This window comes from Aquila chrysaetos, chromosome 1 (assembly GCF_900496995.4).
Source record: "Aquila chrysaetos chrysaetos chromosome 1, bAquChr1.4, whole genome shotgun sequence".
Classification (NCBI taxonomy): Eukaryota; Metazoa; Chordata; class Aves; order Accipitriformes; family Accipitridae; genus Aquila; species Aquila chrysaetos.
The window spans coordinates 17,653,789-17,931,467 of NC_044004.1; the positions used below are offsets into that span (position 1 = coordinate 17,653,789).

The 277,679-nt window shown below is 37.8% G+C and overlaps 2 protein-coding genes across 9 annotated transcripts; one reads left to right on the top strand and one right to left on the bottom strand.

The window, feature by feature from the left end:
* Window positions 1–2,106: 2,106 nt before the first annotated feature.
* NCAPG (non-SMC condensin I complex subunit G) lies at window positions 2,107–32,390 on the top strand. 2 transcript variants are annotated; one of them, XM_041125732.1, is made up of 22 exons: window positions 2,107–2,202; window positions 2,437–2,549; window positions 3,173–3,382; window positions 4,283–4,511; window positions 5,987–6,132; window positions 7,065–7,149; window positions 10,145–10,334; window positions 12,730–12,879; window positions 15,218–15,358; window positions 16,362–16,485; window positions 17,819–17,908; window positions 18,071–18,250; window positions 18,702–18,812; window positions 20,681–20,800; window positions 22,378–22,614; window positions 22,934–23,115; window positions 25,856–26,030; window positions 26,453–26,614; window positions 27,205–27,376; window positions 30,533–30,595; window positions 31,051–31,129; window positions 31,990–32,390. In XM_041125732.1, exons 2-22 carry the CDS (start codon window positions 2,439–2,441, stop codon window positions 32,114–32,116), a joined length of 3,084 nt encoding a protein of 1,027 aa, XP_040981666.1. In that variant the 5' UTR covers window positions 2,107–2,202; window positions 2,437–2,438; the 3' UTR covers window positions 32,117–32,390. The 2 variants fall into 2 exon arrangements, with proteins under 2 accessions (XP_040981666.1, XP_029881628.1); XM_030025768.2 differs by having other exon boundaries at window positions 2,108–2,202; window positions 30,503–30,595; window positions 31,990–32,387.
* A 3,607-nt stretch (window positions 32,391–35,997) lies between these two features.
* Window positions 35,998–125,539, bottom strand: LCORL (ligand dependent nuclear receptor corepressor like). 7 transcript variants are annotated; one of them, XM_030014201.2, is made up of 8 exons: window positions 125,327–125,539; window positions 94,488–94,553; window positions 87,554–87,633; window positions 87,170–87,299; window positions 77,818–78,072; window positions 68,112–68,202; window positions 55,885–58,906; window positions 35,998–37,277 (listed from the first exon to the last, which is right to left on the bottom strand). In XM_030014201.2, the coding sequence occupies exons 1-8, from the start codon at window positions 125,478–125,480 to the stop codon at window positions 37,218–37,220; spliced, it is 3,858 nt and encodes a 1,285-aa protein (XP_029870061.1). In that variant the 5' UTR covers window positions 125,481–125,539; the 3' UTR covers window positions 35,998–37,217. The 7 variants fall into 7 exon arrangements, with proteins under 7 accessions (XP_029870061.1, XP_029870051.1, XP_029870082.1 ...); XM_030014191.2 differs by having other exon boundaries at window positions 54,021–58,906; XM_030014222.2 differs by lacking the exon at window positions 55,885–58,906.
* Between the last annotated feature and the right edge of the window lie 152,140 nt (window positions 125,540–277,679).

The following is a 277,679-nucleotide window of genomic DNA, read 5'->3' on the forward strand; positions in this document are numbered from 1 at the left end:
TTCTTGCTGACCGGGCACGAGAAGCTGAAAAATCCTTGACTTAGTGTGAAAACTACTTAGCAACAACTAAAAACATCAGTCTGTTATCAACATTATTCTCATACTGAATCCAAGACATAACACTATACCAGCTACTAGAAAGAAAATTAACTCTATCCCAGCCAAAACCAGGACACCTTACAAAAAAACCAACTCATGAGGATTTGCTGTTGACTATAGTGTTTTTGCAGAGTGACTATTTCTCCAACATAAAATAAAAACTTTTAGAAAAAAGTTAACACATAAGATTCTATGTCACTCTCATACTTGTGCATACAGAATCCACTTCCTGCTCTCTACGAGCAGAAGTAGATTAGGCCAGATCCATATGCTTTCAAAGTTAATACAAAATACAAACGACTCACCTTTAAAAAGCAGGTATCTGTTTTAAACATACATAAATGCATGGTAGTACATTAAGTCAGGAAAAAACTCTGCCACATGTATAAATGATTTTAAAATTTATTTTTAGCTATAAAATGGAACGCTTTTTCTCCTGCTGCTGCCCTCCATTCTTCACGTACAGCTCATATACCCCATAATTCTTGACACAATTATAAACAGAAAATCATTCCATTGTTTTGTTGATAGAAAGCTGCTGCTTAAAGAAAACACTGGAAAGATTCAGATCTGGAACAAGACTGACCCCTAGTGCTTATCTATTTTATTTGTTAGGTGGTTTTTTTCCTTAGCCAAAAATGACCCTTCTTCCGGATGGGTTCTGCCTATTTGACCTACTGTCATTTGCTGGTAGGTCATCTGTCCTTACAAACTAACTGTCATCACTTGAGGTAATCAGACACTTTTTTTTTTAAAGCCAAAACACAGAGAGATCTCAAATACCTAGTGTCCACAGTTAACTACTTCTATTCACATTTTTGAATGCTGTCTGTAAGTCTGTAATTAATATATGCTCAGAATGTTTCCCCTCAGCTAATCATCCCCTGCCTTGCTTCTCATTGAATATCAGTCCCTGTCTCACAGTATGTTCTGTAACCTGTAACATGTCTCTGGAGTTTGAGCTTAGTTGTCTTTCCTGTTTTTAATAAGATGCAGAATTTATTACTATTCTCAAGTTAAAGGATTTATGGGAAAACATTAGGTTCACAACAAATGCTTGAAAATTTTGGGAATATTTCCACTAGTAAAAGATTCAGACTGGAAGGAACACAAATATGCATTCCAAGAAGCCAGTTATGCATACTATTCATCTTTTCAACCCCTCCTTACAGCTGATATAAAACAGAAGGATGTTTCAGTAAGAAACACACAGTCTGTGAGCTGGATTCGGCCTAGGCAGTTCATCTAGGGAACTGAGTAACCAGTTACTTAACTGGTAACCTAGTGAACTTAGTCCCCTTTGTTACCTAAATCTTTAAAATAGGCAAAAGTTAACTTTAAAATAGGCAAACGTATCTCGCTCTAGATACAGTAGCTGAGCACTTTTTGCCTCACTGGATGACCATTCTCCAAAGGGCTTTTACTACTTTCAGACATAGGCTGAGCTTTCTTGGTTTGCTACCCCAATTGCTTCGGTGTAAGGCTCCCATTTACAAAATGCAACTGCACTCATTTTTCCAGATGATCGCGTCCGGTAAGGACTTTGGGAGAGCGGCTGAGGGCAGTACCAGAGCCTCTCAGGCTTATTCAACTATTTTGCACCAACATACATTCTGGAAATCCTCTTGCCCGACGCTTCTCCTCAGTCGCAGCAGAGCCGATACCGAGGCTGCTTTGAAACAGCCGCTGCTGCCGTCAGCGCGGCCCAAGAGGCGGAGGCGAAGCCGGCCGCAGCCCTGCGCCGCCCCAGCCGCTCCCCTCTCCCTCTCGGCCCTCCCCGGGGGAAGATGGCGGCGCGGCGCTTCCCGCGCGCTCCCCGGCTAACGCCCGCTCCGGCTAACGGCCGCCCCGCCCGCCAGCGCCCGCCCTGTCAGCGGCGCGGCCCGGCCCGGCCCGGCCCAACCCCCGCCCCGCCTCCAGCGCGCGGAGACGAGCACGCGCCCCCGCCGCTCCCCACCCCGCCCGAGTTTCTCGCGAGATCGGGAGCGGTACTCGCGCCCAGTTTGAAGCTGGTGGCGCGGGCGTCTGCGGCTGTTGCTGGTGCGCGCGCGGCGGCTGGCGGGGGACGGTTTCCGGTGGCGGCCCCCGCGGCTGGAGCAGGGGGTGAGGAGCGGCTGGGCTTGGCTGGGCTGGGCTGAGCTGAGCTGAGCTGAGCTGAGCTGAGAGGCGGGAGCCGCCGTCCAGCTTGCGGTGGGCTCGCCGTCGGCCGTTAGGAACGGCCTCGCCGCCGTAGGAGCCTGTGCGGGAACAACAGCTCTCCGCCTTCCCGGGGCGGCTCTGCGCTAAAGGGAGTCCGGAGCAGGGGAGTCGCTACGTGACCGTCCCCTTTCTCTGCAGCCATGGGACCAAAAAAGAAGCTTCTGCAGATCAAAGAAGCCTTTCAGCTGGCCCAGAAGCCACACCAGAACCACGCGAAACTTCTTGCGGCTTTGAAGAGAACCTATGAACAGGTACGCCGGCTCTCGGGGCGTGACAGCGCCTGGGAGGAGCGGTGACCCCCCGGGTTGAGGGGAAAATGAGGGCCGGGCGCTCAGCAGCTGCTCCGATGTCCTTTAGAAGGAAGGGGGCCTCTTCGGCCCTTGTTTCCCCTAAAACAGGCATTGAGGCCAGTATGCCTAAGAAAAGCCCTGCGGCTTAAAAAAAAAAAAAAAAAGTAGCTACACGCTAAACTACTACGCACATTTGTCTCCTACGAACGTGGGTGTAAGAGCAGCCCACGGTAGGTATTAATGATGTTGCTGGAAGGTGTTTGGATACCCGAGAAGTAGGTGTGACACAGGATAATAATGGATGAGGGTGTCGGTTGCCGTTCTGAAACCTGTTAGTAGGTAAATGTAAACTCCAGAATGGAGCTCGGCAGTCAAGACACATGCCTGCTGTGGAGTTAAAGTAAACTATTCAGTGAAGAGTGCACAGCAGCCGATGTGCCCTAACTGCTGGCTTTAGAGCTTTAAAAATTTAAATGGAAGCTGTCAATTATAAAACCACTTATTTTATTTTTCTGTGGTACTGCTTTTGAAAGATGAACTGGGTAGTTACCTTTTGTTGTGGTTTGATTTTTATTTTTTTTCAGTTGGAAGATAAGGAAGATTTTAATGAAAAATTCATTCATTTCCTTAAGTATGCTATGATAATCTACAGACGGGAACCAGCAGTGGAACAAGTGATCAATTTTGTGGCTAAATTTGTTACTTCATTTTATCAAATACAGAAAGAGGATGGTAGTGAGGAGGGAGAAGAAGATAATTTACTTATGAATTACGTGTTTAACTTTCTGCTTGAGGTACTGTAACGCTTATTAAATCTTTAACATAACAAATGGAAACATCATGCAGTGGGGAAAACATGCTGGCACTGGGGATGATACTTACACACTAGAATTTAAAAAGTAAAAGCAAGGCAAAGCTAGTGCTTTACGAGTAACACCACTCTCCGCAAATCCAAAAAACCCACCACGCCCCCCCCCAATAACCCAACAACTGGATTTCAAAAGTTAGGCCTGTGAGAAAATATGAACGGTTTTCTTATTTGGCTGTCCAATGTGTCATTATAGGCTTTACTATAGGTGCATTTATAAGTGTGAAATTGTGGAAGTGTTGTGGAAATTAATTTATACTGTTTCTTTGATAAGTAAAAATATTAAAAGATCTTTCATACAGGTGTGGTTGGCATATGTATTATTCCTTTCTGCTTATTGCAGGTGTTATATAGAATAGAAGATCAACAGTTCCAATAGCATGAAAACACAAGTAGAATTACATTTTCTCAAACTAGTGTTTTGACATGGAAAAATTATTGATCAGGCCAAGATCACTAGTTGTCATTGCCAATGTATTTTTTTTTTTTTTTTTTTTGCTTCTAATGTTTTACAGAGACAGAGTAGTAAGTTAGCTAATGTACTGTAGTCTATATTGAGTGGTAAGCTGTTTCTTTCTTGGTGAAGGCATTGCTAGTTATGTGAAGTGCCACTGATACAAGTGATGGGCCGTAATTGTTTTCCAGTTCTGTGACTTCTTAATCTTATTAAAAAGAAACTTAAATAGGAAAAGCTTTTGAAATACAGAAGTGCATATTTCACATACTGTATAGAATAGCAGCTACTTACATGTGCATGTTAATAGCCTTATGTTGGAAATGAGAAAAGTGTGATTATGAGAATACTTTTTTTTTTTCTTTCCCTAAGTCTCACAATGCGAACAGCCATGCAGTTAGGTTTCGAACATGTCAGCTTGTTAATAAGATTTTGGGAAATATGCCAGAGAATGCCCAGATTGATGATGACTTATTTGATAAAATTAATGAAGCCATGCTAATTAGACTTAAAGATAAATTTTCAAATGTGAGAATTCAAGCTGTGTTGGCCCTATCGAGACTTCAAGATCCAAAGGATGAAAACTGTCCTGTTGTTAATAGTAAGTAGTACTGGGTTTTTTCTTTTGTTTAAGAGCATTTGTTGATTTACATTAAAACATTTTTAAGCATTTTTTTAAGCATTGAGTAAACAAATCTTAGAGGGTATTCTTGTGATAATTTGTAAACTGTGGAGCTCTTTGCCAGGGGAGGTTGTAGATGTAAGAGTTGTGTATATTTAAGGGGAAAAGACAGAACTGCTTCAAGGAGAGATCCACTGGGGATTAAATGGCAGACAAATCATATTGGGCTCTGGCTATTCTATGAACTGAATGTAGCTGAAGGATGGTTTGAATAATGGCATGTTGCTAATTGGGGTGGAGGCATGATACATGCTTGCTCAGTTCTTGCCATCTAAGGACCCTTTTGTACTATTAATTGAATTGAATCTGTACAAAAACACTTAGAGGAGTAAGGATGATAATAGAAAAACTAATTTTCTTTCCAATTATGGCTGTCTGCCCCATGAGAGAGGCAAACTGGTTACTGCCATTGTTGACCTATGCTTTTTTTGGCCTTTTTTGGGTGGGGTGGGTGATCTCATCTTATTCATGGATCACTTCCTTTAAGAGACCAGCACCTCTGGAACCCAGGTTTGTTGATGCTGTTTTTGTGCTGTTTGTGGGTTTCTTTGTATATGGTATGATTCTTGACTAAGCCTCTGCTTCCAATGCCTCAAGGTAGATGGACTGTAGGTTTGTACCACCACAGCTATTATGTAAATTGTGCCATGATTAAACTTTACATACTGTCTTTTGTGAAACGAGTGAATTAGTTGGGGTTTTTTTGTTGTTAAGGTACCTTCTTTGAAATTATATTTTCTAACTGTTTATAAGTTGCTTATTTAGGACCACATAGATTTCATAGTCAATCATCGTCTTGCAGAGCAAGAAGATGAATTCAAGTATTCTCTGATTAAATTCTTTTTGTTGTTGCTTTTAATTTTGAAGAAGGGTCAAGAATATAACAAAAAGCATTATGTGAGAGATTTACTATTTAAGTTTTTGGTAGGCTTAATGGAGATTGTAGTTTTCCATTTATAGGAAAATTTCAGGATCTACCTCATAGATAATGATGATGTATAGCCAGTGAATAGAGGTCTTAAGGAGCCAACGTTTGGAAGCTTTTTTTTCTTTTTTTTTTCTCTCCAGTAATGACAAAGTGGTTATTTATAGGTGGGATCTAGAATAGCAATTTTCAGAGTTATTAACTGAAGATCCTACTTAACATTGCAAATACTGTTTTCATAGTTGAATTTCTTTTGGGGTTGTAGCTCAGCGTGTAATTGCCATATAATCTTGGGGTTGTGACCCTAAAGTTTTCCCTAAATTTGTATGAGCTATGCAGGGGCAGGGGAGGGGTTTTAATAGCTGCTGGTTTTGGAGGTTGGGGTGGGGTTTTTTTGAGTATTTTCTTGGGTTTTTTTATAATGTTTCAGACTCTTCCAAAAATATTATAATGACTGTTTTACTTTCAGTTTACAACACATTGCTTGAAAATGATTCAAATTCAGAAGTGAGGCGTGCAGTGCTGTCATGTATTGCTCCATCAGCAAGGACTTTGCCAAAAATTGTAGGCCGCACTATGGATGTAAAGGAAGCTGTCAGGAAGCTGGCATATGAGGTAAATTGGATCACTTAATATTAATTTCAAAGAGTGACTTAGGAAAAAAGGCTTCAAATATTTTATTATATTTCACTGGTTAAACACCAAGAATGGTTAAATAATTTTTTTCCACTTACCAGAATTTTGAGGGGGAGTGATTTAATACAAGTTTTTCAAGATAAAACCCCTGAACTTGACGGCAGAACTTGCTTGATAGAAATTATTTTTGTCATAGAACTTGGGTCTTTGGGATCAGACAGTAAAAATATAAATTATGTATGCAATCTATTATTTTCTATCTATGCATTTTGTGATGTTTGTGAAGCAATTTGTGTTCTCTGTTATTGCATAATAGGTAATTAAGTACAGTTAGGATCACAGCAATACTAGTGTAAAAAAAAAATTGGTGTTCCAATTTTGAGAAGTATCAATCATTACTTACATTTACATGTAGAGGTAAGGGCAAGAAGGTATGCTACCATGTATATTTCTTGTGCAGGCATCTTTGGCGAGATCTTAAAAATGTTCTATTTTTTTCCACACAGAACTATCTTCTATTCTTTCCTAACTTAAATTCTGTTTAACGGAATCTCTGTGTTAGCAGGCTTACTTCAGTGATTCCATTGCATGTATTTATTGCTCTTGGAGCTTTAAGGAGAGAGAATAGTTTTCATACCTAGGTGTTGCATTCAAGCGGAGCTGCCAAGCTTCTAAGCTATTTGTTAACTTTATTCTTACTTTATTTGACATTTTCTTCCATGCACAAGAATCTGCTTGTTAATGTATTGGTACAGTGCTGATGGTATAGGTATTACAGGCTTTTATTGACTTACGATTTCTGTGGATGGATAAAACTGAGAGTTTAAAACCACAGGTAGTTAATGAATTCAGTTGTTACTGTTTGTAGAAATGCATTTTAATGGTTTGCTTTGGTTTTTTTCTTTTTTAAGGTTTTGGCAGAAAAAGTTCACTTGAGAGCTCTGTCAATAGCACAGAGAGTAAAATTGTTGCAACAAGGACTTCATGACAGATCAGGTAATAGGTCATCTTTCTCAACATCTTAATACAAATGTTTAAGAGAGAATACTTAAGGTTTTGGGGATGACTTATGTGGAAGCTGTGATGGCAATAATAAGGACCTCAAAGGGAATCATGAGGTACCATGAAATGTTTAAGCACGAGAAATTCTGCTTGCTGCTTTGGTTTTCCAGTCCCCTTATAGTGGACAAACCAGAAAAGGATTGCACTTTCAAAAAACTTGAAAGCCACTGAGCTTTAAAATAGGACCAAATGCTATTAAAGTTAAAAACCAGCAATGTAATTATTTAATTCAGTGTCTTTTGAAACATGTTTCATTACAGATATTTTTGCAACAAATATATTGAAGAATTGAAATGTAAACATTAATTTCAGTTTGATAATCGTTTGAAAATGTTTCCTATGTGCTTTTGGAGAGAAATCTTCTCAGCCGGTTAGTTTTTCATTTACAGAAATCTTCTCAGCTGGTTAGTTTTTTGTTTAACTAGCTTGTTTGTTTTTTTTTTTTTGTGAATTTTTGATTGACCCTCATTCATTTTGTCATGAAGCAGCTTTATTCTTTTTGATGTCTTCTGTACTGCATCATTTTTATATAAAAGAGCCATTCAGAATGTACCCATAATTGTGTGTAGTGTTGTTGCCAAAAGATCAAAAGATCACATGCATCTGAGTGAGACAATTTTGGCCTGCCTACATAGAACATGGCTTTTTTTTTTGCAACAATAGCAATTATATACATGAATTTCACAATAAAAGCTGCCAGTTGTACTAAGTGCTACTGTGTTATCCACATACTTTGTTTGGAAACTCTGTACTAAGCCCTGTTGAGTTTTACTCTGAGAATTTTCCTTGCTTAGTATATGTGCTGCTTGTGAACTTTAAGAAATATGATCTATGTAGTTATTCACTTAGAGAGCAAAAGTACTGTGTTCATTGGTAACTGGAGCTCTTAAAGGTGTGTCATGTATGCGTGTGTTTTTATTGATCTACCTTTCTTTTTGGCTATTTGGGGATCATATTAGTATGTTCTTGACAGCAAAGGAAGAGAGGGTCACCTGAGTGCTTTCTTATGCTGCATAGAACTACACTTAAAAAAGAAGTCCTCCTTCTGTATAATAAGTTTTAATTAACATTTTTCCCCACCTACCCTGAATTGTTCTATAGTAGTCTAATGAAGTTTGTCAGGTTTTGTTTTTGAAGTCCAGCACTGAAAAACCCATGTTCTGAATTACTATTTGTTACCAGTATACTAGTTTGCTGTAACGAGCTGCTGTTTGTCTGCTGGCTGCCCTCCCCACCCCCAGCCCCCCATAATACTTGGTCTTGACAGATAATTCTTTAATTCTTTTGTCTTAGGGTGTATGCTTTTCTGTCTTAATAATCTTTCAAAACTGGGGGGGAAGCTACCTTCACTATTTTTTCCATGATCCTTCATTTGCCAGGAACAAGGATTTGTTGTATTCACTTACTGAGAAGGTACAGCCTTTCTACATGGCCTATATTTCCGTGACATTGAGGTGTTCAACATGAAGAACTGCCCCCTTTTATGATCCAGAGCAGATACTTTTCTGTTGGTGTCTGTCTCTTCCTTAGGATGATTCTTCATCCCAGCTGTTGAGGACTTGCTCTTTTTCTTGACACCTAGAATCCCAAGGGAAAATATCTGTCAGAGTATGTAGTGTCACCGATATCTTTGATATCATATGCTCTTTGCCGGGCAAAAGAGGTTTATGTTCCAAATTGGCTGCATTTATAGAATTTGCAAAACAGATCAAAATGAGGGAATACTAGTGGATGTATATATATAATCTTGAATATGTGTTTCTTTATCAAATTTGCTTATCTGAGTAACTCCCAAGCTAACAACAGAGGAACCTGCTTGTTCAATGTTGGTAGGTTGAAATCTTGGATGTTTTTCCATATTGGCTTCAGAACAAGGGTTTATAATTAAACAAGACCTAGAAGACATAATCCAGATTCTGCTAAGTTCTTCTTTTCAGGATGCATTCAGCTGTCAGTTCTCCACTCTCATTCTCTTTCATTTTACTACATTCTACTAGTTTATGCTTTTCACCTTCTTGGAGAGGTTTCTCATTCTTAGGACCTTAATTTAGCTCTTTCAAGGCCTTCTTTACAGCTCTTTTTGAACTCTTGACTGTATTGAAGTGCTGTCTTTATATTATCATAAGTTACATATAAGATGAAAGATGAATGTTGTCAGTGTGTGTGGACTTTATTTCCCTTATATTGGATGTCGTTTTCTAAAAAGTCCTAAGAGCATACTTATATCACTCCCTAGTTATTATGTTTTTGCTTCCACCAGACTATTAGCCTTTGTACTTCCCTGCTTAAATCTTTGTGTATGTATTAATGATGTATGTATTCTAGATGTTCCCATAAATACTTTTTTCCTTGATTAAATAGTATTCTCCTGATCGAGAAGCTATCTGTTCATTGTGGCAACGGGGAGGAAGGACTTAAAGTATCTTTATGTAAATTTTATAATCCAGTTGCATAATTGAATTAATGCAAGAATTCTGTGTGGCAGTTCAGACTAAAGGTCTGTGCAGTAGTATCCTGCCTCCAAAAGTGGCTGATTCCTAAATGCCTGAAACAAAGCAAGTATATAACAATGCTTCCACAGAATATTTCCTTGTTCTACAAGACTTCATGGTTTGTAGATTTTCTGGGTTGAGGTGCTGTCTTTTAGATGTAACAGTTTTTGGATAGAGCGTTGTTTTTTTTTAATTCCCTGTTGGGGGGGAAAAAATGTTGCCTCAAAAATGTAGTAGTGCTCCATAGGTAGTTTTATTTAACTGTTGGGTTTTTTCTTTTTTTTTTTTTTTTTTTTTTAAGGTAACACTAAGTTCAATTGTATAGTAACTTCTTCCCACAAAGCCTTCTGTAGAAAAATGATTAGTGAAAGTATGTTGAAAACTTGGTGGTTTTTTACATTTAATGTTTTAAACCGTTTAAATTCCTGTCTTGTTAGGTGCTGTTAAGGAGGTAATGAAGAAGCTGCTTCAAGCCTGGTTACAATTCACTGAAGGGGATGTTTTAGAATTGCTTCATCGACTGGATGTGGAAAACTGCCCAGAAGTGGCCATCCCAGTACTAAATGCTATGTTTTCATTATCTCCACTTCATGAATTGGTTCAAAACTGTAAACACCTTGACAGCAGGTATGCAGATCAGTTTTCATTTCTGAAAGATATTTTGTATAAGATTGTTAAATTAAAGGTTATATCTAAATGGGGAGCAGAGCAACTGTTACCTGTGATAAAAGACCAATATTGTGGTGTAAGCCATGATGTCTCCCTGGTGTTTGTGTACTTAAGTGTGTTGGTATGCTTTTTTCTTTTTTAAAAGATCTGTGTTCACCAGCTGAAAATGATTGTGCCAGATAAGCAAGAGGAAAAAATGAAAAATGACTTCTCAGTTCCTGAACACCCCAAAAATCACACTCTTAGAATTTAGAAGGATGCAGTAAATTAATCAGCTAAACAAGCTTTTGTATGAGTAACAACTTAGAGCCTAATTTGTTTTATTTCCTATACTGTCTACAGTTTACAATAAAGGCAATGCTCTAGTTTACCCCCACAAATGTCATTTCCTGTCTTCTTTTAACCTGTGGTACTGAAAAACTCCTTTTCTCCCATTTGTCCTCCTTCTCAGTAAGGCTTCTGGTCTTTCTCACACATTGGCTAGTCCTCTTTGGCTTCCCTCTATACTTTTTGTTGAGTTAGAGGCAGCACAATTTGGGGCTGGTTCAGTTATCCATGAACTGTTTGGAGAATCAGTCAGAATAGAATTATTTGGCTTGTGTTTCAGCCTTCTTTTGGAGGTATTTTACTCGTATTAACAGAGCTTGACAGAAGTTGGTATATTAGAGGCTTCTTCTCCTGTGTTAATGTTTGGTAAAGTGAGTTCCTAAGCTATGAAGAAGATGGCATGGTGAATATTAAGATCCATAAAGCAAAAATGAAAGGGGGAAGAAAACAAGAAATTAGAAGTTGTAGGAAATTGCTAAGGGAGGGTGGCAAAAAGGGGTGAGAAGAAACAGCTTGAGTTATTTGAGGCAACCAGAGTGGAATGATTATTAACAGTGGTAGGATTCTAATATTAGATGATAAATGACAAATTGTCACTGATTAAAAAGTGATAACAAAATATTATTCTGTGTTTTGGGGGAAAATGTGTAATGTCTTCATATGAAGTGTCTTGACTTCTAGTAGTAGTTTGAGAGATGGTTTGAAATCAGTGGATGTTACATGCATTGTGCTCCAAAGCTATAGATGTGGGCCTGTCTGGCTTTCAAAAGCATCAGTAATGGTGAAATAACTTTCTTACAGCCTCTGGAAATGTGCAAATATCTTAAGCGGTTCAAAGGAAAAATTTATGTAGTTATGGACTTGTCAGTCTAACTTTGATCCTGCGCAAAACAAGGCTTTCATTCTGAAAGACTGGGCTAACTGAGAATTTTTTTTTTTAAGTAGTGGATCTGTTAGACTAATGACATTTTGAGAAGTTAAATTATTCAGCTTGTAATGAGACTATTTGATTTATGGAAAATATTAGGCTTGTTCTTGTATGATGTTTCTGACTACAGCTTGAGTGATGCAGTATCACGATGATAAATGCTTAGATTTTTGAAGACTATGATTTCTGTTTGTTAATTTTACTTTTAAATAAAGACTTTTCAGATTAATGGGAAGCCACCAAATGATCAGTTCTCAGTTTTCATCTACATGTTGCTGGGGGTTTTCTGGTGGGTTTTTTGTTAGTGTGTTTTGTTTTCTTTTTTTGTTGGTGGGGGGTGTGCGCGTGTGTCTGTGTGCGCGCGTGTGTGTGTGGAACCTAAAAGAAAAACAGAATTGTTATTGGTAGTTTGCAAGTAAAATGAGATTTGAGGGAGTGAAAAGTACCACTGACAGTGATACTCTGCTTTTTCTGTTTTGAGGTAGAATTAATGCACAACTTATGCTTCTGAAAACAAGGATTATATGCCATGCTTAGCATGGAAAAGACTATGATTATAAAAAGGAGTGGGGGTCCTATGACTGGTAAACGGAGGATGAGCTTACAGAGATGCTGAGAAGCAGTTATGTTACTTTTTGCATTTGACATACTATGATTGCTACTGGAGTATTGTGTGAAGGTCTTGTATTAAGAACAGAAGAAACAATTCATAAACCGCAGCTGAAAAATAATTTAATGCAGTTGTTGCATTTCTGCACATTAATGGAGTTCAGTATCCCAGACTTGTACAGTGATAACAATGTTTCATAGAGTTAAAGTACTTGGGTGCTTGCTGTAGGAGGTCTGAAGGGCTGAGCAGAATCTTTCTGCAAACTGATATGAACAGCCTTGATTTAAAATAATGAGAAGTGCTCCGTGAGCACTCAGGGAGCTCCGTGTCCTCACTTAAGAAAAGAGGAAGTTATTTTTGTCAGTCTTTAAGTATTTCTGTGGGGAATACCTTTGACAAGATTTCATTTTCATCTTGGGAAATAATCTATTTCTGTGCATTTGTTGTCTTTGACCCTATTTTATTTATATCTATTTATTTTTGTTTAGAAAACTGATTCCACTGGAAGACTTAAGGCCTGAGAATGTGTTATATTGGCGATGTCTTTGTGAATATCTAAAATCAAAAGGTGAAGAAGGTGAAGATTTACTAGAACAGATGTTGCCAGAACCAGCTATATATGCAGATTATTTATTAAGGTACCTTTAATTTAAAAATAAAACTCTTACCACTAAAATAGATATGTGTATATATATATTTTTAAGTAGAGAATATTTCTTTTATTCAACTCTTCAGGTTTCCTCTGAAGCCAAAGTTGTGCTTGAGCAATGATTTTAAAATTTTTTTAAAACTTTTTAATAAGATTTTTGAGAGGATTTTCTTGTTTTAAACAAAAACTGTAAAAGGCAAATTTGTAACTTGAAAACCATTTTTGGAATGTCCTTTCTCATGAATTATCAGCAAGATGGACTTCTAGATCAATAGCATATAATTCTTTGCCATTTGAGATAATAGAATAATTGTATCCTTTGTCCATCTGCTATTATCTAGGTTACTATGTGTTTGCAAAGAGCTTGCAGAAAGAGGTTTTTAGAGTCTGCAGAAACTGATATTTTTTTAATTGTTGTAATTTGTGAAAATAAAGTAAAATTTGGCTGCTGTCCCCAAGAGAAGTGTTTTTGAAACTGAGAGTTCATTATCTTCTCTTTCCCCTGCTCAGGCAGGCATGCTTCCCAAAAACTTGTGTTTGAAGGCAGTGACAGAGTTGCTAAATGAGCCAATTACAGAGCATACAATTGGGGGAAAAAAAGAATGTTTTAAGTCAATCTTTTTACCAAAGTGAAGAAAGGTAAATTTTTTTTTCTCTCAGAGGGATACTTCAGTCTTAACATAAAATTTGAACACAATTTATGTTTGTGAGCATGGAGAATGCTGAGAAATCTTAACTGAGGTATTGTACTTGCAAAATGTGGAGTGAAGCTTCCTGAAATGATTACAAATCAGATCTGCTGAAAAATGCATTGTTTTGATAGATGTTTTCAATTAAAAATATGCATACTCTTTTCTCACTTCAGTGGGTATAGTATATTAGTAGTACATACAGATATTATTGCTACTTTTCTATGTGGAATGTGCTAACATGTTTCATAAACATTTAATAAATGAAGCATCTATGCTTCCTTAATTTTGAAACGTGGATCCAGTCTGGTGGTTGTAAATTGATTCATTCATAATTAATTTAAGAGTCCATAAAACATTTGTCCTCAAAAAAACCAGTTTTCTTTTTTTCTATCCAATCTTACTCAAAATGCCTTCATTTATCTTTCCCTTCAGGAAGAGGCTGAGTAAGATTAATTAGGTTTGCTAGTACTTGTTTGTAGTATCAACTGTTAAACTATTCATTGGTGAGCTGTGCCACCAGTTGTTTCAGGTAAGATTTGCAATTGTACAATCCAAGTCTTTATTTGCACTGTGAGAGTATCAGTTAGGAGGAGCAAGAAACTGCGAGTCATTGATACTTAAGGAAAAATGCAGGATTGTAAGCTTCATTTAGATATTTCACTATTATCTGGTGCAGGTAAGATTATTGTTAAATTATCAGAAACAGCTGCCTACATTGTTGTAATTTCAGATGTTCTTAAATAGTAGCTACATGCAAAGTTTTTGTCCTAACTTTGAAGAAATTTTTAAAATTTGCTAAATTTAATGAGCTGTTGCTGGAAAGTATCTGCAAAGCTGTGGTAAAAATAAGCATCTTTTTTGCAGCTCATATCGGTATTTGAATTTTATATATTACTATATTCAGCATTGAATTTTGTACATGAAGTGTTTCATTCCAGATTTTCTGAACACGCGTGCTTTCATTGATGGATAAAGTTTTGATAAAAGAATGACTCTAGAAAAAATAAAGAAACAGAACAAACTGATTACACTTTCCATGCTATATGGCTGAGCATATCTGACAACAAATTGTTGGTTTTCTGCGATGGCATACTTGATCAGCTAAAGAATTTTAAAATTCACTGCACACTTTAATGCTTTTCTTGTATTTTGTCTTGTAGGCAATATAACACCTCTGAACATGTAGTAGAATACATGGTACCTAAATATGCGGAAGAATAGTATTTATATATATGAAAAATGGTACATGTGTACATGTATTACTAAGATTCTGCCTTTATGCAGGGGTACAGAACTGAAATCACATGTACCAGCATAACTTGTCATTTTCTGTTTCTTACTAGTTTGTATTTTCAAACAAGGGATTTTTTTAATGAAGTGCATTATTTTTAAACTGTACATTATTTGGTATAAATAAATTTCTGGAACTATTAATCTATGAAAAGGAGAACACAAACATTAATTTTTAAGGTTTGTAACTAAGGTAACCACTTGTTTATACAGGACAGGAAAATGGTGTTTTTTGGTGTTTGGGTTTTTTGGGGGGTGTGTGTGTGTTTGGGGTTTGGTTTGTTTTTTTTTTTACTTTCCAACAGTGGTTCTGAATGTAATTATATGTGTTTGATTTGGATTCAGTTACCTTCAAAATATGCCAGTTCTTACTGAAGAACAAAGAGAAGACTTTACTTGTTTTGAAAAGCTGATGACAAAAGAATTTATAGGCCAACAACTGATTGTTATCATAGGCTGCATGGATACCACAGAAGAGGGAGGAAGGTAAACTTATATATAAAATCTGTGTTATTAAGCTTATGGCACTCATGCCTGTGGACAGGCATAGAGTCTCTGTTGGGAAAATAACCTGATCAAGCAGACAAAATACAGTTCTAATGCTAGCTGGAAAAAAAGGCACAGTCTCTCTAATGGAATTGTTCCCAAAAGTGTGCCAAATATCATCTGCTTACTTTTATTGAAAAATGAGTTTTAATGCAGATACTACATTGTTTGGGGAGAACAAATTCATTTGTTTTCATAACGTGTTCTTGAGATTATGAAGTTACAAGACTGTTCATTTGGAACGTAGTATATAAAAAGATAAAAGGAGATAAATGGATTACTTCTCGGCAGATGGCTTGTAGTGAGTAGCCTATATGTTTCTGTGTTTTTAAGCCCAGTCTGCTAAGGCCTAAAAGGTTACAGATGTTTTAGATGCCAAGCTGAATTGGACTGTGTTAACTGAGTCATTCCTATAATTTGAACAGCCTTTTGATGTGAAGTAATACGAGTGAATAAATTTGGAAGTTCATACCATCACAGACATTTTATGAAAAATTGCAGTTATGATAGTACAAAGACAGCAATAATTTCAGACTCTGTGGAATGCATTATATGTATGCTGGACTGGCAGGATAGTTTAACTTGTAATTTATTTTTTTTTTTTAGTTTCCAGCCAGATAATTTCTATGAAAGCATTCTACAGTATTGATACTCTTGACTTTTCTGCTGGTATGACCTTTTATTGGACAGTAGTGACACCTGATTAAAAAAAATCAGCATTTTCTAATCAAGACAAATCAAGTAAAATCCCGAAAAGACAAACATTGCTAAGTAAGAAGACGTATTCAGCAGTTAATATAGCTATAGAGAAGTTTTTCTTATAATGTATTATAAAGTCTTCATTACACTAACTCGAAGTGGGTAAAATACTAACTCTTAATGTCTTCTGCTTTCTTGAATAAGCAAACAGATTATTTGTTTTTTTTTTTTTTCTTTAATGTAGAAAGCATCTGTTAGTTACTTTACAAAAGATTCTCACTCTACCTGCAACTACAACAGCCCTTATATCTCTGCTTGTGGAAAGATTACTCAGTATTGTTAAGGATGATGACAGAAGGATTCAAATTGTGAGTAATTCGAAAGGCTCACTGTTTTCTAGGCTCTACCTTCTCTGTATAGCAAACAGCCTTTACGAAGCATTGTAACAGAAATATTGGGAGTTCAAATATTTTTAGTTTGGAAAAGCATTTATGTCCTCCCCCCCTTTCTTTTTTTTCTTTTTAGCATAGCTGCATTTTTGTCGTTGTCTAAAGATCTTTATCTTTAGAGATTTGGCTGGTGTTGTAAATGTAATCCTCAAATTAGGAAAGTATTAACACTTCAACAGCCTGTTTCAGAATCCTTTGTCATATTAGATCCAAACAGTTTTGACTAAAACATTCAAAGTGAGGATAATGTACATTTCCAGGTTTCAAATTTCTCTTCCCTCCTTTTACCTAAGTACTAAAAATCCTTATTAGAAAAGTATTTTATATAGTAGAGTCTACAGCATAATTATTTAAACTTGAGTCCTGAAAAATAGACCCTTGGTTTTGCTCAAATATTTTAAATGAACCCTGGACTTAAGGACAGAGACCACTTTTGGAAAACCTCAATCCAGTGGTTAAAGCTAGGATATAGGTTTGTTACACGATTATGTTGGAAGAACTATGGTAATCTTGGCATTATAGTACAATAGTACTAGTAAATGTGTGCATTTCTATTATGTAGTGAAATACACCAATTCAATACATTCCATTGATTCGGCACAGCTTGAGAGGAACTTAAACTGAGGTGATCTGATACAAGATAAATTAAGACTATCCTGTCTCATTTGGTCTTTAGTTTTCCTCATGTTTCATCTCATTTTTTAATTAACATAATGGGTCTGACTTTAAAGAAAACCCCTAACCAACTGAATAACTCTCAGCCAAGTTCTGCTTCTAGCTGTATGCATGTATTTGGCTTGAAATTAAATTGCTTACGTGGCTTCTTATACTACATATGGTGGTTTATAGACCTTTAAATGTTAGTGTTCTTTGTTGTATTTTGATTAAGTTTTTTCATCTGTTACTACTTCAATCTTGTTACCAGTAATTTTTTTTAAAGCATGTGTTCAGATCTAGAGGAGATAGTGCCTGTGAACTGTTGGCATAGAAACCGCTGAACTTATTTATGGATATATGGTCTTCTATTTTCTTGCTTACCTAGGTGAATGGTAGAAAACACTAGACTTTCATGGTTAGACTATGTATTGTCAAAATGTGGACTTATTTGCAGTGAATTAGCTGTTAAGGGAAACTGCACAAATGTTCAATACGTTTTCAGAAGGTTGGTATTTTAAATTTGGAAAAGTTAAATACATGGTATCTGACATCTGAGCTGAAATTAATGGCACTAATATACTGTTTGTAACAACAGATTGCAGAAATTATATCAGAAGTTCGTGAGCCAATTGTTACAGTCAGCCAGCCTGTTGATGCAGCTGAAATAAGAAAGCGGGAGCTTAAGGTAAGCAGATTTTAGTCAACAAGAAAAATATTTTTTAAGCATATCTAGCTGGTAAGAGTTTTATATAGAAGTGTATTATTGGCTAGTGTCAATAGTGTATTGTTAGCTAATACCACAAAGGTTATGGTATTACATTAATTTTCTTTTTACTTTGTATTTCAGTTGGCTGAAATAAAAGTGAAACTTTTTGAAGCAAAAGAAGCTTTGGAAGAATGCATTACTCTGCAGGATTTTAATAGAGCATCACTACTAAAAGAGAAAATAACTGAGTTGGAACACAATAAAAATGATCTGATAAAAGAAGCAGAGCAACCTGAAATTAAAGAAATGCGTGTGGAGAAGGTCTCTTCCTTTCCTGTATTCCCATGTGCTGGTTAGGTCTTGATGTTTACTCATAGTTTTAAGAGAAGGTGTAGTTTGGCCTTGTATCATCTAAATTTTTAAAACTGAAAATGAACATTTATGGTATTGGTATTCTCCTTCTGCATGTATAGAAGCTGATGGTATGCTCTAGCAAAAAAATGAATTGCAGCTAAACTGCTCTTTTGTCCTTGAGTAACTAAAGGATTCTAAAAGGGTCTTGGTTTTACTGTTTTTGACTAACTGAAAACATAAACCTGAATCTCTTTTCATCATAGTTTATAGACAGATTTTGATTAATGTTCTTGCACAGCAAATGTGTAGTGGACAGGAAACGTTTATTTGGGTAGGGAAAAATTATGATTAATGTCCCTGTTCTCCTTAGCCACCATTTGTATTAATAATGTTTTTCTTTTTCCTGACCTACTTGAAGAATGATCCTGAAACACTGTTGAAGTGTCTGATGATGTGTTATGAGCTTCTGAAGATCATGTCCCTTTCTAAAGGAATTGGTCCAACCATTAACGAAATCATTGAATCTCTGGTATGTAGGATTAAATACTGTTTACATTATAATAAAAATGAATACATCATAGCTGGCCCTTAGGTGCTGGCAGGATGGTTTGTGGTTATTTCACAATCACTTTGCTGTATCTGTAGTGCTGTGTCTGGTTCTTTTAAGCCTTCTCAGAACCTAGTGTCCTGGAGGTGCAGAAAGACTGAAACTCATAGACCTTTCTTTCATCCCTTCCATGTACAAGGAGAAGTTTGGGGGGACTCCTTCCCACCCCCTCTGTTTTCTTAGCACCTTTGAAGAGCAAAATATTTCTGTCTTGAAAAATAAGGCAGTGGCATTGCAGGCCTCTTACAGCCTACAAGATATACTTCCTAGTTTTCATTGTGAAGAGTGTGGAATTTAAGATGAACATTTCTAAATATCACAGACTTTTAACCGTTACTGAGTCTGCAAACAAAATGGGGGGAAAAAAAGTAATATGCCATTGTATGAATGGTGCAGCCACATCTGAATACTCAGTGCAATTCTTATCCCATCTATCTAGAAAGTTTATATTTGAATTGGAAGTGGTCAAGAAAAGGGCAGCAAAGAAAAGCATGGAATGGCTTCTGTATGAAGAATGACTAAATAGTTTACCTCTTTGTAACCTGGAGAAGAGAGAAGTTAGGGGCAGGGTCTAAGAGAGGGCAGAAGTCCTAAGATGTGAGTATTATGGAGAACATGAATAAGGATTGGTTGATCAGCCCATAAAGCTAGCAACCAGCAAGCTCAAAACAAATGAAATAAGTTGATTCTTCACATAATATGTAATCTGTGGAATTTTTTGTCACAGGATGTGTGTGTGGTGAGCACTTGCATAAATTTCAAGGAAGACTGAGCAAATTCAAGAAAAATAAATATTATGGAATGATTAGGTAGATAGGAACAGCCTCCCAGCTCTGGTACCTCTCGGCTGCAAAATGTTGGGACCTTGACAAGAATTCTTGGGAAGTATCTACTTAGTCTGTTTATGTAATACTTCATAGAAATTTGGGTTTGATCTTTTTTGATAACGAGACAATGGGCTAGATGACCTGAGTCAGTATGGGCGCATTCTTAGAATTCAAACTGCAAAGAAAATTGCAACACCAATTTAGAGTAACTTAGATGTAGTGGAACCACACGTGATTTTTTTCAGATATGTAGAAGTATTCTTAGAAATACTAATTAGTGTTATGTGTCCCCCAGAAACCTTTTCTTTTTCATTAGGTCTTTAACTTCCACATTTGTTGTTTATTCCACTTTTCTTTCTCCAAGATCCTGCTTTCCTATTGTTGCTCCTGCTGGATTTTCACATATTACATGATTTGGGATATCTTATTTGTTGTTGTTTTCAAACTCGAACTCTTTAGTAAATGCAAAAATATAAAAGGATGCCATTGTAGCATTCACCCTGTATCTAGTCTGGCTTTTCTTTTGTGTGGATTTTTAACATTGTCCTCTCAAAACTATTTCAAGTACATGAAAGGGGCATCTGTATTTTTGCAACTTGGAACTGGGTATTGTTTCTCTGCAAGAATGCTAATGTCTTTTATGAAGAAACGCGTAGGTTTGTTCTTGTGTGTTTTTTTTTTTTTTTATTATTTCACAATGAGTGGTCAATTTAGTTTTGTTTGAAAACAAATATTTATTAAAAACAAAAAGCAAAACACTCATGATTTTCGCCATTATTTTATTACTGATTTCAAACAGCATACTTGATCTGCTTCTGTTTATATCTAGATAAACAGAGTATATTCCAATCCTGTATCAAACTATATTATTTTTAGTTTCAGGGTAAGCATGTTTTTAGTAGTCAGTTTTTTTATTTTCAGTTTATGTATTTCAACTATAAGGTCTAATATTATTATTTCCAGATACTTCCTGGCATAACTAATGTCCATCCATCTGTGAGAAATATGGCAGTTCTGTGTTTGGGTTGCTGTGCCCTTCAGAACAAAGACTTTGCCCGACAACAGCTTGCATTGCTGTTACAGGTAAAATGTCTGATGGGGAATGGAATGATGGTCTGTGTGGCTTAGTAAATGAAAATAGTCTTGTATCTATAACAAACTATTCTACACAGTTACATTATTTGAGAACCAGTGATTCCTGATTTCCTAAAGATCTGGATCTGGAGAGTGTGGTTTCATGTAGATTTCTCTGATGTCTAATAATATTCAAGCTGATATTGTGTCTTGGTAGTAGCATGCCTTTACTTTGTAAGGTTACCTGTTGTCTTCAAAGTTTGTAGGAATTCTTCATCTGTAAGGTCTCACTTTCTCTTCTGAATCTGGGTGAAATCAGTCATATATTTCTGCTATTACAACATAGAAAAGAGAAGATGTAGGATTGTGTAAGCCTTCCTTCCTTGGGAAACCAAATTAAAAACATGACTGATTGTTTTTACATTTCTGTTACATACTTACCTGTGATCTTGGGTGTCCAATTTAATTTCTGAATTATTAATTTTGTATGGATTAAGTAAGGGTTGTTAATTAGAGGATAAAGCAGTATTCAAATCAACAAACGATAGCATGGCCAAACATCTATGGATATGGAACATGTTGGATGCCATAATACCCACATCGTCCACCTTTGTGGTAAATGTTCTGATGCTGAGCTAATTACATAAAAGATGACACAATTGTTAACTTTTCAGACACTGGCTTTGAGAGAAGCATAGGTGGCCATCGTGCTTTATTAAGAATATGTTCATGTACACACTCAAGAGAACTGACAGCAGGCATTGAGATGATATGCTCGGCTCAGACAAGATGATGGAGCTGTCAGTCACCATAGCAGGAAAACTTTCGGTTCCTAAAAAGTTAGCATATGCTACTGCTTTTAATTTGCCTTTGAGTATGTCTCATTAAAAATCAGTTTGGTTGTTTAGGGAGAATTTCAGTTGCTTTAGCAACTTAGACTTTAGATTTAAGTAACTTCTGTAGGTACTAAACCCCAAATTCTTTGTCTGCCATCCCCTTCTTAGGCTGCCATCAAAAGCAGGGTGTTGGGCTAAACAGATCTACGATCTCTAGGCTAACCCACTATGTATGTTTATTTGAATGTTAATTTGAACTATAATACCTATAGTAACCTATGCAACTTTGACTTTTATTACTCTTTTGCTCCCTGCTGTCTTTTCACATACTGTTTATTTTAATTAAGCTATACAGTATTTCAGAGCAGGGATTGTCTTATGTATTTTTTCTGTAGTGCTTGTGTTAGCCACTATGGAGCTGCTACAGGCAAATAAACTTTCTGTTTGTCCAATGTCTGCTTAGAAGTTGAACAATAAAATTACATCTCACGCATGCATGCTCACTCTGTGAGTGAAATTCAATTGATTTTATGTAATGGAAATTGCATAGATGACTTGATAAATTATTTCCCAGACTGTATTACAAATTCAGGTTTAAACTTGTATCGCTGACTCTGAAATTTGTCCCAAGTATTATAAAAAGTTTCCCAAATTAAACAATCTTATTAAAGCAAAAAATCTTATTATGCTTAATGTTAACATGGGTGGTCTACTGTAAGATGATGTATGTATTTTCCGTGTTAAACCTAGGTTTTACAAATAGATAATATAAATGTAAAGCTCAGTGCTTTAAAGGCAATCTTTGATCAACTAATCCTGTTTGGATTTGAGCCATTTAAAGCCAGAAGAGGCAGTGACTCTCAAAGTGAAGATGCACACATTAGAGTTGAGAATTGTGAGGAAGAAAGTGAAACAATGGAGGAGGGAGAAGAGACTGCTATGATTCACAGCCTCCTGCAGCTTCTTTCTGGTTTCTTAGACAGTGAGGTAAGAAATACTATAAAATTTGCCTTAGTTTTGTTTAAAAATGATTTTTGCAGAAGGCTTACCATCCCATTAAGTTGCCTGTGAATATTACATGATGTGTAATTGAAATTAATGGTCTAATGTCAAAACAGTTGTCCTACAAAATGACCACAACTTTGTCACTGATATAGACTAAACTCTTGAGCTAGCTTTGAATTCTGTGCAGGTGGAAATATGTGAATGTAGAGAATTGATTGGCAAAATAGAATGTAGACTTATACAGTATTAGTGAAAAACGCTGTGGTTGGTGTGTTGTGTAAATGACCAGTTCTTTCTTCAGTTTTCAGAACTTAGGACAGAAACTGCAGAAGGCATAGCCAAACTGATGTTCTCTGGGAGGCTGATTAGTGCCAAGCTTCTTTCTCGTCTTGTTTTGTTGTGGTATAATCCTGTGACAGAAGAGGATACTCGGCTTAGACACTGTCTAGGAGTTTTCTTCCCTTTATTTGCTTATGCAAATAGGTATGGCCTTTGTAAATTATTATGTGAAAATATACATTGGTCTAGCAGCTTTAGGAACCTTTTTTGATCTTGCACAAGCAGAAATTGCACAAATGCAAATTAGACCTAAAGGTCTAGTTCAGCCTCATACGTGTGTTACTTTTGAACATATATAATCTCAACCTATGACTATTCTGAAAACGTTCTATTAATTCCTTCTTACCCTTGTGGCCTTCCACTTTTTTTTTCCTTTCCTAAGCTTATGGTTGAAACTGTTCTTCAAGATACTGAATAGAGATTGATTTAAAAGGATGTGCTTTGCTTATTTACGCTGTTGAGCACTACAGGTAGACTTTGAAGTGTCACTAAAAAGTAGCTAGCAGGAATGCTTCAAAAGAAAATAATCGGTGCCCAGCACATATCAAAGCAGCAGGCTATTGGTTGTGGTTTGGGTTTTGGTTTTGTTTTGCCTTTTTTAAACCAAAGAATACTCCAATCTAAATTCACAGCAGATCCAAAATCTCCTGTTTATTTTGGTAGTGGACAAAGGAGGTAGAAAGCTTATGTAAGGGGATAGGAGCTTAAATAGTAATTGTGATCTCCTTTCACTTGCTCAAAGAAAAATATTATTAACTTACTTTTCAGTTGCTGCTAGTGGTTTTAGCCAGTTTGAATTAGCTAAGTTTTTATCTGCTTTTTTTTATGGTTAAGATTTAATTTAGGTGTATTATATATTACCTTATCTATTTTTCCAAACCAAATTGAAGTAAATTTTTTTTGTGGGCTATAAATTGCTCCATTAAGAGGAGTAGTTCAAGGGCGGGTTGGTTTGGAGAGGAAAAAAACCCAAACAAATGTATTTTTGCTGTTGTCAGGGGAAAAAAAAAAAAGAGAGTAATACCTAGTCTCCTCTAGAATGGGGTTTTCCCTATTTAAATTCTTTTGAAAATAAGTAACAGAAAAACTAATTTCATATGCTTCCAGTATCTGATATTGAGTAATGAATTTAAGCTTTTAACATTGATAATCTTTTACCCTTCTGACCCTGTGAATTGCCCTCTTTTTTTTTTTTTTTTTTTTAATTATTATGAGTCCTAATGATTGCCCACCTGAGTAATTCTGTGTATTTCAAAGTCATTTGCAAATGAGGCAACTCCTTCTGGCACCTCATAGATGATCTTTTTCTGGAAAAGAAAAACATGGTGTATGCTTTAGGCAAAAATCGGAAAAATCAGTGGAGGAAAAAAAATCCTAAATCTTAGTCTGGCTCATTGATTTGGAATCTCTGTTTAGTTAGGAAACCACATTAATTTTCTGTCTCAAAACATTATCTGCATTCTGGATCACAAACAGTTCGTTTTAAGATGAATCATGGATTATCTTTGGTTAGCAATACTGTATTTTCAGAAAAGAATTATTAATTACCATGTGTAATTCAGAACTCTGCAAAGTTGCCACTTGGAAAATGAAAACTCAGGTAGTGAATGAGATTTGGCTGAGGTTCATACCTAATTTGGTATTGATCTCTCACCAAATTTTAAAATTCCATTTGTTTTCTGGGTGCTGCTCTGTTAACTTCATCTGGTTGCAGATATAATCAAGAGGTTTACTTTTTGAAATTAAATATTTGAATTCTGTGTGAGGGGGGGAAAAATGTTGATGCTGACTTCTGTCAATATTCTGTCATGTCAATAGAGTAGCATGGCATGCTAATAACAGGGACGAGATCCTATAACCAGTGAACAATTCTTATTTGTGGAATGTTTTTTAAAGAGTAAAGTAAACTCTCTGGCAGCCTAAGAGGAGAAAGTTCTGCCTTGTGGCTATATGCTACTAGACTATTTCCTGTAAATTAAACAAACAAACAAAAAAATCTGAACAATTCTTCAGTTATGCTTGAGCCAATCTAAAGCCTTAATGCTGCTGAAAGGGAGAGTTCTTGCTTCCATTCTTTCTTGCCCCGATTTTAGTGCTCAAAAGGTCTCTTGGTCAGCTGATTTGGCTCAATAATCCAGCAGCAAACAACCTGCTTTTTTTGAATTATTTCTTAGTTTTCTCCTGTAGTTATTTGGGTTCAAATATGAGGTTAAGAAGTATCAGAAACAAAAAAGGCTTCACTTCACCTACTAGTACCTTGTAGTTTTTGACACCTTACCTTTTAAATTGTTTTGACCTGTCTTGTGGAACTACGCTTTTAGACAACTTGCTGCGGAACCAAGTGCAACATGATTTTTAGGTTTGCTTGGCAGGAGTTATTAACTTCTGAGAAAAGAAAGCACAAGTATTTCTTCCAAAAATCTTGTTAAGCACTGCATTTTTTTGCCAGGCTTCCTTGCTTTCTTACACAATGAGAAGTATCCCCAAAGAAAAATGCTAGCAGGAAGGAGGGATGAGCAGAAGACAGATTAATCTAAATAAAAGATTTGGAGAAATGTATTTCTGTCCCTTAAGAGAGAATGTGTCTGTATATATCAGTTAGGTTTTCAGTAGTACGGATGAACTTTCAAACTGTTCAGAGGCAGGAAGTGTTACTTAAAACTTACTTGCAATACTGTGTGCTGAAGTTTAAAAGAAATTGGTTCTGTGAAGTAGTTTTGATATCTTGATCCTGCTGGCTGTCTCTACCAAGGTTCACTGCTCCCACTTTGCTTTGATTGATGAATTGTAGTAGGTCTGTGAACTTTCATCATAGAAGAGAAAATTTAGGGGCAAAATAAGGTTTGTCTCATTATGCTACTAATGTTTGACTCAATTGAAACAGGTCTAACCAGGAATGCTTTGAAGAAGCTTATCTTCCAACTCTGCGAACACTGCTAAATGCTCCTGCAACTTCACCTTTGTCTGAAATAGATATCAGTAATGTTTCTGAACTGTTAGTGGACCTGACCAGACCAAGTGGACTGAAACCCCAGTCTAAAAAGTCTCAGGACTATCAGGTACAGTGTGTTAAACTGGAAGAAAACAATATTCGTGTCTAGAGATTAGGAACTGACCACCTTCACCTACTGCTAGCTGTTTGGGCCTTTCTGAGATTCCTAGTATCAGAAGCTGGATTAAATGAGTGACTGTTCAGGTGATGAAATCTTTTAGCTTGATCTCCCTGCCCTCCCTTCCCTCAATTTCATCTCCTTCTTACAATTAAAAAATGCTAGTAGGAACTTGCACCATGGCTAATTGTCTATGTTGGGAAAAGTATTTATAAAAATCAGTTGGTGTATGTACTCAAAATACTGCATTTTAGTAAAATGTTTACTCTGTAAAATTAGTCATTAGCTGCTTAAATCAGAATGATCTCATTGCTATCTTTTGTAAATAGTTCCAAGTGAAACTTCTGATATCTAATTACTTTCCTTTACAGGACTTAACAGTGCATGACAGTTTAGCAATGAAAATTTGCAATGAAATCTTGATGGACCCAACTGCACCAGATGTTCGGATTTATGCAAAAGCTTTAAATTCACTAGAACTTAGTAGCTCTTCCACAGAGAATCTTCTGGTTCTGCTCAATGAGATTCTAGAGGTAGTACATAAATAACATGGTTCTTACTTCTTTAATCATTAGCAATCTGATATCTTTTACAGTTTGGATGGCTTATCTTTAGTTACTGAAATTTTACGCATAAACTTATGACGTAACTGTAAGATCATTAGGCAATATGAAGAGGGTGCTTGATTTAAGATGAAGCAGGAGGGGATTACAAGAGTGATGTGAAAGTTTTTACATTGATGCTTTTATTAATATGGGAAAATAAAGTAAAATTTGGGAGTGTGACAGAGGAATAGTATATAGAAATGTTGAAAAGAATGCTGATCTACGATGGGCATATTATCCAGAGATAGCTATACTCCAGGACTCAGCCAGAAAGGTCCAGTTGCTTTAACGTTTTTTAGGTTTCCTTTAAAAAAGAACAAAAAAAGTATTTTGGGGTTTCAGTGCCTGGTGTTGATGGAGAAAGTGTTCCTCCTTTCAACTTGACTGATCATCTTCATGTCACACATTGTATCCTTCATACAGTAAATTTAACTAATGCTATTAGTGGGTAAATTTAATGGATAAAATAAATAGTTGTAAAATTAAGTAGCATTTAACATTAAATGGGACTTTTCCAGAAAGTGAAAGATAAACTGTGTCAAAGAGCTATTGAGAAGATCAAGATGAACTTGACCAAAGATCCTAATGTGGGCAAAGACCACACTGAAAGGACTGAGGAAACAGGCCTCTCTGAAAGGACACAGGAAACTGACATCACATTATCTGAGAATACTATTCAAAATGAAGAAGGTATACAACTGACTTGTTTAGATGTGTATGAAAATAAGTTTTAGTTTTCCTGTGTTAAATTAATCTACTTTTTGAAAAATGGGAAATGGTAACATCTAGTAAATATGCATACAGTTTAAAATATTTGTACTGAAGTATTTTCCATTTTTCTTATTGCTTTTTGATCCAATTCTATTTTCTTATTCTCTGTATTACGCTAGTATAACCAGTGCTGTATTTTGAGTCTTAACCTCTGCCCTGCAGCTCTCTCTTTTTAACAAAGACAGTATTAAATTAGGCTGTTTTTTTTTTTTTTTTTTTTTTTTTTTTTTTTTTTTTTTTTAAGCTGTTTGGCACACTTGTATGCCTGCTAAATACTAGTGTTGACTAACTCATCTTTAGAATGTGACTTGCTAACTTGGAGAAAGAAACAAGTACTTTGTGGGGTATTTAGACTTTGGAGTTACCATGCCTGTGCTTCTTGCAGACTGTATTATAGCGATATATAGCTGATATCTTCAGTGTTGACTCCAGTCTGTCCTTGTTAGGAGCTCGTATGTTGGAGCCAGATTTGGTTTTATTGCTATTTAAGAGCTTGAAGTGCAAGTAGCTGGAAGACTTTCCACAGCTTATGCAGCTGCATGTACCTTAGCAGTGTACGTTGTGCTGGTGGCACAGAAAGTCTAACATTTTTCAGCAGAAAAGCAATTGGATGAAACTTGTTTAGGTTTACTTGCAGCAGTAAAGCAAAGATATTGACAAGCAACTGTTTTAAGGAGATCACGTTTTCTTTTAACATTTCTTCTAATTATTTGTTTATATCTTGTAGTGAATTATTTCAGGGCTTTAATCTGTTGTTTCTGGAAGTGTCAAATACTTTTAATTTCTTATATCTTCTATGTTTATGTCTTCAAATATTTATTGGAAGTATGCTTTTGAGAAATAGTTGTACTGTTTTCTAACATCTGATAATACTTTTTGATATGAATTTCTAATGGAAGAGGATTTTTGAGCACTTTTTAAAAGCAGGCTGTAGGAGAAAAGCATTGTTCCTTTCCCTTCTCCCACTCCTCCCCAGATATATTTGGAATCATTAAAAATAAAGCAGCATTTACTACAAATTTGTAAGTGATAGCTGTGAGCAAAAAGGGCAACAGAAACTACTTTTGTCCTTCAGGTGCTGCAAAGGAGATTTAGATTTGATGTTAGGAGGAAGGCTTCCTAGCAATAACAGAGATTGCTGAAGAAAGATTTCCTGAAATTTTTAGAAATTTTAAGACTAGAATAGAGTATTTCAGTTGGAAAGGATCTACAACGATCATCTAGTCCAACTGCCTGACCGCTTCAGGCTGACCAAAAGCTAAAGCATGTTAAGGTCATTGTCCAAATGCCTCTTAAACACTGACAGGCTTGGGGCATCGACCACCTCTGTTGGAAGCCTGTTCCAGTGTTTGACCATGCTCTTGGTAAAGAAATGCTTCCCAATGTCCAGTCTAAACCTCCCCTGGCACAGCTTTGAACCATTCCCACGCGTCCTGTCACTGCATACTAGGGCGAAAAGCTCAGCACCTCCCTCTCCACTTCCCCTCCTGAGGAAGCTGTAGAGAGCAACGAGGTCGCCCCTCAGCCTCCTTTTCTCCAAACCAGACCAACTGAGTCCTCAGCTGCTCCTCATGGGACATTCCTTCCAGCCCTTTCACCAGCTTTGTTGCCCTTCTCTGGACGCATTCAGGGACCTGAACATCCTTAAATTGTGGGGCCCAGAACTGCACACAGTACTCAAGGTGAGGCCGCACCAACGCTGAATACAGCAGGATCATCACCCCTCTTGACCAGCTGGTTGTACTGTGTTTGAGGCACCCCAGGGTGGGGTTTGCCCTCTGGGCTGCCAGAGCACACTGCTGACCTGTATTGAGCCGGCTGTCAACCACCACCCCCAGATCCCTTTCTGCAGGGCTTCTCTCCCAGTTTATACCTGTGCCCATTGTTAACTCTGTCCTAGGTGCAGAATCCAACTGTTTCCTCTTGTCCTGTCACTTCTTACTTGAGAAAAGAGACTGACACCCACCTCACTACAACCTCCTTTCAGGTAGTTGTAGAGAGCAATAAAGGTCTCCCCTCAGCCTCCTTTTCTCCAGAATAAACAGTCCCACTTCCCTCAGCTGCTCCTCATCAAACTTGTGCTCCAGGCCCTTCACCAGCTTTGTTGCTCTTCTCTGGACGCACTCCAGCACCTCAGTGTCTTTCTTGTCGTGAGGGGCCCAAAACTGAACACAGTACTCGAGGTGTGGTCTCACCAGTGCCGAGTACAGGGGGACGATCACTTCCCTGCTCCTGCTGGCCACGCTATTTCTTGACGCAACCCAGAATACTATTGGCCTTTTTGGCCAACCGGGCACACTGCTGGCTTGTCTACAGCCTATGGTCACTCAGCTGATGCAGCTGGTCTCTCACAGTTGCAGTGTCCACGGATGGAAAGTCACTGTTCCCACACTCATGGTCCACCAACTCGGAGGACCAGGCAGCCCAAGGCCCATCAGTATTATTAAAAACTGAGGCAAAAAAAGTATTGAATGCCTCTGCTTTTTCTTCATTTCTGTTAGTCAGGTGACCACCTTCAACAAGTATTGGTCCAATGTTTTCTTTAAGACCTCCTCTTGCTTTTAACATACTTTAAAAAGCCCTTTTTGTTATCTGACATAACAGTGGCCAGTTTCAACTCTAATTGAGCTTTGGCCTTTTGTGTCTTCTCCCTGCATACGTGAACCACAGCTCTGTACTCTTTCTGCGAAGCCTGACCTTGCTTCCAGAAATCGTAGAACTTCTTCTTCTTGAGCTCCACAAGGAGTTCCCTGTTCGGCCAGGCTGGTCCTGTGCCCGTTTGCTTGACTTACAACATGATGGAAGGGGCTAAACAATTGTCAAGAATAGTTTACATGTGATTAACCTGTGTTGGGGCAGGGTTATAGCTGAGTGACATTTTAAGCTTCCTTCTAGCCTTATTCTCTAATTTCTAGTTTAAGGAAAAAGTGGGGTTAAAATTGTGTGGCTTTTTTTGTATAACAGCCAAAACTTAAAATACTGGTACTTAAGATAAATTAAAAATTTATTATCTATGACTTCTGCATGTGCTATTCTGTTTAACAGAAAATAATAAAGATGCTCTTCATACTCCAGTTAATGAAGTTAAAAGTAAAGCAACTGCAAAATTGAAATCCACAAGAAACAAAGCTGGCAAAGGTATGCACTAGCTTTTTCTGGCTACAATACTAGTTGTTTTTAATAAAATAATTTCATACTAACTTTTTGTGAAAATATAGATATAAAAACCATTCAGTCTTCATACTCTGTTTTTAAAATTTTATTTGTTAAAAGATTAAAATAGTCTGTTTTGTGGAAATTTTTGTGCTGTTAGCCTCTCCCAACAACACAGATTTAAAAAAGAAAAAAAGTTTGACTACAGGATTTCAAGGTAACTTGGCCACAGTCACCTACAGTAATGTACAGGTGTTTATGGGAGAAGTGGTACATTGCGGGTTTTTTGTTGTTGGTTTCGTTTTGTCACCACGTTCTGTCTGTCGTGACTGCGTATTTATATGTTTCAATGCAATACCAAACACTGAAGAAAGATACAAAACTAGTTTAAGAAAAGAAATGGTATCATGATATGAAAAGAGACTTTTGCTTATACTTAGGACAACGGAAAGCAGCAGCAGAAGTGAGGTCTGTGAGCAGAAGAAAAACTGGCACAACTGTAAAATGCAGTAGTGAAAGGTAAATCCTTTTCTCTCCACCATCAAAAACATGATGTTCGAGCAAGGAAATTTTAATTCAAATGTTTTTCTTACCCCAAACCTGCATCTTTAATATCCTCTATTCCTAATACACAGATAAATATTCAAGAAAAAAACCCTTTTGAACTGGTACTTCTGAAACAATAGCAGGTTTGACAGCTTGACTTTTTAATCATTGTTGCCTAAGAGCCTGTAATTCTTTTTTTAACATACCTTTTGTGCATAGAGTTAACATACATTCTAGCAGACAAAAGTTAGGTTTTTGCCTTACATTATTATTCTTCTTCCAATCACTTTTTTTGCTTTTTTAATAACTGTTCTGTGGAGGAATCAATTTTTTTATTTTTTATTTAAATTCTTTTTTCCCCTCCACACTTTTGTTGCTTCTTTTTCAACATGTAGTTGAGAAGCTTCTACAAATGACTGCTAAGTGAATATACACAATGCACTCCTTTGCTTATTATCTTGTAGGAGATAAGCATTAAAACAACACTATCTTTGTAATTTTCAGGTGTGCTCACTCTTTCTCAAGCAAGTAAGCCACAGACTTTAGGGTGACCAGGGTCAATCATTCCCGTTTGCCTGTTCAGTGTGTTTACTTTGATACCACCTAATCTTCTGGGGGTTTTGCTTATTTTGTAACTGCTAACACTTGGTTATCTTTACTGATACTGCTATGTCACTTGGAAAACATTAATATATTCCTCTCAAAAAATAAAAAGTTTATAATTAGTAAGAAGTACTTTTGCTCTTTAAGACCACGTTTCAAGTTTGTTAATATAAAAACGCTTCAGTTTGCTTAGTCTTTTTGGCCTTATTTTAAAATATTTTACATTTCAGTGGTGATGAAATTCCAGAATCGGTCCCAATGTCAAGTTCAAGGCCTTCAAGACGAGCAAAAACAGTGGCACTTGAAAAAACAAGAATGAATCTTTCAAGACTTTTGAGTAGGGAAGCAGATCAATGAAGACAAAAGGAAAGAAAGTGTGCTTTGCTAATGCTGGAAGTTAACATCAGACTTGAAAAATAAATCTGTTGTTAGTCATATTTAACTCTTTTTATATTATGATCATTTATAATTCTAGATTTTGCTAGGAACTTTTTTTAAAAATAGATGCTTGTGATGATTTTTCACACTATGAAGTCCATCATTCATGTAATAAAAACATATTAAAATATTACCTGAACAAAATTTGGTTTGGTTTGTTGTTTTTTTTGTTTTGTTTTTTTTTTTTTACTTTACAGGGAATACTTTTAATCTGCAAATAAAAATTGCTGTTGGTGGTAAGTACTTAATAGTTAAAGCTGTTTTGATATTTAACATTATTCAGAGAGAATGTTTGACCTGGAGTGGTTGCTTGTGATGGCAGCAATTTTGAATGTACCTACCTTTTATGCACATACTTTCTGCATTTATTAGCCTGTGCATTGCTGACCAGGTCTTATTGTTCGTGTTAACGTAAAATAGAATTGATCTTAACTGTGAATTCTGCTTCCTGCAGATATGTGTCCACTTATTTTAAATAATGTTAAAATGGTAAAACTGAGTTGCTGATTTTACAAACCTAAGCCTGGAAGTCTGCTACTGATCTTGACCTTGTTATGGAAAATCAGTAAGGTGCTTTTAGAAAAGCATAAAAATATTTGTGGTATAAAATAAGATCCAATAAGGAAAGGAATACCTAAGTACAGAAAGGGCAAAAAATGAAGTACTTCAATAAGGTCTGTGTACTGTCTTTTTGAAGTGGCTTACAATTTTGATTTCTTTGTAGCTTTGAAGTTCACAAACCTTTTTCTAACGACATACCTAGGAATAGTCATGAGTTTGAGAGACAACAGAAGAGTAACTTTAAACTGCATGTAGTAGTCACTGGTGGCTGAGCAGACTCACCCTGGAAATGCTAGTTTTTTGGTGTGGAAACACAGTGTCAATCATGTCTGTCTTTTGTTACAACATAGATAATTTCCAAGGCAGTTGGAAAAAAACATTGATTGCTTGACAGGTGCATCTCAACTACTGATGCCGAATGTAGCTTTTGAAGGAACTTGCATTTAAAATAGGTAAAGATACTGTAAATGATCTTTGGTAATTCTCAGAAATGGCTTAGGGACACAAGTGAAAAGTAGCACTCCTGAAGTGTAATGCCCAAACTGTTATGCTATTTTCAAGCTTGCATATAGAAAACAGATAGAATTGTGTTGCTTTTCTTCCCTTTCAGTTTTTGTTAGAAACTTGTTAAACCGCAAAATGCTATGACACACTTTTCTGCTGATATGTGCTATTCAGAAGTTAATGTAACTGGTGAATTAATTTTATTTATCATTTTAAGCAGAATTTTGAAGTCCTGAGCTCCCTCTTTTGATAATTCTTTTCTTCAAATCTCCAGCTTGTGTTCTAGTGTGTTTGTGTACATGCAGCCACTTGAGATCAGAGACAGTGTCTGTCCCCTGGAATGCTGCCTGAATATAGGTAAAAAAGGTTAAGTATATATTTGATTGTCAAATATGGCTTTCCTTTTGCTTTAAAGTTTAGGTTTGGTTTTTTTTTTTTTTTTTTTTTAATTTCAGTTACAAGTTCTCTCTCGCCCTCACTCTCATGAGTGGTTTGCTCCTCTGCCACAAATATACTTTCAGCAACTGCTGCTAGTCCACTTATTTTTGGTTAAAATGAGTTTCTAGGAAAAGCTGGAGCAATTAATTTATAAAGGCTTCTCTGGGAATGCCTCAGTTTTGCCTTCTTGCTGTTCTGTTGCACCTTGCCACATATGCAGGTTCTGTCTCTGGCATCTCCTAGGAATCCTGTACTGAGAAGATCAGGTTTGCCCGAAGTCGCCTCCCAATCAGTGGATGTCTCTGCTGTGGTGTGGCTTCACTGGTGTGTATTAATAGAAGAGGGGTGTTGACAAACTGGAGTGAGTTCAGTGGAGGCCCCCAGGCTGGTGAGGGGGCTGGAGCGCTTGCCCTGTGGGGAGAGGCAGAGGGACCTGGGCTTGTTCAGCCTGGGGGTGTTGCAGGTAACTGGGGGTCCTCCCAAGGCGTCTGTTGAGGAGATGGAACCAGGCTCTTTGCATATGATGGGAGGACAAAAACCAATGGGCATAAGTTGTAACTCAGACCAGAATACAAGGAGAAAAAGGGCATGGAACAGGCCGAGAACAGTTGGAGCAGGTTGCCTGGAGAGGCTGTGCAGGCTCTGTCCTACGAGGTTTTTAAGATCTGACTAGATAAAGTCCTGAACAATGTGCTCTGACCTCACAGCTGGCCTGCCTTTGAGCAGGATGTAGAACTACAGACCTCCTGAGGTCCTTCTATGCCTGAATTACCCTGTGATCCTCTTTCAGGCTAGAAACTTGACCAGCAACTGGCATTTCCATCCCCTCTGAGCTCTTCCCCTGCCCTGCTCCCTGTCAAGGGACGGGTTTTCTGTGCAATAGAAAATTTGGTATGCTCTTGCACAATTACTTCATCTTTTGAAGAAGGATGGCTGCTTAATTACAGGATAGGATGATCAGATGTGTGTTGTATTTTTCAAAGCTGATTATTAGCAATAATCAAGGTCTAAATGTATGCAGCTGACTTTCAAGCAAGTCACATATGGTAGCAATAGAGTACATCCAAAGGTGATAAGGAGCCAAGTCTGGAAGTATCTTACTACCTGCAGTGAAAAAATCTTGACTTAGTATGCATTACTCTTTCTAGCTAAAATAACGTTGCCAATTTTTATTTACTTTAATTCTATGGGTTGAAAGTACCTAACTTCCTGGCTGCTTAATTAAGAAATAAGATTTTAATCACTAAAAGAATCTAATTGACTTAAAAACAGCCTCTTTGTTGCTCTGAACCAATTAATGTGCATCTTCTCTCCTTTTGCTGGCTGAACGCCACATGGTGTCAAACACGAGGCATACGAGACCTAGACTTGATTCCATATTAAATAATGATAAATAGCAGTGGTCATTTGTTGTCAAACTTAAAATGATCCCATGTTTATTCCTACACCAGTTTTTTTTCTTAAAACCAGTTTTGTGGTTGGTTTTGTTTGCTTGCCTAATCAGTCTCTTCAGACTACAAACTAAAAGACTTTCTCTTGATAAGTCTCCTTTGCCTGGTTGCTATCTCAAGATGAAGGGTGAGTGCTGCACCAAGAACATTTATTTTTCTAATTTTGTTGTTTATTGTCTGACTTAAAGAAGTGGTTAGTGAGCTTGGGTTATGCCTGCATCTGACTTCCACCTGAAAACCTTTTAACTCATCAGCTAATTGAAACTCAATATGACACAAAGGAATAAATCATAATTGTTAAAAGTTAAAAAACCAGACAGCTGCTTGGAGGTGAGACAGACATGTCTCTAACAGAAAGGTTCTGGTATTTACTCGGTCTTTGAAATGAGTAAATCCATGTGGCATCTGCTCCTCCAGGCACACGAACAAGATACCTGCTGCATTAGTCTTACTGCTTGAAAGACTGTTTTTATGTCCCTCTTTGGATAGCCCTGACTCCTGACTGTTCCTTGTGCTTTGGTGGGGCTCCACTGAAGTCAACTTCAGTGCCTCTCCCCCAGGAAGTTTAATTCTCTTGTTGGCTTTCTTGCCCCATGAAATGCAAGTGCATTAAACAGTTGAGAATACATAAAAGACCCTCTAGACAGTGTGGTGTGATGATGAATGTTCATTCTTTTAATCATGTTCTGCGCTGTCTTAACAGTTCAGTGACTCAATATCCTTGTGGGATCTTGTGAGACTTGCCAGAATTCACAACAATCTTTTTATTTCAGTTACTGGATTGCACCTGCAAACCAACTAACTTCTGTAAAGAAGAACTGCATCATCACTTAAGTAAGATGATAATTTTAAGTGAATCTTTAAAATGTTTATTTTATAAAATACAGTGTCTTCCAAGGAAATTTCCTTCTGGAAAATTACTTCTTGGCAAGTAAAGGACAGACAACTTCTAATAAGTTGAACTAAGAAACCTCTACTCTAGCTGTTGAATGTATGACTCCAGAGAAGAGAAATATATCATATGGTTTTATTCTAACACTTTTGTTATAGCTCTATTAATAATAAAGTTTTGATGAATGATGTACATGAACCTTGCTGAAGCTGATCTAAGCATGGAATGTCTACAATGTAGTCAGCTACAACCATTTACTACTTCTTTGAGTAGAGTTTAAAATTTTGATGTTTACATTGAATTTCCAAAGTACACGGGGGAAAAAATGAAATAGGAAGAGCATTTACATCCATTTTAATTGGTGGCAGGCATAAATTCATAAAAACAAAAGGGGAAGAAAGACCGTTTAGCAGAAACCTCAAAAAGTGCAGATACAGATTTGTTGAATGACAATCTTTCAAGAGATTCTCCTGCAGGCTTGGCCTTTCTTTTAGACATTATGGTCATTAAACACTGTCACACAGAAGTTCTCAAGATAAATGAAGATGAAAGCATACTGCAGAAACAAACTGGTTGTTCGATACATTTCAATCCGTTTGCAAAGGAGATCTCAGATAATTTACCTTTTCTTTTTACTGCTTTGCTTCGAGGTAGTCGGTCTCCACCTGTTACAGATTTGTTTGAATTGTTATTACCATAAATCTTTACACGGTGACCTATGCCACAAATTACATAATATATTAACTTTCGTGCACAAAAATAAAATTGGGAAATAATAATTCAACATAAAGAGCATAGAAAAATCACAATACTATTAAAGGGGAACATCTGATTCTGATATAAATTTGTACTGCAAGAATTTCATGATGATCAGATGTGAGACTTTATATTTAAAAAAAGAAAAACTACATCAAAATGAATAATGCTAGTAGTAATATAAAGCCAAATCACACAAGATAATTTCAAGATCAATGTAATAAATGCTTATTATTCAGCAGAAAAAAAAATCAGGAACAATGTACAAAATAATAGTGCAAGAACAGCTGCAATCTATTTGTTCTCATCAGTTTTGAGATTTTGGTTAAAAACTTTACAGCTGGCGAGAGATGCTGCTGAAAAACTCAGATTCCACTCAGTGGGCTGATTAAGGCACATCTTTATGGACTTCAAATGTTCATTTTCTGTGTTCATGTCTATTGAATTCTGCGGCTCCGAGACTTTCACTTGTAGCGTGCTGTGAGAAAAGAAGTGGGGGTGGGAGAGGGAAAAAAATGAGAAAAAGTTTAGTACACTTTCCTCTTCCCTTGCAAACAAGCAAACTGATAGGAGGCAAGACGAGGTGGTGGCAGATTGCATATACGGTTGGGGGTTTTTTATTGTTTTACTGCACTATGTTCCAGAAACACTGAGATCAGAACCTGACTGTGCTGTGCTCTCCATGTTGGAAAAGTAGAACAGGCTTGTTTTGTGTCGAAATAGCTGAGGTCCTGTTAATTTGCAGAGACTGTTGTAGGTCAGTCTCCTGCTCGTGCTATTCCTTTGCACAGGAAGAGGTGTATTCCACAGGCTGGCCTTCCTTATGTTGTGTCCAGCTGAATACCGTGAAACCACAGCAAGAACTGGGAGAGAATTGCGGGTTGGGTTTTTTTTTGCTGACATCGATAATTTAGTACAGCCATGAAAGGACTCGTCTATAGACAGTTTTTATTTTGTTTCAGATCTAGGAAAATAAGTAATACAAGGGAAAGAAACCCAGCCCTTTGTGGGGATCAGTAAGCAGACTAGGATGTAAATGTGGATTGAATCATACTCTCATTGTTGCCATACAGAATCATAGAATGGTTTGGGTTGGAAGGGACCTTTAAAGGTCATCTAGTCCAGCCCCCCCTGCAATGAGTAGGGACACCTTCAACTGGATCAGGCTGCTCAGAGCCCCATCCAACCTGACCTTGAATGTTTCCAGGGATGGGGCATCTACCACCTCTCTGGGCAACCTGTTCCAGTGCCTCACCACCCTCATTGTAAAAAATTTCTTCCTTTAATATATAAAGCGCTGTAATTGTGCACACTCAGAAGAGAAGGTAGAGTTTACAATCTCTCTATCCCTACTATTTTTTTTAACTGCCTACCTCCTGCAGTGATCTGTGTCCTATATGCAAGTCATTGTTTCTTGCCATCCTTTTCAAAGATTTCAAGAACTGCAAGAATGATACAAAGTTGGAAATATTTCCAATTACTGAGATACTAAAAATAAAGCTCTATGTATTTTAATTAAGGGTAGATGCTAAGAATGATCATGCTATAAACTACCTGCACACAAAGGAGTGTTTAAGCAGCAAGAATATCTTAATGGCTCTTACTTGCTGCATTTCAGGAAACCAGGTCCATTACAGGACTTAGTGCAAACTATCAAGGATTGACTTTGCTGAAGTATAGTGTTCACACGGGTGAACAGTCTAGCTTTGAACATTCAGTAATTATAAGACTATAACCTGAAACACGGTAGCTTGTGTTACTCAAATACTGTTGACTGACTGATTAAACTTTTTTCCTACGTCATGGCAAGAGGGAAAGACAAGCCCGTGTAACAGCTAAAGTGACAATTCATTGTTCCTTTTCACAGATCATCTGAAACACTTTTAATTCTTTTACATTTCTATGCAAGCTCTTTAGAAGGCTGTGTGCCTTTCTGACATGGCAGTGAAACAGGCATTTCTGATTTACTAACCCTAGCTCCTAACCCTCTTTAACTGGGTTACTGCTCCTATACCCTGCATTTCTTTGTGTCTTCATTCTTCTGCCTCTGTCTTTTGTCTTGTTTTTGCCTTGTACCATTTTCCTTCATTCTTTTCTGGTTTGCACGCACTCTTGTTGCTCTGATCTTTTCCTTCCTGTAGGAAACACTGAGTGCAAGCATAGGTGACACAGAAGACTTTAGTCAGCAAGGTTACTTTCTTGAATTTACCACCTCTTCAGGCTTGAACCTTTGCCCTCGCTTGCTGTGAGGAAAGTCAAAGCCTTTCCTTAAGACCATGAGATTAAGTGTGTATATGAGCTGGTGCTAGTGCTGACTTCTGAAGTCTTTCCTTACCCCTACTAACTATATGCTTTCCAGGTATGGCCAGGTTGCAAAACTTAAACTCTTAACAGAAATAATCAACAGCTAAATGAAGAGATAGAGCTGGAATGTTGTTTTGTTTTGGGGTTTGTTGTTGTGGGGTTTTTTTTTGTTGTTGTTGGTTTTGGTGGTGTGTGTTGGGTTTGTTGGTTTTTTTTTTTTGGTTGGTTTTTTTTTTGGTTTTTTTTTTGTGGTGGTTGTTATCTGAAAGGAACATAAATGCCTTAGGAATCAAGAAATTGCAACCTATGAAGTAGTATATACCTGCAAAGTGCTTTACAGAACAGCATTTCTACTGTCTTTAAAGCAATAGATACATAACCCTTGTTTAATGCTCGGCAAGCGCCAGACAGAAAAAGCTAAAGGTTCAGGCTTCTCCAATGAGTTGGCATGTTACTTCTGCATATAAAATAGGAATCGTACTAAGTCAGTATGGCCCATTTTCCAAATACCACTGCTAGCAGTAAGAGTGTATACTAGGATTTGGTGTAATTGTGACCGTAATTCCTCCCCATTTGCTTGGACTGCAAATGAAAATGCAGAGTGCTATAATACTACCAAACAGTACTGTCCGAGTAGTCGACTTGCCATAAGACTGTCCTACTCTTTATCTTTTAGTTTTTGTACAAGTTTCTGTACAACGTGTAAAAGGCAGGACTGAACTTGCAAAACTAGAACTGAAGTATATGCTGGTAATTGTCACGCAGTAATTTACCTCTTACAGAAGAACTCTGCAAATTTGGCATTTTAAGAGAATGCATAAAAACAGGAATAGAAAAATGTTAAATTAATGTGTTTTTTTTTTTTTTCCAGTTCCCCAGTATGGGTAACATCAACATAAAAAGCTCAAGTATTTTAGGAAATTTTACCTTGATAAAGTGGAAAATAATACGGATAGAGATCTGCATTAATATATCCGTTAACCAAGAAGAACCTAGTCTTTCATCTTGCTTTTCATTCTTTTACCTGTAGTGATTTATTTTCTAGCTGTTGATGTAACAAGGTATGAAAATGGTGTATTTAAATAGTATTTTTAAAGCAGAGAATGTAATTAAGGCATAAAATTAAATAGAAACAGTTGAATTTCTCCAGCCAGATCCATCAGTAGATTCTACTCTAAATTTTATTCCGCTCTGCTTACAAAAGGTGCACTGTGCATTAAGCATTCCTAGCAAAAGAAAGAGATGTGTCATACAGCAAGCCTCCTGTCAGGAAGAACTGCAGGTTACAGCCTGATGCCACCAGGAGCTATGAAGCCTGTTTCAGTAGAGCTTGGAATTAGGCTGCAGAGTCTCTCTACATCCTTCTGGAGTTCACCACCACCACCGCTTGCACCAGTAAGAGGATGGAGGTCCCTTTAACTTCCTAGACAACAGGCATTTATTGACCTTATATAATGGTCTCTAAAAAGGTTAGAATTTCCAATTCTGAAGTCATCTGTTTACTATTCCAGCAATTATAATCTGTTTTGTTTTTATTCACTTAGGATTGACTCAGTTAATCAGCTTCCGTGCATATGACTTGTGGAAGCCAGGTACAGGTGCTTCTGTAATATGGAACATAAATTCCAGCCATGGTCTATTCAATAGTTCTGCTTTCACCAGTGAATTTGAAGACAGGCTAACAGTGCTAAAAGCCCAGTGAAAAAGAATAAAACAGGCTTTATTTTTTTAAAAATTCTTTGTATAATAAATTAGTGATATTTTTTGGAAATTCAGATGCTTTTCTTCATCTTTGATTACACTACCCTTTACCAGCCATTGCCCTCTAACTACTCTTGAAGTGCTGGTAACATATTTAAAAGATTTCATATTTCAGAGTGTACAATTCATGCTTAATTTAAAAGATTACATATTTCAGAGTGTACAATAATTGATCCTGATCATTCTTGTTTCTTCTTAAGAAGTAAAAATTTAAAAAAAAAAGTATATGGAAATGAGACTATACCTTTTTGATCTGAAAACAATAGCACTGTAAAAAAAATCTTTCAGGGAGCTAAGTTGTGTGTTTCTGCAGTCCTTTAACATGTGCTATATCCCTGCTCTGTATAAGTAAGTAGCACATTCACTCTTACAAAGATTTTTGACTCCTCCCTGTAAGTGAGCGTATGTGAACTAGTGGAGAGGCAGGAGGGGCCAGGTACTGCACGGAGGCTGTGGACACATGAAGGTCATGTACAGTGACAGGACACGCTGTTTTATCAATGCAAGCTGAGGGTGCCCTCACATGCTCTTGGCTTTCTTTGGATGCTGCTGCACACAAACCCAATGGATCTACAAAACTGTCAGTGATGACTCCAGGATTTTTTTTTTTTTTTCATATGTTGCAACCCTCAGTTCCCAAATGACCATTAATGAATCATCTCTGAATTTACTATCTTTCAACAGCGATGGAAAAAGAGGCAACTGCCTATGTTACTCTGACAAATCATAGCAGCCAAATCAGAATAATACCAATGGACTCTGAAGTCCTATTTAGTCTCCCCTGGCTAAGCAGACAACTCTATGTGTGGTTAAGTCTCCAGGCCTGCTACGACCTAAAAGGAGCATCTCTCTCCACAAAAATTTCCTCCTATCATTAAAGCAAAAGGAATTAAACGGAAAGGTCTTTGAATTCAACCTTCTACTAAAGAGCAAGCAACAAGGGGCCTTCCCATGCTTTTAAGAGCTAAAGAAAACGCTGCTCTTTTCCACACTCCCAGTTAAAACTGCTTGAATACAAGTATTTCTTTGTGAAATTTTGCATTTCTTTCTTTAGTTTTACCCAAATCATTGTTATGATAACAGAAATACTGATTTTTAATAGGAGGACATGAGAGCAATACTGTGTAAGTTGATAGGCTGCCAAGCACAAAAAGAAAATAATATTCTTTGAACTTCTTATTTTCTGTGCAGTTTGGAACTGCGTTCTTCAGGAAAACCAGGAATTTGATACCTGTTGTATGAAAATGACAAAGTTAAAAAAACCCCTAGATCAAGTCCATACATTTGCTGAGTTAATTTGTGTCTACGACATGTCAAGGCCATGCAGAGAAAGTAGGAATAGGGATAAATATTTCTTATCTGTTAGGTGACTCCTCAGCATTTCCTATCAAAGAGATTACCATCGAATGTTGTGTTTGTATGCTGTAAAATGACTATGAAAGTATCACTGTAGAGTTATGTTTCTCTAAATTATGTTTCTCTAAATTTTTTGCAACACTTACTTATTTTATAGATAAAAACAACTCCTTCCCAACTAGCTGAGAACTAGGTCAAACTGGTTTTTACCATCCTGTCTGACAAAAATTCTGCAAACCGCACTTGTTAAACACCACCATCAATGATGTGCAAATTGATAGCTTGGAAAGTGTAAGAGCATTTGTGATATATAGCACTGATTTGAGGCTTTTACAGAAACATTTCAAAAATACTGAGTAGAAATAGTAAAACTTTAGTAGCATAAAAAAATTTTCTCTGTACAAACTACTCAAACATTTCCCAGAAGAGGAAATAGTGGAATATATTAGGTTAAAATCTACAATGACTATAGTAGTCTCAGCACACTTTCCAACAGAGATTGATTTGGTAATGCAACATACAGTGAAATTAAAATAAACCAAGCATGCACAGTCAGATTTATTGTCTCTAAACTCATCTTTCCACAATGCCAAAATGCAACAACAAAGAAATCTACGATGAAATTTTTTATGTCTCATTTGCATTTATCAAATGGATTCTCATTGTAATAAGAAATAATATTTTTCAGCTGAGTGGACGGAATCCCATTTGGGAATCTGAGAGAAAAAAAATGCCCTGGAAATAGATGGTATAGTCAACTAGATCAAAGCAAGCTAGGGAGATAAGCAATATCCAGGGAGTCTTTTCAAAATTAGACATAAGAGCTGGGTTTAACACAGCTGGAGTACTAAGACAAATAAAACGGGACACAAGACAGAACCAAGACGGGAGGCGAACTGAATGGAGACAAAAAGACAGGGTAAGAAGTCAGAAGCAGCCATAGTCCCAGACTGAAATTATGATAGAAAAGCTTCTTTTGCTCTTCACACTAACTCAGTAAATGTTTTCTTGGTCTGAGGAAAAAAGAAGGGTGGGAAGAAGAAAGGAAATAGGAATGAAATACATACAAAATATATGAGAAAGATAACTAAAAGAGGCTAGTAGGAATTTGCTGAGCACTTCTGGCACATCAGTGAAAGAAGATTACTTACTGGTAGCTATTTCCTGAAGCTATACTGAAATTCCACACACCGTTCAAGCTTTAAGTTTAACTTGCACAGAGACAAAATAGTATAGCAGTGGATTTTGCTTACACCCTTTACATCACTAATTCATCTTCAAAGAACACAGCACAATAGGAAAACCAAACAGCATATTGTATGCACTTTCAGGTAAAAGTTTGGGAAGTGGAATAGGTGACAACAGTTTCAGAGTGCAGTCACAGAAACAACATGACTTCCTCCCCAAAACCAGTCAGCTACAGAAAATGTTCTCAGTCCCTTAAACATCATAGGCAACATAAAAGGTTTACATTGCAACTTCACTGCAGAAATTGGGAACTGAAACAAGTATTTAAAAATAAGTAAATAAATAAATAAATAAATAAATTCATCAGACTTGCACAGCCATGGAAGTACAGAGCACAGTCCTGATGGCTCCCCAAAATACAGGACAGACTGAAACGTATGTTGACAAGTTTAAATATAGACAACATTCCTGCCCCCTTTTTAAGTTATAATTATTCAATGCAGTCTGACTTAGAAAGTAATTTAGAACTGTGATCTTTTTGACAAGAATCACTATGTTTTGTGGTAATACAGATTATTTAGAAGTCCATAGAAGGCACAGGCTTCTTAGAGAACAAGGAAGCAAAATATTAATGTAAGCTGTCACTGAAATGGGCATGAAAAAGTGATAAAATTTTAGGGCATAATTTACTAGTGATGATAGTATTAAACCTGTTAAAGAAAAAAATAGGCCTATGATCTCAAATTGTTCATAGCATACTGCCTTCAAAGATCTTGGAAAGAAAAAAAGCTAAGAATCTAACAGTTGAAAGGAAGCATCATTAATTTTATGATGAACATAATTAATTCTTAGCATCTAGGCACCGCCATGAAACAAGTCTGCCTCTGATCACCAGTTCCATGAAAGAAAACTACCTATTTTCTATGCATTATCAGAAGTTAGTAGCATGCAAATAAATTAAAAAAACCCTAAATGCCTGTTGTGCAGATGAGTACTGTTGGATTTGCCTTAGAAACACACTATAACAGAAAAAAGTTTTTGCTATTTTTATTCTACTTAATCATAATTAAAAATGGTTTTGAACGAGGTACAATAAGGCTAAGGCTGGGAGGTTCAGGACTATGTATGCTGGTTCGGGCTGTTCTCAGAGGAAACAGAATGCCACCATCTCAACACTGTGATGAATGCAGCTATGTAAATCTTGCCATTTGAGCTGGATTAATCTCAAATCTTTAACTCATAATAGTTTTTTGACATTACAAATGCAATTATGTTATGGAGGGAGATAATCTTAGAAATATGATGAGACAGTCCCTGGGTAGTTTATAACCCACCAGACTTCTGAATTAAGGAAGGTCAAACAATAATTTACAAATAAGTCATCTCCTTTTCTGAGATTTCTACTACTTAAATATAATTTAAAAACAGCTGTGAGTAATCAGCTGATAAATATGAAATCTCAGCAACAAATATGATATACAAAAAAATTTCTTCAAACACACATCTCTAGAATTTTAAACTAGAAAGACAGGTAACAACAACCACCACAATTTTAAGAATGGATACCTTAAGTATAGCTCTTAAATTTTACTTGCATTCTTCAATTTTAAAAATAAATTATTATTACTGAATGTTTGAAATTTATGCTAAGTGCCTCAATAAAAACACTGAAACCTAACTTTACCCCCCCCCCCCCCCAATTTAGCCTCCATTCATAAGTGAGCACTATCTATGTGAGAATAAGAAATTTTTTTGGATTAAGAAAAATATCCTGTGACATTCTTACAGCTTCTAGACCAGAATTTTTCAGCTAGGCTTCCATTTCTTGTACAGGAAAATAATCCATTATTTGAAGCAAATAATCAAGATTTCAATAGTTTCAAATGGACAACTTTGAGGGCAAGTCTGTGTCAGTAAAATATCAAGTATAATCTCTGTACATTTATGAAATCCACACCTTAGATTATAGGAACCTGTGTCAAGATCCATCTGAAAAGACTGATTTCCCTAAGCATCTTAATTTTTATGTATGCATGTATTTTAACATGAAATGTGAAAGTCTGATTATTCTAATTCCTAGCAGGACCACAATTTAGAAATACTCTGCCGTAAGCTGCAAAGTGAAAACCAAGAATAAGAATACCTACATAAGACCTGCTTGGAAAGACATGAATGTAGTCACTCGCTACTGGCTTGGCAACTGATACATAACATTTGAGACGAAGGAGAAACGCATAGGCTTATGCTTTTGAAAGGATTTTAAGTCCTAAGCTAATGTTAAATTAAGGCCATTTCTACTGGTAGGCATGCAATAAGAAAAGCAGGTCTAAAGTCGATCATTACTGAAGAAAGAGCTACAGCCAAGTTAAGAAACCTGCCCCACTTACAGACAAACCACGATAAAAGACAGAAGCACAGATTCCTTTTAAGTATGCCTAGAAGTGGAGACAGAAAGGAGCATGTGGCAGTAAGTAGAGGATGGAGGGTAGGTGAGCTGGCATAGCCATTGAAAGAAAAGTTTGTGAAACTCCTGTCTACATTTAATTTGTGGCAAGGAACCAATAAAGCTGAATGCAGACATAACTCAGGTGAGTTCCTGCTGTTGAAAGAACAAATCAGACAGGAAAATCTGTCAGACTGACAAAACCAAAAAGAATACAGAAAAAAAGCCTACGTCTCCATAAAGCATGGAGTTTCTCACTAAAGAATTACACACTCTTAATAGAGCAAGAGATACCATTATTTGTACTCCAAAGAACATTGAAGAATACTCTAAGCAGCCTTTACTGATGTCTAGAACATGAGAGAAATCAGCATCAGAAAAAGGTCCTCTTCCTCCAGTTATGAAAAAATGGAAAGAGGAATACAAATTGCTTGACCTGTTCCACAAGAACAGAATGTACAATTTGCCATGAGAATGGGAGCAGGAACAGTAACTTTTCTAGAATTACAGTGTCCAGAGCTGTTGGCCCAAAAGCACACAGCTAGGACGACAAAGTCCGTTTATACATCCTGATTTTGGAAAGACATGTACCTTTATACTGTAGAAAAAAAATTAAAAGTTACCAGGTCTTCAATAAGAAAAAGTGGATTAAAAAGTAGGCATGGCTATTTAGAAAAAATTTTCCATACCTGGGTTTGAAGAAATCTATGACAAAGGCTGAGTGACATCTTGTTCATATGATATTCTAAATCTCTTATCAGATGTAAGAGACTATGGACCAGCAGAAGTACACAATGACAAATATGCACTAAAAAACAAAACAGGGAATGAAATTTGGCTGTGCTCATTCTGCAATGCTCCTGAGATTATGCTTTGGCACTCACAAACATACAGCTCGGAAAAAAGAAAGCTGATGTGTGATTTGAGAATCAGTTGAATTTTGGTACCAAGGGAGAGCAAAGTATGAAGAGAGGATGCAGATGAACGTGCAGATCAATGTCTGAACGGTGGTTCAGACATGGGTCTGAACAAAATAAATGAATAAAAGCAATGGTGTGAAATAAACAACAGTTCAGCAGGGACCATGGCAAAGTACCAATGCAAGTTAGACAGTTCTGTAACAAAGGCGTAGGTGCCTATAGTGGGTCACATATGAAGCACAAGTCAATGCTATACTGCTGTAAAAATACAAGTAAGTAGCATGATATATAAAAAGCAGTGGGACAGCTAACATTGGAAGAGATAGCCGAAGACAATGGCGTAATTTTCATTATGGCAGCTGAGCCATTATGACAAGTGGTTAGACATCCTGTTTGGGCTCATCAGCCTCCCTGAAAAAGTGTGCTTCTGTGAGAGAGGAAAAAAGGTAGAAAGCTGCAGGGAAAACATAGCCGGTCTGACTTATTAAAGTGAGTAATATAAAAAATAATGTTGACAAAAATCACACGTTGAGAAAAAAAATAAAGTGAGCATTTGGATGAGAAAACAAGTCAGTCAGCTGAAAGCTTGCAATCCAATAAGGAGGAAAAAGAAATAAGAGATGGCGGACATGAAAACTGAAGTAATTCAAGATGATACCTTATGTATGCACTGAAAGGAGAAGATGGAGAGAGATGTGTCTTAAGAACAGCATTATTTTATCAATGTACTGCAACCAATCAGAACATCATTTTGAGTCATGACCTGGTTAGGAACCTGGTAAAAATGTGTGGGGTACATTTAAATTATTGCTCAGTTACAATAACTTCAGTATTTTATTTGACTAGCAGTGAAATTAATTTCTATTTTCTTTTCTAGCTTTTTTATAAGGTAGTAAAAAAAATCCTTGCAAACAACAAAGTAATTAAAAAATTCAAATTAACTTCTAAATTGGGATCTCAATCTAGGTTCTATTTACAGTATTTCAAAGAAGTGATTTTCTCTTAAAATGGTACATTAGAAATGTTCTCAGTTCATAGGTAGCACATATCCCTATACAAATATATAGAGGTACAGGTCTATAAATCATACATTTCTATATACTTGTATTTGTTAACAAACAGCTTGGGTTTCCAAACATTTTCTTGTGATTTATCTTAAAATATCTAATAATATCTCTTAAATAACTAGGAAGTAAACTTTGTTAATGAGGACTCTATAAACTTTCTTTGCTAGATTACACACCCAAGAACACCATTATGTTTTATATTACATTGAGACCACAAAGCATGACACTACCTCAATTACCACTAAGGGCAAAACTGTCAAGCTGTGATGTTGTAGTGGTGTGTGCATGTGAATGCAAAATGCTGCTCTTAAAATCTTGGGCTTCCCATATACAACAATTTCCATTCAGATACATCCATCTAATTAGTTGTTGATCACTGTTAAATATCTGGCTTAATTAGAACCTGAAGGCTGTCACAAGACCTCTCGGAAACACTCAGTATGCTAGGGAACACTTAAGATTCAAGGCCATTTTAAAGGGCAGAGAGTCTTTCTTTTTCATGTTGACCATAGGAAACACCAGAGAAAAAAAAGCCTTATGATAAGAAAATGCTGTCCTTGAAATATAGCAAAAATCTTATTTGTGTTAAATTAATATCCAGTTACCAAATGAATTCAAGGAAGAAGGAACATAAAAAAAAGAAATATAATTTCTAACAGCTACCAAATGTTTACCTACATTTGAAACAAAATCTCAGGTAAGTTAATAAGATTTAGCACCACTCTGTAAAGCCCTGCAAACAAATAACTAGACTTTCTCCTGAAATACTTTAAAATAACGAAAACATTTCTATTAGTCTCAAATCTCATTTAAACAATATCTTTAAGGCACAACTCTGTAATTATAGCAAAATGAAAGGACACCTCTAGCAAAAGGATAAACAGTGAATAAATGCGGCATTATATTTGGCTTGAAAAATCTGAAGAAGGTGTTGAATCATCAAAGGACAGGCTACAGCTATCTTTTGATTGAGTGAGAGGAATTAGGGAAGGAAAATCTAGCCAAGAATACATGCAAACAACAGCCCAGTCATCTCACACTATTTTAAATCTTCTTCTCGATTCTGGAACCAGAATCTGCAATTTTTGAATGTAATTAACTGAAGATTCTATTATAAGACACTTTACAAAAATTTGATGAAAGAAAAAAACCCACCACTAGCTTTAGCATATAAATGATAGAGGAATGCAAACTAAGGCACAGCTACACATGCTTCTATGAATTAAAGCATCTTTCTTGAACAGGTATATTTTCCCAGAGCTCAACACCAAAACGTGGAATTGTCTCGGAATAATTAACCTGCTTTGTGATGGTCAGACTACATAAATACTTTATTTACAAGTTAAGTCATCACAGGCTGTGTTGGTTGACCTCTATCTAATATCTACTGAAGCTCCACTTTAAGGCTGTAAACTCTTAACAGAAGTGAGGATTTTAAAAAGGATACGTACTTGTCATATTTTCAGAAGTGCTTGTCAGGCCTGGGAAAACTACTATTTTCTCTTCTAGAGAAAGGCTTAAGCAGAAAGACAGAAGCCTGTCCATATTATATAGTATTAGCAGTTCCCTAAAGAAAGCTCAAAAATTTAACCATTTCCTCAGGACTGAGGACAAATGGGAAAGCGTGAGTATGAGTTCCTCAGTTTTTGAGGAATTAAAATTAAAAAGAGATAACAAAACAATACTGAATGATGAACCCCCCCCTTATATATAAAACTGGCTATATAAATCCTGCACAAAGGCTTAATGATCATGACACTAAACTACAGGAATGTCCTTGCAGGTAAAGGAAATGAAAGACTTCAGAGTTGCGTTCTTTGAAAGAAGTCTACTATTCAACTAAACAAAAGCAAAATTCCTGAGCTCAGAACCCTCAGAAGAACATGAGGAACAGCATACCCTAAGGCAGCATGTAAATGACCACAGTTTAAAACAAAACCGCACCCAAAATTTATACACCTCACACTAGATCCCATGATGGGAGAAAAAGACAAGGGAAGGAAAGACTATATAACTGCATTTGGCAAGTGGAATTCCAGAGTGTAAAACAAGGATTATCAGACTGTGGTATTACAGCTGCTGTTGTTGCATTAAGGGGAATGAGGCAGAGATCATTAAGTTCATTAAATGAGTCAGGATTTATTATACAGGTACAGTCAACTATATATCAAGTCTACCTTTCTGCTTTTATACTTTTAAAAATGGCCCACTTACTGAGAATAGTCATTCAGTTCACTATCGTTCCTACATTTTCTATTAATTTTCTTACAGTGTTTTATGGCTGGCTGTGAAAAAGTAACTTCTTGTCTGGTGATCACAGTTATGAAAATTTCTATCTGCTTACTCTGCATCACAGGTGAAACTTATTCTGCAGCCAAGTAACCTTCTGATGAAAAGCCTTTGTGAAAAAAGAGTTAAGACATGGCTGTTGAAAAGGATTTCTGAAAATCAACAGATTTAATGACTGTTACACTATGTCTCTCTTGCATTTTACCTAACCTCATATTTTAAATTTGAGCCCTGTTAGGAGTGTAGAATGTGCTCCTGCGTGAAAGAGAAAGCTGAAGAGACTTGCTAAAAACAATCGTTTTTGTCACTAGATCATTGGTGTGAGACTGATGTCTTCCGCAGTAGTAGGAAACGGATTCACATTGTGTAGCCTTATCACTACTGGATTGCACTACCATAAGGCAAATAAGCAACAAACAATACTGGAATATTAATGCCATACTAATATAGATATGTAAAAAGAGTTCACAAAATTCTCCCTCCCAATTTTAAGAAAACTTATGGTAATGGAAGTCAAGTCCTAGAAAAGTTTTGTCTGTTGTCATATTAATATAGATGTTATTCTACGTGCACGATCAAGAGAGCAGTTAGACTCATAAAAATACCAAGTTTTCATAGTTAGATTCCTAACTCTTGTAGTCAACTTTGAAATGATTACAAAGATTAGCAAATTCTCATTTTAAGTACTGCATTAACTTGATCTCGTTAAGATAGCATTTAAAAACAGCATTCAAATATAATGAAAAATTAAAATAGAAAATTTATATTTTCTGCCAACAAATACAATAGATTTTCTTCTAAAACTCCAGACTACTTGAAGAAAAGCAAAATTATAAGGGAGAAAATGGAAAAGCTCATTTTTGATGAAGAAAATATCCTAGCTTCAAGTGACTGGAACTGATTTTTAAAAGCTTTTCTGTGTGAACTCCCACCCTGATACAAAGGGTAAGTAAACAGGTATGTCATGTCATCCCAGCATGCAGTACTGCCTGCTACTGTACTAGGTCCATGGCCTCCTTTGCATCTGTGATAAATCCACACCCTCTGAAGCAGATTTTTAAAATATTCAGTACATTCTAAGTTCCTAAAATGGAGTCTTTTATAGTGACCGATTTTATTGTTGGATAATAGTTTCTCTTATTTTAGCTTGGCTCTCTTGAAGCCTTTTTGGATCTAGTTTAGTAAAGTCCAAAGGACGTGAATGTGGTCTTTAGTGTCTTAAGGAAACACAGTAAACCACTCTCATGGAAAGAAAACATAAATGCTTTCCTAAAAACATGCTTACGTAATTTTCTTTGCCACCACAGACAGTGATAACATTTCAGTGTTGCTAAAGAAATTAAAATGTCCAGAACATAGATTTACAGTAAAAGGATACTGCCCCTCAACACATCAAATACATTGTTGAAGCAACAGTTCAGAAGTCAAGTAGTAACAAACAGCATATGGACCAATGTATCTACCATCCACCTTATCTTGGATAAAACAGACAATATGAAAAAGTGATTAACTCTCTTCTGTTGCTACAAGGAGTACATGGCTAGTTCTGGTTGTTTGATACTACCCTGAGCTGCAAGAACTCAATTGCTTTATTCCCACTTGCACATTCTAAGAAAAATTGAGTATACATAAAAATTTAATAACAATGTTCTGCCCACCTGCCACAATGCTTCACAATAAAACAGCATCACAACACCTGCCTCTTTCAAGAATATTCGGTAAGACACCAAGATCAGTAAAACTTGGAGAAAAACTTTAAATATTGACCATAAACGTGTATACAAGAACAATTCAAGTATGACAACAGAACAATGATATAATTTATGATATCACATCAACAAAAATACAGTCCAAAGAACATATGAATGAATAATGATGTTTTCATGTGCATTTAACTTCCAGATGCAGGAATTACGTTTGAAAATGCATGCACAGCTAGAAATCATGTTCCCTCTTTTTAGCCAGTAGCTATACTCTAGACTAAAAATGTTAGTATGATTTCCTTGGCTAGTGCAGACAGTACACAATGTTGAATCAACATGCCAAAACAAGACATCCTCTTCTATATCACGCAATCCCCTGATACTGCAACAGTACCCCTAAAAAAGATTTGGGGTTACAAGTGTGGAGAAAATTCCAGAATCGTAATTCTTTGTCTTTTAATATTTATCAATGAACTTTCTGTCATATCCTTTCTAGAGACAACGATTGATATGAGAAACTATGAGTAAAAGGGAAAATAACAAAAATTGTAAATGAAATAATGTAAAATACCAAAATAGTTATCAGATTTCCTAAAGATCCAAAACTAAAGGAGGAAAGTTATCAGGTAAATAAAATTGAGTCCCAATTAAAACTAACATGAGACCATATCACAGTAATAGGTCTTACATTGCCATAGCAAGAAAAAGTTTAAAGATAAATATAATTCGAATGTGAAATTTTCTCAACTACAGTCAAAATTATGAAATAAAAGTATGAGAGAGCTCTTTCTTAATTTGCAAAAAAGAAACAGATAGATGTTGCCCTTTCTTTTTCTAATTCTGGCTTTTTTACTGCAAACTTCTGTCAAGGTTTGAACTTCTCAAAAACAAGTTTTTTATGTTGTTTCACCCCAAATCAGTGAATTAAAATACAAAAGAATAGTCTAAATATAAAAAATGCTGTACTTTGGAAAAGCAGGGTTACATTGAATGAGCTTAATATGAAGAATTTTATATATCACATAAAGCACAAAAGAAATAAAGAGCCATAATAACAAGAGCCATAATATTGTTTATATTACAACTTAGATTAACTTTTCAGTTTATTATCAGGGACAGTCTTCCACAACATAGAATACAAAGGGGGATGTAAGATTTTGCTCTAATATTTTGAATATGGTTTCTTTTCCTTCGGGCAATATAATCAGATTAGCTAATACAATATTGTTTCTACAACTGAATACTTCTGCAGTAATTTAATTCCTATTACAGAACTTTTTTTTTTACTTGGTGAGTATTTCACACCTTAGTTATTTTATTGAAATGAGTTGAGACTTCTGTTTAAGGAGATCTCTTCATCCAACAGGAGAAATAATTTCACAAGTGTACCCTCTTTGTAAGTAATATAATGGCCTTTCTGAGATCGCAGTTGTATTACAATGTATTATAAATATCTAGCTTTAAAAATGGATTTAATTTCACACTAGCCTAAAAAGATGCCAAGTCAATACTTTTAGCATAGTAACTGTATATTGTACTTGTCTAGAATAATTTTGCATTTTAAATTGCTCTGTAAGGATTCAATGCGCAAACCCTTTAGAGTCAGCAGATTTCATTTGGCATTGAAAGGATACTAAAACGGATCTCTGAATGAATACTTCTCAGAAGTACACAGTACTATTTTTTACTGTATAATTATAAAACCATTACAGATTTATATTATAAATCATTCACTGACAATTTTTTTTAAACAACTATATGTTAATACATTGAATTTCTGCTTCCTTTTATAATCTACCCCTCCTCACAATATGAGAAACTACACAGCAGAATGAAATTGTGTTCCTTTTGAAATCAGTAACCAGTGCAACTGACTTCAGACATGTCAGAACTTGATTTGTTGTCTATCTGAACTATATTAGCTAGCTCTTTTTATCTTGCTGTGTTATTGCTGTCATAGAATGTAACACACCTATTGTAGCCAAAAGATTTGTGTAAAATATTATATAAATTTAAAAAATGCACTTTCTGCATTATTCTGATGCTATACAATGTTTAATTTAATGACTTCTCTGAAATTAAAATGAGTATCATGCAATAAAAAAAAATAATTCCAAAGTGCTTAGCTGTCTGACTTCTCCAATTCTTTAAGATTGCAATTTTAAGATGAAGGGGGGAACAGGAACTTACCTACTTGGTACTTTGGGTAATAAGTTGCCATTTGTCCACTACTGCATGATTGTCTCTTATGCCTTTTTCTTATATTTGTATCAGTGGTCTCCCATTGTGGACTTTTTCTTTTGTTTATTCTGATAAGAACTTCAGAATTACCAGCAGGATTATCATCATGGTTTACATCACTAATAAATTTTCTGCTGTGAAACTGGTCATCCAGCCTTTCAGTCACTTTAGAAGAATTAGATCCTTTAGATGTTTCCATTTCATTTTCTTGTTTCTTTAATGCATTTTGCTTAGTAGAATGGGACCTTAAAAGAGGATGTCTTTTTTCTTCCATATAGGCCTGAGTGCTTTTACTTTCAACAGCTTCGGGAGAATAAATGACATTATTTAACTTAAATGAATTGTGCTGCTCAATATGGTTGATTTTTCTCAGAAATATCCTACAATCTTTAAAGGTTTTGGCTTTCCAAGTATTTTGAAACAGTTTATCTTGGCTTTGTTCTTTTCTAACATTTTGTTGGCAACAAATTGTTCCACTTGTCTCTGCATGTGACTTAAGTATATTTGCTAAACCAGGATGTGGGTTAAAGTCAGAAGATCCCATCATCTGTTGAACAAATGCATCTCTGGCTTCATTTTCAGTTGGCAAGAGGCTACTCTGAGATTCTACCAAAGTCTGAGTGGGCTGGATTTCTACTGTATTTTTTTCCTGGAGCTTGGGCATTTCATCACTGGTTTCCCCACTTGTACTTTTAAACAACTGGCTTTGGCAAAAGAACTGCAAATTTTTCTTTTTTGATTTCCAGCCTCCAGGAGCCTGATTATAGAGCTTTTTCGTTTGTCCCCACCTATCACGCTGTAGCTTCTTAAATTCATTTCTTTTTAATCTGGCTAACGTGAAATTACTTTTCATGCTTAAGACCGGAGACCTCACCATGTTATGTAATATTTGTAATTTCCCTGCTGGTTTTGAAGGAGAGGATAGTGCAAACTTTTTAAAGTGCTTTCTGAAAGGGCAAGTACTAAGATCAGCTTGTTTAGTTTCCATCTTTATCTCTCTAGTACTAACTACTTCTAAAGGATTGCGAGCATTTGCCTTTCTCACTAGAGAGAGAGACTGTGTTTCTGTAGTTTGCATAAACCAGGTGCAGAGTTCATTCATATTACACTTTTTCTGAAAAAGCATTTTTATAGGTGATGTTTCAAGTTCTATAAGGCAGGAGTCTAAAGGGTTTGACATTTCAGTATTACAGTCTTGTTCAACGGGATCCCTTTTTTCACATACACATTTATCAAACTCATTTCCCCCCACTCGCAACCAGGTATTAGTTATCTGTTCAAATCTATTATTTAGTTCTTCCAACAAAGTGTCACTTGAAGTGGAAGTAGCCCACCACCTGAGAGAGGGATTCGATGAAAAAATGGGATCCGATGATACTTCATTAATGGGCCCGAGTTCACCCTCCTTAAGATCCTTTTTTGCATTTCCTGAATTTCTCAGTTCTGAGGTATCTTTGGATGCTGTGCTCCGATTTGATTGCCTATGTTTTTCTTTTCTATCTTTAGCTTTTCTCAAATGGAGTTTGTAAGATTTATGTAGTAAGGCACTTCTACAAGTAAATGCACTAGAAGATGCTAATGAATGTAAAAAATGCAGTGAAGGTTTTCTGTCTCTAGCAGAATGCCTCAATGGAATTTCGCGTTTTCTTGACACTGTTGTAATAACATTGTTTGATCCATCCTCTCTAGAATCTTTCTGTGTGCTCTTTACTTGACCCATATTATTGCACAGTTGATTTTTTCTCTCCTGTGGTATGTTTTTTTCTAACACATTCTGCTGTTGTAAAGGAGGCAAACAGTTGCTAATACTCACTTTTCTTTCCTGAGGTGAAACTCGATTAACAGTCACTGATATGCCAGAGATTTTTACTTTTGCTGGCCTACCAGGTTTTCGAATGGTGGTTAACGGTTTCTTAATTGGCCGTATAATATTGCTGCAAGGATGTGGCGATGCTAAGTTACTCTTGATAGGTCTGACATAGTCATAACCAGAGACCTCGTTTTCAGTGGAAGAATTCTGTAAGGCTTTTACTATTTCAGTCAAAGCATTTTCAGTTTCTGCATTGTGCCTCGCTTTGCTGTGGTCATTGGCAAAAGTAGAATCAATGTGTTGTGTGGGCAGAATGCTGATTACATTTCGATTACCTTCAGAAACATGTCTCTTAGTTCTTCTTGACCTTCCGAAAACAACTGTCACAGTAATATTTTTCTTGCTGTTAACTTCTTCCGTTACTGCTGCATCAGATTTGGTACTTTTACCGTCACTGCTAAGTTCAGGTCTAGGTTCTGTGCTTTCAGTCATGTCTATTTTTGGTTTTGGAGGCCGTCCAATAGGTCTCTTAACCTGCTTAACAACTTGAGGACCTATCTTCTTTGGTCTACCAGGTTTTCTTTTTAAAACTGATTCACTGCTACTGGTTGATTTCTCCACAACTTCATCATTTTGTTTCAAGTCATTTAAGTTAGTTTGACCAACTAGACAAGAGCTTGTAATTGCTTCCGCATAAACACAACCTGACTCCTCCTTGGTATCGTTTTCACTGTAATCACAATCCTTGATGCAGATTGCATGAGAAAGGTCTCCTGCAGCCTGTTTGTCTAACGAAGTGTTTGCGTGCCCCTGAAACAAACAAATATCTGCGCTTCCTTTAGAAGATGCAGCTGCAGATGTCAAAGTATATTTGACTCCTTCGTTACTATTAACCTCTGAGACAAACATAAGCTTAATAGGACTAGAGTAATTTAAGGGAGATGAGAACTCCCCGGCTTCAAAAGTTGTATGCAAGTCTGCGTTATTGGAAGTTGAATTGGATGAATCAAAGGTCAGAGACTTCAAAAGGCTGTCAGTAATTTCTTGATCTATAACCATTTCTTGTCTGTTTGTTGTCACACACAGAGTTTTGATTTTACTGCTGCTTGGCACGTGTGAATGTGGAAGGAAGCTTTGTCCTGTGAATCCCATTTCACTCAGAGTGAAAGGTAAGCCTCTTCTAGCAGCTGGGTTCATAACCTGTTCATAAGCATTATTTTTTAATTTTTGGCTTATTTTGTAACTATCCAGCAATGAGTTGTTAGTCTTTCTGGCTAGGTTTATTGTATCTTCTAAACGTTCTACAACAACTTGCAGATTTGTGTCTCTCACAATTTTGCTTATGTTTATGTCACTGCATCTTTCAGCATGAACATCTTTATTTATTTTCATTTTTTCCAAACTTTCTAAAGACTTTTTTGCATTGGATGACTTTCTAAACACAATATTGTTCGTTACATACACAGAGTACCATCCAGGAGGCACAATGTTACGTTTAGTTCTGCCCATGATTCCATTACTCTCATCCTTTAGAGGAATCTGATCTGTCTCTCTTAAGGTTGCAAAATCTCCTTGTGTTTTTGCGAGTTTCGCCTGGCTGGCTGCAATAGCACTGTTTTCTGAAAGAACTAGAAAGCCGGAGCTGGTCTGAAAATTAGGAAGAGGTAGTTTGAAAGACTCTGTTTGGTGTACTGGAAAGCACATTGGTTTGGTTTGGCAATTCATGCATGGATTACTTTCAAGATGTTGCAAAGCCTCATCTTCTATCACAGTAAAACTGTGTCTTTTATTTGGATATATTTTATCAATTTTTTTTGTAGATTTCTTTGCATTTCTCTCAGAAATTGACTTTTTTCTTACAAGAGTTTCATCAAGGCTTGCAAGCTCCCTCTTGATTTGCAAAGACTGTCGTCGAATGAGTGGTGAATCAGGAGAATTATACATTGCAAATAAAGTTTCCTGACGCTTGCGAAATCTTGTTTGGATAATTTTATTTTCCATTTGTTTATCATGTTGGCGAAGTAATTCCATAAAGCTGTAATCACTTGCCTTAGCACTATGCAAAAGAGAGGTTATGAAGTCTCCTAATTTGACATCATTTTCTGGTGCCCTGTCACTGCTAGAAAGTTTTACAAGATTTGTTGCTATATCTGTAGTGTCTATTGATTTTAACTTTTCATTAATACGGTCCATTAAATCTTGAAAAATGGCAGAATGTTCACCTTTCTCAGCCTTCTCAGAATTTATATAATAATTGTTGCTTTCTTGGTCTATTGATAGCAACGTTCCATCTGAATATTCGGTCTCTTTTCCTCTGCATGTTTTACCTTCATATTCAAATTCTCCTTTGCTTCCTTCAGCTGGCAAGAGGGACGGAGGCTGGCTGATGGATATTTCAAGCTTGTTATTGTCTAAAGTTGGAAAATCTATAACTGATCCTTCTGATGATTCAAATTCTTTACTCTGTACAGGTGATAGCGGAGGCGGTGATGGGCTGCGAGATCTATTCGAATTTTTAATGCTGTTCAAGAGATCAGAGTCCTTAGTTGAATATGTACATGCTGCTGCTTTCACAGAATGCCTGTTACAATTTTGCAATTGTTCAGCACAATACTTATGAGAACTACATGCTTTGTTCACCATTGTCTTAATACATCCAATTGCTACAGCTTGGCATGACAAAGAATGGAAATCTTTAATACAAACAGACAGAGGTGGTAAACAAGTGTTTGGTCTTTGATTTTGTAAACAGCACCTTTTTGTCAGCATATGTCCATTGCAATTGCAAAATGAAATGTGAACATCCTCTTCAGTAAGGGAACTGGGAGTTTCAGAGTGGACCAAATGTGTTTGCTTACAACCGCAAACTATAGGAACATTTTCATCTTGTATTAAAAATTTTAACATAGCCAAAGTCTGTTGCCAGTGATATGAACAAAAAGACTCCAAAACTTTGTTTAATGTTGATTTTCCTTTTTCCAAATTAGCTGTTTCCTCTGAATTTGCATCAGCTGTTGAGCTTGAACTGAAAATGAAAACAAATCAAAACAAAATATAAATTACAGTAAAACACCATATCTAATGTTTGTTATAATGGTTAAACTCAAGCCTAGAAACCTGAAGTTTGCAAAACAGTTCTGTTCTATTTGCACTATTCAATCATACTTGCAAGTGTCACTAGCAATGATGTGCATCTTATCTATAGCAGCGATACTCTTACCATAAGAAAAATAATCAGGAAGAAATTAAGGGACAAAAAGAATAGTTAGAAACATAGCTTCTCGTATCTAATGTAATTACAATAATGTTAACTTTCTGATATTTCAAACTACCTTAGTCATTAATGAAGGAAAACCTCACCAAGAACCTGGGGAGCTTAGTATTACTGCCATTTCACAAACTGAGGCACAGAGCAGGTAAATGACTTGTCTAACGCCACAATTCAAGGTTGTAGCAGAGGCGAGAATGGATCCATCTCTCCTGAATCCCACCCTAAGATATTTATATACCAAATTGTATTGAATGCTCTTCAGGATAATTTAAAGATCCTTCTAAAGACATTTTTATTTACATACTTTTTTTAAGAGAACACTAACTAGGCTAACAGAAAATGGAAAAAACAGCCACTTGCTACTGTTACTGTTCTTTGCAGATAAATTTCCCTTCTAGTTTTTCAATAAATTGCAGCGGTACATCACAGGCTCTTCATTGCAATATATTACACACACACACACGCACACGCGCGCACACACACACACAGTTTTCTTCATTAAACAAAAACAGAGATACTCATCACTGGAATAAATAACTTCTGTGATAAAGGTTAATATCCTTTAAATCTCAAATACAGGGTAGGCCTATATCTAAAGACAACTTCTGAGCAGTTGTTCTCAAAGATATTAACTCAAAATAAAATCACTTATAAAATACTACCTTAACTATTTAATTAATTTCTTATAAATTATTAAAACTAATGTCACCACTTACCTAATCATTAATATTGAAAAGCTGAAAATTTTCCATGGTAGAAATTAATACAGATATTTCTTCAATTAAATACAAATCCTTGTGCTGGATAGCAACTATCAACAGATAGTTAATACCTAATTCAAGTGTTTTACTGAAACCAATTCCATGAGCAGAAAATATTAGAAGAATTCTGTTTTAGAAAAGTATGTATTGTTTAAACATATCACCAAACTCTGAACATGACACTAACTTTTTGCCCTACTATTATCTCCTGTAATTTTTTGCATTTAAGCCTGTACTTTGGAAAAATATCATTTTGATTTGGTTTACAACTGTATTGATCGAAGAACAAACATATTTAAAATTTAATGTGCTGTGTTTATATAAAGTTACCTATTCATTAATTAGCTCATATCCAATGTTATCAGCATCAATAATAACTTTTAGCTTCAGGTTTCTTACTCGAAGTTATACATACTTTTTATTGTCCTACATGGATTTTAAAGTTTAGAGCTTAAAACCAGCCAACTATGCTTAATAATTCCTCATGATTTTTCCTTCTCCTGTAATATTTAGTACAAAATGGTATATATTCAAAATCAAGCAGCTAGATGGTACTGACTCATAAAAGCATAAGATAATCGTGATGGTACTAGCTGAAATTGCGATTATGTTTAAACTGAAATAACTGAATTCTTGAAAAGAAAAAAACCCTCTTTGCACTTGCAATCTAAAGTAAAAACAGCATTATTCAAGGGCATGTCATTGTCAGGATTTAACTGTTTTTGAAACACCACTTCACTGAGAAGAGTCTGAGTGTTACTCAGTCCAAACAACTCAGGAGTCACGAGGTGTTGAAATGTATCACTATGCTTGTGAAAACAAAGCTTATTCTAGTAATACAATTATGGATAAAAACTAATTGCCCTCCCCACCATGACTTTAATTAAATAATGTTCTGAAAGGCCAGATAGAAAAAAAATGAACATGGCATTCGGTCTTCAATATTTTGCTTGTAAATCAGAGTAAGTGTGTTAAGTAGAATTTGCTAAAAAGTTGGCTATAGTACAGTCTTTTTAGAACAAATCTCTAGACAGGTATCCTTCTGTCTGTCTAGACTTGCAAGGAATGTCTAATGGAGTTTCACTGGGAGAACTTTCATTGTAGAGGACCTCTATCCGTAAGTGCTATTTAAAATATGCTCACTGGTGGAAGAAACTTCCAGAGCCCTAAAGCCTTCTCAAAGTCAGTAACCAAAATTTCCAAAGGTCCCAAAACTGCTTTGAATTTGCTATGTGGAGATCAACCTGTTGTATAAAGTAATAATATCCTGGTTATCACAGACATACTGGATATCCTTCTAATATGATTTCTTTCCTGGTTATCTGCCCTTGTGTAACGTCTATAATCTGCTTTCCTTTAGGCATGTGTTAGTTTCTAAAGCTGACAGACAACTTCATCTAGCCTATTGTAATAGTACCACATTCCAAATGATCTTCCAAGTTAGTGAAAACACATCAACCCTTTACTTGGTCGCCATTTAGGAACAGTGCTTATTACGCAAACAAAGATTAATGCAACACATTTTCTTTAAAGGGTCTCTCTGTAGAGCTGTCCATATATTTAAAAAAACTATTTTTTAATAGCCTTTCAATACAATTATGGAATTACATTTCAGTTTCCTGTAATTCCTTCCTATAGCCCTTTAAATTTGTGTTGTCACACAGTAGTTTAGACTATCCTCAAGATAAAAGGCTTACACAATAATTTCATAGAAGGAAGAGCTATCACTTTCACAATTGCATGCTCCCTTCATAGAACAGTCTTACACTTCCTACAAAAAAAGAGGCTGAGAGGGGTTAGGAAATAGAGCGGTTGAGAGGCGAGAGGATCAGTATGCACTGCTCCCCCACTACCTTTTGTGCACTGTATCTCTGAAGACAAAAGTTAAGCATGGAATGACATTATCTCCCTGCTGGAAGGCAGGGGCAGTTAATACCATGGAGCGGGGATTGACTGGAGTCCAAAACTGGCACAAAGGCAGAGACATGATAAGGTTAAATACTAGCCTTTCAGCTTATTATTTTATGTATAAAAAAAGTAAACCTCTGTCTCCTCCACAAATCCAAAAAACTAATCAGGAAAGAGCTCTATCAGAGGACTCCTAAAAGATGTCCTTCCCTAGCACTCTATCCTCTGTTGTCTCAGCCACAGACAAGATAGATCAGTCTAGCAACTTCTTTCCAGACTGGGAACAGGAACAAAACTGGGAACAGAACATACTTTCAAGTACTCATATGAACAGCAGAGAACGATTATAGAAATTTTGTCTTATAGAAATGTTTGGGGTTTGACTTTACTAAGTAAATAAATCCCTCAAAAAAAGCTATATATTATCTGTAATATATAATAGATAATTTTTAGCTGCAAACTAAAGGATGTAATTGTTATAAAATTAATTTTCTGAATTTCTTCTCATTTATGAATAATGCATCAATTCTGAGCAATCATCCTTTCTTAGAGCTACTATTTCTGATATATAAAATTATCATAGTAAATTAGTCATTATGTGCTTAGTTTGTACAGTTCTTGATCTTATGTCACTGCTAATAAACTTGTGCCTCAGGAGTAAGTCAAATGAGTCAGTGTACAGGCTTTCGTTTCTTTCTTTTTTTTTTTTACTGAATGAGCAAATCAATCACACATCAGTGTTGTAAATTTATGTGCAAAAGCATTGAAGTGCTTTACTACAAATTACAACGTAGAAACACGTTAACTAAACAATTAAATTCATACAATCAGATTTAGGAATATAACAACACAAAGAAGAAACAGAATTACAGTACATTTACAACACAAGACAAATACATGGAATTCATTAGAAAATATTGTAATAAATAATTCATGAATTATAGTGCAATTGATTTATGCATAAATATAACTAATTGCCTAAAAATCAGTTGTTAACAAAAATCTGTCAAAAATCAAGGCAGCCACAGAGTTTTACTAAATTACTGCGACAATGGAAATACTGCAATTAAAAAACAAATACAAGTATTTGTACTGTAAACAACTAAAAAAATCAGTCTCACTAAAGTTAATATACAATTTAATATAAAATTGTCATTAGCTACCAGAAATGGTTTAAACAGCTTTACTGAGCAGTAGTTCTAAAAACAGAGGCACTGTTTTTTAATATAAAATACTTGAGAAACATTCAAATAAGTAGAAAGCATGTAGGGCTTGCTTTCGCCTTCATTTAAAATTCTGCTGAAACAGGAATTTTCAGAAATTGTCAATTACTAAGTAGTGACTGGTAACTGAATTTATAAAACAGTTCAAAATGTGTAATTTAAATGACATTTAATGGAATACATAGGGATTGGGGAAGGAGAATTTACACATTTCCCTGCCTTTCCTTAGTTGTGTAATCAAAGGTTAGCCTAATAATTAGAAACAAATAATTCTGTTCCTTTAAACACTTACAGGTTGAGTATCATCTATAAACTATCAAAAAATATTTTAATATACTATTTCTGACCAAAAAATAAATACAAGTACTAAAATGTTGAAAATTAATTATAATATTACATACAAAACTACTGAGTACTGTTAAGTCAATAGTAAAATGATCCCTGATTTTATGAATCCTGTTAATTTTTTGGTCAGGTCATCTTTTAAATGATATAAAAAGAGTACTGTAACTTGCCTTCAATATAAACTTCTGACTCAAATTTGTAACATTGTCTGAGAAGTAGAAAACATCAGTATGGTACAAATATTAGGCAATGTATTGAAGCCCCAAATTTTTGCAAGTAAAACTGTATAAAGACAGATCTTGAAACATTTAAGGTTTTTTCAACTTCCTTTTTCTGTGGGGATATATTCACAAATTAATCCTTCCTTCCCTCACAAAATATGGCTTAATTCTTTTAAAATAAAAGATGACCCTGACATCTGCTGTTTTGTGACCTCCTTGTTATCAGGTACAGTTCTGCTTAAGAAAAGGATTCATTCTGTAATATGCAAGTAAACCTTAATCACTGAAGAAGATTCAGTATAGATCTGAGAGACCAAAGAACTGAGACACTGGTTGTGCAGTTTCAAAGGATTATTCTGTTTTAAAATGGAAGTTGTTATTTTACAGTAGCGTTAAATAAATATGGGCTAGATTTTGCCATCGACATTGCAGTATGCTCTCCACTGAATTTAATGGCAAGTTTATAAATCAAATTACCTGACGTGGCCCATATGTATCTAATGTCCCATTTCATTTTTATAATTAACCTATACACATGCAAATTTAAGTGGGGAAAAAATGTATCCATGTGCACCAAATGTATAAAAGTTGGAAAAAAGTCTTTTTCTAAGCCAAATTAGATGCATACAGAAAAAATTACATTTTGAGAGGAAAAGGGCATTGATGTTCAGTATTGAATGTATGAAGCAAGCCCCCATTCTTCATATGTAGACATATACTTTGTGATATTACACAAAAAAATTAAGTATGATATCAAGTCCAGTGTGAATACTTTGAAATTCATGTAAAAACTGCAATATGAAGGTAATTGGTCTCCCTTAAATTCTATTAAAAGTTACGTATTTAAAGTGAACTGCCTAACTTCTAACTACCAAATTTATAAAGAATTTATATTATTGAAAGTTCAAAACAGCTTCACTGTTTAATATTTGTATTTCTATCAAGACCCTGAACTGCAAATTTGGTTATTAGCAAAATGATAATGTAACTTGGTATTCATTTTGATAAACTGAAAATGTTTTGAAATGTCACAGCAGCAAATACATTACAGTTACAGTGAGGTTTTTCAATAGGAGTGTGACACAATCCTTAAATAAATTTTAAGTAGTCATAACATCAACTAACCAGCACATTTAAACAAAAAACCCAAACAAACCCAAACCATTCTCAAGCTCATTCTGTGCACATTATGAACATGCTCTAAGTTGCATTCCAACTTTCTTTTTAAACCTTACAAGTTACCTTATTTGTCAAACTAAAAAGGAAAATTATGTTAAAGTTTAAATTATTTTATGCTCTTAGTATTCCATCTTATTTCATATTTAATAATTCTATAACTACAGTAATTTCTCAGGTTTCATAAGTGTACACTTTGTAAACACCAATTTCTTTCTAAACCAACAACAAAATTTTCTTAAAATGATAAAAAATGCAGTTTATGCCTGCTAAACACACATTTTAGTAATGAAATGTTTTTCTTACTTGTATTGGATACTTAAGTAACGATGAACTTTTTTTCTTTCACAGAATGTACTATATCCTACTAATACTTCACAAATCCACTTCCTTGTAAGGAATTAGCTTTTTAAAAAAATCCCTTGCTTTGTATAATCTGAGTTACTTACAATTTATTGCAAGTATTCTGTGAAGTATAAAAGTCTGCTAAGCCTTGGTTGTGTATTTCCATAATAAGATGGATTATTGAATGGGTAGAGTGGTTCTTCACCAATTAAAAATTATGCTTCACATGACAAATACTTGTTTTCCAAAACATCTTTATGCTATTGACTACTAAATAAAACCTGAATCTTTTCACCTATTTATACAAGGATTATATTAAATACACACTATCAGAATTAAGTGAGCAACTCTATAATTCTGTCCACAGTGAAAACCCTGAATAAAACTATTTTTCAAAAGGCATGTATGTGGTTTTTGAACTGTATAATTTCACGTTTTCTGTCAGAGTGAGCATATGTATTTCTCACACTGTGTGTGTATACAGACATACATACACACACACAAAACAATTTGCTAACTATTATTCTACACAGGCTTGCTACTATTTTTGCAGCTGCCAGTCCCTGAATCTGTCATATTAAATAAGCCAGTATCTGGTAATCGGAGTTTCTTCTTCGGCGGAGTCTTCAATGTTCCAGATCTCTCTTTTACTTTATATTCTAAAGTGCTGTGAGGTACCCCATAAATTCCTTGTGCTTTGGAAACACTCATTTTCCCACTCATTACCATTGCAATTGCTTCTTCCATTATTTCATGATCATACTGCCGATAGCGGCCACGTTTTTTTCTTGGTTGCTTATTATCTTTACGATCCAAACTATCTTCTGTATTTTCTGAGGTTCCATCTACTGTCCCATTCTTAGCATTAAGACACAAAGGAGAGAGGTCCCCATGCAGAAAGTAGGAGTCAACACTTGAGTGAGTTACAGGTCCAGAACATTCAATTTTGTTCTGTTTAGGGAGTATATTTTTCAATTTTTGAAGCGCTGATCCTTCTAAGACTGAGGAGGTTTTAGAAACGTGGTACATAACATCCAGAAGACCAGCAGTATCAGACTGTGGTTTGGATACAGAACTTATTCTTAGCTGAGGAATTTTTAATTGTACAGTAGGACTTGAAGTTTCATATTGTAGATTTTCACTTTTTTCTTTAAATTGAGTGACCATTCTCTGTAGAGTTAACTGGTGGAGGTAACTGGAAGCTGTTGGGAATTTTAATTCTGAGGTTTCAAGTAGACTGAGTTTACTTTTTTCTGTGCGCTCTGCTTGAGCTCTTGCCCACAAGGCTACTTTTTGTAGGACTGCACAAGTTTCTTTACTGTCTTTAAATGAATAACTATCATTGAAATCTCGAGTTTTGTTTTTAAAAGGTGCAGGCTTTCCTGCTGGTAAGGCTTCTAAGTGGAGAAGTAAAGTTTTTTGAGGTATGCCATAAAGTATGCCTGCTTTATTTATGTCCAGTGCTCCAGACTGAATGTCTTTCAAAGCTTTTGAGAGCAAACCATCTGCAAACTCAGCACTTCTTTCCACATAGTCCTCTCTGTGTCTGTGTAGTCTCCTGGATGGATGGAATGAAACGATGGTAAACTGATGTATGAGAGACTCTCACACAGCTATGGAAGGGAAGGGTCCACTCCTTTATTATACTCCTTGCTTCGGTAACATCACTGCTTCTGATACTTTTAAGCCTTTGAGATGTGGTAGTTAAATGATTATCCTAGCAAAATGTTACAGTTCTGGTAGGACAGTGCGTCAAAAATCATACGGTGGCTTCTACAGCAGCCCTTCCAAGAACTTTATATCCTAGCTCAGTATTTGATAATATTCTCATGTGCTTGCTATATTCCCTTGTTCACATGCTTGCAGAGCAACACTGTTATAAATTTAATTATACAATTAGCGTTCCATTAAATACCCAAATCCTGAAGGAGTTTTTGTTAGTAGAAACGTGACGTTACCGCTAAACAAGTAATAAAAGAGTCAACCCCCTCATAGAAAATTTGCAGCAATAAGTACGTAACTACACACAAACATCCCAGACTTACACAAAACTAGGCTTTCTACAACAATAAGATAAAGTGCTGTAGTTAACAATCAAGTCCATTTTGGCAAATTAAAACACAAGTTTTAAAAACTTCTAGCCACTATTTACAGCTCTCTAATTACAAAGTCATACTCATTTTAAAACTTTTTCATATCAGCAAATTAATAAAATGCAATTTTACATCATTCAACAAATACTGCTATTGTAGTCCTAGTTGTAATAAGTTATTTGGTAAGACGTACAGGTGACAAAAAGGGTCCTGCTATGGCTAGTGGATGGGAGGATGCCAAGATCATAAAAAAATCCAACAAAACAATGCGTTTCACTAGTTTTGTGGTAGCTTTCAGCAGATCCAATAACGTTTTTCTTGCTGAATAAAGAAATTTAACCATTTGCCACCACACACCATAGTCAGAACCATGATGTAAGTATAAGTATGATGATTAAGAGCTCTCTCTCGCGCGCTTGCTCTCTCTCTCTTATTAAGGAATGTTATAGATAATAGTCATTTAACTTGTTCATGTTAGTTGAAGAATATTTTAAATCTAAATATTAACGTGGTCATTTTTGTCCAAAATTGAAGTTTCCTAAATAAACTCCGAAAGAATATATTTACATTTTCTTCTGCTATCCTATTACTTTTAATGTGTTATGTAATCAATTTTCAGTTCATTTTTAGTAACATGAACTAAAGTTTGGTGATTGTTCTGATAACTTTTCTTTAAACAGAAAAAAAGGAAAAAGACAAATGAAACATATGATATATACGTAGACACACACTTATGAGTGACAAAAATTCTTCTGAAAGCAAAATAGGAACCACATGTGTGTGTCAGTATATACAAATATGTTATGAACATAAAACCTGACTTCAGAGAAAAGAAACCTGGATTGTCTTTTTTACATATGCCAAAGAGAGTCCTAAACGTTGCTTACCCAGACACTGAGTTTTCAGAACACAATGGATCATATTTTGGTTCTTCCAACCTTGCGCTTTTCTTTGTAGAGAGATCTAGCACTCCATCCCCTGCAAAGAACGAGTAGTGATGACAGCAGTTGTTTAAGGATGATCTCAAAAATTTTGTTAGCAAATGTTTGTACCTATGGCACAATTTTTAAGCAGTTACTTTATCATGTAAAATTTCTGATATCTTATTCCTTTAACAGTGTCAGCCATCAGCTAATGGTTTTATATATTTGATTTGTAACAAAACTTTTTAAAATTAAGAAAAAAAAAAACCCATTCAGAAATAATAAAATTTAAAAGAAGAGTCTGTCTGAAACAGAAACATGTGGCTGCTTTCCTAAAAATCACATATGCATATATTTTGCAGTTTACTTTCAAGGCAACCAAAGCAATACACTTGATGTTATTATTCATATACTCATATTTACATCCTGTAAACAAACAAGCCTGATACTGAAGTTAAAATTGACATAACTAAATCATAGGTTTACAGGATAATTCAGGCTACTAGTGATCTCAGGAGGTCTCTAGACCAACCTCCTGCTCAGAGCAGGGTCAGCTATGAGACCAGACTAGGTTACTGGATGAGAAAGTAGTACCCCAGTAACTGGGAAGAGAGCTTGAGCCCATTATAGAGTTTTAAGCAGACGAGACCTATGTCATTAATGGTTCTAATAGTTTGCTTATACGTACTCCCCCTGCTGCCCCCACATGTATGTAATAATGAAACCAGAGAAATTGAAAGACCTAAACTGGGGTGGGAGTCCACTCTGTTAAGTCACTGGCAAATGTTAAATTTAAGATTTATAGTTGGCTGTTGAAGTTTATAAAGTATTGAAATAGAAAAATGCATTTTTAAAAAATCAATATTTAAAAACAGTGAAAATTAAAGAAACTGATTAGCACCTGAAATAGTCCTTTTAGTTTTTGATTTTTTTTTTTAAATCACATTTAAATTATAGATAAATCCCCTAAATATATTTAATTTTATACCTTTTTTCCTTGGATCACTGTTTCAAACTTGGGCTGTTTTGTGTGCCTGAGCTCTGCGAATCCAATTTGGAGTTTCAACATGTAGCTCAACATTCAACTCTACGAGCAACCTTATGCTAGCCCTTTTTACATTAGTGTCATTTTCATGTTACTGCATATTATTTCTAAAACATCAATCAACTATATATATTTTCCCACAGCCTCAGATGCAGACATGACGCATTGGCTGAATAGTCCAAATGCCAACACTTGGAATAAGAAGTCAGAAAAATTGTTAGGGAAACTCTCCTTTATACTGATACTGCACAGAAATACAGTTTTGTGTAATAATAAACCCAGCTATTTGTTTTGGACTGGTTTTAACAAATTTTTAGTGTTTTTCCTCAACTACTTTGTATTATTTGAAGAAGAGCACAGACAAAAAGTAGCATTGTAAGTCAGCATAAGGGAAAAATATTTATAAACATGCCACTTGTCAAAGATGCTCCTTTTCTCCTGAATATGTTCCTTTCAAAGTCTTCCTTAACTCTAAGAAAGTTAAAGGAAGGACTAGTTAATGTTAATCAACCCTTCTGATGCAGTAATATTCCAGAAGGAACAGCCAATTAAAAACACTACAGAAATATTCTACAGGGACTATTTGGCCTACCCAGCTGTAAAACATCCCAAATCCCTAAGCTCACAATGCGCCTGAGTCCTGTGTAACAGACAGATTTCATCTGTCGTGTTCTGTCAGTCATACATCTCCCTTTCTTAAGTGTTTGTATATTCCCTTTCATAACAGTTTCTCCATCTTCAGTTGATATTCACAAGCACTATGATAAAAAGGTTCAGAAGAGATCACTGGACAAACTCACTAGAAAAAAAACTTCAAAGTTCACAACTCATCAAGTTATGAAGGGCTAATCGTCTATCACTATTCAATCTACAAAAAAATTGAAGCTAACTAGATTTTTAGGAAAAAAACCCAAACCTAACAACCAAAACCCAAAGCCTCTTGCAAGATTCCATAATGAAATCTAACCAAAGCAATTTTCATTTCCAATTTTTCAGAACTGGCTTTGACAATACAAGCCCACCAATAAGTTGAAAAATGACTAAAAAGAACACAGTACTGAAAAATGCAGGCCCCTGAAACAAAAAATTAGATACATTTTGGTCCTCCAAAAGGTAACAAGAACTGAAGAGTCATTTCAGGTTCAAGACGTCTGGTTTCTCCAACACAGCAAATATATTCATTAAGTATATGACACTTCCCTGAAGACAATGCTTTATGGGAAGATGATCCTCAGTGAAAAGAGTGAAAGAGAACCATGCAAGAAATTTGATATATGTACAAGATACCAGATAAAATCACCACACACCAGGCTCTTATTCAGTGATTTTGCTCCAATTAAAAAAACAAACAAACCAACCCCACCACCACAAAACCCCCAAAACTGATGCAGAAAGGGCTGACAAGTAAAAAAGATTCATTAAAAATACACAGTAGCTCCTGGTTTTGGTAGCTCTTCCTGCTTTGTAGCAGTATCAATTATCATAATGAAGGAGCACCTACAATTGGTAGAAAAATGAGAGCATTTGCTATAAAGCTTCAAGACATAATGAAATGCTCCCTAATAAAATGCATGTACATATATATACACAGTAGAGACGTTCACATTGGTTCATTAGGTACAGGACCAAAAAGTTTGCAAAAAAGCATCCTACAGGTGGATAATGAACCTTGAAAATCTGTTACTTGCAAGGTAGGAATAGGTTTTTTTCTAAACTGAATCAGAACTTTCTATTTTCTATCAAATCACTCAAAACAGGTATTTAGGCAAGAATTCTAGACAGGAACTGAACAACATCAGGAACAGAAAACCCATTCTATAAGGTGGTTTTAATTAAAGACATGGAATTACTTCCACTCTTCAGCTGAAGCCATGACTACTAAGACAACAGTCTTCATAAACAATACTATGTAACACCAGATAATATAGAAAAAAATTATTAGAAGTTTTTCAGGTCTGCAGTCTTCTAAGGAAGTTATTTCTCTGCAAATTAAATGATTTTGATCTTCAAAGAAATGGCTCAACCTCTGGCCTTTGCTTCTCAGCACCAGATCATCAGGTGCAGCAATATCAAGATATAACTAAGTGTAATCAAAGGTCATCTTCAAAATAATCAGGACCACAATCACTTGAAACTCCTCCAGACTAGTGATGTTAGAGAAACAGAGGGGGAAGAGCAAGTAACAGAAACTGCATGGGTCAGCCTTGAGTTCCTACAATTGGTATTTCTGTACTGATTCTAGCAAACTTCTCTGGTTTTTATTGGGTTTCAGGAACCCACTCACTAGCTATTATGAACTACCTTTTTAGGTCAGACAACCTTCTCTACCCAGTCTCCAGACATGGGAAAAACTCCACTCCTAGCACAGGAGAGCACATCAACCTGGCCACTACCTGCAGCTCATTCCTTTCCTGCTTTCCCAGTAGCTGCTAGCATTGGATTCGGGATCTCAGAGGTTCATCCCTGCCTACTCTAGCTTTAGTTTCTGGCTTTGGTTCTGTTAGCTGGGAAGTTGCCTAAGGCCTTTTTTGAACCTAGTGATGCTGTCCATCTCCACAACCTCCTGTCACAGCACTTCCTGATGTTCACAAACTGCTGTGCAAAAGCTGCTGTTATCTGTTTTTCCCTTCTAAGAAGTTTCAGCAAGCCCTGCCTAGTTCTAATATTGTGAGATTTAGTAAGTAACAACTCTCCCTTTACCTTATCCATCATACTGTGGTAAACCTTGATAAGGTTTTTCATAGCAATAAAATGAAACTGTCTTGTCTTGAACACCTTTCCCCACGATGCCTTGCCTTTTGCTGGCTCTTTTCTGTGCTGCTGCACATGGAAAAATATTCAGTTCAGTAAGAACGCAAAAGCTTTTTAACTACTTAACTACTGCTTTGACTAGCCCCTTTTTGCTGACCTGATGTGCTGTTTTGTAAAATGAAAAACTGCCAGATGAAAAGTATATGGCTATATTTTGGGTGTCCATGGCAAGGGCTTGGCAGCACCTGTGAGGAGAGGCTAGGGGCTGTCCTGTGCTGGACACAGTTCGAGCCGGTTCCAACAGACCCACTGCAGGGCACAGCTGAGCCCAGCAGCCTTTTGGGCAGAGCCTCTGTGAAAACATACTTCAGAAAGGGCAAAAAGTGCCAGATAGAGAGAGAGAAAAAGGGAACAAAAAGAATGAGAAAACAGCAGAGGGAAACCCAATGGCAGAGGAAAATGGCAGAGAGAAAGCATTAGGTACAGACTGTTGACACCCCATACCCATTTCCCCTTACACCACAGGGGTGGTGGTAGTCACAAGGGAAGCTGGAGTGAAGCTGAGCCTGGGAAAGGGGGGAGGAAAGGTGGTATTGTAATGTGTCTTTTTGTTTCCACTACCTGAATTAACAAATAAATATTTATTTTAAAAGGCAATAATTTAAGTTAATTTTCCCCAAGCAGAGTCTGTTTTGCCCATGATGGCAAGCAGTAAGCAATGACCACGTCCTTTTCTCAACTAGTGAGCTCTCCTTCCTGTTCTTCCCATTCTCTCCCCTGTACCACTGAGAGGGGTGCAAGGAAACAAGCATCTGACAAGGTGCTTGGCTGTTAGCCACCACGGCAGACAAGGAAGACATAAACACCTACTCCCCTCAAAAATGTATCTTTTTAGGAGGACCTTTTAATGCAGAAGTATTAAACAAACTGTTTCCTGAATAGGTTTACAGCTCATACAATTTATGTTCCCAAAGATAACATATGTACCTTCAAAAAGCATAGTTTTTTGCCCAACACATATGGTAAGAACAGTATATTACGAAAATAAAAGGTCATTTTCAGTAATGTTTGGAATTCTTTCAGTAGCCCTGAATGTATCAATCAAGAGGACACACATGCTGTAATCCCAGTTGCCATAATAACTTCAGTGTGGATTTTCAAGAGATATGAAACCACTTCTCAAAAATTAGTTGTTTCCAAATTCTGGTCCATTATTCAGAAGTCTTTATTTTGCTACAAATTTTGGTGAAATCACATGCACATTGTTAAACTGGATAATAAAATGCTATTTTGAATCACTTAAACAGAATTTTTGAACAACGACAAAGCTACTGGATAGCTGTAAAAAGTTCATGCAGCAAAATGTCACACATTGCCAGCTACCTTCTGATGTCTTCCAATCTATGATGGATCAATGAAACAAGGAAATTATGCAAATTCTCTTGCATTTTTCTGCTATGTTTCTCCCTAGAAGATACAGCAACAAGAATAAGCTTGTGTGGCTAAACAGATTATTTATTTGTACAGTTTATACTTCTGCCTCTTGCAAATCACTTTGCTTAGCAGCTTGAGAGTGATCAACTCTCCTGCATCTATCAAGGGAAAGAAGCCTCTGCATCAAAGTTGGCTGCTGCTGGGAACACTCCCCAAAGAGCTCAGCATCATGACTGCACAAGAAAATAGTAAGTTGCTGCAGGATATTCCAAGACTGTTCCTCACTCAATGTTTTATTCTGCATGGATGCTGCTTTTTCATTGGCTTAGTTTGGAAGACAAATCATATTGCAAAAATACACAATACCACCCTATTTTTGTTAGATGCAGTGCATGTAAAACAAATTTTCTTTTGCTATACAGCGTATTCTTTTCAAGGCTTGGGCAGTCTTAGAGTTAATGGGTTAGAAAAAAATAGAGCAAGATATAGGTATTTCCGGAGACAGTTGCTTCTAATTGACTGACAGTGAAGTAATTGCCTGATTAGTTACCAGCAAGGTGCACAGGAATTAAACCACCCTGCTAAGTTACCACACTTCCACATGTAGAAGAAAGCAGAGCATAATTTGGGACTCTGCTATCAGTCAGGTGCCAGCTGGACATACCTGGATGCCAACGCTTAAATACTCAGTACTGAATGCTTCAGTACCAGTGGTGCAATGGGTTGACCTTGACCAGTAGCTAGAACCCCACCCAGCCCTTCTCTCACTCCCCCTCCTCAACACAGGGAAGGGGAGAAAAGATGAAAGAGGTCATCAAGATAAATACAGGGAGATCACTTACCAATTACCATCACAGGCAAAACAGACTTGGGGAAAATTAATTTATTGCAAATTAAAATAGATTTGGATAATGAGAAAAGGACAAAAATTAAAGCACCTCCCCACCACACATTTTCCCAGGCCTAACTTCACTCCCAACTCCTCTACCTCTCCCCATCTCCAGGTGGGCAGGCAGGATTGGGAATGGGGGTTACAGTCAGTACAAGTCCTCTCTACAGCTCCTTCCTCCTCATGCTTTTCCCCTGCTCCATTGCAGGTTCTCCACAGGCCACAGTTCCTACAGGAAATATCCAGCTGCTCCAATGTGGCGTCTTCCATGGGTTGCAGTGTGAATATCTGCTCCAGAGTGGTCTCTTCCATGAGCTGCATGGGAATACCTGCTCCACTGTGGTCCTCTCCATGTGCTGCAGGAAAAGACCTGCTCTGGTGCCCGGAGCACCTCCTTCCCCGACCTTGTTGTTCACCCTGCTGTTTCTTACTCCTCTGCCTGCCCAGAATTTTTGTTCTTTCTTAAATATGTTTTCACAGAGGCACCACAAACCTCACTGATGTGCTCCACTTTGGCCTGTTGTGGGTCTGCTGTAGAGCTGGCTGTGCCTAGCACAGGGCAGCCCCTGGCCTCTTCTGATAGATGCCACCCCTACCTACAGCCCTCACCAGCTACCAAAACCTTGCCATGTAAACCCAATACACAGGGGTATCAGGTCTGGAAGTGTCAGACCTGAATATTTTGGGAGTACTTCAGGGATGGCCCACAGACACTGGAGGAAAGTAAGAAGTTTTCTTAAATGAAGATAAGATCATCCAGACATCTTCAGTGGTGGAATCTTTTTTCAGTATTGAGCTAGCACTTAGCTTAGATCTGCTCAGTGCAAAAAAGAAGAATGCTTCTAGCGATCTGGAAAATAAAAGCTTGTTCCTTCCTCTCAACTTAAGTCCAAGAATTATTGCCACAGTAAAGGAACAAGACTATTTTATTATTTAGATCATTCATTTTAAAAGATAACTACTATAAATACAAAGCACCTGCCTAAACAGAAAATGAACCTGAAGTATTTATATTTAGGTCATTATCTGCTTCACAGGATCTGAATTAAAAAGACTTCAACTTTGAGGATCCATCAGAGCAATGTACAAATTTGAACTTCCTACTCTGTTACTGCCACTTCATTTGGAAATTGTAACAGGAATTACAAATAGCAAATAATAAAGAGAGTTGCACAACTCTTAAAAGACACTACTAAGAAGGGAACCATGCTACAGCTTTTACGAGTCTCCACACTGACTATTATGTTAAACACAGAATAATGCATTTTTAAAAATAATACAATTAAAAAAATTTTACAATTCCCTACTGTAAGCATGTAACACTTCAATATATCTAAGCTTTCTTCAGGAAAAGGACAGAAGTGAGGGGTAGGTAGAAAAATAATACATAGTCCTTGACAACAGCTAATTGAAAGAACTTTTCATGAATCATTGCACCTAGAACACAATGCAAATACAAAGAGCAGGCTGACTTTTTCCATCTTGATCTTATTTGCTTGTGTTGCTACCACTACAGTGGAAAGCTAGAAAGCTCAAAATGGATATATTCATGGGAAATGGGAAGTGCAATACAACTTCCCTGGTAGATAACATAAGATGGCTTGAAACCTTTCTCCAGCTACCGTCTTGTTTCAATACTTCCTTTCATTTCAGTAGCTCTAAACTTCACAGCAAGGCTACTATCTTTAACATCTGCAAAGCACTCCAGCAAACATGGCAGTCTAAGTTCAGAGAATCTACAGTGTCTTACACAGTATATAAGTTTTACATAGTAAACTATGCATGCTGAGCACTTACTTTAGCCCCAGATTTTTTTCTGAAGACACACAATTCTAAACTTGCTGTCTAGCCTCATTATAAGAAATTCAAATTATATAAAAAAGATTTAAATACCTCAACCTCTCGACACTTTAAATTTTTCTTCAGCAAAAGATCAGTGGATTTTCAAATAGCTGAGGCTGGCAGCAGAACTTTCTTCCTGTCCCTGCTCCTTTCACCCTCTGACTTCCCTTTCATTCCTTAGATTTATTTGGGCTCAGCAAGGACCAGAACCTGTCTTTGGGGACTTTGCTCCTTCATGGACATTTTAAACTAGTTATTCTTTAAAACCAGCTGTTGAAGCAAGCAACAGGCTATAGTGCTGATATCAGGAAAGTACTTTTTATTGCCCTTGCAAAAGAAACATACTTCAACCTGGCCAATTGTAAATCTCTAAAATCTGTAATTCATCCATAGCAGAGGTATGTCAAAGTACAACAGATATTTTCTCAGGATTTAATCTGCACAAGGTATTTGCTAAACCCAGGCATGAACTGGTTTCTGCTGACCATGCAGAATAAAAGCAGGAATTCCACAATTTCTTAAGGCTTCTACTGTTAAAGAGAAAGGATGCTTAAAATTTAAGCTAGAATAGGCATGTTTAGCAAGGTAAATCCATGTCAGAGTTCTCCCCCCAAAAGGATGTGTCATTTAATTAAATGACTGCATCATTAAGCACACACATATGAAATCTGCTTTCATTCTGACCAGTGTATTTTTTTTTTTTTTTTTTTTTTTTAAAAACTTAGTTCTGCAGTTCTACCTTCTCTTAACTTTTTTACTATGATATGTGACATACAGGTAAACTTTTCCCTTTGGTCTGCAGTATCATTGGATTAACGTGCACCCTTGTATCTGTAAAAGACAAAAGCTGCTTTTGCCGCTGCTTTCAGTCGCACATGACAGTTACAACCCTTCCTGAAAACTGCTGCTAATCCAAATCAAGTTCAAAGTCCAAAACACTCTTGTGATTCTACTGTTACCAGGTTTGGATAGCAATATTCCTTGAGGCAAAGAAATTATTTCCTTTTTGTAAATGACAGTGAGACAGATTTTTATTTTTCTAGCTTTACTCTCAATTAAGAAAGTTGCACTGCTCTAAAACGATTAAGGCATGAAGTATGGAAATTTCCTCCTAAATTAAGCTTCTTTCCACCATTCTAACCAGTCTGTATTTAAAGAATCAAAGTGTCCAAGGGCTTACACAGACAGAATGACCTTTGCTCTCTGAAATTCCAGTATCTTTCTCTCTTTTCTCAGAAGGCAGTTCTTAAGAGCCATTTCTTCAACAAAATCTTGAACCACTGTTACCTGTGACAACCACAGGTGAGCTGACTTAGATTTAGTATTCTAAAGCTGAGAAATTCCAGTGCCACTTAAATATTCTCATTTATGAGTGCCTGTGTTATCTGCTAACACGCAATATGAAAAATGTTTCTAGAAAAAGAATGTGGTGGTTTTTTTTATTTTAAAGTTATCTTATAACATTTTACCTGGTGTTTAAAGGAAAATGTATGAGTTTCCTTTAAGTGTTAAGTTGATGCAGTGCCAATTTTCCTTAAACCTTATTTTAATCACATAACATAATTTTTTTTCCCTATATACTGATTAGTAGTTTAGAAAGACAAAACTTACAGGTATTTGACACAGACACTTTTTTTTTTTTTTTAAGAGAATAAGACATAAGGTAATAAATGACAGCAAAACACAGATAAGCAGATACAGAAATTTACCTTGCTGAGTATTCTGTTCTTGAGTTCGATTCACAGTGAGGTCTAGAGGGCTATCCTGTTCTTCCTGAAGGGAGTTTTCCGTTTGGTTCATTTGGATACTTTTACATATCAGACTTGGTTCAAACGATGAACCATTTCTGTTCTCTTGAATTTTGCTACTTTTTGAAATGTACTCAATTGCAAACTGACGGATCATTTTTTTCATTAATTCCTGAGCAACTAGGGGAATGTTAGGATCACAGTTCTGAGGAAGATCTAGGAATAAAAAAAAAACAACACCACAGGCAACAGATGTATTAAAAAAAACCAAATTTAATTACTTTTCTTTAAATAAAGAAATTCCTACAAGCACAATAATTGTGTGTAGTAAGTACACATGTAATCAACACATTCAGATGTCTAGGAAGTTTTTCTTACGAGCATTCCTAACTGGAGGTCACTTGGAAGAACATGTTTAGCACATACCAGTAATTTTTACCTTATCCCTCTGTCACAGCATGCAAGTAAAACCATGTGGGTAGATAAATAATGCAAGTATGGTAGTCAGAATCTGTATTTATTATTTGAATTTTCATTTGCAGACTGTTCATTTTCAGTTTTGAAAATGGAATTTTGAATAAAAATAGTGAAACTTAAATAAAGCTATGAACTAATACATAAAGAAGTTACTTTCAAAGAACAACTATAAGAAAAATAATTAATTTTAAAGTGCAGTTCTATAGATTAGTCCTTTTCATAACATAAAACATTTGGACATTCGAGGAGCTGATCTTAAGAAAAAAAAAAAAAGAAAAATTTTGTTTCACCTACATATTAGATTATAATCCCCATTGTAGATTCAGGATTGCAATGTCAAAACTGATACAATGCTACTTGAAATGTCCCATACAAACTATAGCATACAAGCAATTGAATTTTACAGTAAAGTTGTAAATTTTTTATTGTAAAACCTTACAGGATTTTCAGGATATTTCCAGGATATTTCCAGGACATATTCAAAGTGCTACCAATGAAAGCACTTGTGAGAAAAGCTTTATTTCCTATTCTAAACTGGATGTACCCTATTTTTTGTTTGTGTATGTAACAGTCCCACAGAAAGAAGTGTTTTGTTTTAAAAACACAAAAATAATAAAAGGATCAAACATGAGATACCTATGACTTTATTTTAATGTTATGTCAGCTAGAAAAAAGTTAAACCTCTTATTAACAAGCACAGCTGAAACTATGTTTGTGAATCACTGAAAAAAGAATCCTAATATAAATAGAAGTACCAGAAAGATGAACAAAATAAAGATATATAACTCAGCATAAGTAACAATGTAATTAAGAAACTCAGAGTAGGCTGTGTTACTCATCAATGCAATACTGCATTGATGACTGCAATACTTCATTTCACAAGACAAGTACAATTGCCCATACTCAAAGATCTATGTTCTTCCTTAAAGTGGCAGTAGTAGTACTCATTTCACTATCCCACTCTTCCTTCTTTCCTTTACCTCTACACACACACACAAAAGTATCCTTTTCAATGTTTTAACCACTGCCCATCCTTGAGTTCATAGGTAATGAGTGAAACCTTTCATCAAGAAGGGATAGAGATTTAAAGTAAGTGTGAATGTGATACAGAAGAATTAGCTTTTAGGTCAGCCTTGATTGCCCAAAAGAAATGCTAAAGGACACTGTGGCAGTTACTGGGATACTTAAATTAGCCTGAAACTGATAAGACAAACTATAAACTGAGTTTTGTTTTCATGGAAGTGGAGAAACTGAAGGACTGGATTGGGCAGATGTTTACATGTAAAGTATAAATTTCCTAACAGATAGTTTGGAAGATCACACAGCATATTTGCTCAAACATTTTATGCCAATGAAGCTTTGTCCATCTACTAGCAAGAGAGTGACCACTGAGACATATCAAAGAATGCTGCTAAAGTTTAGGATGAATGCATAGAAGTTTGGGGTTTTTTGTTGCACATTTATTCAAAACATATTCCGTTTTGAGAATTTATTTTCACCAACACAGTATTGCAAGGAATTACAAACATGCACATATGTGATCTGCTGTCTAAAGCATACAAGAGGGCAGCTGACTGTTCAGATGCTTCTTGTCAATGCCTTTTGGTTGGCCATTCAGTAATGCTTTATGAGATAAGGTGAAGCTCGAACACCTTTCAAAGACTGAGTATATACTAGACACCTTGGCTTCAAGAGACCTTATCCAAGGCATAACAAAACAAGCCTGCTTATGGTTGGAGCTCTACCTTCTGACAATCTTTCAACCAATCTCTACCAAAATTTCTAAAATTGATAGGAGTTTTTAAAGGAGAGGTATGAGGTAAAATTCTAAATGTGGAGGATACCTACAAAGAAAAATATCTCTCCCCATCACGTAACACCCAGGCACAGGTATTCTTTGCTTACTGGTATTTCCCAATTCCTAAATAATGAATCCAATAAATGTTCAACTGGAATTTTATCATCCTAGAGACACTCTTACGAGGAAAGAAAAAAATTCAACAAAAGATACTGAAGCAGTAAGGCAACAGGTGAAAAAATGCTAATGTAGATGCAAAAAATAACAAAAGAACAAGGAAAGTTAAGAGATGGAATTGAAAAACCTGAATTATCTAGGAACAAAGTAAGTGTCTGCATGACAGGGGAATCATAGCTCTAGACAATGAAAAGCTAAGCTATTGGTCAGTAGTTAACAAATCCAAACCCAAACACAAGCAAACAAAAATCTGACAGCCAGTAATCAAGAAACTAATACAAAATTAAATATATGAAACATCATCAACACTGAATAGTCTACCAGATATCTGGTTTGGAACAACCCTGATTATAAAGAGAAATTAGTTTGTTGCATGCACCCAAGAAAAACTTCTTTGAAGAATTCTGAAGAACAAGTGATCATCAGTGGAAATGGGAAAGATAGTTACTTTACATCCTGGTATGATCTGTGCACTTAAAAAGCAAAGGATCATAAAACACAGGGGATGGCTACCATTAACTGGAAAACACAACAGCCTGGAATAAATTTCTGCTTATTAATCACCACCACCAGCATCAATTATTATAAAACTGCAAGACAAAACTCCTTCAGAACTGCCAAGTTTCTATTGCCTTTCTATTCCATTTTAGAATCTTCACACTGGTAATATCCAAGCATGGATCGCTTTTAGACACTTGCAGGAGAAGCTTACTTCTTCCATTAGGAGCGAAGTCATCTTTTGACCTAGTTGGAATAACAAAAGACTTTTTTTTTGCTCTTATAATATTTTCTTTAATATTATTTTTTTTTCTTCTAATAATTTCCAAATACTCCCTATGGGAGAATAAATGCAGCAAAATTTCTCACATATTCAACCACTACAGCTACTGACAGTTTACAGATTAAGTTAGTTTACTCTAAAAAGGTAATACTGGGGTGGGAGGGAAGTATCTTAGAGCATATTATCTGGAAGATGTGCTCCAGGGGTGCATCTGAAGTGATTTTGCTGCTAATGCAAATTCAATCTACAGGGCTAGACCACACAGTTAGTCTAAGCTTAACTGCCATAAATGCAAATAGTGTTGCTATCACATCAACTGTTCTATTGTGTAAGTGATTAAATCGTAATTCATGCTGGAAGGACCTTGGGAGGTCTCTAGTAAAACTGCCTGCTCAAAGCAGAGCTGACTATGAGATCAAATGAGGTTGCTCTGGGTTTTATCTAGTTAGGTCTTGAATACTTCCATGGATGGAGACTGTACAACCTCTCTGATTAGCCTGTTCCACTGCTTGCCTGTCCTCGTTTTTCCTTACATAAAAAAGAACCTCTCATTTCAATTTGTCTGTAATCTTCCATTGTCCTGCTATGCACCATTGGAAAGATTTTGACCCTGCCTTCTCAGTAACTTCCTCAGAGGTACTGGAAAGCTGCTCTTGATCCATTCCTATTAACACTACTTTGCTTCCTAATATAGAATAAAGCTGTGGATGCATAACTTGTATTATGAAGTAATAATTGTATTAAGAAGTAACTTGGAGTATTTTTAAGTTAGAAATAACTAACTCCCACAGCTCTCCAAAGGATGTAGAACAGAAATGAGAGAGATGTTAGATATTCAAAGAAAAAAAAGAAAGAGTTATATGGTTTCATATACTATTTTCTTTTTACAAACTGTACATTTTTTAAAGAACATAGACTTTTTAAGGGTAAATGCAACTTTTATATAATGCTTTATCAATATAAGACTCCTGAGCGATCAGAATAGGGTACGCACACTTGAAGTGTATTATATAAAGTCTAATTACTTACGTTCAATGGCTGTAAGTCTGTATTATTATACAAGTATGCAATGGAAACATGTAGAGACCTGTAATTTTAAGTTCACAGTGGTAAAAAGTTTCGCTACACATGGGAAATTTGTAATTAGTCATATACAAATTTTAAATGCAATTTAATGTATTTTGGGGTAAGAAAAGCATTAGGTCTCTGAGCTTAGTAACACTGGCAAATATTTCTTAATTGTTATCAGCAGATGGCACCAGATATACTTTGTATGACCTAAAAAGTCTTTATTCTAAGATGTTTTATTAGGAGTCATGATTATAGCTACTTACAAAGTTCTAGATCTACACGCCTACATCTGTTTAAACTTCTGTTTTTCACAGAGTTGATTTAAAACACAAGGCAGCTGTATTTACTCCATGGATCATGTATGTACATACATACTACTTCAAACCCAGCAGAACAGTCTCTAAGGATTTGGAGTAAAAGGTAGCTCTGATGTTCCTCTAGTTTCTCGCAGATCACTGTAGACCTCCTGATATTATTAGGATAAGAGAAGGTTAAATGACACATTTGTATGATATAATCTGATATTTTCCACTTGTGATTGTCAAGATTACAGTCAGAATGCAAGAGAAGGCAGTAATAGAGATGATATGTAATTATGACTAATTGCAATGATTTATTTTAATTCAAAGCTCACATTTAGGATGAAGACTTCCTCATTTAAATATTCAAATCCATACCCTTAACTATTCTGTACATTAACACTATGTGTGATCATTAGACTGCAATGCACAATCTAAGAACTGATTTAACTGATAGTTCAGACTTACACATGTATTTGGCAGGACAATGGATGAGGAGTTAAAAGCTCCCAAAATAGTGCTTCACAACAGTATTCTATTTCTTGAAAAACAGTATTTTTTCATTAAGAAGTCAATAGTGACTTAATTTCTCTTCTCTCTTCCTGCAGTGGAAATCAGCAGGGAATCACAGCCCCCCTTCTACCTTACAATCCTCTTGTGTGAGTAGCAGAATGAAGAACACCTGGCTGCCTATCAGCATGTTTCCTGTATTCAATCCAGCTCTCCCCTTTTCACAAAAAGGCCACGTTTTCTAGAACCACCCTACCTCAACAGCCACCAAACTGTCCCAGCAATATTCGTAGCTCTACTCATAAACTTGTCCAGCTCAGTCAGATCACCAGCAAGTTAAAAACAGAATACAGCAATTTTTTCTGAGCCATGTATCATGATTAGTTTAGTTAACTTGACTGGTCAACAAACATTGGGAATAAGGGCAAAGTTCACCCTAGTTTTCTGTTCTTGTAAACATTCAATGTTTTTCCTTCCTCTACTCAGATGGTAATTTTCATTACATACAGTCATATCTCTAAGGATTTTCTTAAATGTAGTTGAAAATGACCAAGAAATTCAGAACTCAGTAACACTGGCAGGCAGGCAGGCATTCAACACAAAAAGTATGTTTTACCTCCTTATGAAAGCAGCTGAAATCCTGCTAAACATTCTTTCCTGATGAACTTGAGGAAGAGGGATAGCAAAGATGTCATACAAGTTTACTGCACAAGCTGTGACAGTTCTTACAGAAAACCTTCCAGATTTTGAAAGGACAAATTAGACTTCTTAAAATTATTAATAAAAAGGAACTGCAGGTATTGGATCAAGTAGTGTGCACATCACAAAACTACACCTCAGAAAGTAACACTTTTTTTGTAGTCTGAGATTATGTGTGCAAGATCACATTTTCATAGGTTTGCCAAATTACATATACATTGTGCCAGAATCATAACCAGCTCGTGACATCTATGTATCTGAGATATAACTAAGCGAAGAACAGGAGAACTCAGAGAGTTAAATGAAGGTATATGGTATGGTGTAAGAAAGCCACAGTTATGAATGGAAATATTTTAGAATGTGAGACAGATACCTAGAAACAAGGAAGAACTTCAAAAAGCTTAGAGGGAAATTATTTTGGTATGGAAAACATAGCACTGAGGATACTTGACAGACCTGCCCAGAGAATATGGAAAGATTCAAGTCATCCTGACCATTTTCTCCCTCTAATTTTGTGTCTCAATTCCTTAATTTCTACAAGAGCTTTTCAGGTTTCTTCTTCTCCTGGCAGATCATGTCCTGCAGATAGAACCTGATTCACAACTGTGAATGTATTTAAATAACCTTTTATATTTTGTTGGTTTTGTTTAAAAAGGTCACATTAATATTACACGAAAAAAAAAAAGCTTCCAAGAACATACAATGTGGGTCACTAGAAACCCAGAAAATTATTAAACCACGATCAAAACAGGTGATTAAGCTCTTAAACAACTATAGTTCTGCCTTTTAATGATAATATATGCCACAGTCTGTAGTATTCATAGGAAAAAAACAAAAGAGACTAATATGTATTTTTTAAAGCACATCATGGTTTTTCCTCATAACTGCTTCTTTGAAGAAAGAAAATGGATGTGTTTTAATGTTATGCAAGTGGAAAAGTATCACAGGCTACTCTACAACACCCAATGGGTAGAGAGAGATGTCATACTTAGGAAGAAAGCATCTGGGTTTCAGATACATTGTTTAATGGAAACAATCAATGTTTGATGACAAGAATTACTTTGGCTTTACTGAAGTATCTGCTGAGGATAGGCCTTTTCTACAGACAACTGCCTACCAAACTAGTCTTTTGCTAACACGTAGTGAAGATAGGCTCCTAATAGGAAGACTTTGTTACTTACAGCCTCTCAAGGGTTTACCCATCTTGGCAGTAATTCTATCATCCTCTTAAAAGGAAAGAGGAATCATCTTTGTCTGAGATTCTACAGACAAATCCTCATCTATGAATGCCTGAAGGTTGTATGCTGTAGACAGTGATATAACATGGCTGCATGTTTCAAGATCTTCTGAACTAGTTTCCTGATGTCAAAAAAAAAAAAAATCCAAACCCCAAAACCAGTCTGCAAATTAAAAACCCCAGCCATATACTAACTTGTTCTAAAATAAAAGGATAATGAGACCAATAAACGCAACTTTCCAATTTGCTCACTAGTCTTAGAAGTTGCTCAGAGGCTCTAAATTAAACCATGCTAGTTACAATAGTAAGAGACAGTATATGATCTTGAGGAGCTGGCAACCAAAATAAGTGAAACAAGTGTTACTTCCATTTTAAAGCCAGCCAGCCAAGAATTTTACATTTTTTTTGACAATTAAAGGGAAACTGTTTTAGTACCAGGTATAAGAACTGTTCCTTAGCTAAACAATTACTTGACATTTTTTGATTCCTTTTTTCTTAAGTTGCTAACTAATCTCAAAAACCTACAAAAATTCAGAAAGCAGACTTGGGATTTTCCTTGTAAAACTCTTCATCTTACTTCTACAAAGCCAAGACAATTACTTAAATACCTCATAAATTGGTTTCACATGCCCTTTGCAGATACAAAAATTTTTTTCCTTTTCACTTCCCATAATTTGAACAACTTAAGAGACTTTGCTAGAACTGAATATTGCTGAAGCAATATTCTTAGAAAACTCTTCAGCAAAGTACCTCTTACCTAGGAATATGCAAGTCCTTCAGAGAATCACAAGAACAACTGGAGAAGACTTTGGTTTTGTTTTTCTATAGACAAAACCTTTTTAACCTAGCATTACTGATCTGGCAGATCAAAAAAACCTAAGGAAGATGTTAAAAGCCAATGCTCTTTGTGAAAAACTTCACAGAAGTCACTCTGGTAAGGTGAGGTCATGCCAAGTTTTACTTCTCCCATGATAAAAGTTCCTCTCAAGGAGTATCAAAACCCAGCACCTCCAGCAGAAGCATAAAGCAGGCAAATGTTGAAAAACACTGTACATCAAGACCCAAGAAAAAAAAAAAAGATCTGAGAATGTAGAAATTTGAAGGAATTAATATACCTGTCTAGGGAGATGCCATGCAGCTGGGCCTGTGATGAAAATATTATAAGAATTTCAGAAGTAATGAGGTCGCAACTTCACTGGACATTTTATTTTGAATGGAAAAAAGTGGGTTTTAAAGAAAGCCAAGGAATGAAGATGGACTCAAAATGCTGTTGCACTCCATTTAAACTTCTTTAAAGCCCTAAGCAAAGTGTAGGCTGACCAGACAGATATTGCGTACAGAAGATCCCACTCACCCCATGTTCAAGGGCATAGTAATCTCTTCCTGCTACAGCAAGGTAAGGGAAGAAAGTTAAATTTGTTTTTTTCTCCCACCTATGTGAAGGAAGAGAATGTGTCTGACTAATTCTTTGTCAGAGCAAGAGAGGGCTGTCACCCTTGTCATGGTCAGCTATTTTGACATCCAATTACACCTACTAAAGCCAAGAAAAACCTGTGAAAGTTGTAGTTACTGAATAGTGCTGCATTCACATTACTTACACAGAAATTTAAGGAAGAAAATGACTATTTTTGCTGCTGTTGACAGTGACTAGCTAAATAACTTACATGAACCAAGCTGACTTGTCAGTCACTCATGTACTGCTATAACTTGCTGAGTGCCAAAGAACAAGGATAGTCAAAGAATCAATGAGCTACTAAATACCATATTTTGACAAGAATTTGAAACCTTTGACTTGGATGTATTTGAATTAGCTGCTTTTGTGTGAGAAGATCCCAAATCCCATTTTGTAATCTGTAAGACATTCTCTCACCTAAAACAGTCTTCCTGCTGAAAACTAGAAATGAAAGTTTAGGTACAAAAAAATGTTTAAATGCTTAAAATTCCAGAGAATTGCACCTGAAATTGGCATGAAAAAAAGTAGCAGCTCATGATAAAAAAAAGATAAAAATATATAATGAACAAGGATTCAAGAGTGTACCACACAATGCACAGGACTAACAGCAATGGCAAGTAGGAAGAATAGTGCTTCGTTTGGTGATTCAAGTTAGCAAAGAAAAAGATTAAGGAAAATCAAAGGAATAAAGAAGAAAAACAGCATTCAGTAGATAAATAAAACCTACTTAAGAATCAAAATCAACCCTAAATCATTTGATTCTTCTAGATTTGTGTCATATCTCTTGATATAAAAGACATGCTTTTATTACCTTTCTTTCGAAAGAGTGCATTTAGATAGTTTTCTGCTTGGCATTCAATCTTATCAGTGTTGGACTGGCCCTGAGATGACAGTTCCTCTGTAGGCGTTGACTGTGAAGAACCGATAACTGATGCACGATCCTAGAAGACATATGAAGAATGTAACATCTTTCAGAAGTCAGTCTACTGGCAGTACAATACACAATTAAGTTATTGAGCTATTGAGTAAAAAAGAACCACTAAAAAGATATTTACTATAAAGCCAAACCACTTTACTCTCAGAGCCAAACTATCTTGAGTCAAAATGAAGTATTAACCTATTGGCAAAATTCAGTTCCCCCATTCTTACTTTCATACCAAAAATTGGGTGTTGAGGGGATCATGTTCATACTTACACTGACTGTTTCTTTGTGTAAGTTACAAAAGGAACATTTCTCATCCATAGACCAGTCAGTTAGCTCTTCTGGCTCACAGTCTTAAAAGAAGAAAAAAAGCTAGATGTTTTAAACAAGTAAAAATGAATTTTGAGAACAAAATACACATCTTACAATTCTCTTAAATAAACTCCATCATAACCTAATATGCATTTACTGGTACAATGTAGTCAGCAGTATTCAATTTTTCAGATATTTCTGAAGTCTTGTCTGTCTCACGTGGCTCAACCTGCAAATAGCAGAAGGCACCTTTCTTAAAAGGAAAGGTAAACTCATGAATTTCAACTGACTACCTATAACAGTTACCAGAGGCATCTGAATACTGTAAATAAAGCTCTGAATTCCTGTCATCGTTCCTTTTAACAAAAGTGTGCAAACTTGCAGTAAACTAAACTAGGAATTAGGATATGGACTCCTCACCATTTGAGCTACATGTGTTGTACTTACAATATTTTAATTGATTTGATACCATCACTACAGGTAAACCAAAACACTATACTCACTTGTAGCACTTGATTTATTTGGAAAACTTTAACTTTACATGTTTTATCAGAAGATGTACTTTGGTCTTGAGGGAATACAGGACTTAAACAGATCACGTATATCAAGTCCAGTCTTCTACTGAATGGAGACACACCATCTGGGTTCTTCAAACAAGTTATTAAGCTCCATTTTAAAAGTAAAAGAGTTTTCCACCACATACCCTTCTCTTCCCAAACGACCAATTGCTTTAAAGCTTTTCCCAAACCAACTGTGCTAATAGTTAAAATTAACCTTCTTATTTCTTGTTTAAATTTAGTCACACCAAGTTATTTCAGTTTGCTTTTGTGGCAACATTGTTCTTATACCCATGAACAGTAACTATTTAGGTATTTAGCACTTTGATGTATTTACGGATAATATCATTATCCCCCCTTTACGCTTCATTTTGCTAGGCCAATCTAGTCTGCCCAGTTTTCTCTCCTGAGAGTCAACCCTATCTTCTCCGCACCATTCTCACTTGAACAACTGTTTCCTGAACACAGCTGACCAAGATCTCAAGATGATGCCTTTCTTTTACATTTACACCAGACTTCCTTAATCTGTAGACAGTACTCTTCCTACACTATCCTAGTCGCACATGAATATCACAGGTGAATACGAACCTGATTAATTACAACACCAAGGTCCTCTCCATCCATTTCCAGTTCATGTGCTTACACCCTAAACAACTTCTTTCCCTCCTTATTAATTACCAAATATGTTTCCTCCTTTTCTCTGTACCACTAAGTTACAATCACAGTTCTGTCAGGGAAGTTCTTGAGATTATCCGCTTTCAATAACACTCTGTGGTAGGTTGACCATGGCTGGCTGCCAACCCCCACCCAGTCGCCTTCTCACTTCCCCTCCTCAACAGGGCAGGGGGAGAAAATAAGATGGAAAAACTTGTGGGTCAGTATAGAGACAGGGATATCATTACCAATTACTGTCACAGGCAAGCCAGACTCAACTTGGGGAAAATTAATTTCATTTATTGCCAATAAAAATAACGAGAAAGGCAAAACTAAAACCACCTTACACCCCTTCTTCCCAGGCTTCAACTTCACTCCTTCATTCCTGACTCTTCTACCTCCTCTCCCACCCCAAACAGCACAAGGAGGATGGGGAACAGGGGCTGTCCTCAGTTCACAACAGTTCTTCTCTGTCTCTTCCTTCCTCCTCACATTTTTCTCCTGCTCCATTGTGGGGTCCTTCCCACAGGCTCCAGGCCTTCATGAACTGCCCTAGCATGTATCTTTTCTGTGGGACACAGTACTTCAGGAAGGGACCACTCCACAGGCCCACAGTTTCTGCCAGAAATCCTGCTCCTGCATGGGCTCCTCTCCGTGGGACACAATTTCTGCCAGGAGCCTGCTCCAGCATGGCCTCTCCGTGGACTGTAGCTTCCTTCAGGGCATCTCCACCTGCTCCAGCATGGGGTCCTTCATGGACTGCAGTGTGGATATCTATCTGACATGGTCCTCTACAGGCTGCAGGTTCTACCTGCTTCACCATGGTCCTCTCCATGGGCTGCAGGGGAATCTCTGCTCCGGTGCCCACAGCACCTCCTCTCCCCTCTTCCTTCTCGGACCTTGCTGTCTGCAGGGTTGTTTCCCACTCCTCTCCTCCCCCATGCCCCAACTGCTGAGCTTTTACTCTTTCTTAAATGTATTAACACAGAGGCACCACCAGAAATAAGAACCTAATTTTTTTGGATTCGTTTTGAGTGCGAACATAAACCAAGTGACACTGTATTATTTTTTAAATCTAGTTTACTCAGCTCTAAAATACTAATTTAGAACAGAATTCTGCATTAACATGTTATATGCTTCCAGGGATGCAAACCAGCAGTTTTGACAAGTTGGACAGCTGGTGAACAAAAACAGACACTGGATTTTTCTTGACTGGACAGTAACAGAAGATAATGAGTTATTCTTGCTAAATTAATGTAGTTGTCCCAGCCTGTTAGAGCTATTCCTTTAAGATGTCCACAGATGAAAAACCCCACACTATTCTTTCATAACAAGTTCATGTTTTCATAGTTTTCCTTGCAACCACAATAAATTTACTTATGGATGTTGGGATTCTGCGTGTAACTACAAGACAGGTTTTATACTTTCAGAGAAATTCTTCTGCCTTGGAATCCTGAAGTTCCACTATTAAAAGTCTAGAGAGCAATCCTTGTGTGTTGCCAAAAAAACAAACCTTGAGAAACATCAGCTCTACATAACACTAAATTTATTCAAAGAAGTATAAGCCATGTACAGCATAACACATTAAGCATGCCAGTGAGCTAAGCAAAACTACCATCAGATAGCAGATGTATACCACATATATCAAATGCCAGGCATCCAACAATCTCAGGTCACCACCACAGGAAACATACCGAGATCAGTATTAGTTTTTAACTACAGATAGACACAACCATTATCTCAGAAAGATCAGAGGCACAGATGGCACTTTAAGCAGAACAAACTTTCTCTTAGCTGCATTCAATTTAGGATCATGATCATCTCCCCTCCCCATTTTATCTTGCTTGGGGTCAGCTGATGAAAGATTTGCTGACAACCTACAACACTAGCCAGCCCATGAGAAAAAGTTGTTATGATTGTGCAAAGAGCATTTTAATACAAAGCATGGTACAGATTACTTGAAACCAAAGTCACTTAGTACAAAGCTGTTAAATCTATTTCAAGTTTTTAGGAATAAAATGGTGAACTTTGACAAAAACTACTACCTTTTTCATTTCTTAAGCTATTCAAATCTTTGTTTCCCCAAACCATTTTCCCCAAGGAGTCATGCTGAATTAAACAAATTAATACAGACATCTGTAGCACCGAACAGATTCCATATTTATCTCTTAAAATGTGAAATGATTGTCTAGTAAATCTAAATATGAGATAGCTTAAAAAATGCAACCCTTACTTTCCAGTATTTTCTGCATTATTATAATAATGTCCCAATAAATTTTCCAGCTATTTGTCACAAATCTGAACAAATCGTCCCGTTCCTTTTTATAGGGCACTACTGCTTCCTATTAAGTATATTAGAATATCTGAGGTGTTTATCATGTTTCTTCATCTTTTTAATTTCATAAAAACTTGAATTATATTAGGAAATCAGTGTTTCTAATACAATTTTTCACTCCATTACTTTATATATGAATAAATATTCTAGACAACCTAAGGAAAAATAAAACACACCCTTAAATAAACCTTTCATCCTATATAAAGAGGTTTTTTTCCCTGGCAGAGAAAGAGAGCTGCTTTTCTCCCACAAGACACTGTTTTTCCTCTGTCCATAAGGGACTAGAACCCCAGCACATAATCCCCAAAAAAGAAAATACACACATACCACATGATTAGAGGAAAAGCTTCCTAACAGTTTGGCTAAATATCTGTAAGTAAATTGTTACTCTTTACATTCAACACGTGAATCTACTTAAGCTGAAAATGGGTATAAGCAAAGGATTAGAAAGCCCTAAGGATTCAATGACACAAAAAGCCTTGAGCTCGTTCAGAGAAAGACCAAGGCCAGACACCAAGATATAGAACTGGACACCTTTGCAACCAGAAGCTGCACTATCAAAGCAGTTGGGAGAAGAGGGGGGGGAAAAAAAAAAAACAAGAAAAAGAAAAAAAAAAAAGGTGCTGAACAATGGAGGTGATGTGAACCATTTAAGCAAGCCCAAGGTAAGCCCTACCTATACATCATAGAAGAATTTCAAGGTAGTGAAAAAAATCTTGCCATCTTCAGGTAACTATCTGTTATTATGGGTGGCTACTTCAGTTTAATTAGTTTGGCTTCTCAGCAAGGTAGTTTGAGGTTTACAAGGTATTTTCTTTGAAAATTAAAAAAACCTAGTAAAACTGAAGTTTATCTTTTACCATTTACATTTGTCATTACAATTTATTATTCTCTTAAGCAACTTTGAGAGGATACTATACAATAATTTAATCTATAGATCAAATTCTATTTCAAGACAGAACTAAGGAGACAATATATGAAACACACACATGTTACATTTTAAGCACATTATTAATTTTTTTCCTATGTTACAAACAATAGATAAAACCAACAATGTAAGAGAAAAAAATGCTATTGTAGCTAAGCAGCATGTATTTCAGCCACAATTCTGGATAAGAAAGCCATATAATTTCTTGAGGTTTGTTCAAGGAAACATACACTCTTGCTAATGAGGCATAATGTTGCATGTTGACAGTACTGGTTCAGTGGTTATGATGAGGAAAATGGACACCTTACAAGATGCAGTGATTTAGGGACGTTGCTACGAGTTGAAACACTTGGGTTCCGATTCTGATTCTACCAACTATCTATTTTGTTACCTAAGGCAAGTTATTTACATTGTATCTTAGTTTCATTACCTGTAAAGTGAAAAGTGGCACTTAAATTATGACAGTGGAAAGATTCATAACAAATTTTACTCAAGAGTTCTGTATTGATCTTTATAATGCAATTCAGACCTCAAATTAGAAATAGCATTGCATCCTATACCATAAGGTCTACCTCTACTGTGTTTGTACTAAACATGGCAATTTCAGACAGCATTATTGAAGTTACTATATCTATATAAAAGAACCAAAAATAGTAAGGTAAGGTGGGCACCCCTTCATATCTTCTGCAGTTGCTCCAGAAGTAAAAATCAGATATGTCAAACATGGAAACAGGCTTTAACTGTTGAAAAATTCAGGCACATTACTGACAGACATTCTTGCAAATTGGAAAAAAAATTAGTTTTAAAACTTTAAATTTTAGATAAACATGAATTTAATTTGCAGGACAGTCACTGGGGCATCAAATATCAAAGGTCCTCTGCAAGCAATCAAGTAGCAGATCTTAAATAGGTTACAAGAAATCTTCAACAGCATGAGGCAAAATAAGCTAAAGCTTTTCCCATGAGACAGCTCAAATATATGCATGCAGGAACTCTAAAGAAGCAATATAACACCTTGTTGTGTACTATCAGGCTCCTTTAACAGTAACACTTATTCTGGTCATTACCTTGGTACTTTCTGCCTTCTTACACAAAAGCAAAAAAAAAAAGCGTCCTGAATTTTCTTTCAACATGTAAACCCTTTGATGCAAAAGAATAATAAAGCTTTAATCACTAATCAGTGTAAAGCCCAATACATAGCAACCCACTGGAATTACAGCCAGAAAGAAAGATCCTGTACACTACTGTAACAATGCCCTGTTCCCTTTTCAAAGCAGTAATGTGCTTGCTTATCACAGCAGATGGGAGCACTACTCATGAAAATAAGCTTTAACCCAAATTTACACATTTCTTAAATATTTTTAAGTCTGACTAGTGGTATGTTTAGCTTTATAAGTGGCAAAAAAATATTCTTAAAACATCAGTAGTGTTTCAAGTTCTCCCCCTTTCCCTTGAAAATATTGTGTTATGCATATGATACAGGCCAAGAAACCTGCACAATATTAAGAGGACAAAACCATAACCAAGTTAAAGCCATCATTCCAAACCTATTCTAATCAAACATCAACAGTATATGCCACTCTGCCTCATGTACTAGCAGTATATGTTACATGCTTTACATACTACACTATCAGATAATAAATTGTAAAGAAATGAAATGGAACATTTTGAAGGTTCGATAACAGAAAGAACATCTTAAAGCCATGAAAATGAACTTGATGGAACACTTCTAAGCAATTTTGTGCTGGATTTTCCTCTTCTGCTTTTGTTAAAGATGGATAAAAAATTTCATACTTAACTAACTAAGGACTCAGGTATTGACAGCTATTCCAGCAAAACCAAACCCATTTGGAATAAGGCTAGGTCTTATAAGGGTAATGGAAAATATATATACCTTTTTTATACATACACATACACACACACTCTGAAATATAAATACACTTTTTACATTTATACAAAAATACATAAAAGTAAAAAGCTTAATTTATATATATAAGATTAAAAAAAATATATATATAAAGCTTAAACTGTCTTGACCACTACAAGAAAACCAAACTAGCATTCATTACCTTCCTTTTCCCAATTAATGTCAATAGGAAGCTGAGCAGCTTGTTTTCCCTTTCTAAAAGCTATCCAAAAAGTGAAGTAGGAGATGCAGTATTCCACAAAACTAAATATTTCTCAAGAGAGCTTCTCTAGAAAGCTTAGCTAATCCAAAATTTCCCTGCATAGGAAGAAAACCTATGTACCATTTTACCTAGTGTTTTGACTCTGTACAGTATTGACAAGAACATGATGAAATAAACATTAGAAAGAAAAACAATTGAAGATTTCCTTTTTAGAATTCAATATATACTTTACTTCTAACTAAAAGAAAAACTAATAAATTAAGGACATTGCACTAAAAGCTGGCTCATTTACCTTCAAATAAACTGAGGTCTCTTCGTAGCCTTGGTCCATAAAGCCCTTCTAAAATACTTTCAAAACCTGGAGACAAAAGAAACATTTAAAACAGTAAATCAAAAGTTTCTCAAAAGAAAGCAAATTCAAGAACACTGGCGCTAAGTATTCTCTAATTCTGAGAGCAATTCCAAAAATTGTTACATTTATCACACAAATATTTACTCCTTCCACTATAGTACTATTCAACAGAATTAGAAGATAAAAATAAGGCAACTGCCATCTGCACACAATCAGCCTATTAAGCCATGCCCCAACAACCTCATTAGACTTAAAATAACTACCACAGAATCTTAAAGGTGGGAGGATTAGCTTCATAGCTCTACACAACTGAAATAGTCTCTCACACTGAGAATTAGAATCATGTATGGAAGGGGAAAAAAAAAAGAAGAACAAAAAGGAGGAAACCTTCAAAATCAGAAACTTCTCATTTATGATCACCTGAAATTACATAATCTGAGTAGGCTCATATTTCTACAAATATAAGAAAGCAAGCTTATTTTGCTTTTGATACCGTAACGGTTCTCTCTAGTCCTCTGTATCTGTACAAAAACGTTTTAAAATTGAGGATTAGATAAATCCAATTATTTTCCAGATTTACCAGCTAGTCTGTTTAGGTATTTGGTAAAATCACATACAGTAACAAGGGAGAACAGACACAGAGCAAACCAAATGATTAAAAAAAAACCCCAACAAAAAAACAGAAGAGGAGATGCATGACAACTGATGAAATAGGGTGAGAATTTACATCACCATCATCAATATAACAGAAGTTTCATTCAGTATAGAAACTGTTTCCAAGTGCCCCCTCTTTTCTCCTTCCAAATAATAAGCTTATTTTCAACTAAGAGGATAATTCAAAGCAGTATTTGAAGGTGCTCATTCTTCATACTCATGACCTGTCTATATTAAAGATGTAGCTATTTTGCAGTACTTTGCAAGACTATTTTATCATTGCACCACATAAAAGATACCAATATCTTCAGGAAACAACTACCTACCATCAACAAAGAACATTTAAATCATAAAATTTGCTCATCAGCTGTGATGCCCTCTAAGACAACACAATATTCTGCTCTCTCATCAAAAGTGACATTTACTTTTTGGTTTAGATTGTATGTGCACTAGTATAAGGAAAAATAAATATGTACCATATCTTAGGTAGCATGTTAAATAATACACTAAAATCGTAACATAGACAAGAGAAGACCTTAACACACAGGAGCTGTTCAGCTTGACAGGTCACATCTCTTTAAAATTTACCTTTCAATTTTGTATTTTTTTTATAATTGTAATATATTTATATTATTAAATTAAATTGATTATAATTATACTTCCTATAAATCTCTGATTTGAGCTATAAATGTATTTATTTCTTAATTTTCCACTTTTCTTTGTAATATAGTCCCATGCAAGAACACAGATTAAGTGATAAACCCACTGTCCTCTCACAAATATATATATATATACACACACACACACTTTTTAAACACAGTCTACAAAAACTGGAAAGCAAAAATCCAAAGCCCAGGCATACACTAAAAATTACCTCAAAGCATTATCCACCAACTCTTAGATTCAATGTAATATAAATTCACATCATACTAGCATTGCACAAATTCCCCGTTCTTCTGGCTTCAAAGTGTTATGGACAAAAAAAAGCAAGAGAGATGAAGTCTGAAGTTAAGGTAGCAATTCCCCAACACAGCAGTCTGGAAATATAAAACACGCTACGTGTATTATTATGATCATTGAGGTTATAAACTGCAAGCCACTTTAGCTCAGCAGCTAGGCAATACTTAAGTTCTTGCAAGTTATTGTCACTGGGTAAAGACGTGAATGGAGTGAAGTATCTCTTGGAAACAGTTGTACTTATTCCAAAAGAACAAACTCTAACTCCCATTTCTTAGCACTTTGTGAATCAAACAACAGGAAGCTTGTTCCTGTCAGCACCAGCATGCCAGTCAGCACCCAAAACCTCTTTGTTTTTTGGATACCTACCTTCTCCCCCCTCCCCCCAGCGTGTGGAGGGCATTACTTGTTTCTGCCTTTACTTTTGTACTTAGACACCTCTGCTTGCCCTACTGCCCGCTCCTGCCTATGCAGAAACATGAGCACAGAAAAACTAGCTCTGTGAAACAGCAGTTTGTTAAGGAAGAATGCAATTTCCAAAGAGACTTCCATACAGCTTGTATTAAAGATGGCAATTAGCACAACGTGCATTTTTCTTCCCGAGCAAAGGACACACCAACCCGCTTTTCCACTAGTTTGCTAAACTTAGCTCCATCTCACTCATCCAAAGCAACACTTCTCTTGCAAGTCCTCCCAGAACTTCCCCATGGAGCCACAGTTTAGACTTACTCAATGTGATAATTTGCTTCCTCAGCTTTGGATACTGGATCCTTTCTTTTAAAAGAAAGTTTACTTGTACAACCTAACAACATAGAATCTTTTTCCAGCCTTTCTTCTAAAGTCTTCCCAGAAAAGATGTGTACTACTTCCACTTTGTGCGGTTTTCTACTAAGTTCTGTGCTGCTTTTCAGCAGGACTGATACATTTAAGTTTACCCTAAACAGGAAGATATATCTGAGTTTTCAGTACAGCTACTGATGAGTATGTGCTGGCACTGTTTCATAAAATGTAACCACCCAAACGCAGGCATATCAATAAACCTTTGTTTTACTTCATGAGACAGTATGCATGAACAAACAGTAGTAGGAGTTTTGGAACTCTTCAGAACCTGAAGAGCCTACAGATACCAGTCAGAAATATACTTTGCTTATACCTCTTGTGATTCACCAATAATAAAAAAAAAAACCAAACAAAAAAACCTACTCTAAATTAATTCCACAAAGTTTTTTGTGTCTCTTGCTGGCCGATTGCCTCCTTTATTCTAAACTACCTTTCAAACTACTGTTACTTGAGCCCTGACACTTTCTAGCTCCAAACCGAACAGAAACACTGTTGGCTTTATTAACTTGCAATGCCCCAATCTGTCAAACTGCCTTTACCTCTAATAAACTTCTTCTGTTACTTATTTGTCTTCTTGTGTCTTCATGTAAAAAGAGTATCAGCTTTCTTCATTACCTGACACCCTTTATGATCCAAGTCAGGTTCCTCCAACGGTCTTAATAAGCAGAAATTTATGAAACAGTTAAAAGCTTCCACAGTTTGCTTTCCTGAACAAAGTTGTGAACAGTTCTTTTCCCTACATTAACTCTCCCCCCACCCCACAACCACCCTCTACCAAATCCATTGCTTTCCTAACTCAGGGCTAGGATGATTCCCAGGAGGGAAGTTGTGACCTCCAGCAACAGGAACAGGGCTCTCTTTTTTCCCATCAGAGGCCATTCAGGTGCTGAAAAGGCACACAGTACAGCAAATAGGCGAGGAGGAACAAGCTCTGTCAGGTGTGGCATCTAAACCTGATCCATGGGTCACAGCCAAAGCCACTAGAAAGAAGCAGTAAGTGACAGCAACTGCAGACTCCCAAGTGGATAAAGGCTTCTGCACAGCAGCCAGACTGGCTCTTAAAAGCTCTGCTGTTTGCCCATGGTCCAAATCTGAAATGTTGCAGAGAAACTCTTACAGTTCACCTGGCCATTGCAATATTATCCTTTGTTGTCCCTCTACATGGCCACCATGGTACTGCCAAAGGAGATCTTCAGCAGATCAAAGCTAACCACAGGAGTCCAGGGACAATGGTGAATGACACCAGAGCCCAGGTGTTGATCCAGGGGAAAGGCTTTGACAGAAGCAAACACATCCGGTGGATCAGCATCTGACTACATGGCTGCAGGCAGGACTTCAGCTCTTAAAACACTGAGACCCTCAGAGAAACAAAGAGTGCTTTGAGAGACAGGATCCATTTGATAATGCAAATCATCATTGCCAACACACTTGCCTCATAAGGAGAGCTTCAAACTAGGTTTGTCAGGGAAGTGGAGACTGAAGCCTAGAAAGTAGAAGGGCAGAGAGGGTAAATGCACAGAACAACAAACAGTAAGGATCTTACCATCCCCCTGAAAAAGTGGCATAAGCAGGGACACATCTTAAGTAGCTGTATATGAATGCATTCAGCACAGGAAGCAAGCACAAAGGATTAGAAACCAGAGTGCATAAAAATCTCACTGGGAGTATGCAGTATGGTGAGATGGTTCACACAACCGGACAACTGCAGTGGATGGATACTGGCTTTAAGAAAGGAGAAGTGAGAAAGTCAAGGACAGTGTTTACACTTTATGCAGAGAACTTGAACAAATGGAGCTTTAGTATGGAACAGGCTACAGGACAGTTGAAAATCCATGGGTCAGGATTCAACCAGGGGAACATCATGCTGAACACCTGTTACAGACTGCCCAATCAAGGGTAAATAGATGAAGCCTTCAAAATAACCAAGAAAAAATGCTGCACAATCACAGGCTTTAGCTCTCATGAAAAATATCAGTCACCCTGACGTCTGCTGGAAACGCAACATGGTTAGCGCACAACCAACCCAGGAGATTTCCGTGGTGCTTGGAGGACAAACCTGATTGAGATGGTGGACAAACTCAATAGGGGAGGCACTCTGCCAGAGCCCCTACTCGTTAAGGAAGAACTGATCAGTGATGTGACAGTTAACAGTGGTCTTGGCCACAGCAGCCATGAGATAGAATTTAAGATCCCAAGGGAAGTGACGAACTTGAGTAGCTGAATAATGGTCCTGGGCTTAGCAGTCACTGACTTACACCCCTCCCCTGGGGGTGGGGAAGTGCAATGGAGCTAGAATTAGGACTGCTGTACTGTCTTGTCTAAACCAGAGAAGTCTTAATTGGGCCAAGGGCCCACGGCAAGGCTTTTAGTGAGTTATCCTGTAACTCTTTATAAAAAGTCAAAGAAATTGCAAAGGTAAGAGTAATTACCACTACTGAGCAATTCAGAAACCATTACTTTGTGAATTGTTTCCCGTATGTTATTTAAGTGTCTCTGCAAGTTTACTCAGATTTAAAAGACTATTAAAATAGGATTATTAAATCCAAAATAAGTCTTTAGACTGCCTTTACAACTTCTAAATTAAGTCTTCTTAAAGACAAATTACCATTCAAGTGCTCATAGAACTTAAAACATTATGGAAAACTTTATGATTTATCACTGTAAACTACTCGGTGCCTGTCACATCTTAAAAGCCTACCTACATTGGAAAGTGTATGTTGCCACATATGAACAGTACAGGCTGTACAATTCTTTGTTATGAATAAAACAGAAAAACAATTAAACACATACATTCCATGGAAACTTCCCAGATTGTGCACCTTACACAGACTTACAGAGGTATTCGAGGAACACAAGAGGACTCTTCCTCACTGCATGACCAAAGACAGCCATTTTTCACCTACTCTTTAGCAGTAGTGTGGCTATGTACTATGAAGGCCTCTTCCATCCAGAAACTAATAAACAGCTAAGCTGTACCTGTCACCGTGGAAGCTATCTATATTCTATGTTGCACCGAGCCTAAAGGAAATCATAAGGTGCAGACTTGGAATTTTTAATACAAGGCTGGCCTAGGTTAACTTTGGACAGATGTAGTAATTGAACAATTTTACAATACAAAATGAGGTCAAACAGGTTTAGTTAGACATTGGCTATTGTTTTGCCAAAAGCTGTACCTCCATAATGTTTCTGAGAAGAAACAGTTATTTTAGCCTCACAGTTGATTCAAATTTGATACCTTCTCAAACCGCCCCTCTCCTCCTTCCCTCCCCCACATCCTCTAGGTGACCACAACTGAGACTGCAAGTACATTTTCAACAAATTTGTTTGAATGATTCAGACTACATGTTAGGAGAACAGCCAAAAAAGAAAAAATATCATGTAATAAATGGAAGCTGACATTTGAGTACTACTTTCAAATGTGCCACTTGGCAGGTCTGAAGATAGAAGAGGTAAGTACTATACAGTCGGGAAAGAGAACGGGAGTATATGCGCAGGTTATATTAAAATGTTTTTGATAGGTTTGGTACACTCTACATCATACTAATTTCTTGAGTCCCCTAGTCTTGTTTACAGCCATATTAACTCCAGTGTTTTTATATTCTTTTCAAAAGAAAGCCCGTTTCATAAAAGCAGATGTATTTCCGTTCACTTTTGACTCTTCATTCCTTCACAAGTAGTCTTCCTCCCCCCCCTCATCCCCCATTTACATGTTTCTGTTTCGGAAATAATTTGATTCTAGGGCTTTAGCTACAAGGCTTTTTTTTTGTTAAAGCCATTTTGAGACATTTTACTAAAATTTAATCCTTTTTAGTAGAAAAAAATTATGTCTTTTTCATTGCAATTTTACTCAGTACTGGAACACGATAATACTAAAATCTCAAGGAGGGTGCTCACAAGACTTAGGCAAACTATAATAATTACAATTGATGCAGAGGCATAGTGAGATACTTGCCTAGTCACTTGTAACAGGATAACTGGGAATCCATGTAACTAGCTACCATGCTGTAGCCACTGATTTAAAAAAAAAAAAAAAGTTGGTGAAGGAAAACCCTATTAAAAACCCTGTATTTCACATTGTCATCACACCAATGACCTCACAATAAGCCACCTAGAAAAACCCTTCACTTCTGCTTGCTCCCCCCTCCCCTGATCTGCTGCAGCTTTTTCCAGTTAAGGAAAGTATGAGCAGATGAACTGATAAAAACTTACAGTCAAAATACTTATAAATAAATTCACTTTTTGGTTTGATATTTTTCCAAGCCATAAACACCATTTTAATCGTATCTCTGGATGCATACCAGAAATGGTAGATGACTGTTCCTTACATAGGTAGACAAAATTTAAATGGAAGAGGAATGTGCTTAACAATACTGCTCATCTGATTTGTATTTACTGCTCTATTTTTCATCTTAATGCTGAAGGTTACCCGTTAGAAGAGATCATATTGTTCTCTCTAACTATGTGCTAAGGAATTTGGAAAATACCAGGTGCATGCAAATTAAGTTCTGCTTTTTCCCCTCTTCTCCAGCATATTCTCAATTAGGCATAGGATAAGACTGCTGCACACTGCTTTGAAGGATGGGGCATGCATGTGTATTTTTACTACAATTAAAGTGAGACTTTTAGCTTAAAGCGCTACAGCCTCTGCAGGCACCACAGAAAAAAAAGGATCTTGAGGCTCTGTAAAACACACCTTTGTTAACCCACCCAACAAAGTTAGCAGAATCACGTCAGAATCTTCACAACTTCCATGTGCCTGAAAATTAACTTACCACAGGAGCTTCCATCCCTCTCTACTTTGTGGCTTACTATACCAAGAATCACACCTGAATTATGGTAGTTCAAATTGTTTTATTAAAGTCCAAATCACTTGTTATTTAGCTTGTCAAGTAAATTCAGGCCTCACCCCTCCTCATATTTAAGGAAAAGATGCTGTTAAGTAACATGCATCAGCAAGGAAGATCCTGTCTCCTCCTTGTTTTTTGAGTTTATTCACTATTCTAAGCAGAGTAAATGGAATGAAAAGTTGAAGTAGAAAAAAATTGCACATTTAAGCAGTGTGGAGTTTAGCCTATTAATGCTGCTTTTTAAAAATCAAAACTAATGTGAAAGTAGGTTCAGAATTGCTGATTTCAATTCTTCAAGTATTGTAAAATTTAACAAATGGTCTTTAAAATGTGATTAGGGAAATCCAAAGAATAGGATTACATTTAATGAGATTGGGCACAGTACCGCCAGACAGAGCATTAAAATGAAACTTCCTTCTTTTATTTTTTGGTGTTCTGTAATAGTAGTTAGTGTTACTTTACCCAGTGGTTAGAGAGACCCGATTACAACTAGAGAGTTCAAATCCTGCTTCTGCATTTTCCTTTGACCACAGGAACACTGTTACCTAGTTTTCATATAAATTTTGTTCCCATTCTGAAGTCATACAACCCATATTTCGCGGTAGTATTTCTTGATCTGTGAGGACTATTACATAAATTGTATGAGGAGTCTCAGAAACTAAAAATCACATTGGAAAGAAATTATGAACAAGTAAGGACCAAAAGACAGATCATGCACACTCCAGTTTATTGCCCTAACCAATAGGCTAACCTCCTCAATTGCTAGCCTCCTTTGCCCCATATGCTTTTATTTAAGTAGCAGTAACTTCATGGCAAGGTAGAACACACAAACACACAGTTCTGAGCTAAAACTTACTGACGTAACCTCCATTACCATGGGAAATATTTTGCTTTGTATATGAAAAAATATATAAGCAGTTAAAGACATTAAGCTAGGTTCTTCCACACCAGAGCAATAACTTAACAGACATGTTCCCCCCCCACTTGGCACTTTGCCTTCTCTCACTCAACTAAAAAGTTATCCCTTCTGAAAACTATGTGTAATTAAAAAAAGTATTATATATAAATGACAAACTTCAGTTCTACTTATTCCCATTCTATACAGTTTCATGACTGCATTAGTTTGGCTCAGTACAGGAGTATATCTGAAGGAAGTTTTGTTGTTTGTATTACTAAGTCAGGTACCTTGGATTTAAACAGTCATACCACAAACAGAATTCAGCTTCATTAGTTTCATCAAGCATTAGAACTGCTTTTAATATTTTTTTTTTTTTTAAACAAGTAACCCAGGCAGACAGACCACCAAGTCCCTCAGTTTCTCTGAAAGAAAAACTTCTGCTTCTCTTCAAATTCTCTCTCAGTGGTGCTTCAATATTTATTTTAAAATACAGGTGCAATAGTAGGAAGCAGTATTTTGTTTTGGCTTACTTAAAGTGGCAAAGAAGTCATCTACCTTTCTTACAAGTTTTCCCTTTCATAAGGAAGGGAATTGGAGCTCATGCTCAGTCATCTTTTAGCTTCTAATCATATAAACATAAAACCTTCTGAAGTATACGCCCCATTTTACAGGTGCTGCTTGCACTCTTTTCCACCATATTTGACACTGCATGTCACTGGTTCCCCTAAAAATGGTTACCTGCTTATACATTTTGCATTTTTTTGTCTCCAAATAAAGAAATGGTCTCCTGCTTCCAAGTGACAGAAAAAAATAATTAATTGCGTCAGAAACTCAAACCCCTTAAGAATATCTGTGTTTATTACTCAGCCATCAGCAAGCTCCCTTGATACGTCAGACCACTCTCAACTGATTTAGAAAACACTTTACAAGTTTTCTGTTGCACCAACTCAAAACTTTGAAAAGCATTAAATAGTTATCTCAATCTTTTTCTTTATTACACCTAGTTACCTTTATCCCACCACTAGGATGCAAGCAGCAACTCCCTTACAACCTGTTAAAGGAGAATATTCTGTAGAGAAGACAGTTATTTTCATGTTTTTTTTAAGAGTAGAGCAGAGCATTTAACAGAATAACTTAAATTAGATGTTAACATTTCCACCTGTTTCTTCTGCCTTTCCCTTCCACAGGTCAGCAGCTATCCTTTCTGCCCCCACCCCCCACCCCAGCCATAGACGGATTAATAATCTTAGTCTTGTTTATATATTGACATCACTCTCAAAGTCACAGAAGTTTTATTGGTGTTGGGGGTGTGTGTGCATGTGTGTTGGTTTTGGGGGGTTCTTCTTGTTTGTTTGTTTTTAAGTCTAATATAACAACAATTTGGAAAGGATCAACCAGGTTACAAAACCACCAAAGCACTGAGTTCAATACAAAAAACCAAACCAAAACAACAACCAACAAGCAAACACTCAAACAATCACCTTTTTGCCATTTATACAAATTGTAAGGAAAAGTAAACTAGCTTGCTGGGCAGAATACTCAAGATACAGAGCACGACAACAAAAGCAAAAATTAACACTTGAATAAAGATTTATTAACTTTTTCCTGTTTGTAATGCCACTACAGAATACCTATCCAGTAAAATTCATTATTTGATAAAATGCTGGCCAGATTCTCGGGTAAAAACCTGCCCATTTTTCTTGCAGAAAAATTCTTGGGACATAATTTAGGACAGATTTTACATGGGGGTGAGGTAGGGAGGGAGCTTCTGTTGAATATCTTGTCTAGCGTGAATCCAGTTTTTGCTTATAGCACTAAAACAAAGTATTCTTATAATAGAAAGTTCTAAACTTTTTACTTAATACACTCATTTTCTTTACCATAATGATTCAGATCCCTGAGCAAACAGGAACCAACATACCAGAGATTCCAATGTGAAAGGGAGGAAATCCTCTATTTAGACTCCAATACAAATTCTGAACCATAGCTAAAAAAGATACTTGTCCCTCTCTAATGCAAATCTTGACTCCAAGAATTAATGTAGTTGAGGACACTGCTGCTGCCACTGAGAAGAGACAGGGTGACCAAAAGTTGAAATGAGACTACAGAACAGCCTCAGTTCTAACTGGCTACTTTTCACTTAGGATAAAGATCCTTGCTTTCAACTTTCTATGCTGTGCTTTACTGAGGGGATATAGACAGTGATGGAACACAGTTTCCAGAAATAATATATACATCAACCAAATGAGCTATAACATTACACAGTTCAGCAGAATACAAAGAGGGAGTAATATTCCAGTGCTAGGGAGACTGACATTGGCCATACCTTGGAGGCAAAACAATAAGAGGAAGTGTCCTGCCTCCCCCCTAGTTGTTCAACAATTTTAAAGAAAAGGGTGGCAGCCAACAGGAAAAAAAAAAAAAAAAAAAAAAAGAAGAAAAAAAGATTTGTAGGTTCAGTAAAGACTGAGATTAGCATAAATTCTGAGTTCAGGTCTATTATTCAGGTACTTATAAATTACAGTAAGAGAAATAAGGTTCAATAAAAAAGGAAGCATCTCCACACTCCAAAGTAATCTTCTATGCCAGTAAGAATGTATCCTTGTAGACTTGCAAATAGGAAAGCCCACATGACTCCTCTTAGTGTAGCTTCCAGACACTGTCAAAATTAATATTAGATTTAATTTCTAATGTAGTAGCAAGATATTTTAAGAGATTTGTGTTATTTATAATTTAAAAGGCGTAAGGAAAACACTTCAGAAGTGACTGTGCTGCTCTGTGGATGGGGGGAAAAAAAAAAACCCACTTCTAAGTGACAGTTACTAGAACTTAATTTCTGTTCTCTCTAAACCCTCTTCTTTCTTTGAACAGTGATGTAATCCTAGCTGTCACACAGGGACATTTAGATGTGGAATTGGTGTAAAATATCAGTATTCTTCAGACACTGAAGCTTATCCTACTGCCTTTCTTTTTTCAAGACACTACATCAAATAGTTATCTAGATACCAACTGTTAGTCAGAAAACAGTGCTGGCAATAATTTGGGCCAGTTTACATCCTTAGAGAAGAAAATTTAGACGGAATAAGTCACTGTAAAAGAAAACAACATCCAGCTTGGAAAAATGCTCCTGACTTTCTCATTTGGTAGCAATTTAACCATTTCACAACATGAGGAGAATAATGCCCAAGACTAAAACATAGTAACAACTGTCACTTTCAGAAGACCATGTGCCTGAAGCACGTTCTTGTTTCTTAACCATAATTTTAAGATATGACAAGTTTGGTTATTTTACCTAAAAAGTTTAGGATTGCCAGACAAAGGCTTCTTTTCTCCATGAAGGCCTAGTCAGATATTAACTAAATCATCACGGAAAAGTGAAGTCCACAGCAAATCTGTAACAATTAATAGGTCACAATTTTGCTTTACTACTATGCAGTATCACACATCTAACCAACATCTCGGAGAAAGTCTAGCAGTCAACTAATGAATAAATAGGTCTGGCACACTTCCTGGATTGTCAGAATCCAAGAACATGAAGCTTTCTGCTAAGAAAGGAGAGCTAGCTGAAAGCTGTTAGAGAAAAATAGTTATCAGAAAACCCTGGTTCACTGAGCCAAAAAATATTTAATTCAAAGCATTCCTAGCCTGATAGGCTTTTGAGAAACTGAAGCTTAGGATTCCATACTATGCTGTGGGTCTACTAAAAGCTAATGAAGTCACGAGCCTTCAGGAACGTTCCATGAAACTGATGCCTGACAGTAAGTTTAACAAGTAAATGGAATTTCCTAAGAGATTCAGTTTCATGGGAATTTTCAGGAGGTTTCTTTTAAATTATCATTTCTGCATCATTGAAACAACCTGCCTATTCCCTGCAACCTGCAAACCATTTTGAAAAGATGAACAAGAGAAAAGTCATTCTTATCTCCCAGTAGATCCAACTCCCTCATATTCAGAAACTATTTGTTGGTTTCTATTACTTTTTTTAAGTAGTTTGATATTTATTGAAATCCTGCAACTAGGCTGCACTAATATGGTGGTTCCCTGAAATAAACTGACACATCTCTTACCTGCTGAAGCTACAGAATGAAAGGCATCTTGTATCTAGATGCCAAATGGTAACACAGTAAGTGAACTATCAACCCTATAAATCTCAGTCCTGCATTCTTCGAAGTATTTATTTCCAAAAAATGTTAAGACAAACGCTGAAAACAGTTTATTAAAAAATACTTTTAACAATACTAGACATACCACAATTTTACCAACAAATGAGTGCAAACATAACAAATTAACTGCTAGTTTAAAGGTAAGGTTGTTATAAGTTTACTTTTCTGCATTTTATAATACCTATGCCATGTATTTTCACCTTTAACTTCCAGTTTATTTTTATGAATACCTGGTTTAAAAAAACCCAACAAACCAAGAAAACCCCAGACAGCCATCATCTTTGTATCCAGCCAAAATTTGGCTTGGCAAATTAGACAAAGTTTAGAGCTGGCAACATGTCAACTAGGTCAACAAGAATTGGACACTCTTAATCTACGTAAAAACTTCATTTGAAATAAAAAGTATTAACCATGTCTGCTCTCTCTAAAAGACTTTATGAAATTCAAGGTTAAAATTTCAAATGCCTCAGATGCTCCAGGTAGATTGTAAGAACTCTAAATTCAGCTAAACTGTGATTTCAAACAAGTTCTTAAACATGCTCAGTGCATAAAAGAAACGATGACGTTGTTTAAAGTAGGTAGGTAGTGTATCTCAATTTACATGTCATGGACAACCAACCTGTAATCTACATCTTCTAAGTGTACTTCTGTTGAACTTCCATAATATACTGAAAAGAATACACACAAGTTTCTAATCGTTTAACATTTGATTAAGAGGGCTATAGTCCCTCACTTCCCACTGGAGATTGAAAAAGCAGAAATACAGAAACGGAGACTTTAAATAGAAATTTTAGCTTTACATTAGGCACTCTCATCAGATGTAAGCAGAGAACAGGAAAAAGTTAATTAGTCTCTATTTTTTGCTTTTAGCATTTGACACAATTTAAAGATTAAGCAGGTGTGTTTGGGTGGGGTTTTTTTGTTTTTGTTGTTTTTTGTTTGTTTTTTTTAATGCTATTAGCACACATCTCTACAAACTTTTGGTAAACTTCCTCACAATCATTAAGTGGCACAAGACAAAGCACAAACCGGTAAGATTCAAAGTGTGGGACTCAGACTCTCCTCTGCTGTGGAACAGAATTTATATAGTACTCAAATGAAACCATATACCAGCTCTGAGAATTTATTGGGAGACAAAAAAATTTTGTAACAATTCTGTAATTAATTTCTGATCACATTCTATAAAACTCACATTACTAATAACTGTCCCTCCTGACTTGGGGAGCAGGGGGTAGAACACCACAAAGGAAAAACAGATACATATTTCGAGTCCCTAGTGGCAAAATTCTGAATACTTTAATCACATGCAGAACAGATGAGCTCTTACACAAGGCAGATAGATTAAACAGTAGACTATCTTGTCTTAGAAACGCTCTGTTCCTTCTGTAGTCCAGCAGTGGCTTGTCCTTAGCAGAAGCAAACATTCATTATTTCCAGACATCGATTCTCAGTTCTAAATTTGTTAGTCTGCTTTAAAAATAATGAGAAGAGATACCTCTTCTTTTTATACTGTGCAAAAAAAAGGATAAAAGTTATGTCCGTATTTTCCTCCTTAAAACAAACAAAAGCTCAGCACAGACTCTGTACTAAGTTTAAGCAGCTGAAAAAAAAACAACCTAAACACATTAGAATCAGAAGCTTTAAGCAACACAGCTACTGGTTTTTTTGACCTAAGACAGCCACATCCTATTGCTTCCCACATGTCAAGCAAGGCAAAACAGGAAAGTTCAGTACTTTGAGCTGATCTGCAAGTAGGATACTTTTCCCTCTTAATGAAACAATTTAGAAAGACAGCAGCAACCTCTTAGGGAAACCAACTGAACTGCAAGGTCAAGAATACAGGAATAGGATTTCTTAAGAGAAAGGTGTGATTACAGTCTGCATTTCCAGCAAGAGGGAAACTCCTGCAGGAACCAGATAAATCTTGGTTCTAGCATTCTGGAAAACTTCATATGATATTACTTATCTGGTACCAAACTTCTTAATCAGTCTCATAGGTCAAGGTCACTCATATCCCACACAAAGAGCAAAACACTCTTTATTACTGATCTGCAAGGTTGAGAATTAAGGAGGACGAAATGCCAGATTACCACTAGAGATGTACAACTGATGAAGCTATCAAGTACCCAGTTCGTAATTGTTCTGTATGCCACATAATCAGGTCAGTTCAGTTGGTTGTTAAAGGGCAAGTGGAGAAGTACAGCACTGCACAGAACAAAGGACAGTTAACAGCTCTTCAAATACAGCATCCAAATCACTACCAAGTAGCTCTTGCAGACAACAGTAGAAGAGGCTGCTCTGGCTCTTCTGAGTTTGTGACGATTTGTGACACTGGTGATTGCATGAAGCACACAAGGTGAGCAAATAGCATGCAATCCATTGTTCCTACCTAGGAAATTAATAAAAAGGCCTCAAGAAAACAAACAGTCACTGTAGTGCTTTTAAGATGCTCTCTTAAAATCAGTTTCCTCAGTGATTTGATTCCTCAGAAGAGAGATTCTGAAAAGTTGCCAAGATCGCCTCAAGACAATATGAAAGAGCCAGAAATGACTTCCAAGTCACATCAAGTACCAGTCCTCAAAATGCTACTATGTGTGATAACCTGAAATAAAGGCCTTATACAAAGTTGAGCTTGGGCCAGAAAAAAACCCTTCCTGAACCGTTGGACAAGTATTCTTAAAGAGGCATATTCAGCAAGTAAGACCACAGATTTCAATAACCAAACTCATTACCCTAAAGGAAGTTTACTCAGGACACCCTACAGTGGGTTTCTCTCTCAGCTTTTTCTCCTGCAGTGTCACTGCAGGAAGCACTGACTAGTGAACTAAGAACTCCACGATCCTTTGAATTTTCAGTTCACTCCCTAAAGGTTTGTGGGACAAAGAGTGCTTGCCAGAGATGACAACAATAATTCAGACATGACTGATATACAGACAAATGCTTCCTCAAAAACTCTGATATTTGTAGGATTTACTAAGCAGTTTATCTCTGATGTGAATTCTCCAGTGAAACCCTCATGTTTTGTCCAGAAACCCTAGTTTTAAGAAAACACTCTGCTATGTGCAAATGAAGTAGTGAGGTACTAAATGCAGAAGTATCCAGGACTCAAGTAATCTACCATTGTTTCTGAGGACTATGCAAAAAAGCTGATCTAGGGTCAGTGCTGCAGTGCAGTTTTTCACATCAGCACTATGCTCAGAGCACTCTGGACACTTCCAATGTTTCAAGATAAGAACTCCTGATGCCACAAGTTATAAACAGAGCATTTCTTACTAAAACCCATTTCCTTGGGGCAGACCACATTTGTTCAGGAGTCAGTAGACTTAGATGAGGGTGCAGACAGGAAATAAAACTGCTTTCCAATACATCCTAATCAGTCTGGTGGTCTTGCTGAAGAAATTCTCTCTGAGAAGGTAAAACATTTGGCATTCCAACAGAGAAGGCCAGTATCAGTTTGGGGTGGGTGGGGTAGTGTTGCTGTTTAAAAAGCAGTAAGGGATTAAAATAAACTGCAGGAAGACACCTAAGGAAAAAGGGAAAGGCCAAAATCAAGAGCCACCTCACATTTCTCAGCTCCACATTAGACAGCTGAGAGGACCTGATGATATGGAACACGAGTGCATGTTTTTGCACACCGCTATAGTGGACTGGTATCAAGTGCCTATGGCATATACATCAGAGTTAGGACAGATATATGAATTGGGATCTAAAGACAAAACTTTGTCAAGCCTGAGGGGAATTTGCACAATGCATGTAAAATAGGCAGGGAACTGACAAAAAAAAAAAAAAAAAGAGGAAGACAACAACAAGTAATGCTGAAGGAAATGGTCCAGCCTGGACAAGGGTTATTAAGACTATTTCCTTAGGATTAAGTTTTACCTTGCTAAATACAGTTTACCAACAATCAAAAGAAGCATACAAGTATACCTGAAGTTCTGACTGATTGCATCAGCACAGAACATGATGTAGGCGTCAAAGATAAACACATGACATTTCATTTCATATCCAATTATATGAAGCGCAGGAGCATACACCTGGAAACAAGTAAAGAACCCACTAGGAGTTGCACAGTTGAAATTACTTTGACCAAAGGATTTCGTTTCCTGATAGATCACAGGACAACTATAAGCCATTAATTGAACAATTCCTCAGATTTAGGCATCAGCAGAAAAAGGTGTGGCAAGTCCTCAATCAGAAGAGCTTTGAAACAAAGCCTCCTGAACCTCTTCCTTATGGCAAAACTGTCTAAACATCACCAGAAAATCTCTGACCTCAAAAGCCAGGTACCACGACAGAGTGGAACACACAACAGGTGGCAGAATTCCGAAGTAAATAGGTAAGATGGTAAAAGTGAGTTTATAAACCATATTTCCCCAAGAGCCATTGTACTATATCACTTCCAAGCTTGTTCTTAGTCAGCTAAATATTACCTGTGAGTTCTGTACAGCTTGATCTACAGAAGTCTTCATTTTCAACTCCTCAGGCTGAGCAGCTAACCCTTCTTTCTCTCCATCCCTTTTTTCTCCTTCCCATTTAACTCACCTTCCAGCTTAAGCTGCGAGTTCCCATCTTGTGGCTGTGATGGTCCGCTACATCCTATAGTCCCTAGGACCTTCCCTCTGCCAAGCAAGTTCAGTTGATGGTAAGGAAGGAACAGTCTCTCCTGCTCCTCAGAGGGCCTACCTGACCCAGTCATACTATGATCAGTTTGTAGAAGAAGTAAATAAAACATGCTTCTTGTAATAACAGCCTCTTGTTGACAGGACAAAAAAAAAAAGTAACAACAACAAGAAAAATTGAGAGGAACTTGAGGATGATACACCTGAACTAGTACTTATGAAAAAATCAGCAAGCTCATTACCTCAACATCAGAGGACAGTAAAGCGGCAAAACCTACACCAAGCAATGAAAAGCAATCAGCAACTGTGTATGCCTATCTTGTGCTGGCCTGTACACTCCTACCAGACACCTGCTTAGAATATATGCCAGCAAAGGCATACCTAGAATCATTTAGCTTGGAAAAGACCCTTAGAGAACATCAAGTCCAATTGTAAAGCTAACACTGCCAAGTCCACCACTAATCCATGTCCCTAAGCACCACAACTACATGTCTTTTAAACACCTCCAGGGATGGTGACTCAACCACTTCCCTGGGCAGCCTGTTCCAGTGCTTCATAAACCTTTTAGTGAAGAATTTTTTCCTAATATCCAATCTAAACCTCCCATGGGGCAACTTGAGGCCATTTCATAAACCAGCAAGTCAAATGTTCATAACTGGGCAAATAAAATCCAAAGAACAGAACTACCAGATGCATAAAGAATTATATTGTATTACTGAAGACCCAATACAACTTCTGTGAAGGGAAGTCTACCTCAAACACGACTGAGTTATCTGAAGATGTCAGTAGGCATGCAGACATGGGACACTAAGAGTAAATCAAGATTTCAGAAAGACATCTATTGACATACATCTCCAAAAGCTTTAAAAATTTCCCAAGCAACAGAGGTGAAGTCCTTGCATCAATAAGTAACTGGTTAAAAGACAGAAGTAAATGGTTAGTTTTCACAGCAGAAGGTCACAAATAAGAGTATCCCAGGGTTGCCTTTGCTCTTCCACCCAAAGAGATGATCCAATGAAGTGACAATTCACTGCCCAGTACAGTCTAGTATTAGCAGCAAAGAAAAATCAAGAGAATGTCAGAGGAACTTCAAAATATTGAGGTACTGAGGTGGTAGAATTCAAGATGATTACTAAAAGCAAGTACGTATTAAGCTAAACAGCCTAGACAGTAATAGGCTCTGAACTAACTTATCATGCAAGTTTTATCTTGGGGTTTGAATACACAGTTCTGTGAAAGGATGAAGTCTGTAAAGGGATGTGAAATGCTTTGACTTCTTAAAGGAAGATCTTCTGCGTTGTTCCCTGGTTTATCACCACACAAATACACCTGTATAACACATCAGTGTGTATCTTGAATACATGTAGTTCTAGTTTCCCCATCTCAAGAAGAAAGCAGAACTAAGAAAACACAAGAAAGGAAGGAAGGAAGAATGATCAAATTTAATAAACAGCTTCCCTACAAGAACATGTAAGAACTCTTCAGCTTGGGGGATGACCAAGGGAAGATAGGTCAGGTCTTCAGAAAAAAATGTAATTGGAAAAACCCCAAAACCACATGAATAGGAAACACCTTTGCCATCCCTTGCCTTTTTTAAGTAATGGTTTCATATGGTGCTTCCACTTCTTGTTTTAGGACAAACAGAAGAGTCGCATTAAAAAAACATAACCAGGGGACACCAGAGATCCACTGAAGCTTTATGTTGCTTCAAAATTACACACCCACACAACAATAACTTATGGTAGGAAAACCTAGTAAATCAGTTACAAAACCAAAGAAAACTGTTTTTCTCCCAAGGATCAAGACAAGTGTCACTGAAGGCTGGAAGATATCTCAGATATATCAGATCGTATTATTTTTTTTCCTAGCAGTCCACCAGTGGCTGCAGACAATAAATCCTAGACTACACAGACTTGCTCTGATTTAGCAGAGCTGTTCTTATCTGATGATGCAGAGACAGATTATTATGACCCCCACTCAACATGGTCCAGACTATACTTTGTTTGAAATACTGTTTAGCATGACTCTCTAGAACCCATTCAAACTGGAACAGGAGGAAAGGAAAATACTCAAACAGATCACAAGAACAGAGAACTTATTATAGCCTCTACACTGCAACTGGGATTGTACCACAGTGCAGACAGTAAACTTTGGACAATATCCACTATTAACAGCTTGCATGAGTTGTACATTTGTAGCTACATTTCTTCACTTGTCTGTGAACTACCTGTTTAAAATTCAAATCCACTACAGCAACTTTTGAGTCATTAGTGCTCATTATCCATTAACATTCAGTTTTTACTATGTTAAATAAGCAATAATATCTGAATGGGAATAAATATGGAAGGGGAAAGAGGAAAAACAGAAGGGAAAAACCCTAAATGACAGTGTTGCCACGATACATAAAAACCTGGGGATAAATTAAGGCTAGAAGTGTCCTAACTTCTAGCCAGAATGAGTTTGGAATCCATTTCCAAAAAAGAACAATTAAGTCCTTCCAAATGGCTACCGATTAGTATGTGAAAGACTAATGACAAGGTAGCAGACTTCTTGACCTGGCAAGATTGCCAGAGACCGACATTTCCTGAATAAGGTGGTAGGAAGATGCATACACCCTTTTTCCCCCAAGCACCATGAGATGGCATATGTAGCAGTAGTACATAGAGAAACAAACAGATGGGATCAGACACTTGGAGGAAGACATCACATAAGTCTCCTGGACCAAAAGATGGAAAGTTTAAATTTGCCTTGGTGAGCATGTTTGTGGTGTACTGCAAGTCAATTGTAAAGACGCTCCATATAAAAACCAAAAGCTGAGAGAAAACTATTTGGGGAGACAGATGAAGTTGTAAAAATTGTTTTCATGTCACTGACAATAAATAAAAGGAAAGGTTTGGAAGCAAAGACAAATGGGTATTTTTAAGGAGAAGTCAAAGATAGGAAATGACTGCTTATGAAAGTTGAAGGATGGAGAGATAGGGTGGTCCAGAAAGAATAAAAAACATTGAAGGAGCATGAACCAGAACCACAGGTAAGTCCACAGTCACTGCATTATTCAGCTGGTAGCACAGCAAACTTTTGAGACCAAGTTTGGCACAGTTAGCACTAGAGCCCTTATACAGAGCAGTCTAAGGCAGCAGTGGATCCTATTTTTCTTCCCCCTCATCAGATGGCTAACACCAGAATGACCTACATCTGAACTACAGGTCACGAAGCAGTAGCCATTTGATAATCCTCCCCCATATTCAGATTAGGAGGCTTAATAGCTACACTTAGGTAAAGTCAAATCTTCACATTTAAGTGGGCCTTGCTGTGGCACGCTCTCTGTTCTGTGAGCCAAACTGACAGCTGCAATCACAAGCCGGAGTCCTTTAGGGCAGTCTTCTACAATCTACATCATATACGGCAGCAGTATTAGTTCCCTGTTAATCAAAAGATATCCAGCAGTTTCAAACCAGTAGTATTTTAACCTGGCATTATGAAATGGTGTAGTGCTTTTAGAATGGAAAATAAAACTTTTAAATAAGATGTACAAAGATTTTTGACAGTAGTTATGAAAAGCAGCAGCGTATTCAATCCTAGATTAATTACACTGCCCTCTGACCTATTAGTGGTTCAGCAGACTAGGAATGCACTAAAGCTAGTTTATAAAGCAATGGAATTATGATGGTGAGAGCTATTATTCATATGTAAGATTTTAACTAGCTTTTAATTAAGGTGATTTGAAGAAGCTAGGAAATGTGGAATGAGGAAGATAAATTTTTATAATCTGAAAATTAAGGATTTTTAGAAGTACTCAGTAGCATTTTAGAATAAAACACATTGCAAACCAACAAATTTTTCCACTGAACAGCTCTTTAAACATGAGTAATCAATCCCTAGGTGCTACAAAAGCTAGGATGCCTCATAACTGGAAAGCTGGACCCTACCAAGTTATACAGAATCTGAAAGCTAAGGAACATAGTTAAAGAGGTCACAAATTCAGTGAGCTTTCGTTTACCAACAGACTTAAAAAAAAAAAAAATAAGAAATTCACATCTAGTGACATTTACCCAACTCTCTCTGCTACAACACATGCTGCTATGGAGATGCAAGCCTGGATGGATGTTGAGAACCAAACACAATTAAAAGCAGCAGCTGAGACTCCCCAAGAATTTTGCAAAGAATAAAGTGTTTATCTAAGAAGGGGTTAATCCAGCTTCTCAAGATACTACACAGGAACCTGGTCTGTGCCAGAAGTGGAAATAAAAAGAAAGATGGGAACCCCACACATAGGTCTTTGATCTGCAGAGTCACATGCTGCTGACCACACCCCATAAAAAGGAATTCAACCCCTACTGCTCAGTGCAATTCTGCAGATTCAGAGCCCTCTCTCTACTCTTTGTAATACATCTTCTACCCCGCTACAGGCAGAGCCACTACCATCCATCTTCCCCTCCCTACTCTCTCCTCCCTTCTTCCTGGCTTCTCTATGCCTTTAGTGGATGGAATGATAAAGTGGTAGATTAGCAGTGGGGGAAAAAAAAACCCCAAACATATATATGTATATATATCACATAACAACTTTACAGCCTTAAACAAGGTTGTTTTTTTTTTTTTTTTTCCCTTATGTATGTATGGTAGCTAAATTTATAATGCCATCCTATTTTTCAGAAGTTTGGTACTGGACATGTGAATCACACAAATTCAGTTCTGTTCCAACCTCTATCAGTGTTCCAACCTATCTTATCAAAGTTCCCTCCAAGCACATGGAAGAAAACAAGGTTCAAGAATGACATAAAAGACAGTGGTCCTAACTGGGATGAAGAATTTTAAGTTCGTGAAGTCTACAAATCTCTGGCTGACCTCTACACTTTACATAAACACACTAAACTCTAAAGGTTAGAATAACAACCTTGTTCGAAGCCCTGATACTTGAGTCATATTCAAGAAGAAGGGATCCATTGTAACTATTCAAAACACCCATATAATACAGCTGAAAAATAAAAAAAGACGAGGGCGGATAAGGGGAAGAGGTACTAATTTTTCCCATTTTAGCTGTAGGCAGTACAAGCCCTGGCTACTTGCCAGTAGCTGGAATACAGCTCCTCAAAAGCATATACTGATCTGATAATAATAGAAGCATGTCATGCTGATCAATTTATTTCCCTTATACAACTACTAGCACTTATTACCATAGCAAGAGAGTTCAGAAGACTCAACTAACAGAAAAACAATCCAGAGCAACAACAACAAAAATCACAGTAGGCCCCCCCAACTAGCTTAAAACAGAAGGGCAGTTCACTGTTACATCAGACAAGTTCTACTTGTGGTGGGTTGACCCTGGTCGGACACCAGGTGCCCACCATAGCAGCTCTAACACTCCCCCTGCCTCAGCTGGACAGGGGAGAGAAAATATAACAACAAAAGGCTCATGGGTCAAGATAAGGACAGGGAAAGATCACCCAGTGATTACCGTCACAGGCAAAACAACAGACTCGACTTGGGGAAAATTAATTTCATATATTGCCAATCAAATCAGCGTAGGATAACGAGAAATAAAACCAAATCTTAAAACACCTTCCCCCGCTTCTTCCCTTGCTTAACTTTACTCCAGATTTTCTCTACCTCCTCCCTGCCAGCAGTGCAGGGGGACAGAGAATGGGGGTTGCAGTCAGTTCATCACACATTCTCTCTGCCACTCCTTCCTCCTCAGGGGCAGGACTCCTCACTCTTCCCCTGCTCCAGCATGGGGTCCCACCCATAGGAGACAGTCCTCCACAAAATACTCCAACATGGGTCCTTCCCATGGGCTGCAGTTCTTCACAAACTGCTCCAGCATGGGTCCTTCCCACCGGCTGCAGTCCTTCAGGCACAGACTGCTCCAGCGTGGGTCCCCCACAGGGTCACAAGTCCTGCCAGAAAACCCGCTCCAGCGCGGGCTCCTCTCTCCATGGGGCCACAGGTCCTGCCAGGAACCTGCTCCAGCGCGGGCTTCCCACGGAGTCACAGCCTCCTTCGGGCACCCACCTGCTCCAGCGTGGGGTCCTCCATGGGCTGCAGGTGGATATCTGCTCCACCGTGGACCTCCATGGGCTGCAGGGGGACAGCCTGCCTCACCATGGTCTTCCCCATGGGCTGCAGGGGAATCTCTGCTCCAGCACCTGGAGCACCTCCTCCCCCTCCTTCTTCACTGATCTGGGGGTCTGCAGGGTTGTTTCTTACATGTTCTCACTCCTTTTTTTGGCTGCCATTTCTGTGCCTGCCACCAACTTTTTTTTCCCTTCTTAAATATGTTGTCAGAGGCGGTACCACTGTTGCTGATGGGCTTGGCCTTGGCCAGCGGTGGGTCCATCTTGGAGCCGGCTGGTATTGGCTCTGTCAGACATAGGGAAGCTTCTAGCAGCTTCTCACAGAAGCCACCCACCCCTGTAACCCCGCCTGCTACCCAAATCTTGCCACGCAAACCCAATACACACTACAAAGGGAGAACAAGCGGAAAGATGTTATCGTCAGTGGTACTATATTCTTGCTCTTGTCAACAATCTTGTTGATTAGGATGCTGTTCAGCCAACTTAGTTTCCAGCTCACTTCAAACCCCCCAAAAACTGCTGTTAAAATACATAGTTACTAAAAATCAGAAGCCTTGTTCTCTCCAGTAAAGCTACTTATACTTGACTCAGGAGAAAATGCAGGTACGTAGTAAACCTGATTAGGAAACTGATCTAAGTTAAACTAGATCTGACCTTTTCTTTCCTGTTCTTCCTCCTGCCATGTTTCTCATCCCATTTTCTAGGTTAGTGTTAAGCTAGATTAGTTTTACAGTCTAGTTTGTTGAGCTGTTTAATAAATGAGTGCTCATACCAGTTGACATAAATCACGAAGGTAGGTACAGTGAGTCCAGAAAGAAAAACAATAAAATCATGTTATCATGTTATGCATCAAAAAACAACCCACCCCCCAAAAAAAACCAACCCCAAACCCCTAAAGTTACCAACCTCAAGCATTAGTACACAGTTAGTTACTGAATACCAATTCAAGGGAAGAACTGAGACTGAGTTGCAGTGACAATATCTGTACTCCACATTTTCAGTTTACACAAGTTCCAGCTTAGGAAGCTTTTAGTGCCTACAGTGTAGAAAGGCTATCAGAGTTTAAATTTCTCAGCACACTATCAGCCACATAAAAAGTAAACAGCTACCATATAAGAACATACAAAAAGAAAATTCAAGCCATGCCTAAAAACATTGACAAAGATTACAGCAGTTCCTGGAACACTTAAAAATTGAACTGCTTCCACATACCAGTATCTAAATATAAGGAACACCAAAACCAGTCACCTGTTTTATCAACACTACTGAAGATACATATATCTACTTGCATGGTCTGCAACACATTTCTGTTCTAAGTGCAACGAATTCAAACAGAGCATTGCTTGCATCCCACACAGTCCATGGATTAGTCTGTGTAGCAGGTACAGTTTTGTCTTTCATAAAATTATGCTCCATATATCCTTAAAATTGCAGGTTCACAAGAGATCAGTGAACTAGTAGTACTGCATCTAGTGTTAGATACACAGAACTGCCCCCCCCCCCGCATTTTAAACTAAGCCTCTGAATGTCATTACTCTAACTTTTCTTGTAGTTTTCCCAAGTAAAAACGTCTCACTAGTCAAACATAAGAAATCCCTTCAAAAACACATAATGACAGCAGTAGGCAATTACTTCTGAGAGAAAAGCTGATTAGTTGAAACAGATTGTGAGAGGACATGGAAAAGAAGCTGATTTAACACTACAGATTTGAAACAATGATAGTCCAACACAAGCAAAACAAACCCCATGTGTTTTCTCTTGTTTCAATCTAAAGACAGTTAATGTGATACATATACCACAGCAACTTCCAATGACATATATACACACACTGACCATTTTTTCCTCTTTTGTTAACCTGCTTAGTTCAGGGGAAATCAGGATGGTACTTTCAGCACTATGTTCCATTCCAGGCAGCTGACAGTGCCACAGGCAGCTAAACCAATCCAATGGCTTATTTCTGCTATTACCTATCCTGCTTCTGTCACACAGTCCCACCCCTGTCCTTGTGCTAGCACCAGCATCCATCAGACTTTTTTTTTTTTTTTTTTGCAAGCCCCTAACTCCTCTCAACAGACAGTTGACCATCTACTGAGTTAAAACAGATCAGACAAGGGTCCAATGAGTGCTGATGCAGGAATACAAGCAGCGGGAGCATGCAGTCAGGATTGTGATTTCTCCTTTCTGGTAATAGTTCTGTGAGACTTGATGATGCAAGATGGCACTTTACTGTATTGTTAGATTGTGGTTTCATAATAAGTGTTCAACGCTAATGCTGACTTGCACACCTGCCTCTAATACTAGTTTGAGCTATTCCCTTACATGATACCATCTTCCCCCACTGCACCAAATACTGCTTGTGAACCTGTGCTGTGATTCTGATCTAGATTTAATCCCCGTTCTTCTTCCAACATTTGCAGTAATACTGAGATTACTTCCTTGATCTGTTTTACACCGGAATCACTCCAAGAGTTTCACATCACAGCTCAAAGCATGACAGATCCACAGGAACCCCTTACAGCAGTATTACTTCCCATCATATTGGATGATGGCACTAAGGCCATAGCAAGCTTGTTCGCCGTTTAAAGAAGCTGGAGTGCCAAGGAAGCAAAACAGTTCAAAGCAGGTATCATTTTGAAGTCATTCTTGCATGCAGTCTGTTAGTGGCTTAACAGGTAATAGAGCATCAAGCCATGAAAACAATCACTAGTAGACAAAAACATTACAGATGTATAGTAAAATAAATAGTTCTGCTACTACTACTGTAGCAACCATGGAAAATCACCTACAACCACAGCAGTATTACAAAAAAAAGTGACACTAACCTACTGCAAAATACTTACAGCCACAGCAAAAGTGAGAACACTTCTGCATATTGTGGGAATAAAGACAAACTACTTAATGCAGGAGTGTTGCAAGCGTGGGGATAATGTCAAATAGAGTAGCTATAAACCGTTTGCTTGGGGGGGATTCCCCTTCCTGGAAAGTGCACTTGAGAGACAGCTTGTTCAAAAATAGTAAGCAGGAGCAGAAGTTAAAATATTTTTTAAAAAAATTTAAAGTCTAGATCCATCAAAACAGAATTAGATGCACCAACACATCCTAGTTTAGAGGGAAAAAAGTCTGGAAAAAAAATACAAAAGCAAAGAAATATTTGTCTGCTAGATTTCAGAAGCATACAGAAATGGATTTTCACTTTGATCAAATTTCAGTTTTCATAAGAAAGTAATACCGAGGCTATTTCCTGTCAAGTGTGTGCCCTTGAGCTGCAGCAGAGGAACAGTAAAACTTCTACCCTTCCCCTCCCCCCAAATAGCAATGTATTTATTCTTTTAAAGTAGTTGAGATACTATTTTAAACTTTCATTGTGAAAATGAGGCTTTTATATTTTCACAATACAATGCGAGGCCCTACCAAGAAGATTACAACATCCATTACTGGAGTTACCTGGCACTTTCCATTAAAGAGCCTTAAGTTACTGCTCCAAACTTTACCCATAGAATACCGTGATAACATAGTAAAAAGCACTGCCTCATGCTGAAGCTTTTTCTTGTACCCCAGCAACTACTAGGTCTCTCCTCTGTAACTATTCATGAAAGTCATGGGGACTCAATGTACTTGTGATTACTCTACCTGTAAAGTTCAAATGAAATCGGTCAGTGGGATCAATGGCTGCTTAGAAAAACTGCATAAACCCTTTTTCTTAAGGCTGACCACAGTATGAAGCTAGACTTTTATAGCTCCATGCTACCAAAGCCTCTCAATCCAATGGAATGCATTTAACCAATTCACATTACAAAGTTTTAATCAAAGAGCACCAAAGAACAATTTTTAACCATTCCAATATTCACCTCTATAAAATATCTTGCAATTTAAACCACCATGGAACTCAGTTGCTGGCTAAATTAAGTACTTTAACTCTGAGCTTTCTGGCGCTTTTCCATAAACACAGAAAGTGAATTAGGGTATTTTGTTAGTTATGTCACAAAGACTGTACCTAGGACAAAACATACCAGCGAGCGCTGCTATAAACAGTACTTGTTAGCACATATCGTGCATGCTGCAACAACACTGACAGAATCAAGATCTTCAGGTGCCTTCTAAGAGGATCTAGTTTTGAACTCTGATTGTCATGCAAGAGTTAGGTACATCCATCAGCACAAGTCTAGGCGTCTTAGGAATGTTAGTGCTCAACATAACACACACAAGACTACCATCTGAACAGTCATTTTATACTGAACACGAATTTAGAATTTCTGTGAATATATTCCATTCATTTACAATGTGAAGTCTTTCGTACCTCCAAACGTTTAGATACCAAGCAAGAGAATTCTCAGTAATGTCAGTGAAATTTTATCACTGTTTTTGTTCTCAAATTCTTTAAATGCTTGAACATTTTGACCTGAGACTTTAAATCATATTCTGCAGGTCACAAATGAACATAATAGGCTGGCAAAACCCAAGCTTTTAATTCTGAAGCCCATGCAAGCACTCAAGTCTGCAACCAGGTTTTGACACACAATTCGGCAATCAAGCCCTTCGTGCAGAGGCCCCTAACCATCGCTGACCCTCAAGCAAACAGTATACTGCAGGCAGCTGAGCATAATTTCTGTCTCACTGTTGCGGATATGAACAATCTGTTGACTATGAGCCTCAAGCTGAGCAATCACGGTCTTGGAAGTATTATCTCTGGCTCAGTTTACCATTTCCATAAAGTAAGTGGATGAGGAATCCTTTACAGATAAAGGATTACAAAGTGCTCAAGTGACTACACTACAGAAATGCAAATATCAAATTTAGTATCAATAGAGTAAGTAATACAAGACATCAAAGTAAAGTTGTTCATCTAAAGGGTTTAGCAGAAACAATATGACATGTTCAAGGAGCCTGTACTTTCTTGCTTCGCTCTCTGAACATAATGCTTGACAAATGATAGTCCACAGAACCATATCACCTTTCAACATTTTTTTAATTCAAAAAAATGCTAAAGGTAGAATGATCCGAGTTTTTTGTTGGTGGTGTTTTTTTGTTTGTTTTAGGATTGACAGGAAGCTAGTTCAAGAATTGGGGGGGGGGGGGGGGGGGGGGCGCTACTACTTTACCACGTCATTTTTCTCACTTTGCTACAAATGTATGATTCTTGAGAAGGGCAGAGAAAGAAAAAATAAGTTATGCCAAATCCACCATATTCACCACCCCCCCCCCCCCCCCATATTGCTGTTTCAGCCATCAACTTGACAATTGTTCAGACCTTCCAGTGAATACTAACTTTGTTAGACCCTTCAAAACCTTAGGAATACTTCACCGAGTGAGAACAATGAACCATTTTTACCTTGGAAGTTAATTTGAGCTAATGTAAGAAGTTATTTTACAGAAGGTAACGCTACAGAATTAACGCTACAGAATTTCAAAGGAGTAAAGAAAAAAAACCAAGCCACCCCCAACCTGTTAAGTGTACTCTACCTCCATTATCCTGACCACTCACTTTCTTGCCACTTTGTTTACACTTTCACTCAGATAAGGGCTGCTCAACAGGCATTCCAAGTAACAGTTCTTAACCGAGATAGCTCTCAACTAACTATTAAACCACAACCAATATCCTTCCTCCTTAGCAGTTGCTAACAATTTCAGGGCTCCTTTCTATTAACTGAGTTTTGCACCATGAACGTACAAAGAAATCATATTGTAAATAACATTTGTTCCAAGGAGAAGAAAACTAAGTGTGAAGCAACACTACAGTGCAATCAGTGTAAAATGTAAGTAATTATGTTAACGGTTTTACACTTTGCAGTTCTTAGTAACAGAGTAACCCAAAAAACAACTTTGAAGAAGTTCCCTAAACACAACAGATCTGCCCAGAAGAGGACCCAACATATGGTGGAATTTTGTCTTACGGAGCATTCATTACATTTCTTTGCAGTCCTTGTCAGCGTTGGTCATGCTGTGCAACTGTGCTCCCTGAAGACATCTGGCGGCATACCATTATTGCCTGAAACTCCCTTCAGTCATCAATTGTCAAGCAGACTTTTAGGATTTTAGTTTACACTTAAAACTGAAATGCCATTAAATAACAGGTAACCAGAGGAACGGCCACTTCTATGTTCTGAGATATATCGGTCCATCAGATTTAACAGTTTGTCACAGCATCTATGCTAATGAACTAGCTATCCCTATACATTCTAACTGAACTGCACTCTTTCCACAAGAAGCATTATACAATGTATTAGTGTATAGAAACACATAAGCATTGTTTTCCTAAATCATACTATAACTCGAATGATTAAAAAGACAGTACAAGCATACACAGGTATCATGATATATGCACAGGTGTTATAACGGGTGTTTGAAAGTGTTATTGGGGCAACACAGCAAGAACAAGAAGTAATGTGCACGAAGCAGCTACCAAGTTACTGAAAACAGGTAAAAAAACCCCCACAAACCTGGACAAAGCTAATTGCCTGTAATTGTAAGTGTACCTACTTGTTAGGTGTTTACTTCTTACTTTGATCTCGTCTCAAGCACAGGCAGAAACACTGAATGAATCGCTGCTCACCCTCCCGCTTACATCTTAGATGTGTTTCCACCACTCAGCCATCAGGGAGGATCAGTACTGACACTAGCATACTACTTGAAGATCAAGGATTTTACCTATTTCCCCAAGAAGGGAAATGTCTGTTGAAACGTTACAAATAAGCAGTTCCTGCCATCGAAGTGTTCACCCCCCCCCCCCCCCCCCCCCCCAACAAACAAACCCCAACCGAAGCGTCCCCCGCCTTGAGGTGGCAGCGCGGCGGCGGCAGCACACGTAACGTGCCAGCGCTGTAGGCGGGCAGCCTGCCCGCAGGAAAGGGGCAGGGAAGCGAGGGCAGAGGCGCGAGCCGTTAAGCCGGCAGGCCGCCGCGGCACGGGTATCCGCCGGGGCGGAGCGGGAGCGGCTCCGGGCTCCGTCCCCCGCCGCCGCTCGTCGCCCCGGCCGGGCTCTCCCCGCGCGGGAACGCCGCCGAGGCGGCCGCCAGGGACCGCGCTCCCCCGCCCAGACACGCGGGGAAGTCACGTGAGCCGGGGGGACCCTCGCGGCACGAGAGGCACCGGGGCAGCCCCCCGGGGGGGGGGGGGGGGGGGGGCGAGGAGGAGGAGGAGGGCGAGGGGAGAACTGCCGTCGCCATGACAACTTCCAGGGGGGAGGGAAAACTTCAAATCCCAACCGTCAGTGCAGGAGCGGCTCCCTCTTAAAGGCGCACACACACACACGCTCTCACACACAGGCGGGCTCCCTCCCCCCCCCCCCCCCCCCAGGCACTGGCGATGGAGGAGGAGAGGAGGGGGGCAGCCACCGGCACTCACCGCGCCAACGACGAGATGCCGAGACAAAAGGACCCGAGCCGAGAAAGGGTCTCGGTCGGCGGCGAAGGGAGGGACGGAGCGGCCCCAACCGAAGCCCCAACACCCACCCGCCGCTGCCTGGAGGCGGCTTAGGACCTTCGCTCTCCCCCACAGACCCCGTCTCCGCTTCCGCCCTCCAAGAAAGCCGCCGGAGCCGCTCCTCCATCCCCGCTCCCCCCCTCCGCCCACCCGAGAGAGCCGGGCTCGGGGCGCCTCGCCCGCTCCCCCCGCGGAGACCCCCGCTCCCCGGCTCGCCACCCCGTTCCCCTCAAGGACCCCGCCGCCGCCGCCGCGCCCCCCCCCCCCCCGGCCGGGATACCCCGCCGTCCCCCCCCCCCCCCCTCTCTTACCCACACAGTGCATGAGCCGGTGCCGCCAGGAGTCGAGTTCTCGGCGGACTCCCCTGCGCTCCGCCGTGCAGCGGGGGCTCCGGCACTGGGAGGCGGCGGCGGCGGCAGGAGGAGCGGGAGCCGCGGCGGCCATTCTGTCTGTTCCCTTTTCCATCTGCCTCTGACCTCACGCCCGCTCATTTACATACGAGCGCGCGCTCCCCCGGCTCCTCTCCCTCCCCCCCACCCCCCCCTCTTGCCTCGTCGAGCGCGTGCCCGCGCCCCCCCCCCCCCCCCCCCGCCCGCTCAGCATCCGGGGCGGGGAGCGCGCGCCGCCTGGCGGGGTGATGGACACGTGTCCCCGCTCCCCGCGGCGCCCCCGCCCCGCCGCGGGCCCTCCCGGGCTCCAGCCCTCCCCCCCCCCTCCGCGGGCAGCGGGCCGGTTCGGTAACCGGGCCGAAACCGGACCCCCCCCCCCCCCCCCCCCCCCCCCCCCCGTCCTTCCCCGCCACCGCCCCGTTTCCCATCGAGGTCCCCCCGGCCTACAACTCCCGCAGGGCAGCGCGCCACCTGCTCCGGCCCAGCCAGGGCGGGCAGCAGCGATGCACGCCGGGAGTTGTAGTTCGTTGAGGGAGGGGGAACGGCACCCACCCGCGAAGCTCTTCCCACCGGGAAGACACCCCCCTCACCCCCTCCGCTCCCCCCGGGCGGTCCTTCCTAGGGCTCCACGCTGCCTGAGCCCCAGCACCGCAGGGCGACCCTCGCCCCACACCTCCCGGCACCGCAGCTCGGTGGGAGGCAGCTCCGGGTTCAGAGGATTTCAACAACCGGCGCAGCTCTCGCCCTCATCCCGCGGTGCTGCCCCGGGTGCTGCTCGGAGCGGGGCTTGCTCGTGGCCCACCGTCCCCCCCGCAGCCTCTTCCACCTCCTCTCCCACGCCTGACCCCCCGGAGCCGCTGCCCATCATGGCAGTCCGTCCCTTATTCCACCACCTGCGTGGACGTGGCTGTCGCACGAGGGAAGGCACAATGCTACGCCTTCCCAAGTCGCTTGCCAAATTCACTCTGTCGGGAGATTTTCAAAGTTCTCTAAACTACTGCTCGGTTCACCAGGCTGTTTTTAACGGCTCTGCCTTCAGCCTGCTCTTCGTAAGGGTGTTGATCACATAGAGCCAGACAGGGAGGTGTGCTGGGGACCGGTGTACACAAAACAGAGCGTTACCTCCCACCCCCCCTTTGGAAAAGGCTAGCATGGAAACTAGAAGCAAGTCGGTTTCGTTCAGCATCTGGGAGCACGCCTGAGAAAGCTTGCTATCAACCTATGAATGGCTTCAGAACTGAAGTCAGATTAAGGTAACTGCAGGAAAGTTAACACACAAACGTCAGACTGGATTACTTGGAGCATCTGACAACTGCTTGGACAGTCGGTTTTGCTGCTCTGCACACAGCCACCCTCATGCTTTACCTCCAGACTCCAGCACAAGACAGACATCCCTCAGCACCAGTGTAATGTGACAATTGCTACCCATGCCTTGCAAGAGAACGATTAGCAGTCTTGAATTCCCCAGACAGAAAAATCAAGATCTCGCTGTTTTCTCAGATCCTGGTGCGTCTCTGAGTGCCTCCTCCTCCTCAACGCTCCCCTTCTCAGAACCATCTTTGCGTGCAGTGTTACTTCAGCAAGAAATGGCATTTTCTGTGCCCGTTTGCAGGTTGTGATAGAAAACAGGATTTAATAAGGCCATAGAAAAGAAAAGACACCCTTGCTTCTCCCCTCCCTCCCCCATAAGGGCTGAAGGAGCAATGCTAGGAAGAATCCTGTCACCCCTATCTATACACAACATTTTTCTTGTGCTGGAAGATGAGCAGAGTTGACGACGGTGATACTGCGTCTAAGCTGCAGAAGGGCTTCAACTTTGAACAAAAAACGGGAAGCTGTTCCCCACTCATTCGTCCCTCTACCTATCTGTGTAGAGCATCACTGCAACCAGAAGCGGGGCTGTTTGGGAATGGAGCCCTTACCACCTTTCAGTGGAGCACTTGAGGAGAACGGCGAGACTGGAAGTGCAGGTGAAGAGGCAGCCTATTGCTTCCTCCAGCTTTTCATTATGGCAGCCAGCAATAAATAGCAAGCAGCAGCTTGCCAGTCTCCTGGCTACCTCCTTCTTCACCTCAGATCTGTTGCGAGTACCTTGGCTCTCTTATTTGCACTGGACTTCCAAACAGCAAGAAAAACCATCAGCCTTGCCTCAGAGAAGTGGCAAAAGCCAAGGCAACTCTGGGAAGACATTGTCAAAACCCACACAAACTAAAATGTAAACTTATTCGGATAGAATGCATCAGTTTCAAACTAATAATATCCTCCAGTAAAAGGTAATTTTTTTGCCATAAGGTGGGCTTAAAAAAAACCCAAGCTGTCATGCATTTGCTTCTCATGCAAACCTTCCATGGTGGGTATCTCCTTCTGAACTCCTTAAAGATGTTCTTTTTTGTGGGTGAAGGACATATTCAGGGATTGCTTGTAGAGCACAGCCCTGAAGATCAGCTCTGCTTCCACTGGAATGAACAAAACTTTGGTAACAGATGGCAGGTCACGTCTTTTTTTGTAAAGAAATTTCATAAAAATAAACTTTGTCACTTCTGTAAAACAGCTAATTGAGCTTAATGAATTCAACACACAGGAATTTTAAACACTATTCATTTAACTGAATCCCTGAGGTTATCTGACATGAATCAGTTTTGTAGGGACACAAATGCCCTGCATCTGAAGAGTTTTATTGTGAGATGTCTATGATTAAATAAAGAGCAGAGAAGAAACTACACCGCCTCCCCCTGCCCCCCCGTTTTGTTAATTTAACACACTTTTTGTTGTAGTTTCAAGGTTACTCCTGTTTGAGAGAATTCTCCATGCATGAAAGAAAAAAGAAGTAAACCTGGCTAGCAAAGTTGGCAGGCAGGTTTCAGGGAGCAGGAGGAAGAAAAGGGAAAGAAAGAATTTCAAACTGAATTTTTATAGTCGCCTAGATTTTGAACTCCTAGGCCTTCTGAAAATACTGCCTAGACATCAGATATGCTGTAGAGACTAGGTTTTGAACCATTCCCTCCCTTTGAGATGTTTTATTCTTCCAAACTTGAAACTGAACCAGGTAACTGAAGGATCTTGCTTTGTCAAACCATCAGGGGTGTTATTTTTTCGTTAGCTGTACTGGTTTTTCTTCTCTGAAAATGACTTTCCAGCCAAGAGGTCACTTCTTAGGTGGATTTGTACTTGATTTTATAGAAGTGATTCCACTTTTCTGAGCAAGGGTTGGATCAAAACTCAAAGTCTGATTGAGGGCAGAAGCTGGAGCAGTGAGGGATAATTTCGATTTAGTTAATTTTAGCTGCCTATCCTAGCTAATTTTTACAGGATCAGGGAGTCAGTTACTTAGAAATGGCTCTGGAGGCAAAGTCCAGTGCAATTCTGTCTGAAGATACAGGAATTATTACTGCCATTCTTTCTGTATGTTTCATCTCGTATTAATTTGGGGGTAAAGAGAAATTAAAACAGTCACAGATGCTTACAGTTTGATACCACAACCCCATCAAAAGCTGACATTTTGAATTAATTTTTTTGAACACACATTGGGGAGATTTAACTCTCTTATTGAAACATTGCAAAATTGTTCATCACCAAAACCTCTTTATAATTAATCCCCAAAGGTGAAATTCACTTCTGTACAGACAGCTTTACGTGGCTCTTTGTCACATAAGTACTGCTTTGCGCAAACTGGGGGTAAGGATGAAGTGTAATTAAAACAGTCTAACCTGATCAGTCAAAACCCTGTAGTAAGCCTTTTGCAGGTGCTATCTTGAAGTGAGTACCTCCTGAAGTGGTGAGCTCCCTCTTTCAGATGATTGCAATTTGTAAACTTGGAAATTGTCAGTGTCCTGGTAAAACAAGAAAGAGTTAAATGATGAATTGTGTGATAGCTTTATGAATAAGTATTGCAGAGAATCATTCATACTTGAACGATACACCACAGCAGAAAATAGAAGGGTAAAAAAAAAAAAAAAAAAAAAAAAAGACACTAGAGGAGATTTCACCATAAACACTAACATGATCATTTAGATACAGGATCTAGCCAAACAGAATAAGGGTTATTTAGTAATTAGTGTGAATATTAGATTGCCAATACAATACCTGACTACTTAAACCTGTTTGCAATATTCACTTTCTAACAATTTAGCACATTACAAAGAATTCAGAAATGCTCATAAGATATACCACTTTTGCAGTGTCAGATGTAGGAAAAATGTCATTTTCAGCAATCAGTTATATAGGCCATTTTCCCTTTTTTTTTTTTTAAATTGTCATTTTTTCCTCATTGATCATTGAGGACTTAATCTAAAAAAATGCTAGGGGACTTAGCACATAGCTTCCACAGAAGAAGCTCTGACAAGCAAACTTTCCAGTTCTGTTCAGCGATCTGCACATGCTTTTATCATGCTTTTAAGGCAGAATCCCTGTGGTCACTCCTAAAGGCACATTCATACAAAGTATTTAAGTTGCTCTAGAGTTGCCTGCATAAAGCTGAGTTCAAATTCAGGACCTGGAAAAGTACACCTATTCAAAAGCAACAGGATTTTTCAGGCCCAATCTCGTCCTTAGATTCAGGCTGTGATGAGTGGACAGCCAGCACAGCGGTTTTGTGAGGGTCTGACAAGATGCAAAAGAGCACAGTCTCATCAGCTAGAATACCATGAATTTCAGAGATTTAAACTGATACACTGTACGGTGAAATGCTGTGGCTGAGGAGGTTGGCAGCCTCCAAAAGAGAGGTAAGCACAAACAGCTAGGGAAGAATAATTATTTTCCACTGCAGCTGGATTTGTGTAGTTTGAGGCATCACTGCTCCACCTACTATTTCACCTACTGCCAGCAGCTCCACTACTCCAAATTTGATATACAGCCTATTCTTTTTCCTCCAGTGGAGGAGGAAGGTAACATCCAGCAGGAGAACCTGGACCAGCAGCGGCAGTGCTGTATGGCAAGAATGCTGTGAGAGAGGTGCCATCCCATTACCTACTGCGTCCCGGCCTGTGGTGGCGAGCAGCACAGCCCAGGTGAAAAGATTATGCCTAATCTAATAGTTTAGACTTTGAATTTTCATAACAACCTCAATCAGGGTGAAGTTACACAAAAATATCTTTAAGATCCATAATTATTTTTTGAAAAAAAGCTAAAATCCTTCACCATTAGTGGCTGACACCTGGGTTAGGGGCCGTGTGAGCCTTGAAACTTAAACCCAAAACATTTCCTTGCATTGTCATCAGTTCTAGTAAGGAAAGTGAAAGCTCAAACTCAAATAAGAACAATTGGAGAAGTTTCCACTTAACACACAGGTGAAAGAATTATCTTTTTAACAAGGCAGAAAAGTCAGGCGACTTCAGGTCTGCTCATCGGCTTTTGGATCACCAGGAAGAAGTAAGATTTGCAAGCGTTCCAGGTCCCTGAGGTTTAGGCCTTTTATCTCCTTTAATTCAAAATAGTTTACAAATGGTGATGTGCGGAGACACTATAATTTAATACGAAATCTCTGAAAGATGAAGAAAGAAATGGCACTTGTTTACATCTGAAATCTTGGGGTGTAATATTTGGTGTTCAGTGACTGTGTATTTCAGCAATATATACCATGAAAAGTACTGCTGTGTCCTAATTACAGGGTCTGCTTTTGTGAATCTCATCAGCATTAGCTGGTATCACTATCTTTCAACATATGTGCACCACTGTGTCTGTGCACAGGGTAACAGAAAGTTAGCCAAGGTGAATTTCTAAGTGTACACTAACATTTTTTTAGCTAAAACCTGCTCCTTGAATCTCTACCTAAAGAAAAGTACCAGGAAATTCATGAAGTGAAGCTTTCCTCAAGTAGAAGGGCAGCACTAAGCCAATCAAGTCAGCGCTATATTTGTGCCCCTGTTATTGACCTAATTCTAAGTACATGAAACATGATTATTGCAGGCAGATGACCGTTTTTCACAAACATCTTTATCCCTTGTACAGGAAGGCAAAAAATGGGAAAATGCTTCTTATCATATGTTCTAGCAGTAGTGCTCTTAAAGCTGTGAGGATCTAAATAGGTAAAACAAAGTTTGTATCTGAGCAGATGTTTTCTTATCAGACTATCTAATTAACTTAGCAAAAAGCAGCCAAGCTTTCAAGAACACCAATATTCTTCATGTCCTGTCTACTTTAACTATACTAGCTGATTTAATAGAGATGTCACTTCCATGTATCAAACTAGCCTTGTTTGTAGCAAGCAAGCATTGTAATAAAACTCTATAGTAAATGTTCATGAAATAGATTAACTTGGTTTTACATGGGTAACTAAAACATGAATAGAGCTCTCAGTTTATACCATTTTAGAATATACAGTGACATTTTCATAGGTTATTTTCAGATCTTTGTTTATCACTACTCTTTAGAAGCTAAGGGTATGGTGCTACTGTGGCCAAAGCGCCATGGTCTCATCACACACATGTTCTGCTACGCCAGAACACATGTGTATGAAGGCTGCATTACATTTAGACAAACCCCTAGAGCTAGAAAAAAATCACACAACTTTTATGGTGAGCTGAGCACATTTGGTCAGAGTGGAATCCAAATTGTTACTTTACAGAATCACTGCTCAAAGCAGAGCTACATTTCAGTGCACAGTAAGGTAGAAAAAAATAGGGCTTTAAACAATACAGGCTTGTAAGGTGAAATCAAATGCTAATACACAAAATACATGAAAGACTCTATGGTGTTATCCTAGAAAAAACAGGACACTTTGCAACTAGAAATATAGCAACTTTTGTTCAGTACTAATTTAAAACATTTATTATTCTTAAAGTGTTCTTATGAGGATGATATATCCTATGCTTCAGTACTAGCCTGGAAGAAAAAGGTGTGTAAGTGAAAGGAGACAGCTTGAAATGCCAAAAAATAACAAATTAGTCTTCTATAGATTAGACTGCTGTTTTAACATGTCATTATTTGACTATTAAAATTAAATTTAGAGGGAAGGTAAAATCCGATATATACTCCTAAGTGATGTCTCCATAGCACTATCTATCAAATATGGCTGTTTTTTCCTTCCATTTAAACTGTTATCCTATGTTCCACACAGCTGAGTAATGTCACTCACTCTCTCTAAAGTTTCCCAAGTGGCCAAGTAATTTAAGTATGCCATCACCAGAGCAACTCTGCAGCTGAAAATATACTGCTATTAAACCCAGAGAGAATAGATCACTAATTGCAGCTTAATATTAGAGATAGACATGAAATACTGAGCCAGCCATCAGAGCATGCGCTGGTAATCCAAACTTATGCTATTATTGAAAAGACAACTGTTTACTGTCTTCATGAATTACTTTTACAATTACACTAGCTAAGAACTCGCTAAAGCTAAGTAATACAAGGGCTGCTAGTCCTGCTGCAGATGACAGATTAATTATTATTTAAGCTAAAAAGGAAGTTTTTTCCCCCAAACGTACTCTTCCTTGCGTGGAATGTCACACTGGGTGGGTTTCCCTGTATGACAGTAGTGCCAACAGAGCATGTGACAAGATACAGCACACTTGGAGCATCAAACAGAGGATGTGGTTCCTTCTCCCAGAAGGATTACAGTCTAAATAGAGAGGGAGAGTATCACGTAAGCAACACCCAATCCACAAGCTGGTTGCTCCGGCAGAGTCATTGCCCAGGAAGCAGAGCGTAAGGTAACACCTCCTAGGTCTCTAGCATCTCCCCAGGAGTGGATGTGTGTGTGATTCTGGGAGGAGGAAGGTGTATGCCCATAACAGGTCTTTTGTTTTTGTTTTTTACTGCAGAAATTCCAGTTTTAGAGTCCTTTGCACCTCTTTCCAGCTGCGGTTTCCAGCATAGGCTACAATTTTATAGCCAACCCAAGCCGCATCTGCCATGGGAGGTGGTAGGAAATGAGACTGAATGGCTCACTGGTCACTTGAGTAAAGCAGTTTATTTCCCGTAACATCACTTGCAGAGTTATTGCCTCTTGAAGTAGAGCTCTTCATGGTTTGGTTTAGAACAACTATTTTTATTACATCTATAAGCTTCATCTTATCAATTTTATGTATAACCTTTCTTTTAGCTGAATTTGTCTGTGGTTCAGGTTATGTTATCTTCTGAATCCCCCACTCAACTCCCTTCTGCCTCCTTTCCCACCAATTCCATGTCTTCAATTTTCAAGCTAAGCATCTCAAATTGAAAAAAAGTAGAAGAAAGGAGGAACATTGCGGGAGAAATTCACCACTCTTTTAGCAAAATAAACAGAGTGCAACATGATTTCTCAGACCCAAAATAATAAGAAAATAAGGACCTGGTTATTCTTGAAATGCAACTATTTCACTAGCTAGATCAGTGCTGTGGCGTTTAGTTTTCTATGGCCTTGTATTGCTTCACATAACTGCATTCTTGAAATGTTTGGGTTTTTGCTGCTTCTCAATAGGTATCTTTTCATGTGGTTTTAATCAATCTCAGTAGTGCTGCAAAAGGACTGAAAATAACATTTCTATTTTGCAAAGGCAATTAAATCAACATAAACAAGATATTTTCTTATTGTCCCTTTTTTCATGTTATATTTTAAAATCAAACACATGGAATGATTTTTTTGTTCATGTTATTTCTCAAGTAGCTTTTTTAAAACTTGATTTTATGATTTTCTTACATTGACCATTTGCACATTAATTTTTAAAGACTATTTTTGTATTAGGTTAATTCAAACAAATTAACAGAACAATTATAGGTTCACATTAAGTATTCCTTTTTGGGACTACATGAAGTAATCCCCTCAGCTAATAAAAAAAATGAAGTCACAGTAGGCTGAGTATGACAGACTGAACAGTTCCTCATTGGATTCCTGCTGAGAAAAGCAGACGGCAGAGTAGATCTACTGCAGATCATCATAAGAAAAAGAGTAACATTGCTGTTGTCCTTTCCCATAATTTGATCATCCCTGGAAAGGCCTTTTTCATTCCAAGTATTCATGGGTTCAGATGCAAACAGAACTACTCTTTTCCTTCTCTATCTTAAGCAAGTGCACTTCCTCTAAAAACACAAACATTTGTTTCTTCTCTTTCCTCCTCTTGTTTAAAAATTTCAGTGTTTAAGTTCCCACCATTTGCCTTGAAGGACAGAGCAAGATGGCTAAGAAACTGGTGTGCATCTAAATGTGCTATAACCACTTCAGAGCAATGCTGGGATCCTGCTCCTTCAAGTTTGGGCACAGTGCCACAATGATTCAGATATATTCCTTCTCCATCCAGCCTCTCTATTGTATTACTTTCCATTGTGCAATTTTTCTTGCCTTTCTGCTTAGGCTTGAATCAAGGTATGTTTTCAACCTTTTCTGCACTATTATGTATTTAATTTCTTTCAAAGGGAAACCAAGAGGCTCCTGTCTTCACTGATTCTACAGTCTTGGGCTTAAAGAAATAACAGAATTTGTAATGCGAGTGTGAGAACTGGCAATGTTTTCCTCTTTAAGGTAGGCACTCTGTCTTACACTGTAGTGTTTCACTATTAAAAATAAAAAATTAACCATAGACTTAAGTGTTAACATGAATACTGTTACAAGCCAAGGCTGTACCACCACTTCAGATTTGGTTGACAAGGTTTCATACTGAGTACTTCTCACACCCTTGTAACAAGCCCTCTCCGTTTAGATTATTTCACATATTCTTAGGCTTTTAGGCATTCTCACAGTCAGCTTTTCTCAACATTTATCAGCCAGGTGTTGCTGCCATAAAATAGATTCCACTGTGATTCATTCAACTAGTCATTCAGACTGGAGAGTCAAAGGAGGTGGTAGGAATGTCTTAAACCAACAGCATCGGTTACTGATGATTAAAGTGGGTTCTAATCTTTTATCGTTGTATCTACAGGTCTATGAAAGTGGAATAGATTTAGCTACAAACTCATTGTAGAAAGCACACAAGCTTTTAAAATCCAAAGCAATTTTGATCTTTTTAAAAATTGTATTTATTTTGAAGATAACAAATCTCTAGGGATGCTATATCCAGTCCTCAGATTTGAAAAAGCTATAAGAGGTCATACACTTCCACTAGTAATTCAGCTGTTTCAATCTGGAATTCTTTTAGAACTCAAGTGAATACTCAAGTCCTGGTGATTTATTTTTAGTGTTTATTTTAGCAACTTGTTCCATATCTCTTGCACAGCCACTTTGATTTCAGACAACTCCTCTGCCAAGTTCCCTCCTCCCAGAAATAAAGGGTTCAGCATAAGGATCTCCCTAGCTTCTCCCACCTCCAACACTGATGCAAAGAACTCATTAAGCTCCACAGCAGTGGCCTTGACCCCTGTGAATGCTCCTTTTATACATGGAGCGCTACTTCGAAAATAAATCTCAGCTCCATTTCAACATTGACCTTGTACAACTGTTTTGCATGGTTATTAGCAACAGATTATTGGAAATAGCATATTTGCACTGCTAGGATCAATATTTCTTATCAGTGAAAATATTATATTTTAAAACATCTTGCATTTCCTTTGTAGAAAAGGAAAGGGTAGGAAGAACATATTAGCTAGAATATAAATAGAGTCTAAGTGACAGAATGTTCATTGTGCTTTCAGGGATATTAGGACTTTCAGCGGAGATGGTTTTCTGTTTGGTGTAGACTCACCAGGTGTGGCCTGCAAGACAGGAGCTTGATCTGTTGCTGGGGAATTCCAGTGTAGCTCTGTGTAGATCTGTAGGTTGCTTGACAGGAGCTTGTGCATATTTGAAAAATGATCTCCCCAAAACTACCTGATGAGCTAAGATGGAACTTGGCCTGTCAGGTAGAAACCAGTCAAGGTCAGCACAACCTGCTATGATGCGCAAGCAGCTTTATGTGTAGAGTGCTACATAAGTATATAAATTCACCTGCACAAAATCCCCACTCCCTGGTATTCCAGTGCTTATCAGCTTTCCCTTACCACAGCTATCATATGTTGACCCTGGTTATCACCATTCTCCCCACAAAGGGTCCCTAGCTAGGTATGTCAGAGCTTCAACAAGGTTTGCACACTCCAGCACTGAAAAGGTTGTGGAAGTAGTAACTAAAACTCCTCTCCCCTTATTTTCATATATGGGCAATTAGTTGGTTAAGTGTAGGGGAAACTGTAGGTAAAACATGTTATCTCCCAAAGATTTAGGCTGATTCTGTGCCCAGTCAGGGGATAACAGTAACAAGTTTCCTACCTCTGTGCAATTACAAAACATTTCTCAAATTTAACCAAACATGACAATTCTAATCTTGCTGTTTCTTGTCTCTGCAGAGCTAAATGCAGTCACAGCATTCTGTTTTTTTTCCTATGACACACACTCTCCTGTTACTCTCAGCTGCTCAAAGCATTTGGTTAAAACAGCCATACTTTCTCTTGTTAAAGATACCTAAGAGCACTGTGCTTAATGTTTAAACAGCTCCATGTGTACCCAATTATGAAAGCAATTAATTTAGTCAAAGACTAGATTAACTGCCATCTGTGGCCTGATTGTTTGTTAAATTTGAGTACTTCTGATCAAAATTGTCATAAACAAAGTCTTATACAGCATGTGACAAATCAATGTAGCCCAAGGATGTCTTGATATGAAGAGAGTTCAACATTAAGTGTTAAATATTATTATACCACTTCTATCACCAGTTCGTACAGCATATATTATTTGGGATGCATTTTATTTGTTTCACAGAGGTGAGACCTTGGAATTTGCTAATAAAATAATGCTGCTGTTAGTGGTGTAATAGATGATACAAGAACCATGGCTAGGATAAGATGATAAACATATACACAGTAGAGGACAAAAAAATGAGGGTAAGGTATGAAACAAAACCAAGCTGGAGAAACAAATGAAGCAGAAGCTTGAACTACAATCAGCCCTCATGACAGGACCCTACATGGATATACAGCTAGTCACCAAATAGGCAATGCAACTATTTAGCTAATCCATACAAAGTGGACAGCTGTAAAAAGAAAGAGCACGTGAGCCAGCAGACAAGCAAGCTTTGCCCTGAGCCCTCAGTGGTATGATAGCTATCAGGCTCTTCTCAGTACTCGGGGATGTCTGTTCTAACTTCCTAGGGCAGAGGATAACATGCTTTGTTTGTGTCTCCCATGATCTGGGTGAACGTCATAGACTATTTTGGAAGGAAAACATGACCAAATGGCAGAGTTCCTCTTTCCCCTCCTACACCCATGCCCCAGCCTTTGTTAAAAGTGCACAGAGGTGTCATTTCAGGAACACCATCACTCTCAGGCTGAAAATACTCGAGGGATATAGTCAACATTTGTGACATTTTTCAGATAGTCCTCAAATTGTATTTTTTAAACAGGTAAACAATGACAACATTCTTTTAAGAAACATGCTTCACCATGAAATATATTGATTTATATTTTGGAGTCACGTTTATTAAGTGGATGAGAGGAAAAAAATCAGGTTTGATATGGTGTCTTAGAAATATTTTGGTATAATACTAAGCCTCTCATAAGTGAGAGAGGAAGCAGAGGTATTTCTACATTGCAGTCACAAAATAAGCCATATTCTAGAGTTCAAAAAATTTTTTTTTTTTAATGATCCTTGCTGGCCTGTTTTCTAGATTCTCAATGCACTTAAAAAGGAAGAATAAAAACAGGCAGCAGAATTAAAAAAAAAAAACTCACAAGTGAGATATTGGAAGTAAAATTACTTCAGTTAAAGGATACTCATTACTTCCCTGCTAGAATATAACTGTCTGAATCCCGTTAGCCTTTCTAGAGGAACTCATGGTGTCTGTCCTATTGTCCCTGCATTTTTTTGACCATCACTGCCTAAAATATGGTTCTCCATTTTGTAAGAAATGCCTATGTTTCTTTTTTCCTATAAATGTTTATTGTTCCACCTGGCTATAGTGAGACCTACATTTTATTTAATAAGCTGAGTACAGTGCCACAAGCTCATTCTCACCATCCCTGACAAATGCAACAAATTTTGCATCAGATGCACGTTTTCATCTTTTGGATTTTCTGTTTACTCTCAGATCATTAAAGAAAACTTTGAAATAGCAATCTATTTTTTTAAGTATCAAATAGTGTTGGAGCTTTCTGTCAACCTTTACTGAGGCCTGCTAAACAAAATTATTCAGTAAGGATTCCCTATTAACCACTACATTGTCAGATGCTTCACATCTTCAAATAAGGATTAAAAATATTGTGCTATATTTCTAATAAAACAATGTCACTCAAGACAAAGTCAAATACAAAAGTATAGGATGTCACAATTTATAATTTTTCCCTCATTATTTCAACAGTCAATAACTTTATACGTGGTTTAATGTAGAGAGAATGGTGATTAAGTAGAACATGAAATAATTTCCGATATGTAAAAGACAGGTGGAAAATGCTTTAGTGTAAAACGTGTGAAATTTAACACACCCTTGAAAGTCTGGGCTTTTATACTTAATAATACTATGAGGTAAATAAATTCAATATCTATTAAGACCTTCTCCTCTAAAGGTATGTAAAGTTTCTTCTCCCTGTTATTTCATGTCTCATTTGTCAAAACTTTTAATATACTTGAGATGATTAAGGCGTCACATCTAGTTTGATTTTGTTTTTCTCTTGTATGCTTCACAGTGACCCTTCATACAGTGTCTGATGCAACTGTTCTAGCCAACAGGGGACTTGGCTATACTGTCTACAGCTAGATTTTACTCTCGGAAGCACAGCTGTGCTCCCACTAGAAGCAGAAACGATGATGTAGTAGGCCTATCTGAAGATATAAACTTAAGTGATGGTGGTGATTCTAGACATGGGAAAACAGTCACCCTTTTGGTTATCTGGAAAGACATTTCCTCTTGGTTACAGAGGTGTTCAGTCAAGAAATACCATGCCTCGGAGCAGGGAAATGCATTTAAAACAAGTCTTCTGGAGCCAATATGCTTCCTTAAAATGCCAGTTTGTAACATTAAAAACAAACAAACAAACCAACCTTCAAGGTGAAGAAACAGTTCAACTCCATGCAGAATCCAGATAACCTGCAGCAGATTTTTCTCTCTCAGAAACAAAGCCATATATATATATATATATACACACACACCTATCCCTACGTACACACACATAAACCAGTAGCAATCCCTTGTCATGCAAGCAAAGCTCGGTATGAAAATGAAAGTAAAAAAAAAAAAGAATATTGACACATATTATTAAACATTTTTTCCTCCTTTACATTGCTGCTTATAAATAAGACAGAATTAGAGAGACAGGTGAATATGGTGTTACGAAGTCTGCAAAAGTATATAAAAAAGGGTCATTATGACAAGTTTTTTTCTGCTGTATATTGAGAACAAATTTTGCTTCTTTGTATAAGTGACAGGCAAGAGTAGCCAGAGGAAGAGGTTATAAGGAAATCCTCTTGGTACAAGCTATACAAACCTCCAAGCTGCATAAGCTTCCTGAAGTTTCATTTTATTGAGCTTTCATTTCATTTTGATATAGGTTGCTTGAGAAATGATGACTTAGAAATCGCCTTTCTTCAAAATATTAAGTGATCTGGTGGTCATCTTGCTTCTTTCCCTGAGGAGGAGTAAGGATCCTGGAGTTTATGGAAAGGTTGCTTGAAAATCTGCTAACTTGCCTCTAACATAACCAATGCTCCTGACTCCAGCACATATCGTGGGCTTTGTAGGCAGTGTCAGCAGATTTTTATTTTTTTTTTTAAAAAACAACAACTGGAATCAGAAAACTTTAATGTGCCATCTTCAAAAGAATCAGAGCAAAGGAAAAAGTATTCAAATACTCACCTGGTACAAGCACTGAATAATGCAAGGCACAAGCTAATCACTCCCCAAATGAAGGCTATATACCAGCATCTCTTTTTTTTTGTTCTTCCAAGAGAGACGTATTTCAGATTAGAAAATAGGACACAAAGGTTATTTTTGTCTAACCTGATCACTCAAGCTTAGAGCTATAACCAGTCCGATTATGATAGTCAATTTAACTTTTTGTACACAGTTTACTCTATGTTATGTTTTGTTAATAAACCGATGACTGGGCACAGAGAGAATAGCTACCTATCTGTACTGCTCTGACTGTCACATTCTGGTTGGGTGAAGTCCGTAGGGGAGAGGGAGGTAGTTCCCCTGGGAGTAGTTAACCATGTTCACCTGGGAGAAGGTTTAGGTGTGAAAGAATAGGATTATTACAATAAATTATTTCTTTCCTACATGAAGAGAAAAAAATCTTGCCTTTTTAGAAGGGTGAGAAAGAGTCTGAGGAAGAGGACATAGGAAATTTGCAACTGGAAACAAATTTGTAAAGGAGTTAGAGTTAAGTTACAGTAGTGTGAACACTCAAAGAGTTAAGTCTCAGAGGGAATAGAAAGAAGATGGCTTTCTTGAGCAGATTATGTAGCATGTATTGAGTTTGGGAAACTTCTGGGTAAGAAAAATGGACTGTAAGGAAGGTCATAGCCTTTAGGGGCTCAGCAGGTAGGGAACAGATTTGTTCTCAAACCATTTTTCAAACATATGTCTCAATATTTCTGAATTTGCTCTAGTTACAGGATTAGCTTGTTCTCTTCCATTGTTGTTTGTCTAATGGGACCTCTTTTTAGGGATTATAAATCTGTAACATCTTTGGGTGAGTTTACCTTTTAAAAAGGTGAAACTGAGCTAATATCAAGCTTCTGGCTAAAATTGGGTTCTTTTCTGAGTAAGTTTAGGCCTTGCTTCTGCAAGATAATTTATGTGGACAAGTTCTTGCTCTTGTAGCAATTTTTTAAAAATTCCATCCTAGCTTACCTGACTGCAAATAAATGGATATACATAAAGCTCAAATATAAAGATATCTGTGTTCTTGTTTCATTACTCAGATCTGTATCTGCAAAATATTTCTTTTGTCATCCTGTAGCCATTTTTTGTCACTCATTCACAGGTGAATTTTTAGTAAAGCTTGGTTTAAAATATGCAAGACTGAGGCTATATGGTATCTTTTTGTTCTGGAGTAAAGAGTAACACCAAATCTGAAATATAATCTGCACAGGGATGGTTTTCGTAACCCTGAAATAAAATGCAGTGAGTATTTAGTAACCTGAACAACACTTTCAGAAAGTGAAGATCAAACTTTGGACTAACAGGTGGCCTTGCTGATGTTGTAACTGCATCTGGCTGGATTCTGGTGTAAGCAGAATAAACTGCATTTACTGAAACCTGGGAGTTTTTCAGAATGGCTAACAATATTGTTTCCACTTTTTATGAAGTATGTTGGAGAATGTTTAGCAAACACAAAGGTGTGCAAGGGTTTTTGTACGAATTCAATGAACAGAAAATATTCTGTGCTGAATGATCGTTCTCAAGAATAAATGTGTTGTTTACAGTGATCAATAGGATTATACTGACTAGCTCATGTTTTCTTAGTTGTTTTGATTTTTCATTTGATTTAATCATATCAACTTCATGCATTTCTTATTGTTTAAAAATAGCATTTTAATTAAACTGTACTGAAATAATTTCTTTGTAAATATTTACTCAGAAAGCTGCTTCACCAGGGTGAGGCACAGGAAACAGCTCTCTGCCATATACACTGAACAGTTATGGTTGGAATTACTGCAAACCTAACAACTGTATCTATTTAGCAATAGAAGTAAGAAATGGTACAAATTGTTATAATATGAGGAAAAACGAAAAGCAAAGGGGAAAGGAAGAAATGTTTTTCCTTCCAGAAATAGTCTATTGCTTAGAAACTTATCAATCTCAAATGGCAAAAATCAAACAGATTTCTAAATAAAGGTCAAACTGGTATGACAGCATTAAGAAAGCCAACAAAACTAGTATGAACAGAATTTGCTCAGCTTCGTTCCCCCTCCTTTAATCTGAATACTTTCCTTTTCTGCTTCTGTATAGAATTATAAAATGGAGTCTACGTAAAGATGTAGTTATTGGTTATACCAGTGTATGGCTGTAATTCAGGAAAGCACTTAAGTAGGTGATTAACTTCAAGCATCCACTTACCCACTTTCCTAATTATGAACCTAAGCACATACCAAAAGTTCTTTCCTGGATTGGTTTTATGCTACGCCTGTTGACTGCAACAGAGCACAGAGCTATCTGAGCTAGTTTGAAAGCAGCTTGCTCAGGGGCTGGAAACAGTCTGTAACCACAGCTGCCTGGCGCTCGGGGTGATTTCACTGACTTGCTTCCAGTGCTCAGGCTGCCTTGGTAAAGCCTGTTAAGTTATGCAGCTTGCAGTATATGCTTCCTTCTGTTAGTTTGCTCTAGTTTCTGCAGAGCAGTTGCCTGCCTTTATTTTCCCAAGGTCCGGCTATTTCTTTTGTAGGGAAAGTACTAACAGACCTCAAAATCAGAGGAATCAGATAGAAGCTCAAATAAAGGGCTTATGATCATGAAGCCTAAAATATGATCCCAAAAGATCTTGCTCAGTAGCAATTTCATTCTAGATGCACTTGATTTTCTTTGTTTCTTTGCCTTTAAAGGTGCAAATGTGTCTAGAATTTTGTTTTTGCGCATGTCAAAGGCTGTTTGGAGCTTGCACTGGTGATCAGGTCTTAGGTCCCCATTATTTATATTTTTGGAGGTTTAATTTGGACTTGCTGTAGTCTGGTCCCATGGATTAGTTGTCCAGCCAGGAGTGGACACTATTAGGTGTGCTTCTGGAGCATACCTTCTAGCTTAGTTTCATCTGAAAATAATGCACCTTTTGCACTCGAAACCAGCTGTGTAATGTGAAGTGGAGCATAGGATGTGGCAATAAGTGGGAGACAGGCTTGAAAACACTAATTTTTGATTGAACTAAAATGCTAAAGTAGGTGGTCCTAACATAATTTTCCTTTGGTAAAGATAATGATCCAGTTCCAACGTATTAATAGCGAAATACCTTGTCTGACAGTGTTGAAACATGAGTGTGATTTTACTCATAACCTCAGGTATCACTTTGATATATCTGAAAGAACTACGTAAGTAAATATATGACGGTAACCTCATACTATCTCAGAGCAAGAAATTAATTAAATGACTAAAGCATTAAGTTTTTTTGTTAGATGGGTGCTTATTTTCTAACAAAGAGATGGTCTTTTAGCATCTTTCAACACACAAACACAAAAATATTTTTTTCTAGTAGATAATCCTGCAAAAAAAAAAAATCTCAAAACTTTTGGAAAGTCTTTTTAAAGGCTTGCTTCTGGCACTTAACAATTCTTTGGTTTATTCTTTGGTTTTTAGTACCATACCACAATGGAGTACAATGTCAGCTGACTATATTTAAAATTAAAAAACTGTCCCCTCAGATTTTGTGCCTGAAAATGACCAGTTGAATAAGCTGTTCTGGATAATCTTTTCCCAGTTCCAGGGATCTGTCACCATCTTCATGCTTGGTAATACTTACAAGTAGAAGGGAAAGCAAATTCAGGGACATGTATTACCATACTCATTATAACTGGGTGCTTAAGTCTACATTGTGTTCAGCTGCACTAAGCATGTACTTAAATACTATGTTGAATGAGAATGTATTTAGCACGGTTAGTGTAGAAGCCTGGCCAAACAGGAGCTAAACTGAAGTAGTAGGACTTTTGACTTCAAGAGAGGCAGTAGGGTTGAGGACACTTGCACCAGTCTTACATTAAAAAATTATTCAGAACTGGGGTAAAATAGGACCAGTGCTGATCTGCTGCTGGCTATAAATGCAGACAGAGTTTATGTGAGCTTAATTTTAACCATGTTGTTTGTAATATCTTATTTCTTGGTTCACTATTCTTGCTGCTCTGCAAGAGAGCGAGTTTCACTTAAGTTAACAGGATTATTTGCTTAGATATCCTGTTAGTGGAAACCCTATGGCTGTTAAAACCCACATCTGCTGTTTGGAATTGTAATTAACTCATTTAAAGTGTTTTAAAGACTTATAAAAACTGTAGACATGATTTCAACAAAAAAGACTCTCAAGTCTGCATAGAAGTTTGATGTGAGGATGGAGTGTCAGCATTTAATGTCAGCTGGGTTACTGAAGATTTTGATCACATAATTGGGATTGTTTCAGTGCATTTTATTGCAGTAAATACACTAGGGCATGCTCAAGTCAATATGAATCATCAGTGTACTATCAGAAAGATATAAAGTAAATAAGTACTCATGTAAGTAAAGCTATTACTCACAGAAGAGACAGGTAATCGTATACAAAAAAGTAACATCCTTGCTGCAAATTTGTCCCCTAGTTGTAACTCCATTATCTCTCTCTCCAGGTTCTTACTAAAGTTATGATGGACATTAATTTTGCACACACTGTGCTCAGTAATACTGTCATCTTCTTCACTTGTATCAGATAATTGATTTGATTTAGAAGATTTTTGCTGTATTCTGCCTAAGAAATAGAAAGAACTTCACTTTCTATATTCTTGCTATCAAACCAATGCCGGCATAGTATAAGGCTGTTTACTGTTGCTTCCTTGCTTCTAGTTTCAGTTCTGATAACTAGCAACTACTGTCTTTCCATACAGGCTATAAAGTCTTGTCACCCATCTTGCATGGACCATGTCTTGGTCACTCAATAGCCCAATATATTTTGTATAAACATACATAATTACGTTTAAGATCTGTGGAATATTACTTCAGTGTTACAGGGTTGCATTTATTTCTAAATTTTATTACAGGAAAATTCAGGCAATCTTTTGATTAATGTTATATTGATTAATGTTCTAGACTAACTAAATTTGCAGTTAAGAAAAAAATATCATTATTTAGGTCTTAAAAAGTGAGAATATGAATTGAGGATTTTGTTTGAGTTTTTGGGGTGTCACTGCTAAGTATAAATGAAACATTAAGTATATATTAAAACATTGACTCGCTCTTTAAAAGTTTATTTAATAAACAGGCACAATTTGTGTCTTAGAGCCATACTCTCACATGGGGAAGTGAAATAGCAGGTTATGTCTGTCTGGTTTTCTAGTTTGACCGCAGTGCAATTTAATATAGTGCTGTGCACAAGCCAGCATATGAGTCTTTAGGGACCAGGTATTAACTGGAGACTGCCAGTGTGCAATATCACCCTCCATCAGTCTCCCGACTTCTCTTTCTGTCCCTGACAATACCTACACATTTCTGTAGCAGTGGTGGTAGACACAGAAGGGGCTGGACTGGAGGGCTGAACAGAGCTGACCTTATTGGCTCTGTGGTTCCCCAAACCTCTTCTACGCTCTCCTCGCTTATACTGGGAAACTTCCAATCCATTTGCAAAACAGGGCTGAAAAGACCAAGACAGGGAAATGGCTGTTTATTATGTAAATTTATCTTATTTTTAGGTATTCTTGCGCCTTGTTAGGAGTTAATTCACAAAATTTTATTTGACATTCTCATTGCTTAATCCATTAAACAACTACTGTGCAGAAATGAAGTCTAATCTGGAAGTCAAAGCATTTCATGTTGTGTCATAAACTATTTTTGTGGCAAGTAAAATAATTTTTAAAGATGTACAGTATTTCACAACCATTGTGAAAGAAGAATCAGAATAAATTATTTATTTTCTTTTTAAAAATAAGTATAGCATATTTTACTGTGAGAATTCACCAAAAAATAAGCTTTGTAGACAGGATTTCATAGGTAGCATTTTCTAATAGCTACCTAAAAAAAAAAAAAAAAGAAAATACAAGTTAATACAGTATTTTGAGCTCCATAGTTACTCATTATAGTCTAATAACATATTACAAGTTTAAAGATGAAAACTGACATAAGTTGTTAAATACTTTAATTTTATCTGCATTTTTTGTGTCAAAAATAATTTTAATATTAAAGGACAACTGTAGACTCCTAATGACTTGAATATAGTTTGACTGTTTTCATGAAGTGCTCTGTGGGATGTCAGAATATTTAATTCAGGATGTTAAAAACATCCCAAAATGTCACAATAATTATATCACAGCAGGCAATTAAAACACTGGAAAATGCCAACTGACTAAGTGTGTTCTCTGTTATTTAGGAAACTAATGAGTGAGTGACACATAAAGCAGAAAATACAAATTATAACCACAGAATCCAATATACATTATAATTAATTTTAATATAAAATGTATATTAAAATAAAGCAACCTGTCTTAACAAAAGCAGAGAAATACTTATTTAAAGCTGCCATTTGAGCCTTAGGCTCTATAATTCCCCAGGCACGAGAAACTGTTTTTATGTTTCCCCTTCATTATTTAGTTAATTAGTTATATATTTGTATTATGACACTGTAATATGGGCTTGCTCATGAAGCCCTTACTAACTACAGTGGTTCCATTCACTGCACTGTAATAGCCTCTGCCAAATTCTCCATGTGTCCTTAAATTAGTCTAAGAGCAACTAGGGAAGATCTGTGTGCTTGCGGAGTGGAAAATACAACTCCCTTCACAGTAGGTCAGAGGCACTGTAAATTCTGCATTGACTCAGGGAAGGTACAGTGCAAGTAAGGATGCTGATTCCTAGAGAGAAAACAATAGAGGCTTAGAGTTCTTCTAGAAAAATTCTTGCATTTGAATGGCAATGCGTTAATAGAAGTGGTGATGCAATAAGACTTTTGATTTAATTTGTACAGGGATTTAAACCATAATTATTAAACCAACATCCTATTTGAGCAGACACTATGGAAATCAACTCATCCTATTCGGCTTAGGGGAAAGAAGTGCTGTAAGAAGCATGACTATTTAAAAGAAAAGAAAAAGAAAAAGAAAAAGGAGGGATTTAATAAAGATGACAATAGGCAATTATTCTCATTAGTTAATGAGGCTGAAATAACTATTATTACTGCAAATGAATAGCTTAAATAACAGAAAAATATATCAAGTGCCAGGCTGCAAAAGAAACTGCAAGAGGTGGCTGAGGAATCACTGTCACTGATCCTATGCAAAGCTACAGCAGGCAACAGTCTGTTTGCTCCATTTTAAGGTTTTCTGTGGCAACCATTACCTGGGGATCGAACAGCAGTTTAACTGGCATAAATCATCGTAGCTACTGAAGAGCACAGCCTTAGTTGTTTATTCTTGCCTCCTCCCTTGAGCAGACATGAACGTGCATGCAGCTGCAAGGTGAACTGGACCTGGCACTGATCTGGTTAGAAACTAAGCCCCCAAATGTAATTTACATGGAGATGAGATCTCTGTCTGGTGCACCACGTGCCTTCCTGAGTGCTAGTGCTAGAACAAGAGAGGGGACAGGAATTGGGAAGGGGGGAAAGAGGCAGACTCAACTCCTTCAACAGTAGTGTGGATCTACACTGAGTTAAACTAATTGGGGAATCATGACATAAAGTGTCACGTTGCATTCCCGATTGCAACAGTTCAGACAGAATGAATTATTGCTGCATTGACCTGAGCACTGGAAACGTCCGTATTTAGCAGTCTTTTAAAATTACTACCCTTTTACAGTTCCTTGACATGAAATAATTCTCAGATTTCTGTAAGAGATCTGCATGCACTGAATGCTCAAAGCCGTCTCAGGAAAAAGAGTAACAGTTAATCTGTTTTTTGTAGCCGCCCATTGCTTTTACTTAAAAACTTAAGCAGTATTTTGCACTTCCTTGGTTGTTTTTTTACATGCCCAGAGTTTTGGCTCTGGTTGGGGATGAGCCATTTGTAGCTGAGTTTCCTTTTTGTATCTGGCATCATGTGGTGGTCAGCGATCACTCAGCCCTTACGCTTGCATTGTGTGTTATCTTGAGATGTCTTATTTTGCTCCTGGATCTATATTCATGTCATTCCTTGGGCAGGTGGTTGAGACCTAGCATTTGGCTCCTTACACAGCCTTTGAGCATGACTTGTTGCTGGTAGGCCTTCAAAAGCAGGATTTTTGGGCCAACTGATTACTTGTGCTACTACTTCTGGAAAAAAAATACTCACCTACTCTTCTGTCTAGTTTTGAGTCAGACTGAAGGGAAGAGATAAAATCTTGTCTTTCTTCATTTTGTTGCTGTTAGATAAGTGTACATATGACACCTACCTGAAGGGTGACTCCTATTCTTATTGAAGTCCGACCCAGTGCCCTGAAAGAGACCCTGGTACCCTGGGGGTCTAAAAGCTAAGTAGCTGAGGCATAAAAACTGATATTCTTCCATGTCTTCACATACAGACTAAATGAACTGAAATAAAACTAAGGCTCCTAATTCTGTCACTTTTATCTGTATAAGTCCTTTTTTTTTGGTTATAAACACCTTCAGGAGTGCTCTTTTTGAGTCATCAAGAAAGTTCTAGGAGTAGTTTGTATTCTGGTGATGGTTATCTTAAGTAAGGTCATGGGATATATATATATTTATCTAAGTTATATAGAAAATGCTTAGAAATATTTATATGTATATATCTCAAAGAATTTTTGCTTCGCAGGAAAGCCAAGGTAGAGAGAGAGCCAGTAAGACTACTGGTTAGTTCCATTACACCTTTTTGTTCCACAAAGGTCAATATCATTCTCTCTCTGCTGGTTGCCATGAAATAACGAACATTTTTACACTGCATATTAAGAAAGGGATGATAATTAAAACACCCCAAACAACTTCATACCCTAGATGTTAGGAATTCTTGTATTTAGCATAGACCTTACTGGTTTACTCAGCTCCATATTTCAATGTTTTGTTTGGTTTATTGCATTAAGGAGAGCGCTAAATAAACCGAGAAAAACGTACCCCATAAGATCTCTTAAAACAGCAGACAGGATGCACTTGCACGAGAGCTCTGCAATGTCTTCAACTTCACTACCTGTTCATATTGTTATAGATTTAATGTAAAAACTGCTGAAGATTAATTTTGAAAGGTACATCAGCAGCTACTTTTGCCCTTCAGGACTTATTTTACATGTGTTCTGGTGTTGGGAACAACTATGGTTGAGGGCCATCTAAGGAAACAATGAAAATGGCAATCCTATTTGTTAATCTGGTTTTATTGTGTTTCTCTATATCAATCCAGAAATGTTTCACTTTGTTTCACGCACTGAAGAACTGATTTTTTTTTCCCTGAAGTCTGTCTTCCTGAAGTCTCTTTCCCCCACCCCAAAGATAGACTTTCAGTCTGCTTTGCAATGATGCCAGCTACTCCTTTTAAACAGGTTTATTTTTTTCTCCTTTGCTATGAAAGGATGAATCTTGCAGAGCACCTGGAAAGAAAAGAGTTAAAGAAACCAATTTAACAGGTAGAAATTACCAAATTGTGATTTCCTTGAAAAAGAAAATCTGGACAAAGATTATACTCATTATTATGAAGCTCTTTTCAGTCACAAAGGCATTAGAAAAGGTATTTATAGCTGACCTTTGAAGATTCATAATTCCTTTTAGTGGAGAACTATAGAATTTTGTACTAAATCTTTTATTACATTCTTAAAGTTAAAAATGACACAGACTTTTTATAACAGAAGTTCTAAAACAATTTTTAGAAGACCATTGAAGCAGTATTGTAATATGTGAACAATTTCTATTGTTTAAAAATGTGAAAGAACTTGGAGGATATTTTTAGTCCATATAAAGTAGAAGGTAAAATATTATAAATAAATAAATACCTATTATATATTTCTGAGCTTGAACTTTGTACTGTTGCTACACAACAAAAATTTCTTCCTGTTGTCCTGAGGGAAGAAATTTTTTTTTTCTCCTGACAAAAGCATGGCTTCAAAGGTTTAAAAAAAAGTATGGAAGCAGAAAACTATAAAATAATTATTGTTTCTGAATAACAGTAAAAAAACCTATAGTCTTTTTGGATTAAGAAATTGTGAAAGACTTTGGTTTTTCAAAGGTGATCTTTCTTTCCTTTATATTTGTTTCGTATTTTTCCTAGTTGAACCTGCTTTTCTAAAAACACATTTGAAGTAGAGCACCATGCTGCAAGCTGGTATTCTGTAAATGTGTAGGAATGACTGTACTCACAGTAGCTAAACGCCTTTTAGTATCTGCTGGGTTACTCAATATAGATAAAATTATAGCCATTAGGCTATAATAATATATCCCACATTTACCTCTCAGTTCAGGTAGCTATAAAGTAAAAAAAAAAAAAAAAGCAAAAGCCCGCAAACATTAAATTAGATTTACTAGATGCCTTAGGAAGTTTGTCTATCTAAATGATTGGTATTTTACTATCTTTTTAGGTGTATTAATCTTCTATGGTATAAAGAAATAATATTTAAAAAATATTAAAACAGTCCTAAAAGGTTTTATGGTAGTAAAATGTTCCCTTCCTGTTAATTATTTTTAATATAAATTAAAAATATTATTTCCAGCTATTTTTACTTTATTTTCTGCCAAAAATATCTATTAAAAAGAAAATCTATAGCAGCATTATACAATACAACCAATGGCTGCAGTTCCTGAATTGAAAGAAACACATTTTATTAACAATCTTGAAACTGAAAGTTGCAGTGAAATTAACTCCCCCTTTTCATGTTCTTTGTGTGGCCAGAACACTGCAGAATAAAGCATCCACATTTTAAAATTATAGATTAAATTAAAAATTGCATATCTAGTTCTGTCATCTTCTGAAGAATAATTTTTTTCAAATTTGTGATTATTAAATTGTGAAACCAAGTGTGTTTAATCTAGGTGAAGGTCTAACAGTGCATACAACCTTAACCATGTTGCTGAACAATCTCTGTATTTCTACTTTCTCTTTTGTCACCTTGAGTGGGCTGAAAATTTATCATAGTATTTTCCGATTAAAAAAAAAAATCTTGCATCGAAATTAGTAATTTTTGTTCTACAGCTTTATTGAAAAATAAGAACTTAGCAGGTTTTTGGGGTGATTTTTTTCTTTGTTTGTTTGTTTTTGTTTTGCTAAGGGATTGTAAAAGGAATACAGCAAATGAGAGAACAACATTTTGGGAATATTTGTTATTTCCAATATTGATGGCTTTCTGAAAGGGAAATTTACAGGCAAGAACAAACAAATAAAAATTAATTTCTGCAAAACTATAAAGAATAATAGTAAAGCTGCTGTTATTACATGGTGGTGGGGAGCATGCAGCTCCACTAGAAATCTCAGTGCAAGAGGGTAGAGCTTGGGACAGCTGGTTGAAACATGTCCTGTAGGTTCCTACGGTCATAACTGAAATGCACAAGATCTAGTTAGCTCTTTTAAGACTGAAAAAAATCACCACATTCCTTAAAACAGGATTACAGAGGTGTATACACAACATGGGACTGGGAAGGCATCTGTATGTTCTTTGACAGACTTGACACTCTTACCATTTTTACATCTGTCTCAGTCCCAATACAATTTTCCATGAGGAATAAACTGTTCATCTCAAAAAAGCAATTAATCCCTATAAGCAATGTGTTTTGTGTTTACCAGAAGCAAGCATGAAAAGATGTGATAGTTGCCTTTAGGAATCATAGACATGGATCAGTGCAGTCAGTGGCTTGTTTTACACTTGGGCCAAGGTCAGAGGATGCAGATCCTCGCAATCAAGGCAGTGTAATTAGATGTCAGGTACCTCTCTTTGAACCCTCCTAATCATCTGAAATTTAGGTTCTGGATCTCTTTCATGTAGCTTGTACCTGAGAGTTTATTAATATTTAATTAGGAGTCTGCAAATAATGACTACTTCATTTTGGGGGGTATATTGAAAAATTTGAGGGGAAAAAAAAGAAGTCATGAGCAGTAAAACTAGTGGAGACTAGCTTTCAGTTGATCAGTGTCTTAAATCTCTCACTCTCATCTCACAGAACATCCTGATGTGCTAATGCTCCTGTCCTCTCCCCCTCTTTTTTTTCCTAGCTCCTAAATCACTTCCATGCTTGGCTGGGCATGTAGCAGCTCATGCAGAGGCTGGCTTAGTCCATGCATATACTGTCTGGGTAACAGGAAACTGCTGGAGTTACACTGTCTTGCTTTAAATAGGGACATGAATTTTGGTCTATCTTCCCCACACAGCTGTCAATTATCAGACACATTTGTAGAAATTTGTATCTTTGTATAATCTATTTTAAAGCGGTCAACGGGATGAAAAGCTATTGGAAGACATGGAGCATAGATGACAATTGACAGTGCTGTTACATAAACCTCATTTACTTAGGAAATCAGAATAAGATTGATGTGGGAGGGCTCAGGATAGAAATTGGGACATATGAAAAGTTTCTTAGGGCAAAAAAAGCAAAATCATATTAGCTTGAAAAGCATTCTTTTATGTTGTTCAGGTCAGGTACAGCTGCATTGAAATGAAATGTATGATTTCTGGGTTATTTCACATCTTATAAATTGCTTCTGTTTCAAAACAAATACATAGTCCTTAAACAATAATAATAATAATTCTTGTAGAAAATGTCTGATGTACTCAATTTCCCCCCTTATTTCTGACATTTAATTTTTCAACAGATCTACTATTTATTCAATTGCCTTGGTTAACTTTTTGTAGAATTTAGATTTGATACTGTAAGTGGTATAATAATTGTTTCAGACATTACATTATCCATGCATAGATCATTTACTTGGACACTTTTTGGTGATTTATGAGACAGACTATATTTGTGATAATAACGTCCTTTGACTTCATCCTAATAAGAGTAATTGTCTGCTTATTTAGGGGGTAGGTCTCTGAGATCTTCCAGTCTCTTGTTTGCTATGATTTGCCTTGATCTGGCCTCTTAACCCAACCTGCCTCTTCTGTTCTTCCACTGCTCATCTGTCTCTTGGCAGAGACAGAGAGATATGAAAGGCAAGAAGATCGAATTAGCCTGACCATGGAAAGTAGGTCAGAAAGCAGTGATAGATTTCTAGTGTTTTTCGGTCTGAAAGCTACTCGACTGTAAAAACTTTGTGTATTAGTTTTTGGGCTAATTAATTTTTTAGTCAAAAATCACCCCCCTGATTTAATTACCAATTCTTTCACATTTTGACTCTCATTCATTTCCTATAACTTTAAGAAATCATCACTGCAGCTGTACATAAACAACAGGGAAAAATACATATAGCTGGGATTTCCCCTCCTGTGCACTAATGATGTTATTCCTGAGAGACTGTTGTGAGTTCGTTACCTGTTAAACCAAATCCCTTTCTGTCTTTTCTCTTTAAGTGATTTTAAATATTAAAAAGTCATAATTTTTCTGTCTATGAACTCCTGTTACAACTGATGATAATACAAATTTGAAAAACACTCATTCAATGTGGAAAGGTGAAGATATCAATCTAGCCTTGAGAGGTTTCAACAACCCTTTTCTTCCTTAATGTCCTCTCCTCGTGAACTGAAAGACTTCAGCCGGCTTCTGTAGCCCTATACTTATGCATGATCTTTCAGTAGGGAATTAGCAGGGTTGCTTAGGAAAACAGCACAAATAAATAACTCTCACAGTTGGAAGACTAATGGCATACAATGAACAATCATTAGAAAAAAATCTAGTGTCAAGTTAATAACTGGAAGAAGCAAAGACAGTTTAATCCATAACTTCAGGTTATTTAAAAGGACCAGTGTCCCAGATTTGCCAGCAAATCTACTTAGAACTGGGTATCCAAAGCATTAATTAAGCACTGAAATAAATTCCATGATTTTCAGCGTTAAAAGAACTAGCTCTGATTTTCTGTGGTGAATAACCACTTCAGGCTTGTTTTTTTTCCGCTGTCACAAGCGATATTTCCTTGGCACTGCAAACTGTAAAACTGGTAAATTGCCGTCATTAAGTAATTGTGCTCTCTGTGTGACCAAGGCAGTTTCTAACCTGCTCTGGTCCCGTGCCCCTTCCCAGCTCTGTGTGACACGTGCCATGCCAGGTTCAGTGATGGGAGTGTTGTCTGCTAGAATTTGGAGAAAAAACATCACTTGCTTCACTCAGGATAAATAAACAATCATTGATCTGCCCCAGTTCAAAAGGAGAATGCAGGCAAGGCAATTTCTGCCTCTTTCAAGCCACCTTTTGAGACAGTGAATGCTCGTGAGATATTTTAAAATGACAGAGAAGCAAAAAAGTGGAATGGCTCCTGCGTTGTTCCTGGCAGGTTTGTGCTCCGTTCCTGAGCCTGTGTCCTCGTTACCCAGGGAACCGAGGCACAAGGCATCTCCGTCGTGCACCCGCTCGGGCTGCCAGGATGTTAGCAGAATTTAGGGTGGTGTCTTTTATAGTGATTGAAAGGTTCCACAATTTATTTATTTATTTTTAATCTGTAAAAGAGATTAGATGTGTCTGCTTTCAAGTAGTTTACAGTTGAAGAGTACACTTTGGAGTGCAGTTAGAGAGGACTGTCTGGGGAATGGATGTAGTTTGGGTTGGGTCAGTCACTGTGAGCACTCAAAAGCACACCGAAGCTTTCCTGACTGCTGCGAAAAATATTTAAATGCTACGTCCAGAATGCAAGTAGCAATGAAGGAGTAACTGCAGTCTTTAATCCATGTGTTGTGGTATCTACAGAAAAATTCCTTTACATTTGCAATCTTATAGGAAGCTTCAAGAACAAGCAATATGGAGTGTATGTGGTAGTGAGGGTTTTGTTGGGAAGGCTCCGAGTGGCTGAGTGCCCTTTGCTTGTGGCTATTGCTCCAGTGCCACTATTAATATTTACAGAAGGCGGCACCTACAGCTTTCAGACTTTATAGGAGGCAAAGTCTTTGTCTCAAATTTATGAGCCACCTCAGAGGAATTCACCAGTACTGCACATAATCTAATAGTGTAACTAAGAAACACTGTTTAAGCTTTTTTCAGCTTTGTTAATTTGTTTAGGTAGCACTTTTGTCTTTTCAGTCTGTGAAGCTATAATACTTTATCAATGTAATAAACAAGAGAATACATATACTGGAACTGACACAGTGGATCAAACCCACAGCCAGACTTTTCCAATAGCGACCAGTAGTACAGATTGAAGAAGACAGTACCAAAAACTTCAATAAGCAGCTACAGTAAAAAATTTTCCCATACATTAAATGCCATCCTAACTTCTAATACACAGTGATTGGTTTAAAGCATGAGTTTAGTTTTTCTCCTAGGTCTTTCAGTTAAAAGTTTTAGACTATCTTTAATTAATATATATTAGAAACTCTATCCCCAAATATCTAATCCTTTCTTGGATTTTATTAAGTTGTATCTGCTGTTGTAATAAGCTCCATGGAAATGTCTGACTTTATTCTGTCAGTTTTGGTTTTGTCATTGTTCTGATCAAGAAACCCCCTTTTATATTGTGACTTTTATTTCCTCTTTGTGTGTGGGGGTGGGGGGTAGGAGAAAGAAAAAAGCACTTAGACTGTAAATCTGAAGTGCTCTGTGAGAGAGAGAAACCATGATTCATTACTTCAGAGGAAGACACAGTATGTGACAGTTAGAAATCTGCTTGCCTGCTCTGACCCAAGAAATCCCTACAAAATCTGCAGTACAGTTTGGCTGTTTACGTTCTGCTTTACTAGATCATCCTGTGTTCTCTGTTGTGAAATGCAAAACTTCAAAATGGATTAAAAGGATTATCTCTAAAAATGCATGTTTTGATTATATGACTGATGACTTTAACTAGGAGGTTTATTGCTAATGTTTTAAAAGTTTTGGGAGAGACTGGAATCCTGGTAGTCCAATGCAATAATCTACAAGTTTCCAGTTATGTTCCTTTACAAGACAGTATGTTCAGAACAGTGTGACCTAGCAGTGAATATTTCCAGACCTGGCCTAAAATATTTAAAAATCTTTTTTCTGATACCTAATGAAGGGATAGGATAAAGAAGGAATTTACATATATTTATGTGTATAGTATGTATATGAAGCTGTTGAAAGCCTCACACAAATACAGAATAGTGAATAAACTAGGTGAATGACAAACAGGCTCAAACTCTGAAAATGTAGTAAAATACATTTTTCCAAAATATAGCATAAAAATTTATGCTAGCGTGTGTGTGGATGGGAAAGGGTGGGGAAGGAGAGGAATAAAGATTTTATTGGCACTTCTAAGAATGAGTTGTGCAACTTCTTTGTGAGGAATGTACTCTTCCCAGAATCATGGCTATAAAACCTTTTATCATTATGTGTCCTGTACCTATTTGATGGTCTTTTCATGTCACTGTCTTTAATTGCATAAAATAGAAAAAGGCGGATGCAAAATAGGATGATGTAACTGTTCCACAAGTTACACAAGTTAAAGGTTAAATACTAGTTATACAAGCTCTGGATTAAGAGTTTTAAATAATTCCTTGCTGGAGCCTGATTTGAGTTTCAAGAAAAGTCAACCTCAAATCATAGTATAATGTATCTCTTCAGAAGAGCAACTGACAACTTGTCAGCTTAGTTGAAGAGCTAAGATAAATGAAACCAACTTTGGCCAATACTTTTGAAAGGACTGAATGGACAAGGAATTCCCAATGTCCCTTGTCCTGCAGGAACTGGTCTTCAGAAAGCAAGTTTGGGGCTTCCTGAAAATCAAAACCACTTGATATATTTCAAGTTGGGCACCTGAAGATAAAGTACACTCAACCAGCTTTTGAACATTTTTTTTTTTTCCCTGAGTTTTCTTTTAATTTTCTAAGCTTTTTACATTTCTCCTGTTTGCTCTGCCTTTTAGGTGGGACAAAAAGGGTGTGGGTTCCACAAGGTGTCATAGCTGCAGTTTTTCACTAGTGACCTCCACATCACTGAAGAGAATGATTAATCAGTATTCTGAAATATCAAGCAACATTCTGAATTTGAATTGCTATATGTTTCAGGGGTTGCTTGTCTGTTTATAGAGAATATGGATAATAAGCTATCAGATGGTCATACTGGTTTCCAAATCTTCTTCCCTGCTCTGAACACAGTTTTGGAGAAAACCTTGTGCTTCAGAAGGGTGTGAAGACACTCTTTAAATTAAGCATGAACTTGGACTGCACATAAAAGTTTTCCTGGTTCAGTGTCTGCAGAGTAACAAAAAGATAATTCTCCAAGAGGTCATCAAGTATCAAAGGTGTTGGACTTACTAGACTTACTAGAGACAACTGGAAGCCAAAAAATGTGGTATTTATTATGGGATGTAGTAGTGACAACTTTTCTTCTATCCTCCTTTCTATGAACAAGACAACAGCCAGGCTTTTCCACCTGGCCTAAACTTTCTAGGAAAAAAGGACAGAATTGATGCTGAGGAAGATCCGTGAGGTGATGCAGGCCAGATCTGCAAAGCTGTGATTAGGCAACATCTGGATGAGGTGAGAGCTTCAGTGAAAATGCTTCACCTGGGAAACAGCTGAGCTGAATCAGGATGAATGTAAGTGATGTGGATGACTGAACTAGAGATTCAACCCTTTCATGAGTTGGTAAGGTTCCTGGAGTAGGATTAAGGGTATGAAAGAGCTGATTCTTTTCCTGCAGGGAACAGTGAGATGAGGTGCCTTAAACTTTGTGTTAATGCTCTGTTGTTTGGGTTTGGCATGTTTAATTCTCCACAGATGCTCTCTTCTGCTGTTGCCACTCTGTGGGACTCACTGGAGGCTTGTTCTGCTGAACTTATTACAATAAGTTCAGTTTCCATGTATGCTGGAGAAAGTTACCAGTTTATGTTCACAATGATGTTTGTTTATGGATTTACTCTGTGCCTGACCTAAAGGTGTTTGCATGTACAGGTTATGAGTAAGAGTCTTGTCCTAAACACTGGGAGGCATGCTTCCCCTAATCCGCTTCCAGAACACCCCATTTTGCTTGTGGAAGTATGTAATAACAAGGCCATAATTCTAATTCTATCTGAGAAGACGTAATCTGTAAGGACTGAATATATGGAGGCTATGAGTTTAAGCAATGCCTTACGATTTTTCATAATGTGCTGATTAACATGAACTTACATTTTCTGTAAGTAGTTGACTTATACTTCTCAAGAACCTTTCACAGGCGTACAGGATGAATATACCATATAAAATTTAGACAAGTGCCATCTGATGTCTGAATATGCCTTAAGTAACTACAAAGAGAAATTAAACATCTACATAAAGCAGTAAACCCTTTTAGAACATAAAATCGAGTGCCATTAGCAGCTGGAATTTGCATAGAACCTTTTAAATCTAAAACCACTTTTGCTGCACTCAGAAACTGGCAACATATGGTGGCGGAGCACAGAATCAGGCTATATTTAGTCCTGTATGACAGGTGTAAAAACAAATGTTTAGGTGAAAGCGGATGGGCTTTTTGTTGATACCATATCCTGAAATGTGTATTTTTCCAGAAGCGAAATGCTTGTGGATTTGTCTTTTGGCTAGCCAATATCTTCTTCCTTATAAGCAGAGAAATTCTGTGGTGATACAGAGCTCAATTTTTGCCTACAGGGTTTAACTGTGCTCTTACTAAAGGTAGTTCAAAACTTTCACATTACCAAAAGCATTAGATGGCCCTTATAATTATAATGGAAGAAAGCAAGCAAATTGAAAAAATTGTAACTTTTAAAAAATTATGTCATAGCATGGCTAAAATGCATAATTCTGTAGGCAAATACTGTGGGAAATCCATTAGGTAAAAATGAAGGAGTAAGCATGGAATAATTTCTGTGCTTTCCTTGGGGCAAAAGCCTTCCTTGTAGTAGACTTGAGTGGAGTGTGCTGGTCCCTGCTAGACACTGGGCTCGGTGGGTTTAGTCAGCAGTATGCAAGTCCTTATTTTAGTGCTGGATCAAGGCACTATTAAGAATTCAGACTGCAGTTTTATCTAGTAAGGGAGAGAAACAGGCGTTCAAGTATATGACATTGGCACTAGGGTAGGCAGTTCCAAGCACCCTACAGCTGCGCAGCAGATCTGTGAATAACTGGTCTACATTTTGGTTTCTAAGCCCACAAGGTGCACCCAGGTCATGTGTTCAAGAATGTGCTTGCAACTATGACAGTCTGAAATAATTATTTCAATTACATGAAAGCTGCAAGTCTCATTTCATGGCATCAGTTTGAGAGCTAAGGCCTTAAAAAAACCTTTTGTACTGGCAAAAGTGGTAGTGAAATTGTCAGCAATCAAGCTCCTGTGCAAGCAGTGTATTGTGATTCCCATTGGATATTAGCAGTGGGGTGCAGTCTTGAATCTGGCGTTTGTTTTTGTCACCAGCATATTAGTGTTCATTGTCCAGCAACTTGAATCAAACTTACACCTCTCCTCCACCGATGTCTAATCAGTACCTTAGACAAAATCCTATAGATTATAATTTTCATCATGTGCCTTTTTAATTGGTTAATTAATTTATTGATATGCAAAACTTGTACACAAAAACTAGTCATTAGTAGCACCACATGTTCAGTACAAACTATATATGTTTGAAAGCTTTTTTTGGTACTTTCCAGGCTGCATGTCTCTCTCCACACAGTGCCACAAGAAGACTTTCACTTGTCCTTCAATGGACTATGGGCATCTTTCCTGCCAGTCTCTACTTTAGTTGCACAGCTACGATAGTTAGACTTTGAATTTTTTGTATCTTCATATCATTGTTAATGACCTTTGCCTAGTGTCACTTGAGCATTCATCTGGTCAATGAGAATCTTTTTACGCTTGGGATGTAAGCTGGCTGAGATAGGGACCTTTCGTTACATACGTGTACAGTGCTGTCAACACAGTCCTCAATCTGGAGCCACCAGAACTCTACTCTTGAAGTGTTTCAAAGCATCTGAAACTGGCAGCAGAATTTAACACTTCCAGTTTGTATCCAGTTGGCATTATCAATCTGTTTCGGTATGTGCCCGAGTGCTGTTTAAAGATCTGTAATAATCAACAAATTTCTATCATTACAGAGCTGAGACTATGGCATTTAATTTCAAAATAGCAGCACGAGCTCACAATTTAAACAGGAATCACTTAGAAATAAGAATACTGCTTCTGATTCCTTTTCTAGAATATGCCCATCTACTGTGATTTACATTAAAAATAATTTGTAAGCTAGGGATTCTTTAAGTTATAATACCTGTTAGTGTCATGTATTCACTGTGTGCAATTAAAAGTTTAGAGTGACATACTGTCAGCAGAAATAAACTCTAGAAATAAATAAAAAGTGCAGTTTTGCACAAAAAAGGACCCAGTCCTGCTCTGCAAGCCACACAACACCTCACTGTTGTGAATTGGGCAGTTCTCTATTTGCACATCACAGTGAAAATCAGAGTCCTAATGACAACTGATTATTATCGTATGTACTATAATTAAATTACAGACAGCTTCCATTTTCTACTTGTCTCTCACTGCACGTGGGAATAGAGTTGTATTTAATAATTCAAGCATCAATTTTTGCAAAATGCATGCCCTGATCCGAGGTTTTTTCCATTATTACAAAAAGAGCTCAGGTCACAAAATGATCTGTAGTTGAAAAAAAGTCATAGTAACAAAAAGTCAAAGACGATGCACACAAACGAATAAGGATGGCTATAATAAGATATCTGGAGTTAGAGAAATTTATGGCATACATATGGGAGGAAAAAGGAGACAAAAACAGAGCAAATACACTACAGCAATGAATGACGGCATTTAATGACAGTCTTGATTACTAAAGCATCTTACAAACCTGATGGTATTTGGGACATTGGAATGAACTCTGTAGTGATCTGAAAAGGCAGTATTTTTAAGGAAAGATACCTTTAATAGTCCAACCACAGTATGATAAAAAGAGGAGAGCCTTCAGGTGCGTATCTTTATTTTCCACACAGACTTTCAACACCATCCTCTGTTTTGAAGCGTTCATTTCCCCAAAGAGTTGAATCTTTTCCAGCAGTTTGTCAACATATTCCAGAAAACAAATGATCTGCCTCTTTGAAGAACTATATATTTGTCAGAAAATCAAGTGCTACTACTAACTTCCAATGTACAATTGATTTAATTTGGATCGGCTTGTATCACAAGAATATAAAAAATATCCTACAACTATTCAGGAGTATTTTGCTATTACCTCCAAAGGTAATACAAGAGGCTTTCCTTACCAAGAGCCTTGCATAATATATTTGTGTTCTCATACTTAAACATAATCAAATTTCTGAATGCAATGCTGTACTGGGTTTACGTGGTGAGGTGCTGGCAGCAGGGCAGGGGGCTGCAGGGCGGCCTCTGTGAGGAGAGGCCGGGGCTGCCCCGGCCGGACACAGCCGGTTCCAGCCGGTTCCACCACAGGGCACAGCTGAGCCCTGCGGCCGTGTACGGGGAGCGTCCAGATAAACGTATTTAAGAAAGAGAAGAAAACACTGGACAGATTGAGGGCGGGAGAGAAAGAGAGTGAGGGACAGCCCTGCGAACACCAAGGGCAGAGAAGAAAAGAGGGGAAAAACTGCCGAGGTGCTGGAGCAGGTATTTCCCTGTAGCCTGTGGAGGACCCCACGCCAGAGTAGGTGGATATTCCCTGAGGGGACTGTGGCCTGTGGAGGACCCATGCTGGCGCAGGGGAAAAGTGTGAGGAGGAAGGGGGGGCAGAGAGGAGCCATTATGGACTGACGCCAACCCCCCGTTCCCTTCCCCACTCCGCACCACTCAGGTTTGGGGGAAGGTAAGAAAAAGTGGGAGTGAAGGAGTGAAGTTGAGCCTGGGAAAAATGCGGGCGAAGGTGTTCTTTCAATTTTTGGTTTTGTTTCTCACTGCCCAAATCTCTTTTAATTTGTACAAAATGATATTAATTTTTCCCAAGTCGAGCCTGTTTTGCCCATGATGATAACTGGTAAGCAATTTCCCTGTCTTCATCCCAGCCCATGAGTATTTCCCTCTTATTTTCTCCCCCTGCCCTGTTGAAGGGGGGAGTGACAGAGCAACTGGGTGGGAGTTTGGTCCTTGGCCAAGGGTAACCTGCTACAAACACATTTATTTTCCTTAAGACAAGTGCACTGTAATTCAATTTCCCATAAACTAGAATCCAAATGTACATATAATTCCTAATTTTCTATATTTCTATAATTTTGCCTTTTAGTAAGAGAAAGCCATCATAAAGTATTTTGTTACTGTATTTTATCTTTTCTTCTAGGTTGGAAGCTCAGAAAGAGCTGAGCAAACATGTCTTCACATTCAGTGATCCAGTTCTTAAAAAATGTTTTCATCCTAGTCCTGTTTTTCCTATTTGCTACACTGCAGAGTTCAATTTCTGTGTGTAAACAGAATATTTGATCTACTTCCTTGTATATGATCTATCATTATTTTATTAACATTCTGTTATTCAAAGAACCAAACTGGGAACAAAAAAAAAAAAAAAAAAAAAAAAAAAAAGAGGCAAAAATGTGTTCTGAGCATTGCAAACACCTGCAAGAGGGCACAGCTATTTCCTGATGAGCATTCAGCCATTATCAATCTGCCCTCTGTACACCCTTACGGTCATTGGAAGAAGATACCTTCCTTGCTTCTTAATTGCTGAAAGCCCTTTAAAAGGCTTTCCCTTTCCACCTTTTTCATTATTATAACAGCTACTAAATGCGATTACTTAAAATAAATACATGGCTCCTCAGCAACACTTTTCAATAGGAGTGTAGCCTGATCTGCTGCCCTGTGAAGGCAACATCCGTTGCCTCCAGCGGGCTGTGCAGAGGTGCATTGTGCATCGCTCTCTAAAACCCTGCTTGGCTGCTTTCCCAGATCACCCTCCATTCAGATCTGAGTTCTGAATGGTTTTCAATTAATGTAACAAGACTAATTAACTGTATAAGAGTAGGGATTTTCTTAGCATTACTGACAATGCATCTATTTAATAGTACCTTGGAAATTCAGTGCTTCTCATTCCAAAAGAAAAGTATACAAAGCCAGTGGGTTACTGGGGATGAAAATAAGGAGCATGAATTTCTTTCTTTGCCTCTGAACCTGAACAAATTACAAAGTTACTAGAAACAAGTAGTCTAATCAGAATGAGACACCTTTCTGACCGGTTCTCCAATAACTTTACCAGACAGCCTCTGCTGAAAGCAGTATCATACAGCATTGCTGTTTTGATTTCCTAACTGAATATTATCCCTGTACCGGTACCTAGCACTCAAGAATAAGAACTGTTAAAAATAGCCATCATGTAAAAAAGACGACTATCCCCTGGGCTCTTTTTCATGGTATTGTAATATGTTTGTGATCAAGTTTCAATACCAGACAGTGTTAATGAAAAGTTCCCTATATCATTTTGCCTAAACCATGGTTTGGTGTAGCACCCTGAATGTTGAGAGATCATTTAAGACTCTATTATTCAAGATCCTTACCTTAAGTTTGCCACCAAGTTTGCCAGTTAGTATCTCTTTTTGTTGTGGGGATAACATCACTTGTTTCAAGAAAGTGGAGTGTGACTTGGATTATGTGAGCTGTTAAACACCATCAGATGGTAATAAGTTTTGATAACCACAACCTTTTGACACTTGAATCATCTACCTGAACCTGAAAGTATAGGTATCCATTTGCTAGTCCTCTGAGACATCTGATTGAAGGTTTTATGGAAATGTATTTAAGAAAGATGTTTGAAGTATAACCTTATCTGTATAAGAAAGGCATTTTAGTAACATACTGTACTGGATACTTCATATATGATTCTGTGGCTGTGATGAGTACAATATATGGTATTGTAATAAGTATGTTATCTGATTCATGATTCCTTACTATCATCTTTATGCATGTTTCTGGGTTAGAAAAGACTTATTTTTATTATGAGACCTAGTTGCTAAAGAATGCTCATTATTTTTTTCATATGACACCTGAAAGTCAGTAGTAAAAGAAGGAATGAGAAGATGAAAGAAAATAGTAACACTTGCTTGTTTCATCTTATTGAATAGTAAACATCAAGATCTGGAAGGAACACACTTTACTAAGAAGAAAATTTATTAATATGCAATAATATATGCATCTTTCTAAAAATATTAGTCTTAGCTTTGGCACTAACATGTTATACTAGTATTTTGTGTTAAAAGCATTCTACTTAATACATGTGTATTTTCAGTCTGCAAACCAAGAATGATGCTCAAATTATAAGTAGCCCCTACAGTACAGACTGTTTAAGCGTGAGGAGGGAAATTCTCCCAGGAGTCTGGATGCATGCAAACTTGTAGATGTTTGGGTTTTTTTTGGGGGGGTTGGTTTTTTTGTTTTGGTTTTTTTTTTTTTTCCTCCAGTTGAGCTGAATCTTGAATGTTGTGGTCAGCAACTGAGTAGTAAACTGTGGTAATGGTATTTTCAGTTATTTCTTTGTTATTCTGCAGTCTCATCTTTACAGTTTCCTACTTTTTAAAAACAGCATTAGAAGTCACTAGGGAGTCACTTTTGCCCTTAAAGAGATTTCTTTGACTATAATATAAGTCAGGGCTATTCAGGATCTGATCTGAAGTTTATTCAATAAAAATAGAAAGATTGCCACCGATTTTACTGAGGTTTGAGTCAGACTTTTAAGTGGTGCACTGTGATCCCATGAGTTTTTAGTGGCATTTATCTGAAGGAAAAGGTCCTCACTATCTTTTGATGTGGACTATAGGTAGTTACTTTCGTCTCAGCAAAACAGATGCAAAACATTACTGTTCTGATTCTCCTCTTTGTGCTGAAGTAAATGTCTGAAAGATTCAAGGCAATGAAATATCAAACTAGGATAGGATCAAAGAATAATTTAAGAACAATAAACTGGCCAATGGAGACATATCTACTGAAGGGCAGAGCTCCTACTGATAATTAATGGAAACCCAATCAATAAATCACCTCTGAAATGTAGCAAATAACTCATTAGGAGCCACCTACTGAAACTGCTTACCTGATTAAAGACATATATGTCATGCGTTGTATATAGAACGAGGCCATTACTAATGCTCCATTCATGTACAATATATGAAAACTTCAATTTCTTTTCAAACCACTTCTGAGGAGAAGCTCATAGAAACAAGCTAAACCATTCATTGCTGACCTATGTCATCCTTTTTTATTTTCTTTTTAGAAAATCAGTTAGACAAAGATCAACAAATGTATTTTGCAATCTGTTACTATAAGTTAAAAAACGTGGTGCAGGAGCCAAAAATTAGAAAAGTGCTATCAGCAGCTTTGGCATTACTGCCTTCAAAAACACAGCAAGCCATCAACAGTACAGGGGAATGACAGCTTAGGGACAAGAATGGGAAATATGAACAAAAAAACCGATAAATGTTTATGCTGTTGTCTTTCTAACAGCATTTCATCCTTCATATTACTCTCAAATTGTCTATGCACTTGTTTTCCGTCTTTCTCCTATTTGTATGTGACAAGAGCTGTACCTTTTGTCATATAAAAATGAAACTCTTCCAACTGTAACTTCTAATTCTTCTAATCTTCCCCAAATTCCTATAATTCAAAATCCTGTAATTACCAAAATTGTTGTTAGGACACTAGACCTATTTAAAACCAATGCCATAGTTACTATTCTCTATTTTTTTATATGGAAATATCCTCAAAAGCACTTACACTTTAAGCTCTCAAATGCTATAAATTAAATTAGAAAAGTATTACATTTGTGAAACAGCTTTTTTACATGTGCTGGTGTCTCCATACATGAATCGTAGACTTTTTCTAGTTCTCTCAGTAATCTGCATTTAGCCAGTTTCCCAACCATTACACACTTCACAGAATCCCAGGGTCACAGAACAGCAGAGATCTAGTGCAACCCCCTTGCTCAGAGCAGGTTGCCCAGCACTGTGTCAAGCTGGGTTTTGAATATCAACAAGGATGGAAACTCTGCAACCTCTCCAGGCAACGTGTTCCAGTGTTCAACCACCCTCACAGTAAAGATATGTTTTCTTATATGCCTTTTTTTTTTTTTTTCTGTTTAGCTAAGACTTGCTTCAGTTAAGTGTCTGCATAACTTCCAAACACAAAAGAGCTCTTCAAGAACAAAAGCAAAAGAGCAGATCTACTGACAAGTTTCTTTCTAGGGCAGGACAGATGCACAAAAATAAGGATCAGTGAAGGCTACTAGTAAAAAGTAGTCTTCTTTAAACGTAAATAAATTTCTAAATTTAAATATAAATTTAAATTCTCAAGTAGTTAAGGAGTATATCCATTACTTCAGATTAAAAAAAAGCAAGATCAAGCCATTAAGTCATAAAGCATGTTATTTGGGTAATTAGTGCCAAGTGGGTGAAGGGAGGAGGAAGTACTGTACAAAATATTACCGAGTATATTGTTATGACAGAATTTCCATTATACTTACAGAAAGCTACTAGAAAACACATAATTCTTACTGGCCTTGGTTTTGTTTGCTAATATTACACCTCAAGTGGGTAACCACTTTCTTTGTAACTACCATGCAACAAAACTCTAGAAAAGAAGCATCCTTTCAAGTCAGAGTTCATAACTCCAAATTCCCATCCTGAGGATAAGAAGTGTGCTTTTCTTCTGTTCAGCTGACAGGTTTACCTTGAAGACTCTAAATGGTTCTGACTTGAGAACAAACTTGTTCTTTCATGACATCATGATTTAAATTATACCCAGTCAAAATTTTTTGAGTTGATTTCCAGTGAGGTTTTGCTTGTTTTAAGTTTGGTTTTGTTGATTGAGGAGAAAGTTTGGGATTTTTTCACTCCAAGTTTGAGAGGTTTGTATTCCATTTTAGACCCCCTTGCACCCTTTCCTACTGACACAAACACATGAATGCTCTCAAAGGGGTTACTAAGGAAACCAGAAACTATGGTAACCTAGACTAGAAGCACTCTTATTTGTCCAAGGAGAGCGAAAGGAAAATTCAGGCAATGCACACTGCAGTCACACTGAAGGTCCTGATCTTTCCTTTTCTCTTCAGCTCCAGCAGACCTACTGTTTCTCATATTCCCCTTCCAGCAAAGCTATCAAACCAGAATTTTGACAGATAAAAGGGGAGAAACATCACTGCAATAATGTAGATGAACGTAAACGAGCTTAAATCGATTTGGGCAGTATTACTACACCAAACTGGTAAATGTATTTAATTTTTCCATTTACCATTAGGTCAAAACCCCCTTTAACTTCAATTATTCTTCTAGCATTAACATAGCAGCTAGGTCAGCAGTGCACCACATTGCCTGCCTTTGCTCTGAGGAGTAAGGTGTTGTGTTAGGAATACTCTTCGCAGAACCTCTTGTCAAAGCTGTCACCCTGCACATGCTTATACTCACTTTTAGTTCTGCTGTCATAAATAGCCTTACTCAATAAAAGCTATCGATAGCTAGCAAATGCTCTATCATTGCTAAGTAATGGTGCTTCATTAGAAGTGAAGGGAGCTCAGAAGCTCTTCAAACTGGTCAGGAGATATTTCATTTGTGCCTTGTAGAAACAATCCTTTTACCACTGAACTCAGCAACAAAACATACTTTGTGGGGCACCCAGCAAAATTTAGGAATGTATAATGAAAAAATAACAGATGTCATAATAAAGGAAGATTTTAATCTTGACCATGTTCATTCCTTTAAAGCTTTGTGGAAAATAAGAGCTGTTTATGCTGCAGGATAAACTCATTAATTTAGAAACAGGGAAATACAAGTTGCCTATGGCTGAATACATTTGTGTATCTTTGCTAATGGTCTGATTCAGCAAGCCGGAGTGGAATATTGAACAGCACCAATGCAAATACATTTGCTGAAATTAGTGAGATTATTCCCATGGGGTCATTTGAATCAGGGTTGCAGGACTGGACCTTGTGTTAGCAAAAAGTGTAAGTTGTGTCAGAAAAAATTGGCTACAATGTTCAGTGTAATGCTTAATGTATTGGTGCAAGAAATTGCTAGCATCAAGTATTTTTCTAAGCGAAGCACCCAGAGAAGAATGTGGTTTTCTTATTTAAGCAAGAATAGCAAGTAGATTTGTAAAAGTTCATGCTCTTTAAGCATGGCTTCTGGAAAATTAAAAAATCAGGAAAAAACTGTCTGTATATATCATACATTACTGAATTAGGAAAGAACATGAAACAGACAAGTTATATGATTGGTATATTTCTATTACTGAGTAGATGTGGTCATCAACAGCAAATTGATTAGCATCACACACAAAATGGTTGTTGCTGAAGAAAACATTCCAAGCAAAACTGTGGCATTTTGTGCATGTAAGCTAGAGAGACAAGAGATGATGTGAAATCCCTCCCATTTAGCATATCCACTTCAGAGGTAGCCAGGATTTTGTTGCTATGCAAGAGGGAGGAAGCTGACCTGTGCTGAATGGTACACAGAGCTTTTTAGTGACACAAGCAAAAACACAGGAGCTAGGAAAAAAAGTCTGATACTAACAGATTAAAGGAGTTAATTAAATGAGGAAGTCACGTTATAAAACGGCACGAAGTCCTCTTTGCTATCTGCATGAATTATGACCTGAGGCTGCAGTACATATTTTGTTAGATTAGCAAATATTTACAAAATAAAGTATGGTTCAGAGGACATAAAATGTGTGGATTAGGTACTACAAACATACATGAAATTTTACTGCTATCATTTGCTAATTAATATTTTAATGGGAGGGTTGACCATATCATACGGAGAACTGTTTTCCATAATCACAATTTAGATGAACGTTATTCTTGCTTTGACAAATACTTTGGAGAAAAAAAAGAAAGCTAATGCATATATTGGCTAGAAAAAATTATTTTATGCTAAGTCCATTTGTACTGTATGTGATATGCTAATATGCACCATTTGAATCAACAGTTTCACTCCCTGTTTGCATTTGCAGGTTAAAACTCTTGTTTATGCAACTAGGGGCACAGATTACAAAGGAGCTGTTGCTCAGTTTTCATGCTGGAAGCACTGCAGAAACCCCACAAACTCCTCTTGGGGAGCCCATGGATCTTGTTGGGAGGAACGTTAAAGACAGAGAACAGAAAGCAGAGAAAGCAAATTAAAAGCAGGAACTTTTCTCTGCTCCAGAACCCAGATGTACCAAAGGAGGAGGAAAGTCTCACCTGAGAGCTCCAGAGAAGAAGGAAACCTTTGCTACTCAGCAAATCTGTAGAGGGAGAGACGTGAGGAATGGAGGCATGAAGGGAAATAGTTAAAGTGCTCTTTCCCTACCTGCTCACAAACCTGCAGACAGAGCTCTAGAAAAGTGGCTAATAGTCTGCTTGATGACTTGTCAGGCTTGACTTACTTATCTGTCCTCTTCCCTGTAAGTGGAAGGGAAGAAACAAGATACAGGAAATAATGGGTTTCCTTATATCTTCCTTCTTTATTAAACCCCTCTACTGTTATACTGTATGTCTCCTATAGCAGCATGATAGGACCTGCAAGTTCTTCTTAAGCAGAACTTTATTATGACCGATGTTAACCGTGCCTTCCGGTTCTGTCTTACTCAGTGTTTATGGTATTGTGCTTTTGCTCTGTCAGACATGGTAGCTGTATTTTCTCAGGGCGAATTGTTAGAGTAGCTAATCCAAAAAAAGAGGGAGCATAACTTACTGCTGGAGGCTTGCTTTTGTTGCCTTATGACTAAGCCAGTACTTTAAACTTTCAGGAGCAGTGAAGAATGACTGGTTGTAAGGACATTATCCTTGAAAAGAAAGGCAATGCTGTCTTTTGCTTAAAATCAGCCTATTAATATGATTTCACCAGATTTTCATAACAAATTTGGCTCTATAAGCAGATATAAGTCCATGCCAAAAAATAAAATGATTCTTTGATTCCTTGTTTTGGCTGTATCAGTCCACTTTAATTCCATTCCCTTTGATGTCTGACAGATTTATCTCAATATTTTAAACCAGGCCTATTCCCTAACTCATTGCCATAATTTAGGTGGCCCACTGCAATTTTTCAATATATAGATTTAATCTTCTAAATTTAGCCATTTGATTTTCAATATGAAACTGAACAAAATAATGGGAAAGGAAAATAAAAACTGATGTTGAGGATGTGTACACTTTTTTCATTACTAGCATACAGAAAATCCAGTCTCTTTACTGGGGAATAACAGGAAGATTTAAGAGCCCAAACAGTTTATGACTGTTAAATGGACTTTTGCTACCTATTGGTATTCATGTGTCCAGACATATTTTTCACTTTAGATTCCCTATTGCTTCTGGCTACAGCTACAGAAAGTGATGAGTCCACCAACCAGTCAAGTGTGGATAACTCCAGTTTCTGGAGCATCTAAAATTTTCACCTGTGTTTAGGCAACTGAATTCTTCTCAATCTGCCTACTATACAGAATAAAGCTTACCTGTTGAATTAGGTTTTCTATTGAATATCTGCTGTTAGTGATCCAGTGGTCCATGAAATTCATTCTGTGGAGCCATTCTGCCTCTGAGCCCATGACTGCATCACAGCTGGGTCTGTATTTCTATTTTATTTTTCTTCTGTGTTCAAGTTCTTGGCTGTTTCTTTAAGTAGAGAATATGCAAGTCAGATTTTTCAGCAGATCTACTTGCCAAAGAATACCATTTAATCACCTAGTGTGACTTTCTGTATGTCAAAGGCTGTTACATTGCATACTGATCTCCCCCTATAATCTGAAGATTTCTGTTAGCAAAAATCATTCCAAATGTCAGGAGACTGAACAGTGGCATATTCATTGTCCTGGATGATCTATTGAAAGCAGCAGCAGAAGTTCACACTTTCCAAATCTAGTGATGGAGATAAGAACTTGTGAGCTGCATACTTCAGTCAGACATGCTAAGAAAGTGGACTGCAGCAAAGAAAGCAGATTGACCTTCTCTGTTGTTGACCAATATAATGTCTTAAAAAAAAAGCTTTCTCTCCCTCTGATTGCATCTCTCAGTTGTGTGTTGCAGAGGAAAGGAAGGGAAATATTCCTAATGTAATTAAGGAACTGACTAAATCCCTGAAGCATGAGTTTTGATAAATAAAATACTACATGAATGCCAGACCAGTCTTACTGTTCTCCAGTTCTTTTTAAAATTGGCAGATGGGGATTTACCAGAGGCTAAAGTGACCCCAGGCCCTCATTCAGATCACTCTTCCTCCCAGTTGTTCCCGTCACAGATCCGTGCACGCTACTTTGGCTTTTTTCCATCTCCTGGGACACCAACTTTGTGGAGGAATGTGCCTGCTTCTGCTCCCTTGCTGGCGAGAGCTCCTGATGCATGTGAGAAGCTGGAGCACAGAGGCATCTGTACCACTCCCAGGGGCAGTACATACCCACAAACCCCTGCTTACACATTGCTGGCAATGTGAGCCATTGTACAGCTGGCCATGGGAGCCCTTCTTTGCCGCAGGGGGTGATTGCTGGCCTGGAGTCCCTGATTCACCCTCAAGCTTGTCCATGTCTGACATTGGAACTACACCAAGAGTCCCCCAGTCCTAGTCAGAATAGCCCTAGACTGTTCCAGTGAGCTCCTCAGCTAGTCTGTGTGGATCTTGGATGTAAGATACTCAGCTTTAACTGAAATAATTCATTCTAGCAAATGCTCCTTCACATCTTTCTTTGTCAACAGATGGTAAACTTTTATTGCATCCTTGACATCATATGGGATGTAACATCTCCTTCTGCTTCATTACAAACACAGAATAGAATGTGACTTCAATATCTACATCTAGCAACGAACATAGTAATGGACTTTGGGTTTTTTTGGTGTTTTGGCCATAGTCAGCCCTGGATTATGCTGGAGAAAGGTGACTAGGAAGCTCTAGGCTAGTGGAAAAACCTGGATGTTGTGAATATTATGAATCTGGCTGAAAAGCAAAATGTTTTTGTAGTTATTTGGAACTTACTTTGGGCTCAGTAAAGCTTTTTTAGCTCCAAAGCTCAGCAGTGGCTTTTCCAGGTACCTGCTGGCTTTGTACCTTGGGTGTCTTTTGGTCATATCCCTGGGTAACTTGGGTGCTGGGCTTAAGCCTGCTCACATTCTGCTGTTCACATGCTACTGTGCCCATTTAAGAAGCTCTCCTGGAATTAGGGTGCTGAGAAGTGCAATCCTGAGGCACTGAGATGATTCTCCAGGAGCAAAATTAGGGCTTCTGAGTTTACAACTTCAGCCTTTGTGTCACATGAAAGAAGTTGAACTGTTGCTGGGCAAGAGTTGTCCTGGGATTAATGTACCTCTGTCTTGTCGTTTCTGGGGTTGAGCCAGCAAAGCTCTGTCAGACCCAGCATGTTCTGCATCCATAGCAATAATGATTCACAATCTTGGTAAATGTCAGTTGACTTTGTGTTTAGATAAGTAGTTCCATGAACAGTGGAACTAATGAAGTCTGGTTTGTTACGAGTTTGTATCTTGTGGTTAATTGACTTTTTAACTATATTATACTAAACCACAGCATGATCCCACCCTTCTTGGACATCAAATAGCATAAGCAGAATTTGTATAATCATGTTTAAAGTGTGAAGTACAGAAGTTTATATTTTTGGGTCCCTTCCAGTATGAAGTCAGCCTTTTTTTAATCAACTGCAACCTTTAATATGCTTAAAAGGATCTGTAATCAAAAGCTGATGATATACCCAGCAAATATGACAACAAACTCAATTTTTCTTATTACCCAGGCTCTCATAACAATAGAGTTTGGAATGGGAACAATTAAAAGAGAAGAGTTTGCAGAGGGAGGAAAGCATAGCATAATTAAGCTTAGATTTTGTTTACCTGATTGCCTGGGGTGAGAGGAAAAGACATGCCACTTATTTATAAATCTAAATAACTAATTGAAATAAAATGTGAGTATGCAAGTGCAGAGAAGCATTAGAACCAGATCATAGAGTTTAATTGTGTGTTGTATTTGCCAAAGACATGCTGTTACACTGAGATCAAATTAATAGCTGAAATCAGGCAGGTAAAAACAAGTATGTGTGGGGCCTTCATCATACCTTTTATCAGGGCATTCAGTTTTTAATAAACAAATAAGAAGAAAACTGTGCACTATATCCACTTTTATTAAAAACAAATTGAGGTTCTGGTCTTTCAGGAGATCATCATTTTTGGCAGAGGCCAAAAGGTGAAGAAAGAATAAAAACTGTACTCCTCTGCAAATGATGAACAAACTTTTACGTCAGTATGAGCTCTCAGAAAGATTTCTCAAAAATACAAATGCTAAATAAAAGTGTAATGAACATTAGTATATTCTATTTTTGTACAAGATCTGTTAATAGGGTACCTGATTCTCCTTATACCTGTTTTATATCAGTATTATAGTCAGTGAAGTGACACCCAGGGTTTTTTTTTCCTTGCTTTTCTCTGCCTAAGAAGGAACATAGTTCTTGTGAGCTGCTATTCTGTACAAGATTTGTAACTTAAGTTATATTTAAAATTAATGACAAATAGCCTTTGGATAGATGTAAACTATGATAAATCTTCCTCAACTGTACTAAAAATATATTTAAAAATATGGCACCACTGCCTCCACCCCCCAGATGTGAGGAAGGGCCATTGCCCAATTAAAAACATATTTACGCCTTTTCTGAGTACAGGTATTTTTTCTGTTAACATTCCCTTTAGTACTCCAGAGAAGTAAGTTCTCCCTCCATTAAGAAACCAGAATAATTAGAGTTGAGGTCAAAACCTGACAAAGGCAATGCTTTTGAGAAGGATGTGGGACAACATGTGGAATGATGTGGGATTTCCAGTCCATCGACATTATGAGTCTTCATTTTCCCTTAGGAAACAACATGCAATATTTACAAGCCCTTGTCAAATTTTAGAATCTTGAAGTGAACAGTTTAATAATGATTGCTTACAATTTTCAGTCTAATATTCTAAAAAATGAGCATTGAAAACCAAACCCAAAAAAATAAAACTCTTCTGTTAGTGAGCAGTGCCTCCAAGAAAATCATGTCGCTTATGCTTAGCTCATTGTACATCCTTTATTCTGGTGCCTAACTTTAGGCATCCATGTCTGAAAACTGTGGTATGGTTTTCAGTAATAGACACTTTCAAGAGTGTCTGCTGACTTCTGCACACAAGCCCTTCCCCTCTGCTTTCATCTTGAATTACTATTGGAATTCAAATAGGCACACTTTGGTGTATCTCTAGCATAGTATTGAGAAGTCCGTGTAAGCACTAACAAATACAGCTACAAAAGGGAATCTGTTAAAGACCACTTAATAAAAATAGAAAACATCTGACTGTAAAGTGTGGAGAGGAAAAAGTATAATTACTTTTAAAAGCAAGTGTAGGAGAATTTATGGAGCAAGAACCTCTAATCACTGTTAGAGGTTTTAAAATCAAATGTAGTAATTTTATAATACATGAATTGACCATGAAGCAACGATATTTTGAACTTCATTATAATGGATAAATTTGACTGAGCTGGAAGTTCAATAAATTTGGCTCCTTTAGAAAGAGTTATTAGAAAATAGGTGTTCTGATTAAATCTAGAGAATTATCAGAAAATTTTCAAAGTCATGATTCTGTATCAGGAAAGAGCCTAATTTTCTTAAAAGATCACCCTAGTTCAGTGATGGAATGAAGATAACAGAAATAGAAAAACAGTCTATGAAATTGAAGAAAAGCAGAAGAGAGAGAAATGAACTTCAATCTAGAGCATAGAAAGTTGATAATAAAATAGGAATTGCAAAAAAAGTCATGGCTGCCAGTAAAAAGGGTAATAGAATTTTTATTTTCAGTTATGTTGGGAACAAAGAAGATCCTACTAATGGGATAGGCCATTATGAAATTGGACATGGCTAAAGTGAAGATAATTACTCGGGAAATATTCAACAACTGTTCCTGTTCCCTATTTGGAAAGGTTGATGTACAGGAGTTACATAATAACAAGGAAGAACTTTCTAGCCTGCTCACAGAAGTAGAGCTGATACCACTGCTGATGTCAATAACTGGAGTCTAGAGTTTGAAAAGAGTTGGCTAAGATATCTAGTCTGCTAGTGTTAATTTTAATAAACATTTGAATACCGGGGAAGTTCCATACAGTTGAAAACTAACCACATTTGTGCCAGTAATTCAAAAGGGCAAAAGAGGTAGCTATGTAAATATATTCTGGTTATCCTGAAATCAAACCCAAATGAAATAATGTGAAAGGTGTTATCTGATAAAACATTAAAGAATAGGAATACAATTTATTGTAGTTAATGTGACTTTAAGGAAATAGATCATTTCAAACAGGCCTGATTTTTTTTATTGCATTGAATGTAAAGTTTGGTGCTTAAAATTTCCTGTAGATACAGAATATATAAGTTTTTGTAATAAGTACAGTGAATAATATTCTGGTGAAAAATTAGATTTATAGCACAGCAACAAAGCACTTCATAAATGGACTGAGGATTAGATGTATGACAGATTTCAAGTGCTTGCCAATGGTGACTCATCATCAAATGGTGGATTTCCTAGTGAGGTACTTCTCAGATTTATTTTAGGCTGTTTTTTCAACATTTCAGCAATGGTATGAGGAAGTAAATATGAAATCAGTGATGATAAAATGTGCGGATGGAGATGTAAATAACGCTGAAGATTTGGCAGTGTTTTAGAGGAATCTGGACTGCTTGATTAGCTGGATCTATTCAAGAAATACTCCTATTCATGAGAACCATATGTAAGAGTGTTTGTTCATCAATGAACTGAGACTTTAGGTGACTTCAGCCTGGAAAATGGTGTATATGGGTGATAGTTTCAGTCTTACCTGTGTCTTTTGCTGTGTGAGTTTTTCCTCTAACACAGTCTACATTTCTGTATCTATAAGTTTAGCCCAGCAGTTCTGGTCCTTTTCATAGATGTTCAGATTTTTTGGCTATGCTTTTCTTCCACTTCGCATGCATGAAAATATTTCTTGTGAGGATCTTAGTATAATCTTGTGGTGGGTTGACCCTGGCTGGACGCCAGGTGCCCACCAAAGCCGTTCTATCACTCCCTCCTCCTCAGCTGGACAGGGGAGAGAAAATATAACAAAGGGCTTGTGGGTCGAAATAAGGACAGGAGAGATCACTCACCAGTTACCATCATGGGCAAAACAGACTCAGCTTGGGGAAAATTAACTCAATTTATTACAAATCAACCAGAGTAGGGTAATGATAAATAAAACCAAATCTCAGAACACCTTCCCTCCACCCCTTCCTTCTTCCTGGGCACAACTTCACTCCCGGATTCTCTACCTAACCCCCCCCAGCGGCACAGGGGGACGGGGAATGGGGTTTACGGTCAGTTCATCACACATTATTTCTGCCGCCTCATCCTCCTCGGGGCAGGACTCCTCACTCTCTTCTCCTGCTCCAGTGTGGGGTCCCTCCCACGGGAGACAGTCCTCCATGAACTTCTCCAACGTGGGTCCTTCCCACGGGCTGCAGTTCTTCATGAACTGCTCCAGCATGGGTCCATTCCATGGTGTGCAGTCCTTCAGAAGCTCCAGCATGGGTCTGCTCCAGCATGGGTCTCCCACAGGGTCACAAGTCTTGCCAGAAAACCTGCTCCGTGGGCTCCTCTTTCCACAGATCCGCAGGTCCTGCCAGGAGCCTGCTCCAGCGCGGGCTTCCTACAGGGTCACAGCCTCCTTCGGGCACATCCACCTGCTCTGGCGTGGGGTTCTCCATGGGCTGCAGGTGGATATCTGCTCCACTGTGGACCTCCATGGACTGCAGGGGGACAGCCTGCCTCACCATGGTCTTCACCATGGGCTGCTGGAGAATCTCTGCTCCGGCGCCTGGAGCATCTCCTCCTCTTCCTTCTTCACTGACCTTGGTGTCAGCAGGGTTGTTTCTCTTACATGTTCTCACTCTGCCATTTCTGTCTGTCCCAGCAATTTTTTTTCCTTCTTAAAAATGTTATCACAGAGTCGTTACCACTATTGCTGATTGGCTCGGCCTTGGCCAGCGGCAGGTCCATCTTGGAGCCGGCTGGCATTGGCTCTGTTGGACACAGGGGAAGCTTCTGGCAGCTTCTTACAGAAGCCACCCCTGTAATCCCCCTTGCTACAAAAACCTTGCCACACAAAGCCAATACAAATCTGTATGATAAAATGTACACACACAACACATATGTGTGTGCCTTGAACTTTCAGTATGTTGGCTATGGACTGTAATGGGAGTAGCAGTGCAACAGTCACCTAAAAGATAAATTGAACATACGCAGGTGTACACAGTATTTTTGGAAGGGTGGCTACCCGCACATATGCAACGTATTTCTTACATTAAAAAAAAAAAAAAATTAACCTTAGCCTTCTCTCATAAAATCTCTGAAGTACTGGAAAATATCCCTAATCTATGTATTCTACCATTTAACTTAAACAATGCATTGTCTTGTTGTTTTTTTTTTTCTTTTTCTCTAGCAGTGATCACCACATGCAACTATTCTACTGGTTCTTTTGTTTGCTCTTTGATTCCCAGAGTGATGTGTCTCTTCTGATATGCATCCTTTCCCTTGGGACAAAGTGAAAGTTTGGGGTCCATTCCCTATATTCTATACTCCGGTGAGAAAAATATCCACCTGGGAAGTCACCTTAAACTCTCCCTCAGTTGTTTTAGCCCCCTTTTCCTTCAGTAAACATGTTCATTCATTTAAAAATATACTAATACTACTGCAAATTCCATATTTTCCAGTTTATTTACTATCAGATTAAGTTCACATTGTTTGTTTACCTGGGCAGTATTTTTTACAACCCTGAGTGCTATCAATATAAATTTTAAAACATGAGGCTTTTTTGAAACTAATGTAACTGCTTTTGGCACCATACCACCAATGCACTAATTAAAAACTAACATATCTTTTGCAACAAGGCTCTTAGTATTATCATCTGCTGCTGCAGTTCTGTGCCTTGTGCCTATGAAGTGAACTTTGAGCTAAAGGGCTTTCTTCTCTTTGCTTTTACTGTTTTACATCTTCTTTCAAATATTGGATCATAATTTGGTTTGTATTGTTTGGCCAAGTGACTTTAGTGCAGCTCTTGAAGACTCATTTGAAGTATGTCTGCTTGGCTGCTTACAGGTTCATTTCTTGTAGTATTTTGTGTTCTTCGTAACATCAGAATGTCATCTAGGTTGCATAAACCTTACTTTGATTTGGGTGACTTTGATTAGAAAGTTCTAAGTACTATTTTAGGATAAATTTCACTCTACAGATTTTATATCCCAGATCCCAATTATGATTTTTTTACTTTAGCAGAAACTCAATCTCCCACAATTGCAATATTAGCTTTTCAGTTTTCTGTCAGTCAAACAAATAGCTTCTTCATTCTTTGAACTGTTACATAAAACATATAAATTGTGTTTTATTTTTAATGTGACAATGCAGAACTTCTCACATTTCAAAATCACAACTTCATAGCTATCCTCCTCTGCCTGAATTAACTGAAATCTGTTAAACACACGTACATTAGAATAATTGCTTATCAGATTAGAGCTGCTCCTGATTCTTCCTTTAAGCTAGCAACTGTCTAATATTATGGGAAGTTTTAGGAAAAACACAATGCTAGTTTAAGACATGCTCAGAAAGTAAGTGAGGTTATTGGCTTAGAATTCTGTAGAAGAAAATGTGAACTACACCAAGCTAACTGTGGCTTTTATATTCATAAGAATCATGTATGTGCAAGTGTGTGTCCAAGTGCGGGCAAATTAAAAAAAATAGAGGACAGTTAAATGTTGAAATGTGAATGACTCAATTTTTTGAAATGTTGAATATTAGGAGCAAATTAATATGGTATCCATCCTCATAAAGACAAGCGCTTTATCAGGTTACAGCAAACAATGTTTGCATGGATTTATAATAAACACAGATTCTCAATTTTAATTGAAAAGCAATCTGTGTGCCTGAAAGCTTATTTTTTTCCAACTATGCCAGTAGATATAATAGCAGTTATATCCTTGCTTCATTTTAATTGACTGCATCCTCCATATTGGCTTTCTATAACATTTCCAAGTTTGAAGTTACTTTGGCAGGTGTTGGCAGTGAGACATTGTGCAGGTCCTGAGAAACAAATGGATGCTACAGGGTAGGGTAGGGTAGGGTACTGTTGGGCTCCCAGTGGCTTCCCTTCTTGCTGAAAAGGATGCTCAGCTGTCGGAGGGATTGCTGGTGAGGATATGGGGCTCTGAGGGATTCCCCACATGGGCCTAACAACTTGATAATTTCCAGTGAGGGACAGCAACCATGAAAAAAAGAGGAGAGACACAGTAGGATGGCCCTTAGCTTCTGTGATTTTTAAGATGACTAACAAATAAGATATTGCTCTGCTGCAGATTATATAAAGCCACTATTATTAATAGTTCAGAGTCTCTGGAGGTCAGTGCAGACAAACTTGTGGGTTCCACCTTGAAATACTGCCAGGTTTGGCTCCGAGTTCACAGCAATTGAGGTATTGCCTAAGGCTCATACAGGAATGCAAACTGTATGTCAGAATATCTAATTAGTGGCATTATCACTTCAGTGAGCCCTTATGTGGATGGTGTTCCACACACTACGAGGTGGACGTAAAAAATTGAAAGAATCCATGAATATCTGTAAAAAGACCTGACCTGCAGAAACCTGATGCAGGTCCTGCAGCCCAGCATAGAAGCTGTTGGGAAAATTCAAAGACTTTATATTGAGAATATTGACTAATAGATTTTAAAAAACAGTAGCTGCAGAACTCCATGACTGAAGAAGAATATTGCCTCATGTTTCTATATGATCCGGGGATGGAAACATTAGAAAGCATTAATTTACCCTCTGTGATATATGAAAGAAATAGTTTCTGAGAATTTCAGATTCATAAGAAGGAGATAAAGAAGTTTTTCAGCTCCAAACACTAAGCCTTGTGTTGCGATACAATTGCAAGCATGTACCTTCAACCCCCCTACCAACATGGATCTCAGACAATGAGGAAAATCATTGCTCAAAGAATTCTTTAGAGCTGCTCCTCCCTTGTGTCCAAATTAATCTGAATTAGTCATCTAAAGGGAGAGAAGGTGGAGCTAAATGATTTTTTATATATATTTATGTTAAAAGGAGTCTTAAATCTGCTGAATATAAGTTTACTTATGGAGTTTATAAATAAATACAATAGAAAAATCTAAAAAGCATCAGGTGAAAGTGGGTGTAACTACCAAAGACCAGCACATAACTGGCTCTTGATGAATGGTAAAGCTAATGACTTCTTTGCGTCTGTAATATAATACTTAATGACTTATTTTATTAAAAATGTGTTTGTGGGAAAAATGGGTAGGCAAAAGTGTGAAGAGATATGTCATTTCTGTAAAAGACAAGTAGGAGGAGAATGAGAGAAAATTTTATATAAAGCTTAACAGAGAAGCTGAGAGAACATCATTAAAGACAGTGGTGTTTTCTGAGGTTAGTAAGTTTGTTCAAAGCTCTTATACTTGTTAAAAAAAATCACAGGAAGGGATTTTCCACCTGACACAGGACAGTTGGTTGTTGTTTTTATTTATTATTATGTAGTCATGCCTGCAGAAATATTGGCCTTTGTGTACACTTGACTGTCACTAAGAATGTGACTGTTTCAGGATTCTTTGAAAATTGGGCCCATAAACTTTTTAAGGCTTTGTGTGGAGGACTTTTAACATACAGACTTCTGTGCTTTTGAAGGATTTGGCTTATGATTTAAAAAAGGAATAAGTAAAAGTATTATATTAGAAGTTTTTACAGTTGCGTTTTATGGAACATTTAATACCAAATTATTGAGTGTCTATGAGACATCTTTTCTTCACCAAAATACATTCAAAGTAGAGATTTCTGAAGCTATACAGTTATTGCTGTCATTTCATTTAGAAAGGGTGGATTGCTTTATTCTCAAGGGTTACATAAATTTATGCAGAGGACTTTCCACTTTAAAAGCAATTTAATTTTTGACATATGCTTACACTTGTTTTTCCCTTAGATGTTTTATGTTATAATTGAGCTGAACATGAAACTTGCAGTTACAAATTCCACATATTTCTGTTAAAAGTAGTTCTCTTGAGGATGACGTGAATTATTTGCAAAGATATTTCATAGGTAACAAGCAATTTCCATCTTTAAGGAAGCTAATAATACAGTTTAGACTAGAAACTTGGTATAGTGATACAAATCTTTGGGAACACACCAGACAGAATATCCTGCGTGACATTATTTGGTCTAACCATGCATATACATCTTTTACTAGTTTCTGATCATCACTCTAATGTATTTCTTACACTTTCAAACAGAGTGTATAGCATGAAGTTCACACAAATTTGGGTTAAGGGTCAAAAAAGATAAAGCGTCTCTGGCAGAGCTTTCTCTCTAGGATGCAGAGCAAGCTTTCTTTGTGTATAGCTAGCACATATTTTTAATCTGATGGATGGAAGAGATTATGTGTGCCCTGGGAGAAGTGCTACATCACCAAAGGCTTCCCTGGAATGTCAGCGTATTTTTCCTTGTACTTACATATGCTATACAAAAACCTTACCAAGTTATAGTCTACTGGACAGCACACTGTTAATTCCCATCTGTACTTAGTGAAGACATGTTACAAAATTAAATGCTTCTCAGGGGAAAATTAGTAAATGAATTATTAAAATACATTTTGACCAGTAGTTTTCTATTTTGCCAAGAATTAGGTGGAACAGCTACAGATATAGCAGGTAAATATGGCTCACGCATTGACATGTTACATTTATTTTATATTCATGTTATTTTAAACTGAAATTTTAGGGCTTTTTTTTTCATTTCCAGAAGGCAGAAAATCTGAAAAATACAGAGTACATAATTTAATAGAGTTCAGGATATAGGAAACCAATTAGGTCTTGAACTCCAAGGCTGAGATTCACTGGTTTAAGTAAGTGCTTTTTTTTCATTTTCCATTAAACCACCAGATTAGTGATTGGCTTGGCATGATCACCAAAAGATTTATAGATCTGTACTTAAAGGAGTGCTACAGGCTTTTATTGTGCTACAGGAGTACTCTCAATAGACTACGGAGCTCTCACTGAAGTAAATAAAAACCATAGTTTATATTCATATGCAAAGTAAAGCTTTCTTTAAAGTCTGTGATTAGTAACATGTTTGAGGTTAAGCAAGTATTTATATAAATTGCTGGATAAGGGCTAGTCTGTTCAGCATTTTGGAGAATTGAATCCAAACGTCCTGAATCAACTACTACTGATTTAATTTCCATGGCTGTGAGATCTGTCCCCGTGGACTGTGGGGAAAAAAAAGGGGGGGGGGGGGGGAGAAGAAGCAGCCCTAGCCGTTGTAATGAAGACCTTCTTCACTGAGGCGTGCTTTAGCCTTAGAATCGAGCAAAGTGCTGTATGAGGAGCCATCTCTTCCATGAAAGTAAGAGAAGTGAGAAGATACAGATCAAAAATGAAAAGAGAAATGCACAGGAATATAGGGCTGGAAATGGCCACCTGCATCGTCAGATCTAATTCTCTGTAATCCTCAGCAATCATATCAAGTTTGAAGGGTCCACAGTATCATCTGTGCTACACACTATCTATGCATCTCATGGGCCATAAAACACTTCTGCATTCCCTTAAAGATGCAAGGTCTGTAATAAAAGATGAAAGTCTTAGCTAAAATGTTCCACAGGAAGAGATCAGGAGAGACTGTGGTCATTGTCAGTGCACTAGCAGGGTATTTATTACATAACATTTCCATATGAGAACAACACTCCATATGAACAAAAATCCCGGTGGCTCTTGACTCTCCGATACAAGAAAACTCCTCAGTCCCAGTTCTAGTGGTTTTCTTAAGTGTAATAATTACTGTAAATGGTGTATTTACTATTTTGTGTATTTATTATTTTGGATTAACTTCACAAAGTGAACACAAGACAACTTCTGTTTTTACATATGCATTGATGGATGTGGAAAAATCCTTGAATATAGAACTGTTATACTGTCTACCTGTAAATGAGCTAGGTATTTAAATAATAATTAAACTTTTGTGGATCTAGCTATGCCGTGGTTTAACCCCAGTCAGCAACTAAGCACCACACAGCCACTCACTCACTTCCCCCCCCACCCAGTGGGATGGGGGAGAAAATTGGGAACAGAAGTAAAACTTGTGGGTTGAGATAAGAAAGGTTTAATAGAACAGAAAAGAAGAAAATAATAATGATAATGATAACACTAATAAAATGACAATAGTAATAATAAAAGGATTGGAATATACAAGTGATGCACAATGCAATTGCTCACCACCTGCTGATCGACACCCAGTTAGTCCCTGAGTGGCGATCCCCCCGCCCCCATTCCCCCCAGTTTATATACTAGATGTGACATCACACGGTATGGAATACCCCGTTGGCCAGTTTGGGTCAGCTGCCCTGGCTGTGTCCCATGCCAACTCCTTGTGCCCCTCCAGCTTTCTCGCTGGCTGGGCATCAGAAGCTGAAAAATCCTTGACTTTAGACTAAATATTACTTAGCAACAACTGAAAACATCAGTGTGTTATCAACATTCTTCTCATACCTAACTCAAAAACAGCACTGTACCAGCTACTAGGAAGACAATTAGCATGTTCACAAGATAAATATGTTAAGCATCACAAGGCTAGGGACCAGTGAAGTACTCACATAGATAGTGTACGTACTGGTCGATTGTACCTCTAAGCCACGTGATACTGCATTCGCTTCAGCTACCTTCATCCTTTCAGAAAGAACTAGCAGATCAATTGTTTCCAGAGCTGTGAAGCAGCAAGGTTAGGCCTTTTGCTCAGCATCCGTGTTAAAAAGAAAATGTTATTGTAACCTTCATTGACTGAAGAATACTCAGAGCACAAAAATAGTACTCTTTATAATTGCTTTTGTAAAGCAGTCTTAAACAAAGAAATTGGAGAGCTTTATACGGTGAAGGCAGAACAATGAGTGTCAGGGAAAGCTGGACTGTTCTAAACACTGCAGGACAATGGAGCTTCACAGAACATTTTGGTAATCCTTCACCAGGCCAAGGAGACACAGCTACAAGGTTTTTCGCTGAAGTATGGGTAGGAAGGATTTGTATTTGTTTGCTTGTTTCTTGTACAATTTTTGGAGCCTGCAATGTGTCCTATTCAAGAAAAGAATGCAATATCAAAATCTCAAAAAGTCTTCAGAACCAAAATGAGGAAAATAGTCAGCTCGAGTCAATTGAAGTGCTTTATTTAATAGCTTCAAGTATTTCTCCTCTATTTGACTGTGGGTTTTTTGAACCTTTTGTTTTATTATAATTATATTCTAAACTTATTTTTAGTTTGGGAAAAGTAAGTTTAAAATTTCAAAGCACCAGGATGAAATGTTTTGATGTTTTCTGAACTTTTTGTATGCCATTTTCCAGATTTTCCAAGGGCAATTCTTTCCTGATTCAAATTAATAGGTATTTTCTGATTAAATATATATAACTGAAAGATTCCACTGTTGTTTTTAAAGGCTCTTTTTACAACAAGGACAAAGCTATTACTATTTGATACCTATATTACCTGTATTCTAGTGTCTGTAATTAATGCAGAATGTTTTCATTATCAGCTGAATTTTGGGATCTCCTAATGAATATCTTTGGTTTCTTGGAAAGCTTCCTTTTGTTATCATGTTTCCAATAGGATTTAGTATAGATTGTCAGTGTCCTCTGCAGACCATTAATGCAACTACTGGCCATGGCAACCTTAGTGTCTATAGTGTTTCCAATATAGAATATGAGAAGTGTATATGAAGGTCCATAAAACTATTTAGGCAGTGGTCTGTTAAAGTGTTTGGGAGCCATTGCTGTATTCTTTTAGCCTTAGGGAAGAGCCACAGCTTAGTTTCAGAAAGACCAAGGGTAAATTATTCAGTTGTTTAAGTGTTTTAGGCATTACAGCAGCTAAATGGATCCCACTGCTGTTCTGGCATCCTGAAGCAGTTCTGCTGTGACTCACAGAGGTACTAATGAAGTTATCTGGGCGCATTGCTGATGAGCAACTGTCCCTGCAAGTCATTGCCGGTTCCTGCCCTGCAGGACCCCAGGCCCTGTCTGCTGCGAGGGTGATGCCCAGCTGAGATGGGGCAGCTGGGGACAAGAAGATTGTGAGCCAGCACACACAGCACAGTGGCTTCAGGTTTACCCTCCTGTCTCTAAGAACAGATTTTGGCTCAAACTCCCCAGGATGATGTATTAGGGCAATGGGTGAAGACAGAGCAATTGCTAAAGGCCATGAGGACTTGTGGAACACTAAGTTTAGGCCCAGGAGCCTCACTGCACATTCAGCTACATTGGTGGGACTATGTGGTCAGAAGGAAGGGAAGAATTGGCAATGTAATACAACAGGAAAAGTGAGGTAGCTCTATTTTTTGATTCTCAATTAATAGAGAGAATTAATGTAGCAAAGTGAAAGTATTAATTTTGAGTGAAAATAAGACAAGCTCACATCTCACAGAGCTGTGATGGTATCTTGCTGTACCCAAAAGTTCTTCACAAAAGATGAAAAAATACTTGATTTTGGAAACCCAGCGAATCATCCTTATGGAGGAAGTCCTGTTTGAATGAAAGAAATGTAGCTTGAGAGGGTGCAAATATTATCCTCCTTAAATGTGATTTGTAATACACAAGTGAGCTGACAGAGCTTGGTGTGATTTTGCAGGCGGTGTAGAAAAAGACAAGTTCTGGTAGTAATCATATCATACACTCAAACTGAAGCTGTATTCTCAATGAGTTTAAGTACAGCTAGCTGACATGATGCTGAACATGACTTGTCCTTTGCTATATCAGCTGCAAAATCAGCATTATATTTGCAACTGTTAAAAATGGAATAGGATGAAAATGTCCTGTGTAAGCAGGACTGTTGAACTACTGTGTAAATAAAGAGCTTTTATTACTATGTTATTATACTCTCACACATAATGGAAAAAACTGTTACAATATCTAACACTGAGCTCACATTTCTAAAGTAATTTTGAAAGATGATGTGATAGATGTTAACAAATTTGCTTTTGGCTTTGCCGCTGTATGAAGTAATATATCATAAAATGACCGAAAGATATAATGCCTTGGTTGATTTCTAAGCAATATACTGTCAGAAGGTTTTCCTGTCCCTCCCATAAAGACTCATACAACAAACATATTAATAGAGCTGAGTATTTCATATTCACACTTTACCAACCTCTACATTAAAAAAGTAGCTTCCCCCTTCTTTGTGAATATTTAATAACAAACACTGTGCTGTTGTCAAATCTTATTTTGTGAAGAACTTGTTGTATACAGAAAATATTTCAGAGGACATTTACTGAAAGAGTATTAAGGAACTAACCAAGAAATTAAATGAATTTATGTTTATGTATTGTGGTTTTTTTCTCTAAACTCTAATGAAAAAGTTTGGGAAATATTTATGTAAATTTTGAGGTCTGATAGAATACTTTAAGTTGGTTCCAGTACACTGAGCAACAGAATTTCATTAATAGTAGTGACATCTCCTCCAAATCAAATCATTAATTTTCATTTTCATCTACAAGAAAATGCCATAAAATTCACACAAATGAATGTGCAGGTTTGGATTTTAAAATTACTTGGTAGATTTTAGTGATTCAATTTCTATTGACTTCAGAAAACCCCATCAGGAAGTTAGTTATTTGCAAAATCAGTATCAACATTTCAATCCACTAAAATCTGTTCAAGGCTGTAGGAAACACAACATTAACACCCTAATCAGAAAGCTGGATCAGGAATTTTTCCCTCTCCTTTTTGTCATACTCTTCAAGATCCAGCTGTCTTTACTTTTCCTCATCTTCTCCTCCTCCCAAAGAGGAGAACCCTATCTGCTCATCCCTTCTTAAGTGTGAAGACACTCATACTGCTCCATCACATCTCAGCAGCCTTTCTGTCTTCTTTCTGCTCTGTCCTTGTTTCGGCTGGAATAGAGTTAATTTTCTTCCTAGTAGCTAGTATAGTGTTATGTCTTAGATTTAGTATGAGAATAAAGTTGATAACACACTGCTGTTTTCAGTTGTTGCCAAGTAGTGTTTAGACTAAGTCAAGGATTTTTCAGCTTCTGATGCCCAGCCAGCAAGAAGGCTGGAGGGGCACAAGGAGTTGGGAGGGGACACAGCCAGGGCAGCTGACCCAAACTGGCCAATGGGGTATTCCATACCATATGACATCATGCCCAGTATATAAACTGGGGGGAGTTGGCCTTGGGGATTGCTGCTCAGGAGTTAACTAGGCATCGGTCAGCAAGTGGTGAGCAATTGTGTTGTGCATCACTTGTTTTGTATATTCCAATCCTTTTATTATTAACCACGACATGCTCCCAGTCTCAAAACGAGAGGACTGTTCTAACTCCTCTAACACTGGTCTCAGTACTGACAACTCTACATACTGCTTTCTTGCCTCTTAACCCAAGATTTCCACTCATTTTTGGCCCCTGTTTGATGCTTCAGTTCTGTATTTGTGGTTCTTGTTCTTAGTGCCCCTTGAACAAATGCAAATAGCTGGTTGTGGTTCCTCATGCTTCAAAAGCAGAACAGCAGCAGATAAGCAGCAGCTTTGCCTGTATACAATACAGGGTGTTACTGAAACAGCCCTATTGGTCATGCTTAAGCTGTTCCATGGAGAAGTGGCATCTTAATGTATTTTATGACTTTCTGCTCTTCAAGCAGCTATTCAGGCTTCCTCCATAAAGAAAGTTCTTTCTTTTAGGGAGCTGTCAGGCTCCTTTCCATGTGTGTTGGGGTTAGCTATGCCTCTGCAGATGTCCCAACCTGACAGGCATTCTTCTATGGTTCCCTAACAGTGGGGGAGAAACATCTATCAGAGGTCATATGTGCTGGGCTTCCTCTTTGGCACGGGAGCAGAGCAGGAATTACCCCTGTGGAGCCTTGCAGACTGTAAAAACAAAGAAATGAGCTGCTGTAACACTCGATCTTTTGATGTTAAAGCAATTTCTCCCTGCCAGGACTTCAGAGCTTCATTCTTCTTCCTGGGGCCAACTTCTTCTGTAATACTCACATCAGACACTGATGCCCTAGGCACTGCTTGATCCCTCTCACTACTTCCCTTGGCATTTGCCAAATCACCCACACTGTCCGTCTTCATACTGGGAGTCATACCCAGTCACTTTGAAGCCCTTATGCACAGTTCGCTCTCCCCAAATGCACTGTGGTGACCCTCTTTTCTCCATCTGCTGTTCATTCAGCATAGCTGTTCTATGTCTCCCCAGACTTAATCCATGTGCTGCTGCTTCCCTCTTTCTCCCTTCCTCATTCACAAACCACCCTAAAGATGGTCTGCAGGCAGTGAGATCTCCAAGTCAGAATAAGTGATCAGTGCTCTGAGCCTGAACTATCTGTGTCACATTTTTTAAACAGAACAGTAGGTAAACTAAAAAACAGGAGGAAAGTTCAGAAGGAAGGCATTTGCAGCTTAGTCAGGCTGCCTGCCAACCTTAACACACAAAAAGTAGTTTTAAACTGAAAAGTCCAAGGGTTGTTACATTTCTAGCTCAAGGACATTATCTTTGTTCAACTCAAGTCCTAAGAGCTGATTTTAACCCTTTTTTACAGGAGTCTCTACTCTGGATAACTCCAAGTGCTCTGGAAAGCTCCTTCTCTGCTCTTTAGGCTTTGTGTGTGAACACAAAGGAGCTTGTGTGTCTTCGTTCCTGTATATCACTCCAGGATCTTTGAGGCTCTGTTATTCTTCCCTTACAATCAGTGTTATGACTGAAGTCTTCCCAGCTTCAGCCTGATAACTCATAAGGCTTTTGGGGTTTCCATTGCCTCTTTGGGATCACCTACCAATAAGAGTGGATCTAATGAAGCTCAGCTAAGTAATAAGTTTGAGTTAGGCCAAACTCAAGGGAGACAGTGGTGGCTTCCCCTGAAGACTGTGATGCTTCTTAAGCTGTATCTAGCTCTAGCAGTGCCTTGTCAGCACTGAGACAATGCCAAGAAAGGCAAAAGAGGACTTTAGAAGTGTTCCTGTATGTCTAACTCTTGATGAGACTGATCCAGTGATTTTTTGAGAGGGATCAACAGGTACATGCTGGGAGATGAGTGTGAAAGGGTCTGCAGGATTCAGGACATAACAGTAGAAGGGGAGGCACTGGATGTAAGGCTGCGTCTTGGTCAGAAGAACATCTGCTCTCCTGAGTCTCCCACAACAGTGAGTTGTGAATGGGTTAGACTTGTCAGTCACGTGAGAATTTCCTTGTAGATGGTGTTTTTCTTGACCCTGAGACACACCAGAGGCCTGTAATCTTGTAGTGTGTATGTCTGTTGCCAGGTTTGCCACTCCCAAGTGTGGACACAAGGAAATTGGTATCCCTGAGTAAGTTTTCTCCTTTAGCCATGTATGACTGACAAAAATGATGGGAAACTTCTCTTCACTTGTTGGACCAGAGGGGAAGGAGAGGTATAGCAGCTCTCTCCTCCTGTGCCTAATGTGGCCCAGCATGGGTCTGGATGGTCAGGACTAGCTTGACTGTCTGGAGAAGAAGTTGTTTTGGGGGCAAGAAGTAGAAAGAAGATGACAAGGAGCAAGAATGATGTATGACTGGTCTGATTCCTTCATTATCTCATATCCTCTGCTGTTCCCAGTTCTCTGGCTGCACAGATGTCATGGGTTGTGAGAACTGGGTCAGACAATGGCTTTAAGGCTCTGCAGGTCTGTGCTTAGCTATTCTGGCTTTAAGTCTAGCAATAAATCAAAACTATTTGATTTATCTTACTATTTATTTCATAAGTATTCCAGGTTTAAAGTGTCTTAGACCTTAATTCTTAACCATATACCTTAATCATAAACTGTATCCTTCTTAAAGACTACTCTAAAATTTCTCTTTCCAGTCTCCATTTCACATACATATTTTCAGAGTTGGAAGATAGCAGTAATTTTAAGTTTGTTTGAATAAATCTAATTGTGCATAACTATATTTTAAAATAGAATAGAATAGAATAGAATAGGACTCTTTCAGTTGGAAAGGATCTACAGCAATCATCTAGTCCAACTGCCTCACCAATTCAGGGCTGACCAAGTTAATAATTTTATAGGATATTTTTGAATTTGTTTTTGCCTTCCTTTTAAAATATTTATCTTGAAAGAATATTGTAGCATTCTCTTTAACTTTCTCCTTTCTTTCTTGTGTGCTGCTGATTGACAGATACAAACTTGGGAGCAGCTTAGCAGTTTCTGGGATCCCTGTCAGTGTAGGCTACTATATTAAGCTTTTCACCTCAGCTAGAACATTAATAACTTGTGCTTTCAGGAAATAAACATCATATTCACAGTTTCTTTGATTCTTTTCATATTGGTTTTCTTTGAACAAAAGGAACTGTTGTAATGGTCCCAACTCAGAGTGATAGAGACCAGAGGACATTTTTTTCCCCTTTGGATTATTTTTTGACAGCCTTTCTATTTTTGTCACATTGTTCAATGTATCATTTTCCTCACATGAGAGAATGCAGTTATTATGTTTTACTTGCCAATGGTGCAGAAAATGACACAAATGTTTTGCTTACTGAGCATTCTTAAAGTTCTTCCTAAGCAGTAGGCATCTATAAAAATAGGGTATTACTTTTGATTAGCACCAAGAGATTTTTTTTTTTTTTGCCTTTAAGGTACATCTATTTTGGGTGCAAATAATTTAGAACAGTGTCATTAGTAAAATAGATGAGAGATACTATTGAGCAGAGAGACACATGCATTAAGTGTTCTGGTGTCAATATGAACATAAGCTTGTTACAGAGACCTCTTGTTGGCAAGCTCATTTTTAAAAAGTCATTATTACAAATTGCTTCAACTAGTCAGATCATATAAAATCTACTTGTACTATAATATTCCAGATGCTTGATTACTGTTCTTCAGTGTAGTGAGTTGCCAATTTCTCCCTCCTGAGAATGTGTGACAGATTGTAATACAATCTGTTGATGTTCTCGATTGTAACTAAAGTACATCATTGCCACCCAAGCTAAAAAGCTGGGACATATACTGTAAATGTATAATTTTGTGAAATGTATGCTAGTGTTTTGTGTTCCAGCAATTTCAAATGGTACACGACAATGTAGTTGATCTGGTGAGGAGGAGAATCAGAGGCAGAGGAAAACAAAGCAGATAATTAGAGCAGCAAAATGTAGTGGATACACTAATTCTGTGAACAATACGGATTCAATTGTCTTTGGTGTGCGTGCTGTTGTCTGGGGAAAGGGAGACGAAAAGAATAGAGGAAACTATACTTGTGTTGGTCCCTACCCTCCATTTTCTACTCCAAAAGGTCCAGGCACAGCAGCCATCCCGGTACAAAGTTGCAAATGGCTTGAAAGTGAATGGCAGAAAGGAAGGAAGGTCACACACTTGCGCTACACCACCTCACTGAGCTTTCACAGAGGGGCAGGGGTATGGCATGGTGTGTACTGTCCCTTTGTGTGCTCTGGTCTGTGAAGGGAGGAAGAAGAGACTTTTGCTGGCTGATGATATGCTTGTGCCACGGGGTCAAAAAGAGAATTTGTGGTGGATTAAAAGAGTGATAAACATTACAGCCAAGTCAATGACTGGCAATAAATTGGGAAATGTGGATTGTTTATTCCCTCCCTTTCCCTTTTGAGGAAGATCAGTGTTAGAAAGGCTTTTTTTGTTTCTCCCAACACCACAACTTCTTTCTGCATCTTCCCCCCTCAATGTCCTTTCCCATCATAGCATTTCTTCACTGAAGTTCATTAAGGTTGCAGCTCACATCCCCACTCAGCAAATGACTTAGTTGCCTAAAATATAACTGACTTGATGTGGTCCTCTCAATGCTTCACAACTATACTTGTTGTAGTTTCCTCTCCCAGCACTTTGGTCATGAGGCTGGAGACCAAGACCTGCACCAGCTTTGGGTACTGCCACTATGTCATACCCTGGTAGCTCTTACATCTCAGCATGGGTTTGATGTGTAGCTCCATCTAACAGTGACTGCCTCTGAGAGTGGCAGTCCCGCTCCCCCTGTACGTCTTTGGCCCCTTCCCCTTGATTGCAAATTGCAGTTTTGCAGCTGTAGAGTCAACTGGGTTCAGCTGGCTTGTACAGCAGAACACCACACTGCAAAATCATACCTTATTTTTACTGGCTCCATCACCTGCGGCTGCACAGACTTGGGGTCAGACTCAAGACAATTTTAGGAACCTACCCCTGCAGGTAGGGCAGGTGTTTTGGGAGTGGGGCTGCACATTCCAGGAATGCCAGTTCAGATGGGTTCCATAGAGCTGTAACACAAAATTGTGCCCTCAGATTTCCCAGTGGAGATAGTGGTACTTTCTTCCTTCCTGCAAGTAGTGCTTCTGTGTTTGTGGATGCAATGTGCCCCACAGCCATGAGATATTAAAGTTTGGTTACAACAACAAAGAGAAAGGACTTGTGTTTTCCATGTTTTAAATACATAAACATGGGTGTATGACAGGAACTCTTTTGTGGTGTCCGTAGACCACACGTATACCTGAGGATGAGTCCTGAAGTAAGAGAGAAAGGAATAAAATAAGACATGGTTTTAAACCTTTTTCCTTTTAACCATAATTTTGCCTTGTCTGCTTTAGCTGACTGTTTTCCACTGCTCAGGGTTTTTTATTTTTAATTTCCCCCCCTCCGTGTTAATTTTGGAATACCTGGATTAATAGAACAAAGAGAAAAGCTGAGTTGGTGGCTTTACTGCTAGTCTTCTACTAAGTGTCTTGGAGACATACAATAATCTGACAGAAACTGTGTCTCTTGGAACTTAGATGTAAGATCATGCTCTGACATAGTGAAGGGCACGAGACATGGCTGCTCTACTAAAACTCTAAATAGGGCATGCACCTTGGTAAATGTACTTTATGGAATTTGCTGGAAACAGCATAGAGTTATCTCAGGGTATAATTTGGTCTGAGGAGGAAAATAACTTGATGTTAATTCACAGCTCTATTAATTACACTGAAAGTGCTAGTTTTTAAATGTCACTTTGAAAACAGCTTTTGTTCTTGGCCATATTTAATTCCAATAGAGAAGCTCTGTAATTTCCACGGTGTATGAGGTAGCTGTGATACACACTGAAACAAAAAGCTGGCTTACGAAAGGTGGATATATCTGAAAGGTATTACTAGATTCTGCCTGCATCTTTGAAAGGAGCACATAAAGTCAAATAGGTAGTCCTGCTTCCCTGGCAGTTTGTGAGGCCATCCAGTAAGAACATGATTAACTTTTAGGTAAGCATGTTGCTTAGGTCATGTTCTCCTATCTTTGCTTGTGCTGAATAATACCTCTCACTAGGAAGTCAATCATTTCCGTGTTGTGAAACCAGTAATTGTAAAGGTGGCAAAATAGGTAGGTTACTGCACAGGTGAATATTATTTACATGACATTTTTAGTCTTAGGAGGACTAGGAGTGCTTTTAGTCTTAGGAGGATGGATGTAGTTTCCTGGATAGTATTCTAGAATAGTATATAGTTAAATTATTTATTTTAAATATTGCATAAAACTCAGTAAGTAGCTGTTTATTTACTACAAGCCAATATTCAAATACATAATATTAAATTCACCAGGCTATGGGTTTTCTCCTTTCTGAACATGACCAGTCCTATCTGTGGACTATGTTACTGTACCAAGGGAAAATATTAACTGCATATGAAGATTTGAAAAAGTATACATGTATGTACTTGCTTTTTCTGGTAGCACATAGTGCTGAAAGATCATCTCAAAGGGGTCATTACAGGGTAATATGGAGAATAAACAAACAAATTTATGTCTTAAGTAATATTCAGTAACACAGACTCTCATTTTAAGGTGAGACATTGCTGACAGCTTAAATATTAACTAAAAATTTTCTATGGTGCCCAATACTTATGCATGCAAGTAGGCCTGTTGATGTCAAGTTTCCAGGTTAATAACCTTTGTCTGTTTGTTATTTTTATAACAGCTATTTCCTTAAAATTTGTCACAAGATGAGCTAGTGATAGTGTTATTAAAACTGAACATTATGAAAAGAGAAAACTGAGGCACAATCACCCATTTTCTGCAGAGATATCCATAAAAGGTTATCTCTAAAACAGCAATAAAAGTGTCATAAACTTTGTCTTGGATTCTTTTCAAGGCTTTGGTCTGTTCTGACATCAAGCTTAGCAGATCCAGCTGTTTTCTAAGTATGCATTTCTGCTCAGACTGTGGTGAGTTTGGAGGTCCTGGCTGCTTTTTTTGGGGAGCAGCCCTTCCTTTAGCTATGTCTGCTCACGGGGTTTTCCTGTAGGAGAGCTCCCACAACTCATGAATATATTTATATATAACTATAAAATAATCTCAGCATGCAAAAATTTTAAAGTGATCTGAACTGCCATGGGAAAATTTTTAGGGATTCATCTAGCTGAACATTGCTGAGCCAGGCTGAGCCATTTCCCGGTTTCTCTTCCTGCATGTCGCTAGCCTGTGATGGAGAGATCTCTGCAGCAGTGTGGGACTGGGCCATAGAGATGAATGTGCCCTTTCTAGTCTGCTTAGAAGTAGTCTGAGCACTAAGTATTACAGCGAAAGGCAAAACTCCCATAATGATAAAATGTAATGCTGAATAAAGCGTGTCTGCAGCCACCCTTTAGGCGGTCATGTAATATGACTTAGAAAATTGGAAAGATTGCTTCTCTTGTGTGAAACATTCATTTAAAACACTTGCATGGAAACATTTGGGCTTTGGTTTTTTTTTTTTTTTCTTTTTTTTTCAGGGAATAAAACAAAATTAATAATGACAGACTTTGTATGTGTATGTATTCATTTGTGTGAAGAATGCTCTATAAACATAAGCCATATTTTACTGTGGGTTGAGATATGTCACATGCTCTTCTACACCAGGACCATTCTTTTGTCCTCCAACAAATAGAGGTTTCTCTTTAAAGGTTAAGAAATGAGAACCATGGCAGTAGGTCAGTGGGTAATATATACCTGCTCTCACTTGTTTAAATTATATTTCCTCTTTACACTGTGGCTCAGCAGTATCTGGAGACTATTGTTCCCTAGGCTAATGCAATCTTTCCACACGAAAAGCTCTTGATCTGTTCCTTATCTACACTCCAGTTGCTGGCACCAGTGTTTCATCCATTTGTGCTAAAATGCACAGAAAGCATATACATATCATTTCAGTGTTGAGGTATCCTTCTTCCAGAATCTTTAGCTCAGCTTATTTTCATTAAGCAAAGTTTTTCCTGTCAGCAATATACATGCCCTCATGTCCTTCACCCTAGAGAAAGAGTGAGAAATGAAGAAAGGGAAAGGTTCTATGAGCCTTTAAAAGCGAGTGTTTGGAGCCAAGCTGCCTTTCAAACAAAGATAGTGAGATTTACCTTGTGTATGTGAGCAAAGACAGAATTATTACATCTTTATTATTGCACATTTTTACATAGATGCATATGCACACATTCACTCATTTTAGTTGTGACATGGCAGCTATTAACAATGGTGTTATCTAAAATAAATAAAAAAAGACCTGGTGCTTTTTGATGCTAAAACCTTTTTTCTGCTCTTGGCATCAATGCAAATCCATGCTGCACATTAGCTAGCAGAATTAGTTCAATTTATCATGTTCTTTTTTATTCTTGAGCTTTTATGAGGTATTTATGGATGTTAATTTGAAAATGTACATCTGCATAACAGATTGATTTTTTTTTTAGAGAAGCGAAGGCTTATTTGCTCTTACTAGCTTGAAGTGGTATGACTGGGGACTCAATATTTCTGAAAATTAGATTCACATCAATCTACCTAAATTCATCACAGTTTTACTTACAGTGTGACATTCTGAAATCTGGAATATTTCTTAGATCTCAATCAAGTAAACTCAGAGATTATTTTATGAATATTAAAAGTAAAAATATTGTCAAAAGTTACTTTCTATACAAAACCAGATTTGCAAAGATTTAAATTAATTTTCCCTGTATAACTCCACAAATCTCTCCACATCAGAGATCATTAAAAAAAAAATTAAGAATTACAGAGGTGATGAACTGCCACAACAGCTTAGCCATGCACAAACTATTCAATTACCAGATTACCAACAGAGAACTGTAAATCATTATTTTGAAAAAATTCAGTTACTTGCCACAAGACATGTATTGTAACAGTCAGAACAAAAAGAATGTAAGAAGGTACCAAAAGTAAACCCTATAATTTACTGATCATGTGCTAAGAAAATTAAATATTGTAATAGTTAATTATAAGCTTTTATATGAATAATTTCATAAGAGAAAGCAGGATCTTATAGGGAGACAATCTTAATACATTAATAGGTCTTGGTTTTCATATGCCTCTTTATTTCAGATTATTGTTAATTGTAAATATGAATACTTCTAAGTACCTTCACGTGTAATATTTAATGATCAATAATTTGTAGTTTATTATATTTGCATAGTCACCATGCATTAGTATTTTAATTACTTGTTTTTAATTAAAATTAATACAAAATTTGACGTATGTAAAAACCCTAGCATTATATAGAGATAATTATTTTTATAAAAAGTAAAGTCTCTCATTACCTTGGGAGATAAAAAGGCCTTTAACAGTAGGAATGTTATCAGCCTCTAGTGACCAACTGTTTTCTCCTCAATAATTAAAGCAGCAAGTAAATGTACCCAAAATTTAGCCTTTTTAACCTCTGCAGTTATGCAGACTCTGTGCTGACTGTAAACAGTAGTGAAAGATACTGGCATTATGCCAGGGACATTTTTCTCTATCTTAAATAAATACCATAGAACTGTAGTCAACATACTGTGTGAGGATCCTGCTGAGCTATGTTTCTTTTCATAATGAGTGTTCTTAAGCATTTGAAATAGAAATAAAAATCAGAAATAATTTTTATAAGGGATTAAAAAAAAGTGAATTACTCAGGTATTTATTTACCTTTGAAGGTTTGCTATTGTAAACAACTGTGCTCAAACCCAACTTCTGAGATGAAGTTATTCATTCTTTCATTCTGCTGAATCTTCATGGGGCTTGAGTCAATGGTCTAGTAACTAAAGGGTCCAATTCCCAGAACTATTTCACTATAATTTTGGTTTACCAGACTTTTCCTTATACTAGGAGTCAGTCTTTTGCAGCACCAGTCCCTGGGGTATAGGCATGAACTAACTTTTAGGCTTATTCTCTGAAGAGGATTCAGGCTTACTTATGACCAGGTGGGGTTTCCATTTACAATTGCTCTGGAGCCCAGTGATGTGGTAGGCTGCAAGAAGGTTTGTGGGATTAAGACTATTATTGTGAGTACGTGTCTTTATTTTCAAAACATGTCCTGTTTGTATTATTTTTGAGAGGTTACTGAATATGCAGAACAACTCAAAATGAGACTTAACTGACCAGCTGGCCTAAAAGATTTATCACCAGGAGGTTCATTAGCATCTCTATTTCAGTATTACATCCAGTTGCTCTAGTATTGTTGCAGCTGCAAAAAATACAGCCCATTTGAGGCTTAATTTCTAAAACATAGCTCACCATGAGTGGTGTTAAATGACCTCAGCAAGCATATAATCCAGATTTTTAAGGAAATATATAGGTCTCAAGATACTGAAAAGCTTCATGCTTATTAGCAGAGATGGCAGTTACCTGAGTAAGTGCTTTGGAAAATTCTTTAAAGCATGTGTCTATGTTGCAAAGCACCTAAATACCTCCTCACTTAAGTAAATAATTTATTATACCCTTATGAGCTACTATAAACTCCTGAAAATCAAAGGCAAAAGAAGTATTAAGTGCAGCATTTGAACAGTCTGTGAATTAGGGCAGCCTGTGCAGGTCCAAGGGTTATACAGCCAAGATACTCAGTGGGAGAGATTAGAACCTGGTGGCTCTATTCATATCTAAGTACATCTCCCCCGTTTTATCAGCTCATGGCTTGCTGTTCTCCCTGGGGCAGACAGCTTGTCACCTCAATTTAGGAGATAGCAAGGTGTCAGTAAGATTTGGCTCAGTGAGACTTCCCCTTGTAGATTCAGTTCTTGCTTTGGGGACTTTGCATTTAAATGCTTATTAAGAAGATTTTACACATTACCTTTTTCTCCACTTCAGATCTATTACAAAATTACAATATTGTTTGTGATATAGTTCACTAAGTTAATTATCGCTTGTGAAGTTCTCCCTCCTTCCACCCACCATTTTTTTCTACAGCTATTTAGACATGCCATTTTTCTCCATTGGCAGCAACCATGCCAAGGCCCTAATTTACTAACATGTAAAATGTTTTGTCATCTCAGGTATCTCCCTGAGTTTCTTTTAGTCAATTGGGTGTTGCCAGAATTCTGTTAGAATCGGTTGAACACTCACTTCAGGATCTCGTGTTTACTAGACCGTAATAGTGGTGGTTGGTGTTTGAGAACAAAGGCTGCTGAAATCAGCAGAAAGAATTCAATCCCTCTGAGAAAATGAATATTCAGAAAATGGTACCTTACCAAAGATACATCATTAATTTGTTAGAAGTGGAGTCAACATGCATTATCTGCTGCATGCAGGCCAGGACTGCTGTTTGACATTTACCTGAGTAATAAAAGGCAAAAATCTAGCTAGGAAAGGAAATAATTGAAAGTAGTGTGCTAAGAGTGGGAGGATTCCTAGCCATCTAAGTCATCTAAATGATTTTCCCTAAATAAACACAAGTTAGAAATTAGCAAAAACCACATTGAGTAAGAATTTTCATTGCAGCAGGCTATGAGAAGAAATCTGAGATTTTATTCCACTTGCAAGTCAGCACCAGTACTTTTTCTTCTCCTTGGGTGACAGTGTGCTATGTTATCTGTAATAGACACTGTAACAGACACTGTGCAGTGGTGGTAAAAGAAGACTTCCTTCCCATCCCAGAAAGGCTGTGATATAAATGTGGCAGTCCCGGTGTGAGTCTGGGACTCTCTCTGCTGATCAACGTGGTGGCAGCAGCACTAGGCACATGGCACATTTGAGGCTGGCCCCGTGGAGGAAGCACACCTTCCTCCTCCTCCAGCTCTCACATGCACCCTGCCTGTGCAGGACATGCTCCTTCCCCTACCTCCAAAACATGCTTGGACATGCTGATAACCCTCGAAGCAGGAATGCACCTCTCCAAATCCCTGCGGGCACTGGTGGGGCAATGGCATGTCACTCCTCTGTATGCCACATGCCTCTGTGCTTTTGCTCAGAAAGGTGGAGGCGGGTGACTTGGGTTACTTTTCCCTACCACGAGACACAGCAGATAGTCTAAGTCCTATGTGTGCAAAAATCTACCCCCTGCCTTGCCTTGCTTTGGATGAGGTAGCAGCTTGGTTTGCACTGGTACTGCACAAGGATCTGCGCAAGAGCTATTTTCTTGGGGAAAAAAGTCATCGTGGGTGAGATGGAAGAATCACTTAGGATGAATTTTGCTTCCAGGCAACATGTTGGTTCAATCTGGGCTAAGTGAACAAAATACAGCAGGTGGAAAAGGAAGCCTGGAGCAATGGAGTGACTTACTTCAAAGGCTGAAATTCAGTTCCTATTTAAATGTAGATTTATTTTTCTTAAGCTGAAGGTAAGTGACTGTTGAATCATCTAATAAAAAAGTCATATATTCTCCATTACCTGAAGTTTCAAAATCAGGATGTGAGGTCTTTCTGTGATCAGATTCAGAAGATTATCACAAAACCTCTGCGTAGGGCCCTTAAAACTACAGGTCTGTTATTTATTCAGTGTCACAAAGGACAAATTGTGGAGGAGAGAATGAACTTCACATTGAATACCATGGCTGGCTGATATCCTCAGTGCTAACCTACAGATCCTGATGGGATCACTTGTGTTTTATGTAAATACACTCTGAAATAAATGACTAAAACCACTCTCAGAGGGTGAGTTCTATAAATTAAGCGTAATCCCATAGGCAATGTACACAAGCACTTTTTCATAGTAATGCATCTTGCCTATCCTAAAAGTACCTGTTTATGACAATATGCTCTGATTTAATTTACTAAAATAGGGCATTTATCAAAGCTGCAGAAACATGTGTTTGTCTTTCCAGGTGAAAGAAATGTGTTAACAGCTTTTGAATGATATACAGTATACATATAGCACGTTCTTTAGACGTCAGGGATGTAGAGGAGCAGCAGTTTTGATTATGGGCACAAAATCTGATATTCCTCCATTAGGTTTGCTCACTTTTGCTAATTTCTTCTAAACCTTGAAATTTAATCTCTTTAAAGATTATTTTATTTTGCAAGTAATGTGTTGGAATTATGAGGACTCTCTGAAGAACAAAACACTAATCAATGTGAAAAGAGAGGTATGAACTATACCTTACTTTCTTCCAAAATAAATGTCTTGGAGTTTGGATACCTAGCCATGACCGATGTAGCCATGATCTACCCCCGACTTTGCTAGAGCTGTAGGATTTACACCAAGTAAAGACTTGGAGCAGAATCTCTTTAACTTTTGTTTTAACATCCAAGTTATTTCCCTTTTGGTATAATGGAACACCTTGATTCTATTGACTTAATTTGTCTTTCTATATAATTAAAGTATGTTTTGTCCCCCAGAGTTATCATTACTTCTCTTTTTCAGGAAGTTCCTAGGGGCTGTCTTCTATTTGCAGTTGATGTTTACACTCTTTTTCCTGCTGATTTTACTGTCAGTTTAATTGCTGTTGAAAACAAATTGTAGGATATGTGCAGGTTGGACAGCTCTAATCTCTTTTAAAGTCTCATTTTTACTGTAGCATTTACAAATCCAGGCTACTTATCACAGAGATGGGTTTACAATGATTACATGTTTACTAGTTTTTCCATCATTTCATATACTAACATTTATTTCATCTATTCATGTGATGCAGTCCCACATGAATTAGTTTAACTGAGCTAATGTATAATTAGTGTTTCTCTCCACCCCCATGTTTGCTACCTTAACCAGCTGGGAATTCTGCTTATACTTTATGTTCCAGAGAAATCAGAGATTATCAGTGTTTGAACTATTTTCTTACTCTCTGTATTCTTTTTTGGAAATGTGATTCATTTGTATATCAGAATTTCAGAATCCCTTTTGTTTTTTAAATACAGTAAGAGATATGAACAAGGGTATTTTTTAGTCTCTTTTAAACTCAGTCATTTACTCTTATAAATTCCTACTTTTGTGGCCTCCTCTAAAATTGCTGCTTTTATGCAAATGGCTCCATACCTCTCTATGATGCATAGTTATCATTGAAGAATATGACCTCTGAGGTCATCTGGTCCAATCCCATGCTCAAAGCAGGTCTTTGCAGTTGACCAGGTTGCCTGGAGCCATATCCAGGAGAGTTTTAGATATCTCCAAGGACAGAGACCACCTCTCTGGACAACCTGCTGCAGGGTTCAACTTTGTTCATTGGGAGATATTTTTTCCCTCATAGAATTGTCCTTCCTGCGGCTTGTGTCCATTTTTTTTGCATCCTTTCACTATGCCTCTCCAAGGAGACTTTGGCACTGTCTTTCCTATGATCACCCATGAGGTAGAGAGCAATAAGGTTCCCCCTCAGTCCCCTCTTGTCTAGGCTGAACAAACCCTCCTTCAGCTTCTCCATGTATGCCATGTGTCCCAGCCCTTGCCCGTCTTGGCGGCCCTCCACATCTTGCAAAAAATGCTGTTCATGTGTTACAATACTGCATAGCATATATTTAATGAATCCTCACAATACATTGAATTTTGGCAGCCTGGTGGACAGAATACAGGAAAATGCTATGGAGATCAAATGGTTTTCACTCTTCACCTTTCTTTTCCAAGTGCAGATGACAGACAGTATATGTATGGTATACAGCAGTGAAGATCTCCCTAACTACACCTAATGGACACTGTCTTTTGGGGGATAAATTTTTTGTGTGCTGACCTCTACCCCAAGGTTTCTGGCAAATATAAAATGTACAAATTGCAACAGATTTTTTTTTTAGGAGATATCTTACAATTCTGTATGGTAAATTATTAATGTATTAATATTTGCTTTATAGTCTGGTAACTGTAGCACCTGTGAAATCTTTAATAAAAAGAAAATATCTAAAAAACTGACACATCAGGATTCATGCTCCCTTGTGGGTATATCCTATGTATTTAATGGAAGATTCTTTAGCTTTCATATATTTTTAAATTTTATTCCTTCATATGATTGTGAATATCATTAATTATTTAGAAGTTATGATGGCATTTTGTCTTCTCACACTCTTGTTTGAGCAGTGTTATTTCTATACTGGTGGATTTTTAGGGCTCTAACACATCTGCTTTGGGGAAAAAAGACTCCACAAGACCTAATTTTTTCCATTTTGTCAACGTTTTTCTCCAGAACTGTGATTCAAGAATACCATGTCAGTATCTTCATAACACCATGAATTTACTTCAGGCAAAGTTTGTGTTCAAAGGAGGACTGTAAAGGGAGTCCTGCTTACCTGGTCATTTTGTGGCAATAGAAGTTGAAAATTACTTTCTGTCAATTTGTCTGCCTTTAGGAACATCCTTCTCTTACTTAACTTATGCTACATGCTGCCCACCCTACCCCATACCAGTAGTTGCCATCAGTGAAAAAATACAATCGGCACATGATTCTTTTAAATGAAAGATGCATATGTATCTTAGATGTGGTTTTCTGTTTTCCTAGACCGAAATGCCTGTCTATTAGTCCCCGGCTTTTACTATATTTCCAGTATGGCATCTTCATTTATTCCTGCTTCCTTTCAAAATCTTTTTCATGCATTTTTTCTATGACTGTCCTGGTTTCAGCTGGGATAGAGTTAATTGTCTTCCTAGTAGCTGGTACGGTGCTATGTTTTGAGTTCAGTATGTGAAGAATGTTGATAACGCTGATGTTTTCAGTTGTTGCTAAGTAATGTTTAGACTAAAGTCAAGGATTTTTCAGCTTCTGATGCCCAGCCAGTGAGAAAGCTGGAGGGGCACAAGAAGTTGGCACAGGACAGAGCCAGGGCACCTGACCCAAACTGGCCAACGGGGTATTCCATACCATGGGACGTCACATCTAGTATAGGAACTGGGGGGAGTGGGGGCGGGGAATCGCCGCTCGGGGACTAGCTGGGTGTTGATCGGCGGGTGGTGAGCAATTGCACTGTGCATCATTTGTACATTCCAATCCTTTTATTATTGCTGTTGTCATTTTATTAGTGTTATCATTATCATTATCATTATTAGTTTCTTCTTTTCTGTTTTATTAAACCGTTCTTATCTCAACCCACGAGTTTCACTTCTTTTCCCAATTTTCTCCCCCATCCCACTGGGTGGGGGGGAGTGAGTGAGTGGTTGCGTGGTGCTTAGTTGCTGACTGGGGTTAAACCACGACAACTACTATCTGGAATTTTCTTACACCCTCCCTTTCTTTACATATATATATGTATATGTGTGGGTGTACGTGAGTGAGAGAGCCCTACAGGAATAAAGGAAACACTCTAAAACTTGCCCTGATGACCTAGGCAATGACTGCATGCCAGGGGAAAGCAAAGCCATTTCAGAAGCAAAACAAAGGTGTAAGGTCAAATGCTTCACTACCTGGCCCGACCACCCTCCTAAAGCACTTTGTTATTGTTCACTTTGACAACAGGCTGTACTGGTAGTTTTTGTTAGTACATGAACCTGGCAGCCTGAAACACTAATGACTATGTAAAGGACATCTATGAATTCTCAGACCAATCCCTTAGACCTAGGGGGCTGGGATTTGCTGATGTTAATCCCCCCAGGATTTCAGGTTTTAATTATCCTCAGGAAGTCTTTTCCACGGTGCCATAAGTTAAGTAGATATAAGTTCTCTGATAAACATAAAGGTTAATGAATATTATAATGAAATTCCAAGTACTGTTAACAAGCATAGCTACATTTATAGCCTGCTTTTGGCGACTGATATTAAATCCTAGTTTCCCACAAGACTCAGCTCAGAGGTGCTTCAGTATTGTTTTGTCATGTGTAAAATGCAATATACTTTTCTAAGTGCAGGATACCTTCCTGAGGCAGAACACTTTGTTTCAGTAGTTACACGTTTTTTGGTTTGCTAAGGTTCTCAAGTTATGTTATTAGTTCATAGCTGGGATTTTTTCTGCCAAGAAGTTTACGAGGGGAAGAAAGCAAATGGCAGCAGTATGACCTAGTTGTGTGTGCAAAGGGGATTTTCAAGGTAGGTGAATTCACTGCGAACATGAAATTTTGCCTGGTGAGCCTGTATATTTATTCTATGGACCAAACCACTTGGTTATACATAGGTGAATTATAATCTGCTCTGTAGAAATCTGTGGTGCTATTTCATAATTTTTCAAATGAGCTTGGTACCACGACATGCTAGTTTATCTTCAACTTTTTGAAATTTTTGAGCTTTTAGCTAAACTGTCCTTGTACTGCCCCTGTGTTCACAGCAGCTTGTTTCCCCCTAGGATGAAAGAGTGAGAAGTGGCTGTAACCACTGATCTTATTCCCTCTATGTTTTACTTGCTCTACCTCAAGTATCTGGACTGCTATCAGTGATTAAAGGGAATTTGCAATTCCCTGGATAGTGTAAACATCTGTAGTTAGTAATTACAGAAGCTTTTCACTCTCCTGGCCCTGAAGAAAATGAGCTGCTGAGAACTAATAAATAACTGTTTCTAAGTTTTGTGATATCCTTCCAATTGGCAATTCCCTCTTTAACCTTTTTCTGATACTTCCATCAATGATGACCTACAAAATGTCAATAGTGTCAGGTGTCTATGAAGTCGGTGAGCTCTCTCTAGCTAAAAAAAATCATTTTCTCTTAATAAACAAAATGGGCATAATTCTCAGACCTGGGGGTGTGCAAGTTCCAAGACAGAGAGGGAGAAGGATTCGCTATTCCTGCCTTGTAGTCCTTGAAGTGTTGGAGGAGTATCATTGTAAGCCCTTGTACACCTTAAAGTATCTTGCCCTAGACAAATTACCAGTCAGTGAAAGCAGCTTCAGTGCCTGAAGTAGCAACTGAACAGGACAAAGGTGCTGCATTGAAGCCAGAGATAGGACCCATTCTTCTTGACATTGTGTCAAAACACTGGGTCCTAATTTATTCAGCGATTAATCCCTACGTCCTAGCAGAACTCAAACCACTGCAGCTAAGCATGACCACTAGTTATTAGGGGTCATGGTCGAGATCTGAGGCGTTGGTATAATGCACCTCCTCAGACTGCAGTGGTTGCCTCATCTGTTTCCCCACAAGACTTGTGCTGTGGAGCAGAGAAGCTGTGGGGTGCTCAGGGCAAACCAGGTTATTCCCAGCACTCATTTGACATCTGAATACTCACATCCATGCTGTCAGAACTAACAAATTTGTCTGAAGTCCCCCTTGTAGGGCTACCACTCGTTTGTCAGCAGGGTTTGGAAAGGGGATTCCCAAAGGTCCTCACAGTTTTATGTGCCAGTCTCTCAGTTTGGGAGTCTAGAGACAAATCCAAACACAACACTAACTCTGGTGAGCCCTTTCTATTGAGGTAAATATGCTGCACAGGGCAGAGTGGAAACCTTTTAGCAGCTGATGAAAGACAGAGCTTTTTACAGGAATCGCTTTAAAATATTCCCGGGGGGGACATTTTCAGAGCTGCAACATGCACCTGGTAGGACTTGAAGTTAAAACTGGGGAAACCTCCCTTGCATTAGTAGGCAGGGACTGTATGACGACAAGGTTTCCCAGAGTGCAGGCAGGAAAGACAAGAATGATCAAGAACAAAGGACCTATGAAAAATCACCAAACTCTCAACAAAGGTGCAACTGTTATTACTTTTGACTGTATGCAACGTGTTGCATTCTTGAGAGTTTGCGAAGAGCTTAAAACAGTCGTTCTTTGATGCAGACTTTTCTGGTCATCTTGAAATGTGTTATCTCAAAAGTCAATCGATGCTTTATCTGCAATTTAGATTTATTAAGTGGTTTATTGGAATTGAATATACACTTGTTTCTGTGGTTTAGCTTTCAGACTGGTTGCTGTGGTTGAGGTTTTGAGAGGGAGGGCTCTGACCCATACCAGAGAAATAATCCTCCTGTAATATATTTTCACGACATAATTTTTGCTTTAAAATGAAGCCAAGTCAGCAGATATTTATTTCAGAAAAAAAAAAAAAGAAAAAATAGCAAATGATGAACAGGTGTATGTTATTTAAGGACTTCATTGTGGAAAAATGGATCAGACTTGGTAAATTGCAACCACCTTTGGGGAGTTTCAATCTTCAGTGCCACAAAAGTAGTTTTTTTGTTCAGTTATGACTATACTTTTGATGAAGAGGTGTTCATATTGGAAACATTTCTAATTCCTTATTTTGATTACTACTTCACTTAATTTTAGGACATTTACTTTTAATGGGTTGTTTCAAGGTTCCTAGCCTCATCAGCATGAAAAGAAGTTACTAGGGTGTTACCCATCATCTGTGAGTACCTCCATCCACAGGTTCTGTTCTACACCAAATTTGATTTTATCTTTGCTACTTGATCTTAATAAACTGATTTTATTACTCTTCTGGCTTAATATAATTCATTTTCTTATCCCATAGTTGTCTAACTATTGTTCAGATAGGTCAAGCTTTTCTAGGCCTATTATGCAAATTTCAGTTTTAACACTTACTCCCATTAGTTCACAGCTCGCACTGTAGCTTTATCAATGGTGTGTTTTCAGATGTTACCCAGATACCACACTGCAATATTGGCAGCTATTTACTCATTAAATCCATAGTAAAGCAGAGGAAGAATCTTGTGATGAAGAGATACAAAATCTTCTAAGAGTGACTGCTTATATTAACTAACTTCTAAATCTCAGTAAAGGTTTAATACACTTACGTAGTAGAGCCTCATATTGCACCCCGTTTGGGGCACTTTTTTCAAGAAAGAGGAAAAGTATTTGAAAGAGTCCAAAAAAGAGTAATGAGTTCAAACTTTGTAACATGCTGTTGTGGGGTGTGGTGGGTTGACCCTGGCTGGACGCCAGGTGCCCACCAAGCCGCTCTATCACTCCCTCCTCCTCAGCTGGACAGGGGGAGAAATATATGACCGCAGGCTTGTGGGTTGAGATAAGGACAAGGAAGATCACTCAGCAATTACTGTCAAGGGCAAAACAGACTCGACTCAGGGAAATTAATTTAACTTATTACCAGTCAAATAAGAGTAGGGTAATGAGAAATAAAACCAAATCTTAAACCACCTTCCCCTCACCCCTCCCATCTTCCTGGGCTCAATTTTACTCCTGAGATTCTCTACCTCCTCCATCTCCCTGAGCGGTGCAGGGGGATGGGGAATGGGGGTTGCAGTCAGATCATCACACGTTGTCCCTGCCGCTCCTTCCTCCTCACTCTCTTCTCCTGCTCCAGCGTGGGGTCCCTCCCATGGGAGACAGTCCTCCACGAACTTCTCCAACATGAGTCCTTCCCACAGGCCGCAGTTCTTGAACTGCTCCAGCGTGGATCCTTTCCATGGGGCGCAATCCTTCAGGACCACACTGCTCCAGCGTGGGTCCCCCATGGTGTCGCAAGTCCTGCCAGCAAACCTGCTCCAGCGTGGGCTCCTCTTCATGGGGTCACAGGTCCTGCCAGGATCCTGCTCCAGCGAGGGCTTCCCACGGGGTCACAGCCTCCTTCGGGCACATCCACCTGCTCTGGCGTGGGGTCCTCCACAGGCTGCAGGTAGATATCTGCTCCACCGTGGACCTCCCTGGGCTGCAGGGGGACAGCCTGCCTCACCATGGTCTTCCCCACGGGCTGCAGGGGAATCTCTGCTCTGGCCCCTGGAGCACCTCCTCCCCCTCCTTCTTCACTGACCTGGGGGTCTGCAGGGCTGTTTCTCCCACATATTCTCACTCCTCTCTTCTGGCTGCTGTTGCGCAGCTGTTTTTTCCCCTTCTTAAATATGTTATCACAGAGGTGCTACCACCATTGCTGATTGCCCCAGCTTTGTCAAGTGGCAGGTCCATCTTGGAGCCGGCTGGCATTGGCTTTCTTGGACGTGGGGCAGCTTCTGGTGTCTTCTCACAGAATCCACCCCTGTAGCCCCCCACTACCAAAACCTTGACAAGCAAACACAGTACATGGGGGAAGAGTGAATGATATGGGGATGTTTAGCCTATTGAAAGGAAGAGTATGGAGTGATGAACAATCTTCTGTATGTAAAGGATGTAAAGGCTGCTGCAGAGAAGGGGGGTTTCTGTGCTCTGTCTCTGCAGCGTCTGAAAGAAGATTAATCCCAAGCAAGGGAGGTTCAGATGGGATATTAGAAAGGATTTGCCAAGGCTCTTGAAATACTAGAGTGGATTGTCCAGGGAAGGTTATGAATCTTCATCACTAGAAGACTTTAAGAGCAAGCTGGACAAACTGGTCAGGTATGATATATAATTGATTCTGGCTGGGGTCATGGGAACTTTCTAAATGTCTGAGATTTCTTTCAACCCCATAATTAGGTGTTTCTATCATAAGTGATGCTGTAGCATTCCTTTCTTTGGGACTTCATACATGCATGCAGAATTTACCTTAAGAGCCAAAAGAGTAAGGACAACAAAAGAATATTTGTGGCTTCAGTGTCTTCTCTTGTTTATGTATTTTTTTCTGGTCACAGCAGATACTGAAAGTATCAATTTATTCCCATTAACATTTAAAACTAGAGCTTACTTTATAGGTGTTAAATGCCCAATAATTAACGTTACTAGCTTTGGTGAAAATAATACAGGAACATTTCTAAAAGAGAAATTAATATTAACAGAATATTAGCTACAGAACCTAAGTCAAATCACAAGCACTGCTTGGCCTGCTAATTAATTTGAATGCCTTACAGTAGGATCATTTTTTTCCAAGGCTCTTCCATCTATGCTGATTCTTATGATAAATCCTGACAATTGTAATTATAGGATAATTTACATTTCACTTAAGAAAATCATTTAAGTGGGATCAATACTTATAGGCAATTCATAAGTTCAAGTAATTACTTAAGATGCCAGTACGTTAAATAAGCATCTGTCTTGATTTGGACAGTATGTCAATTAAAACTTAGCCCAAGTACTACTTAGTAAAAGTTACAGCACTGGTTTTAATGCTGGTGTCAGACATACTACGTAAAGGGACTAAGTTCACCTCTGCTTTAAGTTTTCATAAACCTGAATGATTCAGGAGTGGGGAGACGATGAATGTATGATCATACACTCCCTGGACCAAATATAAAGGTACCATCCCCTGCCATGACTGAAGGAAGGGGTGGCAGTGGAAATGCAATCTGTCATTGCAAGGTGATTTATTTCTCAGTTGAGCAGGAGACCTTCCTGGCCCACAGAACTGCTGTTTAACTTGCACCTCATTGAGCCAGCAAGGATGAAGCCAGCCAAAAATCACTAAAATATGTTTGCGTAAGAAGAAAGAACTAAAAAGTACTTCCAATGCTTGAGTGAAAGCCTAAAACTACGAGTAATAAACACTGTTTGTCTATTGCTATGGCAATACAATGACATTCCCACCTCTGTGCTGTCATATTCCATTATGGTAGCTATAATGTCACAAACATACTTGTATTTTGCAGGCAAAACAGAAAGAGGAAAGGGAGTGAAACAAAAAGCACTACTGTTCACATGCTTTGGTGCTAAAGGGATGCACAGAAAATATGCATCGCATCTTAATTTTGGCTTAACTTTGTCAATAGACTCTAAAGCTATTCTCTATACACAAAAAAATTTCAATAGATGGAAAAATAGAAATGTTAGTAAGGAACGAGACATCTTGCTTACTCCACCCCCCAAAAAAGAAACTAAAGAAAATACTCAGCTTCCTCTTGGCTTCTGTGGCCTATTTGAAGTACTGGTTACCTTGGAAATTCTCAAAAGCACAGATGCTAGAGGTGGAAAAGACTTATGAGGTCACCTATAGCATTACCTTGCCAGCATAAAAAAGTTTTGTGTTGTCAAGATTTTTTTCAAGGGAAAGTCATGTTCACTGTTAGCTTTCTTCCTCAGGTTAGACCTATAGTTAATCTCTGGAAAGCTGATTATTTCCTTGAAGTTGCTACAAGGGACAATATCTCTCCAAAGATAAGGTTTACTCTAGATACTTAGTTATAAAGATGATTTTCTACTTTCAGTAACTATACTTGAACAAAACTTCATCTTTAGAACAGGTAGATTTTTGGGGAGAATTTTTCTCTTTTATAGAGGAACTATATATAAAGGTACTTTTATAACCCACCATCACTTTAGCTTTTGTAGAAAACTGTTGAATTCATGAGTGTAAATTAGTGCAAATTCATAGAATCATAGAATCATAGAATCATTTAGGTTGGAAAAGACCTTCAAGATCATCGAGTCCAACCAACAACCATGCCCACTAAACCATGTCCTGGAGTACCCCGTCTACTCACTTTTTGAATACCTCCAGGGATGGTGACTCAACCACTTCCCTGGGCAGCCTGTTCCAATGTCTGACAACCCCCTCAGTAAAAAAATTTCTCCTAATATCTAACCTAAATCTCCCTTGCCTCAACTTAAGGCCATTTCCTCTCGTCCTGTCTCCAGCCACCTGACAGAAGAGACCAACACCCACCTCACTACAACCCCCCTTCAGGTAGTTGTAGAGAGCGATAAGGTCTCCCCTCAGCCTCCTCTTTTCTAGATTAAACAGCCCCAGCTCCCTCGGCCGCTCCTCATGAGACTTGTGCTCCAGGCCCCTCACCAACTTGGTTGCCCTCCTCTGAACACACTCCAGCACCTCCATGTCTTTCCTGTAGTGAGGGGCCCAAAACTGAACACAGTACTCGAGGTGCGGCCTCACCAGTGCTGAGTACAGGGGAACAATCACCTCCCTGCTCCTGCTGGCCACACTATTTCTGATGCAGGCCAGGATGCCGTTGGCCGCCTTGGCCACCTGGGCACACTGCCGGCTCATATTCAGCCGGCTGTCCACCAGCACCCCTAGGTCTTTCTCTGCCGGGCAGCTTTCCAGCCACTCTTCCCCAAGCCTGTAGCACTGCATGGGGTTGCTGTGACCCAAGTGCAGGACCCGGCACTTGGCCTTGTTGAACTTCATACGATTGGCCTCAGCCCATCGATCCAGCCTGTCCAGATCTCTCTGTAGAGCCTCCCTACCCTCAAGCAGATCGACCCTGCCTCCCAACTTGGTGTCATCTGCAAACTTGCTGAGGGTGCACTCGATCCCCTCATCCAAATCATCGATAAAGATACTAAACAGAACAGGGCCTAACACCGAGCCCTGAGGAACACCACTTGTGACCCGCCACCAACTGGATTTCACCCCATTCACCACAACCCTCTGGCCTCATCCACCCAGCCAGTTTTTGACCCAGCGAAGAGTGCACTTATCCAGGCCACGAGACGCCAGTTTCTCAAGGAGTATGCCATGAGAGACAGTGTCAAAGGCCTTACTGAAGTCCAGGTGGATAACATCCACAGCCTTTCGCTCATCCACTAGGCAGGTCACCTGGTCATAGAAGGAGACCAGGTTGGTCAAGCAGGACCTGCCTTTCGTAAACCCGTGCTGACTGGGCCTGATCCCCTTCTTATCCTGGACTTGCCATGTGAGTGCTCTCAAGACAAATTCGTTAAACCCAGTGGATCTATTAGTGCCCATTGGAGATCTGGTCCTTCATCTTTGTCCTGAATATAGGAAGGTGTACACTTTTGTCCATCTGCAGCACTGGAATGTGCTGGAAACTGCCTGTTTGCTAAAAACATTCAATCACTGGTGGTTTGTTTGTTTGTTTGTTTGTTTGTTTGTTCTTGTGGGCTTCCAGCGGCTTTCAAGTTGCTAGCCTAGCAGAAAATGTATTAGAAAATAACTAAGGAGATGAAGTTTCTTCTCCTGTTCTCATCCTTAGAGAATATCTCCTTCCCAAATGTTTTTGTTTCCTGTGTGTAAAATGCAGATAATGGTAATCCTTTGTAAAGAGCTTTGAAATCTGTATTTGAAACATGCTGTTCATAGCAATAGCCTGCAGGCTATTACTACATTCAAATGGACTGCCACCCTGATTTGGCAGAGGGAGGTGGTGTTATTGCTGAAGCCTCTTGGACTGTAGGACAAGGTTTCAGACTTGGCTTCCCCACTCACTAATCTTCCAGGCATGTGCAAAGCTCGTCTCTTTTTTCCTTTGAGGAGGCATGGTCTGAGGTACTGAGTGGTGAGAGACCCAGTCTGATTCGCAGTTTGGTGGTGCTAATAACAAATATTGTGATTGTTTTAAAAATAATTGTACTGATCTTTAAGAGGGCTGCCAGAATCTGGGCTGGGCACTGCAGAATTTGCCTTTTCAATTAATATATTCAATGGATGACATTAAAAAAAGGTTGCATTTCCTCCTTACCAACAGCCTAACTATAAACTGATTATACATTAAAGACAAAATAATGTAAGTCTCACTTATCATCAATAAAATCCTACAATTACGTTGTGCACTTGAAATAAATTTGGCCACTTTCACTGTAATTGCCAAGAATATTCTGACTCTTGTCTCTAAAAATCATTGTTTTTTCTTATCTCACTAATGTTTCTGAGGGAAGAATGCAGGGGGTCCTTAAGGCTGAGAAAGATAGTGATGTTATTCCATAAGCTTTTCTGAATAAACAACAGTGATTCTTTGCTCCATGAGTGTTTACAATTTTATTTGATTATTTTTTTCAGCGGGAAAATGATTTCATCTGTCTCTAAGTAGAACACATCTGAGATTCCAGACTCTTTATGGTCCATTTGGATATCAGAAAAGCTGGAGGAAAAATTAAACATTCACTTGGATGCCCCTTTTCCTTTGCCTCTGTTGCTCCCTGAGGACCTCCTACCATACTGGCTGTCTGCTAATTGCCATTTCAGAGGGTTGGAACAGACACATGTAGCCTTCCACAGGCTTTCTCTTTGGTGGTGGGATATTAGGGAGCGATTGCTATAGAAATTGCTATTTGAGTCTTTGCTGCTTTTGATATTCCTTCCCTGCAAAGTAGAACTGTGCAGCAGTGCAGCAGAAGGAGGAAGGATGGTGCCCAGTAGGCCTAAGGTGCGTTCAGAAATATACATGAGAGCTTGAAATAGATGCTTCTTCCCCCGCCTCCATCTCTGTTTTGACTGTTTTCCTTAAATGACTGGCGAATTGGTTGCAGATGGAGAAAGCTCTCCCACATACACTGCAGCAGACAGTATTAAGGCACACTCAAGGTAGATGGTGCTGCCTCTTAGCTTTTCTAGGCCCTCCCTGGGAGCCAGGGGTCCAGGCAAACCTCCTGTAATGGCAGAAAAGTGGTGGAATGGCCTGAAGTTCTAGGGAGCAGTGCTTGATTCTTATCCTGCAATATTGGAGAAGGTGTAAAAAACATCCTCTGACCAAGCCATGGTGTAAGAATAACTGTAAGCTAGCAGAGTACTTTGTTTCTGAGGTCTAGACTCATGCTTTGTGAGAGTTCAACACTTTTGATTATGCACTATAATTATTGGGCTTAAAACCTGGTGGAAAACAGAAAAGGACTGCTTGCTATAATTAGCTGTGTCACTTTCCATGTGCTGAGATGTATTGATAAAATGCAGCCTAGGCTATCTTTTTTTTTCATTTGTTCTTGTTTCTGTGAGTCCTGTTAGTGCTATTCACTTTGTTGCTTTTTTTTTTCTTTTTTTTTTTTTTTTTTTTTTTTTTTTTCTTTCTTATTTCTACCTCTGGCCTGCAGGTTTAGGAAAAGTAGCAGTGCTGCCTATTGAATTTCATACCACAGCACTTCTCACTAGTGATCTATCTGAGACCAGTTTTTCAATATGCGGTCCACACAGGATGTAAGAAAATGATGTGTAAAATGTTTGTGTTCGGATAAAAACCACCTCCACAAATAGACACTCATATACAAAAGGAAGCAGAAGTGTAAATAATTGCCTCCTGAACTTTCCAGGGAAAGAAACAAGCTATATGTTATCTTATGCTGAACCTCCCTTGAAACATAGTGTTCCTTCACTGGGGGAGAAGGAAGAAACAATGTTGCTTGGTTTCAATGCAAAGCATTTTTTGCTTGAAGATCCATTTTTGGTTTGAAGCATATGGAATTTCAACACCTTTCATATTTCTATACAAAACTGTCAGCAAAAGTTGTCAGAACAAAACAACAGATTTTGGGACTGACAATTTTTCCTTCTGTCTCCTGATGCTGTATTTGTTTTCTATGAAATTGCATGGAAAGAAAAATTCTTATATGCACACAGTTTTAATTTTCATCACAGTATACTGACTGGTAGTGCAGACTTTTGGCTGTAATGTAATCCTGACCTTTTCTCTGAAATCTATGAAATTTTGTAAAGTTTCAAAAGGCAAAATCTGTGTAAGGGTGCTGTACATTTAAAGGGGATTGAAAAAAAGAAAAGCATGGCGTTTCACCTAGCCAAAATTAATCTGTCATTTTGATCTCATGCACCCTTTTGTTAGATTAACCAGCAATTTATCAAGTCAGACATCCTTACTATTCTAAATTGTCCCCCACAGAGGCCTTACTCACTTTAGCTTACACTCTCAGTGGAGAGCCAACAGTATTTGTTATGAGGTCTGAACAGCAGGATAATCATTTACACTGTTTGGGAAATTCTGATATAACCCTTTTACATCTTGTGACAGAAATTACCAATTTTAAGCAACATGTCAACACAGAAACAAAAAATCATTCTTTTGTGAACCTAAGAGTTTTGTAAGGGAATAAGTTACAAAGGACTGGTTACAAAGAAATTGAAAAAAATGCATAAACTACTATTGATTTTACTGGGCTTCACCCCAGACTTAGTGTTTCACTTTAGCGTACATGCGTGTATATGTGCACACATACAGAAAACATTACAGAGTGTTTCTTATCTTCTTAGTGTTACTTATAGAATTTATAATGCTTTTCAAAAGCAGAATGAAACATGACAAAATATTTGCAGTACTGAGGAAATGACTCCCAATTCTCACACGTGATACCTGATGTAACATGACAGTAGACAGCAGAGATGTTCTTTCATATTAAGTAAAATACCACTTATGTCAATTAAATAATTGACCAGGTGCCTCTAACAAACAGGTATACATCAGGAGAAATGTCATGTCAAGAACATTCAGTTTGGATTAGCAGAAGCTTAGAAACAGAGGAAGAACTGGAAAAAAAAGTGATGATATAAACCTGGACTTATTACATCTCTAGAAAACACCTTTAATTGTTCAGATTCAATTTTACATTACCCAGGAAAAGAAAGGAAGCATAGGTACTAGTACTGGTAAAGAGCTATGAGCACTAAACTGCTCATCCTAAAATAAAGCTCATTCAGATGTAAGATTTTGCTTTAATCAACTATATGGACAGGATACAACTGGGACTTTCAGATCACAGCTCAGCTTCTCTTCTAAAAAGCGGTTCCTCTTATTCCCTCAGTGCTTAAGGCAGCCATTTTTGAAAGAGTGATTTGTATTAGGAGAATTACTAATTTCTAAATGTTATTTTAAAAGTTGTAGGCAAACACTTTATGTAAATTCTTAATAATACTTTAAGGAATTGTTCCTTTGCTTTCTGCTAGTCCTTTCGAGTCAGATTCCTATTTCCTTTCCTAAATGACTCACATTAATTTACCAGAAATACAAATGTTCAACAGAGGAAACATAAATTGACTTAAATTTTTCTCTAAACAGGGTCATAATTTTAAAAATAATTGCCAAAAAGTGAATTGATTTGAACATGAGGCTATCCCAAGCCTGTTTAGAAATGTGGATTTTAAGTTATTAGTCTTGACATCTGCAGTCATGTTAGCTTATTGATCCTCTATCAGCTGGGATGCTTTGGCTGGCACTCCAAGTGTTAAGAACCACTCTGAGTTGGAAGCAAGCTAGGAAATGACACTTCATGAATAGCCCAAACTTTTCTCCCTGCATCCCACCGAGGGGGAGTGAGCGAGGGCCTGTGTGGTGCTTAGTTGCCGGCTGGGATTAAACCACAACACTGCAGCAGCACATTTCTGTTACACATCATTCTGGCTTTAGTTTAACATTTGATGACAACTGGCAATAAGACAATTAGGAAGATGCTACTGCTGACTTGATTTATAAATACTCTATTAAATGCAAAACCCCTTATGTTCACTGTTGAACTGTACTGTTGTTGCATTATACACTTAAAGCCAGGAAATGTCAAAGTTAGAAGTGGCCTTTACTCTGCCCCCTGGTGTATATGCATTACAATACAGTCTTTAATTACATGATTTAAACAATTTCTTATATAATAGAGTGCAAAAATATCCCATCGTTTTGAATTTTAGCTACAAACACAAAGCTTACTCTAGTACTCATTTTTCACTCTTCTTCTGTACAAATTAAATGGTCATGATGTATCAGAGCCTGCTCCCTAAACAATGTGTTAAAAAAACTTCAGTAGAAAAGAAAAAGTATGATTCAAGTAAATATTTGCAGCAAATAACACATCTATATGTGAAAAAACATCTTGTCAGAGTAAATTATCCTTTTGTAATTTATATTTTAGACAGCTTTTATTTAATTTTTGACAAATATGCTTAGAAATGGGACAAAATTTGTTTTCGTGAAATGTCTCTGTATAAAAATGTAACAAAAGCTAGATTTTTTGAACATTATTACTGTTACTGTAATTACTGCATTACCTAATCTCAAGGTTATTTACATTTTAGGATTCAGAACATGCATTGAAAAAAGGGGTGTGCGACTCTCCTTGTGTGAGGTGGAGAATTAAAGCACAAAGAGATAGGTCCCTAAATGGTTTCGTACTCACAGTGCCTTTTGGACTGCTGTCACTGACACAGCTGGAGCTCAAGACAACATATACATGTTGCCTTTAAAAACTAGACAATCCTCTCTCAAGTGCTAGTCCATAGTGCAGTCTGTGCTACTGGACCCATGCTAAGCGGTCTGTGCTTTCTTCTCTGATAACTTGCACAGTCCAGGCTGCTTTCTCCACTAGCAGTGTCTGCCTTGTGTAGTGGCATGACCACTTAGCATGGATAAATCCATTTTACCTTACACTAGCTATCCAAAGCTCAGCAAAATCCTAAATTCTAAGCTCCATTTGCAGTCAGTTAGTATAACTACAGGCACCAGCAGTACAAGGTCAGTTAGTACGACTACCACGTCTCAGAAATCTCTTTTAGGATGAAATAAATCTCTCTGGAGAAGCACATCTTTTTCTTTGCACTGTTGGGAGGAAACCTTGATATCCTATGTAGATCGGATACTTTGCATCATCTGAAGTTAAACAAGATCCACCTGGTTCAAAGGGTCTTGCCCGAAGTTATGTTGTGAGCCTATGGCCAATCAGGACACAAGACCAGGACTGTCAAATACAGACTGTTGCCCTTAGCAATGGGACATGCTTCTTGCATGTGCTGTAAAACCGAAACACTGAGCATTGAAAGCTAAAGAAACAGCCTCAGCCCCTGTGTCTTGCTAAAAATCCCATGAACTGGAATCAGTTCAATTCTTATGCCCTTTTCAACTAAATAAAATATGATACAGTGAAACCCAACTGCATTACCAATAATGCTAGCCAGCATGCTTGACTGAAAGTTATAGTGCATTGGACAAGCCTGAGAGATTATTGAGAAGATGGGACTGCATAAATCTTGCCCATGGAGGTGCTCAGCAGCTACTAAATGTGCATGTAGTCATTAAACTATGAGATACCATTTTAGGGGCTACAATGAAATTTCAAAGTTGAATTTCTTATTAGCTGTCCTGTTACTGAATAGTTCTTTGTTACAGCTAGTAGAAAGTAAAATAAAAGGCTCAAAGAAAAGAATGCTTAGTTAAAGCTTGAAAAAACAGTATGAAGTTGTGCATAAGGTTACTGAAGAGTTTTTCCTTCCAAAAACCCTTTTTACTTTTTCATAAAGGGCCAATGGTATTTACATGGTTAGATGGGTTAATGAGAAGAACAAACTTGTTAGAGAAATGTATATCACAGTAGTGCATCAGAATTGAGTGAGAGTCAAAGAGTCATTGCTTTCATCCTGTTGTGCTGTAACATTTTTATATTATACTTTCTAATCTGCTGCCATAAACTGATTTCATTTGAGTACTGGAGTATTCTGCTCTGTCGAGGCAAAATTTCTTGTGCTTGTGATTAAGACTTCTTTGTTCAGTGAAAATGAATTATAATATACTGAAAGTGTGTTTGAGTGTTCTGTTTATTTTTGCTTTTGCCATCTGTGTTAATTGCAACAGGAAAACCTAGCTTCTAATCTTAATACAGCATTTACAATGGTTTTGAATAATGACCAGGTGAAATATGAAAAAGGACAACTAATTTTACCTCTGGAAACAAAAGGACATTTTAAAGGGCAAGCTATTATTTTCAGCATCTACTTGTTCTAATTCCAGAATGCTTCTGCTAGTTTCATTTCCACCTAAGATGTCCGCTGATCAGAGGTCACAGTTCTGTTACATATAGACAAAGTTCCACCTACTGCACTTCCCAGAGAGTACCAAAAAACCTCTCCAAGCTTAATTTTGTGTTCCTATCTCTTCCTAAGTCTCTGGTCACATACATATTAATAATATGTACAAATCAAATGAATCTAGCTCAATTATATATTATCCCTTTAAAATGTTTTCTTGGTGGATTTTATAAGCTCTGTTGAGATGGGAATTGCTGAGCCAATGTTAAAACTAATAAAATCAGTTAATAATAAAAAAAACCCCTTAGCATCATTTTCATCATTGAGAACTGAAAGAAAATAGGAAAACAAACTTACTTTTGCCTTTTTTCTAATGCCCCAGGTTCTCATCTATATATGACAACACAAATCCAGTATGTTGTAAACATGTTGAAATGTTCCGGCCTTTACAGTTTTCCCAGCCTGAGGTAAGAAAACGGGTTATTTAATCTCTTGTCTGGATCAGACTCATTAGGACTGCGGCATGTCTTCCTCATTCACAAATGGCAAGCAGAGACCTGATGTCTTATTTCTCAAGGGCTCTTAATTGTGTTACATGCTGTTTTCTCAAAACAATCTCTTCCTTGATTATCTGTGCAATGTCAGGCTCCCTTCCTCCTAAATACATACATTGTTATATTTACTTTCACTGGCCTATGTGTACTGTGAAAAAGCACCTTTGAAGGCTGTTCAGCTTCTCATTATATTAAGTCAAACTGTTTGGTACAGTTTTTGGGTGACATACCTGATTTCCTTATTGAGGGGCCCAGTAACAATTTCCTTGAAACTAGTTAAGATATATCTTAATGTCAGGTTGTGCTCTTCAGCTTGGGATGATTAAATCATCTCAAGTGGGCTATCCAATGTTCAGATCTCCAAATTATATAAAATTGTACCTTTCTACTGAAAAAATGCTGTGAACCTTAGTCTGCTTTACAAAATAACCGAAGATAGCAGTAGGTATTGGACAAGATACCAGATAAAGTATCTTAAGAAACAGAACATCTTCTGTCTTTTAGAATTCGGGTTAATAACAGATGAAATCCTTAGCAGTGATAGATCTTGACCTGCCTTTCCTGCCAGTTTACTATCTCAGAAAAATTAGCAACATACACACCTCTAAACTGAAACTATTAAGCAGAACCTCACACAATTCTTCCAATAACTGAAACACACACATGCACATGTGCATGCCTGTGACCGTTTAACTTAATACATGCTGTGCAAATGCCACAGGAAAACCCGTTTTGCTTCCCAAATTTGTGAGGAGCGTTAGCCAGATTTGTGGTTTGTTTTATTGGGGTAGATCATGGAGTAAATTATTACTCAGCATGAGTTAGGATACCAGAAGGAGGCCCTAAATAATTATGTAGATGTATTATGATTAATAAATAATAACCACAATTATTGAGGAATGGCTTAACCAATAAGGTCTTTAATAAATGTTTAATAGTTAAAATCCATCATAAACAAAACCAGATGGCAATATAGCATATTGCCAAGTCCCAGTTGTGCAGCACAGAGTATACAGCCTTATTAGTTTTGAAAACCCAAATGAAATGTATCTCGAATGAATTGACTTTAAGAAAAAGTAATTGGACTGTGTTTTCATTCTTTGTGACTTTGCGTGACTATATAGTGCCCATCCATATATACCCCCAGAATAGAAATGTTTTTTTTGTTTCATTGACTGGTTTATTGAAATTATCCATATGCTCTAGACAAGTTACTTCATCTTATTTCTTTTAATTGCTAGTTTCAGAATAAAACTCAATAGCAGATGGGAATGAATACGGCCTATGTCTATACCAAACCTTCTAATAACACATAGCTTTTAGATGAATTCCATAGATACCCTACTGCTCCTTGTTTCTCTACAAAAGAGAAATATCTATTTTATTTTTCATTGGAGCTGTGGTTAATCTGTCATTGTGTAGAGGATCTTGGTCTAGATTCCATGTTCTCAATGCATCACATTTAATGGGAGTTGGGACATTTTAAAATGAAATACAAACAGTCAATACTTGGATTAACTTCTTGAGTTTCTAGTTTGTCTTACTTAAAGTTGTGATCCAAAAATGACTGAAGTTAGTAGGTGCCTTTCTATTGACCAAATAGTTTTGAGATTACCTTTCTACCTAGAGTAATCCTGTGATCATGGTATGGCTGATCGTTGACAGCTAAAGAGCTGCTCTGTAACAGGGTTCTCAATGTTCTTTCTAAATTAACTTAATTAACTTAAGTCTGGTTTTGTTGGGCCTGCTCCCGGTGTTGCTGACATTATTTTCCATTTGTTGTGTTTGCTAGGTCCTCCCTATCGTTCTTGTCATTTATGAGGTAAGCATTTAACCTACTGTGCTGGTTTTGACTGGGATAGAGTTAATTCTTTCCATAGTAGCTAGTATGGGGCTATCTTTTGGATTTGTGCTGAAAACAGTGTTGATAACACAGGGATGTTTTCGTTACTGCTGAGCAGTGCTCACACAGAGTCCAGGCCTTTTCTGCTTCTCACACCTCCCCGCCATGGAGCAGGCTGGGGGGGCACAAGAAGTTGGGAGGGGACACAGCCAGGACAGCTGACCCCAACTGACAAAAGGGATATTCCACACCATATGATGTCATGCTCAGCAATAAAAAGCTGGGGGAAGAAGAAGAAGGAAGGGGGGAACGTTCAGAGTGATGGCATTTGTCTTCCCAAGTAACCGTTACGCGTGATGGAGCCCTGCTTTCCTGGAGATGGCTGAACACCTGACTGCTGATGGGAAGTAGTGAATGAATTCCTTGTTTTGCTTTGCTTGCATGCACAGCTTTTGCTTTACCTGTTAAACTGTTCTTATCTGAACCCATGAGTTTTCTTACTTTTACTCTTCTGATTCTCTCCACCATCCCACCGGGGGGGGAGTGAGCGAGTGGCTGTGTGGTGCTTAGCTGCTGGCTGGGGTTAAACCACAACACCTACGAGAGTAATGTTTGACCTTTACGATAAAGGAATGTGAAAGCAGATTCAGTTTTAATGTATCCTGAGTATTACCTGTCTGTCCCATGTAATGTGTCAAAATACACTCAGAGGTAAGAAAAAAACTCTTCCTAATGAGGCAGCAAATTATTAGAATCATTTATTCAAAGAATATATATGCATTGACACAACATCAATAGCCTAGTGGCTAATGTCCTAGGTCCAGATTTCAATCTAGCTACTGAGTCACCTAAGCTAGGTTTTGTCTTTGCTTTTAAGAAAACAGGAGAAGTGTACCCTTAACTTGAATTAGCTTTTAGTCAAGATCTGCATAAAACCAAGACAGTTTGTAATTATTGTAGGAATATAAAAATTTGTGGTATAGGCTGGTCTTGCTTCCTGCTAGTCAGCTCACCAAATACTACAGCTTTTGATGTTTATAATTCAAAAATGTCTCTTTCCAGCAAAAAAGAGGAATGCAGTAACTCAGCTCTGCTGTGTTAACCTCAGCAAGAGCAAGGAACTTGATGTGGCTCCAGCCAAAGCACTTAAGCTTCCTCTGAAGGAAGTAGCTGCTCTCGCTTCAACAGCTCACCCTTCCTATACTGGGAGGCTTTCAAACCAGAGAGAAGGGACTAACACCCTCCCCTTCTCCTTGTTTCTCAGCCAATTCTCTTGCTTGCACCCATTTTAGCAATAAGATCCAGCTGCCCTTTGGTGTTTCTTGCAGGGCTCATGCCCTTTGTCTCAAGGGAAATCCAGAATTTTTCTTAACAGCAGCAACAGACTGCTTTTCATCATTTGTTCTCTCAAGTTAGCTTTCTTGCATTGGTAGTCTTGCATAAAATGCTGTCTTTCTGGCCAAGGTGAAGACCAGAACCTACTCTCGTCAGCTAAAGCTGCACAAGCAAACTTTAAACAGGGCCAGCGCCAAAAAACTATCACTTGTTGCAGTGTTCGAGTCTTCCCTGTTGTGCTTTTGGTCTGTGCTAACCAGCATCTTCCTAAACAGGTCTGGGGTTTGCTTTGGGAGTGAGTACAGGCAGAGGACCATTTCTAAAAATCAACTTTTTTGGGGCCCCTGTTTAAAAATACTAGCACAAACTGTTTTGGTCTACATGGCTGTAGTGCTGGAGACTGGCTGCAAATGTGTTAAATTTCCTAACAGGGATTGACACAGTGTAGACATAAACCTTGTGTCTTGGTTCTTTTGTAAACAAAGGTAAAAGTACTTCCACACATAACACTTCTAGGAGCTTAACAGAAAACTCATTAAAGTTGATGAAGCACTTATGTATGAAGCTGTCCATAGTTATATAAATATCCCAATTAGAGGCCACAAATTACTGGATTTATATAACAGTATAGATTAGTATTGCTATGCAGAGCATAGCATCGTTATAGAACAAGAAAAAGAATATATCAGTGACAATAAAAAAGGCTATAAAAATAAGCCTGATAGAAAATAGTTATTTGTATGGTATAAAATTAGCCCATGGAAATCATTGTCACAAGTTTAATTAAGGCATTTTGCTCAGTACAATTCAAACATGATTAGAATTTATATAAATAAATAACTAACTGGAACCAGGCTACCTTGGTTAAAATGTGGCTTCAAACCACCATGTAGTTAATAAGTAAGTCTATAAATAGTCCCTTAGGGCTTCTTAAATCTTGTGCTAGTGAATGTTTGCAACTGATATGAGCACAAAGTGACTTAGAGACATGGACTCCCAAATTAAAAAAAAATAAAAATCAAAATGTTCATTTGGATCTTTTAATCTTAATTCTTAACAGTACCAAAAGGATAAAAAGACATTTTTGTAATGTCTGGTGGAAAACCGTGGAAGGCAAGGAAATGCTTAATTCTGTTTATGTCTGAGTTGCAGAGACAGAGTGGGTGAGAGGTGAAGAAGAATGAAATGGGAAGAGGGTGATGTCCAAATGCAAATCCTCAGAGACCTTAGTTCCTTTGAAAATAATTTACTGAAGCACTGAATGCAGGGATTGAGTACTGAATACTAGTGACAAATACTATCTACTAAAATTAAGAACTAATTTAAATATAAAAAACTTTACATTTCCTTACTAGCTAGAAAATTGAATATTTTTTTCTCAATATTTTCAAAGTATTTTGCAGAAAAATTTTTATGATATGAAGGAAAATATTTCAAAGCAGAATAACGTTTTTTGCATGATTGGTGATGCACATTTTTACCAACTTCCAATTTAAAAAGGACAATTGAAACAAATGTTAAAATTTAAAAAAAATCTGAATTAACTGGGACTGGAAGGCAATTTTTTTCAGCAACTAGAAGTTTGGCTAAATGCTTGACTAATAGAATTAAAGGGAGAGTATGAAACAGATGGAAAATGACAGAAAATACATGTCTTCCCCTCTTTCCGGTTAACTTGTTTTTTTAATGTAATTTTCCACTATCTGCATTGTCTTTTCCTTTTTTAAATCTCATTTTTCTCCTCCTTTCTTCTTTCTCCTCCTTTTCAATGTATTGCCTCCTCTTATTTTCTTGCCATCCATTTTTATGCTTGCTGGTCTTCATATAACCCTTGCTCATCTTATTCCCAGTCTGAATTTCTCTTTCTTTGTCTCTTTTTTCCCTTCCTAACTCTTCCCACTCTCCTCATGGAGAAAAAAGTTTTTCTGTGACTCCAGAATTTTCTAGCTTGGAGAGGTAATAGTGATGTATTGTAAGCGGGACTGACCTTAGAAACTGACGTTCCTTCTGAGTAATTCCAGACAGACTAATTTGACACAGTGAGATACTTATGGGTTAAGAGAGAAGGTAGTATCTCAGTCCGCTAAGAGGATTTCTACTTGCAGAACAGATGGCAGGTACGAGCAAGCTCTCTCACTTCCATTTATGAGGTTCTGTGTGGAAATATGTGGAAATTTTTCTTCTGCTGCTTAGAGTAGCATTAAAATCCTCACCAGTGATGTGGCAGAGTAATAAAATGCCGTCCAATACATGTATTATTGCTCTTCTGTAAGACATTTGTCATACTAATTCTTAACAAAGGATGAAATTACAGTTCAAAGAGATAGAATTACATAACAAATACTAATATTATAATTACAATTATGTTGGATTATAAACATATTCAGAATGGTAATTTGCACTATAACAGCTGGATTTAAACTGTCAGTATTTGTCTGAGATTTTTACTAATGAATCAATCTATACATTTGCAACTGTACCTGCACCACATAACTGTAGAAACAACAGCAAGAAATAAAACACAGGTAGATGTTTTCACTCCTGTTGCCAATATATTCTTTGTATTACATTGTGACTTTATAGAGGCATTCCCTTTTCCAAGAGGAGTTTGTCGTCACTGTATGACCTAAGTTCAACTTAATTAGTTTTACTTTTTCCACTACACAGCTTTTGTGCTGTTGACTATGGGGTAGTCCTTTCTGGTAGAAATTGGGAAGCCTCTAATAATGTAAAGTGTGTCAAAATCAGAAATGTCTACATGTACACAATTTCTGAATGTTTAGAATGGGAAAGAAATGCCAAAAAAGATATAATCTCATCAAATATGGGCTTCCATATTGTGGCATTAAAACATATAAAAATAAAATTTATACTTTTATTGCCAAATTTCTCCCTGTTGAGAATAAGTACACCACATTTGTGTTGAAAGAACGAAATGTGACATCTCAAAACTAGAGCTATATTAAATAAAAAAATCCCAAGTAGATGTTTATTTCATAAGCAGCTATCCTACCAGAGTATCATATCAGCAGTCTATGTTGACAGAAAACCTTTTGTGAATTTTGTATAAAGTGCCTTAGGTGTGCAAAACACTGTATGAAAAAGACCATACACACACTTTCTGCCCCAAATGATTTACCTTCTTAACATGACACTGTGTGCCTGAAATTGGGAAAGATGATATAGAATGTAATTCTAAAACAGAAAATAAGTGTTTTTTCCTCATCTTATTTCTTAAAAAGCCTTTAGTATAAATGAGGGAATTGCTGGAGAGGTACAAGAAGCAGATTTTGAGAACACCATTGAAGTGGGAGCAGACTGGATGGTGGGCAGAGCCACTAAGGCAATTTGGCAGGACTTGTAACCTCCAGGTACTCCAGAGGTGTCTGTGCTGCCATCTTACCTGCAGGCTGGGGCGTATTCCTTAACACACTTGACTCTTCTGCTACACCTTGTTGGCCATCAAAGTGAGTGAGGCTGGAAGGAAAATCTAATATCACCCCCTGTGCCCCCAGCTGTAAATAGCATCATGGAAACATGACTGTGTCTGCAATGGAGCCATCCGAAACAGTCTCTGTGTTTCAGTGCCTTTTCTCTTCCACAGTGCTCCCGCACTGGTTCTGTTTTCAGGGTCACTATGACTTTTTTTACAGCTGTCACTCAAAGAAATAACACTGAAACTAGCTGCAGTTACAATGGCTATGGTAGCAATTTCAGTTGTTTAAAAGAACTAAAATAACCAGAAAGTTCAATTGGTGAACAGCCTATTTATCTTGTGATTCAGACATAATTTGAAGATAATGTTTCCTGGAATTGATGCATATCTGTGTACGTGCTCAATCCAGGAGAGACCTTTTACATTTTGTAAGAGGGCAATCAGCTAAGTGCTACACTTCCTCTGTCTGATCTGTTATCTTAGACGCTAAGTTAAGAGTTTGGAATTTTTCAAGAGGTAGCTTTTAAAATGTAAGGTATTCTGAGGAATAAAATAAGTTGTTTTTCTCATTCATTCACTTTCTGAAGTCTTATGAATTAAATAGCTGACATTCCATTCCTTGCCATTCATGAAACTTCAGTTAGTAAGGATTTCTCCCTATGGCTTTACTCAGTGGAGGGTTTTTACGTGAGCAGCGTTTAGTCACATGTAGATGTGGATATCATTAATAAACCTCAGTAATTCAGTCCTCAAAGCTGATCCAACACTGCACTGAAGCTAGTCATTCCAGGGCAAAATGATGAAAAACTGCGCATGCTACAAATAATACCATGGCACTATTTTAGATTCCCTTTATAGTGCTGTGAATGACTTAATGAAGTGCAAAGAAAGAGGGGATCATTAGCGAAATGGGAAATAGGTTTCCCCACATCTAAAATGGGGATCTAAAATGGGGATAATCATTCTTACTTTTCCTGAAGAGTATTAATAGCTGCTAGAAAAATATGCTTTGGTGTTATAATTATTACTGTTAGAAGACAAGCAAAATGAAATGATTTATAATATGTTTTTAAATGGATACCCAGACTATGGAACAAATACTTCCTAGGGCTGTCTGAGCACAGTTTGAACACTAATTAACTGGATTAGAATCTGATTTAATTAAATTCTCTTTGTATGAAAAAATTCTTTTGGACGAAGAATGCTCTATTCCTTTAATTTTTTTTGGTGATTTTTATTTACTGGTTAAACAAAACTGAAGAAGGGAATAGTGAATTTAAAGTAAGAATGCTTGTGGGAGCAATATATAAAGCTTAAATTAAATTGGTCTCTGGACCAATTCAAGCTGTAAAAATAAGGTCATCTAGCTCTGTTACCTAGATGTCGACTGAGCTGTGACTGTTTACGCGCATATACCCACACAGAAACTAGAGTGGACTCCTCAGTCTAGATTACTGTCAGTCTCTTCTATAAACAAGTCTTTTGCTGAGGTGTTGATTGGGAAGAGAAAGGAAGATTTTTAGCAGAATGAAGACCTTCATTTCAGTAAACCTGATTGAAGGACTGTTCACATGCTGGGAAAGGCTAAAGCATCTATGCATTAATATTTACATAATAAAATCTATACAGGTCTACCTTGATGGTGCAGATAATACTAATGTATTTATTTGGCCTGTGCTTCAATGCAGGACACTTTGGCCTTGGAAGCCGTTCAACCATGGTATCATGATAGTATATGTAAATTAGTAACCCCTGTGAGAGGCAGTAGGTCCAAAGTAGCTCTGATGTGTCTGCAGGGCTTCTGACCTCCTCCTGGTCCCCACTGAGGCCAGGTACTATGAGGAAGGTGGTGGGACACTTCTGCATCAGGCATCCCAACACCCACGTGGCCCTGGACAGTTACTCCCTAGCGATGTTTTGATGAGGTGTCTTGTAAGTGTTTCATGACCAATAAACATGCAGTGCAACTGCTGCTCATTGATTGTGGTATTTATCACAGAGATGTAAACCAACTGTTAAATAGACAACCTGAGTATTTCTCAGGGTCTTAAAAGCTCGCCTGTAACTTCTAAAAATGCTTTCAGGTTTCCTTCTTCCTTTCCCATTTTTTAAGTGCTGTATGAAAAAAAGGTGTGGATCTTCATTGTTCCTGACTGCAATAGGCTTTGAAGTGGCCACGTCCTCCTCTAAAATGTTTAAGTTCCCTCCTCCACTGACTTCCCCTGGAGCTGGAAATACTCTGCATCTTCAGTGCCCTGAGACATAGTAAAAGCTTATTCATTATTGCATGAAAGCTCAAGTACTTTGATAACTTTAAAAAGTCTTATATAAGTATGTATTTACATGTATATACACATAGGTACACATGCACTCGTGAGCATAAGAGGTTCTGTATTGCTTTCTTAATTACTTTGGGATTTTGAGCAATAATCTTTATATAGGTTTATTTTGGACTTTCCTCACCCAGAAAAGAAAATGAGAATGTTAAGCATATGATCTAAAGAATTACAAGGGCATTTGGAAGTGCTGTTTTTACCATATAAGGCCTGTGATTTACAGTATTCTAATCATGAAGTGCATTTTCAAATTACAGAAGGCTTTAGTGGGAGATGAGAGAGATTGAAGTAAAAATGAAGCTGCAAAAATACACTACTTTGCTTAGTTAGGTAATTTCCCAGTGTGTTTGAATTATATTGTAGTGTTCCAATCCAAATTGCATTTGTAAGTGTTATCATGTATTAATTCACATCATAGTTATTTGTGTAATTATATTTACTGGCTTTGTAGTAAATTGCTTTTGGAGCGACCTAGTGATTAAAATATAGTTTCTAAAAAGCACTGTTCATTAAGCTTAGTAAATACTATAGATGTGTTGACTTCAACTGATTAACTAGGCATTTGTATCACAGGAGAAAGAACTTTTATTTGAATCTGGTTATAAAATACTCAGCTTGTGGTGTACTAACAGTTTACCCCAAAGAGACACCCATGGTAATATTTTAAAAAAACATGAATAATGATGAAAAATCTTATGTCATCTAGCCTTAAGTGAGACATTTCACTTGCTTATTTAAAAAGTACAATACTCTGAACATTAAAATTTGCACTACAATGCTCTTTAACCACATGTTCTTGTTTATAGAAAACCAAGTGTTGCTGAGTTTACCACCTGATAGTCATATTGAATTAAGTGGAAACTCTAGAATTAGGAATATTTCTGCAGTAGAGGTAAGAGGCACAAGGTAACAGTGACCCTTTGTAAGGAAGAATGGGATGCTTAGCTGGCTGTGGGCCCCAGCTCTAAACCCAATGGTCTGGTTTTCAGAATATTCTCACAAAAGATTGGACTTTTCTCTGGTAAGAGACAATGGGAATGTGGAGTCCTGGTGTATTGACATGACCCTAGGGACCCTGGCTGAAAGCTGAAGGGGACACACTTGGACCTGGTCTTCTGAAGAGTCATCCTGTGCTCGAAGAAAGACAGAAGAGTCCTCCAGGAGACCTAGCACTACGCAGCGGTCAGAGAGACCAGGCTGGCTCAATGCAACGACCTGCCATGGGAACCTTCTGCTTTAAGTAGTCTCAAAGGCCACATCTGTATTAGTAAATGAAGCGTACTTGAGAACAGCCCTGGATATGGTGGCCAAGGGGAGTGGGACAGCCCACATCCCTGCAGCTAAAGGCCTCCAAGGTGCCTCCTGGAAATGACTCTGGGAAAGCTCAGCTCTGCCTCTTGAACTGCGCCCAGGAACTATTTGGGAAATTGTTTGCTGGCAAAGAAGAAGTATGCCAAGAACCATGCTAGCAATTTATTAGTACATGTAATTGTGTTCCTGTGTCTGGGAAAGGTTCTGGGCTTTAGCTGAGCCGACTAGTGTAGGACGGCCTACTTTCTTAGCAAAGGTTCTGCTTCCTTGGAGCTGATAAGTAGAGAAAGGAGGTGCTTTTGCTCAATTTGTGTACCTGCATCTGAAATACAAAGTAGATCATGGATATGTTTAATTAAGCTTTTGCAAACACTGTCTTTCGTGGGGCTGTTTTCTGAGAATGTGTTTCACTTCTGATTCAAAAGCAGTGCATCCATACTTACTGAGCCAGTGGATGCAAGCTAATAAATTCTGCTTATTAGGAGGAATGTCTTTAAATCATGGAGATTTTGAAGTAAAGAGCCTTATTGAAATGTATTGGGCTGATGCTCATGGCAAAATTTTGGTCTCTCTGAAGCCATTATAACTCCAGTGGAAGTGGGGTTTGGCCCTGCCACAACTTATTGTAATTAAACCTCTAATCTTCTAATGAAAGAGGTTAAAGACAAAGGCTTTTATGTAAAGACTTTTTTTTTTTTTTTTTTTTTTTTTTTTTGATAACTGTAGTTCCCTGCTGTGAGAGTTCTGGAATTTAATTTAAGCATGACCTACCTCAAGCCTTTCTGAAATAGCAGCTTGACTGCAGTTTAGCTCTGGGATCCCTGCAGACAAGGCTCCCAGGAGAAAAGGCCTGAAACATCTTGAGGAAAGATTAAAAGCTTCAGTAATGTTCCATTAAACCTTGCTGCTTTTAAAATAAATGGACACTTCATTGCTATAAGACATTTTACCTGTAGACATTCGTTTGGTGTCTCATGTTTTTAAATGACTTTGCCCCCATATTGCAGTCAAACCTTAAGATATTACAGGAAAGAAGGATTAAGGAGAAATATATATAATGACTGGTAAGATCAGTAATGATAAGCAGAATGACTCAAGCTCAAATTTTAATTTCATGTGATGCTTGATGTGGTTTCAGGATGTTATTGTGGTTGTTGCTTCGTAGTATCAATTCATTAAAATAATTAGATGTGGCCTGGAAGCTAAAACCATTCCACCTATGTCTTTTAGAGATGGTCAGATTAAAGTGTGTGGGTTTTTTAATAAGCACAAATGGATATGTGCTAAGTATTTTAATGGAAACCTGAAACCACAAACCATTTTCCTGCCTGTATGTTTTATAAGCAAAGCACTAAAACTTGCAATAGAGTTCAAACTCCCAGATCTTTCACTCTAACCTGATTCCTGTTTTAAATGAATTTAGGTGAATGTATGGTTTTAACCTCAGGACTAAATCTATTACAGTAACCCTCGATTTCATCAATATTTGTGTTACTTATTAGTGCTGTGGTAGCAGGTGTAGACCCTTTTAAATAGTTAATATATCTTTGTTACAGGTAGTGTGCACCTGTATAAGAAGGGGTTGGGGCTCTATTCCACAAAAAGTTAAAGTATGTTGTCTTAGCATTTTTAGTAATATGGAAATAAGTAAAACTTGGAAGTCCCACTTCAGCTGTTGCTCTGAAGCTTTGGGCTCATATGAGCCTGACATTCAGAAACAGGGATGACTGAAATCACAACAGGAGTTTTGCAGGAGGTTATAATATACTCCTGTATTACTGACTGTGTAGGCTGTCTTATAAGGCGTGCTTCTGTATGTTTGAGTCACTCTAGTAATATTCAGGAGTCATTTTTTCTTCCTCTATATTGCTTTTTCTACAGGCTTCATTCAGTTATTTTTTTAAGTTTCAAGTAACTGATTTTGGGGAATGTGGAAGGCAATATCATTCCTGAAAGTCCTGTGACTACTTTCATTTTCTTCAGAAATTATTTCCTCGTGTTCCGTAAAGTCTTGTCCTCATCATGGCAGGTTTGTGTCTGTCAACTATTGGCTTGTGGTTCTGGTGGGAAGGAGCAGCTACAGAAAGCAGTAGTCACGGACAGAGAGGTGATCTCGGAGATTGTAAAGGTCAGTCCCGTGACAGAGTCCAATTAGCTGCGGTGCACCGTGCATTTGCCTATTTTTAATGGGGAGTCAGTGCAGAGATTGGAGCCATGCTGTGGTGTGCTCATGGTGGCCTCAGCTGGTGGGCAGTTGCACTTGTATCAGATGGGGCTTTCTTAGGAACGTGCAGTTTCTGTCCCTGCTTACCTGTTGCAGTAATCTAGCACAGGAATCAAATACACGGGTATTCATATCAGTCAAACTGCTTCTAAAACTGACCAGCAAAGAGCTCTAGTGAGGCCACAAGTGGGAAAGGCAGTGTGTTTGGATATTCAGTTACAAATGGACTTGAAAAGCTTTTAGGAGAAGCCCCTAATAGAAAGGGGCATTGTGAAGAAGGTAGTTGGAACCAGGTGTTTTCCACTTTGCAGTTTTTGCCTTTACTGGTCCAGCTGCTGACCTCTGCTAGGCACTGAGGAACCTGAGAGATGGTTCTGTATACCACAGGTGGGTATGGACACTCAGTGATAAGACAAAAAAGTATTCTTGCTCTTTAAGAAGAATCTGCCCCCCAGATAAGTGATAAAAGTTCGGCGATGAATAACTGATCTGATAAAATCTTCATAACAATAGCTGATGGACTCTGCCTGGCATCTGTGGGTAGGTGCTGTATCTAACATTTTAACATACTTACCCTCTTTTTTTTTTTCTTCTTTTTTAATTTAGACCAGGGATGTACAATGGACTCATGCTGACCTTTCCAAATTCAGCCTTTCATTTGGCCTTTTGTTTTCCTATGTTTATCTTTTCTCCTAAAACTAAGACAAAATGTCGGAAGTGGAAATATTTATGAGAGCTATTTAGAAATATAGAAGAATTCAGCTCAAATGAGTTGTGATTGAATAGTCTTCACAATTGCTGTAGCAGGGAAACTTAATACAGAGTTGCCATGGAGACCGGTTCTTTGGCCACTGGTCTAACACATTAAAGCCTTTTAGTTCAGCAATATGCTATTTGCAGATGATGCCATACATGATATTAACAAGTGGTTTGCCTCCATTAAGAGGAAAATATCTCTAAAATTACAGCACTTCTCTTGAAAGAGGAGATATGCAAAACTCCTTGAAGTTATGTGAATACTCAGTGACCTGCATGATATCAGTTCATGAAAATACTGTGTTCATATAGGAGCAAAACATGTTTACTGCATCAAAACTTAACCAGTCATCCCAGTCAGTGCTATTGAAATGTAAGTGAGATTGAATGGAGGCTGGCAAGGTGTAAGTCTGGCAAACCAACCTTCTTCCAGGTGAACTCTTTGCTCCGTTTTGGGGTGATCTGACCTTTTTTCCCATTAGCTTTATTCCAAGTAATTCTTCTTTTGAGTGCAAGGGTGCTTTGAATACCAGGCATGCACTGTAGCATGAAGAGTTCCTTTCCCCCCAAAAGGCTTATATTTATCATTTATCATGTTTAATGAAATCTTTTTTTTATAAATGGCATGCTGTATTTTTACCATGTAACCATTGCACACAGTTCTGTAGAGTACATTTAATGGAATAAATGGGAGCACACTAAACAGAAGTGCAGAAACTCAGCAGAGGTAAACCACCTAATAGCAGTGCCTGTAATGAATTTCCTAACTAACTGGCCCCCTTCATAAACTGATAACATAGACAGAGACTCAGCTATAAAGGCCCTTGATCAAGCAATGGGCAGAAACAAAATGAGAGGCAGGGCTGTAGCTATCAAAACCCATTCTGGTCAGGCAAGAGCCTGGGGCACTCCCTGTAATGGCCTATTTGCTGGCTAAGTCAATATTTCATTCCAGCAGTCCAGCTGGACTGGAATGCTAAAATACAGAGTTCCTCGGTCCACGAATGCTGTTTCAAATAGAGCCCGAATAACATTGGGATCCTTTAACTTTTGCAGAGGTTTAGCATGAAGCTCTCTACAGAACAGCTATATCAGGCACAAAGGTGACCCAGAGAGGCCAGAGGCTAGATCAGGACATACTGTTGTCATGGTATGCCATTATTTCACTGGTATCTTGTACTCGTCATTCCTGCTAGAGTGTAACAGCATCCACACTAGTTAGTATTTTTTAGGAAGAAAGATTTATTCTCCATGCAGAAATCGAGTCTCCAAATATTACTCACTGTTGTGTTATTTTTAAAAATGTCCTGTGGTTCCTGGCAGAGATTTTGGGTTCAAGAGTTTGGGAAAGCATGTCAGTATCAGTATGAAATTCATATATATTCCAGTATCCACAGATCTTGCTGCTGTTACAGGGACAAAATTCATATTACGGTCAATGATACAGCTATATGCTCTTGTTTGGTCAGTTACTTTATTAAGGTTGTTTGGCATAAGAGGGCTGTGCGTTAAGGATGTATAGCAATGCTTTTGGAACTTCTCTTTGCAGAGGGACATCATCTTCCCTCTCTGGGAGCGATGTGGTTCAGCTCACCCCTCTTCCCACTATGCAGAGTGCTCTGTACAAGGGCCCCATTTTAATTTTCATTTTCCACACTTGTCTGCAGTTCGTTTAAACCCAGTAAAATGTATAAATAAATCAAAATGTTCCTTTCACTTTGTCCTACACTACACTAATTAATAGAGCTAGTTGATGTATTTTCAGTTTGTCACAATACGTCATTTTGCTAAAGTCAAACAAGAATGGGAGTCTGAGCCTCACTACGATGCATAAGGATTAGCAAATTAGTAATGATCTGAGACACCTACATTCAAATCGTGACGTTGTGAATAATGCGGGGTGTAAGATTCTGATAGAAAATAAACAGATTGCAGCTATGGATGATTTTTCAAAAAATGTGAAAAATAAATATAATTTTCCCAGAAAATGTTTTCTTTACTATGGTCTGTCTTTGAAAGAAAGCAAGACTTTCAAAATCTTTAGATGTGGGGAAAAAACCCAGAGCTGTCACCTTCTTCTCAGCTCTACTAATCTGCAATGAATTCCATTGCCATACTGATTTTTATTTTCCTAGTTACATGAGGCTTCTCTGAAATTCCCTGAAATTTTCCCTTATATCCCTTAGTATAAATATAATTTATATTTTCAGGGGTATATTCCCAGTAAGCAAAATATGCTAGTACTCTGGGCTTTAAATTGGGCCTCAAAATACAGAAAAATGATCAATTTTTAAAATGAGGTCCTTCTCCTGAAAAAAATCACAGAAAAAATGGTCCATTGCTGCTATTGTGAGACACAAAGAGCAAAGAAATAAAATTTTTCCTTTGATACCCTTTATCTTATCTGAAGTCTCCAATTCTAATAAAGGTGCTACGCTCATTCATTCAAATATTACTGCATTGGACACAATTTCTTAAAAAGAGATGATACTTCTTATCTGTTAGCATCTTTGGAATGTGCTGCAAAGCCTGTTGAATCAGTAGCAGTACAAAGATTTTAGTAACACATGGAGATAAATGAAGTTCATGGTCGTAATTTGGCATGGAGCTGGATGGGTGTCCTGGCTTCAGCTGGACTAGAGTTAACTTTCTTCCTAGTAGCTGGTATGGTGTTGTCTTGGATTTAGTATGAGAAGAATATTGATAACACACTGATGTTTTCAGTTGTTGCCAAGTAGTGTATACTAAGTCAAGGATTTTTCAGCTTCTGATGCCCAGCCAGCAAGAAGGCTGGAGGGGCACAAGGAGTTGGAAGGGGACACAGCCAGGGCAGCTGACCCAAACTGGCCAAAGGGATATTCCATCCCATGTGACTTCATGCCCAGTATATAAACTGGGGGAGTTGGCCAGGGGGGACAGATCTCTGCTCGGGAACTAACTGGGCATCAGTCGGTGAGTGGTGAGCAATTGCATTGTGCATCACTTGTTTTCTGTATTCTGATTCTTTTATTATTATTATTGTCATTTTATTATTGTTATTATTATCATTATTACTTTCTTCCTTTCTGTTCTATTAAACTGTTCTTATCTCAACCCATGAGTCTTACTTTTTTTTTCTGATTCTCTCCCCCATCCCACTGCGGGGGGGGGGGGGGGGGGAAGTGAGTGAGTGGCTGTGTGGTGCTTAGTTGCTGGCTGGGGTTAAACCACGACAATGGAAAAAATGCCTGGGTGGTGTGTGGGCAAGGTGAGAGGGAGGAGGATCAGAAGCAATGTATTGCCTCCACTGCAGCTGGCTGCAGCATCGACCCAGGCGTCCTGAGGGCCTGGGGGAAAAGGAGGTTTTGTCTTACTGCTCAACACATGCAAACAGCAAAGGGAACTTCTGCTTCCCAGTATCACCCCAGCTGACAATTGAAAAGGAGGGTGGGCTTCAAGACTGCTGGCTAGCTCTGGTTGCTCTTTATACAGCACTTACTGCTGCAAAAGACTGTGACACCCAGGAGGGGCGTCCAGGAGGGACATCTCTGGTAACTTAATCAAAGAGATGCAACACAAGCACCCAGCCCTCTGGATATTGGGACCCAATCCTGCAAATTGCTGTGCACTTGCTGGGGAGCACTCAGCACTTCCCTGACAGCTGGCATCAATGAGAGTTGGGGCAAGGGGACCTCAGTAGCCCAAGGGACCTCAGTAGTCCCAAGAGATGCTGAGCAACTGGCTGGCTGGCTACCTCCCTCTTCAGGCCCAAGGGACTACTGAACAAGTCAAACTACTGCAGGGAAGATCAAAACCTTCAGATGGAATAGAAAAAATTATTCAGCTGCCTAGGAAAAAAGACAACCTTGAATGATTAAGAACTGTGTGTGTGTGAGAGAGAGAGATATTAATAATCACATGACTGAGCATAGTATCCAATACAATACATAATTCATGAACTCACAGAAAAGAATGATTCACCTCTCCTTGAAAAATAATTAAGAAAGATGCCTGGTGGTGCTAAGAATTCACCAAAGTCCGTCATTCTGAAAGAGAATGAAAACATGTCTGTATTTGTATGTACTAAAGGATTCCAAGATTCTTATAGAAAGGGGAATGAAACACAATGTTTCAAATAAATATGTCTCCTATGTAATCATAAGAAAATCAGTTTCCAAAAAAACCCAGTTTCCAAAAAATCTTAATTTACATAAGAAATAATATAGCCGTAAAGCAATCCAGAAATCAGGCAAGAAAAATTCACCAAATACTCATCAAATAAAGCTTACAGTTTTGTTTTTCAAAAGAAGCTGAAGAGGTTCAGTCTTTTGTCAGGAATGGTTGGCCAGTGCTGTGTTCCTTGTACTGAATTGCTTTGCTTCTTCCCAGAAGGACAGGAAACGTGTTTCCTTATCAGGTTATAAAACAATACTGGAAAATTTGCAATTGTAATTAATGGTGGCTGAGGTCAGTAGTTCAGTAATGTGAAAAGCTAAATTCGAGATGTGTTGGAAGCATTTTGCAATGCACTTGCCCCAGAATATTTTCATTTTCTTCTGTGCCAAAACAAATTAATCTGAGAAAACTCTCTCCCAGATTATATACTGAATGAAATACATAATTTGGAAGTATTAGGGATAAAACACAATGTTTTTCTTATTAGCTAAAACGCTTCTTCTGTGCTGAATTTCAGTGTAATGCACCAACTATTTCAGAAAGCAAAACGTACCAGTGTGATTCCATGGTCTTTGCAAGGGCCAAGCAAAAAAGAATCACAAATGAGCCTGAAGCACGCAGTGCTGGGAGAAGGTCCTTTCTTTGTAGACCATGCTTGCTACCAATAGGAATTTTGTGGCATTTTACACCTGGTCAGGATTGCATTATTTCAAGGAGAGGGACTGTCTGTGCACCAGTACAGGCCATTCTCAGCCTTGGCATTTCAAGTGGGACCATGCTGGGAGTGCAGTAGTCACCAGGTGTAGGATGATGTTCTGAGAAGTGCCTTTAAAGGCAACCGAGAGATGTATAAAAAGATGATAAAATGACCATGTGTGGGATGTTGTCCTTCCACGGGCAGCAAAAAATCTCCCTATAGCTCTGGAGGCACGCTTATTAAATGGCAACAAAGCTTTCAGGTAATTAGCTCTTTTCTCACCAGTTAGTATCATAGGGGACAGCAGATTAAATGCAGTGTGTTCTTCGGGTGAGGGAGAGAAACATTTCACCTGCATGAAATTAAAATTTCCTGGGGATTTTTTTTTCTAATATTTGTTCTAATAAGCTTGTTTGTGTGAGTTTGTACATGCGTGTTATTATTATTTCACAATAATAGTGGAAAATTGGTTATAGCACTCACCCAATTTATTTTATATGATAGCAGCTTAAATAACTGCTTCATTATGAAACAACAGATGAAGGTCCCCTTAACAATATCATGCAGATGAGATACTTAGGTGCATATAGGTAATACTCACAGAGGAATTGTATATGTGCTAAAGAGCAGGTGCTTTTCCTTCAAATTTGTGGTTAATGAGAGTCATCAAACATATGATGTTTGCCCTGCTAAGCATTGTTTGTTAAGAAAGAAAAGGTTACTAAATATTCACACATGCTCTAGCCTAGCTGTGTGACTACACAGAGGTCAAGACCGTTGTCTTAACAAAAGAGCACATCTCTTGTGGAGAGTGAAGACCAGCTCTAGTATTGTTGTATTTCCTCCTGATAATGGTAATTACTTTGCTTTGTCCGCTTTGCATTGCTTTTTCCGAATTTAACTAGATGAAAGCCTTCAGCCAGTAATGATAGCCAGCTTTCCTTTGGATCTCTGCCAGCAGCAGAGGTTAAATTAAAGTGTTTTCTTGAGAGAGGACCACTGTATAGTACCTATTGTGCATTATGTCCTTGGAACTTGACTGCAGTAATTGAAAAAAAATCTCCAATTTATACCTCTTTCTGTAGCTAGTCACCTCATGGGACTATCGCAAGTGAAATTTTATAACTGTGTTTCATGGGAATGTAAAAATAGACATAATAAAATATCTTACAGTGAATTAAGCTAACTAGAATGAAGGGACTGGTTCCAGAATAGAAGTGTTCACACATGGAATTATCAGGAGTGCCTACTGAGCTTTAAGCACACACCCAACATTAATCCTTTTAAGTTTTCTGGCATAGATAAGACCTAAAAGTTCAAGTCTTTTTTGTTATCTAAGTTAATATTGCTGAGCAAAAGGATTTCATAGTGGCTTCAGTCAGAGACCTTTGAGAAGCTGCTGTATATGCTCAGCTCCAACAGGCAGATGGAATGGCTCTTTGTTTACTAAGAGCCGAACCAAACCATCATCCAATGCCTGGGCTGTCATGGTAAAGCCGGAAAGATTTCCATGGCTGACAGTTGTGGTGTGGGGGGTTTTGACGACTTCTATGTTCTGCCAAAACGAGATATACCTGGAAGTCAAGAACGAACCAGCAGAAAGCATTATTATTTTTCTTTAGATAGAAGAGAAACAGTGCATTTCAGGTACATGGGTTATGAAAAAAGAAAAGCGTAGACTATGAATAAGAAAGTTGTCTTTTACATTAATTCCTACCAATCTTACTGTTGGTATTTTTTATTTTGTTTATATGAAACAATACTGTTTGTATAGTTTAAGGGTAAATGGACTGCTTTACCCTGCTTGTGCCAAAGACATTCCTGGGTTATTTGTAACAGCAATCAAGTCAGTATCCCTACCTAGAAATTTTTCAGCAAGCTCTGAACATTCACTAAATTGCTGAGGTCAAGGGCCAAAAATATCCGTAGAATATTGCTCCATACTTGATACGCCTCAGTAGAGATGCAGCTATAATTAACTGCTACTGAAGCAGAAACTACTAAGTATTCATGACTTAGTTCTTTTCGCAGTGAAAGCTGGGAAATTCGATGCAGACTCTCTGTTTAAAACCTTAAGCCTCTTTTTTAGTTTCTTATTTAAAGAAAGAAACTAAAAGCAAATCTATCAAGTTACAGGATGTGTACTTTAGAGTTGTGTACTTTATTTTTGTGTTATCTCAGCCACATATCTATGGTAAGACAGGTTAAACACCTTGCTCATGGTGGCTTTCTGATCATCTCTGTATCAAAGACACTTGCAGAAGTGCAAAGTCAGACTATGCTTCAGGAACTGTAGGGAAACAGAAATTACTTTTTCAATGGGAAGAAGTATTCAGAAGCTTTCTATACATTTTCTGACCTAAGCAAGAGTCTAGAAAGAAGCACATTTTGATAAAATTCTTGGATGAAAGTCTGGCTGCATTTGGATTAACAAAGTCCAGCTTTTTACATGGAATTTAGACACTGTTCCTTGCAATGTCATTACTGAAATGAACCTCAGTATACTGATGATCTACATAAAGTTTATACACTTTGTTGTTTGGGAATTTCTTAATATATACATGCAAACTCTGCTGTGAATACTGTACTTGTCTTGAATTCACCTTAGTTTCTTTTTTGTTGTGTTGCATTAAAATTCCAAGTGATGGTGACATATGAATGATGTTAAACTCTGAGGATCTTTTATTCACATGGAAGCTGCTGTAACAGAGAATTACTTATTCTCTTGAGTAAATCAGGATTTCAAGTGTCATTGTGCTGGAAAAGTCTATTTATATATAGGAACTGCCAACATCCCATTTGTTTCCAGCAGCAATGCCAAATAACCATAAGTGATGGCAGAACTCTTCAGTTTGTTAAAAAAAAAAAAAAAAAGGAAGAAAAATTATCAGAGTAATTAGTTTAAGACCTATATAATTAATATCTCCTGTATAATCCTCAGTAGGATGTTGTGCATTCCAGATTACATGGTGATCTAAGGAATTGCTAGGGCCAATAGTCTGGTTCCTTTGCCCAGAGGAAAAATAGATCCAGGAAACAAGAAACTTGGAAGCAAAGCTGGAGAAGAAAGGCATTTTGGAGTATGTTTTAAAAAAACCCCAAACACAAAAAACTAGTTTGTTTGTACAATTCAGAGTACATTATGAACTTACGCCTTCTGTGTACCAAAACATATGGTAGATAACTTTCATGGACAGCTAGAATCCTTGGACATATGAGGCCTCTAAGATCAGCAAATTTAGTTTTACAGCAGAGGCTTTTCCTCGAGATCCTCCCCTTTGCCAGTTACTGATTCTGCAAGGCCAGCCTGTTCAATACACCACAAGCAGATGAGCTCACTGTCTTAACTTCTAATGCTCTGTCCAAATCACACTGGCAGACTGCTGCCAGGCATAATCAGGTCTGAAATAACTCTGCTCCACAGGTGGGGGTGAGGGACTCCTGGCTGGCTCTCTAGTCTTCTTTAAGTATGGCTATTCATTTTCTTATCAAGGAAATTTGCTCTTTATTGTTACTGCTACAATGGGAGAATAGACCAGAGATTTTTTCTCTCAACTGTAGATGAGTGCATTTGGGTTAGGGGATCTCTCCTATCTTTTTGAAGCCTGAAAGATGGTTTAGATGCCTTTCCCCTTGCCTGAGCTAATGCAACACAAACCAGAGTGAAACATTTCGGAACCCAAAGTGCATTTCCGTGTAGGGATGCAGTGCCTGAATCTAAAACTGGGGCTAGGCAGAGACCTTCACTGAATGTGTGATTCCTCTTTGCCCTTTTCTTCAAGCAAGTATTCACCAGTCTATAATCTCATCAGTTTCTTTTGTACTAAATCATTGTACTTATTTAGTATTTTAACCAGCTGCTTATACATTTCTGTTATGGTTATCAATTTTAGACTTCTATATTATAGTAACATAGTTAAGAGGCCATTTCAGACAGCTTTTGTGTGATCTTTTTCCCAGCTAATAACTGTACCTGGGCCCATTGCTTATCCAATTTTTTATCCTGTGTTTGTTTTACAGTTCATTTAACTGATTTTTTTTTTCTATTGTCCACAATCAGATGCACTTCTGAATGCTTAAAGAGGTTTTGCCTTCAGAAAAAAAACCATAATCCAAATAATTTCCTGGCAATCAGACACCAGTGCAAAGGTTTGTTTAAGCCAGAGATATTAATGATATATGAGTTAAAGTAAGCAAGTTTGGAAGTTCAAGATTCCCTCTGGAGATTAGTATTTCAAAATTTTTCTAACTCTGTATCACTGATCCAATGGAATTTGGAATTGAAGTTTGTAAGTTCTTTAATTGTAGTATCCAAATGAAAGTGGTACAGAAATGAGATAACATTTGCAAAATGTAATTTTGATCCAATTCCAGGGAGAACATCTTGTTTTGCTACAGATGTGCTTTAGTACTAATTGATTATTGCTTTAGCAGAAAAGCTATTTAGAAGTGTTCCAAGATACAAAACTGACACTGCAACAGAAATGGTATGGCATTGAGCTATACTGTGTTTTCTCTTTGTTCATCTTGCTGAAATTAAATATGGCCAGAAGGAGTGATACAGCTTCAGTGAATCTTATGCTAATGCTTTCCCAGAAAATGTTTTCTTTTCTCCTTAAATTATTGATTGAGCTATTAGAGGTCTGAAATAAAACTTTAATTAGTTGTTAGAGGCTTCACAAAGTATGACCTGCTGGAACGTATGAATGGAGTTGAAAGAGAGCCATCTGACTACAGGAATTGCAGCCAGCAGAACAAGACACTTACATGGGCAGAAACTTAACATCTGTTGCAGATTTCTAGTGTTTTGGGCAAAGTGATTTTTAGCTGAAAGTTGACTGACGGTTTTTAGTTGACTGCGTTATAAAGTGTAACAAAATATATAAAATACTGTCTTGAATCATGTGTACTGTCATTTTGAACTGGTAATTTCACATTGGAGTGTCCTTGTCTGTCCACAAGCTAAAATTCATCAGTCTAAGGGCATGTAAAACTGTGCCCATTGTCTGCTCCTGAGATTGTTATATTCAGATGCTCTCCACTCTGTATTCTATAGCTTTTTGCCTGAGACAGAGAGAGAAAAGTGAGCTGAAGTTTTGAAAGCAACGGAAAGAACTTACATGCCTACCTGTCACTAAAACCCACCCCTGTAATATACTTGAAATAGAAAAAAAATTCCTACTTTATGTGAATTCAGATGACAGTGAGCATCAATAATTTGATGATCTGTCTTCCCGGCTGTCTACTTAGACAGGAACATCTCTTTGCCCCATCCTATTTAAGTTTGTCATAGTTGCATTATGTGCACCCATCTCAGACTGTAGTGTTGCTGTGGTGATTTAATTTCAGGATAAAAGCTTGGACTTAATTATCAGTATAATTGTTTCAGGAAAAGTGACTTTCAGCAGATGGGAAAATAACAGTATTAGCAATTATCATGATTTTATTGCAGGATTTGCAAAGTTTGGGAAGGTTTATTAATGATTCTGAAGTCAGATATATTGTCATATCCAAATACCCACCACTTCTTATTATTGTCATTGGGACTTAATATTTTCTCATGGAGTACAGGGATTCCAAAAAACCCCGGTGAAAAGTTGAGAGCACGAAATCCTGTGTAATAATAATAAACTTTGTGATAAGTGAGTAAGGGTTTATGTGCCACGTCAACAAAGGGGGATGGGGCTGCTTTTCTCCAGACAGGTAAAGGAAGACACAGATAAAAATAAAGCAATCCTCACTAATGATTGTGCGGTCTTCTGCTTTTCTCCCCAGTGAGGTTGGAGTTAGTTTACAAAATACAGCACACCAGAGAACAACCAGGGCAGCAGAAAGTGGTTAAGAGAATAGAAAGCTGCCTACTATCAAACTTCAAGAGTAGTAAGAGGGGGAAAAAGTCTTGTTGAATGAAACAGGAACACTCAAGAGAAAGGAAGAAATAGGAATCAGATCATGGTGGCACCAGAGTGTTCAGAAAAAAACAGTATGCCACAGCAATAGAGCTGGCTGTATTGCAGGCTTTACAGTTCACAGATTTATATCTTTTTTTCTTTTCAATTTGGCTTAGTTTCAAATTGGAACAAATCCATTTTTTTAAGAAAAATTTCTTCAGAAAAAAAATTCCAGGAAAATGTTTTGGAAACACTGACATACTGTGTTTCCAAAACCACACATTTCCCCCTGACCCTACAGCTGCTAAATGGAACTGGCATTCACGGAGCAGCTCCGTGGGAAGGCAAGGTCTGCGGCTGGGCTTAGGACATTCTGGTTTCGGGTCAGCCACCATGGGCAGGCAACAAATAATGGGTTTAAACTGAACTATGAGATGCTTTAGGTTAGGATTTATGTTAAAAATTATTTTTCTATTTTACATGTGTTTATATAGCTATTTTTATATATATGTATACATTTACCTATTTTCTCAGAAAAGTTTGTCTAGAAGGAATTGTGGAATTGGTTGTAGAGGGTTTGTATGTGCTTTTTGACTTTTTCACATCCCTGCATAGCAATTCTAAGCATAACAACAGTTGACTTGCTTTTGTTATTTTGCTTTTCACAATCCATTTTAAAAGAAATCCATAGGTCATCAAACATTTGCAACCCAAAGACTAAAAAACTGAAGTAGATAGATGACACTCTGCAATCTCTTCCACTCATATGTATTGTGATTATCTGAGTTACCTGAGACATGTTGATGTAGCCTGGAAAGATAATGGTTAATTTTTTTGTAATGTTCCTTGTATCCTACTTCTTTGCAATCTTTCTCTAAGCACTTCCTTTCCCAAAAAGTTTGGCTTCTTGAAGCCACTCTGTGATTATACTCTTAAGATCCAAGAATAGAAACAACAGCCTTTTTCTTTCTTTTTTGTGGCATAGCAACTAAGCAACACAGTTTGAATTTTTGAAATGTTAAGTGTCCAATACTCACACTTTCATGATCTACTTGTACAGAAAAAAACCCCGAAAAACAAAGAAGCCAACAACTTGCAAAACCATGGCTAGTTTAAAATGACAAATAAATTACAATCTGCTGGTGGATACCAGCATGCAGCAAAAGTATGAATAGCTCATGTCAATTACTGGTAATGAATCATTCACTCAGACTAACAGTGAAAGAAAAAAACCAGCAAAAGATATGAAAGAATAGAAGCAGGAAAAACACAGAAATTAGAGAAAATACAGAAGGCCTAGATTTTTGTCTAGGTGTGAAATTATTTAGAGGTCTTATAAATGTTGGCCTGTATATTTTTGATTAAAAGCTTTAGTGTGATTTGCTATCTGAAAAACTAACTGAATGTCTTTTACTTCCGCTAGCAAAAGTCTTCTTCTTGCACATGAAATTTGCAGTTCTTAGCTGATCAGTATTTCCAGAACATCTCCTAATACATTCACATTATGTGCAGAGTGTTCGTTCTGTGATCTGAAGTCTGAACAGTTAAAATTGGGAATCCAAAGAAGTTAAACTTCCGATATGACTTGGTATGTTTAGGAAAGTTTTCCCAGCTTTGTTGCTCTTTTCTATAAATAATAAGGTTCTTTATTAGTACTTCATTGATTAGATTAGGTAACTGAAATAAGTTACATATCAGCTTTTCCAATGAGTTAGCTGTAACATAAGCTCTTGATAATGACTGAGATATGTTTCCCATGAACAATGGTGTCTTTGCTGGCAATGGAGGCCCAAATGCAAATGAAAGATGCTTCACAGCTCTTGCTGAAATGGGCTTAAGTATCTTTGTAATTAAAAAATTAAGAGAGGAAGATGAATTCCAAATTACTACATTTTGAAATTTGCAAAATATTTGAAGACACAACTGAACCCACATTTAGGATGCTTTCATTTAGGTATTTATGAATGTCTTTATGTTTAGGAGGAGAACTTACTTTAATAGAAATTTTATAGCTTTAAAACATTCCTGCAGACAAATTTCTGAGGTGAACAAGTACACAATTACACATAGGATTTTGCTCTCCCATTTTCAAAAATGTGTGAACAGTCAGTCTTTGTAAATGTGTTCTTTTTCTATTTTTATTTTTTTTTAATAATTCACTCTTACAGTTCAAATAAGTTTGGCTTACTGCTTGAAATTCGAGCTCTGTTTCTTCGTTACAGGACTGAACATGACACTTAAAAGTTATTTCCTTAGATTTCTGGTTAGATAGATGTAAATCTTATAATCCAGTTTATGCTGAATATATTTATAGGAAAAGAATGGTACATTTATCTTACACAAGTTTTTGAATGCATTGTATGAAAATTTGCTTTTCTTGAGTGTTCATACTGAGAATTTATGAAAATTTTTGAAAGCAAAACCATAAGAAATTAAAATGCATTTGAGACAAATTATCTACAATGCCAATGAAAAGATTTCTTTGCCTTTAGCAGCAAGTCAGTAACATACTTGGGAGCAGAATTCTGGTGTTTTAACATCTTTATCCCAAGTTTAAATGAGGTTCAAATGAATAGGTAATGCCAACTACCAAATAGAATTGTATTAAGATCACTTAAATGAGCAGATTCAAGAGTTCTTGTATTTCTGTGTATCTCTATAAACAGATAAATATAAATTAAGGAATTGAATATAGATTAGTTTTGAGGGTTTGATTCTACTTTTAACATGCTTTAATATTCACTTTAAAATAGGTGATTCCTCTCTATTGAGGGAACTCACTGCAGTTTTATGGCCTACAAACTCTTCTACGACACACTTTGCTCTGTATTCTGAGAGACTGTACATTTTCAGCAGTTGGCCCTTGGCAATTTTTGCTTACTGAAATATAAAACTGAACAGTTAATCTTGCATAAATATTTATAGATAATAAAACTGGCATGTAATTCGATACTTTTCTCAATTTAAAGGAAAACATTTGGTGAACTCTTGGTTATATTAATTGTGAATAACTTGGCAGCATTCCCATTTTTTAAGGTGTCAGTTTACAGTTGCATTGTAACATAATCTTATCTGAACTCTGTACAATCTGTTCTAAGGCTAGGGAGATGAAAGAAGAGAAAAAAGAAAGGGAAAAATGTGTTTTCAATCAATAGCTAATATATACATGCAAGAGATTATTTTTAGTTTTAAATGCATGTTGTTGTATTTGGAAATTCTTAGTTTAAAATGAAATGTTAGAGTGTAAGAGCATGCAAGGATATCTCATTACATTAAACAGAAATCATGTTCAAGGCCTTCATTTTCAGTGGTTGCCTTTTCTATAGTTTCACCCACCTTGTTCTGAAAAGTATTTTGGTAGTACTTGTTCTAATAAGCTGGATTTTTGAGAATCCATTCAGGGAATTATAGTTGGGCTATTTTACCCTAATATCCCCAAATACTATGGAATACAATAAACCCCAATGTGATTAGAAAATGGTTGTAGAGGTTGTGCTGTACTGCAGTTTCACATGAGTCTTACTGCTCTCTCCCTCAACAGGGATAAATGGCCTGGGACACAGTGATTAAAACCAAGGAAGGGCCTTCAACTGAACCAGAATCAGTCTTCCTACTGAAAGAACACTTCCTCATTGCCACTAAAATTTGGAAAAGGCACAGCACGTGGACTGGACACAGTGTGTATCTTTAACTGCATTTACTGGTTGTAAGTGTACTGGTTGAAATTCTGGGATAATTAATAGATAAAAACCCTCTTAGGTCTTTGGCTTGGTTTTCTTACTTTTAGTTTTTAGGATGTCTTGTCCAGGTGCTTACACATTTTCAAATATTTGATTTTCTTTTAAGTGCAGTCTTAACTCAGAATTTCCTGGCATTGGCAAATAAACATCAGAGGCAACCTTCCATTTTATATAGATGGAGAAACCAAGTTGCATCTCAAGTTTTGTACTGCTTGGGCCTCAGACTAGTAATCCGTCTTAAAAATCAATATTGTGTTGGTAATCTTAATTAAAAATAATCCTGTTTATCCTCTTTTGAATTTGTGTTTTTGTATACAGCTGTATAACTTTACAATACTAGCTCTAGTTACCTATAACATATTGTGTTAAACCAAATACTGAGTACTAACCTTCCTTTCCCCTCTCCACTCCTCCCAAGCCTTCAGGTAGCTAGCAGTTGATAAATCTAGTTTCTAGGTTACCAGTGAACCAGATGGTAACACACAGAAAAAAAAAAAAAAAGAGAAAAACATGGTTTTTTTCTGCACTTATTTAACTATGTTTTCATATTGTTCAGTAGATAAGTTAACTTGTGCTAAACCCACATTTCATTCCAGGAAAAAGATGCTGCTTTTCCAAATGTGACTAAAATACCTATAAGGGTTTTGAGATGTAAGTTCCTAACTGTTAAAACATGCTGTCGTGCAATATAACAACATTTAATACATGCAACCATGTAATTATGCATAATAACCAGTGATCATTGAGTATGCTGATAGGAAGGATAAGGGAGGGCTGTTGTGTATTTAGCCGGTCCTCTGCACCTGCAGAAAGCAGACAACTCTTCTCACTGTGGAGGAAACAAGATAATGACAGTATGATATTAAATGCAAACATTAATTCTTTGGAATAAAATACTAGGAAGAAGTCTAACAATTAAGGTTTGTTATTGTGAACAGCAAAATTACGTTGCGTGTCAGCTTAAAGACAAATAAAAGACTAGTGGAATGAAATCCTTAATTCTCTGTTTACCACATAGCTGCTAAATCCATTATTACTACTTTGGAGAAGATTTATGTTGGCTATTTAAGCTTCTGTTTGTGATAAACTCTCTCTCCATATTAAACTCTACTTGGTTTCTGAAGTAAATAATGAAATCGTCAGCCTGTGTGATCTAATATTTTAGACTAAAAGAAAAACAAGCTGCTGTGAAAACATAATTGTACTAATACTGGGACTCTCAGCAGGTCTTATTAGCTCAGGCGTAGTCCTGCATTAATGTAGCTAAATGGCTTTTGGACACGAGGTGGCTTGCATCCAGCCAATTTGGAGTGTGGGTGGGGCTAGCCCACAGCTTTCTACATCCAACAGTATTAGCACACACTAAGCTGATCGGTTATTTATAAAAAACAACTTAATGTGTTTGGGAAAGATTACGTTCTGCTGAAATATTTGTGCTAGCATACGGACGTGGATACCTGCCATCTGGGGCTGATGAAAGCTGGTAAAGACTGCTCCCAGAGATAAAAACCACTGCTTTCAGAGAAGGAAGCACCCCACAACGCTGTAGCTGTCAAGAAACCAGTACGTGTTAGCGTTTTCTCCATGACTTTCCCAAGTAAAGGTCTTTGGAAGAAGAGTAATTGGAAACTATTCTCTCTCACTAACAAGATTTATCTGATCTTTAAATTATTAAGGATATTGTGTCGCATTGTTTGTACTCTGAGCCTTGGACCAGGATCTCAAGTAGAGATGATTCAACAGCACTGGTGGGCAGGTTCCTTGTGGCATCTCAGAGGCCCCTTCTGTTGTTGGTTTCACAAGTAGAGCTGTTGCGTGGTGATGTTAAAGTATAGCAGATACAAATATGAGGTGGAGAAAGGCAGTCCTCGTAGTTAGGCTTCAGTCAGTCACGATAGCTAATCTTTCCTTTTTGAGGGAAACATCTCCCTGGGACTTGTTAACAAATTAACTACTCTTCAGTAGTTAGTTTGGCTTCCTTACGTACCAAACCTTTTTAAAAGGAAAATGGACCCTACACCGTAGCACTGGCAATGGATAGTGTTAGCAAGTTTTTGTAGTGGTTGGTATCAGTACTGTCACATAATTGTCACAGTAGCTATCTGAACAGAGTCTTTCATTTCAGCATAGTGCAGATAAGAAGGCAATGAACTTAAATGCACAGGTTAAATAAAAGCTTTGAAAGTAAGGTCAGATGAAATTGGCTCCAGACAAATACTGATATTGTAAGGTTAGATTGAAGCAGAGGGTCTTACTGTAGTTACTGTTTAACACTTAGGCTGCTGAGCATATACCAACAAGTGCATCAACAAGATAATTGCTTGTTTGCTGTTCAGGTCTTAGAACATTCCTGCAAATCCAGAATTCTCCCACTGCAGCCAACTACATTGTGTCAGATTTAAATCAGCAGCTACATGCAGAACCTCAACAATGCAGTCCTAACTCATTGTCATAGTCTGGATTGCTGTGATAGGTGCAGGGACACAGTACAAAAATGCTCCTATAGAACAGCCCATCTGCTTCCAATAAAGAATATATTAACAATAATTAAATACAGCAGAACCAAGAGGGAGAACGCAACTCAGGTTTATATCATACTAGAGGAACATTACTATATACTTAGCATCAATGTGCAATAATCATATTTGCAAACTGGCAATTCCAATCAGCACTGTAGAACTATACAATTAAAGCCTCGGTGTTATTAAGAGCAAAGCTTTCTGATAGTCCACATTACAAACAAATGACTATAAATTTGAATAATGTGTTCATCATGTAATTGGCTGTTAATCAGATTGTAATCAGCATTATAGCCAATTATAAAAGAAATGCATTATCTGGCTTAAGAACAGAACAATGCCCTTCAGTTCATCTACAGTCCAGTTTATATGTGTGAGTGCATATTATATCTTGGAGTCCTTGTTTCCGGAGCCTCTGATTTCCTCTGTCTATGATTTTGTGAGTTTTGTGTACAGTTGAGATAATACATGTCAGAAATGGGTAAATGGAAGTGAGACAGTAGTCACTCAGTCACTCTAAATCCTTCAAAATGAAGAAACTGTAAAGAAGTAGAAATGAAGGCTATGAACATTGCTTATTTTTTTCCCTTCAGGAAAGCCATTTTCAACTGTGCAGATTCCATTAGCATAAACAGAGTTATTGGTGATATCAATTTCAAGCTTACTGTTAACAGAATATTTTCACAAATGGCTTAAGAGACGTAAGTGTCACAGATGACTTCTAAAACTCTATTACTCCTAAAAGGAGAGTGGACGTACTTGCCTACTTTTTCCTTGGCACTATCTTCAGCCCTTGTGTGGTGAGCTGTATTAGTTTCTTGGTCTGACTGGAAGCTGATTTTCCCAGCAAAATGTTTTCATTTGGACAAATCGGCTGAGCTGGTTCACCCTAGAATCACCACAGCCCAAACAAAGCAGCAGGGCAGGGAGGCAAGATGGGGCCAGAGGTTTAGAGCAGCTTAAGCAAACCTTGAAACTCATTCTGAGGGTGGTCATTTTGATGATTTCTGACTTGCGCCAAAGCCTCAGAAATCAGCTAGAGTGGTTTAATGGAGTGCAGTAGGCTTTGAATTGAAATAAACACCAGGTAGTTTCTCTGGGAGCTTTCAGTTACTTGTATAAAAGAGCATTGTAAGGCTTGCAACTCCAAATGCTATTTTATTACAAATAAATAAAATATTACTGATATAATAATTATAATGATGATGGATTTTGACTGCTTTTTTGTAACTAACAATCTAAAGACTAATTAACAATCTGGAAACTAATTCTCCTAGCTTGAAAGTGTGAATTAGTGCTTCAGGGTATTTATCTATTAATAATATTATTGTTGTTTTACCTGTAATAATAAAAAAAAAGAAATAAGATTAATTTTGTGGAACAAAGATATGTCGCTATTAGACCCACTTGGTACAGCTGTAAAAGATTTTTTTAGTTATGTAAAGCTTTCTTCCAAGGCTGAAATTGAAGCAAAATTTTTCAAGCTGAATATGGTTGGAGAATAATTGCTTTTAGTTTATGTAATTTCATTAAATAATTGGACAATCTGAAAGAAAATGTGACTGGGTTGGTATCTGTGAAGCAAAGGGTAACGTTTCCAAGCAGAGGAGTGATAAGCCTATTGGCTGGAATGGAACGATAACCTAATACGTTAAGGTAATTATTATGTTAGAGCAATTGTGAGTCCCTAGAAATCTCATTCCCTGGAAAAATCATGCAGCTATTGGGATTCAGTCCCAAGCACCTGAAGGGCAAAGACATTAATCAAGAAACTCAACACAGATTTGCTAGGCCATATAATGCTTGACCAAGCTGATTGCCTTCTTTAATGGTATGACTGGTTCTGTACATGAGAGGAGAGTGGTGAACGTGATATATGTTGACTTTCATGAAGTTTTGGACACCATCTCCCACAGCATTTTTCTTTGTAAACTGAAGGAGTGTGGGCTGAATGATGGGACTGTTAGGAGAAAATTGGCTGGACCAAGAAGGCTGAAGGGCAGTAATCCACAGTTTGAGATCTGGCTGGTGGTCAGTAATGACCATAACACCCTGGGCTTGATATTGGGCCTGATATTGTTCAGTGACCTTCAACAGTGTTGTGAGTGATGACACAGAGTGTACCGTCAGCAAGTCGGTAATGGAAAAGCAGCTGACTGAGAATGTCAACACCTCAGTCTGGAGAGACTTGAATAAATCTGAGGACTGTATCTACAGAAATCTTGTAAGCTTCAACATGGAAAAGTGGAAAGTTCTTTTTCAGGGGAAGAATTACCCTGTGCAGACTGGGAAGTGAATGGCTGAGAGATCTGCAGAAAAGGGCTGAGATGTTACGGGTGATGTCAGGCTGTATGAGCCAACAGCATGTTCTCGCTGGGAATAAATTGTGCAAACAGTGAACTGAGCTGAATTTTGAGAAGATGGCCACCAGCTAGAACACTTATTATCTTCTTTACTTGTCATTGGCAAGGCCACTCAGGAAAAGTTCATCCCATTTGGGCCCCAGACATTCAAAACATACATAAAGAAATGGGAGAAGATCCAACTGCTGGGCTACCAAGATGCTCTAGTGCCTGGAGAATATCTCCAAAGAGAAGCTGAAGGATCTGGGTTTGTTAGTCTGGTGGAAAGGAGACTAAGGGCCAAGCTAACATCTGCTTACAACTATTTCAAGGGCAGATATGAAGATGATGGGGCTACATTATTCTTGGTAGGACAGATAGTGTAGCAAGGGCAATGGCCACATGTATCAGACATTATGAAAAACATTTTCACTAGCAGGGAGATGCAGTACTGGAGCAAGTTTACCAGATAAGTTATAGGTTCTCCATCTCTGGAGGTATTTGAGGTTTGGCTAGACCAAGCCTTGGCCTACCTGGTCAAGTGCTGGCTGTAGTTCTGCTTGGAGCAGGATGCTGTACTAGATGATCTTCAGGTTCCTGCCCACCAACACAATTCTGTGCTTCTCAGCTTTGAAGGCTGATGCTTCCATTTCAGACTTAAAGAAGGCATTGCGTGCTGCAAAGCTTTGTTTCTTATACAATCAAGTAAGCAAATAAAACATGACACTTCTACAGCCTTTCCTTTATTGACAAGGTTAAGCTTGTGCCTGCTGTCATCAGTATCCTGACACACCAAACCCCTCTTCCAATAGTTTCACTTTTGATTACTGTCTTCTTTTGGGACTCATGTCAGTCAGACTGTTGTAAATGTATATGAAACTCCAGTGGTTTCTTCCAGTGGTTTATTCAGTGACTCCTAGTTTATGCTGCTATAGATGATAACTGGAGAGATTTGCCCTGAGTTGATGAGAATTCAGTGGGTATAAAATCAGTATTAATGTGTCAACAATAATGATTGCATAGATTGCATAGATTTTATGATCATGCTTTCTATTACATAGGATTGCAAGGTTATCATGAGGTTAGAATTCAAGATTTATGCTTTTTAAACTCATGTTATAAAGACCAAATACTTGGAAGGTGATAATATTTTAGGAATGCTGGTGGAAATACTTTCTGTGTGTAAGCAATAGATAACGTTTCTTCTTAACTTCTGACAGTCAATAGATATTTTAAACTCTTATTTGAAAGAAAGGAAATAAACCCCACCTATGCTCCTACTCCACTGCATACCTTGTTCTAAATCATTAATTTTTTTTAGAGGGAGCCTGTATGTGATATATAAAAAACCTACTGTATGGGAAGTTTAACAGACAATTATTGTAAGCAACAGGAATCGACACTATGACAAGACAAGAAAGTAATTCATGGCAAAAGAGAGAGAGAGGTATATTCTGATGATCTTTTCCACAAACCTTTTTTTTTTTTAATATTTAATGTAATTGTACAAAACAATGAGCTTTTTTCCTTCCTAGTTGTGTAATTTCAAGGCAATAAAAAGAAGCATAATAAGAACATATGGAACATAGACTTTCAAAAAGAAACAGTTGGCAAAACTGTGCTTCAGATTGCTGTCAGAATATCAGCCTTACGGCAAGCTTGGAGTAGAACAGATGGGAAAAGTCAAAACTGGTAATAGTTTTCCACGCTTAACACAGGAGAGCAAGTTAACAGTCTAATTCATCCTTGGCATAAGATAATTGCCTCTTCATTTTTTCTTTTAACAGTATTTAAGGCCAGGGTCTTTTTGTTCTCTCTATTTCTATACTAGGGCCAGAGAATCACTATGGATTACACATATATGCTGAGGCTCATGCATTAGACTATGAAGACTGAGGTAGGACATGAGGATTATCTGTCAGTGGAGCACTGGACTCCATTTCATCCACACTGCATGAAATGAAAGCAATATGATGAATGGGAATGGGATGAATGGCTGTGCCTTGCTCCAGGTCCTGTTTCCACAGGGTGCCTAGCTTTGAAAGGCTTCATTTTAACCACTTGGATAATCCCTTTGGTTTAAGAAGCTTTTTTTTTTTAGGACTTCAGTGGAACTTTGCATGGACTAAAGGCTATGCAAATACTTCAGTTTCTTGGGGCTCGTGCTTTACTGGAATGATGATGCATCTCTGTATTGAAGTGACTTTACAGGTTCTCAGCACTTTACAAATACAACTTGAATATATCTAACCTCAAAAATAATAACAACACAGTTGCTTCTTGCTGAGTTATAGATAATATCATACAACAGCAGATACAGGACTACGTTCTTGGTTCTTGGTTTAGAGGAGAATCTGTTCTCTACACACATTTAAATGCTAAAACAAAGGCCAGATGAAGAACCCAGTTTTTTGACCTCCAGTGACTGTACCAAATTTTCACCTGAAGAGCTGGCAATAGGCTGATTTGCATATGTCAGTTGCTCTGAAAAAAATAACTATGCAAATATTACTCAGGTGAACTGTGCACCCTACAGGACTGCAAGTCTTCAGTTACAAGCAGCTTATGTGTGAGACGCAAAGGTCATTCATGCTCTGAATTCATGTTTAAAATGTTGAAAGACTGTGGTGTCTCCATATACTGGTATCTGCTGTACCATGCCTTAAAGTGGGTAGTGTAAGGGAAGTGGGTGACAAGAGCTGTGAAGCTGATTGCATACGTAATACCACAGTATAGAGACAATAATGATAAACTTTGCAAAATATCACTTTGCAATTCAGCTTCTGATAACTTGTGTCCAAAATAATTTAGGGACCCAGCTGGGGCTTCCCATCTCAAAAGTAGATGGAGGATGTCTTTGAGGGACCGCTGAAGATCTGACTGCCTTGCAAGGTAACCAGGGTCCACCTTTGCAGTGACGTCAGTGAAAGCTGGGGAAGATAAGTATCTTCTAAAATTAGGTGTTCTTGAATAGATGGAAGCCTTCTGGAATAGAGATAGCTTTCAGGATACGGGTTATTATGATAATCAGTCAGCAATCAGGGTCATACGCTGACTTTGCGAAAGGTATCCTCTACTTACTTATTTTACAGCAGCCTAGAATTTATGTAATTTGAAAGCCAGTCTTCCCTGGTACCCTTGCTTCACCTCGAGGCTACTGTTCCTAAGAAGAACATTTTTCAAACTCTTCACCATGCATGGGTTTGATACCTACTTTTGTAAATTTTACACTTGGAAGGTAAGAATTGCACCTATAACCCTTGGATAATGTGCAACTTTTGAAGGAATAAAATAACTTTTAGTGGAATAGCACTTGAACTGCATTAAATTTATGTATGAAATTTGAACTTAATAAAAACACATAGAAACTACATCATTCCATTTGTTTGCTCTTTCTGATTATTTTTTTTTCCCCCAAAACATTGGAGTCTTCTTAAATGGCTGCAGAGATACATGCAGGCTAATAGAACTAAAGCTGTTGAGCTTTATTGAAACTTGGATCATGAATCTTATACTATCAGCTTAGTTAATTTTAAACCACCTGATTATAACAACTAAAAGGATAATGTATACTACAAGCCTTCTTAATTTTGAAGTAGGAGAAAGACCGTGTATTCAGGAGCAGTTAGGACGAGAAAATGAAAATGCTTAAGCAATATAGTTTAATATTTATTATCTCAGAACAGAAATGAGATTTCAACCAATGCACTGTTCCACATTTACACATATGCCTTCTGATTTAAGCCTTTCTACCATGGTGGCTCATATGATGTTTTCAGACTCACATGAGGAGAAAGTATTTTTAGGAGAAAGAGGGATAGAGGGAAATACAGTGATACTTTTTGCTTTTCTCCTGGCAAAAGGAGTTGTTGAATTGTCTAATTAATTGATAATTTGTCTCAGCCAGAGATGGTTAATTTTAATTTTTATACCTGTATGAGAGAGAGTACATAGAATGCCATATCAAAGGTGGAAGGTAACTGATAAGAATTTCTTGGTGTTCTTCCTGGCATTGTTCTATTACTTCCTGTGATAACTCTGAGGACAGTTAGATTTGACACAAATTCTAATCACTTCCCATTGGAAGCCCTTATGAAGCAGCACTAGCTCTGTATACTGTGTAGCTGTAACCATTAAAACATCTAATGTGAACTAGTAAATAGTAGGAGAGATCAGTACATAATGTCTTCTGCACTCTCTCTGCTTATGGTCTTTTCTTAAATGTCTGTGGAATCAGCAGGCATGCTGTGGTCGCTATGAATATCGTGGTGCAACCTGGAAAAATAAGCAGCATCTCCTCTTCCTTCTCTACCTTGCTATGTTGTTGCATCACATATTGCTTTTAAAATTTTCCTGTCAGTGATGCAATATGGCCAATTATGATGTAGTTCCTAGGAAAAAAAGATCAGTAGGACTAGGCAAAAAGTGCTTTATTTAGCTCAGTACATCTTTCACAGTAATTTCTACTAAACAGGTTGAATTTCAGAAATTCCATTTATCAGGTAAATGTCAGAAGATTTTATGAGAAATCTGTGATTTTGGAAACATGAATAGTTGTAATGTCATCCCAAAGAAATAAGGCCACGTGGCAACGTGTAAATTGAAGGAAACTCAGAAGCTGATGGCTTTGTGAAACAGCCAAGAACATATTGCATCATGCTCTTAGGGAGGGTTCACACTTTATCTGTGCTTGACCTTGAAAACAAAGTGATTCAAACTGTTCCAGGATTTCTAAAAGACATAAAAGGAAAACACAGATCAGTAAGAGCCCAAATATGCTTCAATAACTAAGTTTCTGATGCTATGTTTATTTAATATATTACATTATGCTTGGTTCTTTTGGGAACATTTTACTTAGTTTACTGTTCCATTACTGTGTAGACTATTTTCTTTTAATTTATTTAACTGAGAAGCTCTTGCAAAGTACATGAGCAATGACTTGCTAAACAGTCCCAGAAAAATAATTCTCAAAATATTTCTGTGCCCAAAGTCTTGTTGCTGAAATGGACGTAGGAACAAATGGAATTCTCTGATTTTCTACATCAAAGTCAGACTTGAGGTGTGGAAAAAATCTAAATGCTCTGCATGACTACTTAAATGATAGGAATTGTTTTTCCTGTTTTTCCTTTGGAGTTTGAAGATAAAAATACCTTTAATTCATGCTGGAAGCAACTATAATAGCAACTGTGCACAAACTGTGGTTCATGCATTTTTACCTTCATATGACATTTCAAACTCTTGCATTTTAACTCAGTTTCTTGTAGAACAAACTGAAATGAACAGATCTCAAAGGAAATGAAATATTAACGGAAAAAATAGATCTGTGCCAGATGATAACATATGCCACGGAACAGGTAAGTTAATAATTGACAAAAGAGTCATTTCTTTAACACGCTGAATCATATACAGTGTACAGTTAAGAAGGAAATGTTCTAGTTTCAGGCAGTACTGACAGGTGACCTTGGTACTATTAATTTAAAAAACGAAATTAGATAGATGTGTAACCAGAGTCCATTAGTGACTTAAGTCTCCAGAAGTTAATATCGAATGAAAAACACAGAGAAATGTTGTTGGTTTGGGGTTCTTTTTGCCATAGGTTTTGAGATTTGATACAAGTAATTGGTATAATTTATTGTCTTGGTGATCGGTGAGGCAACATTTGGAAAAAACAGGTAGAAAACCAGGATCTATTTTTGGATATGCTAGAGGCTTACTTGTTCTGAAAGATAAGAAATGAATTTTCTGTTCATAAAAATGAGCTAATAAAAGGTCTTGTAGACCACTTCAATGCTATTAAACACTTACAAAATTTATCTGGTCTTATGTTGATCCTATAAAATGGGTTTAGTTCCAGTCTTAATGGGGATCACCCATCGGGATGGATCCATTCCAGGTGTTGGTTGCATAATAACTTGCTAAAAATCAGGCTTGAATTCTTTAGGTAGTTTCTGTCATGTATATATTTTATTTTGCTCTGCAGTAATCAAACCCATTAGTTTTTCAGTGCCAATTTTAGCTCAGTAAAGATTCTTGAATGTCCACTTTGTGTCTTAACAGGATTTGCTGTTGTCTGGCCATGGCCCTTGTAATAAAAACTGCTAAAGGTATTACATTCTACAGTAATATGGCACAAATAAGTATACTGATTACTTCCTAAGAAAAGATAACTGCTTTTGCAATATCCCCACCAACAACCTCAACTGTTTGCTCCCTTCAATATCATGTGCAGTATCACCTATTTGCTTTCATCAGTAAGAGCTCTTTTTTGTGTAAATCCAACTTTGGACTGTCATTTACTCTAAGAATCTGTTCACTCATATACTCTGAAAATCTCTTTAATTGTGGCTGAGTTTAAGATCATGGCAGCCATACATGTAGCCTAAAATGCAAACATTCTTGCTAGGTCAACAGGACTCAGATCTGTCGATGTAATTAGAAAGGAAATGGGCAAACATACATATTTGTATTTCTGTGATGCCTTCTATGGGGACTACATCAAGGGTGACAACTGGCAATGCATAGGTGGATTGCAGCTCCTCATTACATTAAAGGCAGGGCAAATCATGATCAAGCCAAATAGTTTTGACTCTTTCAGTTTTAGTTCAGCGCATGACTCAATCTCTTCTCTTCAGAAAAGCTGAAAAAAATTCAATTTTGTTATCTTCTCCTTAATGGAGGGACTTGGTGGGACTCAGCTATTTTTTTGGACAGGGCATCTGAGAAAAAGCTATTCACATTTTTATTCTAATGTTTACAAAAAGCCAAGTGTGATTAGGACAGGTTTTAACTCTTCTTATTTAATAAGTTTGGTGATTGGAATAATGTAACTTCTGATCTTTGAATTTTCTCTCAAAAGACCTTTTCCTCTATTGGATTTCTCTTAGATGATTGAAGAATTACTAGAGGCATTATGAATCTTTCATGGTAGATGATTACTCTCTACCTTAGAGTGAATAAGAAAGGCTTTATTTCTTCATTAACTTACTTGGCTGAGGAGCAAAGCAATTTTTGCAGTACAAGACTCTTAGCAGAACTCTGTCACCTGAAGTTATCCTCACAGATCAACAGTAGGCTTGACAGATCTATAGTTCAATTAATAACCTTAATGTGTTCATTTGGGTCTTTGATTGACACCTATTACCTGTGTGAAATGTTTGTTCTTTGAAACTATCTGCACTTTAAGACTTGAGGAAAAGGGTGTAGTAGAGGGATATGCTCTAAATCTACAGACATGATTGCCTAAAAGTAATTTTTTGCCATGCTTATTTTGTTGGTAAAGAAAAAAAAAGGTGTGGTCTTAAAACCACCCCCATGCTATGGCTTTTAAGCATGCTGTTAAAGCAGCACATGATCTTTTAGTTATGGTATTTCTTTAATTTGCTATTATAATATATAGCTATATTATTGAAATAATTTTTCTTAAATATCTAATTCCATCAAATTCCTGCAAATGCATTAAGAAACAAATTTTTGGTTAATAACTGAGACTGAGGTCACTGTCAGACTGTGACATACTGTCACTGCTGGTACTGATTCAAGAAAACCAGCAAGAGACTTCCTGGATGTAGAAAGCCTATGTATTGGCTAATGCGTATAGCAGTTTTAGACCAGCTTCTACAAGGTAGCGTGCACGTTGGTTATAACAGTTTGTCTGATTGCCCAACATGTGGAAATATTCAATGAGGTGAAATCAGGGCTGTTTACAAAGCTTGTACTTTCCCAGAGAACAAGAAAGGGAAATGATGGCTGATTAACTTTGCTTTGGACACGACTCCTGGATTATTCTAGCCTTCTTTGCTTGCAGTCACCTACCACTGCACCATGTACCCACCAAAGAGGTGGGTACCTCTTTGTAAAAGGAAAGATACAGAAACTGGAGTCTATGGTGATTTTAACCTCCTAGCCATCAGCTGAAACCCAGCACAGGTTGACACTAGCTGGCACTTGTTTTCAACAACTTCAGTATTTTAGATGACTGTGTGATAGCCTATGTAAAATTAGTTTGCCATCCTAGACCTGTAGATAAGAAAATGGGCTCCAGTCAGGACTCTGAGGAGAAACAGAAAAGGGTTTCAATTCACATTTTCAGGAGGAAGAAAGGGAAAAAGAAAAAGAGGAGGTCACAAATCACACCTCACAGTCATGATCAGAACTTTGACACTGTTCTGGCAGCAGCAATTGCTATAATTTGGGGTTTTCTTTTTGCAGGCAGAGGAATCCTGTCTCCAGGACTTCCTTTCAAAAACTTTCCATTGGCATGAAATTAATTTAATATTTGCGATTTTTAAAACTAAAATCTACCCTAAACTAAAAGTCACTCTGGTGTCTTCTTGTCAAGGCCTCAAGTACAACAACTGGCTATAATTGCCCTGGCCAGCCTCATCTGTAGTCTTGACACATGTACTCTGCTTTTTGGTCTGGGGGATGCCATTAAGCTCAGGCCTTTGCCCTTAGTCCTTGCCTGAGCTACATTGCACTCCTGTACCTGACTCTGCTTTCACTTTCTGACTTGACCTTGGATTTGCCTTGTCACTGCAAACTTCACTGAACTGTGGGTTTAACCTGGTTACCCTCATCAGATGTGCTCTTGTTTTGTTGTTTGGGTCTGTGGGGCTGTACCCCTTGTCTCTGTCCCTGTCTGCCTTGCAGTCACGTGTAGCGCCTGGCTTGCCTTCCATCGTGGAGCAGCCCACTTTGCCACGGGAGGCATCTGAACCCAAGGTGTGGCTCAGAACCATTGCCTCTAAAAGGAAGCAATGGGTGATGATGATCAGAGGCACCCTTCTGCAGGGATCGAAATGCCCAGGACTTGCTGTTTTAGATCTGCTGCTTGCCTGGGGTCCAGGTCTGGGATGTTGCAGAGAGACTGCTGGACTTTCTCCATCCCTTGGAGTTACTGTCCTTTGCTGCTCAGCCATGTGGGCACCAATGACACTGACAAGGGAAACCTTGAGCAGTCAAGGGTAATAACAGTCTAGGTGATGTTCTCCTTGATCCTGAGAGTCAAGGAGAAGGGGTTGTCTGAGCAAGAGCAAACATGTCCTGCAAGTAAATATCTTGCTAGACAGCTGATGTTGCAGGTAGGAATGAGGACTGCTGGGGACAGAAGGGATCCATTTGACAAGGAGTTGCAAAAGTCCTTTTGCCAGCAGGTTTGTTAACCTAAAGAAGACAACTTTTAAGTAGGCTTGCTAGGGAATGGAGACTAAAATCTGAAGAGAAGCAGGGAAAAGGGTAGAGAGAACTGGGTGGGGAACAGCGTAAGTGGGAGGCTCTCCCTGTTCTCCTGAGAAAGCAGTGTGATTGGAGGCCCATCCAAAATGTCTGTACCTGAACGCATGCATGGGAAACAAGCAGGAGGAATGAGATGCTGATGTGCAGAACTGCGACCTCATTGGGGTGACAGAGATGTGGTGAGATAGTCCACTGGAGCACTGCAGTGGATGGATACAAGCTCTTTAGGAAGGAGATGTCATTCCCCACATCTCCCCTTCCAATCTCCCCATTCATCTCCCCTAGAAGGACAGGAGGGTTACAGATTTTATAAAGGAGGGGCCTGAATGCACAGAACTTCTCTGTGGAAAGGCTGGTCAAGAGTTTATGTGTCAGGATCAGAGCAGAGACCAAAAAGGAGGAAATCATGCTGGTCATCTTCTACAGATACCAAATCAAGAGAAAGTGCGTGAAACTTTGTTTAAAGGACTGGAAGAAGCCCTAGTTTTCCCCAGGGACTTCAGCCATCCTGACACCTACTGGAAAAGTAACACTGCAGGGTGCAACAATCCAGAAGATTTCTGGGGTGCTTTGAGCACAATTTTTGATGGTGATGGCAGGTAAGCTGAATAGGGGAGGCACTCTGATGGACTTGTTACTCATGAATCAGAAGAACTGATCGGGGATGTCATGACTGACAGCAGTCTGGGCTGTCATGAGATGGTAAAGTTTAACATCGTGAGAGAAGTGAGGAAGGTGAACAGCTGTATAATGAATCTGGGCTGTGGGAAACAAGACTTTGGCTTGTTCTGGAAACTATAAAATATGACCTCATTGTCTTGGGGGAAGCCAGGGGGAAAGTAACTACTGGGGTCCAGGATAGCTTTCTGATCTTCAAGGAAAACCAGAAGCACTTCAAAGCACAAGACTGCATTGCAATGTGCAGGAAGTAAGCAACACCCCAGCCTGGCTGATTAGGAGACTCCTGATTAAGCTTAAACTCAGAATGGAGGATGGAATAGGCTATAGGCTACCAGAAGAAATATATTGCCTGGAAATACAGGGTTGAATTGCAAAAGCCAAAGCTCAGATGGAAATAAAATTGGTGAGGGATGAAGACAGTAACAAGACAGGCTTCTGTAGGTACATGTATTGGGTTTACATGGCAAGCCTTTGGTAGTGGGGGGTCTATAGGGGTGGATTCTGTGAAAAAATGCCAGAAGCTGCCCCATGTCCAACAGAGCCAATGCCAGCCGGCTCCAATACAGACCTGCCACTGGCCAAGGCCAAGCCCATCAGCGATGGTGGTAGCATCTCATATTTAAGAAGGGGAAAAAACAGCTGCACAACAGCAGCCAGAAGAGAAGAGTGAGAATATGTGAGCAAAACAACTCTGCAGACACCAAGGTCAGTGAAGAAGGAGGGGGAGGAGATGCTCCAGGGGCTGGAGCAGGGATTCGCCTGCAGCCCGTGGTAAAGACCGTGGTGAGACAGGCTGTCCCCCTGCAGTCCATGGAGGTCCATGGTGGAGCAGATATCCACCTGCAGCCTGTGGAGGACCCCATGCCAGAGCAGGTGGATGTGCCCGAAGGAGGCTGTGACCCCGTGGGAAGCCCATGCTGGAGCAGGCTCCTGGCAGGACCTGTGCACCCAGGGAGAGAGGAGCCCACGCTGGAGCAGGTTTTCTGGCAGGACTTGTGACCCTGTGGGAGACCTATGCTGGAGCAGTCTGTGCCTGAAAGACTGCACCCTGTGGAAGGGATCCACGCTGGAGTAGTTCGTGAAGAACTGCAGCCCGTCGGAAGGACTCATGTTGGAGAAGTTTGTGGAGGACTGTCTCCCATGGGAGGGACCCCACGCTGGAGCAGGGGAAGAGAGTGAGGAGGAAGGAGCAGCAGGGACAACGTGTGATGAACTGACTGCAAGCCCCATTCCCCATCCTCCTGCACTGCTGGGGGATGAGGGAGGAGGTAGATAAATTGGGAGTGAAGTTGAGCCTGGGAAGAAGGGAGGGGTGGAGGGAAGGTGTTTTTAAGATTTGGTTTTATTTCTCATTACTCTACTCTGAATATTGATTGGTAATAAATCAATTTCCCTGAGTCAAGTCTGTTTTGCCCATGACAGTAGCTGCTGAGTGATGTCTCCCTGTCCTTACCTCGACCCATGAGCCTGTTGTTGTATTCTTCTCCCCCTGTCCAATTGACGACAGGGAGTGACTGAGTGGCTTGGTGGGCACCTGGCATCCAGCCAGGGTCAACCCACCACAGTGCAGCAGCAACAAATGGAAGACCAAGGAAAATAGAGGACCCTTGTGAAAAAGGACATGAAAAAAGCTGAAGTAGGCCATGTTTTCTGGCACTGCTTTTTTTAATATATATATAAGTTAAACCACGACAATATATTTATATTTTTTTATATATATATAAAGTGCCTATCACCATATTGATAAATGTTCATTGGAACCACTCTGATGGCAGAGGTAAGAACAGGAGTCAGCCTGTCAGTACATCTGCACTTCTGTTTCCAACCAATTTAAAAAAAAAAAAAAAAAAAAAAAAAAGCCAAGAGACCTTTCTGCCAGCCTGTCTGGCTGGTTTTTAATACTGTTACTCTGTCAGGGTTGGAAGGAGACCTATTGTGAATTGCGACAGTTTGCACTGTGACTTCTCCAACTATGCTGCAGAAGAGCGCAGGTGTTGCAGAAGGCTTTCAGGCCTTCTGTGTCCCTGCGGCAGACTGGCAGACTCTGGGGGAGTGAAGTACTACCCATGCTAGAGGAAAATCAAGTTACAGACCACTTCAGCAAAAAGAAAAGGAAGAGGCTAATGGACATAAGTTGTATCATGGAAAATTCTAATTAGATATGAGGAAAAAACCTGTCTCATTGAGCTGGTTCAAACACTGCGAGCAGATTGCCTTTGGACACATCCAAAACTCACCTTGACACCTTGGCAACCTGGTCATACTGTGAAAATGGACCAAGCTATGATCCCACATGGTCGGCTGAGGCCAGACACTGGAATTAGGGTCTTTCTGTCTCATTTTGGTGTCAAGAAGTTCAGAGTAGCTGCTTGATTTTTATCTATTTGAGACAAAAGACCTGATGGGAGAAGGTGATGAGGGCAAGAAGCGTGGTGAGACTGGAAGGAGACTCTGTATTGAGAGCAAGCAAGAGAATCAATTAGCTGCCAGGGTGGGACCAAAGACTGGAACAGTTTGGGGAAAAGACACGCAGTGACGTGCTCTTCTGGTCCTCACAGCATGGTGTGCTGAGGAATGTGTTGGGACTAGGGAGGAATAATATGTGATCAAGTAATTAAAAATCTATCTTAGAGCCTATTCAAAAGGGAGATGAAATTAATTTTTCAGATTAAGCTAATTCTGGAATTTTTAGTTGTTTACTCAATGTTGCAGCTTTATTTTTCTTTTCACATACTGTGTGTGTGTGTCTCATTTGAAGTATTCTTCAGCATATGGAAAGGTTATCTGAAATTGTTTTTAATTCAAATTACAGTGGAGCTGGGTTGAGGGTCTGGCTTCAATTGAAGGGGAGTAAAAGATAGTAAACAGATCTAATTTAAATATACATTTTAGTGGAATTGCTTTCCTGGTAAGGATTAATTCACACATTACTATTCCCCTAACTTTTTAAAATAACATAAACAGACAAACCACACAGTAAGGGAAATTTGCCCTTAAAAATAAGCAAAAAATCTTTCCTCAGCAGGCTTGCAAAATTGGTATTTAAAAACCTTACTTCTTCCCCACTATTTTAAAGGCTAAAACACCGGGCACAGATCTGTTTCTGATCATTTATGAGCTAATTACTGCACTTTGTACTGAAATAGCTCTCTGAGATTAAAAATTCTGGTTGCAGCTGTGGAAAGAGAAATTCAGAATATTAATGAAGCAAAGATTTTTGTTATCTTCAGTATTTTTATTCAATTTTTTGTATTCTATCCTTTTCCAGTATAAACTGCAAGCGAAATATAGAACAACAGCAAAAACTGACAATGGTTATTTGATTATTTTTTAAACTTTCATAACAGAGAGAAGAGAAAGATATATACTTTATATTAATACTTTATATTACTGTACATTAAATACAACTTCACCACCTTAATATCACTGGAATAATAAGAGCATATAAGGGGGAACAGCAGAAGAGGACAAAAGCTCTGCAAAGCTGAGACTAACTTTTAATATTTTGTCCTTTTTAAGATTACAAGATATAATGCAAATTAAGACAATTATTTGAAAAGTTATGCAAAGAATTAAACTGATCTCTTTTTTTCCTGCAACTATTCATTGGGTCAACACTGCTACCTAAAATCTCTGGACATTTGTATTTTTTGGGGGTATGTGTGCCCGAGCAGAGACAATGTCCCTGGGGCTCTAGGCTTCCAGTGCTAGATTTCAGCCTCAGCAACCACCTGCGTGCGAAGTAACCATCTGCCTTCAACTGGACATGCTGCTGCTGCTGAGACACTTTGATTAAAATTGGTGGAACATGGCTAAGCTACCTTGCAGGAAGAAGCAGACCACTGAAATCTAGTATTTCCTCTGAACCTTATTCCTGTTGTAGAGGAAGTTCTTCCTCTCAGCACCATGACTCGTTCCTGTGGGATTTGACATACAGCTGGTTCCTGAATCTGCAGATAAATACATGTACACTCTGACCAGCCACTTCTCCAAGGTGCTCCTCACACCCATGCAGGACCAGCCAGAGCAGGTTGTCCTGCCAGGGCAGGTCCTGTCTCTGGCAAAGCATTTTCCCGGGGCCTCCTCCCATCGGGGTAGGAGCAGGATCTGCGCTGGCCGATCTTGGCATGCCACACCCGGCAGACAACCCCCGAGTTCCTAAAACATTTTTCTCTTAAAAGTGGAATGAAATTGCCACTAGACTGTTTTTTACTTCTGCCACTTGACTTAAAAGAAAGCTTTCTGGAAACATACTTTTCAAAGGATAAAAAGGAAAAACAACATTATTTCAAATTTGTGACTCACAGTGTTGTTGGTGTGAGTCTTAAACTGTCAATAACACTCAGGCTGACAAATACAGTTCTGCATTTGTTGATAATGGAGGGAGCTGTAAAATATTTATTGAGTAAATAAACATATTTGAAAGGCCATTATTTTTGTCTACAAGTTTTCTTAAAAATAAAAAGGAAGAAATATTTTTAATGGCATTAACTATTATAGTTTTGCTTGGGAATCACAGCTTTTCCTCTAGGAAGAGGCTTCTGTGAGGCGCAGTGATTTACCTGCTCAAATGCATATAATTTCTCTGGATCTCTTTGGGCTTTTAATATTGACAGAAATGAGTTGGGTTGAGCCAGAATTATGTAATGAATACAACAGAATAGCCCTACTAGCCCAGGAAAAGTGATTTGAGCAGCTGGACCACATGCTTGCAGAAAGCTTAACCATTGTGTGGCGGCAGAGCATTACACATCAAAAGTTACAAAATAGAGGCCTTGTCCATGCATGCAGTTATTAGAAAACTCACAGAAACAGTTTAACCACAGCACTCTGATTAAACATGAATTAAACAAAATGGTTTAAAAACTGCTTTGGAATGCCATTTTTCCGGAGTAAAGCACTTTTTGCATGTATTTAACTTCACTATGAATACTCCCATTGATTCCAATGGGACTGCTCTTAGAAATAAATTAAACACTTGTAAAAATTTGCAAGATTAGCCCTTTCCCGCTGGAATTATTCTGAATATATATTGGCTCAATAGTGATGGGAGTAGGTTTAATTTATCTAAGAAGTATTTCTCAGATAAGGTGATTTATAGAAGTGTATCTCTAAACATAGAGTTCTGAGACTCTAAACTTCAGTCTAAATTTGGGATAGGTGTGCTCCACACCATGCTTCAAAGTCCACAGGTCTGGTGTCCTGAATGTTAGATTCAGATCTTAAATTATTTAAGATGTAGTGATGATCAGGCTGTAGTTCCTTTACTTGGGATATGAGAGCTTTGGAAGCAATGCTATTTTAAGGAAGACCTGCCTCTCTCCAGCATATCGGTGTGTGTATATGCATAGGTGTCTACATATATCTATGTATAAATATATATATATATATGCATGAATTCATCCATTTTTTTGACTCGGAGAACAGCTCTACAAACACCTGTACTGGCACAATATAGATGTGGTATGGTGGGAATGCCATAAGCTCAAAATGTAGCCGCAGCTTCTCCATTATGGAATTACTGCTTCAGTCTTTCCATGCCTAGCTTTAAGGGGCTGAGCCCAGGGGTGAAACCATAATGTTTAGCAAAGAGCCTCAAGCCTCTAGAAGATGGGAGTTAGATGGTTAGGATTGTAATGTGTAACACCCACTGCTAGGATCATACCAAGGTCACCCATTGTGAAATGGAAAGGAGAAGGGTTTCTGCATTTTGTTGGAGGCAAGTCTTTTTGTGAAAGAATAGTAGCAGAACATACAATGCCAAAAGAGACAGTAAATTGTTTTACGGCAAACTGCTTAATATCTGAACCCAGAGCAGAGAATCAGGTAATAATAACTTACCACCTACAACTTTTAGATATAAAGAAGTAGAAGATAAAAAGCGAATGTGATTTCAAGTGTTTTATGGAAATACACTAAAAGGATATCAGAAAGAAAACGAACCAGCAGAAGAAAAAAAGTTCGTGTGTACTCTGCAATTGGCCTTTAAAAAGCAACGAAAAGCAAAAGTGGCATGGCAGTAATTAAAAATATATCGTATCATCTTTCTCTGTAAAGCATTGCCATCAGAGTCAGTGAAAGTCTGTACAGGGATCATTGACAATTTGTGACTTTTGAGGAACAAAGAACACCTTTAAATATTCCATAGTTGCTGATAAAAATCAGGTAAAGGGATACTTGGAAATTAGTACCTGTTCTCTTTCCCTGCAGACAGAGAGGCAGAATTTCTCGTACCTATCTGCTGTCAGTTTGATTGATATAACTGTGGAGAGGGAGTTCATGCTTAGTTTGCTTAGCAGTTGTTGTTTATTAAGAATGGAAAATGGTACCCCATGACAGATCTAGCTCTGTTGTGGTAGTTGCAGTCCTTCCCAAAGAGCTGACATTTACACAATAATAAATAACTATGAACAATGAACAACTATTGTATGGTTGGAACCTAAAGAACATTTATTGTTTGCTTCTTCCCTGGAGTCTCTTGGTGCTTTTGTGCTTGTGACTTTCCCAGGTACGGCATTTTGCACTTGTTTCAAAGAAACTGTTTCTAGACAGCAACTGCTTAAAAGCCATTGTGCTGCTAATGTAAGAAATTGCATCTTCAAAATATCATTACACTGTTGTTGACAGTAGTTGAGTTACACTCTGTTCTGTCTTTAGCTTGCAATTGCAATTAGGAACTGCTTGGAATCACAACAGAAAATGTTTGGCAAAAAATGACAGCCTGAGTAGATTTCTGAACAGCGATTTTTTTCTTTTGTTAACATAAACTTAAAAATTATAAGCTGCAATATAATATTGAAGTAATCAAATCCTAAAATATATTTTATTGTAAAGAACATCCATTAAAATAAAGGAAAACAAATAGCAAAGATCTACTAACAACTGCGTGTATAACAAATCTACCACGGAGGAATGAATGATCCTACTCTCACACATACACTTCCACTCTCACACATACTTGTTTGCATTATAAATTAATGTGGAAGCCTTTCATTGGTGAAATGGGAGAGCCAGTTGTTTCCAATCACATGCACAAGTGAAAGCATGGGTGTAACTAATTATGCAGTCACTTGTGTCTCAGATGGAAAAAGGATTAACTCTCCATGTGCTTCCTTTTTCCTCTCCAAATGCAGAATAGGGTCAACTAACATTTTAAGTCTTCAGATATGTAATAAAAGACTCTTAAACTAGAAATGTGAAAGAAAAGGCTTGTGAAATGTTACTTTTAAAAATGTGGTTATACTATGAATGGATTTCTTTGTTGTAAATTGCAACTATTCGCTGGATTAGATTGATGTAAATACAAAAAGTAGTATTTTAGAATGTTTTTTAAGTATCAAATATTTACATGTATTTGTATAATCATAAACTTGATCTTGGAAATGTTGTACTTTTAGATTGTTGTATATGGTTTCCTTAGCAATGTATAAACATTACAAATGAAAATCTGAGCTCTCCTTTCTTCTTTCAGCCTGACTTCAGTTTTGGAATGAGCAGAAATCATCCTTTCACTGTGTGGGTTTTTTTTCCATATTTAGTAAGGTTTTATTTAATATGCAGTTCTAATATGTATTTGCTTCACTATGCCTTAATTTCTTTTTATCTCATACTAATATATATATTAGGAATGTATAAGGAAATTATTCTGTACAGGTCATTAAATATAGTGTGAAGATTTTCCCTGAAATGATTTTATTTAAATTGGACAATTTCTGTTTGTTTGAGTGGTCATGACTAACAAAAGCACACTTATGCTCTGTGGTACATGCTTCTTCACATTTAAATAAATAGGCTGGAATCTCCTTTTGTGTCAAATGATATATTTGCCGCAATGTAATATTTTGTTAGAGAAGCTTGTAAGAAAAACAAAGAAAATTAAAGGCCAGTTAGCACAGGTTATATTGGTTACATTTAGCATCTTCATGAGTTTGAGAAAGTAGGCATAAACTGAAAGTGAATTTGAATGTGCTTTCTCATGTAAGCGTTATAGTCACTGGGCTACAGGGTATCATCAGTGTATCTTCTCAAGTCTCTCTCTCCTGTGTGGTACTTTTCCATTTTGCACACAATAATGTTCATTAAAGCAGACAGTGTGAGATGTGAGTAACATTTTAGCCTGTGGGTTAAGACACCTGGGTTCCAGTCCCCGATCTGGAAAACATTTAATAATTTATGCAAAGGGCACAGCCTCAAAAGGAAATACTGAGGAAGCCCATTGAAGGGGGTTTGCAGCTTCTAGTTCCAGGGTTAGCAGACATCTTTGTATGGACATTTTATATGGCAGCTGTAAGCACTCCTTGTTCCTGAAAATCAGGTCTCTAGAGCTGTAAGAAGATTTCTAGAAATTCATACACAATTACTGAAGATTTTCAGTCTTGATCTAAGAGAAGGAAAGAGTTTATGCTGCTTATGTTTATGCACAGCCTCAGTCAGATAACTGTACTCTCTTTTTTTTTATAGTGAATGGAAGAAGAGTAAGAGATACTTCTCTGTAGGGTGATCTGGAATGTGAATCTAAAGCAGGTGCTCTGATTTTTCTCTTTGGAACTGTCTATCTTTATTAAATATCAGATTGGTTCTTGAGAGTCTGTGTCTCAAGTTAGGCAGTATGACTACCCCTGCTACTGTAGTAACCAGCCTCTCCCTAACATGGGAAGCAGTTGCATATTTAGGTGCCTAAGAACCGAGCAGGATAAATGCCCAGTGGGCACATACAGTAGTATGTATATGATGTTTCTAAGCATTTGAAAGGTCTCTCTTATTAAACTGTTTTTTTCTAGCCCTAAAGAAATCATTAACTTCTCTATGCGTGAACATAAATACTTGAAGAGGAAAGAAAAAAAACAAAAGAAAAGAAAAAAAGACAGAGGAGACAGGAAAAGAGAGAGAGATGACCTTCCTACTTTCCTGAGTCAGTGCCTCTACTAGAAATGCACATGGGCTATTTACTGGTAAATTTGACCTCTCAGTTACAGTAAAACCTTTCTGGTGCTTTTATTTCGATAGTTGTTGTTGAACCAGCTTTTGTGACTGAACTTTTCAGGGAGATCGTGAACATAAGACTGAAGAAGAGCAGAAGGAACAGGGGAGAGGACAGAAGTGTTTCTCACAGTGAATATGTTTCTCTGAAGTTACTCTTACAGTACTTACTGAAAGGCTTTCCTTTTTAACTGCTTCTCTGCTATGAAGAACTATGATAAACTCCTGCTATAACAGATACCAAAACATACTTGGGGGAGTACAGAAGGCAGGGATTGTATGATTAGCATCACTTCCATACCCATTCCCTCTGAAGAATCCAGCAGTTCTCAAATGGGAATTGCTTCCGCTTTGCTGAAGAATGTTTCCAAACAGCAAGAATTGGAAAACACTGCTATCTTGTGGCCGAAGGGCGAGCAACAACTGGAAAAGACGAAAGGGTTTACTTCCTCATCTGCCTATTAGATCTGGCTTTGTATCTATAATAATAAAAATATCTTCAGTAAAAACTGAAGTCTTGAAAAAATAGGTAATTTGTGAGACTTCGGACCTGGGAGGACTGAAGAACTTCTCCAGATAAACTGAGTTTTCCTCTGGCTATGACTTATGTTACACTCCTAAGTTCAAAATATCAGTCTCAGGTTTTTAATTCTGGAGTTTGCATGCCCATCTGGTCAAATACAGTTTGAGCATGCTGACTTGACAGAAACAATGCCGCTGGTGCATGTTATCTGGAATTTTCTAAGAAAGTTTGTGAATGCTAGTGCATTGCAGGTTTTAGTTGAGACAAATAGGTGGTTTAAGTTTTTAGAAGTTCTTTGCATTTTATTTTAGAAAGTTCAGGCATTTGGTTTCTGACTTCCAGTGCTTCAACTGACTCTAATAATGCAGGGCTGAGGTCTTTGTGATGAATTTCCATTGACTTCAGTGGAGTTCTGTGCAGTTTGGTAGAATCAAAAAATTTAGGTGTTAATTTTGTTTGTTAGTTAACACTTAACAATATCCTATCAGGGAAAAATGTGCTTCCAATTTCTGTCTATTCTTTCCAATTTTATCTGTGAATTTTATTTCCAGGATATGATCCTGCCTTAATTACAGCTATTGGATTTCTCTTTGTAACATCTGTCTTCTGTGACTGATAATCTGTTCTCTGTCCAAATCCCAGTGAAGCCTTCAATCCATAAAATTACTTGCTTGGTTCATTAATATCTTAAAGTTGGGAGAAAATTAGAGACTTTGGGTACAGAGATATCTCTTAAAATAAGATATTCTAATTTACTAGTATCTTTACTACAACATAAAACATAATGTTATTTGTTTGGGAATACTCTCACTGTAATGTTGGAGTTCCTAACATTTAAATGTAAATGTTAATCTTTTTTCTTTCCATACAGCTGACATCTTTTTTTTTCTAGATATACTGATAAAATTCTTGAACCAAAGAAGACAACTTCTGATTCGGTCCTTATACTGATCACAATAATCCACAAAAAGTGACATTAATAAGACATGAATTCAAGTCATCAAGGACTAAAACTTTCAAATGGTAGTGCTCAGATCAAACTTCAACCCTCCAACACTAAACTTAAAATATTATTCTCAGGCTGTTGATATATCAAGTCAAAAAAGAAACAAGAACTGTGTTGCCAGAAAGGAAGTAGTATGTCAGGCAGTAAGGAGTGCCTGCTTTGCATTTAATCCTTCAGCATGGACCCCTTCTGAAAAGTGATGATTTGACAGAATTGGTGGTGGCGTGGTTAATTGCACATGATTCTTAGTGCTGTATGGTTGAAAGATGGCTGTGATCCCTAAATACACAGGGAAATAATAACTAATAGAAGAAACACGAAAATGTGTGACCACATGTAACATTGTGATAGGAGATAGGATAGGAATTTCGGCAACTGAATTTTGCTTGTAAATGCAGTCAGGAGTGGACTGGAAGACTGACTCAAGGTTGAAGAACTCTTTCTGCTCAGGTACATTTCTCTGCTTTTATTCCTCTCAGCTCCACATTTTGTCATCACAAGAAGAATGTTGAGTCATCTCAGAATTTGAGACCTGTGGTAAAAATGGATGGAATTCTCTTTCAAAAAACCAAAATGTCTTGCTTTTATTTAGCTGCAGCAATTCTTCATGTGTGCTGGAAAGCACCCTAGGTCAGTAGGAATAGCCGTGCACACATTCTGTGCTCTACTACTGCACAACAGAGCACTTAGTTTGAATAAAGTCTGTGTGATTATCTGAAAGGCATCCAGCTGCTTTGCTTCCTTCCTCATTCCTCAGTATCTAAACTATGTCAAACCTTACCCTCCAACCTTAATTTCTTTGATATCCCTTAATTCTTAACATCTCTTCAAAGCATTGGTCATTCTGGGCGCTGGACATTGTGATGTGGATGGGTCAACAGTGGGCATCTAGCCAGTCCTGTTCAGCAAAATGAGTTAATGACAGGCTTTGGCCCAGATTAGTGAATCATGACCTATGCAATGTATCGCAACAGATACAAAAGTCCTTTCTTGATAGAAACATTGGCAATACTTTCTTACGAATTATTCTTGTATGGTATTTAAGTGGAATGCATATGACATAGTGCTTAATGAAGGTTGACTTCCCCCTTTATAATAGTCTAACAGATTCTCTTGGTCTGTTTAATCTTTGTAACAAATTAAAATATTTGATTAATGTACTTTTTTTTTTTGCCTCTGGACTTATTAGTTAGAATGTTTTTATTTCAGGCCCTGGAAAAATAATTCTCTTTCTCCTAGAGCTTAGTTGCCTGAATGTACTGCATTTCAGATTAAATATTCTCTAAACTTGTCTCTGTCCAAAGCAGCAAACCAAACTACATGGTTACTGGTACAATACTTTGTAAGAATTTAAAAGATCTCTAGGTAACGTTTACTGTATGAGTACTGTTTCTGCGGTAGCAGTCTTTCAGCTGTTTCATTGTTGCTTTCCAGACCAGATATGTATAAACCAGATGGCAAGTGGGTTGACATTTCAGTTTGAGTCATGTCAATTGAAATCAACAACCTCATGTTAAGTATGCTAATCCTTAATTGGAAAGTATATCCCATTTGGACTACTGAATTTGCTGAGCTTTCATTGAAGAAGTCTCCCTGCAAATCTCTGTTGAAATCTACTAGGATAAAGCAGACTATACAAGCAGGACAAATACCATCTTCTCTTGAAAAAGATTCATTGGGAGGAGCTGATGCAATACTTAAGATTAGACAGTGGTTGTTGGGTGGTTTTTATTGTTTGTTTGTTTGTTTTAAGGAAGAATGCCTTTTTTGGACTTGGGGACAGCGTTTAATGAGGCCATAGGAGTGCTGGATGAACTGCAAAATCCCCAAATTTTGGCTTATGTTGACATCTTGGGTTTTTTAAATTGGGCTCAAAGCCATACATCCAGAAGGCTAAGGGATCCTACAGGGGCTGCTCCTGCTGCTAAAAGAACTGATAATTTCCAAGGGTTCCCATTACTCCAGTTAGATTCTCAGGAACGGGGCAGAAAGCAAGCAGCAGGGATACCAAAGGAAAAAAAGGTGCTCTTGATCAGCTCAGCTGGTGATCTGAAAGGCAGGCTGCATCCTGTCTTCACATATCATCACTAAGGGAAATGTAATACTTGTTTACATTGAACACACCATTTCCTATGGTTGTATAGCTGGTTGACAAAAAAAAAAGGGTTGTTTTTTTTTTTTTTCTTTTTTTTTCCTTTCCTTTCTTTCTTTCTTTTGAAATCAGAGAAATTGACTCAAGTGTTTGGGGGAGGATGGAATCATACATTTTAATGAAATTTCTTTTCTGTATTTTGAATGAGAAATTCATGCAAAGGTCGAGGTTTTCTTTTTAAGGACTAACCTTAAAGGATCAGGTCATCTCCTGCAGTTTTACCTTCTTAAGTTCTTGTCCTTTGCTCCTCACATTTAGCATCTTGTCCGAATGAGAGGCAGGAAAAGATGAGGGAATGTTTTCAAAGCACTTGACTTTCCCCATTTGAAATGAAATATTTCTTTTGAAAGTTCAGCCAATTTAATAATTTGTAATGATGTAACTTTATTTGGTTGAAAAGATACTTTCTGTAATGTTGGTCCCTAAAATGAATTTAATTACATTTCTTCTCTTATATATTTCTTCATTTTTTTTAAGAAAAAAGAGGAGGAGAAAAAAAAAAATTCCCTTACACATCCCTGGTAAATTAACTCTCAGGTTTCATAGCCATTAGGTTTGTGGTGTTCATGTTTTACCTTGGAAGATCTGACATTTGAGGGAATCCAGCACTGAAGATTGAGTAAAAGCAACAGCAACAAATTTCATAAGATACGTGATAAAATCCAAGAGTTTAAATCTCTGAAATAATTCATGGGGGAGGATAGGAACACTGGAAACAGTATGAGCCATGTTTTGGCTAAAGACTGAATATGGTCTTTATTGAAGGAGTTTTGCATTATTCTAGGAGTTTTGCATAATCAGCATTCAGTTTTCTACAGATCTCTGCTAACGCAGCTACAGAGGGAGGGTGTCACCTAACTGACATGGCTAAGGTATAAAAAGCCCTTTATTAAAATGCTGTGGCAAAATTTGACTTGTTACTTGTGCAGGCTTAGCAAAGGGTTTTAAAAGATCTACAACTCCCCATTAACATCTCCTGCTGTAGAGTGTGTATTTTCTGATTTTTGTGATGCTGTGATTATTGCACGCCTGGCAAATTTTTCTCATCCATACTTTGGTTGTATCCATGCTGGTTCTGCATAGCTTGTTTCTCTTCTGAGTGGCTAGAATAAGCCATATGGATTAAAGCATGTAGTTTGGCAGATAGAACCTATGTCTGTGTTGCTAGTGTTTTGCCAATGCATTATAGTATGTCTATAAAGTAGTCCTGGTGTTGGATAAAAGAAGAGCAGCGTAACACCCCTCTCATCTCAGATGGTGTAATGAAGATATGCTTCAAGTTTTCTCCGGTGCCTGTAAATGCTGCATGGGAACAGGGAGTCAGAGAAGTCATGGTGTTACTCAGGGACCATTTGAATTCCCACTCTTTAGGCAGTCTAATAGTTGTTGGGTCTGTAGATAAAGAGGCGGGTCAGATTATTCTTAGCATTTCTTCTACAGAGTCTGCATCTGTAGGTAGCCTTGAAGATTGTGACTAGACCATGTAAGCATCTCAGCCTGCCATAGTCTGGCTAACAGACATGAATCTCTGAGTGAGGACAGGGACAAGCTGTCTGATGGGAAACAGCGAAGACGCAAATCAAAAGACATGCATTTTTTTATTAGGCAAATAAAGCTTGTGCCCCTGTGACTACATTTCTTGAGTTCAATCTCAACATTTAACAATCGACCAAAGAGAATTAAATTACATATGTGCTATGCATCACTTACAGATGAGCAGAATGAGTCCTCCTATACAAAAGTATTTACCATTGTGACTGCAGCTGCAGAATTGGGCACATTTTCAGCTTTCAGATGAGAAGAAACATGGCTGGAAAAATAAATGAAATGTGGTTGAAGCCCCTTTGCAGAAGAACTCTTCAATAAGTTGGGTTGTTTTATATTTTGCTCTACTTTGTAGACATTTGCTGGAGAAGAAATTAAGAATTCCTTATTAACAGAAAGATTTGGTATCCTACTCCAGTCTATTTTAATTGTTTTGAGTACAATCTCATCCTACAGGTGCTATGTGAACAAAAATAATAGATAAGCAGTAAGCAGTATTATTAAATTGCCTGAAAATGGCAAACTCTTTTACTTAATCTTGTTCCACTACATAGAATGAAATTCTTTAAATGTTATATTCATACAGATTCATAGACCAGTCAATGTTTAAGCTTTCAGAAGATTTCTATTTTTGATGAATCAGTATTACATGTTAAACTAGTTCTGAATGCAAATTGCTCTATTCACTTACAAATGTAGTAGCTACATCATTTTGCAGCTTGTGGAAGTGTTAGGGATCCAAGGGAATCATGGTGTTCAAAATCTCATTACTTATCTTGAATTTCAGCCCTGCCTATAGTCACATTTGTCATCTTGTAATTGCTATTTGGGTTATAGCCCAGTAAATTCTAAGAAATATTTAGTTGCTTAACTTTTCTATTCTCTATGCAGGTGCATAACTTTGGCTCCCTAAAACAAGTTTTGCCAAAGACTGATGACTTTTATAGAGTCAAGAAGTGGAGTCTGAAGTAATCAGCTGCACCTACTAGCAAAAACATAAAAGTCTGGGACTTAAGCAGCACATGTAAAATTAGTTTAAAAACACTGCGCATATATATATATATATATATATGATTTGATTTACCCATTTTGTTCAGTTAGAGATTGGTTTTTTTAGAACCTCCAGTAAATGCATTTTTATATAGCTTAAGGGGAAATTTTGAAATAAAGGCACACATCTTAATTAAGAGGTGCAAGTGCACAAAGACTTTAGTATACGGAAGCTGCAGCTAGAGCATGACGAGTGATGTCAGTGAAAGTGATGCCAGATTTGTATACAGAAGACCAAAATTACGAAAGATGACAAGAACAAGAGTCCAACGATCACTCTCAACTTCTTAACACTTTGGACTTAAAGGAACTGTTTCTTCATGGCCCTCTGAAGAGCCCAAGACTGTCAGGATATGGACTGGTGAGATTCTGTTAGCAAGATGATGCACCACTGCTCAGTTTTCCCTATCTGTATATGCACTCAGCAAAGCTCATCTGTTAGAAGACAGATGATATTTGTCTTGCTTGCTGAATATTCAGTTGTCCAGTATCCTGATGTAGGACTTTGGCAATAGCCAGAAGTCTGTTCCAGCTTTAGCTTAAAGTAAGTATATTGAAAGATATCAAACACAGGCATCTGAACTTCAATGGTGAAATATCTTACACTAAAGACAGATTGTATCTGTTGAGTGGAAAAGTTTAAAACCAAAGTTTTGAAGACAAATCCCTTCTCTGCTCTGCTCACTCCTGGTAGAGTGTATTTTTTTTTCCCCTCTGGTCTGACTTTGTAGTTCAATAACTTTCTCTGACTTCTTGGTTGCAGCAAACTATATCCAGCCCTGCCTGGGGCCCCAGGAAAGTTTCCTTCTTTCTGTCTTCTCTTGACTCTGGGTTTGCTCGGCTTACAAGCAAGTTCCCTGGTCCACTCAGAGAAACTACAAGTCTTGCCCTCAGCCTTTTGCTGTCTGCCAACAGGGAAATTTCTCTCACCTTAGTATTCTTAGTTGTTTGTGGGGTAGACCCCCTCTAGACAGTCTGCTTGACCTGGGATGAAGTAAACAGAGTAGCTTCTCCCTTGCTGTCCTGTTGTGCCACTTTTAAACAAAACATAAAATGTGAACTGCAAATAAACAAAGACAGCAGTTTTTACACCCCTCAAAATTTGCTGCCACACACAAAGATTTGAACTGAGAAACAATTGGTATCATAGTCAGACAAATTTCAGCATAAATTTGTTCCTTGCAGTGTACTTGTTTCATTATAAATGCAAATGTATTTGTAACCT

Bases quoted from the DNA above. Each gene is read 5' to 3' on its own strand.
- NCAPG (XM_030025768.2), top strand. From the start codon at position 2,439: ATGGGACCAAAAAAGAAGCTTCTGCAGATCAAAGAAGCCTTTCAGCTG. The intron at 3,383-4,282 runs GTACTGTAACGC...TCTTTCCCTAAG, and splicing joins TGTTTAACTTTCTGCTTGAG to TCTCACAATGCGAACAGCCA. The intron at 30,596-31,050 runs GTATGCACTAGC...GCTTATACTTAG, and splicing joins AAGAAACAAAGCTGGCAAAG to GACAACGGAAAGCAGCAGCA.
- LCORL (XM_030014183.2), bottom strand. From the start codon at position 125,480: ATGGAAAAGGGAACAGACAGAATGGCCGCCGCGGCTCCCGCTCCTCCT. The intron at 94,554-125,326 runs GTAAGAGAGGGG...TTTTGTCTCCAG, and splicing joins CCGGCTCATGCACTGTGTGG to GTTTTGAAAGTATTTTAGAA. The intron at 58,907-68,111 runs GTAAGCAACGTT...TTTCATTTTCAG, and splicing joins TCTGAAAACTCAGTGTCTGG to TTCAAGCTCAACAGCTGATG.